This window comes from Tachyglossus aculeatus, chromosome X1 (genome assembly GCF_015852505.1).
Source record: "Tachyglossus aculeatus isolate mTacAcu1 chromosome X1, mTacAcu1.pri, whole genome shotgun sequence".
NCBI lineage: Eukaryota > Metazoa > Chordata > Mammalia > Monotremata > Tachyglossidae > Tachyglossus > Tachyglossus aculeatus.
The window spans coordinates 7,177,455-7,465,812 of record NC_052101.1 but is presented as its reverse complement, the minus strand read 5'-3'; the positions used below and the strand labels follow the sequence as shown (position 1 = coordinate 7,465,812).

General features: G+C 43.9%; 3 protein-coding genes and 2 non-coding genes across 8 annotated transcripts; 1 reads left to right on the top strand and 4 right to left on the bottom strand.

The window, feature by feature from the left end:
* Positions 1-8,174: 8,174 nt before the first annotated feature.
* On the bottom strand, positions 8,175-8,312 carry LOC119920672. The gene has a single exon (XR_005448403.1). It is a non-coding gene; the product is annotated as a small nucleolar RNA SNORA7 (small nucleolar RNA).
* A 61,356-nt stretch (positions 8,313-69,668) lies between these two features.
* On the bottom strand, positions 69,669-135,398 carry SH3YL1 (SH3 and SYLF domain containing 1). Of its 3 annotated transcripts, none has more exons than XM_038772945.1 (10): positions 135,362-135,398; positions 110,640-110,750; positions 107,041-107,154; positions 102,534-102,598; positions 98,210-98,322; positions 96,761-96,889; positions 89,945-90,107; positions 87,165-87,249; positions 84,647-84,700; positions 69,669-70,108 (listed from the first exon to the last, which is right to left on the bottom strand). In XM_038772945.1, coding segments are annotated over exons 1-10 (1,026 nt in total). In that variant the 5' UTR covers positions 135,363-135,398; the 3' UTR covers positions 69,669-69,917. The 3 variants fall into 3 exon arrangements, with proteins under 3 accessions (XP_038628873.1, XP_038628875.1, XP_038628876.1); XM_038772947.1 differs by having other exon boundaries at positions 87,174-87,249; XM_038772948.1 differs by lacking the exon at positions 107,041-107,154.
* Positions 135,399-137,688: 2,290 nt separating this feature from the next.
* Positions 137,689-137,826, bottom strand: LOC119920589. Its single transcript, XR_005448322.1, has one exon. It is a non-coding gene; the product is annotated as a small nucleolar RNA SNORA7 (small nucleolar RNA).
* A 5,902-nt stretch (positions 137,827-143,728) lies between these two features.
* Positions 143,729-171,139, top strand: ACP1 (acid phosphatase 1). Of its 2 annotated transcripts, none has more exons than XM_038772827.1 (6): positions 143,729-143,841; positions 157,389-157,462; positions 157,761-157,874; positions 161,064-161,125; positions 168,656-168,761; positions 168,936-171,139. In XM_038772827.1, the coding sequence occupies exons 1-6, from the start codon at positions 143,799-143,801 to the stop codon at positions 169,023-169,025; spliced, it is 489 nt and encodes a 162-aa protein (XP_038628755.1). In that variant the 5' UTR covers positions 143,729-143,798; the 3' UTR covers positions 169,026-171,139. The 2 variants fall into 2 exon arrangements, with proteins under 2 accessions (XP_038628755.1, XP_038628753.1); XM_038772825.1 differs by lacking the exon at positions 157,761-157,874 and adding an exon at positions 157,600-157,713.
* Positions 171,140-173,920: 2,781 nt separating this feature from the next.
* ALKAL2 (ALK and LTK ligand 2) lies at positions 173,921-207,899 on the bottom strand. The gene is made up of 5 exons (XM_038739924.1): positions 207,617-207,899; positions 204,385-204,438; positions 204,215-204,295; positions 183,932-183,997; positions 173,921-174,611 (listed from the first exon to the last, which is right to left on the bottom strand). Exons 1-4 carry the CDS (start codon positions 207,888-207,890, stop codon positions 183,933-183,935), a joined length of 474 nt encoding a protein of 157 aa, XP_038595852.1. The 5' UTR covers positions 207,891-207,899; the 3' UTR covers positions 173,921-174,611; position 183,932.
* Between the last annotated feature and the right edge of the window lie 80,459 nt (positions 207,900-288,358).

Below are 288,358 nucleotides of genomic sequence, written 5' to 3'. Positions count from 1 at the left end.
TTCCACTAGGCTACACTGCCTCTCAGGATAGTCCACTCCCGAGCCTGGTGACACAACCCCACTTAAAATAATAATAATAATGATGGTATTTGTTAAGCACTTACTATGTGCAAAGCACTGTTCTAAGCGCTGGGGAGGTTACAAGGTGATCAGGTTGTCCCACGGGGGCTCACAGTTTTAATCCCCATTTTACAGATAAGGTAACTGAGGCCCGGAGAAGTTAAGTGACTTGCCCAAAGTCACACAGCTGACAGTTGGCAGAGCCGGGATTTGAACCCATGACCTCTGACTCCAAAGCCCGGGCTCTTTCCACTGAGCCACGCTGCTTCTCCAAACAAGGAAATATGGTTGTGAGCTTAAAAATATCTCGTTTGCCCATAGCCTGTCTCTACATACAGCCTGTTCTCCCCTTCTCCCAGCCTTCAATCAATCAATCAATCAACCAATCAATCAATCGTATTTATTGAGCGCTTACTGTGTGCAGAGCACTGTACTAAGCGCATGGGAAGTACAAGTTGGCAACATATAGAGACAGTCCCTACCTAACAGTGGGCTCACAGTCTAGTCTTCACTCAAGTCTTCATGCCCAGTATAAAAATATCTTGCAACAATCCAAAAATTGGGCTGGGCTTCCCAGGTCCACTGCTGCAAGCATCCTCTGAAACTAGATGGGAATCAGCCCTGGCAAATTCTCGAGGTGCAGGCATCTTTTTCATCTTCCTTGACAAGGTGGTCGGTCACGATGTCAGCGTGGCTCAGTGGAAAGAGCCCGGACTTGGGTTCAAAGCCCGGCTCTGCCATTTGTCAGCTGTGTGACTTTGGGTAAGTCATTTAACTTCTCTGTGCCTCAGTTACCTCATCTGTAAAATGGGGATTAAGACTGTGAGCCCCCCGTGGGATGACCTGATCACCTTGTAACCTCCCCAGCACTTAGAACACTGCTTTGCACATAGTAAGCGCTTAATAAATGCTATTATTATTATTATTATTATTATTATTATTATGTGTGATTGTGAGTGTGAAACTAAAGGAGGATAAAAACCAGAAATCACGCTGGCCCTCAGAGGTCCCCTTGTGCCTGCGCTCACCCCAGGACAGGAAAATTATTGTCTGAATTTGAGACCAGAATATTTTCAGTCGTACTTATTGAGCACTTACTGCATGCAGAGCACTGTACTAAGCGCTTATGAGAGTACAATATACTAATAAACAGACACATACCCTGCCCACAATGAGCTTACTGTCTCAGTGCTGAATTTAGTATCAATCAATCATCTTTTGGAGCTAAGAATTCATTCATTCAATCGTATTTATTGAGTGCTTACTGTGTGCTGAGCACTGTACTATGCAGAGCACTGTGCTAAGCTCTTGGGAGACTCAGTTAATAGACACATTCTCTGCCCACAGGGAATTTATATCTTAGAGGGGGAGACTGGCATTAATATGAATAAAATATGGATTTTTAAAATAGTGTTTGTTAAACACTTATTTTGTGCCAGGCACTCTACTGAGCACTGAGGTAGGTATCATCATCATCAACCGTATTTATTGAGCGCTTACTGTGTGCAGAGCACTGTACTAAGCGCTTGGGAAGTACAAATTGGCAACATATAGAGACAGTCCCTACCCAACAGTGGGCTCACAGTCTATAAGGGGGAGACAAAACCAGACATACTACAAAATAAAATAGAATAGATATGTACAAGTAAAGTAAATAAATAAATAAATAGAGTAATAAATATGTACAAACATATAACATATATACAGGTGCTGTGGGGAAGGGAAGGAGGTAAGGTGGGGGGGATGGAGAGGGGGACGAGGGGGAGAGGAAGGAAGGGGCTCAGTCTGGGAAGGCCTCCTGGAGGAGGTGAGCTCTCAGTAGGGCCTTAGGTATAGTAGGTATAAGATAAGCGGGTTGGACACAACTGTTGTCCTGCATGGGCTCACAGCCTTAACCACCATTTTACAGGTGAAGGAACTGAGGCCCAGAGAAGTGAAGTAAATCGCCCAAGGTCATACAACAGACAAGTGCCTGAGCCAGGATTAGAACCCAGGCCCTTCTGATGCCCAGGCTCTTTCTCTACCCACTAAAGCATGCTGTTTCTAATGCACATAAGTGCTATTTGGCAACTGTGGTATTTGTTAAGCCCTTACAATGTGCCAGGCACTGTACTATGCGCTGGGGTGGATACAAGCAAATCAGGCTGGACAAAATCCCTGCCCCACATGAGGTTCACAGTCTTAATCCCCATTTTACAGAGGAGGGAACTGAAGCACTGATCAGAGCTTATCATGGAAACTTTGCAGAGTTCCACCACTCTGTTTTATTCCTTTAAAGCCAACAGTAGCCCTGATCTCTACTTAACTTCTCTGTGCCTCAGTTACCTCATCTGTAAAATGGGGACTAAGACTGTAAACCCCACGTGGGACAACCTGATTGTCTTGTATCTATTCTAGTGCTTAGAACAGTGCTTGGCACATAGTAAGCGCTTAACAAATACCACAATTATTATTATTAATGAATCTTGAGCCTTGCCTGCTATTGCATCTGGGACAATACTAATAATAATAAATAATAATGGCATTTATTAAGCACTTACTATGTGCAAAGCACTGTTCTAAGTGCTGGGGAGTTTACAAGGTGATCAGGTTGTCCCACGTGGGGCTCACTGTCTTAAATCCCATTTTACAGATGAGGTAACTGAGGCCCAGAGAAGTGAAGTGACTTGCCCAAAGTCACAGAGCTGACAAGTGGCGGAGCCGGGATTTGAACCCTTGACCTCTGACTCCAAAGCCCGGGCTCTTTCCACTGAGCCACGCTGCTTCTCTAACTTGACGGTTTGGGATCCTGATCTCAAATGGGAATAATACTCGTAGCAAGATCCCATTTGGAGAGAACAGGTTCTTTGATTCAGGGTGACACTGTCTCATTTCTAGGCTTAGCAAAATCATCTTATAGCTAGTTTTCAAACACTAGGATTTAGTGTAAGCTCAAATTGCAACTTGCTAAATAACTTTCCTTTTATTTTTAAATCCTCGGATATTTCAGGAGGAATCTAATCCCCGTGTTTTTTATTTCTTTTATTTAGCTAATGTTTTTAGAGAGAGTCTCTATAATGCCCCCAAACCCTGTGGGTCTTTTCTAGGCAGGTTTGCACCAAAGTCGTTTCGGTTTAAAGTTGAATTCACAAGTGCTATGAAGTCTGAAGGGGAAAAAAATACAGGCATAGAAGTGAGTTGAGGCACAGAGAGTGGTACTGGAGGCACAAAGTGACTTGCCCAAAGTCACACAATAGATGAGTAGCAATGACGGGATTAGAACTCAGGTCCTTATGACTCTCAGGTCCACTGTCTATCCATTAGGTCACACTGTTTCTCTAATTCACACAGCCCTTGCAGTGTGAACAGCACTGTTATTCAATAACAGAGGTCATGGGTTCTAATCCCTGCTCCGCCACTTGTCAGCTGTGTGGCTTTGGGCAAGTCACTTCACTTCTCTGTGGCTCAGTTATCTCATCTGTAAAATGGGGATTAAGACCATGAGCCCCATGTGGGATAACCTGATTGCCTTTGTATCTACCCCAGTGCTTAGAACAGTGCTTGACACATAGTAAGCGCTTAACAAATACCATCGTTATTATTATTAATAACAGTGAAGCAGGGAAGCAACGTGGCTCAGTGACCTCATCTGTAAAATGGGGATTAAGAATGTGAGCCCCACGTGGGACAGGGCCTGCGTCCAACCTGATTAACTTGTATCTACTTTAGTGGTTGGCACATAGTAAGTGCTGAACAAATACCATTATTATTATTCATTCATTCATTCAATCATATTTATTGAGCGCTTACTGTGTGCAGAGCACTGTACTAAGCGCTTGGGAAGTACAAGTTGGCAACACATAGAGACGGTCCCTACCCAACAGCGGGCTCACAGTCTAGAAGGGGGAGACAGACAACAAAACAAAACATATTAACAAAATAAATAAATATAATAAATATGTACAAATAAAATAAATAGAGTAATAAATACGTACAAACATCTATACATATATACAGGTGCTGTGGCGAGGGGAAGGAGGTAAGGCGGGGGATGGGGAGGGGGAGGTGGGGGAGAGGAAGGACGGGGGGGCTCAGTCTGGGGTTCAGATTATTATTATTATTATTAGACTGGACATATTTGTCAGTGAGTTAAAAAGATACGTTTCTCCTTCTTTCTCTAAGCATCCATGTACGGCAGTCAGTGTTATTGTTGAGAATTTGACTGATAGGCAAATTGTGAGCCCAGGACTAGACTGTGAGCTCACAATCTTACTGTGAGTCAGGCCATTGACATAATCGCAGGCCTGTGAGATTGAGCGGGACGGAGAGTGAGTCTCAGCTAGGACGGGGAGAAAAATGGAATCTGTGTTGCCTTTCCTTGTGGCCATAAAATGACTGACCAGGGAGAGCAAAAGCCGGGTCAACAAACCGGGAGTGATGAGTCACCTAAACTGTTTTTTGACCAACAGAGTCATCATCATCATCAATCGCATTTATTGAGCGCTTACTATGTGCAGAGCACTGTACTAAGCGCTTGGGAAGTACAAATTGGCAACATATAGAGACAGTCCCTACACAACAGCGGGCTCACAGTCTAAAAGAGTCATTGTCTTAATAATTAATAATGGCATTTATTAAGCGCTTATTATGTGTAAAGCACTGTTCTAAGCGCTGGTTTGTCTAAGTGGCTCTGCCACTTGACTGTTGTGTGACCTTGGGTGAGTTGCTTCACATCTCTGTGCCTCAGTCTCCTCCTCTGTAAAATAGGGATTCAAGACCTGCCCTCCGTCCCTCAGACGGTGAGCACCATGTGGAGTGCGGAACTGCGCTCAACCTCAACTTGTATAATAATAATAATAATGATGATGGCATTTATTAAACGCTTAGTATGTGCAAAGCACTGTTCTAAGTGCTGGGGAGGTTACAAGGTGATCAGGTTGTCCCACGAGGGGCTCACAGTCTTAATCCCCAGCTTTTGTTTCTACCCAGCGCTTAGAACAGTGTTTAGCAAAGGATAAGCTATACAGCAGAGTATGGGACCGGGACTTGTGTCAAATAATAATAATAATGGCATTTGTTAAGTGCTTACTGTGTGTCAAGCACAGTTCTATACACTGGGCTAGATACAAACTGCCCAGGTTGGATGCAGTCCCTGTCTCACATGGGGCTCACAATCTTAGTCCCCAGTTTGCAGATGAGGTAACCGAGGCCCAGAGAAGTGAATTCATTCATTCATTTCATTCAATCGTATTTATAGAGCGCTTACTGCATGCAGAGCATTGTACTAAGCGCTTGGGAAGTACGAATTGGACTTGATTTGCCCAAGGTCACACAGAAGACAAGTGACAGAGCCGGGATTAAAACCCATGACCTTCTGACGCCCAGGCCCGTGCCCTGGCAGTGCTTGGCACAATGAATGACACATAGCTAAGCAAAACCTGCAATTATTTATTTTTACTTTATTTTTTTACTTTTGTTTTTATTTTTATTTATTTTTACTTTTATTTTTATTTTTACTGTTGCATACTGAAATCAATTTGGCCTGCCAGGAGGAAGGGGAAAAGTGATCCAGCCCAGGGATGGGGGGAATTCTGCCCTTTCTACCCTTTCTCAGCTCACCACCAGCAGATTTTGACTTCCGTGACAGCGTGGAGCAAGTCCACCCCCTAGAGATGCACTTGAAGTTTTGAGTCCAGGTTGGGAAGTCCGGGGAAAAGCTTTATCCCGAGAAGCACGACAAGATGCGGGAGAACAGAGAGGTGCGGAGCAAGCAAATGAAACAGAGGGAGGGAAAAATGGTTCAAACATCCAGTAGAATTTCAAAGAAACTTTTCTTGAAGGAAAAAGAAGACTCTATGGTGTCAGAGTAGGCTTTTCGGTGTTCTACCTCCACAGACAGAATGATCAATCCACCAATCAATCATATTTATTAAGCGCTTACTGTGTGCAGAGCACTGTACTAAGCGCTTGGGAAGTACAAGCTGGCGACATATAGAGACGGTCCCTACCCAACAGTGGGCTCACAGTCTAGAAGGGGAAGACAGAGAACTAAATAGAACGTATTAACAAAATAAAATAAATAGAATAGATAAGTACAAGTAAAATGAATAAATAGAGTAATAAATATGTACAAACATATATACAGGTTCTGTGGGGAAGGGAACAAGGTAAGACGGGGGGATGGGATGAATGATCATAAATACGATTAATTGCATGAATGAATCCTTAGGGGATAGAGAAGCGGCGTGGCTCAGTGGAAAGAGCCCGGGCTTGGGAGTCAGAGGTCATGGGTTCTAATCCTGGCTGCACCACTTATCAGCTGTGGGACTTTGGGCAAGTCACTTCACTACTCTGGGCCTCATATCTCTCATCTGTAAAATGGGGATTAAGACTGTGAGCCCCCCATAGGACAAACTGATCACCTCCCCAGTGTTTAGAACAGTGTTTTGCACATAGTAAGTGCTTAATAAATGCCATCATCATTATTATTATTATTATAGAGTACAGGCGTGGGAGTCAGAAGGATTTAGATCCTAACCCCGGCTCTGTCACTTATCTGCTGTGTGACCTTGGGCTAATCACTTCACTTCTCTGTCTCAGTTACCTCATCTATAAAATGGGGATTGACTGTGAGCCCCATTTCCTCTGCTCCTCCTCCCCTCCCCATCGCCCCTATTCCCTCCCTCTGCTCTATCCTCTTCTCCACCCCACAGCACTTGTGTATATTTGCACGTATTTATTATTCTATTTACTTTATTAATGATGTGTATATATCTATAATTCTATTTATCTATTTTGATGTTATTCATGTTACTGTTCAGTTTTGTTGTCTGTCTCCCCCTTCCAGACTGTGAGCCTGTTGTTGGGTAGGGATTGTCTCTATCTGTTGCCAAATGGTACTAGTACAGTGTTCTGCACACAGTAAGCGCTCAATAAATACGATTGAATGAATGAATGTATGAATGTGGGACAGGGACTGTGTCCAACCCAGTTATCTTGTACCTACCCATTGCTTAGACCACTACCTGGCACATAGTAAGCACTAAACAGTTTCCACAATTATTATTATTATATTATTATCTTTGCAATGTTAGATGATATTTCTGCTCTGCTTCTGAAAGATCAATCCTCAAACCTCTGTACCCTAGTTTTCTTATATATACATAAAGTATTATAGTAATGCCTAATCTGTAAATAACTAATAGGAACGCAGTTTAGCCTTAAATTCCCTCTAGACTGTATGCTCATTGTGGGCAGGGAACATGTCTATACCTCTCTAATACAGTACTCTCCCAAGCGCTTAGTACAGTCCTCTGTACACAGTAAGAGCTCAATAAATGACTAATTGAATTGGCAGATGTGATCCCTTCCCACAAAGCACTTGTAGTCTACAGGGGAGTCTTGTCTTATGCCGTCGAGTCGTCTCTCCCACCCGTAGCGACCCCACGGATACATACCTCCTTCCCTTCCCCACAGCACCTGTATATATGTATATATGTTTGTACTATTACTCTATTTATTTATTTATTTGTTTTACTTGTACATATCTATCCTATTTATTTTATTTTGTTGGTATGTTTGGTTTGGTTTTCTGTCTCCCCCTTTTAGACTGTGAACCCACTGTTGGGTAGGGACTGTCTCTATGTGTTGCCAATTTGTACTTCCCAAGCGCTTAGTACAGTGCTCTGCACATAGTAAGCACTCAATAAATACGATTGATGATGATGATGATGATGTACATATTTATTACTCTATTTATCTTACTTGTACATATCTATTCTATTTGTTTTATTTTGTTAGTATATTTGGTTTTGTTCTCTGTCTCCCCCTTCTTGACTGTGAGCCCGCTGTTGGGTAGGGACTGTCTCTATGTGTTGCCGACTTGTACTTCCCAAGCACTTAGTACGGTGCTCCGCACACAGTAAGCGCTCAATAAATACGATTGATTGATTGATTGATTGATCTCTCCTGGAACGCCCCGCTCTCCATCTGCAATCGTTCTGGTAGTGGATCCATAGAGTTTTCTTGGTAAAAATCTGGAAGTGGTTTACCATCGCCTCCTTCCACGCGCTAAACTTTAGTCTTCACCCTCGACTCCTTCCCACACTGCTGTTGCTCAGCACAGGTGAGTTTTGACTTGTAACAGATTGCCTTCCCCTCGCTAGCCACTGTCCAAGCTAGGAATGTAATGGACAGGCCTCTGTTTGACTCTCCCTCCCGTAGTCGAGACTGGTAGAGGACTGGAAACTCTCCAAGTGCGACCCTGAGAGGGGCAACAGGGGAGACAGACATTAAAATAAATGAGAGATCTCCAGAGTTTAAGACTATTGACATAAATGCTCTGACACTGTTGACCACCAAAGTGTCCAAGAGGTCTTCTAGACTAGAGTCTTCTAGACTGTGAGCCCACTGTTGGGTAGGGACTGTCTCTATATGTTGCCAACTTGTACTTCCCAAGCGCTTAGTACAGTGCTCTGCACGCAGTAAGCGCTCAATAAATACGATTGATGATAATAAATACGACTGATGGTATCCAAGGCACACACAGCCTAGTTCATAGTCGATACAGAGAGGAAGGAAGATAGGGGGAATAAAGGGCTTAGTATGACAAGACGTCTTAGTGGAGATGTCACCTTAGGAGGGTTTTGAAGGTGGAGAGTGGTGGACTGTCAGAGAAAAAAATCTAATAATTCATTTCACGTTTTAGCCTTAAAACATGCTTAATTATGCTTTTCCGTCTTCTACAACCCTCTTAAATTTTACCCAGTATGACAGATATTTTTCTAATCATCTTCCCCTTGGCCTCTCATTTCCCACTGACATGACTAGCGACACAGTACAATTCAAGGATACTACAGGAGTTTTCGGGAATATAAACTATCAATTCCACGTCACCTAATCCATCACCTTTCACTCCCTAGCACTTATGTACATACCTTTATACTTTCATTTAAGGTCTGCCTTCTCTGTTATGATTTAAGTTCCTTGAGAGCAGGGATCATGTCTACCAACACTCATGTTTTTTACTTTTAGTTCCCCAAGCACTTAGAACAATTCTCTGCACACATTAAGGGCTCAAAAAATCAACACAAGAAAAACCTGTATTCTTGATTGGAAATTCTGGAGTCACTTCCTCTGCCTTTGAGTTGGTTTAATTGTGTTCAGTCACACTTGAGGAATTCAAAAGTTTGATTTCTAGGTGCTAACAGTGATTCAAGTTGAGAATTTTTAATTATTTAAGTTGAGAAGCAGCAGGGCGTAGTGGATAAATAATAATAATAATGTTGATATTTGTTCATTCATTCAATCGTATTTATTGAGCGCTTACTGTGTGCAGAGCACTGTACTAAGCGCTTGGGAAGTACAAGTTGGCAACATATAACAAGTTGTTAAGTGCTTACTATGTGCCAAGCACTGTTCTAAGCACTGGGGAGGTTACAAGGTGATCAGGTTGTCCCACATGGGGCTCACAGTCTTAATCCCCATTTTACAGATGAGGGAACTGAGGCCCAGAGAAGTGAAGTGACTTGCCCAAAGTCACACAGCTGACAAGTGGCGGAGTCAGGATTTGAACCCATGACCTGTGACTCCAAAGCCCGGGCTCTTTCCACTGAGCCACACTGCTTCTCCAAGCACGGGCTTGGGAGTCAGAAGGCCATGCGTTCTAATCTCTGCTCCATTACTTGTCTGTTGTGTGACCTTGGGCAAATCACTTCACTTCTCTGGACCTCAGATACCTCATCGTTAAAATGAGGATTGAAATTGCGAGCCCCACGTGGGACAGGGGCTGTGTCCAACCCGATTTGCTTGTGTCCACCCCGGCGCTTAGTACAGTGCCTGGAACATAGTAAGTGCTGAAAAACGCCATTATTGTTATTATTATTATTAATTTCATCATTTTGCCCCGTCCACTATTTCCTTGGATAAAGTGCAAGGAAAAAAGGGCATGTAATAATGGCTTAGTTGATAGAGAGTCCAAAGGACCTGGGTTCTAATTCCAGCTCCACCATATGTCTGCTAGGTGACCTTGGGCAAGTCACTTCAGTTCTCTGGACCTCAGTTACCTCATCTGTAAAATGGGGATTAAAAGTGAGAACACCATAAGGGACAAGAGACTGTGTCCCACCTGATTAACTTGTACCTACCCCAGTGCTTAGAATAGCCCTCAGCACATAGTAAACACTTAATAAGTACCATAATTATCATTATCATTATTGTTGTTATTATTCTCCTAGGTTCATTCATTCGTTCAATCATATTTATTGAGCGCTTACTGTGTGCAGTGCACTGTACTAAGCGCTTGGGAAGTACAAATAGGCAACATATAGGGACGGTCCCTACCCATCCACGGAGGGTTGATATTCATAATGAACGACCGTATTTGTAGAGCTGCAAAGTTTTCCCTAACTTTTCTAAATGAATATTCACCTGTTCATTCAATCGTATTTATTGAGCGCTTACCATGTGCAGAGCACTGTACTAAGCACTTGGGAAGTACAAATCGGCAACATCTAGAGTGGAAAGAGCCCGGGCTTTGGAGTCAGAGGTCATGGGTTCAAATCCCAGCTCTGCCAGCTGTCAGTTGTGTGACTTTGGGCAAGTCACTTAACTTCTCTGTGCCTCAGTTACCTCATCTGTAAAATGGGGATTGAGAATGTGAGCCTCCTGTGGGAGAACCTGATCACCATGTAACCTCCCCAGTGCTTAGAACAGTGCTTTGCACATTGTAAGCGCTTAATAAATTCATTCATTCATTCAATCATATTTATTGAGTGCTTACTGTGTGCAGAGCACTGTACTAAGCACTTGGGAAGTACAAATCAGCAGCATCTAGAGTGGAAAGAGCACGGGGTTTGGAGTCAGAGGTCATGGGTTCAAATCCCGGCTCCGCCAATTGTCAGCTGTGTGACTTTGGGCAAGTCCCTTAACTTCTCTGTGCCTCAGTTACCTCATCTGCAAAATGGGGATTAAGACTGTGAGCCCCCCATGGGACAACCTAATTACCTTGTATCCCCCCAGCTCTTAGGACAGTGTTTGGCACATAGTAAGCGCTTAATAAATGTCATTATTATTATACAGGGATGATCCCTACTCAACATTCATTCATTCATTCAATTGCATTTACTGAGCGCTTACTGTGTGCAGAGCACTGTACTAAGCACTTGGGGAGTACAAGTTGGCAACATATAGAGCCGGTCCCTACCCAACAACGGGCTCACAGTCTATACCTAATGGGGAGAAATGCAAAACTGCACGGTTTCTAACGTCACACTACAGTCTAAATTATTTTAGATTAGTTTCGCTCTAAGCCTAAATTATGGGAGGTTAGTTCCACTACAACGCTTATTCTTATTCGTCAGTCGTGGTATTGAGTGACATCTAGAGACGGCCTTGGAAAACTGCATTTTAAACCTTGAACATCAAATAATTTGGACACCAGGGTTTCAGAGTGGTTACCAGTTGAAGTTCTCTCCTATGAATCGATGCCTTATCGTGGCAGGAGTGTTTGTACGCGCTGATGAAGCTTAGAGCTCCTCCACATAAGGCTGCCGAGAATGGAAAGGTCTAGAGGCCGAAGCGTCAGCCAAAGTGGATTCACCTCTGCTGGGCAGCAGCGGCCTTGGGAAAGAGTCGAAGAGTCTATTTTGATCAAACAATCCAAGTGTTGATGAAAGACCGTGGCGGAGATGCAACTTTTCACTCCCTTCAAGGCCCTACTGAGAGCTCACCTCTTCCAGGAGGCCTTCCCAGACTGAGCCCCTTCCTTCCTCCCCCCCCTCGCCCCCCTCTCCATCCCCCCATCTTACCTCCCTCCCTTCCCCACACCACCTGTATATATGTATATATGTTTGTACATATTTTTTTACTCTATTTACTTATTTAATTTATTTGTACATATCTATTCTATTTATTTTATTTTGTTAGTATGTTTGGTTTTGTTCTCTGTCCCCCCCTTTTAGACTGTGAGCCCACTGTTGGGTAGGGACTGTCTCTCTATGTTGCCAGTTTGTACTTCCCAAGCGCTTAGTACAGTGCTCTGCACATAGTAAGCACTCAATAAATATGATTGATGATGATGCAGAAGGCGGCAATGGTAAACCGCTTCCCAATCTTTACCGGGAAAACTCAACGGATACACGTACCAGAATGACTTTACGACGGAAGATGGGTCATTCTGGCGAGGGTGTGTCCGTGGAGTCGCTTTGGGTCAGAAATGACTCCATGCCATTTGAAGAAGGCAAGTTGAAAGCCTCCAACAAGCCCGTGGAGGACTTGGGGTGAAGTTCGAAAACACCCTGTCACAAAGACGTCAACCGGGAATTGTGTTTGAAGGCATTCGATCTCTGTTGGATTTAGAATGGGCCCATCACGTTGTTGACACACCACAAGTTATGATTCCGTATCAGGACATTTTCAAAGGAACAGTAGTAGTGACTAAAGGGAGTCATATATCTTCTTTGAAACCTACTTACGGTACCCCTCTTTAAACTTTGCTTTCCAAAGAAAAACCAGATTAGTCCTTCTACTGTGCGTTTTGAGAAGGGTATTTGCACTTTTAGTCTATATACATTGGTAAATCCCATTTCATTTTTTTTTGCTCTGCTAGACAAAGGAAATAAAGCATCGCTATAACAGCAGTAACCTCCAAATGTCTGGGAGACAGATTCCATTTTCTCTTTGGAACACCAAACATCTGTTAATGCCATTTGGGGCTGAAACAACATAGGTCTATTTTTAAATGTGGTTAGCCAGGAGCGCTGATGCCTTTATAGCAGGAGAGCAAACATGAAAGGGGGGTGGGGAGGAGCTGAAGAGATAAGGCTTGGGGGGCAATAGTTTCAAGAGTGTGGAAGCTCCTTTAAAACCTCCAGAGGGGCCTTGGGAATGCTGCCAGCTAGCCCAGACCAAAAAAAAAACCCAACCAAAAACCTTCACTTTGCCCCAGAATTTGCAACAGCCGGGGGAAACCAAGAAAGGACTAGACTGTGAGGGACCGTCTCTATGTGTTGCCAACTTGTACTTTCCAAGCGCTTAGTACAGTGCTCTGCACACAGGAAGTCTCAATAAATACGATTGAATGAATGAATGAATGAAGAAAAGAATGGAGGGAAGAGGAGGAAAGAGACGAGAAAGGGATGGGAATAAGAATGGGAAAACAGGGAGATGAGAAGTTGGGTAAAGGGGAGGAAGGAAAAAGGTTAAGATAAGAAGGATAAAGTAAGAACGTGAGACGGACATACTAGAAGAAAAAAAAGAAGAAGAGATCCCATTTACAGCAATCTCTTCTTCCTGTTCTAGACCATTCTGCTGAAGATATTTGGCTAAAAGGAGCAGTGAACAAGAAAACAGCAGAAAGTGAAGAGATTTTCCAGCATTCAATCTCTTGAATATTAAATCTGGGTTTAATTTTTAAGGAGCCATTTGCATTATGAATCAAGTAGAATAAGAATGTGAGACGGACGTACTAGAAGTAAAAAAGGAAGAGATCCCATTTACAGCAATCTCTTCTTCCTGTTCTAGACCATTCTGCTGAAGATATTTGGCTAAAAGGATCAGTGAACAAGAAAACAGCAGAAAGTGAAGAAATTTTCCAGCATTCAACCCAGTGCAACCTCTTGAATAATAAATCTGGGTTTAATTTTTAAGGAGCCATTTGCATTATGAATCAAGTGGAATAAGAACGTGAGACGGGCGTACTAGAAGAAAAAAAGGAAGAAGAGATCCCATTTACAGGAATCTCTTCTTCCTGTTCTAGACCATTCTGCTGAAGATATTTGGCTAAAAGGAGCAGTGAACAAGAAAACAACAGAAAGCGAAGAGATTTGCCAGCATTCAACCCAGTTCAATCTCTTGAATATTAAATCTGGGTTTAATTTTTAAGGAGCCATTTGCATTATGAATCAAGTGGAATAAGAACGTGAGACGGACGTACTAGAAGAAAAAAAGGAAGAAGAGATCCCATTTACAGCAATCTCTTCTTCCTGTTCTAGACCATTCTGCTGAAGATATTTGGCTAAAAGGAGCAGTGAACAAGAAAACAGCAGAAAGTGAAGAGATTTTCCAGCATTCAACCCAGTGCAATCTCTTGAATAATAAATCTGGGTTTAATTTTTAAGGAGCCATTTGCATTATGAATCAAGTTGAATAAGAACGTGAGACAGACGTACTAGAAGAAAAAAAGGAAGAAGAGATCCCATTTACAGCAATCTCTTCTTCCTGTTCTAGACCATTCTGCTGAAGATATTTGGCTAAAAGGAGCAGTGAACAAGAAAACAACAGAAAGCGAAGAGATTTGCCAGCATTCAACCCAGTTCAATCTCTTGAATATTAAATCTGGGTTTAATTTTTAAGGAGCCATTTGCATTATGAATCAAGTGGAATAAGAACGTGAGACGGACGTACTAGAAGAAAAAAAGGAAGAAGAGATCCCATTTACAGCAATCTCTTCTTCCTGTTCTAGACCATTCTGCTGAAGATATTTGGCTAAAAGGAGCAGTGAACAAGAAAACAGCAGAAAGTGAAGAGATTTTCCAGCATTCAACCCAGTGCAATCTCTTGAATAATAAATCTGGGTTTAATTTTTAAGGAGCCATTTGCATTATGAATCAAGTTGAATAAGAACGTGAGACAGACGTACTAGAAGAAAAAAAGGAAGAAGAGATCCCATTTACAGCAATCTCTTCTTCCTGTTCTAGACCATTCTGCTGAAGATATTTGGCTAAAAGGAGCAGTGAACAAGAAAACAACAGAAAGTGAAAAGATTTTCCAGCATTCAACCCAGTTCAATCTCTTGAATATTAAATCTGGGTTTAATTTTTAAGGAGCCATTTGCATTATGAATCAAGTTGAATAAGGCAGCCTGAATTGTTGCTCGTGAGGGACTGTGACTGGATTGGCTTTGCATTCTGCATGAGAGGTTGAAAGCAGACGGATTAGGTTGCTGGATTATTTAAGAAGTTCCCTGAGGGCAGGGATCATGTCTACTTTATTGTATCATAGCAGAGAAGCAGCGTGCGTGGCTCAGTGTAAAGAGCCCGAGCTTGGGAGTCAGAGGTCATGGGTTCTAATCCCACCTCCGCCACTTGTCAGCTGCTTGATTTTGGGCAAGTCACTTAACTTCTCTGGGCCTCAGTTCCCTCATCTGTAAAATGAGGATTAAGACTGTGAGCCCACAGTGGAACAACTTGATCTCCTCGTACCTTCCCTAGCACTTAGAACAGAGCTTTGCACATAGTAAGCACTTAATAAATGCCATTATTATTAGTATTATTGTATTCTTCAAGACTGTAAACTCCTCTAGACTGTAAGTTTGTTGCGGGCAGGGAATGTGTCTGTTTATTGTTATATCGTCCTCTTCCAAGTCCTTAGTACAGTGCTCAGTGCTCATTGTGGGCAGGGAATGTTTGTTGATTGTTCTATTGTACTCTTCCAAGTACAGTGCTCTGCACACAGTAAGTGCTCAATAAATATGATTAAATGAATGAACATAGTAAGCCCTCAATAAATACCAATGATTGGTTGATTGATGAGTAAGTGCTTAATTAATGCCATTGATTGATAAATTCCTTCAGCAGAAATTGTAGCTCCTCAACTCTTGAGATGTTTACTTGAGCCAAAGGAATATTTTCTCTGGAAAGTGTTCACATTTCAAAAGCTACAGGATATCAATCAATCAATAAATCAATTGTATTACTTGATATGTAATATCAAGCCTGTTGTTGGGTAGGGACCGTCTCTATTTGTTGCCAACTTGTACTTCCCAAGAGCTTAGTACAGTACTCTGCACCCAGTAAGCCGCTCAATAAATAAGATTGAATGAATGAATGAATAAATACGATTGAATGAATGAATGAATCAATAATGTTGGGGGGATCTGGAGATTTAGAATCCAGAATCAGGGAAATGAATACATAGATAAGTAGGAGATAAATGTCCCCTCTCAGGATGGCATCTGGAGAGTTTTCAGCACTCTACCAGTCTTGGCAATGGGAGGGAGAGTGAAGCAGTGACATAATAACAATAATAATAATAATAATAATAATAATGGCATTTATTAAGTGCTTACTATGTGCAAAGCACTGTTCTAAGTGCTGGGGAGGTTACAAGGTGATCAGGTTGTCCCACGGGGGGCTCACAGTCTTAATCCCCATTTTCCAGAAGAAGGAACTGAGGCACAGAGAAGTGAAGTGACTTTCCCAAAGTCACACAGCTGACAATTAGCAGAGCCAGGATTTGAACCCATGACTTCTGACTCCAAAGCCCGGGCTCTTTCATTCATTCATTCATTCAATCGTATCTACTGAGCGCCCACCCAATCCACTCCTAGATCGGGCAGTGGCTAGCGAGAGGCAGGAAATCTGCTACAAGTCAAAACTCACCTGCGCTGGGCAGCAGCGGCATGGAAGGGAGTCGAGGGTGGAGACTAAAGTTGACTGCACAGAAGGAGGGAATGACAAACCAATTCAGGATTTTTACCAATAAAACTCTCTAGATCCACTACCAAAATGATTAGAGATGGAGGTAGGGTGTTCTGGGAGAGATGTGTCCATGAAGTTGCTATGGGTCAGAGATGACAACAGCATAAGACAAGACAAGGAGATAAATAAATGGAAAAATACTGTTCTGGAATACAGCGCTGTCACCCGCAGCTGGGAGGACGATGTTCTTGCACTGAGTGTCTGCTTCTCGGTGTCTAGATGCTGACCTAACAATAATAATAATAATAATAAGCACTTAGTACAGTGCTCTGCACACAGTAAGCACTCAATAAATACAATTGAATGAATGAATAATAATAATAATTATTATTATTATGGTATTCATTAAGTACTTACTATGTGCCAGGGACTGTTCTAAGTGCTGAGGTCGATACAGGGTAATTGGGTTGGACACAGTCCCTGTCCCACATAGGGCTCACAGTCTTTATCCTCATTTTACAGAGGAGAGAACTGAGGCACGGAGAACTTAAGTGACTTGCCTAGACAAGTGCCGGAGCCGGGATTAGAACCCATGACCTTCTGACTCCCAGGACCGGGCTGTATCCACCAAGCAGTGTGGCTCAGTGGAAAGAGCCCGGGCTTTGGAGTCAGAGGTCATGGGTTCAAATCCCAGCTCTGCCAATTGTCAGCTGTGTGACTTTGGGCAAGTCACTTCACTTCTCTGGGCCTCAGTTCCCTCATCTGTAAAATGGGGATTAAGACTGTAAGCTCCCCATGGGGCAACGTGATCACCTTGTTTGAGAAGCAGCGTGGCTCAGTGGAAAGAGCACGGGCTTTGGAGTCAGAGGTCATGGGTTCAAATTCCGTTTCCACCAATTGTCAGCTGTGTGACTTTGGGCAAGTCACTTCACGTCTCTGGGCCTCAGTTTAATCATCTGTAAAATGGGGATCAAGACTGTGAGTCCCCCATGGGACAACCTGATTACCTTGTAACCTCCCCAGTGCTTAGAACAGTGCTTTGCACATAGTAAGCGCTTAATAAATACCATCATTATTATTATTAAGCCATGCTAGGCACCTCATGCTGACCTAAAAAGGACAAATCTAAAGGATGTGTTGATCTCTACAGCGCTGACTTGTTGGGCCCAGATAATACAGAATTGACATCTCCTCAGCCACGCCTCTCCTGCTTCCAGCTGAGGAGTTTACTTTCTCTGGCTGTTCACGGGAGCCTGAGTTTGAGGGCTCTGAAACATCGCCAGAGGAAATTCTGAGCATCTCTGTTTACACAGGTGTTTAGACGTTTTCCCAGTGTGCAGGAAAACCAGGACGAGGTGTGGTCTAATTAGGAGGAGCAGCTTGGCCTAGTGAAAAGAGTAGGGGACTGGGAAGCAGAGGATCTGGGTTCTAAATCTGGCTCTACCAGTTGTCTTCTGTATGAACTTGGGCAAATCACCCGACTTTAACGTGTCTCAGTTTTCTCATCTACCAAATGGGGTTTCGCTACCTGTACTGCCTCCTATTTAGACCATAAGCCTAATTGAGGACAGGGGGCAAGTCCAACCAAGTTAACTTGCATCTACTCCAGAACTTACTACAGGGCTTGATGCATAGAATCGCTTAGCAAATATAGTAATAATAATAATAATGTTAATGTGTCAAAGCCAGGATTAGAACCAAGGCCCTGTCAATTCCAAACTCATGGTCTTTCTACTAAACTGAGGGTAGGCATCATGTCTACTAACTCTATGTACTCTTCCAAGTGAGTCTGCCGTGGTCTGGTCCTGAGAGCAGAATGCTTCAAAGGTTGCTGGGAAATTAAAGATCTGGCTGCCGTCTTCCTAAAATCAGCTTCTACTCTTCCAGTTCCCACAAACAAAGAAATATATTTGATTTTATCGAAGCTTACGTGGCTCTTCCCACTGCAGTGAGATTCTCCTCCTTCCTCTCCCCCTCCTCCCCCTCTCCATCCCCCCCCGCCTTACCTCCTTCCCTTCCCCACAGCACCTGTATATATGTATATATGGTTGTACATATTTATTACTCTATTTATTTATTTATTTATTTATTTATTTTACTTGTACATTTCTATCCTACTTATTTTATTTTGTTGGTATGTTTGGTTCTGTTCTCTGTCTCCCCCTTTTAGACTGTGAGCCCACTGTTGGGTAGGGACTGTCTCTATGTGATGCCAATTTGTACTTCCCAAGCGCTTAGTACAGTGCTCTGCACATAGTAAGCGCTCAATAAATACGATTGATTGATTGATTGATTGATTCCAAGTGCTTAGTACAGTACTCTGCATAAAGTAGGTGCTTAATAAATATGATTGATTGATGGATCCATGAGCCCGCTGTTGGGTAGGGACCATCTCCATATGTTGCCAACTTGTACTTCCCAAGCGCTTAGTACAGTGCTCTGCACACAGTAAGTGCTCAATAAATATGATTGAATGAATGAATGGATCGAATGGGTTGAACTGGGGTAGTAATAATAATAATAATAATTATGGTATTTGTTAAGTGCTTACTTTGTGCCAGGCATTGTACTAAGTGCTGGGGTAGATACAGGAAAATTGTGTTGGACACAGTCCCTTTCCCACGTGGGGCTCAGAGTCTCAGTCCCCATTTTACAGATGAGGGAAATGAGGCACAGAGAAGTGAAGCGACTTGCCCAAGGTCACACGACAAAGAAGTGGTGGAGTGGGGATTAGAACCCATGACCTTCTGACTCTCAGGCTTGTGCTCTATCCACTATGGGACACAGTTGATTCATCTCTGAGGAACCAACCAGGAAATCTTCCTGGGTAAAAAGCTGCGGTGCAATGGAATATGGGGAGGTCATTGGAATGTCAGGAAGGGAATATTTTTCCAGACATTTGGGCTAACAAGAGAGCCACTTTGGCTTGGATGGAGATCCAGGCTGGGCGTGTAGCAGAGGTTGAGAACAGGCAGACAGAAAGACAGACCGAGCTGGTGAAATGTCTATCCAGATCGAGTCCTGGATAGCCATAAGAGGGAAACCTGCCTTGAGTCCGGGATTTGGAAAAATGCTGGTGAGAAAACGTCTGGGGGAAAAGCTATAATTCTATCTGTTCTGACGATTTTGACACCTGTCTACATGTTTTGCTTTGTTGTCTGTGTCCCACTTCTAGACTGTGAACCCGTTGTTGGGTAGGGACCGTCTCTATATGTTGCCGACTTGTACTTCCTAAGAGCTTAGTACAGTGCTCTGCACACAGTAAGCGCTCAATAAATGCGATTGAATGAATGAATGAATGGCAGATTAAGTGCTTGGTTGAATAGTACGATGAGGAAAAACAACACGATTATGGTTTGGATGTCATTTTTCTCTGTGAATTTTCACCCATGTCTACAGAGCCGATTCATTTTGACCTAGGATTTCGTGACCTCAGAGAGACTCCATTTCTAGCAATCAAAACGTAGTGTTTCTGCCAGTTACTGCTGTCGCTTTGCACTTAAAGCAATTGAGAGATGGGTCACCTTAAGGCTCAGACCGACACTTTCTACAATTTTCTAAAGGTATCATTTGGGAGCTGATTGCATTTGAGTCATACTATTCTATCTATCCTGAAGTCACACAGGCTATCGCTTCCAAAAAAGATTACCCTAATTTACCAAACAAACTTTGTGATGCTTTACTTTAAAATGTGCCTTTAGGTGACTGCGTAGTACTATAGTGCTAATCTAAACACTGCCATGAAAATGACAGAATAACTATCAGGTAGTTCATCTCTTTGGGCAATGTGGGAAAAGAAGGAAGCCAGATGGTTTTCCCTCTCAAATGAAAAACAACAAAAAATTTTGGCCCTGGGTCAAAAGCTTAGGTTCTCTTTTCCAGTCCCCTTTCTATGGTGTGCTTTTTATTTTATTATTTTGGATTGCCCCAGTACAAATAACTCTGATAGCCGTACAGAAGTTTAGGTAGTTGGAAGTTACGTTTAATGTTCTTACTTTAACGTTCCCTATAAGTGGAATTTGGCAAGAAATAACTAATTGCCTCATTTTGTCATTTTTAATATGCCTTTGGGCTACAGGAACTTAGATTAACTTTATATATCAACTCACTGAAACGCTGGCATCCAGCTAATATCCCAGAAATTTGATTATCTCTTATAGAAGTTGTACATAATTTAAGAAAGTCAAGAAAAATTTCACATCTGAAGAATTCAAGGCCCAAAGGGATTGGAGACAGCCCTAAAAGAAATCAGACAAAAGGCAAGGGGATCCTAAATAACAATGTTCTCGATATTCTTTGCCCATCTGTAAGATAGTTTCTTTAAGGTAACTTCTGCTTCCTCTCCTTTCTCTTTCCCAAGTTGGGAAACTGAGATTTCCAGGACCTTGGGTAAAAGGAAGCCCCTGGAATCCTAATATTGTGGTAAAAGAAGCAGTGTGGTCTAGTAGATAGAGCACTGATCTGGCAGTCAAAAGGACCTGGGTGCTAATCCTGGCTCCACCCCTTGCCTTGAGGAGCAGCGGGGCTCAGTGGAAAGAGTCCGGGCTTTGGAGTCAGAGGTCATGGGTTCAAATCCCAGCTCCGCCAACTGTCAGCTGTGTGACTTTGGGCAACTCACTTCACTTCTCTGCGCCTCAGTTACCTCATCTGTAAAATGGGGATTAAGACTGTGAGCCCCCCCCCCGGGACAACCTGATCACCTTGTAACCTCCCCAGTGCTTGGAACAGTGCTTTGCAGGTAGTAAGCGCTTAATAAATACCATCATTATTGTTATTATTATTGCCTACCATGGGACGGTGGGCAAGTGCCTTTACTTCTCTGTGCCTCGGTTACCTCATCTATAAAGTGGGGATTAGGGCTGTGAACCCAATGGGAGACAGGGACTGTGTCCAACCTGATTTGCTTGTATCCACCCCAACGCTTAGTACAGTACCCGGCATGGAGTAAGAGTTAAACAAATGCCACAATTATTATGATTGTGCATTCATTGTATATATGTATATATGTTTGTACGTATTTATTACGTACGTATTTATTCCCCCTCTCCATCCCCCCATCTTACCTCCCTCCCTTCCCCACAGCACCTGTATATATGTATATATGTTTGTACATTTTTTTTTTACTCTATTTATTTATTTATTTAATTTATTTGTACATATCTATTCTATTTATTTTATTTTGTTAGTATGTTTGGTTTCGTTCTCTGTCTCCCCCTTTTAGACTGTGAGCCCACTGTTGGGTAGGGACTGTCTCTATGTGTTGCCAATTTGTACTTCCCAAGCGCTTAGTACAGTGCTCTGCACATAGTAAGCGCTCAATAAATACGATTGATGATGATGATTTATTACTCTATTTATTTATTTTACTTGTACATATTTATTCTATTTATGTTATTCTGTTAATATGTTTTGTTTTGTTCTCTGTCTCCCCCTTCTAGACTGTGAGCCCGCTGTTGGGCAGGGACCGTCTCTACATGTTGCCAACTTGTACTTCCCAAGTGCCTAGTACAGTGCTCTGCACACAGTAAGCGCTCAATAAATATGATTGAATGAATGAATGAATTCATTAATTCATTAATGAATTAAGACTGTGAGCCCCCCGTGGGACAACCTGATCACCTTGTAACCTCCCCAGCACTTAGAACAGTGCTTGGCACATAGTAAGTGCTTAATAAATGCCATTATTATTACTATTATTATTATTCAATCATATTTATTGAATGCTTAGGGTTTGCAGAGCACTGTACTAAACGCTTGGAAGAGTACAATATCACAATAAGCAGGCACATCCCCTGCCCACAACAAGCTTACAGTCTAGCCGGGATAGATAAATATCAATACAAATAAATAAAATTACAAATACGTACCGAGGTGCTGTGTGACTGGGAGGGGGGAAGAACAAAGGGAGCAAGTCAGGGAGATGCAGAAGGGAATGGGAGATGAGGAAAAGGGGGCTTAGTAGGGGAAGGCCTCTTGGAGGAGATGGGCGTTCAATAAGGCTTTGCGGGGGTGGGGGAGAGAAATTGTCTGTCAGATTTGAGGAGGGAGGGCTTCCAGGCCAAAGGCAGGGCTTGGGATAGGGGTTGGTGGCGAGACAGGAGAGAAAGAGAAACAGCGAGAAAGTTAGCAGTAAAAGAGCAAAAAGTGCGGGCTGGGTCAGAGAAGCAGCGTGGCTCAGTGGAAAGAGCACAGGCTTTGGAGTCAGAGGTCATGGGTTCGAATCCCGGCTCCGCCACATGTCTGCTGTGTGACCTCGGGCAAGTCACTTAACTTCTCTGAGCCTCAGTTACCTCATCTGGAAAATGGGGATTAAGACTGTGAACCCCACATGGGACAACCTGATCACTTTGTATTCCCCCCCCAGCGCTTAGAACAGTGCTTTGCACATAGTAAGCGCTTAACAAACGCCAACATTATTATTATTATTATAGAAGGAGAGTGAAGTGAGGTAGGAGGGGGCAAGGTGATGGACTGCTTTAAAGCCAATGGTGAGGAGCTTTAGTTTGATGCAGAGGTGGATGGGTAACCTCTGGAGTTTTTTGAGGAGTGGGGTGTCATTTCCTGAATGTTACTGTTTCCTAATGTTACAGATTCATAAGACCTCTGTCTGCACATCCGCCAAGCTAGCTCTCTTCCTCCCTTCAAAGCCCTACTGAGAGCTCACCTCCTCCAGGAGGCCTTCCCACACTGAGCCCCCTCCTTCCTCTCTCCCTCCCCGTTCCCCTGTCTTACCTCCTTCCCTTCCCCACAGCACCTGTATATATGTATATATGTTTGTACAGATTTATTACTCTATTTATTTTACTTGTACATATTTATTCTATTTATTTTATTTTGTTAATATGTTTTGTTTTGTGGTCTGTCTCCCCCTTCTAGACTGTGAGTCCGCTGTTGGGTAGGGACCGTCTCTATATGTTGCCAACTTGTACTTCCCAAGCACTTAGTACAGTGCTCTGTACACAGTAAGCGCTCAATAAATACAATTGATTGAAGGAAGGAATGAATGAGCAATGATCCAGGCAGCAGAGTGAAGTATGGACTGGAGTGGGGAGAGGCAGGAGGCTCGGAGGTCAGCAAGGAGGCTGATTCAGTAATCCAGGCGGGATAGGATGGGTGATTGTATTAACGTGGTAGCAGTTTGGATGGAGAGAAAAGGACAGATTTTAGCTAAGTTGCCAAGGTGGGACTGACAGGATTTAGTGATAGATTGAATACATGGGTTGAATGACAGAGAGGAGTCAAGGTTGATGGTCGAATGTGATGGAAAAGATTTTTTTTTTTGCATATCAGATCAATCAATCATATTTATTGAGCACTTACTGTGTGCAGAGCACTGTACTAAGCACTTGGGAAGTACAAGTTGGCAACACATAGAGATGGTCCCTACCCAACAGTGGGCTCACAGTCTAGAAGGGGGAGACAGAGAACAAAACAAAACATATTAACAAAATAAAATAAATAGGATATGTACAAGTAAAATGGAGTAATAAATACGTACAAATATATACATATATACAGGTGCTGTGGGGAACGGAAGGAGGTAAGGCGGGGGGATGGAGAGGGTGAGGAGGGGGAGAGGAAGGAGGGGGCTCAGTCTGGGAAGGCCTCCTGGAGGAGGTGAGCTAGAGGAGATGTTTCCCATGGAAAGGCGGTTGCAATGTTTTCATGGAGATAAGCAACTCCATCCTTATCAGGGGAAAGATGACAGTTTCACCAATCAATAAATCACATTAATTTAATATTTGCTGTGTACAAAACCGTGTACTAAGCATTGGGTAGAGTACAAAACAATTGAGCTGTTAGACATGATCCTTGTCCACAAGGAGCTTACAACCAAGCAGGGAGGCAGGAATTTAAATAAATTACAGAAAGTGAAATGGCAGAGTATAGGGACACATATAAGAGTTGTGGGCAAAGTCAATATCAAATGCATTATGGGTACAGATTCCAGTGAATAGGTGATAATAATAATAATATTAATAATAATAATAATAATAATAATGGTATTTGTTAAGTGCTTACTATGTGGAAAGCACTGTTTTAAGCACTGGCACTGTTGGTCGGGGTGAAGACGGAGATTAGTGAGGTCAGGTAGGATGTGGAGAGAGCTGGTCGAATGTCTTAAAGCCGATGAAAAGGAGGTTCTGCTTGATGTGGAGGTGGATAGGAAACAATAAGTGCTTGGATCAGTGTGGTGTCTGGATGGAGAGGAAAGGGTGGATTCCAGATGTGTTGTGAAGATAGAAGCTACAAGGATTAGAGAAAGATTGACTGTGTTGATTGAGTGGGAGAGATAAGTAAAGGATAACGTCAAGGTGCTGGGCTTTTGAGCCAGGGAGAATGGTGGTGCTGTCTACAGCGATGGGAAAATCAGGGTTGGGGACAGGGCTTGGGTGGGAAGATGTGGAGTTCTGTTTTGGAACCATTCTGTTGGTGTTCTCTGAAAGGATCAACTGTGAGATAGAGAAGAACCAGAGGGCACAGTGCATTTGGATTTTCAAAAGACTTTTTGAGAAGATTCCATGCAAAGTTCTTTTTTTAAATAATAATGATAATTGTGGTATTTTTTAAGCGCTTACTATGTGCCAGGCACTGTACTAAGCGCTGGGGTGGATACAAATTGGATTGGACAGTCCTGAGTAATCATGAAATTCAATCCATCAGTTTTATTCCATTATTATTAATGGAATTTAGTCTTAATGGACTATTATTTAGTCCATCAAATGAAGCAGTGTGGCTCAGTGGAAACAGCACGGGCTTTGGAGTCATAGGAGTCAAATCCCGGCTCCACCACTTGTCAGCTGTGTGGCCTTGGGCAAGTCACTTAACTTCTCTGTGCCTCAGTTACCTCATTTGTAAAATGGGGATTAAGACTGTGAGCTCCCTGTGGGACAACCTGACCACCTTGTAACCTTCCCAGCGCTTAGAACAGTGCTTTGCACATAGTAAGCGCTTAATAAATGCTATTATTATTATTATTATTATTTATTGAGTACTTACTATGTGAGAGCACTGTACTAAATGCTTGGGAGAGTACAATATAACAGAGTTGGTAGACATGTTCCCTACCCACAGTGAGCTTACAGTCTAGAAAGAATCGAAGGAGTTCTGTTTCAATGGTTGGAGAGTAAAGAATTGGACTCTCAACCAATAATATTTGTCGAACACTTGCCAAGTGTAGGGCACTGTACTAAGCTTTGGGAAAGTACAAGGGAAAGTAGTAGGCACAGTCCCTGCCCTCAAGGAGTTTATAATCTAATGGAGAAATTGGAGGAAAGAATTAAGTATAAAGATAGGAACATAAGAGCAACAGGGTGTTTAGGAGGTGCAAAAGGAAAGTGGAATGACAGTTGAGGGGGGAAAAGAATGGGGATATGAGAAATTATTGAGAAAAAAATTTCCGGAAGACATGAGATTTCAGAAGGACCTTGAAGATGGAGAGAGCAGTGGTGTGTCATACGCGAAGGATAAGGCAGTTCCAAGCAAAATGGAGGGCATAAGCAAAAAATTGTGGGTGAGAAAGACGAGAAACATCTCCTCCCCTGTTCTTTCTCCCTCCCTCCAGGGTCATATTGCCTCCTGCCTTCAGGATATCTCCACCTGGATGTCTGCCCGCCATCTAAAACTCAACATGTCCAAGACTGAACTCCTTATCTTCCCTCCCAAACCCTGTCCTCTCCCTGACTTTCCTGACACTGTGGATGGCACTTCCATCCTTCCCATCTCACAAGCCCGCAACCTTAGTGTCATCCAGACAGAGAAGCAGTGTGGCTCAGTGGAAAGAGCCCGGACTTTGGAGTCAGAGGTCATGGGTTCAAATCCCGGCTCCGCCAATTGTCAGCTGTGTTACTTTGGGCAAGTCACTTAACTTCTCTGGGCCTCAGTTACCTCATCTGGAAAATGGGGATTAAGACTGTAAGCCCCCCGATCACCTTGTAACTTCCCCAGCACTGAGGACAGTGCTTTGCACATAATAAGCACTTAATAAATACCATTATTATTATTAATATTACTATCCAGCACTTAGAACAGTGCTTCACACATAGTAAGCGCTTAACAAATACCACCATTATTATTATTATCCTTGACTCCACACTCTTATTCACCCCACACATCCAATCCATCACCAAAACCTGACGGTTTCACCTTCACAGCAACGCCAAGATCCTCCCTTTCCTCTCCATCCAAACCGCTACCTTGTTGGTACAATCTCTCATCCTATCCCGACTGGATTCTTGCATCAGCCTCCTCTCTGACCTCCCATCTTCCTCTCTCTCCCACTTCAGTCTTTACTTCACGCTGCTGCCCTGATTATCTTTCTACAGAAACATTCTGGACATATCACCCCCTTCCTCAAAAATCGCTAGTGGTTGCCTATCAACCTTCGCATGAAGCAAAAACTCCTCACTATTGGCTTCAAAGTTCTCCATCTCCTTGGTCCTTCTTACCTCACCTCCCTTCTCTCTCTCTACAGCCCAGCTTGCACACTCCGCTCCTCTGGTGCCACTAACCTCCTCACTGGGCCTTGTTCTTGCCTGTGCCCCCGTCGACCCCTGGCCCAAGTCCTACCTCTGGCCTGGAAAATGCCCTCCCTCCTCAAATCTGCCAAACTAGCATACTTTCCCCCTTCAAAGTCCTACTGAGAGCTCACTTCCTTCAGGAGGCCTTCCCAGACTGAGCCCCCCTTTTCCGCTGCTCCTCCTCCCCTTCCCATCATCCCAACTCCCTCCGTCTGCTCTACCCCCTTCCCCGCCCCACAGCACCTATGTATATTTGTACATATTTATTATTCTATATTATTAACAATGTGTATATATCTATAATTCCATTTATCTATTTTGATGCTATTGATGCCCGTCTACTTGTTTAGTTTTGTTGTCTGTCTCCCCCTTCTAGACTGTGAGACCGTTGTTGGATAGAGACTGTCTCTGTTCTCGAATTGTACTTTCCAAGTATTTACTACAGTGCTCTGCACACAATAAGCACTCAATAAATACGATTGAATGAATGGATGAATGAATGAGAGCAAGGAGTAACTGTCACTTTTCAGGATGGGCACATTAACATTCAAGGACCAGCTTCGTTAAACATGTTCATAAATGGTCTGGAAGAGGAACAATGCAGAGAAATGTCCAGATTTGCAAATGACTCTATAATAATAATAATAATAATGATGGCATTTGTTAAGCTCTTACTATGTGCAAAGCACTGTTCTAAGCGCTGGGGAGGATACAAGGTGATCAGGTTGTCCCCTGTGGGGCTCATAGTCTTAATCATCATTTTACAGATAAGGTAGCTGAGGCCCAGGGAAGTTACGTGACTTGCCCAAAGTCACACAGCAGACAAGTGGCGGAGCCGGGATTAGAACTCATGACCTCTAACTCCCAAGCCCGGGCTCTTTCCACTGAGCCATTCTGCTTCTCTATACTTTGATACTTCTCTGGTTGATGAAGAACTGTCAACAAATAAAGACTCATAAAACTGAGTGTATTGACTGAAAACTGTCAGAGTCACTTTGCTGTTAAATTACAACTATAAGAGGATCGGCTCAGAGCTTTCAATCACAACTCAGGAAAGACATCCTGGTCAACAATTTTTTAAATTCACTGGACAAAGGAGGTAGGGCGGGGTTGGATGGGGAGGAGGAGAGGGTAAAGGGGGCTCAGTCTGGGAGCCTTACCTTGAGTAAGTCAATTAACTTCACTATACCTCAGCTATCTAATCTTTAAATTGGGGATTCATTCATTTATTCAATCATAGTTATTGAGCACTTACTGTGTGCAGAGCACTGTACTAAGCGCTTGGGAAGTACAAGTTGGCAACATATAGAAACGGTCCCTACCCAACAACGGGTTTAAGACTGTGAGCCCTCTGTGTGACAGGGACAGTGTCCAACCTGATTATCTTGGGCTTAGTACAGTGGCACATAGTAAGCACTTAACAAATACCAATTTTTTTAAAAAGGGCACCTCAAGTACCTGCTACACTGAACACGAGGTGTGCGCTACTAAGTTAGGGCTGCCCCGACAGCAAAGATGTACCTGAACACCACTGCTGCTTCATCAGCAATCAAACATCCAGTATAATCATAGTGTGGTCTAGTGGACAGAGCTCTTGCCCTGGGAATATTGGGAGTACGCTTGGGAAGTACAAGTTGGCAACATATAGAAACGGTCCCTACCCAACAACGGGTTTAAGACTGTGAGCCCTCTGTGTGACAGGGACCCTCTGTGTGACAGGGACAGTGTCCAACCTGATTATCTTGGGCTTAGTACAGTGGCACGTAGTAGGCACTTAACTGGACAAAGATCAAGAGACAGACTCCATCAAGAAGTGGATGGAAAACCAAACGAACAGCAGGAAGCGAATAGAAAACAAAACCAATATCAGAACTGTGCCACTATCTAAAACCCTAGCGGACCCACCTCTTCAATACTGTGTACAGTTCTTGTTGGCAAATATGAGGGAGGAAAAGAGCTGGAGAAAAGATCGAGAAAGAAAACCAAGATAATCGGAGAGCTCGGGAAGCTTCCACATGATGGTAGACGGGAGTTTAAGATTCTCGATCTGAAAATTGGCAGTCTGACTGAAGACTGGAGAATGACTATTCAAGAAGGTTTAATGAATTCTGAAAATATATTCCAAAAGTCTATACTTGGTAACATGGCTGGTAGTCACATCAGACGTACCGTGGTTAGAATTGCGGGAATGGAGAGAAAAATTTGGGGGGATGGAGGCTATTTGAACTTGTTAAAATGTTGATTTTAGAAGAATGGAGAGAATCTGGAGAAGGCCCAGGAGAGAGTTATAAAAAGGATTAAAGAATTGGAATATAAGACTTATGAAAACAAACGGGTAAAGGAGGTTTCCCATTTTAGGGGAATAAAAGGTTCAAAAGTGATTCAATAATAATCTTCATAGACTTCACAGACTTCATAGAACTAGCGCTTTCAAATTAATTCATAACTATCCTTGGCATTACTCAATATTTGGTTATTCAATTGTGCATTTCCATTTGAGTGTCAGCTCCTTGAGGGCAGAGAATAGACTACTTCTGTGTTATGCACTTACTAAGACTGAATGAATGTATGAATGAATGAATGAATGAATGCAAGAGGAAGGTAAGGCTAGAGAGATATAGATTCGACCTAAGAAAGGGCCTAAGAAATAGAAGAAGGGGCTACAATGGTGTCACTTTATCTGAAGCTATTTAAAAATTGTTTATATTCAGTGGTGTTCCTTGGAGATAGAAGTTTGGATTAAAATGACCTCTTCCAGCCCTATTCCAAATCCTCTAATACACACACTGCTATGTTGTTTTTTTTCTCATAGGTAGGAAATTTGGGGTTCAAAATATTCTCCATCCATTCTTCTCAAACTGTCTTAATCCCTCCTCATATCCAGTTAGAACAAAAAGACGGACACTGTGACTGACCCCCAAAATGATTGTCTTTTATTCCTTCTGCCTTGTCCTCTAGAAGTGCTAGGATAATACTAATACTAACATTTATTAAGCACTTACTATGTGCAAAGCACTGCTCTAAGCACTGAGGAGGATACAAGGTGATCAGGTTGTCCCACGGGGGGCTCACAGTCTTCATCCCCATTTTACAGATGAGGGAACTGAGGCACAGAGAAGTGAAGTGACTTGCCCAAAGTCACATAGCTGATAATTGGCAGAGCGGGATTTGAACCCCTGACCTCTGTCTCCAAAGCCCGGGCTCTTTTCCACTGAGCCACACTGCTTCTCTAAGATACTAAGGATAGAGTATGTACACTAAGACTGAGGAGATTACTGTGTACTAACTTGTGGAAATATTTTTACAACAACTATAAATATCCCCCTGTTGATTAATGATATTATCAAAAACCAGAAAACAGTACGATGCATTACTTCACCCAACACACACTTCCCTCAGCCCTCAGAGCACCAGTGAAAGGCTCGGAATTTTTTCTTCGGAAAACTTTAGCGGCCAAAGTTCTGCCAGGTTTGTTGTAAAACGTGAAACATCACCGCCTCTGTTTATTCAGTCTCAGATGTGTTTACATCAAATTCCCATTATTTTCCCCTTTTTGACCTCGCAATTCAAAATGCAGATGCTCCTGTTACTGAAAAGGAAAACGGATTGCTCTTTAACATCATAAGTATAAAGGGAACTCATTTCATTCTCTAGATGAATGGTGGTCCCAGGAACTGTATGCCGATCTTTGCTTATGTGTGGGCTTCAGGCTGTCAAAATCTAAACAGTGAGTGCAACTAGAAACGTAGTTCATATTTCTTGCCAATGGGGTCGGGGGGAAAGAACAGCAACTAGGACTGCCTACTCCATTTAATTCAGATTCTATTGAGAAGAGGGCAGGGTTTCTTTTTAATTAATAAAATGGTGTTCAATGATAAAATCGTCAAGGAAACTGGCAAAACAACTAGATTACCTGCATGTAACAAAATGCACAAATTTTGGCTTATCAAATTACCAAGTCACACTTCTTTGTGGTCAAAATGCCAGAATGACAGACTGCCAAGGAGGGGTTTTTTTTTTTCTTTTTAATGGTATTTCTTAAGCATTTACTATGTACTAGGCACTATACTAAGCCCTGGGATAGAGGCAAGCTAATCAGATTGGACACTGTGCATGTCCCACATGGGACTCCTAGTCTTAATCTCCATTTTACAGATGAAGTAACTGAGGCACAAAGACTTTAAGTGACTTCCCCAAAGTCACACAGCGAACGTGTGTAAACTTGTCAGCTGTGTGACTTTGGGCAAGTTTCTTCACTTCTCTCGGCCTCAGTTACCTCATCTGTGAAATGGGGATTAAGATTGTGATCCCCACGTGGGACAACCTGATCACCTTGTATCTCCCCAGCACTTAGAATAGTGCTTTGCACATAGTAAGCGCTTAACAAATACCATTATTATTATTATTATTATTATTATCATTATCATTATTATTATTATTATTATGTGGCAGAGCTGGGATTAGAAGCCAGGATCTTCTGACTCCCAAGATCATGTGCTATCCACTAGGCCATGTTTGCTTCTCAGCTTTGTGGAAGGCAGCATGGTCTAGCGAATAGCACATGGGCTTGGGAGTAAGGGCATGGTCTTGGGTTCAAGTGCCAGCTCTGCCCACGACTGGCTTTGTGATAAGCAAGTAGGGGAGAGAGCAGCATGGCCTAGTGGATAGAGCATGGGCCTGGGACTAAGAAGGACCTGGTTTCTAGTTCCATCTCTACCACTTGTCTGTTGTGTGACCTTGGTCAAGTCACTACACTTCTTTGGGCCTCAGTGACCTCAGATGCAAAGTATGGATTAGGACTGTGAGCCCCATGTGGGACAGGGACTGTGTCCAATCTGCTTAACGTGTAACTACCCCAGCTCTTAGAACAGTGCTTGGTACATAGTAAACATTTAACCAATGCCATAACTATTATTATAATTATTATTATTAATTTGAGTCCATTTGAATGTGTCCCCAACTGGTTGGGGGCTTCACTGATTGCTTCTGTACTGTTCCCATTAGTTTCCAACAATAATTAATAATAATAATATTACTATGGTATTTATTAAGTGTTTACTATGTGCCAAGCACTACTAAGTACTGGGGTAGACACAAGTTAATTCGATCAGACACAGTCTCTGTCCCACATGGGGCTCACAACTCACGAGGGAAGGAGAACAAATATGTTATCCCCTTTTGACAGATAAAAACCCTGAGGCAAGGCAAAGTCAAATGTCTTTCCCCAAACCGGATCTCCTGGCTGCCAATCTCATGCTATTTCGACTAGACCAGTCTGCTTCCCACCATTATGTCATGAGTCTGGAAAATACCCGTAGACCGCTTCATGGAGTGGAGGACTGAAAATTCCCCAATCAATCAGGTAAACGCCCGCCACAGTCTTCCCTGCAGATCGGGTTAAACACAGATCTGCGGAGCTGTTGGGTGGAGGAGGGGAGAGAGGAGAAGGGAATTAAGGGAGGGAAGAGCTGAGCTCTCTTCGGGATGGAGCTAGGGAAATTTTTCAGGGTGGAGTTGGTTGGAAACTGTGTTGCTTCCTATCTATGAGATCCAGCCCAAATGATCTCCATGAGTTAATCTATTTCCCTCTCTAGCTTCATCAGGGACAAAGCTCATTATGGGCAGGGAACATATCTACCAACTCTTGTATTGTACGCTCCAATGCGCTTAATACAGTCCTCTGCACACACTAAGTGCTTAGTAAAGACCATCTCTAGACTTGCTGTGGGCAGGGAACGTGTCAACTAAACCTGTAATATTGTTACATTGTACTCTCCCAAGCACTTAGTGTGGTACTCTGCACACACTAAGTGCTCAATAAATACAACTGATTGACTTATTGATAAAGAGGAAGTTTGGTAGGTGTCAATTTGATCAAAAGTATAATCTGTAGGCGATTTTAGCCTCAACTTTGGCTTCTCAGTTGCCTCAGGAAGGCTTGTACGCGATTTTACCCTCAACTTTGGCTTCTCAGTTGCCTCAGGCAGGCTTGTACCATTCCAGCGCTTAGCACAGTGCCTGACACAAAGCAAGGGCTTAACAAATACCATCATCATTATTAGTATTGTTACTGAGCACTGTGCTAAGCACTGGGCTGGATTTAAGATCATCAGATCTGAGACTCCCTGTCCTATTTGGAGATCACCTTATAAGAGAAAGAAATCTTAATGAAGTAAAATTCTGGTCTTTTTTAAGGTATTTGATAAGTGTTTGTTATTATTGTTACTAATAATAACTACAAGAATGATAATAATAATAGTATTTGTTGAGCACTTACTATGTGTCAAGCGCTGTTCTGAATACTGGGTAGATACATGTTAATGAGGAATGACACAGTCCCTGTCCCACATGGGGCTCATGATCTAAGTAGGAAGGAGAACAGATATTGAATATCCATTTAACAGATGAGGAAACTGAGGCACAAAGAAGTTAAATGGCTTACCCAATGTCCCATAGCAGTCAAGTGGCCAAGCAGGAATTGGAACCCAGGTCCTCTGATACCTGGGCCCGTGCTCTTTCTACTAAGCCATACTGCATCCCTAAAATTAAAAGCTTAAAGTTAAATTTCCATAAAGATAAAAATTAAACTTGCTCTTTACCTTAATAAAATGCAACTACAACAGCTTTTAAATGTTCTATTGAATTGTTTTTAAGGTTAGTTTGACAGCTGAATTATATAAAACTAACGTGAATGTAAATTAAACAGCTAGACAATTACAGAGAAAATTATCTTTCACAAAATTTTATAGACTCTAGACTCTCCTTTAAGCTTCAGATGAGAAGTATACTGACAACTGTTAGAAAAATGAATGGTCAGACTTTGCGGCTTTTGAAAGAACTATGAAACCTGTTTACAGGCCACCTAAAGAGCTAAAAGATCTTAGAAACGTTCTGGCAAATGTTAAATGTCAAAGGTCACCAATCCAGATTTCAACAAGAAATAAATCCGTCATAGAAAATAATTTCCCTAAATACAAGCACCTTGGTTTACATTCTGTGGTAATTGCCTAGAAAATGTTTATTTATAATATAAGGTCATTTTTTAGTCAGAAGATTGTAAACAGAGTGCTAAAAAATGCTAAAATCCTTTTTAGGGTGCTGCATTCTTCAAATTTAAACTCGATCAACTTCATGTTATATAAATATGGGACAAAACAACTTCTTTCTAATCTGCAAGGTCAAAGCATTTATATACTGGATGAAAATCCCCTGGGGAGTGGGAAAATCCTAGAATTATCACTTAGGTAGAGGGATTGTGGTGGGTCACCCCAGGGTAAACTTAAAATTTCTTTGGGAAATGAAAATTCTAAACCTACATGCTGGTTTTTTGTTGTTGTTGTTTTTAAATGCAAAGAGAAACAGCCCTGATTTCAGTACAATAAAAAAGTGATTTGCAACTGGTTCTTTTTTTTGTGTGTGAACTGAAGAGACATTTGGCAATAATAATAATAATGGCATTTATTAAGCGCTTACTATGTGCAAAGCACTGTTCTAAGTGCTGGGGAGGTTACAAGCTGATCAGGTTGTCCCACGGGGGGCTCACAGTCTTAATACCCATTTTACAGATGAGGTAACTGAGGCCCAGAGAAGTTAAGTGACTTGCCCAAAGTCACCCAGCTGACAAGTGGCGGAGCCAGGATTTGAACCCATGACCTCTGACTCCAAAGCCCGGAGGCCTTTAATAAATGCCATTAAAAAAAAACAAAAAAACTAGGCCACACTGCTTCCAACTTGAATTTGAAAAGCAAGTGATTGTGATTTAGATCATTAGCCCAGGAGGGACAGACACCATATATTGTTATTATTATTAATAATAATAATAATCATCATCATCATATTTGTTAAGCACTTACTATGTGCCGGGCACTGTACCAAACACTGAGCTGAATACAAGCAAATCGGGTTGGACACAGGCCCTGTCCCACGTGGGGCTCACAAACTCAATCCCCATTTTACAGGTGAGGGAACTGAGGCCCAGAGAAGTGAAGTAACTTTCCCACAGTCACAAAGCAGACAAGTGGCAGAGCCAGGATTAGAACTCATAGCCTTCTGACTCCCGGGTCCAAGCGCTATCCACTAAGGGAAGCTGTGTCCCATAAACAAGCAAGGGGGCAGGTGACCGTGGATTTTAGTATGCATTCATTCATTCAATTGTATTTATTGAGCATTTACTGTGTGCAGAGCACTGCACTCTGTGCGGAGCACAGCGGAAGCAGCATGGCTCAGTGGAAAGAGCACGGGCTTGGGAGTCAGAGGTCATGGGTTCAAATCCCGGCTCCGCCAATTGTCAGCTGGGTGACTTTGGGCAAGTCACTTCACTTTTCTAGGCCTCAGTAACCTCATCTGTAAAATGGGGATTAAGATTGTGAGCCCCCCATGGGACAACCTGATCACCTTGTAACCTCCCCAGCGCTTAGAACAGTGCTTTGCACATAGTAAGCATTTAATAAATGCCATTATTATTATTATTATTATTATTATTATTATTCTCTGGGCCTCAGTTACCTCATCTGGAAAATGGGGATTAAGATTGTGAGCCCCACCGGGGGACAACCTGATCACCTTGTAACCTCCCCAGTGCTTAGATCAGTGCTTTGCACATAGTAAGCACTTAATAAATACCATCATTATTATTATTACAAGCACTTGCAAAGTACAAGTCGGCAACATATAGAGATGGTCCCTACCCAACAATGGGCTCACAGTCTAGAGGGTAGTATGACTTCCAGAGTGACTGAATGATAATTTCACTCATTCAGTTGTATTTATTGAGTGCTTACTTTGTGCAGAGCACTGTACTAAGCGTTTAGCACTGTAATAATAATAATGATAGCATTTATTAAGCGCTTACTATGTGCAAAGCACTGTTCTAAGCGCTGGGGAGGTTACAAGGTGATCAGGTTGTCCCACGGGGGGCTCACAGTCTTCATCCCCATTTTACAGATGAGGGAACTGAGGCCCAGAGAAGTTAAGTAACTTGCCCAAAGTCACACAGTTGACAAGTGGTGGAGCCGGGATTTGAACCCATGACCACTGACTCCAAATCCCGTGCTCTTTCCACTAAGCCATGCTGCTTCTCTAACAAACAAACAAATTCAAGCAGTTCCCCTTTTCTCAGTTACTCTTTTATTGCTGGGTGACGTTTGCCCTGTGAAAATATGAATGGAATAAGGTAGCAGCATGGCCTAGTGGATAGAGCATGGGCCTGAGAATCAGAAGGACCTGTGTTCTAATCAATCAATCAATCAATCATATTTATTGAGCGCTTACTGTGTGCAGAGCACTGTACAAAGCGCTTGGGAAGTACAAGTTGGCAACATATGGAGACAGTCCCTACCCAACAGTGGGCTCACAGTCTAAAAGGGGGAGACAGAGAACAAGACCAAACATACTAACAAAATAAAATAAATAGAATAGATATGTACAAGTAAAATAAATAGAGTAATAAATATGTACAAACATATATACATATGTACAGGTATATAATAATATACCTGTATATTATTAATATATATAATCCCTAATATATAATCCCTGCTCCACCACCTATCTGCTGTGTCTGCTTCACTTCTCTGTGACTCAGTTCCTTCATCTGTAAAATGGGGACTAAGATCGTGAGCCTCATGTGTGTTCCATCTGATTAACTTGTATCTATCTCATTGCTTAGAACAGTGTCTGACACATAGTAAGCGAAGACTAATTAGGAGAAGGGCAAGGCTTAGTGGAAAGAGCCCGGGCTTGAGAGTCAGAGGTTGTGGGTTCTAATCCCGGCTCCGTTGCTTGTCGGCTGTGTGACTTTGGGCAAGTCACTTAACTTCTCTGGGCCTCAGTTACCTCCATCTGTAAAATGGGGATGAAGACTGTGAGCCCCACGTGGGACAACATGATTAGCTTATATCTACCCCAGCTCTTAGAACTGTGCTTGGCACATAATAAGCGCTTAACAAACACCATCATTATTAAATACCATAAAACAAAACAGAACAACAAAAAGACCCCCTGTAGCTCTTATGTATAATAATAATAAAAATAAGTACTAATAATAAGTATAATATTAATATACACGGTATTATATATAATATAATAATATTGATAATAATATTAATACAATAACTAATTATTTTGTATATACTCTCCATACTCTATTACTTCCTCCCAATTGGAAGTTATTTTAGTTACTTCCTCCCATTTGAAATTCATTCCTTCATTCAATCGTATTTATTGAGCGCTTACTGTGTGCAGAGCACTGTACTAAGCGCTTGGGAAGTACAAGTCGGCAACATATAGAGACGGTCCCTACCCAACAACCGGCTCACAGTCCAGAAGGGGGAGAAAGACAACAAAACATGGGTTCAGGTGTCAAGACATCAGAATAAATAGAAGTAAAGCTAGATGCACATCATTGACAAAATAAATAGAATAGTAAATATGTACAAGAAAAAGAAATAGAGTAATAAATCTGTACAAACATATATACAGGTGCTGTGGGGAGGGGAAGGAGGTAGGACGGGGGGATGGGGAGGGTGAGAGGGAAAAGGGGGCTCAGTCTAAATGTATTTTAATGTCTAGCACCTTGAGGACAGGGACTTTGAGGATAGAAGTCACATCTATTAATAAGTCTATTGCACTCATCTAAGTGCTTAGTACAGTGCTGTGCACACAGTATGTGCTTAATAAATACGATAGATGTATTGATTGATTGACTGAGATTCTAGGCCATGTAAATGAACACTCTTTATAGTGAAGGTCTAATTTGCTGAAGAGAATACTGGAGATTTTTGCTGGGCTTTTTTTTTTTTTTCAAAGGATAGATGCCAAACATTCAAGAGCAAATTACATTGCTGGGTTTATTTTTTTTTAGCGTATTTATAACTGGTCCAAAGAGAGGGATTTTATTTTTATACTCTTACAGTATACGTCAGATACAATTGAAATAATCACACACTGGGCATTTTGGGAAGAAATTGTATTTGCGTTTCTAGCTTCAACACTTTTTTTTTGTTTTGGAATAGCCCCTTCTAAAAGGAAGATGAAGAGACTTTTTCCCAGAAGCCGATGATTTCATTTAGAGACAATTGCATCAGAATAAACTTATTGAGAAATAGACAGATAGATGGATAGAGAAAGATGGAGAAAGAGTGAGGGAGACAGAGATAGAGTTGTCCTTCAGCTTTGAAGATGACACTTTGAAGTAAAGTGTGTCTGTGGGTATTTGTGCGACTGAAAAGATGAACATGAAACCAACAGTCCTGAATAATCAGTGAACTCACAGTGACTATCCCTTCTGGGCTGAAGTTTCCCATTGTAAATGACAGACAAACCATATCTGAGAAGCAGCGTGGCTTAGTGGAAAGAGAATGGGCTTAGAAGTCAGAAGTTATGGGTTCTAATCATGGCTCCACCACTTGTCAGCTGTGTGACCTTGGGCAACTCACTTAACTTCACAGTGTCTCAGTTACCTCGTCTGTTAAATGCGGAATAAGACAGTGAGGCCCATGTGGGACAACCTGATTACCTTGTATCTACCCCAGTACTTAGAACAGTGCTTGGCACATAGTAAGTGCTTAACAAATACCATCATTATTATTATTATTGATCCCTTCCTGCAGCAAGCTTACAGTCTAGAGTACACCGTATCTATTCATCATCATCATCATCGTCATCATCATCATCAATCTTATTTATTGAGCGCTTACTGTGTGCAGAGCACTGTACTAAGCGCTTGGGAAGTACAAGTTGGCAACATATAGAGACAGTCCCTACCCAACAGTGGGCTCACAGTCTAAAAGGGGGAGACAGAGAACAATACCAAACATACTAACAAAATAAAATAAATAGAATAGATATGTACAAGTAAAATAAATAGAGATCTTCCCAATGACCCAAAATGATATGCTCTGCCTTTTATTTGAATTCATTCATTCATTCAATCATATTGATTGAGCGCTTACTATGTGCAGAGTACTGTACTAAGCGCTTGGAACGTGCAATTCAGCAATAAAGAGAGACAACCCCTGCCCACACTGGGCTTACAGTCTCGATGGGGGGAGACAGACATCAAAACAAGTAAACAGGCATCAGTATAACTAAATAGAATTATAGACACAGGCACATCAAAACAAGTAAACAGGCATCAATGCAAATAAATATAATAATAGATATATACATATATACATAAGTGCTGTGGGGTGGGGAGGTGGGAGGAGAGCAAAGGGAGAGAGTGGAGGTGACATGGAAGAGGGGGGAGCTGAGGAAAAGGGAGGCTTAAGCTGGGAAGGCCTCCAGGAGGAGGTGAGCTCTCAGTAGGGCTTTGAAGCGGGGAAGAGAGCTAGTTTGGTGGATATGAGGAGGGAGGGCATTCCAGGACAGGGGGATGACGTGGGCCGGGGGTCGACAGCGGGACAGGCAAGAACAAGGCACAGTGAGGAGATTAGCGGCAGAGGAGCGGAGGGTGCAGGCTGGGCTGGAGAAGGAGAGAAGGGAGGTGAGGTAGGAGGGGGCCAGGGGATGGACAGCCTTGAAGCCAGTAGTGAGTTTTTGTTTGATACTGAGGTTGATAGGCAACCACTGAAGATTTTTGAGGAGGGGGGTGACGGCTTGGAACGTTTCTGTAGAAAGATTATCTGGGCAGCAGAGTGAAGTGGGGAGAGACAGGAGGTTGAGAGGTCAAAAAGGAGGCTGACGCAATAATCCAGTCCGATTAGGATGAGTGATTGTACTAATGTGGTAGCAGTTTGGATTGAGAAGAAAAGGCAGATCTTGGCAATGTTGTGAAGGTGAGACCGGTAGGATTTGGTGACGATTGGCCATGTGGGGTGAATGAGAGCGCGGAGTCAAGGTTGACACTAAGATTGTGGGCTTGTGAGATGGGAAGGATGGTAGTGTCATCCACAGTGACGGGAAAGTCAGGGAGAGGACAGGGTTTGGGAGGGAAGATAAGGAGCTGAGTCTTGGACACGTTGAGTTTTAGGTGGCGGGAGGACAGCCCACTGTTGGGTAGGGACCGTCTCTATATGTTGCCAGCTTGTACTTCCCAAGCGCTTAGTACAGTGCTCTGCACACAGTAGGTGCTCAATAAATACGATTGAATGAATGAATGAACCAAGTGGTGATGTCCTGAAGGCAGGAGGAGATACGAGCCTGGAGGGAGGGAGAGAGAACAGGGCAGGAGATGTAGATTTGGGTGTCATATGCGTAGAGATGATAGCTGAAGCCATGAGAGTGAATGAATTCACCAAGGCAGTGTCCTTTAATGTCCTTCTCCACCATAGATGGTAAAACCTTTGTGGGCAAGGATCATGTCTAATATACTCTTTCAAACACTCAGTAGAGTGCTCTGCATATAGTGTTCAATCAATGCCACTGATTAGACTGGCTTTCATAAAAAAATTAATGGGCACTTAAAACAAATTTAGAACCAAAGTGCACAATACTAAAGATGCTACCAATTGAAAATTTCCCTTCTAAATTTTATTACTTTTCTGTGGTAATTGTTGGGTGCTTACTCTGTGCCAGGCACTATTCTATGTGCTGGGATAGATAGAAGGTAACCAGGTTGGACACAGTCCGTCCCCCACATGGGGCTCACAGTCTTAATCCTCATTTTACCGGTGAGGTAACAGAGGCACAGAGAATTTAAGTGACTTTATCAAGGTCACACAGCAGGCAAATGGCCAAGTCGGGATTAGAACTCAGGTCCTTCTGAGTCCCAGGCCTGTGCTCTACCCACTAGCCATGCTGTTTCTAGTCCACTCTTTTTCTTAAAGTAGAATAGAAATGAAAAATAGAATAATAGGGAAAATATATTTTCCCAGCCTTTCTCCCCCACCTGCAATCATCAGTTCAGAAAATTTGGGTAGTGTGACTTCATGAGCCCGTTGTTGGGTAGGCACCATCTCTATATGTTGCCAACTGTACTTCCCAAGCGCTTAGTACAGTGCTCTGCACACAGTAAGCGCTCAGTAAATATGATTGAATGAATGAATAGAAACAAGCTTTTCATAGAAACACATGGGGTTTATACTCTATGTATGTATGTATATACTGTATGTATGTATATATGTTTGTATTTATTACTCTATTTATTTATTTTACTTGTACATATTTATTCTATTTTATTCTGTTAATATGTTTTGTTTTGTTCTCTGTTTCTCCCTTCTAGACTGTGAGCCCACTGTTGGGTAGGGACCGTCTCTATCTGTTGCCAAATTGTACTTCTCAAGCGCTTAGTACAGTGCTCTGCACACAGTAAGTGCTCAATAAATACGATTGAATGAATGAATGAATGAATGAATGAATGAATGAATGGGGTTATCCCAAGTTGTATATATTAGACTATTAGCCAAATTTTAACTTGAATTTCTTATTCCAGCTTTGTTATTCCAGTAACTTTGTAATTTTATAAATTTCACACCTGAGAAGGTAAACATGAAAATCTACTGAATAATGATAACAATAATAATAATGATATTTGTTAAGCACTTACTATGTGCCAGGCACTGTACTAACTGTTGGAGTGAATATATCTAAATTGATTTGGACACACTCCTTGTTCCACAGGGGGCTCACAGTCTTAATCCCTGTTTTACAGATGAGATAACTGAGGCACAGAGAAGTTAACTGACTTGCCCAAGGTCTCATGGCAGACAAGTGGCACAGCTGGGATTAGAACCCAGGTCCTTCTGACTCTCGGCCCATATACTGCCCATTAGACTGCACTGCTTCTTTCCTCATATCGGGAAGTCAATGAAATTAATGCCAAGTTCACTATCTTTGTGTTGAAGTCTAAGCAATGTTGGTGTTGCCATTAGAAGACAAACATATTTCCTGCTGTTTTCATCCCGGCTCCGCCAATTGTCAGCTGTGTGACTTTGGGCAAGTCACTTCATTTCTCTGTGCCTCAGGTACCTCATCTGTAAAATGGGGATTAAGACTGTGAGTCCCCTGTGGGACAACCTGATCAACTTGTCACCTCCCCAGCGCTTAGAACAGTGCCTTGCACATAGTAAGCGCTTAATGAATGCCCTTATCATTATTATTATTATTTTCAACATACATTGTTCAGCGTGGCTCAATGGACAGAGCACAGGCTTCGGAGTCAGAGGTCATGGGTTCAAATCCCGGCTCCTCCAACTGTCAGCTGTGTGACTTCGGGCAAGTCACTTAACCTCTCTGTGCCTCAGTTACCTCATCTGTAAAATGGGGATTGAGACTGGGAGCCCCATGTGGGACAGGGACTGTGTCCAATTCTACTGTACTGTACTCTCAAGTGCTTAGCACAGTACTCTGCGTGTAGTAAGTGTTCAATAAAGAGAGAGCAGAGAAGCAGCATGGCTCAGTGGAAAGAGCCCGGGCTTGGGAGTCAGAGGTCATGGGTTCTAGTCCTGACTCTGCCACTTATCAGCTGTGTGACTTTGGGCAAGTCACTTAACTTCTCTGTGCCTCAGTTACCTCATCTGTAAAATGGGGATTAAGACTGTGAGCCCCCCGTGGGACAACCTGATCACCTTGTAACCTCCCTAGTGCTTAGAACAGTGCTTTGCATGTAGTAAGCACTTAATAAATGCCACCATTATTATTATCATGATCAAATTACCTAGTCTTTTCTTTTGAGTCCATAGTACTACAAAAGTCTGGGAAATACTGCAAATTTTTAAGTGTATTGGTAGCCTTAAAAACCAGTACTTTCACCCTCAAACGCCTTGCCTTTACTAGAAGTTCAGTAAGAGCCTGCATGCTGACTTTAAACTGAAGCTCATAGCAGTATTAGCAATCAAACGACAGGAAGTTTTGCTATCTAAAATCGCAAACGGTCCTAGCGTTGCTATCGTTTTCCTTCAGATGGCAGCTGACTTCTAACATTTTCGGGATTCATAAGAGGCAGAGAAAGGTACAAGCCTAGGCAATTTTAAGGGATTTTTTTTCCCATTTAACATGATCCGAATGCTATAGAGGTCATCATAGTGGTTCGGCGTATCTGTAATTACCATAGCCCTGTAGATAAATACAAAACCTTACCCTGCTTCTACATGTTTCATTTCCCCCTTTCAACAGAATCTGGGTCCCTCAGGCAATAAATAAAAAGAAAGCCAACATTCTTTTTGTAAACTGTTACTGATTCTGAATCCACCGGCAAACCTAACATGAAGGGATGGAAACTGAATGAAACAGAAACCATTTGATAATCCTCCTACCAGACCTAGAAATGAACTCTGGAGGTTGGAAATAATGATCTTTTCATGTTTGCAGTGAAAACCGAAGCCTCCATTAAGTTTGAAAAATATCTCATTTTCTGCCTAGAACTATTGAAAAGTAAAAAGTGGAGAATAACCACAATAATATTATAGTAACAATAATAATCACAATAAGAATAATGATATTTAAGTGGTTATTCCAGGCACTAGACTAAGTGCTGGGGTCGATACGAGATAATCAGGTTGGACGCAGTCAGGGAAGTTGGGAAGCCAAGCCCTAAACCTGTTAGCCCGGTGTGGGCAGGGATTGTCTCTCTCTATTGCTGAAGTGTACTTTCCAAGCGCTTAGTACAGTGCTCTGCACACAGTAAGTGCTCAATAAATATGATTGAATGAAAGAATGAATCTCGTCTATCTAGCTGTCAACTTCTCACTCATGTCCTGCCTCTTGTCTGGAAAACCCTCCCTCCTCATATCTGACAGACAGTGACTCCCTGCCCCTTCAAAGCTTTATTGGAAGCACACCACCTCCAAGAGGCCTTCCCTGACTTACCCCTGATTTCCTCTTCTCCCTCTCCCTTCTCCATCACCCTGACTTGCTCCCTTTATTCATCCCCCCTCCCAGCCCCACAGCATTTATGCACAAATCTGTAATTGATTTATTCATATTAATGTCTGTCTCCCCGCTCTAGTATGTAAGCTCACTGTGGGCAGGGAAGGTCTGTTATATTGTTGTGTTGTACTCTCCCGAGCGCTTAGTACAGGGCTCTGCTCATTTATTGAGCCAAATTTCAACTCATACCAGCTGACTCAATCAAATAATTGTATTTATTGAGCACTTAATTGGTGCAGAGCACTGTACTAAGCGCAAGGGAGAGTGAATATAACAGAGTGGGTAGACATGTTCCCTTTCATCATCATCAATCGTATTTATTGAGCGCTTACTGTGTGCAGAGCACTGTACTAAGCGCTTGGGGAGTACAAGTTGGCAACATCTAGAGACAGTCCCTACCCAACAGTGGGCTCACAGTCTAAAAGGGGGAGACAGAGAACAAAACCAAACATACTAACAAAATAAAATAAATAGAATAGATAGGTACAAGTAAAATAAATAAATAAATAGAGTAATAAATATGTACAAACATATATACATATATACAGGATATATATATTTCCACAAGGAGCTTACAAGTCTGCAGAGGGAGACAAACATTCATATAAACTAATATACTAATATAAACTAATATAATACAAAATATAATATAATATAATATAATATAAAATATACAATATAATATAAAAACCAATATAACTAATATAAACTAATAAATTGTGGAGATGTACATGAGTACTGTGTGACTGTGGGTGAGTGAATAAAGGGAGTAAATCCAAGTGCATGGATGACACAGCAGGGAGCAGGAGAGGAGGAAATGACCTCCTAGGAACCAGTCAAAAAATACTACCACAAGTCAGTCAGTCAGTCAATAATTGCTATCTTTTTAGTATTTCTTGAGTGCAGGGCACTGTTATTAAGTATGTAGGGGAGGGAACTCAACCTTAGTCATCTGGATAATTACCTTACTCTTCCCTCTTTTATCCTGTGTAGACTGCCAAGGTACACGAATGTGTGTAATGGCATTTATTAAGCGCTTACTATGTGCAGAGCATTGTTCTAAACACTGTCTTCAGCTGATTGCATGCACTTTAGAAGGAAAATGTTCTGGACCAGATCTACCCATTTACTAATACGTATGTCATTTAGAGGCAAGGGAATATGTCTACCAACTCGGACATATTGTATTCTCCCAAGGGTGTAACACAGTGCATTGCACACATTGTAACTATTCAATAAAAACCACTGGTTGATTGATTGATTAAGGACAAAATTCCAGAGTTTTTCAGAGGGCAAGATAAATTACACTGTGTTACTCTGTCCCCAGTACTTGTGGCTGGAAATGTTATCATGCAATAATCAGGTGAGTTCTGGAGAATTTGATCTCATTGTTTTGCTTTATAGTAATAATAATAATGACTGTGGTATTTGTTAAGCGTTTACTATGTGCCCTGCCCCCAGATTGTGATCTCACTGTAGACAGGGATTGTCACTGTTTATTGATGTATTGTACTTTCCCAAGCGCTTAGTACTGTGCTCTGCACACAGTAAGTGCTTAATAAATACAATTGAATGAATAGATTAAGTAGATATAAGCAACTTATAAGATATAAGATAGAGAAGCAGCGTGGCTCAGTGGAAAGAGCCCGGGCTTTGGAGTCAGAGGTCATGGGTTCAAATCCCGGCTCCACCAATTGTCAGCTGAGTGACTTTAGGCAAGTCACTTAACTTCTCTGTGCCTCAGTTCCCTCATCTGGAAAATGGGGATTACGACTGTGAGCCCCACAAGGGACAATCTGATCACCTTTGTAACCTCCCCAGTGCTTAGAACAGTGCTTTGCACATAGTAAGCACTTAATAAATGCCATCATTATTATCATATAAGTTGGTCTCTGTCCTGCATGGGGATCAGTCTTAATCATTTTACAGATAATAATAATAATAATGATGGTATTTAAGTGCTTACTATGCGCTAAGCACTGTTCTAAGCACTGGGTTAGGTACAAGGTAATCAGATCATCCCACGTGGGGCTCACAGTCTTAATCCCCATTTTACAGATGAGGTACCTGAGGCACAGAGAAGTAAAGTGACTTGCCCAAGGCCACACAGCAGACAAGTGGTGGAGTCAGGATTAGAACCCGTGCCCCTCTGACTCCAAGGCTCATGCTGTATCTACTATGCCATGCTGCTTCCTTATGGGGTGCTGGATATCTACAACTCTTGAAGCATTGCTCATCTCACATCTCCCTTCTCCTCAAATCCTTTCGATATTTTCCCTTTCCACATAGCATCGAACAAAAAAAATCTTCTCAGTTGGCTTCAAGATGCACCACCAACCCTTCCCATCTTAGGTGGAAATCTTCTACACTCCCGACTCACTTCGTTCCACCCAAGCCAACCTTCCCTCTTGACCCTCCATCTTCTTTCCCTTTGATCATGCTCTTCCCCTGGCTTGGAACTTCCTCTCCCTCCTGATCTGACGGACTAGACCTCTCTCCACCTTCAAAGCTGTCCTAAAACCCCATTTCTTCCAACACGCCTTCCCTGATTAACTCCCCAAACCTAAATCTCATCAACCCTTAAGCCACCTCTACCCGTCTTGTCCTGTCTTATGCTGTTGCGTCGTTTCTGACCCATAGCGAGTCCATGGACACATCTCTCCCACCTCCATCTGCAATCATTCTGGTAGTGGATCCACGGAGTTGTCTTGGTAACAATCTGGAAGTGGTTTACCACTGCCTTCTTCCGTGCAATAAACTAGTGTCTGTGCCCTTGACTCCTCTCTCCCATGCTGCTGCTGCCTGGCACAGGTGAGTTTTGACTTGTAGCAGATTGCCTGCCACTTGCTAATAATAATAATAATGATGATGGCATTTATTAAATGCTTACTATGCGCAAAGCACTGTTCTAAGCACTGGGGAGGTTACAAGGTGATCAGGTTGTCCCAAGGGGGCTCACAGTCTTAATCCCCATTTTACAGATGAGGTAACTGAGGCCCAGAGAAGTTAAGTGACTTGCCCAAAGTCACACAGCTGACAAGTGGTGGAGCCAGGAGTTGAACCCATGACCTCTGACTCCAAAGTCCGTGCTCTTTCCACTGAGCCATGCTGCTTCTCTGCTAGCCACTGACCAAACTAGGAATGGAATGGGTAGGCCTCTGCTTCACTCTCCCTCCCATATTTGAGACTGGTAGAGGACTGGAAACTCTCCAGTTGCCCTCCTGAGAGGGTACATCCCACCTCGGATTTAGATATATATGCACTGATGTCTGTCTTCCCCTCTAGACTGTAAGCTCGCTGAGGGCAGGGAATGCGTCTACCAACTCTGTTATAGTGTACTCTTCCAAGGGCTTAGTACAGTGCTCTGCGCACAGTAAGAGCTCAATAAATATGACTCATTGATTACAGAGTCCACTTATTCAGATTACCTCGTTTGTTATAAATATTTTTGCCTGTCACTCCTGCCGAAGTGTAAGCTATGTCTGTTGTAATTTCCAAGCACTTAGTCCTCTAGACTGTAAGCTCATTGCGGGCAGGGAACTTGTCTGTCTTTTGTTGTACTGTACTCTCCCAAGGGCGTGGTACGGTGGTCTGCATTCAGTAAGTGCTCAATAAATACGATTGAATGAATAAATGAATGTGTTGCTCATCAATCAATCAATCGATGATATTTATTGAGTGCTTACTGTGTGCAGAGCATTGTATTAGCACTTGGAAGAGTACAAGAACAGATTTGGCAGACACGTTCGCTGCCCACAAGGAGCTTATAGTCTAGAAAGATTAGAAATAGGGGAAATACTTTACTACTGTACTGCTACTACTTTATTCCTATCAAAGTTTTGTTTTTTTGAAATCCTGGCAATCTAATCTATAATTCTATTTGTCTATTTTGATGGTATCGATGCCCATCTACTTGTGTTGTTTTGTTGTCTGTCTCCCCCTTCTAGAGTGTGAACCCGTTGTTGGGTAGGGATTGTCTCTATTTGTTGCCGAATTGTAGTTTCCAAGCGCTTAGCACAGTGCTCTGCACACAGTAAGCGCTCAATAAATACGATTGAATGAATTGAATGAATGAATAATCTCCTTTATAACATTTATTCTTAGCTCTTCTGATGAGTGCACTACAGTTCTCACTATTTCTCAGATTATACACTTGGTTTCAATCGATCGATCATGTTTATGGTGTGCAGAGCAAGGTACTAAGCACTTGGGAGAGCTTTCAATGAACTCTATGTAGATTCAAGCCCTATACAGCTCTAGGTTTAAGCCCTAAACAGATGTTTTATAGGAATGGGAAACTTATTTTTACCTCAGTCACCTAGCTACATACCTCAGGGTCAAGTGAAACAGTGCAAGATGGAACTGTTTAAAGGCAGAATTTAACCACGCTGCATATTCTTCCCTCTTTCCCAAGGGAAAGTAAACAAAGTGCAATTCATTTCTAGCTATGCCTGGCCCACCATATGCTAGGCATAATACTAGAAGGTCAGTTGCTAATTGTTTTTCATTTTTAAACTCGGTTCTTACACATTTTTCCTCTTAATCTATTTTTGCCACAACCAATCTAGCCCAAATACGTATTCAGATCTCTTCTTTTATTTTACTTAATTGGTGACAAATGAGATGCTGATGGATTCTTAAGGACTGGGAGGACTTTTAAGATAGGAAAAATAAGACCAAAGAAAAAAAAATTGAATGAGATTGTCAATATTCACCTGACTGCATTCTCTTTTATTATTTCTGTACACCTTTACACTTGGAAGAGTGAACTCTTTTCACTCCATCTAGCATGAGGTGAACTGATTCCAGGTTATACCTTTCTATGGAAGCTGACCCCATCTGTAGTAGCAGCACTTATGGTAATAATAATGGTATTTATTAAGTGCCTACTATGTGGGGAACCCAATCTCAGTGAAAGATAAATAGAAATTGAGCAGGAAGCTAAGCATTTCTTTGTTTCTTAGGGCTGGATATTAAATCTACAAAAGGAACCTAAAGGGCAAATCAAAAAAATGAAAAAAAAAAAACAACCCACAAAACCAAATGGACTATCTGTCAGCTGGGACATTTCTGATCTGGTTTTTAATCCAGTGAGACAGGAATTGCTAACTGAGACTTTTTGATAAAGCATGAATTGGTACAAAAACTTCCACTGGGATATTTTCCCTGATCCATTTTCTTATCAAGGTCGTCCACGTGCCTTAATCAACTGTCTTTGCCTTGCTTGTGGTCTTTCATTTAATTACAAAGGTGAACAGATACCCAAAACCGAGGGAGCATAAGCAAAGATGCCTCAGTTCTTTTCTGATGTCACAGAGGAGAGTGTTTCTCATGGTCTCAGACTAGGTACCTTTTTTTGGCGATACAGGGAAACAGGCTTGGAAAATATGCAGTCGCTGGAAAGGTTAAAGGGGAATTTAGGACATTATTAAAATCCCCAGTCTTCTGGCAACAAGCTCATTTCATTTGGGGATCCGAAGCCAAAAGAAATGGAGAGTTTGGCTAGGCATAGAAGATTTCTGAGCCAAAAGGAAAAACAACCGAAAAAGGAAAATTTATTTTTGAAAGAAAGACGGTTTCACCTGAGTGACCATCAATTTTATATTTCTTCTTCATATTGTACACACTTTGCCATCCAACAAACTTGGGTAAATAGTGTTAATGGTTCTCATTTCTGCATCCTGAATCCCTGACTGTGGAAATAATCCTGCCAGAGCTCCTGAGCATCTTGCTGAGGGTAGTGTTATTTCACAGGAGGAGATTAAATTTTCTATTCCAGTCCTCTCCCCCAACTCCCGGTCTTCACTCACCCCTTTCCCACCACATTCCCACAGTTTAAGACTTATTTTAAACTTTCTTTCTTTCCCACGTTCTTGTTTCTTGTAGATAACATACATGTAATTGGGAAAATAAAAGAAGGCCAAAGGGTGCCTTTTGGAACGGTGGAGGCATCACAGAACAACCGAAGTTTGCATGAGATGCCATTTCTCTTCTGCGATATGTTTTTGTTTGTACTGTGGGAATGTAGAAATAGGACTTTGGAATATTTAGAAAATAACACTCAGTGCGAAAGAGATCTACTGGGATGATTAGTTTACTGGGAGCAGAAGTGCAGTTTCTCCAAACATAGTATTTGTCAATAGCCTTTAGATTGCATTAATTTGATTCAAGAACTTCCTTAAAGCTCCCAATTTACAGACTGGGAATTCTTTCATTTTGTTTTCATTTTTTTTTTGTCTAATAAGCAGCAAGTACATGATTGTGTCGAGCAAGCAGGTAAAAAGAAATTCCAAAAAAGCTCTTCCCAATAGATCTTGATGCTTATCCTCTGCTATTTCATTCAATCAATCAAATCTATCCAATTGGAAGGGTTTTTTTATGTCTCCATCTGCCTACCCCATAGGAACAGAAAAACAAAGCAGCGTTTAACTGTCTCCTGTATGATCCCAGGAAGAAAAGCAGAATTAAAAAAGATCCACACATATCCCAATTGTCAGAAAGTAATGTAGAAATTATTCTGGAGGTCCACTTACCCAAAGTTCTGCTTCTTAGAAAAATCATCTCGATCTAGAAAGGACCCATCTTGATGAATTCTCAATTAATCCAAGGAACAAGAGTTCACCTACAGGAATAGAAGATGGTAGTAAGTGGATGCCAAATGTAATGCTGAATCAGAGATCCTCCTTTACCAAAAAGAACAGTTCAATCAATCAATCAATCAATCATATTTATTGGGTGTTTACTGTGTACAGGGGATAATTTTCTGTGGAAGTCAACTCCCTTAGTAAAAGCAAATTGTGCAGAATTCATATCCTAAGACGTATTTCTAAAGAAAAAATATCTTATCATGGTTTTGCAAAGTACAACCAAATGGATCTGAATAAGGCTATGGCTACCCATTAATCGGTTGTATTAGCATCATACTCATTCAATCATTCATTCAATTGTACATATTGAGTGCTCACTATGTGCAAAGCACTGTACTAAGTGCTTGGGAGTGTATAATACAACAACAATCAGACACATTCCCTGCCCACAATGAGTTCACTGTCTAGAGGGGGAGACGTTAATATATGTAAATAAATAAATAAACAATGAATTACATATATATACATATGTGCTGTGAGGCCTGGAGGGAGGATGAAAGAAATGAGTAAGATGAATGAAGAGAGCAAGACAGGGTGAAAGAGAAGGGAGAGAGAGAAGAGGAGAGGATGCTTAGTCAGGGTAGACTTCTTGGAGGAGATGGGCCTTCAATAAGGCTTTGAAATGGGAGAGCAATTACCATAATAATAATAATAATAATAATAATGGCATTTATTAAGCACTTACTATATGCAAAGCACTGTTCTAAGCGCTGGGGAGGTTACAAGGTGATCAGATTATCCCTCAGGGGGCTCACAGTCTTAATCTCCATTTTACAAATGAGATAACTGAGGCACAGAGAAGTTAAGTGACTTGCCCAAAGTCACACAGCTTACAATTGGCGGAGTCGGGATATGAGGAGGGAGGGCATTCCAGGCCAGAGGCAGGATGTGGGTGGGAGGTTACATTTCAGAATGAGAGAATGAACAGTCATTCGGTCATCTAACCAGAAAATCTCCAATTTTACAACTGGACTCCATGTTTCCCTTAGTAACTAATAATTACAAGGATAATGATGTTGATGTTAATGATGATCTATATTAAGTGTTTCCTGTGAGCTAAGTGCCAAATCATCAAATTGTCAAAGCGGTCTCTGTCCTTTGGGAAATTCACCATCTAAGAGAGAGGAAGAGCAGTGATTTCATTTTGATTTTCTAAAGAAACTGGAGCCCAGAGTGGTTAAGTGACTAGCCCAGGGCCACACAGCAGGACAGTGGCAGAGATGGGATTAGAACCCAGGCTTCTTGGTGTCTAGTCTCATACTCCTCACCCTGGGCTTCAAGGCTGTCCATCCCCTTGCCCCCTCCTACCTCACCTCCCTTCTCTCCTTCTCCAGCCCAGCCCGCACCCTCCGCTCCTCCGCCGCTAATCTCCTCACCGGGCCTCGTTCTCACCCGTCCCGCCATAGACCCCCAGCCCACGTCCTCCCTGTGGCCTGGAATGCCCTCCCTCCCAACATCTGCCAAGCTAGCTCTCTTCTTCCCTTCAAGGCCCTACTGAGAGCTCACCTCCTCCAGGAGGCCTTCCCACACTGAGCCCCCTCCTTCCTCCCTGCCTCCTCCTCCTCCTCATCCTCCCCGCCTTGCCTCCTTCCCCTCCCCACAGCACCTGTATATATGTATATATGTTTGTACGTATTTATTACTCTATTTTACTTGTACATATTTATTCTATTTATTTTATTGTATTAATATGCTTTGTTTTGTTCTCTGTCTCCCCCTTCTAGACTGTGAGCCCGCTGTTGGGTAGGGACCGTCTCTATATGTTGCCAACTTGTACTCCCCAAGCGCTTAGTACAGTGTTCTGCACACAGTAAGCGCTCAATAAATACGATTTAATGAATACTCATTCCACTAAGTCCCTCTGCCTCCCAGAGTTCTGTTTGCTGAAGAAAGCCTTTTGCTTCCCTGGATAGTTAGAGAGTACACTTCAATGTTGACCGTATATATCAATAATGAAGAATCAAGAAATGGATTCTCATCAAAATAGACTCTACCCTAGGTGCTTACATTCCTTCCAGCCATTTGCTTCTTGGAAATCCAGTGCTTAGAACAGTGCTTGGCACATGGTAAGCTCTTAGCATTATTATTATTACGTTCATTCATTCATTTATTCAATTATATTTGTTGAACACTTATTGTATGCAGAGCACTGTACTAAGCACTGGGGAAGTACAAGTCAGCAACATATAGAGACAGTCCCTACCCAACAATGGGCTCACAGTCTATTATGTGAGTTTGGGCAGTCCTCTGCTCCTGCCGGTCCTCATTTATTCATGGTTGAGCAGAAAGTAGAGGGAAGTGAATCACTTCTGTATCTCCTCAACTCTTCTAATAATAAATTCCCCATCCCCATGAACTCGTGGTTAAAATCAAAGCAGTGACTTCCCAAGCAGGTTCCTGGAACATTAACTCTAAAATACTCTAAACTCTTTAGGCTTCAGTGGCTAAACGCAGGCTTGATAATATTGTTTACAAATAGACAAAAAAATAAAATCCAGTCTCTTAGGGAATAGCAGTTGAGACAAAAAATTTCAAAAATGAAAAAGGAACCCAGTGTCTGATGTCAAAGACACCATGTGAATCATTCATTCATTCATTCAATCATATTTATTGAGCACTTTCTGTGTGCAGAGCACTGTACTAAGTGCTAGGGAAGTACAAGTTGGCAACATATAGAGATGGTCCCTACCCAACAACAGGCTCACAGTCTAGAAGGGGGAGACAGACAACAAAACAGAACATATAGACAGGTGTCAAAACCATCAGAATAAATAGAATTATAGCTGTATGTGCATCATTAATAAAATAAATTGAGTAGTAAATATATACAAGTAAAATAAATATATATGTACAAATATATACAAGTGCTGTGAGGAGGGGAAGGAGGTACGGCGGGGGGGCAATGGGGAGGGAAGGAGGAGAGGAAAAGGGGGGCTCAGTCTGGGAAGACTTCCTGGAGGAGGTGTGCTCTCAGTAGGGCTTTGAAGGGAGGAAGAGAGCTAGTTTGGCGGCTGAGCGGATGGAGGGCATTTAAGGCCAGGGGAAGGACATGGCCGGGGGTCGACAGTGGGACAGGCGAGAATGAGGCCCAGTGAGGAGGTTAGCGGTGGCAGAGGAGCGGAGGGGGTGGGCTGGGCTGGAGAAGGGACTAGGAATCCCTAGTCACTGATGAATCCATGACAGTGGATATAATAATAATAATAATGATAGGATTTTTTAAGTGCTTACTATGTACCAAGAACTGTTCTAAGCACTGGGGTAGATACAAGGTAATCGGGTTGTCCCACATGGGGCTCACAGTCTAAATCCCCATTTTACAGACGAGGTCACTGAGGCACAGAGAAGTGAAGTGGCTTGCTCAAGGTGACACAGCAGACAAATGGCAGAGCAGGGATTAGAATCCACGACCTCTGACTCTCAAGCCCGGGCCCATAATAATAATAATAATAATAGCATTTATTAAGCACTTACAATGTGCAAAGCACTGTTCTAAGTGCTGGGGAGGTTACAAGGTGATCAGGTTGTCCCACGGGGAGCTCACAGTCTTAATCCCCATTTTACAGGTGAGCTAACTGAGGCCCAGAGACGTTAAGTGACTTGCCCAAAGTCACATAGCTGAAAATTGGCAGAGCTGGGATTTGAACCCATGACCTCTGACTCCCAAACCCGGGCTCTTTCCACTGAGCCACGCTGCTTCTCCTAAGCAGCCACTTGCCACTAAGCCACGCTTGATCAATCTATCAATCAGTGACATTTACTGGGTGCTTACTGGGTGCCAAACTCTGAGGTAACTGAGGTCTGGGGAAGTGGAGTGACTTGCCCAAGGTCACATAGCAGACATGTGGTGGAGTCAGGATTAGAACCCAGGTCCTTCTGACTCTCAGGCCTGGGCTCTATCAGCTAAGCCACGCTGCTTGAGCCCACTGTTGGGTAGGGACTGTCTTTATATGTTGCCAATTTGTACTTCCCAAGCGCTTAGTACAGTGCTCTGCACATAGTAAGCGCTCAATAAATATGATTGATGATGATGATGATGATGATGATGATGATGTAGCATGGCTCATCTGTAAAATGGGGACTAATATTGTGAACCTCATGGGGAGCAGGGACTGAATCCAGCCTGATTTCCTCGTATCTACCACAGCACTTAGTACAGAGCTGGCACATAGTAAGCACCTAACAAATACCCCAGTTATTACTGTTAGCTGCAAATCTGCTTTACAAGAGCAATTTTATTTTATGAAAGTGTGTGATCTAAGAATGGAAGACTCCTAGATCGCTGAACATGAATCAAGACAAAACTTTCACCCCCAAAACTTTGGGTGCCCTAGTGAAAAAAAGTTGTTTTTAATCTGTGTGACAGAAATCCTTTTTGACAGCAGTATTGACATAAGGGAGAATGTCAGGTTGGCAGGGCCACCCTGAGGCTTATTTACAGCAGAAACCTTTGAAATCAACTTTGTTTAGATAACGTCTCAATTCAGCAGTGGGGTAGGTTTACACAAGCAGCTTTCAGGGGACTGTAAATTTAGTGATCACTTTGGGATTGTGCTCTGAAATTTTCAATTTTGGCCCTGAAGTCAATCAGGCACATTGGAACTGTGGTTTTGAATTCCCAAGTTTCACCTTGACAAGTGAGAGCCCCTAATGGGAAGCTTGTGAGTCTCATGTTAAATTTTTTTCACTGTATCAGTTAAGCACTTACTATGTGTCTTGCACTGTACTAAGTGCTGGGGTAGACATAAGCAAATTGAGTGGAAAAAGTCTCTGTCCATTTTAGGGCTCCCAGTCTTAATCCCCATTTTACAAATGAGGTAACTGAGGCACAGCTAAGTTAAGTGACTGGAACAAGTTCACACAACAGACAAGTGGCTGAGCAGAATTAGAATCTGACTCCTAGTCCTGTGCTCTATCCATTAGGCAACAATGGTTGTTCACTGTGGATTAGCATGTCTGGTCGTACTAATAAAATCCTTTCCACAAAAGGAAATGGATGGTCAGAAATGAGAAAACATCTCCCTCTTTGTAACTGACATAATTTACTCTCCCCACCTTCAAAGCCTTACTGAAGGCCCATCTCCTCCAAGAGGACTTCCCTGATTAAGCCCTCATTTCCTCTTCTTCCAATCCCGTCTGTGTCGGAAGCAGCATGGCTCAGTGGAAAGAACAAGGGCTCTAGAGTCAGAGGTCATGGGTTCAAATCCGTGCTCTGCCAATTGTCAGTTGTGTAACTTTGGGCAAGTCACTTCTCTGGGCCTCAGTTACCTCATCTGTAAAATGGGGATTAAGATTGTGAGCCCCCCGTGGTACAACCTGATCACCTTGTAACCTCCCCAGTGTTTAGAACAGTGCTTTGCATATAGTAAGCTCTTAATAAATGCCATTATTATTATTATTATGTACATATCCATAATTTCTTTATAATGATATCTGTCTCCACCTCTAGACTGTAAACTCGTAATGGGCAAGGAACGTGTCTACCAATTCTGTTGTATTGTTATGTCATAATCTCCTGAATGCTTACTACAGTGCTCTGCATCTAAGTGCTCAATAAATACGATGGATTGTTCTCCCTTTAGTCACACTAATGATGCCTTTCCTTGAAATATTCTTCATGGAGGAGACAAGTAGACCATGTGAATCTGTGATTCAGAAAGACAACACTTTCTGTCCTTATTGTCACCAACATTTTAGGGAAAATGTGTAGCTTCCATTTAGCAGGGATCAAGCTTTAAAGCGTGTAAATTAAGGCCCTTTGATGTTATCTGAAGCAAGGAGCAATGCCTCCCCTTTATTTGCTCCTTTCCCTCTGATGTTTGGCCAAGAACATCTCTGAGTTGATTATGGAAACAATAGACTAAAGGGATGGGAGGCCGCAATGCCCAGTGATGGATGGAACAAAAATTCATCTCTGAATTTACCATGAAGTGTATTTTTCAACCCAGAGAGGCCCTGAATGCTTCTGAAGAAAAATCATATGACAGAAAATAACTGCGAGAGATTTATTCTGTAAAACACCATTTAAAATTAATAATATGTGACATATTACCCACTGTTGGGTAGGGACCGTCTCTATATGTTGCCAACTTGTACTTCCCAAGAGCTTAGTAAAGTGCTCTGCACACAGTAAGCGCTCAATAAATACGATTGATTGATATTAAATGAAGTTGTTAGGAGTAAGATGTGAGGTGGCCTTATTTTCAGGAAAGTATAAAGGGATGAGGGGGAAACGGATCAGAAAACGTTAATGAAAAGGAATGCTTGGGAAGGTAGGGAGGGAAGAGAGAGAAAATATATAGAGGGAGGGAGAAAGGGAAAGAGATAAAGAAAGAAAGAAAAGGGAGTAGGGAAGGAGGGGGAGAGGGAGAGGAAGAGAGACAGAGAGAAAGACAGAGAGAGAGAGAGACACAGAGAGAGAGAGAGAAAGAGAGAGCACCACTCCAATCATCATCATCAATCATCAATCGTATTTATTGAGCGCTTACTGTGTGCAGAGCACTGTACTAAGCGCTTGGGAAGTACAAGCAGCATGGCCTATTGGATAAAGCATTGGCCTGAGAGTCAAAAGTTCCTGGGGTCTAATCCGGCTTCACTACTTGTCTGCTATGTGACCTTGGGAAAGTCAATTCACTTCTATGTGCCTCAGTTACCTCATCTGTAAAATGGGGATGAAGATTGTGAGCCACATATGGGACAGGGACTGTGTCCAACCCAACTACCTTGTATCTACCCCCGCACTTAGTATAATATCTGGCATGTGCTAAGCACTTAACAAATATCACAATTAAATCAAATTAATTAGAGAGATAAAGAGAAAGAGAGGAAGAGGAAAATATAGAGAGAGAATAGGGAGAGATAGGCCTTGGGCAAGCCACTTAATTTCTCTGTGCCTCCGTTCCCTCATCTGTAAAATGGGGATTAAGTCTTTGAACCCCACGTGGAACAACCTGATTACCTTGTATCTACCTCAGTGCTTAGAACAGTGCTTGGCACATAGTAAGCCCTTAACAAATACTATTATTATTATATGGACACAGAAAGTAAAAAGAAGGAAGGGAAGAGAAAGATTGTAAACTCATGTAGAGCAGTGATTAAGTGTCAGTAATAAAAATAATACTAATTGTGGTATTGATTAAGTGCTTACTATGTGCCAGAAACTTTTCTAAGTGTTGATGTAGATACAAGATAATTGGGTTGGACACAATCCATGTCCCACATGGGCTCACATTTTTAATTCCCAATTTACAGATGAGGGAACTGAGGCCCAGAGAAGTTAAGTGACTTGCCCAAGGTCACACAGCAGAGAAGTTTCTTTTGACTCTCAGGCTTGTGCTCTGTCCGCTTGTGCTCTGTCCACCAGCACCCACTGCTTCTCTTCAGACAAGCAATGGAACATCACTACATCTCAATTTCCACATCTGTAAAAAGGGATTAAATAAACTGTAAACCACAAATGGGACAGTGACTGTGTCTATATTTTATTATCCTGTATCAACCCCAGCGTTCATCACATATTAGGCTCCGAATAGGCTGCTGAGAGGCAGTGTGCTGTAGTGAATACAGCACAGGCCTGGGGGTCAAATGGTCAGTGTCGTCATAGTAACTGCTTAACAAACAGTATTAAGTGCTTAACAAACACCGAGAAGCAGCGTGACCCTGGGCAAGTCACTTCACTTCTCTGTGCCTCAGTTATTTCATTTAATAATAATGATGATGATGGCATTTGTTAAGCGCTTACTATGTGCAAAGCACTGCTCTAAGTGCTGGGGAGGGGAAACAAGGTAATGAGGTTGTCCCACGTGGGGCTCACAGTCTTAATCCCCATTTTACAGATGAGGTAACTGAGGCTCAGAGAAGTTAAGTGACTTACCCAAGGTCACACAGCAGACGTGTGGCGGAGCTGGGATTCGAACCTATGATCTCTGACTCCAAAGCCTGTGCTCTTTCCACTGAGCCACGCTGCTTCAGTCAAATGGTGATTAAGACTGTGAGCCCATGTGGGACATGGACTGTGTCCAACCTGATTAGCTAATTATTAGATAATAATAATGATGATGGTATTTGTTAAGCACTTATTATGTGCCAAGCAGTGTCATAAGCCCTGGTGTAGATACAAGGTAATCAGGTTGTCCCACGTGGGGCTCAAAGTCTTAATCCCCATTTTACAGATGAGGTAACTGAAGCACAGAGAAGTTAAATGACTTGCCCAAAGTCACAAAGCTGATTGGTGGCAGAAGCGGGATTAGAACCCATGACTTCTGACTCCCAAGCCCGGGCTCTTTCCACTAAGCCACGTGCTTAGTACAGTGCCAGGCAAGTAGAAAGCGCTGAACAAACACCATTTAAAAGAATAAATACCACTGATTGATTGATGAATGTGCTCCATTAGTGGTTCACACTGAAGGCTGTCCTGCAGAGGAATCCGGGCATGCCTCTGTTTATTGTTATATTGTACTCTCCCAAGTGCTTAGTACAGTGCTCTGCACTCAATAAGTGCACAATAAATACACTTGACTGACTTACCGGAGAGCTGTGATCCTCTCCCCCAGCTTCTGTCCAGATAGGTTAATCTTCTTCAAGGGAGAAGCAGCGCGGCTCAGTGGAAAGAGCACGGGCTTTGGAGTCAGAGGTCATGGGTTCAAATCTCCACTCCGCCAATTGTCAGCTGTTCGACTTTGGGCAAGTCACTCAACTTCTCTGTGCTTCAGTTCCCTCATCTGTAAAGTGGGGATTAACACTGTGAGCCCCCCGTGGGACAACCTGATCACCTTGTAACCTCCCTTGCGCTTAGAACAGTGCTTTGCACATAGTAAGCGCTTAAGAAATGCCATTATTATTATTATTAGCAGCAGCTTTCAGTTATCTAAAAGAATTTCATGAGGCTGGGTAAACACTTGTTTCCAATCAATCACTGGTGCTTACTAAGCGCTTACCAATAATAATAATAATGATGGTATTTGTTGAGCGCTTACTATATGCAAAGCACTGTTCTAAGCGCTGGGATAGATTCAAGGTTATCAGGTTGTCCCATGTGGGGCTCACAGTCTTAGTCCCCATTTTACAGATGTGGTAACTGAGGCACAGGGAAGTTCAGTGACTTGTCCAAAGTCACACAGCTGACAAGCGGCGGAGCCGGCATTCGAACCCATGACCTCTGACTCCAAAGCCCGGGCTCTTTCCACTAAGCCCTCCTTGGGAGCTTGTGAAGGTAAATCAGTGTAAGAAAATTTGTTAAGGGCTTAAAACTTTGTAATACGAAGTTAAAATGAGATGTTCCTGCTTCCTCCTCGTGCCACTGTTGGATTACATTCATTCATTCAGTCGTATTTATGGAGCGCTTACTGTGTACAGACCACTGTACTAAGCACTTGGGAGACTACATAAAGTCAACACAGTACAGTCTAGCAGGGAGACTCACATTAGCCATCAGCTCCAAATCTTTCTCAACATTTAATGCCCCCACTGTGAAATCGATTTCCTTGTAAGGGCTTAAAACTTTGTAATACGAAGTTAAAATGAGATGTTCCTGCTTCCTCCTCATGCCCCTGTTGGATTACATTCATTCATTCAATCGTGTTTATGGAGCGCTTACTGTGTACAGACCACTGTACTAAGCACTTGGGAGACTACATAAAGTCAACACAGCACAGTCTAGCAGGGAGACTCACATTAGCCATCAGCTCCAAAATCTTTCTCAACATTTAATGCCCCCACTGTGAAATCGATTTCCTTGTAAGGGCTTAAAACTTTGTAATATGAAGTTAAAATGAGATGTTCCTGCTTCCTCCTCATGCCCCTGTTGGATTACATTCATTCATTCAATCGTGTTTATGGAGCGCTTACTGTGTACAGACCACTGTACTAAGCACTTGGGAGACTACGTAGAGTAAGTCAACACAGCACAGTCTAGCAGGGAGACTCACATTAGCCATCAGCTCCAAAATCTTTCTCAACATTTAATGCCCCCACTGTGAAATCGATTTCCTTGTAAGGGCTTAAAACTTTGTAATACGAAGTTAAAATGAGATGTTCCTGCTTCCTCCTCATGCCCCTGTTGGATTACATTCATTCATTCAGTCGTATTTATGGAGCGCTTACTGTGTACAGACCACTGTACTAAGCACTTGGGAGACTACGTAGAGTAAGTCAACACAGCACAGTCTAGCAGGGAGACTCACATTAGCCATCAGCTCCAAAATCTTTCTCAACATTTAATGCCCCCACTGTGAAATCGATTTCATTGTAAGGGCTTAAAACTTTGTAATGCGAAGTTAAAATGAGATGTTTCTGCTTCCGCCTCATGCCCCTGTTGGATTACATTCATTCATTCAATCGTATTTATGGAGCGCTTACTGTGTACAGACCACTGTACTAAGCACTTGGGAGACTACATAAAGTCAACACAGTACAGTCTAGCAGGGAGACTCACATTAGCCATCAGCTCCAAAATCTTTCTCAACATTTAATGCCCCCACTGTGAAATCGATTTCATTGTAAGGGCTTAAAACTTTGTAATACGAAGTTAAAATGAGATGTTCCTGCTTCCACCTCATGCCCCTGTTGGATTACATTCATTCATTCAATCGTGTTTATGGAGCGCTTACTGTGTACAGACCACTGTACTAAGCACTTGGGAGACTACATAGAGTAAGTCAACACAGCACAGTCTAGCAGGGAGACTCACATTAGCCATCAGCTCCAAAATCTTTCTCAACATTTAATGCCCCCACTGTGAAATCGATTTCATTGTAAGGGCTTAAAACTTTGTAATGCAAAGTTAAAATGAGATGTTCCTGCTTCCTCCTCATGCCCCTGTTGGATTACATTCATTCATTCAATCGTGTTTATGGAGCGCTTACTGTGTACAGACCACTGTACTAAGCACTTGGGAGACTACATAGAGTAAGTCAACACAGCACAGTCTAGCAGGGAGACTCACATTAGCCATCAGCTCCAAAATCTTTCTCAACATTTAATGCCCCCACTGTGAAATCGATTTCATTGTAAGGGTTTAAAACTTTGTAATACGAAGTTAAAATGAGATGTTCCTGCTTCCTCCTCATGCCCCTGTTGGATTACATTCATTCATTCAATCGTATTTATGGAGCGCTTACTGTGTACAGACCACTGTACTAAGCACTTGGGAGACTACATAAAGTCAACACAGCACAGTCTAGCAGGGAGACTCACATTAGCCATCAGCTCCAAAATCTTTCTCAATATTTAATGCCCCCACTGTGAAATCGATTTCATTGTAAGGGTTTAAAACTTTGTAATACGAAGTTAAAATGAGATGTTCCTGCTTCCGCCTCATGCCCCTGTTGGATTACATTCATTCATTCAATCGTATTTATGGAGCGCTTACTGTGTACAGACCACTGTACTAAGCACTTGGGAGACTACATAGAGTAAGTTAACACAGCACAGTCTAGCAGGGAGACTCACATTAGCCATCAGCTCCAAAATCTTTCTCAACATTTAATGCCCCCACCGTGAAATCGATTTCATTGTAGGATGAATGTTTTGACCCTTCTTCTTGTTCTCTGAAACCTTTCCTAGAAAAGCAGGATTTTCTAACCTAGTTTACAACCTCAGAGACCGGCTCCGTGACCAGGGCCTGCCGTTCATCTTGATTTATCCGAAGGATCGGCCGTCTGAGGAAGGCGGAAATGGTCAAAACATAGGCCGTGCGCTTCCGTCCTGAGAATTGCCTCTAGGAGTACGACAACAGCGCTCTTTGATCCTTTGTCAGAAACATACTCCTCGAAACCCAAGCCTGCCCTTGAAGCGATCCTCAGAGAGCCTGCTGCCTTCCAAACACTTTCTGTTTATTGCTTTTCAAGGCACTATATAGCCAGCTCACAGAAACTCTGGTTTTAAGCGAGCTTGATCCTAACGCAGACTCCTGTTGACATTTCCAGCTCTGTCTGTGTGTGTTGAAGGATAACCTTTTCCAACTGTTCCTCAATTCTCCAAGCACCTGTGCTTTGAAGTCCTATCCTCTGTGGTTCTCCACAAAATCCCTGTCCAAAGCGTACTTTAAGTCTGTTTATCAAATTGACTTAAAGAACTTCACCATGCAATCTACACCAATTAAATCTTCTAACCAAATTATTTCTCACTGCACAAGTGGCCAGGTTTTAACGCATTTACAAATGACAACTACATCCTGACCGAGTTGCCGTTGAAATGTCTTGGCTTCATCTTTAGTCTATTCCAAAACTGCTGTTTTCCTTCTCTCTGAGAAATTTCAATGTAAAGAATTTGAACATTGATGCTTCCTGGATCTTTTTGAGTAAACTAACTGCTATTTGGAGGGATGGTTTTCCTATTCATATCAGCGTGGCTCAGTGGAAAGAGCCCGGGCTTTGGAGTCAGAGGTTGTGGGTTCGAATCCCAGCTCCACCACAAGTCTGCTGTGTGACCTTGGGCAAGTCACTGAACTTCTCTGAGCCTCAGTTACCTCATCTGTAAAAATGGGGATTAAGATTGTGAGCCCTATGTGGGACAACTTGATCACACTGTATCCCCCCCCCAGCACTTAGAACAGTGCTTTGCACGTAGTAACCACTTAACAAATGCCATTATTATTATTATTATTATCTGCATTTTAATTTTTAGGGAAAATGCAGGAAAGAGGATTAGGTCCACTCTTCGATTCATTTTCTGTTAACATTATCTGAACACTTGCAATGCTGTTCTTTAATTTTTTCCAGTATTTCACTTTCACACTAGAAAATTAGTCATTGCATTTACAAATGTAACAGGAACAGAAGAAAGCAATACTTTCTATGCAGCATGGTCAATGAATACAGAATCATATTATTATTAATTTAATGGGCAGGAGGATCTTTGAAATTTGGGATTTGTGTGAAGTAGAATTTTCTTTACTGGTGTAGGAAATCGTTTTCATTTTTTTTTCTTCCCTAGGAAAAACAATTCAATCAATTATCAGGTTATTAAAGGTTAGCATCCTCTGGTCCTCTGTCAGCCTTAATATAAAGAAATGGTCAACTTCAGCCATGAGGTGAAAGATGAGGTTGAAAGGCAACAAAGAGACATATATGCCAACTAATATTTTTGTTTTATAGCTTAAAAACGCCCCATGGAATTATTTCAGCTTTAATCAAAGACATTTTATGGGAACACACAGAGACCTAATAAAAGGAAATGACTCCTTGTGTCTCTCCCTTCTAGACTGTGAGCCCATTGTTGGGTAGGGACCGTCTCTATATGTTGCCGACTTGTACTTCCCAAGCACTCAGTGCTCTGCCCACAGTAAGCGCTCAATAAATACGATTGAATGAATAAAAAAGGAAATGACTCAAAATTTGTCTCAAACCTTTTCAGAGCTGCTAAAAGTTAATGAGGTTATTATAAATATTAGAAAAGCATTATTTGACTAAATGATCCCCAAACCCAATGCAATTCAATATACACTCCACGGGGAAATCCAATATAAAGGTAATTAGGATCACTAGAATTAAATATCCAAAGGGAAACTCCAGATTTCGTAAAATTGATGTAGGAGCTAAAATATTCAATGCCTTCTAGAGACTTGGGTTACTACATTTTTGCATTCTCTTATTCTTGCTGAAATCAAAGACTAGATGAAGACATAGAGATGAGTCGTGCTTGACTCCAGTCACAAAGTATGCTTCCATTGAAGAAAAGTTTGTTGCCTTTGAACTAGAAATCTAACTGATAATGGGCCCTGTGGATAAAAATCACGATCAGTATATTTCAAACGGACTGGCTGTGACTGGTCTCTGATAACCCCGTGGATATGTACAAACAGGTGGAGTAAATATTTTCTTGAGCATACAGTTTCTATTCTAATGGGCTTTTCATGAGGATTAGGAGAAAAATATACTTTGAAGTCTTTTTGATGAAAAACCCACCCCTCCTCCTCATGCATGAACTGTTTTTCTCTTAGCTCGAGGCACTTCTTTAAAGCAGTCCAACTCCTAAAACATGATGAAAATATGTTTGGATTCTTAAAAATGTTCACAAGGGACAGTGGGTCATTAAAACAATTATTTCTAACCTTTCGAGTTACTACTTTCTCTAAGCTTCATTAGAGTGGAAGTTTCTTGCGGGGAAAGAATATGTTGCTAGCTTGCTTTGTTCTTCCTCAGCCATTCTCACAGTGTGCTGCACCCCAGTGCGTGGTCAATGAATGCTGTTGCTACTCATCTTTCATTCATTCATTCAACTGCATTTATTGAGTGCTTACTGCACACAAAACACTGTACTAAGTGCTTGGGAGTTGTACAGTAGAACAATGAACAGACACATTTAATGCCCATAAGCTTAGAGTCTAGAGGGGAGACAGACATTAATATATATAAATAAATAAATTACATTGCATCTGATGATGATGTTGATGGCATTTGTTAAGCGCTTACTATGTGCCAAGCACTCTTATAAGTGCTGGGATAGATACAAGGTTATCAGGTTGTCTCAAGTGGGGTTCACAGTCTTCATCCCCATTTTACAGATGAGGTCACTGAGGCCCAGAAAAGTGAAGTGACTTGCCCAAAGTCACACAGCTGATAAGTGAAATCCACCTCACAGTACAACTTGATATGATTTTAAAGTAGTAGGTTGAACTGGTAAAAACTGTATGTTTTCTCTGAAGTTACCACCATAATACCTGCCTATTTATTGCCCTAGATATCCACCCAAAGGAGAGTATCCTTTGATTCATTCACATTTATTGAGTACCTACTGTGTGCAGAGCGCTGTACTAAGTGCTTGGAAAGTACAATTCAGCAGTAAAGCGAGACAATCCCTGCCTGTAGACATCCAACAGCCATGTGAAGCATGCACGGGAAGCAGGTCTAGTGAATAGTAACAGGGGCCTGGGAATCAGAAGGGCCTGGGTTCTAATCCCGACTTTGCCACTTGTCTGCTGTGTGACCTTGGGCAAATCACTTCATTTCTCCAGGCCTCATTTCCCCCATCTGTAAAATGGGGATTAAGACTGTGAGCCTCATGTGGGACAGAGACTGTGCCCAACCTGATTAGTTTGCATCTATCCCAGTGCTTAGAACAGTGCTTGACACATAGTAAATACTTAACAAATGCCATTATTAGTACGCAGCATGGTCTGCTGGCAAGAACATGGGTTTGGGAGTCAGAGGACGTGGATTCCAATCCCGGCTCCGCCGCTTGTAGGTTGTGTGACTTCGGGCAAGTCACTTAACTTCCTCATCTGTAAAACGGGGATTAAGACTGTGAGCCCCCCGTGGGACAACCTGATCACCTTGTATTCTCCCCAGCACTTAGAACAGTGCTTTGCACATAGTAAGCGCTTAACAGATGCCATTATTATAATAATAATAATTATTATTATTAATCCCGGCTCCGTGACTTTTCTGCTGTGTGACCTTGGGCAAGTCACTTTTCTCTGGGCCTCAGTTACCTCATCTGCAAAATGGGGATTAAGACTGTGAGCTCCACGTGGGACAACCTGATTATCTTGTATCTATCCCAGCGCTTAGAACAGTGCTTGGCACATAGTAAGTGCTTAACAAATACCATAATGATAATAATAATATTATATCCTTTTACTCTGCTGCTTCCTTTGTCTGTAATTTACATTAATGTCTGTCTCCCCCTGTAGATTTTAAACTGGTGTCTACCAACTCTATCGCAGCATGGCTCAGTGGAAAGAGCGCAGGCATTGGAGTCAGAGATCATGGGTTCAAATCCCGACTCCTCCACTTATCAGCTGTGTGACTTCGGGCAAGTCACTTCACTTCTCTGGGCCTCAGTGACCTCATCTGTAAAATGGGGATAAAGATTGTGAGCCCCACGTGGGACAACGTGAGCATCTTGTAGCGTGGCTCAGTGGAAAGAGCCCGGGCTCTGGAGTCAGAGGTCATGGGTTCAAATCCCAGCTCCGCCAATTGTCAACTGTGTGACTTTGGGCAAGTCACTTAACTTTTCTGTGCCTCAGTTCCCCAATCTGTAAAATGGGGATTAAGACTGTGAGCCCCATGTGGGACAACCTGATCACCTTGTATCCCCCCAGTGCTTAGAACAGTGCTTTGCACATAGTAAGTGCTTTACAAGTACCATTATTATTATTATTGTAACCTCTAAAGCTTAGAACAGTGCTTTGCACATAGTAAGCGCTTAATGTCATCATTATTATTATTATTATTATTATTATCGTACTGTACTCTCCAAGCACTTAGTAAGTGCTCAGAAACACCACTGATTGATTGTGACTAAACACCCAAAAAATCCTCCCTGAAAGAGAGAATTCCCCAGCCATATGACTTTTACCTGCTTCCCACCATAACCAGCTTCTTCCCTGATTCTTCCATGGCTCCTACTGAAACTTCAGAGAGGCCCAAGTTGCTTGTAGGCAATCATGTATTTGGGCAGCACAAATTGCAGAGGAGAGTCAAGACACGACACAAACCATGAGGTCACAGTGACTCCAGTCCAAATCTGAGAAAGGCTGCAAAGTCATTATACCGGGTTGATTTTTTTTTTTTTTTAAAGATTACAGGATGAAAAATGAATCTTGCAATTCTTTCCAAAAAGTGATTTCCAAGTGGAGTGAATTTCTGAAATAAAAGTCCCTCTTCACTATTTATACTACTACTACTACTACTACTACTACTACTACTACTACTACTACTGATAGTGGTATTTCTTAAGCATTCATTCATTCATTTGTATTTATTGAGTGCTTACTGTGCACAGAGCACTGTACTAAACACTTGGAAAGTATAAATCAGCAACAAAGAGAGACAATCCCTGCCCACAACAGGCTCACAGTTTCGAACTGGGGAGACAGACATCAAAACAAGTAAACAGGCATCAATAGCACCAATTAATAGCATTATAGACATATATATATATACATATATATATATACATATATATACACATCAGAACAAGTAAAACGGGCATTACGGATATGTGCATATATACACAAATGCCGTGGGGTGGGAAGGGAGGTAGAGCAAAAAGAGCCTGTTGGGCGAGGTTGGGGGGCAGGGCGAGCTGAGGAAAAGGGGGGCTGAGTTTGGGAAGGCCTCCTGGAGGAGGTGAGCCTTCAGGAGGGCTTTGAAGGTGGGAGGTGTGATTGTTTGGTGGATGTGTGGAGGGAGGGCATTCCAGGCCAGAGTTAGGACGTGGGGCAGTGGTCAATAGCGGGACAGGTGAGAACAACTTGTTGCCAACTTGTACTTCCCAAGCTCTTAGTACAGTGCTCTGCACACAGTAAGCGCTCAATAAATACGACTGAATGAATGAATGAATGAACGAGGGCCTAGTGAGGAGGTGAGCGGCGGCAGAGGAGTGGAGGGTGCGGGCTGGGATGGAGAAGGAGAGAAGGGAGGGGAGGTAGGAAAGGGAGAGGGGATGGACAGCTTTGAAGCCGAGAGTGAGGAGTTTTTGCTTAAAAAGCAGTTACTAGACGCCAAGCAATGCTAAATGCTGGGATAAACACAAGATCGTAAGGTCAGACATGATTCCCTGTGCCACAAGGGACTCACAGCGTAAAGAGTTGGAACAGGTAGGGGAGGCCAGTACTCTGCACACAGTAAGCACTCAATAAATACGATTGACTGCCCGAGGCACCAAGAAGCAAGTGAACTGTCTGAGGTCACCTGGCAGGCAAATGGCAGAGCCAGAATTAGAACTCAGGTCCTCTGACTCAGGTGTGTGCTCTTTCCACCAGGTCATGCTGCTTATTTTCTGATCTCTGCCCTGCTAACTTATCGTCCAATCCCATCTTGGGCTAAAACATTAATTTATCCGAGGACTTCATCCAAATCGGTCCATCTGCATAGACCAGGGCTTCAAATAAGCACTGATTTGCAGTGTGTTTTCTTTGAATGTATTCCTATTTACTGGTTTAGCACTTGTATTTGGTCCTTAACAAATGGTCCTTCAACTGCTGTAAGCAACTTATTGAGTGACCCTGCTTTTGATTAGAAATACTTTGAGGGTTTCTGTGTTCGTGATGGACGGGGAAACGTGTCTGCTAATTCTGCTGTATTGCACTCTCCCAAGGGCTTAGTACAGTGTTCTGCACATACTAAGCATTCAATAAATACCGTTGATTGATTGTGTTTAGGACCAATTTATTGAGTGCATTTGGAAGAGTACAATACAACAAAGTTGGCAAATTCCCCACCCACAATGAGCTTACAGTCTAAATATTATGACATTTATTGAGTGTTTCGTATGAGCCACAACCCTGTGCTAAAGTACTGGTATGGACACAGATAATCATATCGAACACTGTCCTTGGCCCATCTGGAGATCATGTTCTAAAAGGTGGGGAGAGCGATCCTAACCCAATTATAGAGATGCAGAAACTGAGATCCTAAACTCTTTCCACTATACCAAGCTTCTTCAAGGAAAGGACAATGGCAAGGGGCAAAACCTAGTCCCGGATCATGCTAGATGGCACCAATTTTCCCCGGGGAATCGGAAAAAATAAACCCTACTTTTCACAAATGCGCTGGTCGTAGGCAATCACAGTCATCGTGCGACAGAAACACTGAAAACTGGCTCTTTTAAAGTTTCCTTTCGATCCTTGTTTCTGATCATTTTCTAACTTGCATAGTAAGGAGACCCCCTACCCTTTCAGGGCTGTGAGCAATCAAAGCAGCTATCCAAATAAACATTCTGATTTAAAATATGTTTTGTGCTACCTAACACCTATCCCATTTCTACTCTACACAGTCTGATCGAGTGATTCCTGCAATGTCACAGATTTCCCCCACTCCCTTTCTAAATGGAAACTAAAGGTTTGCTATTCATGGCATTATCTTTAGAGAAGCAGCATGGCTCAGTGGAAAGAGCACGGGCTTGGGAGCCAGAGGTCATGGGTTCTAATCCTGGCTCCGCCACATGTCTGCTGTGTGACCATGGAAAGTCACTTAACTTCTCTGAGTCTCAGTTACCTCCTCTGTAAAATGGGGATTAAGACTGTGAGCCCCACATGGGACAACCTTATCACCTTGTACCCCCCCAGAGCTTATAACAGTGCTTTGCACATAGTAATTAACAAATGCCATCATTATTATTATTAAACCTAAAATAATAATCAGAGCTAACACATTCATTATAAAACTGCATAACATATGCTGTCAGTTTTCTATCATCTAACAGAAGTGAAAAATTGGTGGTGAAAGATTTAAGTTGAAATAGAGTATTCATTACATATCAAATAGCAGGCACTGTATAATCAGTAGAAACTCAAGTTTTTCAAATATATTTAATAAATTATTCAAATATAATGTTTGTACATCATATGGACCTAGGTCGATCTTTTCTATACCTGATTCTTAAATTAAAATAATTATCATAAAATAATTTAAATATTTCTGAAGAGATCATCATTTGCTCTGTATTAGCTATTCATCCATTCATTCACTCGTTTATTAAATGACTACTAGGTATGCTTTTCCACAGCACAGGATTGCTTTGGAAATAACACACACGAATGAAGCTTAATTCATGGTGATGTAATTGGCCGGGAAAATGCCCGTTTGGCCACGTAATCTTCCTTCCCACCAATCAAAATGTGACTCTGTTTTTGAGATAACTGTGATCTTGTCTCCGGCTTCGAAACTCAAGTCACCAGGATGCTGTCCCTCAAAAGAGTAGAGAGCTGTCGCTTCTTTGGGTTGGCTTGAACTTCCTAAAATAAAAAGAAGATTAGTTGCATCTTTAATTTAATCACTCCATAGCATTTATTAAGTACCCATGCTGTGCAAGAGCACTGTACTAAGCACTTGGAAGCGTGTAATGGAGTTGTTAAGCTCCCTGGGATCTAGAAGTTTGCAGACTATTGAAAGAGAGAAAAACAGGTACTTTTTGTAACATGTACACCTACTAGCAATGAGAACGGAGGTCCTCAGCTTCCAATTAATTAATGGATGCTGGGGGGGGGGGACTTGAAAAGATTTTTCCTTCCAGAGTCCTGCTTGGTTTACTCGATTGTCACTTGTTTCTCATCCTAATCTGTGCAAAGAATACTTTTCCGTGTACACCATGCTACACGCTGTGATGGAGTTTCCCCGTCACAGATGACCGGGGGGGCCATAAGCAGGACTGAAGTTTTGGCAGTCTCGATGCATATTCAATCAATCAACTGCATTTATTGAGTGCTTATTACGTGCGGGACACTGTACTAAGTGCTTGGGAGAGTACAACACAATAATATAACAGATACATTGCCTGCCCACAAAGAGCTTACAGTCTAGAGGGGGGAGATGGACATTGATATAAATAAATTACGGATATGGACGTAAGTGCTGTGGGGCTGGGGGCGGTGGTGAATAAAGGGAGCAAGTCCGGGCGACGCAAAAGGGAGTGGGAAAAGAGGAAGTGAGGCCTTATTCCCTCCCTAAAGTCGGGATGGCAAGCAGAGGGTTGGTTTGACTTTAGGGAAAGAATATACATTCAGACTGCCAAAATGTCAGTCACGCTTACATGTTCTTAGAGGGACGTCAGGTCTCCGAGCATACTGACGGTAAACTTAATATGAGTTCAACATTTGAATTACGAGCGAGACCTTTCTCTTTAAATAGACCTTTTATTAACTCCAACACCCCACACGGCGTGACCTCAGAAGTTCTGAATTTGCCCCTTCCCCGGAGATGGATGTTGCACTCCGTCAACTTGGGTTCGGCAAGGCAAATTTAAACTAAACTCAGCAGTGGAGTTAATCCGGGGGAAAAGGCATAGAAGAGGGAAAGTGAGAAAAAGCAGCAGCCACCTCTTTGCTGTCATACATCAAACTTTCTAGACATTAGGCTTTAAATAAAAATAATCAACGGTATTTACCGAGCACTAACTGTTTGTAGAGCACTGTATGAAGCACTTGATGATGATGATGATGATCATCCTTTTAGACTGTGAGCCCACTGTTGGGTAGGGACTGTCTCTATATGTTGCCAATTTGTACTTCCCAAGTGCTTAGTACAGTGCTCTGCACATAGTAAGCGCTCAATAAATACGATTGATGATGATGATGATGGCATTTATTAAGCGCTTCCTATGTGCAAAGCACTGTTCTAAGTGCTGGGGAGGTTACAAAGTGATCAGGTTGTCCCACGGGGGGCTCACAGTCTTAATCCCCATTTTACAGATGAGGTCACTGAAGCACAGAGAAGTTAAGTGACTTGCCCAAAGTCACACAGCTGACAGTTGGTGGAGCCAGGATTTGAACCCCTGACCTCTGACTCCAAAGCCCGGGCTCTTTCCACTGAGCCACGCTGTTGGGTGAGCTCAATACATCAGAGTTGATCGATAGGATCCCTGCCCTCAAGGAGCTAACAATGATAACGATGGTATTTATTAAGTGCTTACTATGTGTCAAGCACTGTTCTAAGCACTGGGGTAGACACAAAGTAATCAGGTTGCACAGTCCCTGTCCCACAGGGGGCTCACAGTCTTAATCTCCACTTTACAGGTGAGGTCACTGAGGCCCAGAGAAGTGAGGTGACTTGCCCAAGGTCACTCAGCCGACAAGAGGCAGAGCCAGGATTGGAACCCGCATCCTTCCGACTCCCATGCCCGTAGCCTATCCATAAGGCTGGGCCACACTGTGCCTTGATCCCATCTCTCTGAGCACCAACTCCTTGCTCACATCCTCAGAGAAGCAGTGTGGCTCAGTGGAAAGGGCACGGGCTTTGGAGTCAGAGGTCATGGGTTCAAATCCTGACTCCACCAATTGTCAGCTGTGTGACTTTGGGCAAGTCATTTCACTTTTCTGTGCCTCAGTTACCTCATTTGTAAAATGGGTATGAAGACTGTGAGCCCCCTGTGGGACAACCTGATCACCTTGTAACCTCCCCAGCACTTAGAACAGTGCTTTGCACATAGTAAGCACTTAATAAATGCCATTATTATTATTATTATCCTCCCTCTGGCCTGCGACTCCCTTCCCTCTTTGATAACCAAAAGAACACCACTCTCCCCACCTTCAAAGCTCTACTAAAATATCTCCTCTGAGAAGCCTCCCTCAACTAACCTCTCCTTTTCCCACCTTATCTCCCTTCCCTTGTGTGTTCATTCATTCATTCAATCGTATTTATTGAGCACTCACTGTGTGCAGAGCACTGTACTAAGCGCTTGGGAAGTACAAGTTGGCAACATATAGAGACGGTCCCTACCCCACAATGGGCTCACATTCTAGAAGGGGGAGACAGACAACAAAGCAAGTGGACAGGTGTCAAGTCATCAGAATAAACACAAATAAGGCTAGATGCACATCTTTAACAAAATAAATAGAATAGTAAATATGTACAAATAAAATAGAGTAATAAATCTGTACAAACATATATACAGGTGCTGTGGGGAGGGGAAGGAGGTAGGGCAGGGGGAATGGGGAGGGGGAGAGGAAAAAGGGGGCTCAGTCTGGGCAGGCCTCCTGGAGGAGGTGAGCTCTCAGTAGGGCTTTGAAGGGAGGAAGAGAGCTAGCTTGGTGGATGTGTGGAGGGAGGGCATTCCAGGCCAGGGGGAGGACGTGGGCTGGGGGTCGATCACGGGACAGTCTTACGCACTTACGTCTAAAGCCATAAGGATTTTGCTGTGCATCCCATCACCAGCCTCACAAAGCATATGCCCACAACGCTATACCATGCCACTTCCCCTATCTGTTGTATATTTTAATGTCTGTCTTCCCCACTTCATCGTAGCATCATGGCCCGGCTTAATGGATAGAGCACAAGCCTGCGAGTCAGAAGGATGTGTGCTCCTATCCCAGCTCCGGCCCTTGTCCGCTGGGTGACCTTGGACAAGTCACTTCACTTCTCGGTGCCTCAGTTACCTCATCTGTAAAATGGGGATTGAGAATGTGAGCCCCCGAGGGACAGGGAATGTGTCCAACCTGATTACTTTGGGTTTACCCCAGTGCTTAGAACAGTGCTTGACACATCATCATCAATCGTATTTATTGAGTGCTTACTATGTGCAGAGCACTGTACTAAGTGTATTATGTGTATTATGACACATTATGTGTCATTATGTGTATTATGACACATAATAGGCGCTTAATACCATAATTATAATTATTATTATTACCTTCAAATCACACAGGCAGTGCTGTCATGAGATTGGGAAGATGGCAGAGTTGGGGGGAAGATGAAGATAAATGGAATTTTTAAGTACTTACTACGTGCCAGGCACTGTAGCAAGCATTAGGAAAGATACAAGCTAATCAGGTTGAACAGAGTCCCTGTCCCACATGGGGCTCCCAGGCTTACAGGCTCCCATTTTACAGATGAGGTAACTGAGGCACAGAGAAGTAAAGTGACCTGCCCAGGGTTACAAAGAAGACAAGTGGTGGAGCTGGGATTGGACCCAGGTCCTTCTAACTCCCAAACCCTTGCTCTATCCTCTGTGCCACGCTGCTGTGAGCCCATTGTTGGGTAGGGACCGTCTCTATATGTTGCCAATTTGTACTTCCTAAGCACTTAGTACAGTGCTCTGCACACAGTAAGTGCTGAATGAATTGAATGAATGAAGAAAGCTAAAAATAGCAATAAAAAAAGAAAAAAAGAAAAGACAATAATAGGCTTACCCATCTCTCGTCTCCCACATTCACTTTAGGAACTCTACTTGTCAAATTTTTATAAAAAAAACATGAGGGGTAATAAAACCTAGGTAATAAACCCTGTTCCCCAATAACTATGGAATCCAAAAAACTGATTTCGCAAAGATTTGTATCTCCACAGATTCAGGATTTTATTGCATGGAAAGCTGTTGATTTATTTTATACACTTAAGTACTTTAAACCTGGGGAGGGGGTTGGTTTTGCTCCTCAAAGTGTTTAGTCACAGAGTTATCTTTAAAAATCCTTGTAATACTTTCATCGACTTTAATGATCTTACACATTGCCTTCACATCTGATCAGCTTGCATTTTTGCAGTCTGATAACTAGACCTTATCCATTTCCCAACTGCTTTTGGTCCTTTGTTTATTTTCAGTTTTCACATCTCATCATCAGGACTGTGACAACTCCGGCCAATAGCATTTAGGATTGCATATCCTCTGTGTCTCTCCTTTCAGGACTGGATTATTTTGAGGGCTGCGAAAGTCTCTCTGTGAGGCTTATGACTTGGGTTTGGAGGGAGAAATAAAAGGGGCTACCTTTGTAGACATGAAAATAAAAAGAAAACTGAGAAGCCACAAAAGGAGGTTAAACTTGCGAACACCTAAAATGTCAGCAGGTCGTTGACATTTCAACACCCTCAGGATTTCTCCTGTTTCCACTCCAGCATCCTTTGGTGAAGTCAGTATTTGCCCGAGTGTGAGCCAACCATATTTTTGAGGTCACTGGTGTCAAGGACACGGGAAAATCCTTATTTTGTTTCCACTGATTAGAAGGCTTTCCCAAAGGATCTCCACCCCACACAACTGCTTTCACAACCCCTTCAAAATGTGGTAGGTTTGTGTTGTTCTCTAAGCCACTGCATATATAAATATAGATTGGAAAGTAAACAATGCACTGAGAAGAGAAATTAGTTTGTGTGCCTCTGTATGTTATTCTAGGCAAAAAGTACGCTGCATCAGCACAGTAGGAAAAAGTTATAGTGTAAGATCTCAATATATTAATCATACTACCTGCATGAGATGATCACAAATATATTTCAGCTATGTAACTTTTATGAAATACAATTGGAAAAGCCCTAATGCCTGTATTAAGCGCAGAAGGTAATGGGTTTAGAATACCCCTCCTCACAGTATGACAATGAATGCCACCTGAATGCTTCTTGAAAGTTTTAATCCATTCTAAAATGCAAGACTTTTTCCTCTCCCCCTCCCCATCCCCCCGCCCTACCTCTTTCCCCTCCCCAGAGCACCTGCATATATGTTTGTACAGATTTATTACTCTATTTATTTTACTTGTACATATGTACTATTCTATTTATTTTGTTAATGATGTGCATTTAGCTTTAATTCTGTTTGTTCTGACAACTTGACACCTGTCCACACGTTTGTTTTGTTGTCTGTCTCCCCCTTCTAGACTGTGAGCCCGTTGTTGGGGAGGGACCGTCTCTATATGTTGCCAACTTGTACTTCCCAAGCGCTTATACAGTGCTCTGCACACAGTAAGCGCTCAATAAATACGACTGAATGAATGAATAAGAATCAGAGTTACGATCAAGATGAAATTAAATTATAACCTATAAATGTTATAGCTCACACAAGATGGTGCTACAGTGCTTTGGATAGACTGTACTATCTAGATATTTAATTCTTAATCAATTCAAGTGCGTAATAATAATGATGGCATTTGTTACATTGATTTGCACGGAAAAGTCTGCTAATCTTACTGCTTTATCTATAATACATACTCCTAAAATGACTAAGCTCATGGAGTGATAAGATATTCAATGTAAGAATATTTTAACTTAAAACTATTAGCTTATTTGAAAGGAAGAAAAAGAAAACTTTACAGTCAGGCCGATGTCATGGGAACTTTTAAATTTGAAAATAATTCACTAATTTCAATAGCTTACAAACAGGTCTTCTTAGAGTTAAGGGAAAGTCTGTGGCATGGCTATAATAATGGAATCTGACAGTGTACATATAGTCTCTTCATTTTTGTGTGTGTGCAAAACAGCTGGTAAACATCTTCAAATTATAATCAATATCCATTCCAACTCCAAATCATATTTCTGGTCCAAGGATTACAAAAGTTACATATAAACCATGAGCACAAAATACTTTCTGCCTCTCTCACTACTTCAACAAATATGAAAAAAATTGTTACATGGATGTGTACACCCAGGAGACCAGGAAGTGTACAACAGACTGTTCCTGAGATGATAAAAAATTCCCTCCGCTGTTTAAAACTCGATTACCTTGAAATCCTTCTCAACTCCGCCAATCACACTGTTAATAGAAACCCGTGTGCATACATCATAAAATTTAATATCGAGGGAACTGTGTGATTTCTTTTGAATGAATAAAATATTAATGAAAAATGAGATGTTTCTGGCCAGAATGACTCATCTTAAGCTCCTAGATATTCATGCGGATTTTCTTTTTCTATTCTAAAAAGGAACAAAGACTTTTCAGGTGCAGGATGAATGGCCAATAGATATAGATCTATACTTTCAGAAAGAGCACTTCTATGCTACTGCTAAATTCCCCTAGGCATAAAGTGCACTTTGCAACAATTCATATGCCACAAAATACCTGAGATTTCAATAGGAATGGGTTATGTAGTAAATACATAAGGAAATGCTGAACAGTAATAATAATAATAATAATTATGGTACTCGTTAAGCACTTACTATGTGCCACGCAATGTTCTAAGCGTAGATACAAGTTAGGTTGGCCACAGTTCCTGTCCCACATGGGGCTCACATTCTTAATCAATAATAATAATAATAACAATAATGGCATTTATTAAGGGCTATGTGCAAAACACTGTTCTAAGCGCTGGGGAGGTTACAAGGTGATCAGGTTGTCCATGGGGGGCTCACAGTCTTAATCCCCATTTTACAGATGAGGTAACTGAGGCCCAGAGAAGTGAAGTGACTCGCCCAAAGTCACACAGCTGACAATTGGCGGAGCCGGGCTTTGAACCTATGACCTCTGACTCCAAAGCCCGTGCTCTTTCCACTGAGCCACGCTCCTTATTTTACAGATGAGGTCACTGAGGCCCAGAGAAATGAAGTGACCGGCCCAAGGCCACACAGCAGACATGTGGCAGAGCCAGGATTAGAACTCATGACCTTCTCCCCCCCAGGCCCGTGGTCTATCCATTAAGCCATGCTGCCTCTCCTCTGTAATAAGAGATTACAGCATTGGAAAGTGGTAGGATTTTGCAGGGGATTTTCACCGGGCCCAATAAATTTATCATCCAATTTAGCAGTGAGGCGTAGTTGGAAGGGTAGGGGGCTGGGAGAAGGCCATTTGCCTTCTGAATAATCTTCCACAAGTCACTTCTCTGAGGATCAATTTCCTCATCTATAAAATGGGGATTAAATATCTATTCTCCCCCCCTCTTTAGCTGTGAGCCCCATGTGGGAACAGTGACTGTGTCTGATTTGATTGTATTGTGTCAATTGTACCGTGAAACAGCATGGACTAATTGTTAGATCACAGGCCTAGAAGTCTGTGAGCTATACAGGTGGTCAATGCAACTCTGTTGCATTGTACTCTCCCAAGAGCTTAATAATTATAATTTTAGTATCTGTTAAGCGCTTACTATGTGCCAAGCACTGTTCTAAGCACTGGGTGCACTGCTCTGTATGCAGCCCTCCGCACATCCGCCAAGCTAGCTCTCTTCCTCCCTTCAAAGCCCTACTGAGAGCTCACCTCCTCCAGGAGGCCTTCCCACACTGAGCCCCCTCCTTCCTCTCTCCCTGCCTTACCTCCTTCCCCTCCTCACAGCACCTGTATATATGTTTGTACAGATCTATTACTCTATTTTCCTTGTACATATTTACTATTCTATTTATTTTATTTTGTTAATATGCTTTGCTTTGTTGTCTGTCTCCCCCTTCTAGACTGTGAGCCCGCTGTTGGGTAGGGACCATCTCTATATGTTGCCAACTTCCCAAGCACTTAGTACAGTGCTCTGCACACAGTAAGTGCTCAATAAATAAGAAGCAGCGTGGCTGAGAAGCAGCATGGCTCGGTGGAAAGAGCCCGGGCTTTGGAGTCAGAGGTCATGGGTTCAAATCCCGGCTCCGCCACTTGTCAGCTGTGTGACTTTGGGCAAGTCACTTCACTTCTCTGGGCCTCAGCTACCTCATCTGGAAAATGGGGATTAGGCTGTGAGCCCCACCTGGGACAACCTGATCACCTTGTAAACTCCCCAGCGCTTAGAACAGTGCTTTGCACATAGTAAGCACTTAATAAATGCCATTATTATAATAAATACGATTGAATGAATGAATTAATAAAAATCACTGACTGATTGTCTCCCCCAGTTAAACTGTAGGGTCCTGGAGAGCATCTTAATCTTGTTATTTTCCTCAGCAACAGCATGGCTCAGTGGAAAGAGACCGGGCTTGGGCGTCAGAGGTAATGGGTTCTAATCCCGGCTCCGCTGCTTGTCAGCTGTGTGGCTTTGGGCAAGTCACTTAACTTCTCTGTGCCTCAGTTCCCTTGTCTGTAAAATGGGGATGAAGACAGTGAGCCCTATGTGGGACAATCTACTCCAGTACTGAGAACAGTGCTTGGCACATAGAGCTTAACAAATACCAACATTATTATTATTATTTATTGAGTGTTTACTGTGTGCTGAGCACTGTTGGGAGAGTACAATACAGCAGAGTTAGTAGACACATTCCCTGCCCTCAATGAGCTTAAGTCTAGTACAGTTGTTTTTCAAGATGAATAAAATAGCTAAAGTAAATAAGAGCTATGTTTTGAATCATTGTAAATCCATGTTTAAAGTCTTTAGGAAATGAAGTAACCTTCCTACTACTATTTGAAAATGAAGACATACATTCTAACACTTTTAGGACTACGACTGATTTATTGAATACCGCCTTTCAAAAAAATAAATCTCAGCTACAACCCGCTCTAGCCTCCTGCATAGAGCATCGTTATCTTCTGCAAATGCAAGAAGATTTGCCAGGATTCTTACATTCCTGAAGCAGGGTATGAATTATGTGGTGACGAATGTGAAATCCACAAAAGGATTAACACTCAAATCCAAAAGTGAAACACCTCAGTTTTAAGCTTGCCCTTCATTTAGATGTTGTCAGATAGAAATCCAGGAGAGCGTGCAAAGCAACAGTAGTAGACTTAGACTTTTAGACTGTGAGCCCTCTGTTGGGTAGGGACTGTCTCTATATGTTGCCAACTTGTACTTCCCAGGCGCTTAGTACAGTGCTCTGCACACAGTAAGTGCTTAATAAATACGATTGATTGATTGATTGATAGTAGTTTGCTGGTTTTATAATGTCTTCCTAAACATTTTGGAGGCTGAAATTCAGGGGGTGTTGAAAGATATGTTCTACTTTATTTTCTCCCACCTGACTGCAGGATTCAAGTGATCCTTTCAACAATTTGCCAACTTAACTTTTGTATTCAAGGTGAATTAGAACAAAGCTTATTTTTCTTCTAAATTCATTCATTCAATCGTATTTATTGAGCACTTACTGTGTGCAGAGCACTGTACTGTGCACTTGAGAAGTACAAGTCGGCAATATATAGAGACGGTCCCTACCCAAAACCGGGCTCACAGTCTAGAAGGGGGAGATGACAACACAACAAAACATATGGACAGGTGTCAAGTCATCAGAATAAATAGAAATAAAGCTAGATGCACATCATTAACAAAATGAATAGAATAGCAAATATGTACAAGTAAAATAGAGTAATAAATCTGCACAAATATATACAGGTGCTGTGGGGAGGGGAAGAAGGTAGGCCCGGGTGGGGATGGGGAGGAGGAGAGGAAAAAGGGGGCCTGGGAAGGCCTCCTGGAGGAGGTGAGCTCTCAGTAGGGCTTTGAAGGGAGGAAGAGAGGTAGCTTGGCAGATGTGTGGAGGGAGGGCATTCCAGGCCAGGGGAAGCACGTGGGCCGGGGGTTGACAGCGGGACTGGCGAGAACGAGGTAATCATGGCCATACTGATAGACTGTGAGCCCACTGTTGGGTAGGGACTGTCTCTATATGTTGCCAACTTGTACTTCCCAAGCGCTTAGTACAGTGCTCTGCACACAGCAAGCGCTCAATAAATACAATTGATGATAAATACGATTGATGATACTGAACAGAATCAGAATTAGTTACAGAAAACACTTTTAGAGTGGCAGGGTGGCCCCTGTGAGGGATTAGCAAGGCTGGATCTGTGGTTTATCACAGTTTTTATTTTCACATACCCAGAATGCAATTTACTTAGTAGGTCATACCTAATTCAACACAGAGAGATATCAAACTTTAAGTCGTCAGAGGGGAATTGTCATCGTCTGTTGTGCAAACTAGCCTCTACTTAACTGGTAACAATGTAAAACTGCACAGTGAATATTCTCTCTCAGTATTTGGAATTTTTCCACTACAGCACAGGATGAGTTGGAAAGTACCTTTTCTCTAATGCTTTACCCTTAGTTTTCAACATTTCAAATTACATAGTTTCAATAAAATAAGTTTCCATTTTAGGCATTTTAATTTTCCATTTTAGCACTTAGAACAGTGCTTGGCACATAGTAAGCGCTTAGCAAATACCATCATCATCATCATTATTATTATTATTATTATTGAAACACGATCAATGCCTAATCAGGATATGTTCAGTTAGTTTGGAATATGAAATGGTACAAACAATCCAAAACTCTCTTTAGATAGAAACTGAAATGTTAACTAGACATAAGATTAAAATTTCACCAGCCACAAAAGTTATCCTCAACCTTTATTTTCTTTATGGCATTTGTTAAGCACTTACTCTATGTGACGGGCATTGTATTAAATGCTGGGGGGAGATGCAAATTCATCAGGTTGGACGCAGTCCATGTCCCACGAAGGGCCCACAGTCCTAATCCCTGTTTTACAGATGGGGCAACTGAGGCATAGGTAAATTGAGTGATTTGCCCAGGGTCACACAGCAGACAAGTGGCGGAGCTGGGATTAGAACCCAGGTCCTTCTGATTTCCAGGCCCTTGCTCTATCCATTAGGCGATGCTGCTTCCAAGTCTATCAAACCTCCTCCTACTTAAGACGAAAGCCCCTTGTGGGAGAGGAATTGTATTCAACCCAGTACCAAATACAGTGCTCGACACTCAGAGAGCACTTAACAAATGTCATAAGTACAGCAGATTCAACAGATGAGATCGCTGACCTCAAGGAGCTCACAATTTCATAGGGGAAGTTGGTCACTAAAGATAGGGGGAAATGAGAGTCCATAAAATGAGTATATAAGGGAAGCAACTTGGCCTAATATCCAAAACAAAAGTCCTCATCTTTCTACCCAAACCCTGTCCTCCCCATCTGTATAGACAAGACCCACTGTCTGCCCTGTCTCACAAGCCTGTAATCCTGGCCTTTATTCATTTTTTATTTATATTCATGTCTGTCTCCTTTTCTAGATGGTAAGATAATTGTGCATAGGAGAAGTGTCTGTTCATTGTTATACTGTACCTTCCAAAGCACTTAGTGCAATGCTCTGCACACAGTAAGCACTCAATACGTTTGAACGAATGAATTTATCTCGAGACATCTCTCTCACTCACATACATTTTTAATGGTATTTATTACGCATTTACTAAGTGCCAAGGACTGTTCTAAGTGCTTGGGTATATACAAAGTTATCCCAGTTCCATCACTTGTCTGCTGTGTGGCCTTAAGAAAGTCACTTCCCTTTTCAATGCCTCAGTTACCTCACCTGCAAATGCAGATTGAGACTGTGAGCCCCACATGGGACAGGGGTTGTGTCCAACCCGGTGCTTAGTACAGTGCCTGGCACATAGTAAGTGCTTAAATACCACAATTATTGGACACATTCCCTGTTCCCCATGGCTTTCACAGAGTAGACAACACTGCTCCTCTATTTACTTCTATTATACATGCCTGATACGATGCTTTACACACAGTATACCACATTTAGTGCTATTGCCTAAAACTATTATTATTGCTAGTCTATGAGCTCTATGTCTCTATCTGTTGCCCAATTGTACTTTCCAAGTGCTTAGTACAGTGCTCTGCACACAGTAAGCGCTCAATAAATACAACTGAATGAAGGCCCTACTGAGAGCTCACCTTCTCCAGGAGGCCTTCCCAGACTGAGCCCCTTGCTTCCTCTCCCCCTCTCCATCCCCCCATCTTACCTCCTTCCCTTCCCCATAGCACCTGTATATATGTATATATGTTTGTACATATTTATTACTCTATTTATTTATTTATTTTACTTGTACATATCTATTCTATTTATTTTATTTTGTTAGTATGTTTGGTTTTGTTCTCTGTCTCCCCCTTTTAGACTGTGAGCCCACTGTTGGGTACGGACTGTCTCTATATGCTGCCAACTTGTACTTCCCAAGTGCTTAGTACAGTGCTCTGCACACAGTAAGCTCTCAATAAATACAACTGAATGAAGGCCCTACTGAGAGCTCACCTCCTCCAGGAGGCCTTCCCAGACTGAGCCCCTTCCTTCCTCTCCCCCTCTCCATCCCCCCATCTTACCTCCTTCCCTTCCCCACAGCACCTGTATATATGCATATGTTTGTACACATTTATTACTCTATTTATTTTACTTGTACATATCTATTCTATTTATTTTATTTTGTTAATACGTTTGGTTTTGTTCTCTGTTTCCCCCTTTTAGACTGTGAGCCCACTGTTGGGTAGGGACTGTCTCTATATGTTGCCAACTTGTACTTCCCAAGCGCTTAGTTCAGTGCTCTGCACACAGTAAGTGCTCAATAAATACGATTGATTGACTGAATGAATTGGCTCTAGGCTGTAAGGTCATTGTGGGCAGGTAACGTGCTTGCTAATTCTGCTAAAGTGTACTCTTCCAACTGCTTAGTACCCCTCTCAGGGTCATACCTGGAGATTTTCCAGTTATCTACCAGTCTTGATATGGGACGGAGAGTGAAGCAGAGGCCTGTCCATTCCATTCCTAGCTTGGGCAGTGACTAGCGAGCGGGAAGCAATCTGCTACAAGTCAAAACTTCCCTATGCTAGGCAGCAGCAACACGTGAGAGAGTCAAGGGTGGAGACTCGAGTTTACCGCGCGGAAGGAGGCAATGGTCAACCATTTCCAGATTTTTACCAACCAATCTCTATGGATCTACTACCAGAACAATCTGCAGATGGAGGTGGGGCGTTCTGGAAGAGATGTGTCCATGGCGTTGCTATGGGCCGGAGACAACTCGACGGCATAAGACAGGACAACTGCTTCCTACAGTACTCTGTACACAACAAGCACTCAAAAAATACCATTGACTGGTTAGTGATGAGAGTGACGATACAGGTTATACGATAGCAAATACATTCTGATTCTATGAGAATTATAAAAAAGACGACACATCAGAGATGGAGAGCTCACCAGGTAATTTCAGATCTTTCCTATGATTCCCTCTAGCCTCTGGACGTATTTTGATTTCCCGGGATGAGTTAAAGGAGCTTTCGTGAGAGACGCAAATACGCATTTCACGAGAATTTTAAGGTTTATAGTGTTAGAACAAAAATTCATTTTAAATATGCTCACCTTAGTTATTTAAAACCTGAAAATCTGTAGTTTCATGTAATTTAAAAAAAAATAATTTCAAGCCAAAGTTAGCTTTCTATAAGATCCCGGAGTGAATCACACAACAAGCTCAATAAAAATTCCTGACATGTTTAAATTATAATATTGAAAAGCAATGAAATTATGAATACAGAGGACACTAGGTGAATATTTTCTAGACAAAAATAATGAGAAGAGAGTAGGCTTCCATAAAGTACCAAAAAATTATGTACTTTCTGGGGGCATTATAATATCTACGAAATTTTTCATTACCACACTGAATTTATACCATCTATCCTATGTTATTCTCTGAAAAGGTCTTATTAAAAAAAAATCAGTATGCGCACAGCAAATGTCACTGAACCAACTTGTTCTTGTAGGTGAATAAGTGTGCTATAAAATGTTCAATTATAATAAATATCTTTGTTTTCCATTTTTTCCTTGGTGAATTGCTTCTGTTGGACTATGACAGAGGTCCAATCTTTTAGACTGTGAGCCCACTGTTGGGTAGGGACTGTCTCTATATGTTGCCAACTTGTACTTCCCAAGCGCTTAGTACAGTGCTCTGCACACAGTAAGCGATCAATAAATACGATTGATGATGATGATGATGATTAGAAGCCATGACCTTCCTACTCTCAGCCCTGTGCTCAATCCACTATGACATGCTGCTTCCCCAGACACATTCCCTGCCCAGAACCAAGCAATATTTTCTTTAAACCACAAACGCATTTTCCCCCAAAGTTTGTCAGATAAGATAAAGTCAGACCTTAATTTAATTATACTATTATGGTTAAATAGATTAATTTTATTTGTACACATTTATTTTATTTTGTTAATATGTTTCGTTTTGTTCTCTGTCTCCCCCTTCTAGACTGTGAGCCTACTGTTGGGTAGGGACCGTCTCTATATGTTGCCAACTTGTACTTCCCAAGCGCTTAGTACAGTGCTCTGCACACAGTAAGCGCTCAACAAATACGACTGACTGAATGAATGAATATGAATTATTTTTTAATGGATGGATTTTTATACTTACTCGTATCACAATCAAGGGGAAGTTCGGGATAAAGCTTGTGGGCATTTCGGTTATCTGCAGGACAAATAAACAATACAAAACAAATCAGCTCCTCTGTGACGGCCTCAGCCTAGAAAATAAAATTTCAAATAACACCTGTCCTTTCATTGCTAAGGAAGATACTTTCCCATTACAGAGGTGTAACCAACACCCACTATATGCCATGCCCGTTATGGGAGAATAATATGCCTGCTTATTTTGCAATGTAAATAATAATAATAATGGAATTTGTTTAAGTGCTTACTAGGTGCCAAGCACCATTCTAAGAGCTGGAGTAATAATAATAATAATAATAATAATAATAATAATAATAATAATAATAATAATAATAATATTTGTTAAGCACTTACTATGTGCAAAGCACTGTTCTAAGCGCTGAGGAGGTTACCAGGTGATCAGGTTGTCCCACGTGGGGCTCACAGTTTTAATCCCCATTTTCCAGATGAGGGAACTGAGGCACCGAGAAGTTACGTGACTTGCCCAAAGTCACACAGCTGACAGTTGGCGGAGCTGGGATTTGAACCCACGACCTCTGACTCCAAAGCCCAGGCTCTTTGCATTGAGCCATGCTGCTTCGGTTATCCCACGTGGGGCTCACAGTCTTAATCTCCATTTTACAGATGAGGTAACTGAGGCCCAGAGAAGTAAAGTGGCTTACCCAAGGTCACACAGCAGACAAGTGGTGGAGCTGGGATTAGAACCCACCTCCTTTGACTTCCAAGCCTGTGTTCTTGCCACTAATAATAATAATAATAATAATAATAATGGCATTTGTTAAGCGCTTACTATATGCTAAGCACTGTTCTAAGCGCTGGGGGCTTACAAGGTTATCATGTTGTCCCACGTAGGGCCCACAGTCTTAGTCTCCATTTTACAGATGAGGTAACTGAGGCATAGAGCAATGACTTACTCAAACTCTGCTAAGCCACGCTGCTTCTCTATAAGCATTTAGTACAGCACTCTGCACACAGTAAGCGCTTAATAAATACAATTGAACAAATGATATTACAGGAGATGAAACTGATTAGGCTACGTAATCAGCCACAACACCAAGACAGATAGTAGGCCAAAACAAACTATATTCAAACATTCGTGAAACACTGCGGCCCTATGTTTTTACTCTTTTACAAGGTGATCAGGCTGTCCCACGTGGGGCTCACAGTTTTAATCCCCATTTTACAGATGAGGGAACTGAGGCACCGAGAAGTGAAGTGACTTGCCCAAAGTCACACAGCTGACATTAAATGGGAGACAGATATTAAATGGGATGAATATCAAAGTGCTTAAGGGGTATAGACAAGGTTATAGGCGACAAAACGTGGGCAGATAGGAAGGGGAAATGAGAGGTCAGTCTGGGAAGGCTTCTTGGAGGAGAGTCCTAGCCTCTCTCATGCTTTTCACCCATCTCCCTCCTCTCACATGTCACGGCATCTCTCTCTCTCTCTGCCACTGGCCACCTGGAAATACCAGCTCACCCTATTTCAATTTTCTACTGTTGGTCAGTCAGTCAATCATATTTATTGAGCGCTTCCTGCATGCACAGCACTGTACTAAGCGCTTGGAAGAGTATACCAGGTACATTTCCTGCCCACAAAGAGCTTACAATCTAGAGCGGGACACAGACATTAATATATATAAATTACAGATGTGGACAAAAGTGCCATGGGACTGGAAGTGGGGGTGGTCTTATTTGGATTTTGGCTTTTCAGGTCCTAAGGCTCAGCTACTCTTGTCCTACCTGGGTTCATCAATCAGAGACCTTCCTCAATGAACTGTCATCAACATCAGTGGTATTTATTGAGCACCTACTGTGTGCTCTGCACTGAATCACTGAATAGTAATAATAATAATGATGGTATTTATTAAGCGCTTACTATGTGCAAAGCAGTGTTCTAAGCGCTGGGGAGGTTACAAGGTGATCAAGTTGTCCCACGGGGGGCTCACAGTCTTAATCCCCATTTTCCAGATGAGGTAACTGGGGCACAGAGAAGTGACTTGCCCAAAGTCACACAGCTGACAATTGGTGGAGCTGGGATTTGAACCCATGACCTCTGACTCCAAAGCCCGGGCTCTTTCCACTGAGCCACGCTGCTTCTCCGAATCACATCAATGGACATTTTGCTAATGGCTGGAAAGCGCGACAGCCAAGAGGCCGCACCACTTCCAAAATACTCAGCAGTTCCGATGATCTGCCTCAAAAATGACTTTGTTTTCTGAGCTATCCCTTCTAACCCCGGCTTCACCACTCGTCTGCTGTGTGACCTTGGGAAAGTCATTTCACTTCTCTGGATCTCAGTTCCCTCATCTGCAAAATGGGGCTGGAGACTGTGAGTCCCACGTGGGACAGCGACTGTGTCCAACCCGATTTGCTTGTATCCCACCCCAGCGCTCAGTACGGTGACTGGCACAGAATAAGCACTTAACAAATACCATTATTATCATTATATAATTATTGTGGAATGGCAACCAAAATGTTTACTTTGCGAACCGGACTTCAGCTGGAGAGATGCCGATGGTTTTTGTGACTGTGCCCTAGTCACCGGCTTCAGAGCTAGGTCTTTGGCCTGAAAAAAAAGAGAGAGACACTGACTATAAATCATGTTTTGGCTGTGGATGATGAAACACGTTTTACATAAAACAAACTCTTTTTCGGATATAGATTATCAATTGGAAGAGCTTCCCATGGCACTCTGAGCAGAGACCCTTCCCCACTAATTCGTCACTGCTACCTCTCATTCCATTTCAGTGTATAAGCACAGAGTATAGACATACCCTTCTAAATGGATCACAATTTTCTAAAATGGAAAAGCTGTAAAAAATGGAAGTTAAATGTCTGCCCTCCCTCCTACATAGACCGTGAGTCCTGTGTGAGACAGGGACTGTCTCTAGCTTCATTATCTTCTACCCACCCCAGGCCTCAGTACAATCCTTGGCACATACCAAGTCTATTAGTGTTAGTATTACTATTACTGTTGCAAATTCATTCATTCAATTCATTCATTCAATTGTATTTACTGAGCGCTTACTGTGTGCAGAGCACTGTACTAAGCACTTGGGAAGTACAAGTTGGCAACCTATAGAGACGGTCCCTACCCAACAGCGGGCTCACAGTCTAGAAGGGGGAGACAGACAACAAAATAAAAAGTATTAACAAAATAAAATAGAATAAATATGTACAAATAAAATAAATAAGTAGAGTAATAAATACATACAAACATATATACATATATACAGGTGCTGTCGGGAGGGGAAGGAGGTAATGCAGGGGGAATGGGGAGGGGAAAGTGGGGGAGAGGAAGGAGGGGGCTCAGTGTGGGAAGGCCTCCTGGAGGAGGTGAGCTTTCACTAGGGCTTCGAAGGGAGGAAGAGAGCTAGTTTGGCGGATGTGCGGAGGGAGGGAATTCCAGGCCAGAGGGATGACGTGGGCCGGGGGTCGACGGCGGGACAGGTGAGAATGAGGCACGGTGAGGAGATTAGCGGCAGAGGAGTGGAGGGTGCGGGCTGGGCTGGAGAAGGAGAGAAGGGAGGTGAGGTAGGAGGGGGTGAGGGGATGGACAGCCTTGAAGCCAAGCGTGAGGAGTTTTTGCCTGATGCGCAGGTTGATTGGTAGCCACTGGAGATTTCTGAGGAGGTGAGTAACATGCCCAGAGCGTTTCTGCACAAAGACGATCCGGGCAGCGGCGTGAAGTATGGATTGAAGTGGGGAGAGAAAGGAGGATGGGAGATCCGAGAGGAGGCTGATGCAGTAATCCAGTCGGGATAGGATGAGAGATTGAACGAGCAGGGTAGCGGTTTGGAAGGAGAGGAAAGGGCAGATCTTGGCAATGTTGCGGAGGTGAGACCTCCTGTTTACTGTTGCAAATAATAATGAAATAATTTTAATGCAACGGTGTTCTATGAAAAGATACTATAGATGACATTTTTATGAACATTATTAAAAGGTCATAATGACAACGATGATGGTGATGATGATACGTGATATTTGTCAAGCACTTGCTATGTGCCAAGCACTGAACTAAGCTTTGGGGTAGATTGGGCACAGATTTTGTCCTTCACAGGGCTTACAGTTTAAGAGGGAGAATGAACAGGCACTGAATTCAATCGCATTTATTGAGCACCTACTGTGTACAAAGCACTGTACTAAGCACTTGGGAGAGTACACTATAACTCCATTTTACAGAGGCAGCATAAACTAGTAGAAAAAGTACGAGGGTGGGAGTCAAAGGACCTGGCTTCCAATCCCAGCTCTACCAATGACTTGCTGTGTGACCTTGGGCAATTCACTTAACTTCTCAGTGCCTCAGGTCCTCAACTGCACAATGGGGATTAGATACCTGTTCTCTCTCCTACTTAGGCTGAGAGCCCCAGGTGGGACAGGGACTGTGTCTGAGCTAATTAACTTGTACCTATCCCAGCGTTTAGAACAGTGTTTGACAAACAGTAAGCACTTATTAAAAGAAGAAACTGAAGTACAGAGAAGGTAATTTGCCCAAAGTCACACAAGCAGGCAAATGGCAGGGCTGGAATTAGGATTCAACTAGGCCATGCTGCTTCTGATTACAGTAATTATGGCATTTGTTAAGCACTTACTATGTGCCGAGCACCATTCTAAGAACGGGGGTGGATACAAGCAAATTGGATTGGATATAGTCCTTGTCCCACATGGGGCTCACAGACTTAATCACCATTTTAAAGATGACAGAACTGAGTCTCAGAGAAATGAAGAGACTTGTCCAAGGTCACATGACAGACAAGTGGTATAGCCAGGATTAAAACCGAGGTCCTTCTGACCCCCAAACCTGGGATCCTGCCACTAGGCCATGTTGTTTCTATCACAAAATAAATACGATTGAATGAATGAATGAACAAAATATTAGAATATAGAATATTAGACTATCATACTCTATGATGATATTGTATTATCATAGAATATTAGAATTCCAGGAGTAGAGATGGGAGGCAGAAGGGTCTTGTTGGAAAGAACACCAGATTGGAAGACGGGTTGTGTGATTTTGGCAAGTCACTAAACCGCTCTCTGCCTCAGTTCCCTCATCTGTACATTGGGGATAAAATACCTGTTCTCCCCCACTCACACTGCTAGCCTTAGTGGGGCAATCTTATCTGATTACCTCACACCTGCCTCAGCGCTTAGCACAATGCTTACCATACATCATTATTAATATGATGAGGGGAAGCAGAAAATATTGCACTCAGGTACTCCCTAGAAAGCTGAATGGGAAAAAGAAAATTTACACAAACCTTCCTCTGCTCCCTGGCTGCTTTCCTTGCATTGATTCTCTGCCCTTCGTTATCATATTTTTCAGTAAAGGACTCAAGAATCTCATACAGATCCTCAGCTTGAGCAGGGCGAGGAATGTTGCCAAATAAAATGTCACTGGCACGAATATCTTGGCAGTAGAATCTAGCAAGAAAATCCACATCGATCACATGGGAGAATGAGAACATTTAAAGAACATTGTACCTTAAAGTTCAGGATAAGAGAGATACTTATCTTTCTTCACCTAAATGCCCCAAATTGCCCATTCTTTTCAAAGAACATACATTGCATAGAAAAAAAAAAAACATTTTAAATTATTTAGTTATGACATTCTTATTTAAATACTTCCATAACTCAACTGCTAGTTTTGCGCAGGGCACATTTAACTCTGAAAAAAACATTTTAGTTTAAAAAGAACGAGCAGTTTTAACTTGAACTTTGCAAGGGTTGTGTCAAAAATAATTTGCAGTAAATCCCTTACTAATTGGTGCTAGTGAGCATGTTACCTATAGCACCACGGAGAATTTCTTACATTTCTTCAGTCCTCAGGCTCGTTCTGGGCATAAAAGACCAATGTGTATTTTGAACATAAACATCCTGAGAAGGGCCAAAAGCTCCTTTTTGCTATTTTAACTCAGATCCAATTATGTTTCAGCCAAAAGCGTAATGAAAGAATTATGGAAGGAAGGTTATTTTCACCGAGACAGCTGAGATTATGCATCGGACATTTGTGTTGTTAAGAGACAGTCCAGTGGTGTAGAGCACAAATTGGGTACTGAATGGTAGAAAATTCAAGATAGATGTCAAAATACATTTTCCCTCAGTGCTCAGAAAACGTGAATTGTCGAAATTGTCCTTCCTCTCCCCCTCCCCTCCTACTTCCTTCCGCTCCCCACAGCACCTGTATATATGTTTATACAGATTTATTACTCTATGTATTTTACTTGTACATATTTACTATTCAATTTATTTTATTTTGTTAATATGTTTTGTTTCGTTGTCTGTCTTCCCCTTCTAGACTGTGAGTCCGTTGTTGGGGAGGGACCGTCTCTATATCTTGCCAAGTTGTACTTCCCAAGTGCTTAGTACAGTGCTCTGCACACAGTAAGCGTTCAATAAATACGATTCAATGAATGAAAGGAGCCTCATCAGAAACCAAGAGGGAATGCTGAACACATGACAACACCACTTTGATATTCTCTCCAACACATCTTCTACTATCATCGACATGTGAAGAATTGGCACTTGTTCTATTATTGGAGATATCCTTACAGCAATCATTGAGTGGTTACTGTGTGCAGAGAGTTGTAATAAGCACTTGGGTGAGTACGATACATCTTACTAGGTAGATGTGATCCTTGCCCACAAGGAGCTTACAGTCTAAGGGGGAGACTAACACTAAAACAGATTAGGGATAGGAGAAACAATAGAGTATATGAATACTTACATGAGTACTGTGGGGCTGAGGAGAGTATCAAAGTCCTTAAGGGGTATACTGCTTAGAGAAGCAGCGTAGCCCAGTGGAAAGAGCACGGGCTTTGGAGTCAGAGGTCATGGGTTCGAATTCTAGCTCTGCCAAATGTCAGCTGTGTGACTTTGGGCAAGTCACTTCACTGGGCCTCAGTTACCTCATCTGCAAAATGGGGATGAAGACCGTGAGCCCCACGTGGGACACCCTGATCACCTTGTAACATCCCCAGTGCTTAGAACAGTGCTTTGCACATAGTAAGCACTTAATAAATGCCATTATTAATAATAACATACAGCCATGTTCAGAGTCAATGCAGAGGGGAGGGTGGGTAGGGAAAAGCAGTGTGGCCTAGTGGATAGAGCCCAGGCCTGGGAGTCAGAAGGACCTGGGTTCTAATTCTGGCTCCGCCACTTGTCCGTTGCATGACTTTAGGTAAATCACTTCAATTCTCTCTGCCTCAGTTACCTCATCTGTAAAATGGGGATTAAGACTAAGAGCTCCATGAGGGGCACGGGCAGTATCCAACTCATTCATTCATTCAATCATATTTATTGAGCGCTTACTGTGTGCAGAGCACTGTACTAAGCGCTTGGGAAGTCCAAGTTGGCAACATATAGAGACGGTCCCTACCCAACAGCGGGCTCACAGTCTAGAAGGGGGGGACAGACAAGAAGACAAAACATATTAACAAAATAAAATAAATAGAATAAATATGTACAAATAAAATAGAGTAATAAATCTGTACAAACATATATACAGCTGCTGTGGGGAGGGGAAGGAGGCAAGGCCAGGGGAGAGGAAAGAGGGGCCTCAGTCTGGGAAGGCCTCCTAAGCCTGAACTTGATAAACTTGCATCTTGTAAGCTTGACTGAGGGAGCAATGCCTGTCCATAGTAAGCGCTTAGCAAATACCATGAAAAAAAACCACGGGGGGGAAATAAAGTGCTTAATCTGGGAAGGCCTCTTGAAGGCAATGTGAATTTAGGAGGTTTTAAAGGTGGGGAGCTTCTATCAGGGTCGCACCTGGAGAGTTTCCAGTAATCTAGCAGTCTTAACTACAGGAGGAAGAGTCAAGCAGAGGCCTGCCCATTCTATTCCTACCTCGGGCAGTGGCTAGCGAGTGGAAGGCAATCTGCTACGAGTCAAATCTCACCTGTGCTGGGCAGCAGCGGCATGGGAGAGAATCAAGAGGGGAGACTCAAGTTTACTGCACGGAAGGAGGCAAGGGTAAACCGCTTACGGATTTTGACCAAGAAAACTCTATGGATCCACTACCGGAACAATTGCTTATGGAGGTGGGGTGTTCTGGAAGAGATGTGTCCACGACGTCGCTATGGGTTGGAGATGACTTGATGGCATAAGAGAAGACAAAGGTGGGGACAGTGTTGGTTTTGACACCTGTCTACATGTTTTGTTGTCTGTCTCTCCCTTCTAGACTGTGAGCCCGTTGTGGGGTAGGGACCGTCTCTAGATGTTGCCGACTTGTATTTCCCCAGCACTTAGTACAGTGCTCTGCACACAGTAAGCTCTTAATAAATACAACTGAATGAATGGATGACTACTGAATATGAAGGGGGAGGGAGTTCCAAGCCCAAGGGAGAATGTGGGCAAAGGAACAGTAGTAGAAGAGTTAGGAAAAATGGTAAACACCTGCACTTCAAGCTTGGAGGGGGTAGACTGCTTAAACACTAACACAGGCTCTTCTCCAACTTAACTCTTGCTTGGTGTGTGACCTTGGGCAAGTCACAATTTCTGTGCTTCAGTTTCCTCATCAATAAAACAGACAGAAAATTCCTTCTTTCCCTCCCTCAGATTATGAAGCCTGTGTTGGATAGGAAACGTATCCGAAACGTATCCGATAGGATTATTTGACGGAAAATTACTCTCCTCCCCCTTCATAGCCTTACTGAAGGCCCATCTCCTCCAAGAGGCCTTCCCTAAGCCCTCCTTTCCTCTTCTCCCCCTCCCTTCTGAGTCACCCTGACTTGTTCCCTTTGTTCATTCCCTCTCCCAATCAATCAATCAATCACATTTATTGAGCGCTTACTGTGTGCAGAGCACTGTACTAAACGCTTGGGAAGTACAAGTTGGCAACATATAGAGACAGTCCCTACCCAACAGTGGGCTCACAGTCCAAAAGGGGGAGATAGAGAACAAAACCAAACATACTAACAAAATAAACAGAATAGATATGTACAAGTAAAATAAATAAATAGAGTAATAAATATGTACAAACATATATACATATATACAGGTGCTGTGGGGAAGGGAAGGAGGTAAGATGGGGGGGATGGAGAGGGGGACGAGGGGGAGAGGAAGGAAGGGGCACAGTCTGGGAAGACCCACAGCACTTAGGTACATACCTGTCATTTATTTAGTTATATTAATGTCTATCTCCCCCTCTATTTTATAATGGCATTTATTAAGCACTTACTATGTGTAAAGCACCGTTCTAAGTGCCGGGGAGGTTACAAGGTGATCAGGTTGTCCCTCGGAGGGCTCACAGTCTTCATCCCCATTTTACAGATGAGGGAACTGAGGCACAGAGAAGTGAAGTGACTTGCCCAAAGTCACACAGCTGACAATTGGCGGAGCCGGGGTTTGAACCCATGACCTCTGACTCCAAAGCCCGGGCTCTTTCCACTGAGACACGCTGCTTCTCTAAAGTTGTTTCTCTCTTCCCCTCTAGACTGTAAGCTCACTGTGGGCAGGGAATGTATCTGTTTATGAATGTATATTCATATACTGTAGTCTCCCAAGCTCGCAGTGCTTTGCACAGAGTGCTCAATAAATACAATTGAATGCATGAATACCCACCTCAGTGCCTGGCACTTAGTAAGTGCTTAACAATTACCAGTTAATACAATAGAATTGCAAAGATGTCACCACCATTATCTCTGCAGACAGTAAGCGCTCAATAAATACGACTGAATGAATGAATTACCACCTTCAAGAGGAAAGGCTTCAACAATGAATGTCCTTTGAGATCAGCCACGGGAGACTCTTGTTGTCCGTGTCTTCCCAGAACCACAAGGCGGCTTTGGGTCACATGATGGCAAAGACAATATATAATAATAATGGCATTTATTAAGCTCTTACTATGTGCAAAGCACTGTTCTAAGCGCCGGGGAGGTTACAAGGTGATCAGGTTGTCCCACGGGGGGCTCACAGTCTTAATCCCCATTATACAGATGAGGGAACTGAGGCGCAGAGAAGTGAAGAGACTTGCCCAAAGTCACACAGCTGACAGTTGGCGGAGCCGGGATTTGAACCCATGACTTCTGACTCCAAAGCCCGTGCTCTTTCCACTGGGCCACGCTGCTTCTCTGTATATGTGAAATACAGAGTTCCACACACAGTAAGGGCGCAATAAATACCATTGATTGTTTGACTGAAGGAGCAACGCTATGGCTTGTGTTCACTTTGCATACTCCTATCTCACCTTGCTTCTCTCCTATTCCAACCCAGCCTGCACACTGCACTCCTCTACTGCCACCCTACTCACTCCATCTCATCCAGCTCACTGCCGCCTTCTCATCCACATCCTAATACTAATAATAATCATGGTATTTGTTAAGCGCTTCCAGTGCCAGGAACTGCATTAAGTGCTGGAGTGAATACAAGCAAATCAAGCTGGACACAGTCCCTGTCCCACGAGGGACTCACAGTCTCAATCCCCATTTTGCAGATGAGGGAACTGAGGCACCAAGAAGTGAAGCGCCTTGTCCAAGGTCACAAAACGGACAAGTGGCAGAGCTGGGATTAAAACCCATGACATTTTGACTCCCGGGGCTGTGCTCTTTCCATTACACCATCCTGCCTCTGTCCTGGAATGCCCTTCCTCTTCACATCTGACAATTACTTCAAAAGCCTTATTGAAGGCGTATCTCCTCTTCTGAGCAACCGGAGGCATAACTGCATTCATTCAATCGTATTGAGCGCTTACTGTAGTAATAATAATAATAAAAATAACAATAATAATAATAATGATGGCATTTGTTAAGCACTTACTATGTGCAAAGCACTGTTCTAAGCGCTGGGGGGATACAAGGTCATCAGGTTGTACCACGTGGGGCTCACAGTCTTAATCCGCATTTTACAGATGAGGGAACTGAGGCTCAGAGAAGTCCCCAGTGCTTAGAACAGTGCTTTGCACATAGTAAGCGCTTAATAAATGCCATTATTATTATTATTATTATTATTATTATAAGTGACTTGCCCAAAGTCACACAGCTGACAATTGGTGGAGCCGGGATTTGAACCCATGACCCCAGACTCCAAAGCCCGTACTTTTTCCACTGAGCCACGCTGCTTCTCTTACTGTGTGCAGAGCACTGTACTAAGCGCTTGGGAAGTACAAGTTGGCAACATAGAGAGAAGGTCCCTACCCAACAACGGGCTCACAGTCTAGAATCCATCCTAACATTTAGAAATGTGTAACCTCCCCAACTTTCCCATCTACAGTCTTAATTTTCTTTGGAATAATCCACTTGAATGTGCTTCTTGCACATTTTTAACCAAACCTCTCCTGCGTCTTCTAAGGTTTTTGGCCTGAAAAAGGCCCTGTAGTAACAAATTCCATATGCTCACTATCCGCTACGTTTCTTTTCATTTCTTGTGAGTGTCTCACCTGCAAGCGTCATTCGTTATTCCTTTTAGTCAGATACAATGAAGAAAAATTTTGCATCTGGCCTGTTCACACAGTTCATGATTTAGTAAACTTTAATCACGTGTCTTTTTATCTTTCCAGATGGAAGAGTCTTATCTCTATCTATCTGACAAAGCCAACGGGACAGCTCCTTAGCTCCTTGATTTAGTTTTATGGCCAATGCACTAAATCATGCCTTCCCTACTGCAAAGCTTTACACAGAGTTGCTTGATATAGGATCTGGAGGTAAGTTGGAATTGAGGGAATGGGAAGAGGTGTGGTTTTTTGGGTTTTTTTCTTTTTTGCAGGAGTGGATCAGAGACAGTAAACATAAACAGATGTGTGGCTACACCTGCTGAAAGACTTTCTATTCCAAAAGTAACAACAGCCAAAGGAGTAATGGTGTGTGAACAGCTGGTTATTTTCCTCCTTAAAGTTACAGTGAAGGTATCAAAACCCTCCACCCATACTCACTTATTAACTATTTTACAGGATAAAATATCCTAAGCCCAATCGGCTTAAACCGCAACTGGATAAACTGTTCCAAGATTGCTCCTTGCCGTTACTCAAATCTTTCATTTAAGATACCCACGTTCAATGATTTTTCTAATTACTTGGCTCTGTTTCGTCGCTTCTTCCAGGAATTAATCTAAATATTTTGGTCTAGGGTAGCACTTACTTGCGATTCGTTTCTTTCCGTTCAATTAAACAGCTTCCTTCTAATGAGACCCCGGCAAACAGCCCTCGGGATTTGCAGTAAGTGTAGACGGCAGCAGAACTTCGCAAAGCAACATCACCTTCTAAATTCCTATAAGGCAGAAGATTCCCATAAGGTCCGGACACAAATTACTATCGAACTCTTGGTCAGAAATAAATTCGCCACTTATTTCTGTAATTTATAATGAGAGTTTGCTTTATCTATTTTCTCCTAGCTTGCACTAAAGTTTGTTTTGTTAATAAAATGTGTTTGGACGCAATAATAAGCAGCGTGGCTTAGTGGGAAAACCACGGGCCTGGGAATCGGAAGACATGGGTTCTAACCCCGGCTCGGCCACGTGTCTACTGTATGACCTTCGGCAAGTCACTTCACTTCTCTGTGTCTCAGTTATCTCATCTGTAAAATGGGGATCAAGACTGTGAACCCCATGTGGGACAGGGACTGTGTCCAACCTAATTACCTTGCATCAACTCCATCGACTAGAACAGTGCTTGGCGCATCATAAGGCTTAATATGATTATTTTTATTATTATTGTTATTAGAGCCCAATAAATTATAGAGAACACACACAAACCTAGGTGATTGTCCCATACATAAATAATGTAGTCAGAAACTATTTCCCTACATCTGGCCATACTTTTCTATTTTAAAATATTAAATATTTTAATGATAACAAGTATCCAATCAGATTTTTTTATATATGTGTATCGCATTTTCATGGCCAAGACAGGGAACCTTTTAGAGGACTATACTTTTTTATGAGCAGGTTATTTATAACGTCACCAAAATCCATGACTAATTCAAATCCTCTAACACAATTCCATACTGTTCCTCCAAAGGTCACTCTCACATTGGCGATGTATTAAAAAAAGAACAAATACACGTATCACTATAACTTTAGTCACCAATGGTCTTTTGGACTTTTTTGTCAAAGGAACATGAGGCGCTCTATAAACTTAAATCATCGTCAATCGTATTTATTGAGCGCTTACTGTGTGCAGAGCACTGTACTAAGCGCTTAACCTCAACCTCAACAACTAATCTCCTCCTCCCCATCCCCCCGCCCTACCTCCTTCCCCTCCCCACAGCACCTATGTGTTTGTACAGATTTATTACTCTATTTTACTTGTACATATTTACTAGTCTATTTATTTTGTTAATGATGTGCAGCTAGCTTTATTTCTATTTATTCTGATGACTTGACACCTGTCCACATGTTTTGTTTTGTTGTCTGACTCCCCCATCTAGACTGTGGGCCCGCTGTTGGGTAGGGACCGTCTGTATATGTTGCCAACTCGTACTTCCCAAGCGTTTAGTACAGTGCTCTGCACACAGTAAGCGCTCAATAAATACGACTGAAGGAATGAATGAATAAACATATTCAAGAGAGACATTTAATGGCAAACTCACCTTCCTAAAGGCCCAACTGCTACTGTACAATTCCCACCAAGAGTCAAATTGCCACCTTTCGCAAAAGCCTCAACCGCTCTGCCATAATTCAATATTATTACCAAGTCTGACACCTGGAAATTAAAAAAAATAGGGTGGTTTTCTAAGAAATTTCATTTCTTACTCATGCATATAAATGCAACGTTTTAAATATAAAATTACCGAGACATCATTTAAGATAGGTTCTGCTCAGGAGAATACGCCTACGTGAACTATGAGGAATGTTTTCTAATACGGCAAAATTGAAGATGTGAGTGAATGCTAAGTGTTGATGAGGATGCAGGTGACAACAGAAAGAGGAGGATATATTAATATTATCTTCTGAATGAAGATATCTGGCCTTACTAATTATTTGGAATCAGATTAGGAGGGTCCCAGTATTGAGCAGCATGGCCTAGTGGGTAGAACCCAGGCCTAGGAATCAGAAGGACCTGGGTTCTAATCCTGACTCTGCCACTTGTGTGCTGTGTGACCTTGGGCAACTCACTTCACGTTTCTGTTCCTCAGTTACCTCAACTTAAAACGGGGATTAAGATTGTGAGCGTCATGTGGGTCAAGGACTGTCTCCAAACTGATCAGTTTGTACCCAACTCAGCACTTAGTACGGTGCCTGGCACATAGTAAGTGCTTAACATATACTACAATTCTTATTATTATGATTATTGTTATTATCATCAACGTAAAGGGCTCCTTTCTCTCCTTCCATCCAGAAAATGCTGATGAGAAAGGAAGAGAATCGGGAAGGAAAAAGTAAGGAGTAGACAGCAATAGGAAGAGGGGAAGAAATAACACAAAAAAGGTCCTTATTCATTAGTAATAACTCTAGTCACCATATTCATCGGTGCTTTTCAAGTACAATGAAATAGGTCCCATTCTGCTGGAGTATTACTCCATTCCTGGAATTAAGCTAGTGAAGTTCCTAACCTATAATAATAATAATATTATTATTATTATTATTCTAGGATTATTCTAGAATCCTATTTCTAGAATAATAGGATTTAAACCTCTATTATTTACGCTATCAATGTAACTCTTTTATCAGACATATTATTATAATATAATAATATTTGTTAAGCACTTACTATAGGCCAAGCTCTGTACTAAGCACTGGGATACATATTTACTATTCTATTTATTTTACTAATGATGTGCATTTAGCTTTAATTCTATTTGTTCTGACAACTTGACACCTGTCCACATGTTTTGTTTTGTTGTCTGTTTCTCTGTTCCAGACTGTGAACCCGTCTCTATAGGTTGCCAACGTGCACTTCCCAAGCGCTTAGTACAGTGCTCTGCACACAGTAAGTGCTCAATAAATATGATTGAATGAATGAATACGATTCATTCAATTGTATTTATTGAGAGCTTACTGTGCGCAGAGCACTGTACTAAGAGCCTGGGAAAGTACAATATACCAGACACATTCACTGACCACAACGAGCTTACAGATCAAGGTACAGTGAGAAGTTTAGCATTAGAGGAGCAAAGTGTGTGGGCTGGCTTGTATTAGGAGAGTAATAATAATAATAATAATAATAATGGCATTTATTAAGCGCTTGCTATGTGCAAAGCACTGTTCTAAGTGCTGGTTGAGTAGTGAGGTGAGGTAAAAGGGGACATTGTGATTTAGTGCTTTAAAGCCAATCGTGAAGAGTTTCTGTTTGATGCGGAGATGGATGGGCAACCGCTGGAGTTTCTTGAAGAGTGGGGAGGTGTGTCCTGAACGATACGAGATAATCAGTTCCCACATGGGGCTCATAATCTAAGTTGGAGGGAAAACAAATATCAAATCCCCATTTTGCAGATGAGGGAAATGAGGCGCAGAGAAGTGACTTATCCAAGGTCACAAGCAGGTAAGCAGCAGAACTGGGATTATAACCCAGTTCCTCTGACTCTCAGGCCTGATAGCGGAAGCTTGGAGCAGAGCACTGGTTTCTGATCTTTGCCGTGACTTCTCCTTTGTTAGAAATTTTGCCCATCTCTCCCCTCCCAGTTGTGACTCAGACCCCACGCTGAACACAGTAGAAGCAAGCTTAATAATAACAATACTGATGGCATTTATTAAGCACTTACTATGTGCAAAGCACTGTTCTAAACACTGGGGAGGTTACAAGGTGATCAGGTTGTCCCTCGGGGGGCTCACAGTCTTAATCCCCATTTTACAGATGAGGTAACTGAGGCACAGAGAAGTGAAGTGACTTGCCCAAAGTCACACAGCTGACAATTGGCGGAGCCGGGAATTGAACCCATGACCTCTGACTCCAAAGCCCGGGCTCTTTCTACTGAGCCACGCTGCATCTCATCCTGATACTGACTGATGCGCTTTGTAAGCCCCTTGCTTGACTCAAATAGTAATTTATTAAACAGGCTCCTCCTAGGCCTAAAATCACTACTATATTATTTGGAGAATTAGCAAATTGACTACATCCTACTTGTAAGTCAGCTGCTTAAGAAAAAATTCACATTTTCGTTATTTCAAATTTCTGAAAATTAGGAAAGCTATAGGAATATAACCTATTATGAATTCCAAATTTCCCCCAAATTAACCTTAAAAGTAATTTCAGCAGGTAGCTCCATATTTGCCTAAATCCAACTACCAAAATTCCCAAAAAGAAGGAATCTGAAGGAATGTCTGCCGACGACATTCTGTCCACATGAGGGAGGCCTTTTCAAATACCTTTAGCCAACGATGAAGAAAATTGACCCGTACACGCCAATAATACCAAGGGGAAATAAAAAAAAAGATGCCAGAGAAAGATACCAGACTGTGATTTCTACAGCAACAGCGATGAGAGAAATCCAAGCAAAACTGCAGCAAGAGTTATTAGAATTACTTCCTCTAACAAGGCAGAGAAAATTTAAAACCATGGCAACGGAGAAACCTCACAAGGCCGACAGCTTAAGAAGGAATCTGATTGAAACATGAGAAGAAAATACAGGCTTGTAATTCGAAAACAGCCAGTATTAGGAAGCTGGACGCACTAATCGCTTGAACGGCAACACAGAAATGGAGCTGAAGTATTAACGTCAAGTTTAATAACATCAAGCGCTTAGTACAGTGCTCTGCACACAGTAAACGCTCAATAAATACGATTGATTGATTGATATATACAGGGAGGGGTTCCTTTAAGTGAACACGGCACAAAGGGAAAGCTTTATAGAGCTTATATATCTATGAGAGAACTATTAAATGGCAAGAAACTCTCAGGTCAACCTTCATATCTTGCCAATGAATCTACAACCGCAGTGACTTGATTACATTCACTAATAGCAGAAATCCCCAGTACCTGTCTGGAAAAAGCTGTCTCAATTCCCTATTTTTGTTTTCCCGTCTCCAACAGGACACCCGATTTGGTTGCCATTAAAAAAAAGATGGCTTGTGATATAATCAATCAATAGCACTGAGAGTCTTCTGTGTGCAAAGCAGGGTACTAAGCAACTTGTTGCCAACTTGTACTTCCCAAGCGCTTAGTACAGTGCTCTGCAACACAGTAAGTGCTCAATAAACATGATTGAATGAATGAATAAGCACTCAGGAAAGTTCAATAGTTATTAGATATGGTCCCTGCCCTCAAGGAGCTTACAGAACATATTGAACACCTTCTTGTCTATGGCCATAGTAGCCCAGTGATACACCAATCAATGGTATTTACTGAAGCTTACTAAATGCAGAGCATTACTGTAATCACTTTGGAGAGGACAAAACAACAGAATCAGCAGACACAAGCTCGTAGCAACTGAAACAACGCAGACCTTTTAGGGCACTTTTGTCCGGATATGTAATGACGAAGGGAAATATGACAGTGAGTGGTTATATATTTGGGGTTCAGCTGAAGACAGAACCCTCATATTAATTGGGACCATGAAGCCCATTACGGCAAAAAGTGGCTTCACAGATTGCAATCCCGTGGTGGAGAGTAGAAGACATATGAAGAGGCAGGTTAAAAAAATAATAATAATAATAATAATTGTGGTATTCATTAAGTGCTTATTAAATGGTGCCAGGCACAGTTCTAAGCGCTGGGGTAGATATAAGGTAATCGGGTCGGACACAGTACCTGTCCCACATGGGGTTCACAGTCTTAATCCCCATTTTACAGATGAGGGAACAGAGGCCCAGAGAAGTTAATGACTTGTCCAAGCCCACATAACAGACGAGAGACAGAGTCAGGATTTGAATCCAGATCCTTCTGACTAGAACAGAGGGAAGATTCCTGACTATTGCCTGGAAAACAGATTTTTTTTTTAAGAGTACAGCGAGCTTGTAATAAACTAGTATACATACCTCAATTCCAATTTCAAATCCGCCACCAAGACCGGCTATCCCTATTGCAGAAGGAGCGGACCACTCTGAAACAAATAAAATTGGCTTTAGATGGTTTACAATCGGATTACGCCAACAGGGATGTAGCTAGTAAAGGAACCTAACCTTTGATAGAGTCCAGACCCCAAACGAATACAATCCCAAGCCTTACACATCTCCAATCTGTTGTACTGAAATGGCTTCAATAGTCCTGACACTTTCATTGTTCCTGAAGGCGCTTAACTTAGTAGTTCTCGGAAAACTTCAAACTAAAGGCTCTTGTTATATTTGAAAACATACATGCACCAATTTCAGAATGGAGAAGAAACCACATTTCTTGTCCCAAACTTTCTGACCTGAACTATTAAGTTGTTGACCACCCAGAGCTCCCGGGCTATTAAATTGGTCCTAAGAGACGAGCCACTTTGCCCTACAAACTTAAAGCTGAAAACTGAGTAAAGTACAAGAATTCACAAAGAGATGCTTAATGGCCAGTTTTCTGGCCTAAGTGGTGCGTCAGCTAAATGACAAGTTGTAAAAATAAAAGAAAGGTTAACTGTGCAAAATGCTGACATACAGATAAGGCCAGAGTTAAAATCATTTTTGGATGAGAGTTTGGATTTCAAAAACATTATAAAATGAGGGTAATAAGCGGGACGAAGAACGTCACACTTAGGGAAGCAACGTGGCTTAGTGGATAGAGCACGGGACTGGGAGCCAGAAGGAACTGGGTTCTGATCCCCGCTCCTCCATAGGTCTGCTGTGTAACCCTTGGCAAGTAACTTACCTTCTCTGGGCCTCAGTTCCCTCATTTGTAAAAGGGGGATTAAGAGTGTGAGCCCCATGTGGGACAGGGACTCTGTCCAACCTGATTAACTTGTATCTACTCCAGGGCTTAGACTAATAATAATAATAATGATGGCATTTATTAAGTGCTTACTATGTGCAAAGCACTGTTCTAAGCGCTGGAGAGGTTACAAGGTGATCAGGTTGTCCCACGGGGGGCTCACAGTTTTAATCCCCATTTTACAGATGAGATAACTGAGGCCCAGAGAAGTTAAGTGAGTTGCCCGAAGTCACACAGCTGACAACTGCGGAGCTGGGATTTGAACCCATGACTTCTGTCTCCAAAGCCCGTGCTCTTGCCACTATGCCACGCTGCTTTTCATTCATTCAATCATATTTATTGAGCGCTTACTGTGTGCAGAGCACTGTACTAAGAGCTCGGGAAGTACAAGTTGGCAACATAGAGACACGGTCCCTACCCAACAGTGAGCTCACAGTCTAGAAGGGGGAGACAGACAACAAAACAAAACATATTAACAAAAAATAAATAGAATAAATATGTACAATTAGAGTAATAAATCCATACAAACATATTTACATATACACAGGTGCTGTGGGGAGGGGAAGGAGGTCAGGCAGGGGGATGGGGAGGGGGAGAAGGTGGAGAAGAAGTAGTGGGCTCAGCCTGGGACGGCTTCTGCTTGGCACATAGCCAGTGCTTAACAAGTACCATACTTACTATTAATACTATTATTATTAGGTGACATGTTCAAAACAGATATATAAGCAAGAGATCTGGAACAGATTGATGGACAATCTCTGAAAATAGGGGTCTTCATCTATAATCTATTAAGATTGTGAGCCCTGTGTGGGACAGGGACTGTGTCCAAACCGATTATCTTGTATCTACCCCTGCCTGGCCCATAGTAAGCACTTAACAAATACCACAATATTTATTATTATTACCACAACCCAAGCTCGGTTCTCTCTCCGCAGCAGTTAGGAATGGCCAGCGGAGCTGACGGGATGGCTAGAGAGAACAGCTGGGCTTACGAGATGTGATCAAGGGTTGGCCCGCTTGAGGTTTTGGAGGCCGGCAGACAGTCTCCTGGGCTTCTTAGAGAAACTCCAGAGTTCCCCAACTCTTCAACCCTTCCGATAATAACCATCCCACCAACTGAGGGGCCAGCCAGAGAAGTCCAGAAGGTCTTGGGAACCTCCAGCTAGGAGATTTTCTGACAAAGAAGACTCGGGGTCCCAATTCGCCTAGGACCCCCATTGGAAAAACTCGGCCTTTGTTTGGTTTCATCGCTAAGTAAACTGCCCGTGAGAATTAGGGGAAAAAATGTGAGAAGAGGAAAAGGAGTGTGGTTTCCATAGCCGTCGACACAGAAGCGACTTTATCCAGTCACCGACGAAGATTTTGATTGGAGCCAAACCTTCACTAGCAGTGAAGCCGGATGTGAGGATAATAATAATAATTATGGTATTTGTTAAGCGCTATGTGCTAGGCACTGTACTAAGCATTGGGGTGGATACAAGCAAATCAGGTTGGACAGCCCTGTCTCTCGTGGGGCAATAATAATAATAATTATGGTATTTGTTAAGCGCTATGTGCTAGGCACTGTACTAAGCGTTGGGGTGGATACAAGCAAATCAGGTTGGACAGCCCTGTCTCTCGTGGGGCTCACAGCCTTAATCCCCATTTTACAGATGAGGGAAGTGAGGCCCAGAGAATTGAAGTGACTTTTCCAAGGTCACAAAGTGGACAAGTGGCAGAGCTGGGATTAGAATACATCAGTCCACTGCAGATAAAATGCCTAAGTAACTGCCACTCAACTTTCTTCTGCCAAATCATTCAATGCCTTTTTCCTGTACCGAATCAAAGGCCTCAACTCGGGTGGGCGGATAAATGCATGACTAGACTCTAAGCTCTTTGTGGGCAGCAAATGTGATAACCAATTCTTATACTGTACTCCCCCAGGTGCATGGTACAGTGCTCTGCACACAGCACTCCATAAATACCACCGATTGATGATTACGGATATTTTCTGAACTCTTCACTAAGAGGAATGAACAAAACTCAGGAGGTTAACAAGTGGAAAAACAGCTTGAATGAAGTAAAATACCTTGGGCTTAACTTCAAATATCGCAGTACACGTCCTTCTGACTGTAAGGTTCTCTATGAAATATCACTCTAGGATACCCCTACCACTGAAATAAAAGTTGCAATACTGTCATTTTAGAAGTGCAACACTAAAGCCTGAGACATTCCAAAACAGCGTGCGGTTTTGGCGGAAATGGACAAAATCTCCTATTTCATTAATTCTTTCGGTCTCTTCCTCTAGCAAAGACTCATTCCTGGCTCCACCCCTAGCCTGACATGTGACTTGGGCCAAGTCATTTAACCTTTCTGGGCCTCAGTTTCTTCATCTGTAAATGAAGAAAGGATACCTTGCTCTCTTTCCTTCTCAGACCGTGAGCCCCATGCGGGACAGAGATTGTGTTTGATGTGATTGGTTTATATCTACTCCCGTATTTAGCTCATTAAATGTCAAGTTGGATTAAAAACATCTTAATGTTCACAGGGCAAACCGAACACAAAATACCAATTTAAAATTAGTGGGTGTACATGTGTTCCTACAGACAACACCTCTGCTTCCGAGACCAAAAACCAATGACTCCTCTGAGCCACATCAGAATCGCTTTTCGGGGGAATCACCAATCCCCACAACCCTCTGACCTTAAAGCCTCAGGGCAGCTCTGCCACTTTCATTCAATCATATTATTGAGCACTTAACTTTGGGCAGAGCACTGTACTAAGCGCTTGGGAGAGTACGATACAAAAATAAACTGATGCATTCCCTGCCCACAACGGGCTTACGGTCTAGAGAAGGGGAGGCCGACATCAACACGCTTGCTCTGTGACCCTGGGCAAGTCATTTAACTTCTCTGGGCTTCAGTTACCTCATCTGTAAAATGGGAATTAAGACTGTGAGCCCTGTGTGGGACTTGGGCTCTATCCAAGCTGATTAGCTCGAGTGGCTTGTATCCACCCCAGCGCTTAGTACAGTGCCTGGCACATAGTAAGCACTTAACACAATTATTATTATTAGCTTGAGTCTACCCCAGAGCTTAGTACAGTGCCTGGCGCATAGTAAGCAGTTAAACAGCATTAAAAAAAATTGCAGCAGGCTACTTGGGGGGAGAAAAGATGGTCACCAATCCTCCTTAAGGCGGCCACTCCCACACCAATTAGGAGGCAAAACTAAAGACCCAACCTCACAGTAAAGACAGCTGTGTCTTTACAGTAAGCGCTCAATAAATACGATTGAATGAACTGACAACCTCTCAGCCCTACCACGCTGAATTGTGAAAAAAGAGCCCCGAAAACCATTCTATTCTGTTCTTGACTGGCTTCTGGGTCACAACCTGTTAGTGTTGGTAAGGCACAGTCAGACCCTGTGAAATCTTTTGAGTCTGTCTTTAACCGAAGAGTCTGGAGAAGAATAACAGAAACAAAGAAAGTCCGTTTCTCGTTTGGATGTTTTACATCCACACAGACACAGTAGACAGAGCTCTCAAAAATTTAGTTCTAATTATATAAGGAAATTGGTTACATTCCCTATGAAAACTACTCGAGATGTAAATAGGAAAGGAAAGGGTGTGCTCTAATTCTCTAAGTGAGCAACTATCAACTTACTTCCATCTGGAAGACGAGCCAATACAATCCCGCTGCCGCCTCGGGCGGTGACCAAAAATCCGGCTTTTATCACTGACAGGATTACAAGGCCTTTAGCTTTAGCGATTACATGGGCTGCAAACGACGAAGCAGAACCTAATTAACGATCACTCGATACACACGTATGTTTGAAACAAGACAGAAAAATGAGGTTAAATGAAGGTAGCACATACAGAACGTTAAAACAACTGAAGGCCATCTTTCTTGGTTCTAATAAATTACCTTTTTTTTTTCCCAATGGTAATCTGCTACAAAAGTCAAAACTCACCTGTGCTGGGCAGCAGCAGCATGGGAGAGAGTCGAGAGTGGAGACTCAAGTTTACTGCGCGGAAGGGGGCAAGGGTAAACCGCTTCCATATTTTTACCAGGAAAACTCTCTGGATTCACTACCAGAACGATTGCTGATGGAGGTGGGGTGTTCTGGGACAGATGGCAGAGAAGCAGCGTGGCTTAGTGGAAAAGAGCCCGGGCTTTGGAGTCAGAGGTCATGGGTTAAAATCCCGGCTCCGCCAATTGTCAGCCGTGTGACTTGGGCAAGTCACTTAACTTCTCTGTGCCTCAGTTACCTCATCTGTAAAATGGGGATTAAGACTGTGAGCCCCCCATGGGACGGACAACCTGATCACCTGTAACCTCCCCAGAGCATAGAGTGCTTTGAACATAGTAAGTGCTTAATAAATGTCATCATCATTATTATTACGTGTCCACGGCATAGCTATGGGTCGGAGATGACTCAACGGCATAAGAAAAGACTTTTGTTCAGTGCTTACTATGTTCAAAACACTGTAGTAAGCACTGGTGTAGATCATCATCATCATCAATCGTATTTATTGAGCGCTTACTATGTGCAGAGCACTGTACTAAGCGCTTGGGAAATACAAATTGGCAACACATAGAGACAGTCCCTACCCAACAGTGGGCTCACAGTCTAAAAGGGGGAGACAGAGAACAAAACCAAACATACCAACAAAACAAAATAAATAGAATAGATATGTACAAGTAAAATAAATAAATAGAGTAATAAATATGTACAAACATATACGCATATTTACAGGATATACATATATACAGATATATACAGATTAGATACAAGATTAACAGGATGGACACAGTCCATGTCCCACTTGGGGCTCACAGTCTTAATCCCCACTTCACAGATGAGGTAACTGGGGCACGCAAAAGTTCAGTGACTTGCCTAAGATCACACAGCACACAAGTGACAGAGCTGGGATTAGAACCCAGGTCCTCTGACTCCTAGGGTCCATGCTCTTTCCACTAGGCCACCTTGCTTTTCATCAATGTTCTCAGGGTTGCTGATGAAAAGTAACAGTCATGAGTTGTAACTCATGCAGCTGAATGCATTAAAAAAGCTTGTTATGTATGGGCAGGGAACATGACTGCAAATTCTGTTGTATTGGACTCTCCCAAGAGCTTAGTACAGTGATCTGCAGATAGTAAGCATTCAATAAATGATTAATTGATTAAAACTCTCTCCTACTAAGACCGTGTGCCCCACCTTATTATCTTGTTTCTACCCCAGATAAAAAGTAATTGTTTAACAGCAGCTTACAGTCTAGAGAGGGAGAGACAGACATCAACATACTTGCCTTCTGTATGACCTTGGGCAAGTCATTTCATTTCCCTGGGCTTCAGTTACCTCATCTGTAAAATGGGGATTAAGACTGTGAGCCCCATATGGGACAAAGACGGGTCCAACCTGATGAACTTGTATCTACCCTAGCGCTTAATACAGTGCCTGGCATATATGAAGCTCTTAACAAATATCATAAAAAAATGAGAATACAGTCCAGAGACAAGCTTAGGGAGTCTCAGAATTCCCCTCCAGATTGTAAGCTCGCTGTGGGCAGGGAATGTGACTGTTTATTGTTGCATTGTACTTTCCCTTAGTACAGTGCTCAATAAATATGATTGGATGAATGAATTGCTTGGCTTTGGAGCAGTTGGGGAATGCCATGGCTATGTGCTCTATCCCATCCCAGTGTCAGAAGCCACAGGTACCAACTAGTTACATCGTCCCCTGCCATCACTCCCTACACCCAAGTCATCTTATTTTCAGTTTGAAACATATTGAAAATTATTTTCTGCTCAACTGTTTCAGTAGACATTTTAGTGTAAAGTTTCAGGAGAAAGCTGCTGTAAGACAATGCACATAATTCTATTCATTTTATTAATGATGTGTATAGATCTATAATTCTATTTATCTATTTTGATGCTACTGATGCCTGTCTATTTATTTTGTTGTCTATCTCCCCCTTCTAGACTGTAAGCCCGTTGCTGGGTAGGCATTATCTCTATCTGTTGCCAAACTGTACTTTCCAAGCGCTTAGTACGGTGCTCTGCACACAGTAAGCGCTCAATAAATATGACTGACTGAATGAATGAATCAGGGCTAGGATTAGAACCTGGTGGTCTGTTTTTTTTTATGGCATTTATTAAGCACTTACTATGTGCAAAGCACTGTTCTAAGCGCTGGGGAGGTTACAAGGTGATCAGGTTGTCCTAAGGGGGGCTCACAGTCTTCACCCCCATTTTACAGATGAGGTAACTGAGGCACAGAGAAGTTAAGTGACTCGCCCAGAGTCACACAGCTGACAAGTGGCAGAGCGAGGATTTGAACCCATGACCTCTGACTCCAAAGCCCATGTTCTTTCCACTGAGCCACTGTTGTCAGGTGTAGCCTTTTCCATGTTGACTGGGCCACCAGAACCTCTTGAAGTAATTCGATCTAATTCATCAATCATCAATCGTATTTATTGAGCACTTACTGTGTGCAGAGCACTGTACTAAGCGCTTGGGAAGTACAAGTTGGCAACATATGGAGACAGTCCCTAACCAACAGTGGGCTCACAATTATGTAAGGATGGTGGTATAATCTGACCTGGATTGTCTTTGTATTTTAAATCGGTCAAAGGGCTTACTGAGTGTTCAGCACCAGAATAAATGCTTGGGAGGGTACAATAAAGGCGACGTGATTTCTTACCCTCGAGGTGCTTACAATCTAGCCGGGGGAGTTTACAATTTAGCTAGCTTTCACACAGCAGGAGGTGAAACACTACTTATGGTCCTCCAATGTTCTTGTTTGGGGAAGCAAACTGATTGCCAAAAATTAAACGCCTCAAATTCAATCACTGAAAGTTATAAGAGCTGACGTTGCCAAAAATCACAACCAACACTATGTCAAACTATTGTGGCCACTTTTAGCTCCAGGGATTCCTTCTGCATGGAGAATATAGCCAGAAAGAGTGATACCTGGTAACCACACAACAAATTTCATTCTTAGATCAACTTTTTATGCCCCAAATGGGGGCAGTTAATGACAAGGGCCTACTGGGCTTTTCTTTAGTTCTTAGGAACACACAAACTTACTAGTGGAAATTTCTCTCTCGAACGTCTTCAGACAAGCAGTGGTTAAGTTTGCCTGAAATATTTAGTCTTTCTAGAACATTTTTTTCAAACCAATCTGTGGTATATTCTAAACTCATTGACCATTAGGAAAGAATGTCTGACAATAAGAAATGTCAAGTCTTTTGTTTACCTACCAGGGATAATCTTATCAGGTCCATTTCTGGAAGTTATTTCTGTGAATTCTCTTAATATTTTAGCCGCTTTTCTGGCTTCAGATTTCAAATTGGATGGTATAGGGTTGTTCACTGAAAAAGTGAAAACAGGTGTTGGACATTTCACAAAATTGAATGCAAAAGTGATTAGAAATCCACATTTCTCCTCCGATTTCTCCTCAAATTCCTCAACTCCAACTCCTTCCTGGACCCCCTCCTATCTTCTGCCGCTTCCACTCCACTGAAACCATCCTCTCAAAGGTCACCAATGACCTCCTTCTTGCCAAATCCAACAGCTCCTACTCTATCTATCCTATCTTCTGCCGCTTCCACTCCACTGAAACCATCCTCTCAAAGGTCACCAATGACCTCCTTCTTGCCAAATCCAACAGCTCCTACTCTATCCTAATCCTCTTCGACCTCTCAGCTGCCTCTGACACTATCGACCACCCCCTTTCCTCAACACATTATCCAACCTTGGCTTCACGGACTCCGTCCTCTCCTGGTTCTTCTCTTATCTCTCCGGCCGTCCATTCTCAGTCTCCTTTGCGGGCTCTTCCTCCTCCTCCCATCCCCTTACCGTAGGGGTTCCTCAAGGTTCAGTTCTTGGTCCCCTTCTGTTCTCCATCTATACTCACTCCCTTGGTGAACTCATTCATTCATTCATGAGAAGCAGCGTGGCTCAGTGAAAGAGCACAGGCTTTGGAGTCAGAGGTCATGGGTTCAAATCCCGGCTCTGCCACTTGTCAGCTGGGTGACTTTGGGCAAGTCACTTCACTTCTCTGGGCCCCAGTTACCTCATCTGTAAAATGGGGACGGAGACTGTCAGCCCCACGTGGGACACCCTGATCACCCTGTACCCTCCCCAGCGCTTAGAACGGTGCTTTGTACATAGTAAGCGCTTAATAAAAATGCCATTATTATTCACTCATGGCTTTAACTATCATCTCTATGCAGATGACACCCAAATCTACATCTCCTCCCCTGTTCTCTCTCCCTCCCTCCAGGCTCGTATCTCCTCCTGCCTTCATGTCCTCCCGCCACCTAAAACTCAACATGTCTAAGAATGAGCTCCTCATCTTCCCTCCCAAACCCTGTCGTCTCCCTGACTTTCCCGTCACTGTGGACGGCGCTACCATCCTTCCCGTCTCACAAGCCCACAACCTTGGTGTCATTCTTGACTCCGCTCTCTCATTCGCCCCACACATTCAATCTGTCACCAAATCTTGCTGGTCTCACCTTCACAGCATCTTCACAAATCTCCAGTGGCTACCAATCAATCTGCGCATCAGGCAGAAACTCCTCACCCTGGGCTTCAAGGCTGTCCATCCATCACCTCGCCTCCTCCTACCTCAGCTCCCTTCTCTCCTTCTCCAGCCCAGCCCGCACCCTCCGCTCCTCCGCCGCTAATCTCCTCACCGTACCTCGTTCTCGCCTGTCCCGCCATCGACCCCCGGCCCACATCATCCCCCGGGCCTGGAATGGCCTCCCTCTGCCCATCCGCCAAGCTAGCTCTCTTCCTCCCTTCAAGGCCCTGCTGAGAGCTCACCTCCTCCAGGAGGCCTTCCCAGACTGAGCCCCTTCCTTCCTCTCCCCCTCGTCCCCCTCTCCATCCCCATCTTACCTCCTTCCCTTCCCCACAGCACCTGTATATATGTTTGTACATATTTATTACTCTATTTATTTATTTATTTATTTTACTTGTACATATCTATTCTATTTATTTTATTTTGTTAGTATGTTTGGTTTTGTTCTCTATCTCCCCCTTTTAGACTGTGAGCCCACTGTTGGGTAGGGACTGTCTCTATATGTTGCCAATTTGTACTTCCCAAGCACTTAGTACAGTGTTCTGCACATAGTAAGCGCTCAATAAATACGATTGATGATGATGATGATGACAGCATCGCCAAGATACACCCTTCCCTCTCCGTCCAAACCGCTACCTTGTTGGTACAGTCGCTCATCCTATCCCGACTGGATTACTGCAACAGCATCCTTTCTGATCCCCCAACCTCCTGTCTCTCCCCGCTTCAGTCTACACTTCACTCTGCTGCCTGGATTATCTTTCTACAGAAACGCTCTGGACATGTCACTCCCCTCCTCAAAAATCGCCGGTGGTTGCCTATCAACCTTCGCATGAAGCAAAAACTCCTCACTATTGGCTTCAAAGCTCTCCATTCCCTTGGCCCTTCTCTCCTTCTACAACCCAGCCTGCACACTCGGCTCCTCGGGTGCCGCTATCAATCTTGAGCGCTTACTGTGTGCAGAGCACTGTACTAAGCGCTTGGGAAGTACAAGTTGGCAACATACAGAGACAGTCCCTACCCAACAGTGGGCTCACAGTCTCACTGGGCCTCATTCTCGCCTGTCCCGCCGTCAACCCCAGGCCCACATCCCACCTCTGGCCTGGAACGCCCTCCCTCCTCACATCTGCTAAACTCTCTTCCCTCCTTCCAAGCCCTACTGAGAGCCCACCTCCTCCAGGAGGCCTTCCCAGACTGAGCCCCCCTTTTCCTCTGCTCCTCCTCCCCATCGCTCCTACTCCCTCCCTCCGCTCTATCCCCTTCCCCGCCCCACAGCACTTGTGTGTATTTGTACGTATTTATTATTATATTTATTTTATTAATGATGTGTACATATCTCTAATTCGATTCATCTATTTTGTTGCTATTGATGCCCGTCTACTTGTTTTGTTGTCCGTCTCCCCCTTCTAGACTGTGAGCCCGTTGTTGGGAAGGGACTGTCTCTATCCGTTGCCAAATTGTACTTTCCAAGCAGTTAGCACAGTGCTCCGCGCACAGTAAGCGCTCAATATGATTGACTGAATCGATAAAGGGATTTCAGAGTTGGTGATAGGAGTGAATGAATCAATAAAGGGATAAAGGGATTTCAGAGTTGGCGAGGGCAGAGATCGTGCAGTGGTTAGAGATGACGAGATCGAGTGTCAAGATGATGAGAGCAGAGAAGCAGCGTGGCTCAGTGGAAAGAGCCCGGGCTTTGGAGTCACGGGTCATGGGTTCAAATCCCGGCTCCGCCACTTGTCAGCTGTGTGACTTTGGTCTAGTCACTTCATTCATTCAATCGTATTTATTGAGCACTTACTGTGTGCAGAGCACTGTACTAAGAGCTTGGGAAGTACAAGTCCCAGAGATCATGAGTTCAAATCCCAGCTCCGCCACTTGTCAGCTGTGTGACTTTGGGCAAGTCACTTCACTTCTCTGGGCCTCAGTGACCTCATCTGTAAAATGGGGATGAAGACTGTGAGCCCCCCGTGGGACATCCTAATCACCTTGTTAACCTCCCCAGCACTTAGAACAGTGCTTTGCACATAGTAAGCGCTTAATAAATGCTATCATTATTATTACAAGTCGGCAACATCTAGAGACGGTCCCTACCCAACAACGGGCTCACAGTCTAGAAGGGGGAGACAGACAACAAAACAAAACACGTAGTCAGGTGTCAAAAGTTAGAATAAATAGAATTATAGCTATATGCACATGATTAATAGAGTAGTAAATATGTACAAGTAGAATAAATAGACTAATAAATATGTACAAATATATACAAGTCGGCGGCAATGTAGACAAGATCGAAGTACAATGGCTAAGTTGGCGTTACAAGAGCAATCAATGAATCATATTCATTTATTCAATCCTATTTATTGAGCGCTTACTGTGTGCAGAGCACTGTACTAAGCACTTGGGAGGACAATAGAAGAGATTAGGTAGACATGTTCCATGCCCGTAAGGAGAAAAGCAGCATGGCCTAGTGGATAGACCACAGGCCTGGGAGTCTCAAGGCCTTGGGTTCTAATCCTGGCTTTGCTGCTTGCCTACTGGGTGACCTTGGGCAAGTCACTTCACGTGGCTCAGTGGAAAGAGCCCGGGCTTTGGAGTCAGAGGTCGTGGGTTCAAATCCTGGCTCTGCCACTTGTCAGCTGGGTGACTTTGGGCAAGTCACTTCACTTCTCTGGGCCTCAGTTACCTCATCTGTAAAATGGGGATTAAGACTGTGAGTCCCACGTGGGACAACCTGATCACCTTGTAACCCCCCAGCACTTTAGAACAGTGCTTTGCACATAGTAAGTGCTTAATAAATGCCATCGCCATTATTATTATTATTATTATTATTATGATCTGTGCCTCAGTTCCCACATCTGTAAAATGGGGATTAAGCCTGTGAGCCCCACGTGGGACAACCTGATCACCTTGTAACCTCTCCAGTGCTTAGAACAGTGCTTTGCACATAGTAAGCGCTTAATAAATGCCATTATTATTACCATTATTATTATCCTATTTATTTATTTATATAAATATTTAATATTTATTTTATATAAATTATATAAATTTTATAAAAAATATTTATGTATATAAATATAATATACATATTTATTACTCTATTTATTTATTTATTTATTTTACTTGTACATTTCTATCCTATTTATTTATTTTTTTTTGGTATGTTTGCCTTTGTTCTCTGCCTCCCCCTTTTAGACTGTGAGCCCACTGTTGGGTAGGGACTGTCTCTATGTGTTGCCAATTTGTACTTCCCAAGCGCTTAGTACAGTGCTCTGCACATAGTAAGCGCTCAATACGATTGATTGATTGATTGATTACCCTCTGTGCCTCGGTTCCCACATCTGTAAAATGGGGATTAAGACTGTGAGCCCCACGTGGGACAACCTGATCACCTTGTATCCCCCCAGCGCTTAGAACAGTGCTTTGCACATAGTAAGCGCTTAATAAATGCCATTATTATTATTATTATTATTTTCTCTGTGCCTTGGTTACCACATCTGTAAAATGGGGATTAAGACTGTGAGCCCCATGTGGGATAGGGACTAGGTCCAACCTGATTATCTTGCATCTTACCCCAGTGCTTAGAACAGTGCTTAGCACATCAGTGCTTAACAAATACCATAATTATTATTATTATTATTATTATCATCAATGAGGCTTTTTCCTCAGGATGTGGAAGTTGGGCCATTCAATTACTAGATGATCGAATTACGAGGGAACTACCTTTCATCGAAACTCCTGCTTATTGCTCTTTCCACTTTGAAAATGGACCCAGTTGGAAATGAGTTCTATTTTTTCTTATTATGTTATCTGTTCAGCGCTTTCTAACGTGCCAGGTACTGTACTAAACGCTGGGCTAGACACAAGTTTATCAGGTTGGACTCAGTCCACATCCTACATGAGCTCACAGTATTAATGCCCATTTTACTGATGAAGTAACTGAAGCACAGGGAAGTACAGTGTCTTGCCCAAGGTCACACAGCAGATAAGTGTCAGAGCCGGGATTAGAACCCAGGTCCTTCTGACTCCCGGGCCCCAGCTCTATCCTCTAGGCCACACTCATCAAGAAGATTATGTTCAGAGAAGCAGCATGGATTAGGGGAAAGAGTCAGAGGTCGTGGGTTCTAATTCTGTCTCTGCCACTTTATCAGCTGTGTGACTTTGGGCAAGTCACAACTTCTCTGTGCCTCAGTTACCTCCTCTGTAAAATGGGCATTAAGATTATGAGCCCCACATGAGACAACCTGATGACCTTGTTATCTATCCCAGCGCTTAGAACAGTGCTTGGCACATAGTAAGCGCTTAACAAATACCATAATTATTATTATTATTACAGAGACAGAACCTTGAGACACTATACCTAAATAGTTACCCCCTCTGTAAAATGGGGATTAAGATTGTGAGCCCCACATTGGACAACCTGATGACCTTGTTAGCTACCCCAGCGCTTAGAACAGTGCTTGGCACATAGTAAGCGCTTAACAAATACCATCATTATTATTATTATTATTACAGAGACAGAACCTTGAGACACTACATCTAAATAGTTACCCCCTCTGTAAAATGGTGATTAAGATTGTGAGCCCCTCATGGAACAACCTGATTACCTTGTATCTACCTCAGTGTTTAGAACAGTGCTTGGCACATAGTAAGCGCTTAACAAATACCATCATTATTATTATTACAGAGGCAGAAACTTGAGAAACCACATCTAAATAGTTACCTCCTCTGTAAAATGGGGATTAAGATTGTGAGCCCCACATGGGACAACCTCATTATCTTGTTATCTACCCCAGCGCTTAGAACAGTGCTTGGCACACAGTAAGCGCTCAACAAATATCATAATTATTATTATTACAGAGGCAGAACCTTGAGACAATACATCTAAATAGTCACCCCCTCTGTAAAATGGGGATTAAGATTGTGAGCCCCACATGGGACAACCTGATGACCTTGTTATCTACCCCCAGCGCTTAGAACAGTGCTTGGCACATAGTAAACGCTTAACAAATACCATAATTATTATTATTACAGAGGCAGAACCTTGAGACACTACATCTAAATAGTTACCCCCTCTGTAAAATGGGGATTAAGACTGTGAGCCCCACATGGGACAACCTGATTACCTTGTTATCTACCCCCAGCGCTTAGAACAGTGCTTGGCACATAGTAAACGCTTAACAAATACCATAATTATTATTATTACAGAGGCAGAAACTTGAGAAACTACATCTAAATAGTTACTTCCTCTGTAAAATGGGGATTAAGATTGTGAGCCCCACATGGGACAACCTGATGACCTTGCTATCTACCCCAATGCTTAGAACAGTGCTCGGCACATAGTAAGCGCTTAACAAATACCATAATTATTATTATTTCAGAGGCAGAACCTTGAGACACCACATCTAAATAGTTACCCCCTCTGTAAAATGGGGATTAAGATTGTGAGCCCCACATGGGACAACCTGATTACCTTATCTACCCCCAGCGCTTAGAACAGTGCTTGGCACATAGTAAGCCCTTAACAAATACCATAATTATTATTATTACAGAAGCAGAACCTTGAGACACTACATCTAAATAGCTACCCCCTCTGTAAAATGGGGATTAAGATTGTGAGCCCCACATGGGACAACCTGATTACCTTGTTATCTACCCCCAGCGCTTAGAACAGTACTTGGCACATAGTAAGCGCTTAACAAATACCATCATTATTATTATTACAGAGGCAGAAACTTGAGAAACTACATCTAAATAGTTACTTCCTCTGTAAAATGGGGATTAAGATTGTGAGCCCCACATGGGACAACCTGATGACCTTGCTATCTACCCCAATGCTTAGAACAGTGCTCGGCACATAGTAAGCGCTAAACAAATACCATAATTATTATTATTTCAGAGGCAGAACCTTGAGACGCCACATCTAAATAGTTACCCCCTCTGTAAAATGGGGATTAAGATTGTGAGCCCCACATGGGACAACCTGATTACCTTGTTATCTACCCCCAGCGCTTAGAACAGTACTTGGCACATAGTAAGCGCTTAACAAATACCATCATTATTATTATTACAGAGGCAGAAACTTGAGAAACTACATCTAAATAGTTACTTCCTCTGTAAAATGGGGATTAAGATTGTGAGCCCCACATGGGACAACCTGATGACCTTGTTATCTACCCGAATGCTTAGAACAGCGCTCGGCACATAGTAAGCGCTAAACAAATACCATAATTATTATTATTTCAGAGGCAGAACCTTGAGACGCCACATCTAAATAGTTACCCCCTCTGTAAAATGGGGATTAAGATTGTGAGCCCCACATGGGACAACCTGATTACCTTGTTATCTACCCCCAGCGCTTAGAACAGTACTTGGCACATAGTAAGCGCTTAACAAATACCATCATTATTATTATTACAGAGGCAGAAACTTGAGACACTACATCTAAATAGTTACCCCCTCTGTAAAATGAGGATTAAGATTGTGAGCCCCACATGGGACAACCTGATTACCTTGTTATCTACCCCCAGCGCTTAGAACAGTGCTTGGCACATAGTAAATGCTTAACAAATACCACAATTATTATTATTACAGAGGCAGAAACTTGAGAAACTACATCTAAATAGTTACTTCCTCTGTAAAATGGGGATTAAGATTGTGAGCCCCACATGGGACAACCTGATGACCTTGTTATCTACCCCAGCGCTTAGAACAGTGCTTGGCACATAGTGAGCACTTAACAAACACTATTATTATTATTATTATTATTATTATTATTATTATTACAGAGACAGAACCTTGAGACACTACATCTAGTTACCTCCTCTGTAAAATGAGGATTAAGACTGTGAGCCCCACATGGGACAACCTGATTACCTTGTATCTACCCCAGTGCTTAAAACAGTGCTTGGCACATAGTAAGCACTTAATACCATAACTATAATTATTACAGAGGCAGAACCTTGAGACACTACATCTAAATATAGCTCTGTGTCTACAACCTGGAAAAATGTTACTGACAATTTTTTTTAAAAAAGCGTCATGCATTCTCTTTAGGTAAAATATAAGTTACTGCAGTCCTAACGGGGAATGCGTGCCTAATCGGTAGCTTGTTGCCGGGCTGTGAGTTAACATGCTAATGATATCTGATTGTTTATTTCGTATTCCATCTGCGATCGAGAAAGGAAGATGTAGTAAGGCATAATCAGACAATAATTTCTATCAGGAGGATGTATGCCATTGATGGATTCTGAATGCTGTGATTAACGAACGCTCAGCTGAGGGCAGGTTTCATTTCCACCGTCGACTGCCGCGGAGGGGATAAGGTACGGGACCTGTATGAATCGGTAACAAACACTGCAGAGGAGGGTATCACAGGAACAGGACGGACTGCTTAATTTGTGAGTTTATAAAGCAAGTGCGTCAACAGCTGTAATTTGCATTATGACTAACTAATGTATTTTGTTGCCTGGATCCTAGGTGAAATCTAGGAAAAGTGATATCCCCCTGACTCTCACAAACTGGCTGTATGAAGTTCTGGTTCTTTACTTCTAGCATTACAGCCAAGCCAACAACAATAATAATAATAATAATAATAATAATAATAATAATAATAGTATTTGTTAAACGCTTACTATGTGCAAAGCACTGTTCTAAGCGCTGATCCCAATTTTTTTTTATGGTATTTGTTAAGCGCTTACTATGTGCCAAGAACTGTAGTAAGTGCTGGGGTAGATACAAGGTAATCAGGTCCCACAGGGGGCTCACAATCTAAGCAGAAGGAAGCACAAGTATCGAATCCCCATTTTGCAGATGAGGGAACTGAGGCCCAGGGAAGTTACGTGATTTGCCTAAGTAGTGGAGCTGGAATTAGAACCCAGGTCTTCCAACTTCCAGACCCTTGCTCTTTCAGATAAGCCACACTTATTCTCAATCAATCAATCAATCGTATTTATTGAGCGTTTACTGTGTGCAGAGCACTGTACTAAGCGCTTGGGAAGTACAAGTTGGCAACATAAGAGTATCTCAAGATACTCCTTTGTTTCCAGAAGAAACTGAAAAGTCTCAGGCTTCACTTCCAATATTGTCTGATTTCAGGCTTCACTTTCAATAAGAGAATAAAAAAAAGTTTTTACTCTCTGCCACTCATCACCATGCTTTTCCTTGCAAAAGTTCAAAGTGCTCATCAACACTCCAAACCACTTCTGAAATCATTCATTCATTCAATCGTATTTATTGAGCGCTTATTGTGTGCAGATCACTGTACTGAGCGCTTGGGAAGTACAAGTTGGCAACATAAGAGTATCTCAAGATACTCCTTTGTTTCCAGAAGAAACTGAAAAGTCTCAAGCTTCACTTTCAATATCGTCTGATTTCAGGCTTCACTTTCAATAAGAGAATAAAAAAAAGTATTTACTCTCTGCCACTCATCACTGTGCCTTTCCTTGCAAAAGTTCAAAGTGTTCATTAACACTCCAAAGCACTTCTGAAATCATTCATTCATTAAATCGTATTTATTGAGCGCTTACTGTGTGCAGAGCACTGTACTAAGCGCTTGGGAAGTACAAGTTGGCAACATGTAGAGACGGTCCCTACCCAACAACAGGCTCACAGTCTAGAAGGGGGAGACGGACAACAAAACAAAACATGTGGACAGGTGTCAAGTCATCAGAATAAATAGAAGTAAAGCTAGATGCACATCATTAACAAAATAAATAGAATAGTAAATATGTACAAGAAAAACAAATAGAGTAAATAATCTGTACAAACATATATACAGGTGCTGTGGGGAGGGGAAGGAGGTAGGGTGGGGTGGATGGGGAGGGGATCACACCTCTTCTAATCTCTAATTTCCCCATTTAATATTCTGACTGCCACAAACATTTTCCACCACCTAAAATACCTGGAGTACTCAACTGGTCTCTAATAATAATTATTATTATTAGGGTACTTGTGAAGCGTTCACTATGTGCCAAGCACTATTCTAAGATTTGGGGTAGATACAAGTTTTTTTTAAATATAATGGCATTTATTAAGCGCTTACTATGCGCAAAGCACTGTTCTAAGCACAGGGGAGGTTACAAGGTGATCAGGTTGTCCCACGGGGGATCACAGTCTTAATCCTCATTTTACAGATGAGGTAAGTGAGCCCCACGTGGGACAATCTGATTACCTTGTATCTACCCCAATGCTTAGAACAGTGCTTGGCACATAGTAAGTGCTTAACAAATACCATTATTATTATTATTAAGAGGGCTTTAAGTTGCCCCTCAGTACTAGATAAGACAAAAGGTTAGAAGCAGCGTGGCTCAGTGGACAAGGGCCCAGGCTTTGGAGTCAGAGGTCATGGGTTCAAATCCCAGCTCCTCCAACCGTCAGCTGTGTGACTTTGGGCAAGTCACTTCACTTCTCTGGGCCTCAGTTACCTCATCTGTAAAATGGGGATTAGAACTGTGAGCCCCCCGTGGGACAACCTGATCACCTTGTGACCTCCCCAGCGCTTAGGACAGTGCTTTGCACACAGTAAGCGCTTAATAAATGCCATTAAAAAAAAAGGGTGAAAAGCCTTGCTCTAGAGCTGAGGTTATCATTTGGGGGGTCAAAGCTCTGTGACTCGCCCAAAGTCACAGAGCTGACAACTGGTGGAGCTGGGATTTGAACCCGTGACCTCTGACTCCAAAGCCCGGGCTATCAGGCTGGACATATTCCCTGTCCCACATGGGACTCACCCTCTTAATCCCCCTTTTACAGATGAGGTAACTGAGGCACAGAACTGAAGTGACTTGCCCAAGGTCACCCAACAGACACGTGGCGGAGCCAGGATTACAACCCGGATCCTTCTGACTCCCGGCCTGTGCTCTATTCGCTAAACCACGCTGCTTCGAATAATCAGGGCCAGGCTCTCTCCCCTTCCACTTGAAATTCCCGTATATATCTTTTTAATCTATTATGGACTCATATCTGCAATTTAGTTCAGCATCTGTCTCCCCAGGAACAACTTGATTAGAATTACCGATCCGATTGTACTCTCCCAGCAGGATAGGAGAGTGTTCTGTTCTCAGACGTGCTCAGTCAAGTGAATGCTGAACACACAATCCTACATTTAAGAATAAATGTAAGAAGGCCCTAGAGAAGGAATATTAGATATTAGATATCTAGATATTAGATATCAATTTAGATATTTATTTAGATATTAATTTAGATATTATTTAGATATTGAGTTAAATTCCTACCCCTACAAGTGGAGAGGCCAGTCATTCCCGTTTCAAAGAAAGATGCTCGGGTAGGGGTCGAAGGGAAGCAATTAGACTGCTCCCAAGCACAAGATTATTAATGATAATAATAATGATGGTATTTAAGTGCCAAGCACTGTTCTAAGAGCTGGGATAGATACAAGGTAATCAGGTGGTTCCACGTGGGGCTCACAGTCTTCATCCCTATTTTACAGATGAGGTAACTGAGGCCTGAGAAGTTAAGTTACTCGCCCAAAGTCACCCAGCTGACAAGTGGCGAAGCCGGGATTAGAACTCACGTCCTCTGACTCTCAAGCCCGGGCTCTTGCTGCTAAGCCTTACTGCTTCAATAATAATAATTATTACTATAATAATGATAATAATTGTGGCATTTGTCGAGTGCTCACTATGTGCCAGGCACTGTACTAAATGCTGAGGTGGTTACAAGCAACCTGGGTTGGAAACAGTCCCTGTCCCACATGGGGCTCACAATCTCATTCCCCATTTTACAGATGAGGGAACTGAGGCCCAGAGACGTGAAGTGACTTGCCCAAGGCCCCATAGCAGACAAGTGGCAGAGCCAGGATTAGAACCCAGGTCCTTATGACTCCAGGCCCATGCTCTAATCACTAGGCCACGATTAGGGAAGCAGCGTGGCTCGGTGGAAAGAGCCCGGGCTTTGAAGTCAGAGGTCATGGGTTCAAATCCTGGCTTCGCCAACTGTTAGCTGTGTGACTTTGGGCAAGTCACTTAACTTCTCTGGGCCTCAGTTACCTCATCTGTAAAATGGGGATGAGGGCTGTGATCCCCTCGTGGGACAACCTGACCAGAAGCAGCGTGGCTTAGTAGAAAAAGCCCAGGCTTTGGAGTCAGAGGTCATGGGTTCAAATCCCGGCTCCGCCAACTGTCAGCTGTGTGACTTTGGGCAAGTCACTTAACTTCTCTGGGCCTCAGTTACCTCATCTGTAAAATGGGGATTAAAACTGTAAGCCCCCCGTGGGACAACCTGATCACCTTCATTCATTCATTCAATTGTATTTATTGAGCGCTTACTGTGTGCAAAGCACAGTACTAAGCACTTGGGAAGTACAAGTTGGCAACATATAGAGACGGTCCCTACCCAACAGCGGGCTCACAGTCTAGAAGGGGGAGACAGACAACAAAACAAAACATATTAACAAAATAAAATAGAATAAATATGTACAAATAAAATAGAGTACTAAATATGTACAAACATATATACATATATCACCTTGTAACCTCCCCAGAGCTTAGAACAGTGCTTTGCACATAGTAAGTGCTTAAGAAATACCATCATTATTATTGTATGCCCCCAGCGCTTAGAACAGTGCTTCGCACATAGTAAGCACTTAACAAATGCTACCATTATTATTATTATTATTATTATCATTCTGATGGAAACTCACTACACACCTAAACCACCACACAAAATAATTTGGTAAATAAAAGCGATGGAAAAAAAAAAAACCCAAAACTTTCCCACCCTCCGTGTCCCCACCAACTAGAGTCAAAAGACTGGGGTTCTAATCCCAGCTCCACCCGTCTATTGAATGACCTTGGGCAAGTCATTTTACTTTTCTGGGCCTTGGTTCCTTCATCAGTAAAATGGGGACTAAATCCTACTCCCTCCTACTTAGACTGTGAGCCTCATGTGGGACAGGGACTGTGGCCAGCTTATCTTGTATAAACCCTAGTGCTTACTGCAGTACTTGGCACATAATAATAATAATAATAATAAAATAATAATAATAATGGCATTTATTAAGCGCTTACTATGTGCAAGGCACTGTTCTAAGAGCTTAGCTACCATAATAATCATTATCATTTACCCCACTGCCCACCAAATTTTTGTTGGGTGTTTTTTTTAAAGTAAAAGTTGGATTTAAGAGCCATCTTTCACATCTATCTTTCAAATCAATCAATGGCATTTATTGCACGTGGCACTGTACTAAGCGCTTAGGAGAGTACCACACAACAGAATTGGTAGACCTGTATCCTGACCACAAGGACCTCGCGGTTTAGCAGGGGAGACAGAAACGCAAATAAATGATGGATATATACATAAGCGCTCTGGGGCTGAAGGTGGGGGGGGGGTTGCATATCAAGTTCCTCAAGGGATCATTTCTACGGATTCCAATCAATCAATCGTATTTATTGAGCGCTTACTGTGTGCAGAGCACTGTACTAAGCGCTTGGGAAGTACAGGTTGGCAACATATAGAGACAGTCCCTACCCAACAGTGGGCTCACAGTCGAGAAGGGGGAGACAGAGAACAAAACCAAACATACTAACAAAATAAAATAAATTGAATAGATATGTACAAGTAAAATAAATAAATAAATAAATAAATAAATAGAGTAATAAATATGTACAAACATATTCCAGTGAACAAGAGAGGAAACGGATTCCTAAGCTGAGGGCGACCGCCGCAAACATCCTGCCGTAAAAAGGTCGTGGCCTTTCTCATAAACATGGATGGAGAAAGATGGCCTGAAATTGCACTTGGAAAATCAGAATCTACTCTTCACCACTTCAGACTCTCCAGACCGGATCTCTCCCTCCTGCCGGAAGCATTCTGGAATAAATCACTACCTCTCTGGTCGCATCACACCAACAGCAATACTGTTTCAATCAATCGATGGTATTTATTATAATAATAGCATTTATTAAGCGCTGACTACCTGCAAAGCGCTGTTCTAAGCGCTGGGGAGGTTAGGAGGTGGTCAGGTTGTCCCACAGGGGGCTCACAGTCTTAATCCCCATTGTACAGATGAGGGAACTGAGACACAGAGAAGTTATGTGACTTGCCCACTTCAAAGCCCTACTGAGCGCTCACCTCCTCCAGGAGGCCTTCCCAGACTGAGCCCCCTCCTTCCTCTCCCCCTTCTCCCCTTCCCCATCCCCCCTGCCTTACCTCCTTCCCCTCCCCACAGCACCTGTATATATGTATATATGTTTGTACATATTTATTACTCTATTTATTTTACTTGTACATATTTATTCTATTTATTTTATTTGGTTTATATGTTTTGTTTTGCTGTCTGTCTCCCCCTTCTAGACTGTAAGCCCGCTGTTGGGTAGGGACTGTCTCTATATGTAGTAAACTTGTACTTCCCAAGTGCTAAGTACAGTGCTGTACACACAGTAAGCGCTCAATAAATACGACTGAATGAATGAATTGCCCAAAGTCACACAGCTGATAGTGGCAGAGCCGGGATTCGAACCCATGACCTCTGACTACCAAGCCCGGGCTCTTTCCACTGAGCCATGCTGCTTCTCTGCTTCTGTCTTTATTGAGCACTTACTACGCGCAGAGTACTGTGCTAAGCACTTGAGAGTACAGTATAGTAGAATTAGAAGGCAGTTTCCCTGCTCATGAAGAGCTTACAGTCTACAGGGTGGACAGATGTTAATATAAATAATTTATAATATGAAATTTAAAAATGGGTACATAAGTGCTATGGGGTTGGGGTGTTTATATATAATAATAGTTATAGCATTTGCCATGTGCTTACTATGTGCCAAGCACTGTCCCAAGCACTAGGAGGTCACAGATTCATTCATTCAATCGTATTTATTGAGCGCTTACTGTGTGCAGAGCACTGTACTAAGAGCTCGGGAAGTACAAATCGGCAACATATAGTGACGGTCCCTACCCAACAATGGGCTCACAGTCAAGAAGGGAGAGACAGACAACAAAACAAAACAGGTAGACAGGTGTCAATACCATCAGAATAAATAGAATTATAGCTATATACACATATCATAAATAAAATAAACAGAGTAATAAATATCTACAAATAAAATAGAGTAATAAATATGTACAAATATATACAAGTGCTGGGGGGAGGGGGTAAGGTGGGGGGCGATGGGGAGCGCTTAGTACAGTGCTCTGCACACAATAAGCACTCAATAAATACGATTGATTGATTGATTGATTGACCCAGAATGGAGAGGGAGTCAGGGAAAGAAGGTTAATTAGGGAAGGCCTCTTGGAGGAGGTGTGATTTTACAGGGAATTCTGTAATTCTTATGGGGAAGCAGTGTAGCGTAGAAGGTCATGGGTTCTAATTCCGACTCCATCACTTGTCTGCTGTGTGACCTTGGGCAAGTCACTTCACTTCTCTGTGCCTCAGTTCCCTCATCTTTAAAATGGGGATTTAGACTGTGGGCCCCACATGGGACAGGGTCTGTGTCCACCCTGATTTGCTTGTATCCACCCCAGTGCTTAGAACAGTGCCTGGCACACAGTAAGTGCTTAACAAATACCATCATTACTATTATTAATTTATGTATATGCATTTATTTATAAATGCATATATTTATTATACGCATTATTATTTCATTTACTTTGTCATTTTGTGTTTTCACTTATTGTCATTCTTCATAGGGTTGCTGTTAAATAAAATAAATGACGGCATTTGTTTAGCGCTATGTGCACTGTTCTAAGCGCTGGGGGGGATACAAGGTGATCAGGTTCTCCCACGTGGGGCTCACAGACTTAAACCCCATTTTACAGATGAGGTAACTGAGGCACGGAGAAGTTAAGCGACTTGGCCAAAGTCACACAGCTGATAAGTGGCGGAGCTGGGATTAGAACCCATGACCTGTAACTCCCAAGCCTGTGGTCTTTCCACTAAGCCAGGCTAGCACTTAGTACAGCGCTCTGCACACAGTAAGCACTCAATAAATATGATTGAATGAATGAATGACATTTCACCCTTTTATCCTCTAGCTCACAAGTACTGGAAGAGATAAGGAGCAAGAACCAATACCAGAATTCCCTTTCTGCTTTTCCTAGCCTCCCCGTCTCCAAATTTTTCCAATCTCGATGATGCCACAGTTTTAGACTGTGAGCCCACTGTTGGGTAGGGACTGTCTCTATGTGTTGCCAATTTGTACTTCCCAAGCGCTTAGTACAGTGCTCTGCACATAGTAAGCGCTCAATAAATACGATTGATGATGATGATGCCTTCAGCTGAGTGATCACCTGTCACCTTATAAGCATGTAATTAGTGTCTCCCCAGCCACCCCAAATGCAAAACTCAAGACACAGAGATGTGTGTTAAAGAAAAAGAAAGACAATTAAAGAAAGAAGTTAAAGAAAGGAGGAGGGATGTAAAGTTGAAGACACCCAGAGAGGAAAGATGGCATTTTTCTTTCTGAAGGGAAGCAGTGTGGCTTAATGGATAAGCCATGGGGTCTGAAAGTTAGGAGAGTCTGATTCTCATCCTGGCTCCACCACTTGCCAGATATCAAACTTCTCTGTGCCTCAGTTTCCTCATCTGTAAATGGAAATAAATTTCCATTAAGCTCGCTGTGGGCAGGGGGTTTGTCTGCCATCTCTGTTCTATCATGCTCTCCCAAGTGCTTCGTACAATGCTCCGCACAAAGGAAGCACTCAACCAATACCACTGATGATGATGAGCCCACTGTTGGGTAGGGACTGTCTCTATATGTTGCCAACTTGTACTTCCCAAGCGCTTAGTACAGTGCTCTGCACACGGTAAGCGCTCAATAAATATGATTGAATGAATGAATGATGGTGATGAGATCAAATACCTGTTCTCTCCATCCAAACTCCTTCCATGCCCACCCAGGCACTTATCATATACTGCATCAATCTCCTCATTTACCTCCCTGTCTCCTGTCTCTCTGATGTACATATCTGTAATTTATTTCTATTAACGTCTGTCTCTCCCGCTAGGCTGCAAACTCCTTCATTCATTTATTCGATCATATTTATTGAGCACTTACTGTGTGCAGAGGACTGTACTAAGCGCTTGGGAAGTACAAGTTGGCAACATATAGAGTTGGTCCCTACCCAACAACGGGCTCACAGTCTAGAAGGGGGAGACGGACAACAAAACAAAACATGTGGACAGGTGTCAAGTTGTCAGAATAATAAGAAATAAAGCTAGATGCACATCATTAACAAAATAGAATAGTAAATTGTATCCAATCTAATTATTTTGTTTTTCCCCCAGCCCTTAGCACATAGTAAACATTTAAGACCATTATTTTCTACTGTTTTATTACTATTGATAAGCATTATATTTTAGTGGGTTTTTTTTTTAAATCTAAGGTCAGTGTGGATTTTGAAGCAACGTGGTAAGAATATGATTTTTTTTTGTATACTCTCCCAGGTCTACTGTAACACTTTAAGCCCCATGAATACTCAGGAAATACTACTTGTAACTGAGGTCTGAAATTTTAAAACGACCTTACACGCCCCGTAAGTGATAGAGTATTGATTATGCCTTTTCGTCAATTTTAAAGACACAAGATGACTCTTAAATACACAAAAATGTTTGGGGCGTAACATGTGCAAAAGAGAACTCATCTTTCCACCCAAATCCTGTCCTCTTCCTGACTTTCCCAGCACTGTAGGCCCCACGATCAGCCTCCCCATCTCACAAGCCAGTAACCTTGGCATTATCCTCTACTCATTTTTCTCTCATTCAACCGAACACCAGTGTCATTTCTCCCTTTGCAACATTTTCTAAGATCTGTCCTTCCCTCTCGATCCAAACTGCTTCCATGCCCTTCCAAGCACTTATACTGCATCAATCTCCTCATTTACCTCCCTGCCTCCTGTCTCTCCGATGTACATAGCTGTAATTTATTTCTATTAATGCCTGTCTCTCCCTCTAGACTGCAAACTCCTTCATTCATTCAATCGCATTTATTGAGCGCTTACTGTGTGCAGAGCACTGTACTAAGCACTTGGGAAGTTCACGCTGGCAGCATATAGAGACGGTCCCTACCCAACAACGGGCTCACAGTCTAGAAAGGGGAGACAGACAACAAAACAAAACATGTGGACAGTCATCAGAATAAACAGAAATAAAGCTAGAGGCACATCATTAACAAAATAAACAGAAAAGTAAATATGTACAAGTAAAATAGAATAATAAATCTGTACAAACATATATACGGGTGCTGTGGGGAGGGGAAGGAGGTAGGGTGGGGGGGATGGGGAGGAGGAGAGGAAAAGGGGGGCTCAGGCTGGGAAGGCCTCCTGGAGGAGGTGAGCTCTCAGTAGGGCTTTGAAGGGAGGAAGAGAGCTAGACTGGCGGATGTGCGGAGGGCATTTCAGGCCAGGGGGATGACGTGGGCCGGGGGTCGATGGCGGGACAGGCGAGAATGAGGCCCATTGAGGAGGTTAGCGACAGAAGAGGAGCAGAGGGAATGGGCTGGGCTGAAGAAGGAGAGAAGGGAGGTGAGGTAGGAGGGGGCGAGGTGATGTCTACATGTCTACCAACTGTTACGTTGTACTCTCCCGAGCACTGGGTAAAATGCTCTGCACACAGTGAGTGCTCAATAAATACGACTGATTTTCCATAATGAGCCCAGGATGTGACGGGGACTGTATCTCTTCTGATTAGCCTGTGTCTATTACAGCTTTTAGCCCGGTGCGGTGGCCAGTAATTGCTTAATAAATGCCATCAATCAATCGTATTTATTGAGCGCTTACTGTGTGCAGAGCACTGTACTAAGCGCTTGGGAAGTACAAGTTGGCAACATATAGAGACGGTCCCTACCCAACAGTGGGCTCACAGTCTAGAAGGGGGAGACAGTCATCATCATTATAAGCAACAGGAAGATAGCTGCTCTTGGAGATGAGTAATTTCAACAATCTCTGTTGAGGGGGAGGGAAGTGTTCTTGACAAACCCTGAATTAAGGAAAACGCATAACCGCCCGTTCTGATCTCACAAAGTATTCCTTAGATTATGCACCATATTGAGCCTAAATAGACTGCAAGCTCACTGCGGGCATGGGACGTGACTCCCAAGTGCTTAGCACAGTGCTCTGCGCATGGTAAGTGCTCAATGAATACGACTGGCTGACTGAATAGGGCTGCGATGTTGGAAGAATGCTCCTTAGATACTGAACCGCGTTGTAGTCAACAAAGCACATTGAAAACCCATGTGATAGCAGAACTGACTGTACTTATAAATTGTTCCTCCAAAAAGTAACATGCCATTATCAGTAACAGTACTGTAACTTACAGACTCTGGGAACTTGGACTTTTAGAACACGGAAAAATTTTCATTTGGTGCCCCAGATTTTTCAGAACCATCTCGTTCGTCTCCACAGAGCCACGTTAGGTCAGGAGGGAAAATGCTTAGTACAGTGCTCTGCGCACAGTAACCGTCCAATAAAAACGACTGAATGAACGAATGAAAACAATAGCGGCAATTTTAAATGTCATTTCATCGGTGGCATTTGGAGGACACAACCGATTTGAGCAAGATGGCTCAGTGATTCCTACTTTAGTGGTGGGATTAAGCTCTCTTGATCCAATTGTCATCTTTGCTTTTCCTGACAACTCCATTGCCAAAGAGCTGAGGAGGGTCGAGTAATCGGAGATTTCTGCCAATAACTAAGCAGGGTCATCATTTCAGCTATGGGATCACCTCCCTATTTGGAGGCCATATCTCGTACTAATAATAATAGTGATGGCATTTATTGAGCGCTTCCTCTTCATTTATTCATTCAATCATATTTATTGAGTGCTTACTGTGTGCAGAGCACTGTACTAAGCACTTGGGAAGTACAAGTTGGCAACATATAAAGACGGTCCCTACCCAACAGTGGGCTCACAGCCTAGAAGTAGGGAGGGGGGGAGTCTGTAAAATGGGGATTTAGATTGTGAGCCCCACCTGGGACAGGGACTGTGTCCACCCCAATTTGCTTGTATCCACCCCAGCATTTAGAACAGTGCCTGGCACATAGTAAGCGCTTAACAAATACCATCATTACTATTATTAATTTATGTATATGCATTTACTTAATTTACTTTGTCATTTTGTGTTTTCCACTTAGTCTTCATAGGGTTGCTGTTAAATAAAATAAATGATGGTATTTGTTTAGCGCTATGTGCGAAGCACTGCTCTAAGCGCCGGGGGGAATACAAGGTGATCAGGTTATCCCACGTGGGGCTCACAGACTTAATCCCCATTTTACAGATGACTGGGGCAGAGAGGAGTTAAGTGACTTGTCCAAAGTCACACAGCTGATAAGTGGTGGAGCTGGGATTAGAACCCATGACCTGTACCTCATCATCATCATCATCAATCGTATTTATTGAGCGCTTATTATGTGCAGAGCACTGTACTAAGCGCTTGGGAAGTACAAATTGGCAACATATAGAGACAGTCCCTACCCAACAGTGGGCTCACAGTCTAAAAGTCTTTCCACTAAGCCATGCTAGCACTTAGTACAGTGCTCTGCACACAGTAAACACTCAATAAATATGATTTAATGAATGACATTTCACCCTCTTATCCTCTAGCTCACAAGTACTGGAAGAGATGTAGTCTCGGAGCATAAGCATTGGAGAAGGAGCAAGAACCAATGCCAGAGTTCCCTTTTATTGTCCGTCTCCCCCTTTTAGACCGTGAGCCCACTGTGGGCAGGGATTGTCTCTATCTGTCGCTGAATTGTACTTTCCAAGCACTTAGTACAGTGCTCTGCACACCGTAAGCGCTCAATAAATACGACTGAGTGAATATTCCCTTTGACCTATATCAGCTCTTTTTGGTTAAAAGACAATTCAATTTCAAACCACTCAAAACAAAACCGCCTGGTGAATTAAGATTAGTTTTAACCACACTGCTGCTCCTAAGAAGGGATGTATTTTAAAATTAGAGATGGGAAAATGTACAAGCTCTATGTGTTTACATACAGCACAAAGGCATTAATCAATGGTTTCTGAGTTCCTGTGTAACTTGCTGGACTGTTGCTGCAATTTGTAAACACTTCAACAGTTAGTCACTTCATAGGTATTTTTAAAGGGGCAGAGGATTGAAGTAAATAGCACTTGAAGTTCAAGCTCTAATATTTCAGTGAATTATAGCAGCCCAGGCTTACTTACTAGTAACTCATTAATTCAGGAATTTCCTCCTTCTCCAAGCATTCAATCATCCAAAATCACAAGAACAAGAATGCGGGATGCAAAACTGATGAGGAAACAAAAACGACCTGCTGCAATCAGTCTTTCAGAAGAAGTTCAACTAAAATAGGAAAGTTTGCCTTCCAAGATACTAATTCCAACATACCTAAAGAGAGTTGTGGCCTCACGCTTGAGAAACAAAATTTTCTCTCATAATTTTGATTATTTTACCAATACCCAAATGTTAAAAAAAATCTAGGATTGGGCTCAAAAATTCAATAAATCCCCTCACTTGTCCTATTTTCCTTTCCCTTCTGTGTCACTTCCTCTATTCGCCCCCTGCCCCCTTTTGCAATTCATATGCATTTGACTCTTTAATTTTCATCCCCCAATTAACGGCACTTGAGCTCTTACTGTGAGCAGAGCGCTGTTCAAAACACCTGTGAGAGTAATAATAATAATGATGGTACATAATAATGATAATAATAATAATAATAATGGCATTTATAAGCACTTACTATGTGCAAGGCACTGTTCTAAGCGCTGGGGAAGTTACAAGGTGATCAGGTTGTCCCACAGGGGACTCACAGTCTTCACCCCCATTTTACAGATGAGGCAACTGAGGCCCAGTGAAGTGACTTGCCCGAAGTCACAGGGCTGGGATTTGGTGGAGCTGGGATTTGAACCCATGACCTCTGACTCCAAAGCCCGGGCTCTTTCCACCGAGCCACGCTGTAGATATGAGTCAATCAGGTTGGACACAGTCTGAATCCCACATGGGGCTTACACTCTTAATCCCCATTTTACAGATGTGATAACTGAGGCCCAGAGAAGGGAAGTGATTTGCCCAAGGTCAGCCAGCACACAAGTGGCGGAGCTGGGATCAGAAGCCAGGCCCTTCTGTCTCCCAGGCCCGGACTCTATCCACTAGGCCACACTGCTTCTCCGTACAATAAAACCAGTTGGTAGACACGTGTAGGGCCAACAGGGAACTTCCAATGATAATAGTAATGGCATTTATTAAGCGCTTACTATGTGCAAAGCACTGTTCTAAGCACTGGGGAGGTTACAGGGTGATCAGGTTGTCCCACGGGGGGCTCACAGTCTTCATCCCCATTTTCCAGATGAGGTCACTGAGGCACAGGGAAGTTAAGTGACTTGCCCAAAGTCACACAGCTGACAAGCGGTGGAGTCAGAATTTGAACCCATGACCTCTGACTCCAAAGCCCGGGCTCTTTCCACTGAGCCACGACATCCCCACAGCACTCGGGCACAGTGCCACCTGTAACTGATTTTAATATCCATGTACCCCCTCAGTCCAACTCACTTCACTTCCCTGGCCTCAGTGACCTCATCTGGAAAATGGGGATTAAGGCTAGGAGCCCCACAGGAGACAACCTGACCACCTCGTATCTCCTCCAGCGCTTAGTACAGCACTTGGCAAAGAGTAAGTGCTTAATAAGTACCGTGATTATTATTATTACTAGGCCACACTGCTTCTCTACATGAGCAGCTGGTGGTTTGCTGCCCTTCTCGGCCCTCCCCTGCTGCCTCCCTGCCTCCCCCGGGGCTGCCAAGGCCCGGCCCTTGCCGGCAGCCTCTCTGCCTCCCTCAGAGTTACCAAGGCCTGGCCCTTTCTCGACAGCCTCCCTGCCTTCCTCAGAGTTGTCAATTCCCGGCCCTTCCCGGCAGCCTCTCAGCCTCCCTCAGAGTTGTCAATTCCCGGCCCTTCCCGGCAGCCTCTCTGCCTCCCTCAGAGTTGTCAATGTCAGGCCCTTCCCGGCAGCCTCTCTGCCTCCCTCAGAGTTGTCAATTCCCGGCCCTTCCCGGCAGCCTCTCTGCCTCCCTCAGAGTTGTCAATTCCCAGCCCTTCCCGGCAGCCTCTCTGCCTCCCTCAGAGTTGTCAATTCCCAGCCCTTCCCGGCAGCCTCTCTGCCTCCCTCAGAGTTGTCAATGACCAGGCTTTCCCGGCAGCCTCTCTACCTTCCTCAGAGTTGTCAAGGCCCAGCCCTTGCCGGCAGCCTCTCTGCCTCCCTCAGAGTTGTCAATTCCTGGCCCTTCCTGGCAGCCTCTCTGCCTCCCTCAGAGTTGCCAAGGCCTGGCCCTTTCTCGACAGCCTCCCTGCCTCCCTCAGAGTTGTCAATGTCAGGCCCTTCCCGGCAGCCTCTCTGCCTCCCTCAGAGTTGCCAAGTCCCAGCCCTTTCTTGACAGCCTCCCTGCCTCCCTCAGAGCTGCCAAGGCCCGGCCCTTCCCAACAGCCTTCCTCTGAGCTGCCAAGGCCCGGCCATTCCCGGCAGCCTCTCTGCCTCCCTCATAGTTGTCAAGGTCTGGCCCTTCCCAGCAGCCTCCCTGCCTCCCTCAGATCTGCCAAGGCCCGGCCCTTTCCGGCAGGCTCCCTGCCTCCCTCAGAGTTGTCAAAGTCCGGCCCTTCCCGGCAGCCTCCCTCAGAGTTGTCAAGGCCCGGCCCTTCCCGGCAGCCTCTCTGCCTCCCTCAGAGCTGCCAAGGCGCGGCCCTTTCTCGACAGCCTCTCTGCCTCCCTCAGAGTTGCCAAGGCCCGGCCCTTCCCGGCAGCCTCCCTCAGAGTTGTCAAGGCCCGGCCCTTCCCGGCAGCCTCTCTGCCTGCCTCAGAGTTGCCAAGGCCCGGCCCTTTCTCAACAGCCTCTCTGCCTCCCTCAGAGTTGCCAAGGCCCGGCCCTTCCCGGCAGCCTCCCTCAGAGTTGTCAAGGCCCAGCCCTTGCCGGCAGCCTCCCTACCTCCCTCAGGGCTACCAAGGCCCTGCCCTTTCTCGCCAGCCTCCCTGACTCCGTCAGAGTTGCCAAGGCCCTGCCCTTCCCGCCAGCCTTCCTCAGAGCTGCCAAGGCCCGGCCCTTCCCGGCAGCCTCTCTGCCTCCCTCAGAGTTGCCAAGGCCCGGCCCTTTCTCGACGGCCTCCCTGCCTCCCTCGGAGTTGTCAGGGCCCTGCCCTGCCCTGCCCTTCCCAACAGCCTCCTTCAGAGCTGCCAAGGCCCGGGCCTCACGGCAGCCTCCCTCAGAGTTGTCAAGGCCGGGCCCCTTCTCGCCAGCCTCCCTGCCTCCGTCAGAGCTGTCAAGGCCCTTTGCTTTCCCGGCAGCCTCTGTGCGTGTCTCTCCCAGGGCTCGGCGCGCCCCCCGCTCCCCTCCAAGGACTGGAGCCTCCCCAGGCCCATCCCGCTCCCGCTCCCGCTCCCGCTCCCGTCCCAGGAATGGCTCCCCCTCCGCGGGCCGGGGCTACTCACTGTCGGTGGCGGCCGCACATCCCCACGGCCCGGGAGCCAGCCGGGCCAGCAGCAGCAGCAGGAGGGGGAGGAGGATGAAGGGGAAGGGAGGAGGAAGAAGTTGGGGAACTGCTGGTCCTGCTCCCCCGGGCCGGGCTCCGCCCCCAGGCCGGGCTGGGGCCTTCGACACGCACACCTGGCTCAGGTGAGGACGCTGCCCCGCCCCCTCCTCACCCCCTTCTCTTTCTCCTCCTCCTCCTCCTCCTCCTCCTCCTCCTCCTCCTCCTCCTCCTCCTCCTCCTCCTCCTCCTTCTCCTCCTCCTCCTTCTTCTCCTTCTTCTCTTTCTCCTCCTCCTCCTCCTCTTCTTCCTCCTGCTCCTCCACCTCCGCCCGCCTTCTTTAAGGAGCCCCGCCGCCTGCCTTCGCTGGCCTTGGCTTGGGCCCAGGTCAGGGGAGGAGGAGGAGGAGGGGAAGGGGGAAAGGGAGGAGGAGGAGGAGGAGGGGAAGGGGGAAAGGGAGGAGGAGGAGGAGGAGGGGAAGGAGGTGGAGGGGGGGAAGGGGAAAGGGTGGAGGAGAAGAGGAGGGGAAAAGAAAGGAGGAGAGGAGGAGGAAAGGGTGGAGGAGGGGAAGGAAAGGAGGAGGGGGGAGGAGGAGGAGGAGGAGGGGAAAAGGGAGGAGAGGAGGAGGAAAGGGTGGAGGAGGGGGGAGGAGGAGGGGAAAAGGGAGGGGAGGAGGAGGGGGAGGAGGGGAGGAGGGGAGGAGAGGAGGAGAGGAGGGAGGAGGGGGAGGAGGGGGAAAGGGAGGAGGAGGAGGAGGGGAAGGAAAGGAGGAGGAGGGGGAAAGGGGGGAGGGGGAAAGGGAGGAGGGGAAGGAAGGGAGGAGGAGGAGGGGAAGGAAAGGAGGAGGGGAAGGAAAGGAGGAGGAGGGGGAAAGGGAGGAGGAGGAGGAGGGGGAAAGGGAGGGGGAGGGGGAAAGGGAGGAGGAGGTGAAGGAAAGGAGGAGAAGAGGGGGGAAGGTGGAGGAGAGGAGGAGGGGGAAAGGGAGGAGGAGGAGGGGGAAAGGGAGGTGGAGGAGGGGGAAAGGGAGGAGGAGGTGAAGGAAAGGAGGAGAAGAGGGGGAAAGGGAGGAGGAGGTGAAGGAAAGGAGGAGAAGAGGGGGAAAGGGAGGAGGAGGTAAAGGAAAGGAGGAGAAGAGGGGGAAAGGGAGGAGGAGGTAAAGGAAAGGAGGAGAAGAGGGGGAAAGGGAGGAGGAGGTAAAGGAAAGGAGGAGAAGGGGGGAGGGGGAGGAGGGGAGGGGGGAGGGGGAGGAGGGGGGAGGGGGGGAGGGGGAGGAGAGGAGGGGGAAAGGGAGGAGGAGGAGGGGAAGGAAAGGGAGGAGGAGGGGGAAAGGGAGGAGGAGGAGAAGGAAGGGAGGAGGAGGGGGAAGGAAAGGAGGAGGAGGGGGAAAGGGAGGTGGAGGGGGGAAAAGAGGAGGAGGAGGGGGAAAGGGAGGAGGAGGTGAAGGAAAGGAGAAGAGGGGGAAAGGGAGGAGGAGGTAAAGGAAAGGAGGAGAAGAGGGGTAAGGGAGGAGGAGGAGGAGGAGGTAAAGGAAAGGAGGAGAAGAGGGGGAAGGGAGGAGGAGTAGGAGGAGGGGAAGGGAAGGAGGAGGAGGGGGGAAGGGGGGAGGAAGAGGAGGGGAAGAGAGAGCTCTTCTATGTGCTGCAACTTCCTGAGCACTTCCTATAGCACATTGTACCCAGCGAGTGCTTAAAAAATATTCCTATCGATCATCGATCATTCATTCATTCAGTCGTATTTATTGGGCACTTATTGTGTGCAGAGCACTGTACTAAGCGCTTGGAAAGTACAATTCAGCAACATATAGAGACAGTCTCTACCCAACAACAGGCTCACAGTCTAGAAGGGGGTGTTATTGAGTGTGCCCTCTTGACGCAGAACACAAAGCAGTGAAGAAAGTACAACACAATAGAGTATGCACCCTCTAGACTGTACGCATGTTGTGGGCAGGGAATGTATCTGTTGTTATGTTGTACTCTCCCAAGCGCTTAGTACAGTGCTTTGCACACAGTAAGTGCTTAATAAATACAATATAAATGAAGGAAGGAATTGACAGTTTACAAGGGTCTTGTCTTATGCTGTCCTGTTTTCTCCGACCCATAGTGACTCCACAGGTGCATCTCCCCTGAAACCTCCCGCTCTCCATCTGCAATCGTTCCGGTAGTGGATTCACAGAGTTTTCTTGGTCAAAGTCCAGAAGTGGTTTACCCTCGCCTTCTTCCATTCAGTGAACTCGAGTCTCCACCCTGGACTCTCTTCAACGCCGCTGCTGCCCAGCATAGGTGAGTTTTGACTTGTAACAGATTGCCTTCCACTCGCTAGCCACTGCCCAAGTTAGGAATGGAATGGGTAGGCTCCTGCTTGACTCTCCCTTCCATATTGGAGACTGGTAGAGGACTGGAAACTCTCCAGGTGCCACCCTGAGAGGGTTTGGAAGGATAGGCAGTCATTAAAATAAATTACATCTGGGGAAACAACAATAGATTTTATACGTGTGTCTGTGTGTTCAAAGGTTCTCTGGGGCTAAGGTGTGTCAAAATTATTAAGAGGTACAGAGCTAAGGTTCACAGGCGACACGCAGGGGAGGGCGGATAGGGGAACTGAGTCAGGAAAGGGCTCTTGGAGGGTGTATGATTTTAGGGGTGTTTTAAAGGTGGGGTGAGCGTTGGATTGTACGATAGAAAAGGGGAGTTCCAGGCCTGAGGATGGGTAGATGAGATGCCTTCATTATTGTTATTATTATGTTTGCCTCCCCTGCTCTAGACTGTGAGCTTGTTGTGGGCAGGGATTGTCTCTCTTTGTTGCTGTATTGTACTTTCCCCAAGCGCTTAGTACAGTGCTCAATAAATACGATCGAATGAATGCATTACTCTGCCCACCTTCAGTACAGAGAGTAGGTTTCTAGACTGTGAGCCCGTTGTTGGGTAGGGACCGCCTCAATATGTTGCCAACTTGTACTTCCCAAGCGCTTAGTACAGTGCTCTGCACACAGTAAGCGCTCAATAAATATGATTGAATGAATGAATGCAGGGAAAATGTCTGCCACTGCTGTTATATTGTACTCCCCCAGGGGCTTAGTTCAGTGTTTCGCACACAGTAAGCACTCAGTAATAATCATAATGATAGCATTTATTAAGCACTTACTATGTGCAAAACGCTGTTCTAATAGATTGGTGATAGAAGGATGAAATGGATTGGGTTTCAAGGCCCTACTGAGGGCTCACCTCCTCCAGGAGGCCTTCCCAGACTGAGCCCCCTCCTTTCTCTCCCCCTCCTTCACTCCCCACAGCACCTGTATATATGTTTGTACGTATTTATTACTCTATTTATTTTATTTGTACATATTTGTACATATTTATATATTTGTATATTATGTATATATGTTTGTACATATTTATTACTCTATCTTGTACATATCTATTCTATTTATTTTATTTTGTTAGTATGTATGGTTTTGTTCTCTGTCTCCCCCTTTTAGACTGTGAGCCCACTGTTGGGTAGGGACCGTCTCTATATGTTGCCAACTTGTACTTCCCAAGCGCTTAGTACAGTGCTCTGCACACAGTAAGCGCTCAATAAATACGATTGATTGATTGATTCAGCTGAGACATGAACTGGACATTTTTTCTGTAAGATCATTTTTCTACAAAACTGTTCAGTCTACGTTTCCCGACTCCTCAAGAACCTCCAGTGGTTGCCCGTCCATTTCCGCATCAGAAAAGATCTTGTCCCCCTCGGCTTTAAAGCCCTCCATCACTTCGCCCTCTTCTACAGCGCTTAGAACATTGCGTTGCACATAGTAAGCGCTTAACAAATGCCATTATTATTATTATTATTATTATTATTACCTCACCTTGCTACTGTTCTACTACAACCCAGCCCGCATTAGAGCCCAATCTCTAATGCCAACCTACTCACTGTATCGCAGTCGCGTCAATCTTGCCACCAACCTCTTGCCCACATCCTGCCTCTGGCCCGGAAAGCCGTCCCTCTTCATATCTGACAATTACTGGCTTCACCGGCTCCAAACCTCTCCCATTGCAGGAGCAGTGGGGTTGGAGGTGGGAACGATGCTGATTTTGATTTTTCGGAAACATTTTCTAATAATACTAATACTAATAATGGCATTTATAAAGCGCTGGGGAGGTTACAAGGTGATCAGGTTGTCCCACAGGGGGCTCACAGTCTTCATCCCCATTTTACAGATGAGGTAACCGAGGCACAGAGAAGTTAAGTGACTTGCCCAAAGTCACACAGCTAATTGGCAGAGCCGGGATTTGAACCCCTGACCTCTGACTCCAAAGCCCGGGCTCTTTCCACTGAGCCACGCTGCTTCTCATTTTCTCTGGGCCCCACTCTGCTCTCCGCCACTTGTCGGCTGTGTGACTTTGGGCAGGTCACTCAACTTCTCTGTGCCTCGGTTGCCTCATCTGTGGGGTGGGGATGAAGATGGTGAGCCCCACATGGGGCAACCTGATCACCTTGTATCTACCCCAGCGCTTAAAACGGTGCTTGGCACATAGTAAGTGCTTAACTGATGCCTTCATTATTGTTATTATTATGTTTGCCTCCCCTGCTCTAAACTGTGAGCTTGTTGTGGGCAGGGATTGTCTCTCTTTGTTGCTGTATTGTACTTTCCCAAGCGCTTAGTACAGTGCTCAATAAATACGATCGAATGAATGCCTTACTCTGCCCACCTTCAAAGCCTGATTGAAGGCCCATCTCCTCCAAGAGGCCTTCCCCAACTAAGGCCTCATTTCCTCTTCTCCCGCTCCCTTTCCTGTTGCGCTTTCACATCATCATCATCAATCGTATTTATCGAGTGCTTACTATGTGCAGAGCACTGTACTAAGCGCTTGGGAAGTACAAATTGGCAACATATAGAGACAGTCCCTACCCAACAGTGGGCTCACAGTCTAAAAGGGGGAGACAGAGAACAAAACCAAACATACTAACAAAATAAAATAAATAGAATAGATATGTACAAATAAAATAAATAAATAGAGTAAAAAATATGTACAAACATATATATGTATATACAGGTGCTGTGGGGAAGGGAAGGAGGTAAGATGGGGGGGATGGAGAGGGGGACGAGGGGGAGAGGAAGGAAGAGGCTCAGTCTGGGAAGGCCTCCTGGAGGAGGTGAGCTCTCAGTAGGGCCTTGAAGGGAGGAAGAGAGCTAGCTTGGTAGATTTGCCCCCTTGGTTCACCCTTCCCTCAGCCCCACAGCACTGATGTACATATCCATAATTGATTTATTCATGTCTGTCTCCCATCTAGACTCCGTGTCTACCAACTCTGTGATACCAACTTTATGACTGGTATATTGGAGGAAGGCTTCCCTGGAAAGGGAGAAATTAAAATGTATTTATGATACCACTAGGATTCAAATATGATTGAATACCATTACATGGCTGCCAACTCAGAGAAGCAGCGTGGCTCAGTGGAAAGAGCCCGGGCTTTGGAGTCAGAAGTCAGGGGTTCAAATCCCGGCTCCGCCAATTGTCAGCTGTGTGACTTTGGGCAAGTCATTTCACTTCTCTGAGCCTCAGTTACCTCATCTGTAAAATGGGGATTAAGACTGTGAGCCCCCCTGTGGGACAACCTGATCACCTTGTAACCTCCCCAGTGCTTAGAACAGTGCTTTGCACATAGTAAGCGCTTAATAAATGACATCATTATTATTATTAGTAGTAGTAGTAGTACAGTGCTCTGCACACAGTAAGGGCTCAATAAATACAATTGAATGAATGAATGAATATATACGGTTGAATGAATGAATAAATAAATATGGATGAATGAATGAATATGAATGAATATGAATGAATGAATGAACATGAATGACTGAGCCCCCCTCCTTCCTCTCCCCCTCCTCCCCCTCCCCATCCCCCCTGCCTTACTTCCTTCCCCTGCCCAAAGCACCTGTATATATGTATATGTGTTTGTACGTATTTATTACTCTATTTTACTTGTACATAAGTAATATGAATATGAATACCGCGTGGTATTCATATTCTACATCTCTGCCCCTGCTCTCTCTCCCTCCCTTCAGGCTCGTGTCTCCTCCTGCCTTCAGGACATCTCCATCTGGATGTCTGCCCGCCACCTAAAACTCAACATGTCCAAGACTGAACTCCTTGTCTTCCCTCCCAAACCCTGCCCTCTCCCTGACTTTCCCATCTCTGTTGACGGCACTACCATCCTTCCCGTCTCACAAGCCCGCAACCTTGGTGTCATCCTCGACTCCGCTCTCTCATTCACCCCTCACATCCAAGCCGTCACCAAAACCTGCCGGTCTCAGCTCCGCAACATTGCCAAGATCCGCCCTTTCCTCTCCATCCAAACCGCTACCCTGCTAATTCAAGCTCTCATCCTATCCCGTCTGGACTACTGCACCGGCCTTCTCTCTGATCTCCCATCCTCATGTCTCTCCCCACTTCAATCCATACTTCATGCCGCTGCCCAGATTGTCTTTGTCCAGAAACGCTCTGGGCATGTCACTCCCCTCCTCAGAAATCTCCAGTGGCTACCAGTCAATCTGCGCATCAGGCAGAAACTCCTCACCCTGGGCTTCAAGGCTGTCCATCCCCTCGCCCCCTCCTACCTCACCTCCCTTCTCTCCTTCTCCAGCCCAGCCCGCACCCTCCGCTCCTCTGCCACCGCTCACCTCCTAACTGTGCCTCGTTCTCACCTGTCCCACCATCGACCCCCGGGCCTGGAATGCCCCCAATCCCTCTGCCCCTCCGCCAAGCTCACTCTCTTCCTCCCTTCTAGGCCCTACTGAGAGCTCACCTCCTCCAGGAAGCCTTCCCACACTGAGCTCCTTCCTTCCTCTCCCCCTCGTCCCCTTCTCCATCCCCCCCATCTTACCTCCTTCCCTTCCCCACAGCACCTGTATATATGTATATATGTTTGTACAAATTTATTACTCTATTTTACTTGTACATATCTATTCTATTTATTTTATTTTGTTACTATGGTTTTGTTCTCTGTCTCCCCCTTTTAGACTGTGAGCCCACTGTTGGGTAGGGACTGTCTCTATACGTTGCCAACTTGTACCTCCCAAGCGCTTAGTACAGTGCTCTGCACACAGTAAGTGCTCAATAAATACGATTGATTGATTGATTGTACATATTTACTATTCTATTTATTTTATTTTATTAATATGTTTTGTTTTGTTGTCTGTCTCTGCCTTCTGGGCTGTGAGTCCGTGGTTGGGAAGGGACCGTCTCTTTATGTTGCCAACTTGTACTTCTCAAGTGCTTAGTACAGTGCTCTGCATGCAGTAAGCGCTCAATAAACACGATTGAATGAATGAATGAACAGGAATGAATGAATGAATAAACTTGAATGAATGAGTATGAATCAAAATGAATGAATGAACATATGAATGAATGAATACCTCATCTGTAAAATGGGGATGAAGACTGTGAGCCCCCTGTGGGACAACCTGATCACCTTGTTAACCTCCCCAGCGCTTAGAACAGTGCTTTGCACATAGTAAGCGCTTAATAAATGCCATTATTATTATTATTATTATTATGAATGAAAATGAATGAACATGAATGAGAATGAATGAATGAACATATGAATGAAAATGAATGAATGAACATATGAATGAATAGATGAATGAGAATGAATGAATGAGAATGAATGAAAATCAAGAAATGGATGAATGAAAATGAATGAATGAATGAAAATGAATGAAAATGAATGAATGAATGAATGAATGAAAATGAATGAATGATGAATCAATCAATCAATTGTATTTTTTGAGTGCTTACTGTGTGCAAAGCACTGTACTAAGTGCTTGGGAAGTACAAGCTGGTCACATATAGAGACAGTCCCTACCCAACAGTGGGCTCACAGTCTAGAAATGAGAGTCTAGAAATGTCTAGAATCTAGAAATGAATGAGAAATGAATGAGAATGAATGAATGAATGAATGAGAATGAATGAATGAATGAAAATGAATGAATGAAAATGAATGAATGGAAATGAATGAATGATGAATGAGAATGAATGAATGAAAATGAATGAATGAATGAATATATGAATGAATGGATGAATGAAAATGAATGGCTGGATGGATGGATGAATGAATGCCGAGCCCGCGGTACACCGAGCTGTCCGGAAAACCCGGACCACTGGATCGCGCAGCCTGGATCGTGCCCTGGGAGTGGCGCGGCCTTCCGGCCCAACGGAGCATGCGCCGGGGCAACGGGGCGGCCGGCCGGCCCTACTGGGCATGCGCGGAGGGCGCGGCGCGGCCGTCCGGCCCTACTGGGCATGCGCCAGGGCCGCGGCCCGCCCTGCCTTCCACCCGCCCGCCCGCCTGCTTGGGGAGCGGCCTGTCGGCGTCGCGGCTGGGCCGGATCGAACCGGCCCGAACCGGCCCGAAGCATGGCCTCCGAGGCCTCCAAATCCGTGCTCTTCGTCTGCCTGGGTGAGCCCCATACGGATGGCACGGACGGTGCAAATAAGGACGGCATTTATTCAGCGCCTACTATGTGCCAAGCACTGTACTAAGCGCTGGGGAGGTTCCAAGGTGATCAGGTTGGCCCACAGCGGGGGGCTCACAGGCTTCACCCCCATTTGACAGATGAGGGAACTGAGGCCCAAAGAATAATAATAATGATGGTATTTGTTAATAGCTTACAATAATATGATGGTACTTCTTAATAGCTTCCTTTAATTAATGATAATAATAATAATAGCATTTATTAAGCGCTTACTATGTGCAAAGCACTGTACCAAACGCTGGGGAGGTTCCAAGGTGATCAGGTTGTCGCACGGGGGGCTCACAGGCTTCTTCCCCATTTTACACATGAGGGAACTGAGGCCCAGAGAAGAAGAATAATGATGGTACTTGTACATAGCTTACTATAATTAATAATAACAATGGTATTTATTAAGCGCTTACTATGTGCCAAGCACTGTACTAAGCGCTGGGGAGGTTACAAGGTGATCAGGTTGGCCCACGGGGGGCTCACAGGCTTCTTCCCCATTTTACACATGAGGGACCTGAGGCCCAAAGAAGAATAATAATGATGGTACTTGTAAATAGCTTACTATAATTAGTAATAATAATAATAAGAATGGTATTTATTAAGCGCTTACCATGTGCAAAGCACTGCACTAAGCGCTGGGGAGGTTCCAAGGTGATCAGGTTGGCCCACGTGGGGCTCACAGGCTTCTTCCCCATTTTACACGTGAGGGAACTGAGGCCCAAAGAATAATAATAATGACGGTATTTGGTAATAGCTTACTATAATAATGATGATAATGGCATTTATTAAGCGCTTACTATGTGCAAAGCACTGTACTAAGCGCTGGAGAGGTTCCAAGGTGATCAGGTTGGCCCACGTGGGGCTCACAGGCTTCTTCCCCATTTTACACATGAGGGAACTGAGGCCCAAGGAAGAATAATAATGATGGTACTTGCAAATAGCTTACTATAATTAATAATGATAATAATGGCATTTGCTAAGCGCTTACTATGTTCAAAGCACTGTACTAAGCGCTGGGGAGGTTCTAAGGGGATCAGGTTGGCCCACGTGGGGCTCACAGGCTTCATCTCCATTTTACAGATGAGGGCAAAGAATAATAATAATGATGGTACTTGTAAATAGCTTACTATAATTAATAATAATGATGATGACATTTATTAAGCACTTACTATGTGCCAAGCACTGTTCTAAACTCTGGGAAGGTTACAAGGTGACCAGGTTGTCCCACGGGGGGCTCACAGTTTTCATCCCCATTTTACAGATGACGTCACTGAGGCCCAAAGAATAATAATTAATGATGGCATTTGTGAAGCGCTATGTGCCAAGCACGGTTCTAAACTCTGGTGGGGGGATACAAGGTGATCAGGTTGTCCTACGTGGGGCTCACTGTCCTCATCCCCATTTTACAGATGAGTTAACTGAGGCCCAGAGAATAATAGTAATGATGGCATTTGTGAAGTGCTTGCTATGTGCCAAGCACTGTTCTAAGCTCTGGTGGGGGGATACAAGGTGATCAGTTTGTCCCACGTGGGGCTCACTGTCTTCATCCCCATTTTACAGATGAGTTAACTGAGGCCTCGAGAATAATAATAATGATGACATTTGTGAAACGCTTACTATTTGCCAAGCACTGTTCTAAGCGCTGGGAAGGTTACAAGGTGATCAGGTTGTCCCACGGGGGGCTCACAGTCTTCATCCCCATTTTACAGATGAGGTAACTGAGGCCCAAAGAATAATAATAATGATGGTATTTGCTAATAACTTACTATGTGCCAAACACTGTTCTAAGCACTGGGGTGGATACAAGGGCTGAGGCCCAGAGAATAATGATAATGAGGGCATTTGTGAAGCGCTTACTATTTGCCAAGGACTGTTCTAAGTGCTGGGAAGGTTACAAGGTGATCAGGTTGTCCCACGTGGGGCTCACTGTCTTCATCCCCATTTTATAGATGAGGGAACTGAGGCCCAAGAAATATGATTGAATGAATGAATAATAATAATGGTGGCATTTGTTAAGGGCTTACTATGTGCCAAGCACTGTTCTAAGTGCTGGAGGGGATACGAGGTGATCAGGTTGTCCCACAGGGGGCTAACAGTCTTCATCCCCATTTTACAGATGAGGTCACTGAGGCCCAAGAAATATGATTGAATGAATAATAATAATGTTGGCATTTGTTAAGGGCTTACTATGTGCCAAGCACTGTTCTAAGCGCTGGGGGCATACGAGGTGATCAGGTTGTCCCATGGGGGGCTAACAGTCTTCATCCCCATTTTACAGATGAGGTCCCTGAGGCCCAAGAAATATGATTGAATGAATGAATAATAATAATGTTGGCATTTGTTAAGGGCTTACTATGTGCCAAGCACTGTTCTAAGTTCTGGTGGGGGGCTACAAGGTGATCAGGTTGTCCCACGGGGGGCTCACAGTCTTCATCCCCATTTTGCAGATGAGGGAACTGAGGCCCAGAGAAGTCAAGTGACGTGCCCAAAGTCACACAGCTGACAAGTGGCGGGGCTGGGATTTGAACCCATGACCTCCGACACCAAAGCCTGGGCTCTAGTCATTGAGCCCCGCTTATGACCGTTTATTCGTATTCATTCATTCATTCAGTTGTATTTATTGAGTGCTTACTGTGTGCACAGCACTGTACTAAGCGCTTGGGAAGTACAAGTTGGCAACGTATAGAGACGGTCCCTACCCAACACCGGGCTCACAGTCTAGAAGGGGGAGACAGACAACAAAACAAAACATGGGGACAGGTGTCAAGTCATCAGAATAAATAGGAATAAAGCTAGATGCACATCATTGACAAAATGTAGAGAAGCAGTGTGCCTCAGTGGAAAGAGCCTGGGCTTGGAGTCAGAGGTCATGGGTTCAAATCCTGACTCCGCCACGTGTCAGCTGTGTGACTTTGGACAGGTCACTTCACTTTTTGAAGCAACGTGGCTCAGTGGAAAGAGCCCGGGCCTTGGAGTCACAGGTCATGGGTTCTAATTCTGCCTCCTCCAACTGTCAGCTGTGTGACTTTGGGCAAGTCGCTTAACTTCTCTGGGCCTCAATTCCCTCATCTGTAAAATGGGGATTAAGGCTGTGAGCCTCCCGTGGGACAACCTGATCACCTTGTAACCTCCCCAGCGCTTAGAACAGTGCTCTATACATAGTAAGCGCTTAACAAATGCCATCATCATTATTATTACTATTATTATTTTCTGGGCTTCAGTTCCCTCATCTGTAAGATGGGGATGAAGACTGTGAGCCCCCCGTGGGACAACCTGATCACCTTGTATCCCCCTCCAGCGCTTAGAACAGTGCTCTGCACATAGTAAGCGCTTAACAAATGCTATTATTATTATTATTATTACTATTATTTTTTTTTTCTGGGCTTCAGTTCCCTCATCTGTAAGATGGGGATGAAGACTGTGAGCCCCACGTGGGACAACCTGATTACCTTGTAACCTCCCCAGCACTTAGAACAGTGCTCTGCACATAGTAAGCGCTTAACATATGCTATTATTATTATTATTATTTTTTGGGCCTCAGTTCCCTCTTTATTCATTTTATTTGTACATATGTATTCTATTAGTTCAGTGCAAAGCACTGAACTAAGCCCTTGGGAAAGTAATTAATAATAATAATAATAATAATAATGGCATTTATTCATTCATTCAATCGTATTTATTGAGCACTTACTGTGTGCAGAGCACTGTACTAAGCGCTTGGGAAGTACAAGTTGGCAACATATAGAGACGGTCCCTACCCAACAGCGGGCTCACAGTCTAGAAGGGGGAGACAGACGAGAAAACAAAACATATTAACAAAATAAAATAAATAGAATAGATATGTACAAGTTAAATAAATAAATAGAGTGATAAATAGGCACAAACATATACGTATATACAGGTGCTGTGGGGAGGGGAAGGTGGTAAGGCGGGGGGATGGATTAAGTGCTTACTATGTGCAAAACACAGTTCTAAGCTCTGGGGAGGTTACAAGGTAATCAGGTTGTCCCATGGGGGGCTCGCAGTCTTAATCCCCATTTTACAGGTGAAGTAACTGAGGCCCAGAGAAGTTAAGTGACTTGCCCAAAGTCACACAGCTGAGAACTGGTGGAGCCGGGATTTGAACCCATGACCTCTGACTCCAAAGCCCGGGCTCTTTCCACTGAGCCACGCTGCTTCTCCAACGCAATGAACAGACTCATTTCCTGCCCAAAGTCAATGGTATTTATTGAGCACTTAAAGTGTGCAGAACACTGTGCTAATCGCTAGGGAGAGTACAGTGCAACAGAATTAGCAGGCACGTTCACTCATTCAGTTGTATTTATTGAGCGCTTCCTGTGTGCAGAGTGATGTTCTAAGTTCTTGGATAGTACAGTTCAGCAATATAGAGAGACAATCGCTGCCCACAGCAAGCTTAGAGTCTAGAAGGGGGAGACAGACATTGGAACAAGTAAACAGGCATCAATATAAATAAATAGAATTACAGACATACATATCAAAACTAGGAAAGAGGCATTGATAAATGCATAGAATTATAGCTATTGAATATATACACGAGGGCTGTGGGGCAGGGAGGGTTTAGAGCAGAGGGAGTGAGGGAGAGGAGGGGGAGCTGAGGAAAAGGGGGGCTTAGTCTGGGAAGGCCTCTTGGAGGAGATGGGCCTTCAGTAGGGCTTTGAGGGGGGTAGTGTGATTGTTAGATTTGAGGAGGGAGGGCATTCCAGGCCAGGGGAAGGACGGGGGCCGGGGGTCTACGGCGGGACAGGCGAGAACGAGGCCCAGTGAGGAGGTGAGCCGCGGCAGAGGAGCGGAGGGTGCGGGCTGGGCTGGAGAAGGAGAGAAGGGAGGTGAGGTAGGAGAGGGCGAGGTGATAGAGAGCCTTGAAGCCGAGAGTGAGGAATTTTTGCTCAATTCGGAGGGTGATAGGCAACCACTGGAGATTTATGAGGAGGGGAGTGATGTGCCCAGAGTGTTTCTGTACAAAGATAATCCGGGCAGCAGAGTGAAGAATAGACTGAAATGGGGAGAGACAGGAGGATGGGAGATCAGAGAGGAGGCTGATGCAGTAATCCAGTCGGGATAGGATGAGAGATTGAGCCAGCAAGGGAGCGGTTTGGATGGAGAGGAAAGGGCGGATCTTGGTGATGTTGCGGAGGTGAGACCGGCAGGCTTTGGTGACGGATTGGATGTGCGGGGTGAACGAGAGAGAGGCGTCGAGGATGACACCAAGGTTGGGGGCTTGTGAGACGGGAAGGATGGTAGTGCCGTCTACAGTGACGGGAAAGTCAGGGAGAGGGCAGGATTTGGGAGGGAAGATGAGCTCAGTCTTAGACATGTTGAGTTTTAGGTGGCGGGAGGACATCCAAGTAGAGATGTCCCAAAGGCAGGAAGAGATGGCAGCCTGGAGGGAGGGAGAGAGAATAGGGGAGGAAATATAGATTTGGGTGTCATCCGCATAGAGATGATGGCTGAAGCTGTGGAAGCGATTGAGTTCACCAAGGGAGTGAGTGTGGGTGGCGAGTAGAAGGGGACCAAGAACTGACCCTTGAGGAACCCCTACATTTAGGGGGTGGGAGGCAGAGGGGGAGCCCAAGAAGGAGACTGAGAATGAATGGCCGTAGAGATGAGGAGAACCAGGAGAGGGTGGAGTCAGTGAAGCCAAGGTTGGATAAGGTGTTGTCCACAGTATCCAAGGCAACTGAGAGGTCGAGGATGATTAGGATGGAGTAGGAGCCTTTGGATTGGGCGAGAAGGAGGTCATTGGTGACCTCTGAGAGGGAGGTTTCAGTAGAGTTTGAGGGGGCAGAAGCCAGATTGGAGGGGGTCCAGGAGAGAGTTGGAGGAGAGGAATTCGAGGCAGCGAGTGTAGACGACTCACCCCAGGAGTTTGGAAAGGAAGGGTAGACGGGAGATGGGGCGATAACTGGAGGGGGCAGTGGGGTCAGAGGAGGGTTTTTTTAGGATGCAGAGACGCGGGCATGTTTGAAGGCAGAGGGGAAGAAGCCATTGGAGAGTGAGCGGTTGAAGATGAAAGTTGAGGGGAGGAGGAAGCAGGGAGAGGTTTTTATCAGCTGGGAGGGAATGGGGCCCGAAGCACAGGTGGAGGGAGTGGCACTTGAGAGGAGGGAGAAGATCTCCTGTGAAGACTATAATGAGATTACAGTGGGGGAGGGAGGCAGACAGTAATATAAATAATTTATAAAATATAAACGAAAATTTAAAGATCTGTACGTAAGTGCTACAGCATGGGGCAACTATCAAATGCTCAAATGTCACAGATCCAAATGCACTGTACTAAGTGCTTGGGAGAGTATAATATAACATTTGGTAGATTATTATTATTAATAATTGTTGGTGCAGTTAGTATTATTGTTATTATTAAGGTTGTTATGCTCTACGCACTTTGATATTCACTGTGCAACATTTATGTACATATCCTTTTTCTCTGTTTCTTATTCCTGTAATTTATTAATGTCCGATCCTCCTATTAGACTGCAAGCTATCAGCTCTGTTTAGTCTCTCAAGAGTTTGGTACAGTGTTCTGCGCACAGTAAAGGCTCAGTAAATACAAGTGATTGATCCTAAGTGAAGCTTCCCTCAACCACTGTGGTGAAGCTAACTACTTCTCTTTCCCTGGAACTGTAAAGGCAAAATTCTAGGCAATTGTTTTTGTGTGGATTCCCTGACCCATTAGATCATAAACCCATTAGATTATAAACTCCTCCTAGACAGTGCAGAACCTTGTACTAGTTCAACCAATCCATCACATTTATCGAGGACTTACTGTGTGCGGAGCACTGTACTTGGGAGAGTACAGTATGCCAGAGTTGGTAGACAGTCCCTGCCCACAGTGAGCTTACAGTCTAGAATGGGAGGCAGACATTAATATAAATAAATAAATTACGGATATGTACATAAACACTGGGGGACTGAGGAAGTGGTGGAAAAAATAAAGCAAATCCAGGGGCTTGGAGACTACAGCCAAAGTAATCCATGTGGTCACTCATCCCAGTAAGGTTTCATTACAAGGGAAGTGACCATTAAAGGGACCGGATTTTGAAGAATTCCCAGCAGGACGTTGGAAGATGTGTGCTACAATACCTTATTTTTAAGGTGTAGGCCAGGTCAGTCTGAGAATTTGAACGTGGCGTCAGTAGCAGTTGTAATTTTTCCTTTTTCATTCAGTATGGCCGGGAGGAAAGCCAGGGTACTTACTGAGCACCTGGCTGTATTGTGTGCTTGGGATGGTACAAGGCAAGTGAGATTCCTTGATGATTTATTCTGTGATTTGGAGAATGTAGCTTCATTCATTTCTGAAGAATGCTTTATCGGTTAGGTAGAACTACTTTTGTGTCAGCGGTCAGGTGTTTGTTATGGCTCGTCTGTTTTGTTGTACTCTCCCAAGCGCTTAATGCAGTGCTTTGCACACAGTAAGCACTCAGTAAATGCCATTGAATAAATGAATGAATGAATCTGGCTACCTTTATCATGTAATCTTGTAAGGGGGCCCAAAGAATCTTCAGGCTCACATTTCTCACCAGGACTTTCCATATTTTCCAAAGGCACTATCCAGACTCAATTCAATACCGGAGACATATTTTTTTTAATTCATATTTAATCGCTCTAATTTATGCTCCATTTTCCCCCTGGCCCAGTAGGTCCCAGAGTTCTTAGTGGTTTCCTAGGTTATTGTTTCACTGAATAATCTGTTGATGAAAGCTAGTTGAGTAGGTCATTTAAGCTTGTAAGAAGTAGGAATAATAGATCTTCTCCCAAAAGGAAGTTGTCAGCACTCTAGAACAGTGGACCCTGGCAGCCCATAGTTGTGTTTATAATAACAGCATTTATTTAGCACGTTATAAGCTCCGGGCAGGAAAAGTATAAGATTCTGAGATCTCAGGACTCAGTCCCTGTCCCCCATGAAGCTCCCAATTTGTCTTATCCCCATTTGACAGACATGAAAACTAAGACCCAGGGCAGAGTTTGGGACTCGAACCCAGATGTGATTCCCAGTCCTATACTCTTTCCACTAGGTATCAGAGCATTACTATTCTCAGTGGGACATCACTGCGGAGTAACGCAGATCGCAGAACCGAGAATGGTGAACGAGGCCCGTCCGTACTGAAAAGTGAGAATTAAGTTCTTGCTTTCCCCAGGGGTCTTCCTTCCAGTGTTGGAGACGGGAGGCACCCGAACTCAGAACGGGACAAAGAATTCCTAGCTTACTTTAAGGAATGAATCTCCAGAAGTAAGTCAAACACAGGCCACCAAATCCATAATCGGAGAGTCCACTGCTTAAAAACCTGGTCCAAGGTTCCAGGAAAGACCAAGGGTATTGTTTAAAATTCCAGGTGTCCGTCTCTTGAAACTGGCCTGTGATCTTTCCTGCTGCGTGTGGGACTCTTTTACCAGATGATAAATGTAATTTGAAGTGGAAATTCAGTTCCATTGTACAGACTGTGCCTGTTGGGTATTGAGATACCTATTCCATCCTTCTAATGACTTAGTGATTTCTCTGTCTGTCTCGGGGTATCTAGGTAAAGGAAGTCTGACCAATTTTACATTGTTGAAAGGATAATCACTCAGAACTAGCTTTGAAAATCACCAGTCTTTAAGCAGGGAAGATGAAATAGGTTGTATCACAAATCAGATGAACGTGAAGGAGATTGAAACTTCACTCAGTTCTGCCATAAAAAACGACGGTATTTGTGAAGCGCTTACTATGTGTCAGGTGCTGTACTAAGCGCTGGGGTGGATACAAGCAAATAGGATTGGACACTTGTGTTGGGGCTCAGCGGGTTGCCTTATGGAAGAATCTGCCTGTGTGTACGGCATTCATTCATCCAATCTTATTTATCGAGTACTTACTCTGTGTAGAGCACTGTACTAAGCACTTGGGAAAGTACAATATAACAATAAACAGTCACATTCAAATGGGGGGGTGGTTGTTTAGCGCCAAGTTAATCAAAAACTCAATCCCTTGTGGATGCATATTAAAGAAACTCTTGAGTCGCCTGGATTCATTCATCTGGGCTATTAACAATCGCTCACTGGATTGTAACAGCGGGGATTTGGGATATTAACCGCATTGTTCTCATTCAAGTGCTCAGTACAGTCCTCTTCCCAGAGCGAATGTTCAATGAATATTATTGATTGAGTAATTGAGAATTGATTGGACTTGTTTTTAAGGCTAGTTTTAAGCAAAATATAAAGCTGTGGAACTGCCTGTTGTATAACAGTGAGGCTGGTGGCTCAGATTGCGGGCGTGTGTCACTGAGAGTCAACTCTTTGCCACAGGGCCCATGAAAATCTACCATACCTGGCCCCGGTCCTAAGCGCTTAATACAGTGCTTTGCACACTGCAAGCGCTCCATACGTGTGATTGTATGAATGAATATGGGGTGAGCATTGCCTCCTGCCTAGAGATGCTGTCAAATAGCAGAGCTGCGTGGCCCTCAGCAAGAGATCAGTGGGTCTCCCTGTGTTTCAGAAAACCTAAGTTTAAAGCTGGAAGAAGAGGAGACAGACTACGGCCAGCAGGATTTTCTTTGGTTGGACGGGGTAGTTTTCACAGATGCATACATTCCCCAAACTCCAGGGCGGTGTACTGTATCCAGTAGTGGACAACCCAACTACAGGCTGAGGTCTTGAGACAGGAGGGTTTGGAAGCCTTATCAACAGGAGCAGATACAGGGGACACACCCCTTTTGGAGTTAGAACAGGGGGCGGAGATGAGATACACAGAAGAGGAGGGAGAGGATTCAGAGAGAGAAAAAAAAGTCATGGCGGGGGGGTGGAAAAATAGATAAGAGACAAGATGGGGAAGAAAAAGGGGAGATAGAGAAGAGGGGAAAGAAATGATGCAAGAGACAAGAGGAGGGAGAAGAGTTGAGACACAGAAGGGGGAAAAGACCTAAGAGATGCAGGGGTGGGGAAGAAGAGACCCAAGAGACACAGAAGGCGGGGGAAGAGACATGAAAGACACAGAAGAGGGAAAGAGAGACACGAGAATAATAGTAGTGTGGTATTTAAGTGCTTCCAATGTGCCAACCACAGTGCTAAACACTGGGGTAGATATAAGATCTCAGGTCCCACATGGGGCTTACAATCTTAAGTAGGAGGGGTACTGAATCCCCATTTTACAAATGAGAGAACTGAGGCGCAGAGAAGGTCTTGCCCAAGGTCACACAGCAGGTAAGTGGTGGAACCGGGATGAGAACCCAGGTTCCCTGACTCTCAGGCCATGTTACTTCTCAGGAGGAGGGGGGTGAATAGAAGTGCTCGAGAACTGAGGGACGTTGTGCGAGAAACAGTCAGGGAGGTAGACCCAAGAAAGAAGAAGATGTGGATAGATCAGAAGAGTGTAGGGGAAAGGGGAAAGATGAGAAAGAGCAGGGAGAAAATCACAGGAGAAGTGGGAGGGAGAAGGATCAGCGAGAGAAGAAACTACTGCATCATATATTGATCTTTCAATACTATCGTCATTATCTTGTAGCTACCCCAGTGCTTAGTAGTAGTAATAATAATAATAATAATAATAATAATAATTATGGTATTTAAGCATTTACTATGTGCCAAGGAATTTTCTAAGCACTGGGGTAGATACAAGGTTGTCCCACTTGGGGCTCACAGTCTTAATCCCCATTTTACAGATGAGGGAACTGAGGAACTGAGGCACAGAGAAGGTAAGGGACTTGCCCAAAGGCACACAGCAAACAAGTGGTGGAGCCAGGGTTAGAACCCACGACCTCTGGCTCCCACGCCCTGGCTCTTGCCACTGAGCCACGCTGCTTCTCAGTACAGTGTGCCAGGCACTGTACTAAGCACTGGGACAGATAGAAGCAAATTGGGATGGACACAGTCCCTGTCCCACATGAGGCGCACAGTCTTAATAAGCATTTTACATGTAGTGACTGGCACGGAGAAGCCAAGTGACTTACCCAAAGTCACACAGCAGCCAAGTACTGGAGCTAGGATTAGAACCCAGGTCCTGCGGATTCCCAGGCCCATGCTCTATCTAATAATAATAATAATTCCTGCCTCTGGCCTGGAATGCCCTTCCTCCTCATATCAGACAGTGACTCTCCCCACCTTCAAAGACTTATCGAAGGCACATCTCCTCCGAGAGGCCTTCCCTGATTAAGCCCCCATCTCCTCTTCTCTCCCTCCCCTCTATGTTGCCCTGACTTGCTCCCTTTACTCGTCACTACCTTCCCCCTGTGGACTGTAAGCTTTTTGGAGGGCAGGGAATGTGCCTGTTCCATTGTTTTGTTGTACTCTCCCAAGTGCTTAGTTCAGTAAGTCCTCATAAATATGATTGATTGAATTCATTCAGTCATCTTTAATCGAGTACTTACTGTGTGTAAAGCAGTGTACTAAGTGCTTAATTGAGTAATCCTAAATATCACCCCACTCCCTATAATCTGCACAAATGGGGTGTAGTGGTATTTTGCCCCATTGAAACCCACAATTCAAAAGCTTCATTTTAGTTGAGGTCAAAAGCCGAACGATCGGCAGGAAAAGAAAGAGATCGAATTCTGGATTATTCATAAACTGGGAAATTAGCTTGTGGAGAAAGAGAGCTGGACTTAAATTGTCCCCATTCCAAACGCGCCTTCGAGATGGTGGAGGGGAGATCGAACCATACTGCCAAGCAATACTTAGGTGGGAATGGAACTAGGGTTGATTTCTTTTGCATTGCAGCTAGAAACTCTTCACGAGCTTGAGAAAGGGGCCATAAGGATACACTTTTCACTCTAAAGGGCATTGTCCTTTATTAATTCATTCTAGCAGAAGTAATAAGTGCAGTCTGATATTTAGGTAATTAAGTTGGGCAACTGTATGTTCCTGAATAGTTTAACCTTTTCAGCAGTATTTCATGAAGTGACTTCATTTTTATAGTTCTGGAAGAGGTGGAAGATCAGAGAATAGACTTTTCTTCTTGCCTCAAGCACAAGTCCCACGCTTAAGTACACAAACACCGCAGCACATAATATATTGGTATCCATGCCAAATTCCCCTCTCTCAATCCGAACGTACAAAGATGAAGACACACTTACAGGAAGATAAATAACCCACCTTAAAAGTGATTGAAATGAAGCATTCTTTTCTGTATGGCTAAGCATGAAATGGTTAATACAACTTGAACAAAATGTGAAAGTAACTAAATGACACAATTTACCAACTTAAAATTCAGAGAAGTTGGTAGCTTCATTTTTGCATTCAGAGTACATAGGAAGATAAGGACATGTAAAAATGAGGCATTTAGTATCTATTTTTTTTTAAATTAAAATGATTTGGTGTGTGAGCAATCAGTTTTATAGTTTTTGAAAATAGTAATTATTTAGAAGTAATTACTTTGAGGGTTTTCCATCCTTTCTGAGTCAGACACAAAGGTTTTTATTCTGATGTTACTGAAATAGTAAACTCAGCATCTGGAAATGAGAGGAGAGAAAGTGCTTTCTACAGCCCCCAGCTTTCCTGTAGCCAAAGAACAGGTGACCTATAAGAAGAGAGACCTATGTCATCTGAACTTGTTTGGAAAAGATAAGTAGAAAAATAATTGGGCCAGTATCCCGAAAGGTTAGGTCAGATAGGAGGAAAAAAAGAAAATTTTCTTCTGCCGTTGTATGAGCACAAAAAAATGAATGCATCTCCTCCCTATATAAACTTGTCTTTCTCACCTTCTCTCTCTCCTTTACTCAAGTCTCCAAAAATGGTCTTCACCAAATCCTGTCATGATCTACAGAAACATTTTGAATGGGATTCAAATGATATTGGGTGAGAGAGAGAGTAATTTGAGGTAGTGAACTCACTTTTATTGGAAAAGAGAGCTTTACAAAGATAATTTCTGTCATCCAAAAACTTAAAAGTATTCCCCATTTCTGAAAGAAGTGGCAGGGCATATCGTCTGAAGTTGAAAAGGGAAATGTTACCACTCTGAACGTAAGCTAATAACCTTTTTTGTTAAAATTAAAAGTGAAAAGAAAGACTTCGCTAGGCAGCAGAAGCAACATGAGCAATTTAAAACAAGCTGCAACCAAAACAAAACTCAGGAAATGCTCCTATAGGAGAGCAGCAGAACCCAAAGATAAATTTACCACAAGTGGCACAGCCCAATTTGGGCGTTCAAGGCCAGAGGTAGGATGTGGATGATGGTTTTCACGGTTTTCATTTGGGAGTTAGCATTGTCTGAGGGTTTTGTTTTCCTCATTTGCCGTTAATTATGATTTGTAGATGTATCCAGCAGATGGGTCTTGACAGGACCAATCTTCCAGCCATCGGTGTTTTGACCTTGATGTGCAGCGTGATGCCAAACTAATGTCTGCTGATGGAGTCCCTGACTTTCTATATCCAGTATTTTAGCTCTTTGTCTAGCACGACATCCTTCGGCTGGGTACTTTTCTTTTCAGGGAGCTGTAAGTTACGCGAGCAAGTATCTCAACCTTTTTCCCCCCCCCCACCCCACTTCATCCCCCTGTAGGGAACATTTGCCGTTCACCGATAGCCGAAGCAGTTTTTCGAAAACTCGTAGCCGACAAGAAGGTTGAAAATAAGGTAATCTATGTTTCGGCTGGAACATTTATGTCTTTACACCCAACCCATATGGTGTCTCCAAGGAAGGGATCGGGGTGGCGTGTGGCGGTGGTGGGGGAAATGCGAAACGTGAAACGTGTTTTCTTTCTCTCCTGTAGTGGAGGATAGACAGTGCAGCCACATCTACGTATGAAATAGGAAGCCCCCCCGATTATCGAGGGCAGGATTGCATGAGAAAACATGGCGTGACCATGAACCATATTGCCAGGCAGGTACTGTACTTCATTCAAAGTCCGTGTGTCTGTGTTTTGTGTTGCAGTGGCTCACCGACAGCGGTGCGGTGTCTGACTGGAATGTGGGGCGGTCCCCAGATGGGAGAGCTTTAGACTGTCTAAGAAATCATGGCATTGAGACAGCACATAAAGCCAGACAGGTAGAAAAAGAGCACGTTTAATGTTTACCGTTTAATCTGCGAATTTCAATCACTTGGGACAGCCTCCAAATGTTGGTTTCACCGAAGCCGTACAGTAACGTTGGTCATGGAAAACCATAGCCAAGGCCATTTTTATTTTTATTTTTTATTTTACTTGTACATATTTATTCTATTTATTTTATTTTGTTAGTATGTTTGGTTTTGTTCTCCGTCTCCCCCTTCTAGACTGTGAGCCCACTGTTGGGTAGGGACTGTCTCTATATGTTGCCAAATTGTACTTCCCAAGCGCTTAGTACAGTGCTCTGCACACAGTAAGCGCTCAATAAATACGATTGATGATGATGATTTGTTTCAGACACGCGAGAAAACGTCACGGAGATTCATGTTTCAGGAGACAGTCGCGGTTTTCCCATGTTTTCTTTCTGATGTGTTGTGAAATGTTACACGCCAAGAGCAGTGTTCCAGATGCCCCCCCACAATAAGTGCCGGTCGTATTTATTGAGCGCTTATTGTGTGCAGAGCACAGAACTAAATGCTCAGGAGAGTACCCTGTAACAGAGTTGGTAGCCACATTTCCTGCCCACAGTGAGCTTACAGTCTATAAGGGGTGTCAGGCATTAATATGATTATTATTATTATTATTGGCTTTTTAGAGAAGCAGCGTGGCCTACTGGATAGAGCACGGGCCTGCGAGTCAGAAGGGCCTGGATTCTAATCCCGGATCCGCCACTCGTCTGCCGTGTTGCCTCAGGCAAGTCGCTTCACTTCTCTGTGCCTCAGTTCTCTCATCTTTAAAATGGGGATGAAGACTGACAGTCCCGTGTGGGACAGGGACTGCGTCCGACTCGATTAGCTCGTATCCACTCCAGTGCTTAGAACCGTGCTTGACTCATAGTAAGCACTTAACAAATACCATCATCATTGTCATCATCATGTGCCGGGCACCGACTGTGAGCCTGATTGCCTTGTATCTACCTTAGCTCTCAGAACGGTGCTTGGCACATAGTAAGCGCTTAACAAGTACCATTGCTGTTAGCATTATTATAAAAGATAATCAGGCCAGACATAGGCCCTATTCCACATGGGGCTCACAGTCTGTGCAGGAGGGAAAGCTGGGATTGACTTCCCATTGTACAGGTGAGGAAACTGAGACACAGAAAACTTATGCAGGGATTGAATTCCCGTTGTACAGGTGAGGAAACTGAGACACAGAGAAGTTATGTGACTTGGTCGAGGTCGTGCTGAAGGTTTTCTGACTCCCCACGCTCTTTCCACTAGGCCATACTCCAGTCCTGCCAGTTCCCTCCCCGTCCATCCCTTTTCCCCATCACCAGTTAAGAGGCCATGGCGAGAAAGTAGGAGGTGGCCAGAGAGAGAGTCTGGAATGGCAGTGTCGGGTTTAAGCCAAGGCAACTTCTGATTCCTGGGGGATAATTAGGCGTCCGGCCATCGGGAAAATCCCAGCCAGGATTCCAATCAATCGTATTTATTGATTCCAGAAACATTTCCCTGCCCCGCTCCTGCTGGCTGCCCGGAGCGTGGTTCATTCATTCGTTGAATTCATTCAATTGTATTTATTGAGCTCTTCCTGCGTGCAGAGCACTGTACTAAGCACTTGGGAGAGTATAATAGAACAACAAACAGACACATTCCCTACCTACAACGAGCTCGCAGTCTAGGGAGTTAATCCTCTGTCAACTTAATGTCATATTTACTAGTCACGAGGCTAATTTCTCATGCAGCATTCCACGTTTCTTTTGCAGTGGCAGCCTCTTAATATTTGAGGGATTATGTGGATGACGTTCAAAATTTATGGGTTTTTTTCTTAATAGTGTTTGCTCAAGTCATTTGGAAATTTGGGATTTTAAGTAGAGACTAACTCTCGAAAATGTTAAGAAGATCATGTTCTCGGGGGTATACCTGATTATAATGCAAGAAAAAAGGTAGAAAAAAGGAAAATCGAACTTTGAAAATATCCATGGAAAAATGAGTATGACTAATAATTTCAAAAATGCACCAAACGGCACACCTCTAAATAAAAATGAAAAAAGGTGGACTCAAGTAGACTTCTGCCATTGCGCTCACTGGCATTTTCTAGTTTGGGTTTTCTAGAAAAATGTTTAAGCTGCTAATGGAGGAGACCTGCTTTCTGTTGATTCCCTTCCTTTGATCTTGAGGGTTCTGAATTAATGATGTCACTATCCTCATACCATAGTCTGTTTATATTGCTGAAATTTTCTCTCATTTTAATAACATTACAAGAGCAGTTCACCACTGCTTTAAGAAGGATAAACTTTACAAATTATTCTGAATATATAGAAAATATATAATTACTAAAGACCTTTATTTTTCAAAAAACTGAGTGCTAGAACAAAGTAGGTGTCTTTCTCATTTTTCTTGCCAAGACAGACACCTAAAATAATGAACAAATTATATGGATCTGAGTTTCTTCTTTGGGGAAGAAAAAAATTGAAGATTCAAAATGTAGAGTTTTGGGAAGAAGTCCAGAAAGGCCAAGAATAGATTTCCAGGTTACTTTATTTGCAGAATTCTAGTAATTGGCATTATGGAACAATTGGAAGTTAAAAAATAAACTTTGGCCCTTACTGCTCATAACAGCGTGGCTTAGTGGCCAGAGCACGGGCTTGGGAGTCATAGGTCATGGGTTCTAATCCCAAGTGTGTGACTTTGGGCAAGTCACTTCACTTCTCTCGGCCTCAGTTACCTTGTCTGTAAAATGGGGATTATGACTGTGAGCCCCACGTGGGACAATCTGATAACCTCATATCTAACCCAGTGCTTAGAACAGTGCTCGGCACATAGTAAGCTTTTAAGAAATGCCATCATTGTTAATTACCATTACTAAATCAGAGCCATCTTCCAGTGGTCCATTTTCAACTGGGACACCCAAATTATTAGACGACCTATGTGAGATTGGCTTTTTAATGGCTGTCCCGGCTAACGTGGGGCCTTATTAATTGCCAATAAACTCCCAGAGGCAGAGCTGCTTCTCAGTATAAGAGTAAGCTCTTTCACATTTTAGGAATTAAATCTTGTGGTATGTCCTGAAGGACTCAAACTACCTTTAAAGATGAGAACTTGTAGAAAATAATTTATTCACCAAAGACAGTTATGCTTCATATTTTACTATAAACTAGACCAAACATACCTGTGTGTTTTTTTTTCTAGGTTACCAAAGATGATTTCCTCACCTTTGATTACATTCTCTGTATGGATGAAAGCAACTTGAGGTAACAGTGGCATTTAAAGAATATTTCCCCTTTATAGTTAATTCTAAGTAAGCAAGCCAGGTGATGTACTGTCAACAGTGGCTTCTTTTATTTTCTTTTTTGAAAAAAGTATCCTCCTATTCCTTCACCCTGAGATAGTTAAAATGTATAAAGTAGTCATTGAGAATAAGAAACCAAGAGCATAATTTGGAATTGGGTGATTGATATATTTACAAGAAGATGTTTACCATGATAAGGATAATTCCAGTTAGAATGATTTCATTTGAAAAAACGGCTAGGTTGCATTATCCTGTATCATAGACTCTAAGTCCATTGTTGGGTAGGGATCGTCTGTATATGTTGCCAACTTGTACTTCCCAAGCGCTTAGTACAGTGCTATGCACACAACAAGCGCTCAATAAATACGATTGAATGAATGAATATAATTAGACTTATGGGTTCTGTGGAGGGAGTTACAATGAGTTATGTTTACAGTGAGCTAGGTCCAGTTCAATTTCTCCACAAACATCTTTTTATCCAGAATTTTTCCATTTAAATTGATAAAAAGAATGGCAAAAGCTTTCATGCCGTATTTTCTGTGCGATGCTTTATTCTTCCACTTAAAGTCTTCAATTTCATTTTTAAGAACGATTGCTCATAATCAAGCTTTTATAATACCTTGACAAGAGTCAGGACCACTAGGCTATTACAGTTTACCCCCAAACACCTGAATTAGATTTTGATTTAAATAATTTTCATAGCAGTGCTATTTTTGAACCATGTAGCCAAGTATATTTTGACAACGGCATTAAATGAATTTGTTACAGTCAGTGCCTTACTATGGTCTGAATTAGATTCTGTCCTCCCAATCCAGAGGTTTTCAAATGTATTTTGAATGAAGCTCTCAGGAGTATGTGGCCCTGGCCTAGAAGCAGTAGTGGTCCTTTATTAAATCAATCAGACATATTTATTGAGCACTTACTGTAAACTAAGTGCTTGGGAGAGAGGGAGAGAACAATATAACAGAGTTCACAGACACGGTCCCTTCCCAGCTTTCAGGGAACAGAACAATTAACTAGACTCAGAATAGAAAAATTAAGCAAAAATTGTCTTTGCCTATTTTCACTGACTGTACATTAAAGAGAAGTAGCACAGTCTGAAGTGAAAAATAAACAGTGACCCCCAGTCTCTCCTAGTAATGCAACTACTGCAGCGGTTTATTTACGAGCCTTTATTTAAGGCATACTCGTGCTGGAACTGATTCTATTGCGTGAAAAGCTCAGTGTACTTTTTTGGTAACTAACTTCCGATTAGGATGTCCCAGACTATGAACCGATACATTATTCTCGTGACATACTCGTGCTGGAACTGAGTCTGTTGTGTGAAAAGCTCAGTGTACTCTTTTGGTAATTAACTTCTGATTTGGATATCCCAAACTACAAACCGATACATTATTCTCATGACACCCGCAGCTTTGCTAGAGAGAGTTCGTCTTTTCCCCCGATTGCCGTTAGCGCTGCGTGTGTAACTTTGAGCCCGAATCTCATCCTGGATGCTGGGAAGAATAAGAAGGTTTCCTTCCCCAGTTTTATGCAGAGGAGGGGGCTCCATCTTTCTCCCTGGAGGGAGACAGTATGGCCCAGAGGAGAGAGCATGGGATTAGGAGCCAGGAGACCCAGGTTAGAGTCCCGGTCTGTGACCTTGGACGGGTCATTTAACCACTTTGTGGCTCAGTTTCCCCATCTGTAAAACATAGATCGGGTAGGTGGCAATGAGGCCAGAGAAGTAGCGTGGCTCTGTGGAAAGAGCACGGGCTTGAGAGTCACAGGTCATGGGTTCTAATCCTGGCTCCGCCGCTTATCTGCTGTGTGACTTTGGCCAAGTCACTTCACTTCTCTGGGCCTCAGTTACCTCATCTGTAAAATGGGGATTAAGACTGTGAGTCCCATGTGGGACAACCTGATCACCTTGTATCCCCCAGCGCTTAGAACAGTGCTTGGCTAGTAGGCGCTTAACAAAAGCCATCATTATTAAATGCTTAGTACAGTGCTCTGCACACAGTAAGCGCTCAATAAATATGATTGAATGAATGAGACAGGGACTGTCCCCAGTTTGATAGCCATGGGTCTGCACGAGCACTTACCGCTCAATGCCTTAAATCCGATAATGACACCGCATCATGGGCAAGGGAGAGAAGGACTAGCTTTGGGTATCAGATGTCTCTTCTTGCCCCCTCCGGTCTGTTCTATTTATTTTATTTTGTTAGTATGTTTGGTTTTGTTCTCTGTCTCCCCCTTTTAGACTGTCTCTATATGTTGCCAACTTGTACTTCCCAAGCACTTAGTACAGTGCTCTGCACACAGTAAGTGCTCAATAAATACGATTGATTGATTGAGGTGTCTACACCTCCAGGGGGTTAGTGTTTTTCAAATAGAGGTTGACCGGTGGATCTGAGCCCACATCGCCACCATTCATGGAGTATTCACTGAGAATAAGAAACCCAAAGCATAATTTGGAATTGGGGGATAGGTGTATTTACAAGAAGATGGATACCACGATAAGGAGAATTCCAATTAGAATGATTTCATTTGGAAAAGAGAAAAGACTAGGTCGCATTACCCTGCATCATATAATTAGACTCACGGGTTCTGGGGAAGGAGTTACAATGAGTTACGTCTACATTGAGTTCAGTTTTTCCACAAACACTACCCCATCACTACTATTAGAGAAGCAGCGTGGCTCATTGGAAAGAGCACGGGCTTTGGAGTCAGAGGTCATGGGTTCAAATCCCAGCTCTGCCAATTGTCAGCTGTGTGACTTTGGGCAAGTCACTTAACTTCTCTGGGCCTCAGTTACCTCATCTGTAAAATGGGGATTAAGACTGTGAGCCCCAAGTGGGACAACCTGATCACCTTGTATCCTCCCCAGCGCTTAGAACAGTGCTTTGCACATAGTAAGCGCTTAACAAATGCCATTATTATTATTATTATTAGAATAGGGTCTTGAACTCAGGTATCACGTGCTAGTATTTTTGCCAGATATCATCTCATCCATTTTCTTGTTTTATCTCCAAAGCATTGCCGTGAGCTGGGGATAGACAGGTATTCTCAACCATTTTGCGGATAAGGAAATTAGGACTGTAAGATCACCCAGTGGAACAGTTATAATAATAATAAATGTGGTATCTGTTAAGCGCTTACTATGTGTCAGGCTCTGTGCCAGCCTTACTAGGCGCTGGGGTGGATAAAAGCAAATCGGGTTGGACACAGCCCCTCTCCCACTTGGGGCTCCCGGTCTCAGTCCCCATTTTTCAGATGAGGGAACTGAGGCACAGAGAAGTGAAGTGATTTGCCCAGGGTCACACAGCAGGCATGTTTCGGCACGGGGATTAGAACCCATGACCTTCTGACTCCGAGGCCCATGTTCTGTCCACTACGCCATGCTGCTTCGCAGTTGCGGGTGTAGGGTTAGGACCGGTAAATCCAAGGAACTCGGTGCAGGTAGACCAGTCTGGCTCAGAATTCCAGCGGCCTGTGGTTTGAGCTGGGTTTTTGTTTTTTGTTTTGATGGTATTCGTTAGGTGCTTATTCTGTACTAAGCGCCGGGGTAGATACAAGCTAATCCGCTTGGATGCAGTCCATGTCCCACATGGGGCTCACAGGCTTAATCCCCATTTTACAGATGAGGGACCTGAGGTACAGAGACGTGACGTGACTTGCCCAAGGTCACCCAGCAGACGAGCGGCAGTGCTGGGATTAGAACCCAGGTCCTTCTGCCTGCTAGGCCTGTGCTCTATCCAGTGGGCCACACTGCTCCAAATGCATGGGAGGGGTGACTGAACGCCACTTAACAGCTCTCCGGGGTGTTAAATTGTCATCTCAGGGAGTCACCACATTGTACCTGGGGGAAAGGACACTTAATCTCATATGTATTTTCACATTCTTCATGTGTCGACACCCACGCACGTCGAGACACAAGTAACTTTTCTTTTGGTTCCATGGGAACCACTTTTTCCTCTCTCGGGAGCATTGCCAATGATTGCAGAATAAACCCACCCCTGCTTGAAGTCTAGTTAGACAGGTAGACAGATAGATATCAGCTAAGCAGGGGCTGGTTTATTCATTAAAATGCCTCAAATTGTGAAATGAAGTAAGTAAAGGCTGGGCGGATCTGTACCCTCAGCCCCACGGCACTTATGTACTTATCCGGAATTTATTTATTTGTATTGTCTGTCTCCCCTTCTAGACTGTAAACTCCTTTTGGGCAGGAAATATGTCCACCAATTCTGTTGTCTTTCATTAAGCACTGTGTACAGTGCCCTGCACACAGTAAGTGCTCAATAAATATGATTGAGTGAATGAATTCATAATAATAATAATTATGGTATTTAAGTGCTTACTATGTGCCAGGCACTGTACTAAGTGCTGGAATGAATACAAGCCATTCGGGTTGGGCACAGTCCCTGTCCCAGGTGGGGCTCACAGTCTCAATCCTCAGTGTACAGATGAAGTGACAGGCCCAGAGAAGTGAAGTAACTTGCCCAAGGTCACACAGCAGACAAGTGGCGAAGCCGGGATTAGAACCCATGACTTTCTGAATCCCAGGCCCGGACTGTATCCATTGTGCTGTGCTGCTTCTCCCAAGTGCTTAGTACGCACACAGTAAGCTCCCAGTGAATACCACTAATTGTCAATCAATCAATCGTATTTATTGAGCGCTTACTGTGTGCAGAGCACTGTACTAAGCGCTTGGGAAGTACAAGTTGGCAACATATAGAGATGGTCCCTACCCAACAGTGGGCTCAGTCAGATTCTTTCCGCGTGATCGTGCTAGTATTTCATTCTGTTTATAGTTTATTTGAACTCTGGGGCTCTAGCTAATTAAATATATCGATGTAATTGATATTAAGCCTTTATATTTCTATTTCATAGATAAGAAATAAGTACCATACAGTAACTTATTCTAGATCACATATCAATTTAATGGCAGAAGCGGTTAGAACCCTTACTTCATAAGTTGTTTGGGTTTCACCCAGCCTGCTGAGACACTTGACTTCTGGGTGGCTTGAATGGTAAATTTGCGTTTCAGAAGGCTTACGGCATCCGCTGCAGTTAATCTACACTGTATCACTTTACACCAGTTTCATAACTTAATAGGGCCACCTTGCCCTGAAAAGTAAAAGCAAAACGGTTATCTGGGGTAACTGATCAGTGAAATTACGAAATGGACATTTTCAGAAAAGAAATCGATCTCTCGCTCTGTACGAAGTAGATCAAGTGAAAGGGCATGGATCGTTATTTGGCCGATATAAATGATGCTGCTTATTTCAGTGTCAGTAGATGCCAGAATTGCCCTGGTGATTTAGTTGCCTAAAGAGGATGACAAAAAGAGCCCAAGACTCAGCCCTTAGTACGGTGCCCAGCACTTAGTACAGTGCCTGGCACACAGTAAGCGCTTAACAAGTAGCATCATCATCCTTCAGACTAGCATGGCCAGACATGTCATTGCCATAGCGGATGAGGCCCTGTCTAATTCTAGTACAGTTGACTAAAATGAAGGTTAAATACTTGACCTCTCTCCCCCCTTAGACTATGAGCCCCACGGGGGACGGGGACTTTGTCCGACCTGTACTACACAGTAGCTCAGCACGTAGTAGGCGCCAAAGAGATATTGTTGTCACTGTCACTAGAGAAGCAGCTGTCACCCGTCGTCCGGGGACGGGTTCGTTCAGTGATCGGCGAGGCGAGAGAGAGAGAGGCCGGGGACGGAAGGCCTAAGTTTTATATAAAATTTATTCCGTGAGGTGAATTGAATTTATGTAATTGTTTAGGCGCAATGGATTGAGCTTCCCTTTCGGGAGGAATATAATCAATTAGCAATATTAGAGCTTCCCTACACGGGAGGAACACAATCGTCCGTTAATCGCACGTGGGTGAGTTGGTTAACTCTCACCCGTGTGCACTTCCCACTCGGGAAGAATCCACTTACTTTCCCACATGGGAAGAATTCATTCCATTCCCCGCGCACGTGGTGGGCGGCTAGCTCTCACAATGTGCTCTCCCTACATGGGAGGAATCCACTCATAATTCCCGTCAGCAGCGGGATACCTGGGTCCCACCCACGAGACACTCACCCGTCCCGCGGCCCTTGCCTCAGTGTGTTGGTTCTGGTTGTAGAGCGGGCGTCTGGCCTTCTGGGCAGGGAGAGACACGTGGGTTGCTGCTGCCGCAGCGGCAGCTCCTGCTGCTGCGTGTCCTGCTGTTCTGACCCCGAAGGTCAGAGGCGACAGGTATTTATCGCCTGTGCCCCTAGGCCATTCCAGCTTCCGGCCTCAGTCTATCCAATCTCTGCCCTCCCCGCCTCCTCCATACCTAATTTGATTGGCACGGGGGCGAGGGACACCTTCTGTATTCCCAGCTTGGGCTGTCAATCTAGCAGATTTGGTCGTGGGGGCTGTATCCCACCCCCACTTCCGAATTCCACCTGCTGGCTCAGGTGGTCACGAGATAGCTTTTGACCTTGAGATGGCCGGTACCCGAGGGTCACCTCGGGACAGCAGCGCAGCCCACTGGGTAGAACATGGGCCTGGGAATCAGGATCCCCTGCGTTCTAATCCCAACCTCGGTACTTGTCTGCTGTGAGACCTTGGACAAGTTGTTTCATTTTTCTGGGCCTCAGTTACCTCATCTGTAAAATGGGGATTAAGACCGTGAGCCCCATGTGGGACCGGGACTGTGTCCAACCCGATTTGCTTGTATCCACACCAGCGCTTGGTACAGTGCTTGGGACGTGGTAGACGCTTAACAAATACCATAATCATCATCATCATCAATCGTATTTATTGAGCGCTTACTATGTGCAGAGCACTGTACTAAGCGCTTGGGAAGTACAAATTGGCAACATATAGAGACAGTCCGTACCCAACAGTGGGCTCACAATTATTATTATCATTAGTAGTAGTAGTAGTATATGACTGAAGCAACAAACCAGCTTGTCTAAGTACACTGATAGGTATGAAAGGGTGAAAAATTGCTTTATAAGTCTATATAATAATAATAATGGCATTTATTAAGCGCTTACTATGTGCAAAGCACTGTTCTAAGCGCTGGGGAGTTTACAAGGTGATCAGGTTGTCCCTGGTGGGGCTCACAGTCTTAATCCCCATTTAACAGATGAGGTAACTGAGGCACAGAGAAGTGAAGTGACTTGCCCAAAGTGACACAGCTGACAATTGGCAGAGCTGGGATTTGAACCCATGACCTCAGACTCCAAAGCCCGGGCTCTTTCCTACTGAGCCACACTGCTGTTTAATCTATTCCTAGAAGAGCCCGTTAAAATATGGAGAATTGTTTCAGACTGCCCTTCCCAAGAGACTTCAATCCCATCCTGGCTGGTGTACGATGATTCATGTCGATCTCTGAGGATTTTATTTGGCCTAGCTGTTTTTGCTGGATTTGGATTTGAATCCTTCATACAGCCGTAGCGAACGCCTCTGTTTAACTTGAAACCGTAGGCTCGAATGCTAAGTTCATTTTTTTTTTCATTTTTCAGAGATTTGAATAGAAAAGGTAATCAAGTTAAAAACTGCAAAGCTAAAATTGAACTCCTTGGAAGCTACGATCCTCAGAAGCAACTTATCATTGAAGATCCGTATTATGTAAGTATAATTTACATTTCCAGTTGAAAGCTGCTTCCCCTCTCTGTGGGTGGAAGGTAGGAGCGGAAACCTGTTTGTTTGTCTTGCAGCCTTTGGGAAATCCATTAGGGATGCTTTTAAATTGTTCCCGTTTGTTTTTTTTTTTTCCTTTTTTTTTTCTCCATATGATTTTAGGGGAATGACTCCGATTTTGAGACTGTGTACCAACAGTGTGTTAGATGCTGCAAAGCATTTTTGGAACAATCTCAAGGAGGGCAAGAGTGATGATCATCTGCCTTCGAAGTAATGTCCACACTTGATTTGGTCGATGTGCTAAAGTGTAATAATGTCTGCAGTTGAAGGTGATAGTCGTTCTTCTAAGTTCACTAAATATTACACACTCTTGATCTAAAATATTTTAAAATGAAGCATGATCATTATTTTTGACAGTAATATAAATGTTTAGATTTGGAAAGGTAGAGTTTAAAATAAGCATAAAGACATTTAAGTCCATCTTTCTCCAGTACCTCAAATACAAACACTGAAATATATATCAAATTGTGATTATCTGAAAGCATTTTTTAAAAACTTTTTCATTAGAGATTTAGAAGCTTTTTTCATTTGACTCTGTCTAGCTGAGGTATTTCTAATATAACAGAAAGTTCCTTTTAATGATTTGTACCCCAGAATTATTTGAAGCCATTGGACAGTTAAAAGAATAAAGAATCCAGCTCGCCTACACTGATGTCGCTAACTTCATGAAAATCCCCCATTCTCATCTTTCCCTTCTTTTTCAGTTCCCAATTTCCTGGAGCCAAGCCGTTCTATTTCAGGGGCTACCGAGAGCAAAAAAATAAACACACTCCTTTCTACCTTCATTTCTCCCATACAAGCATAAAGTATTTGTCATCCTCTCTTTTGGGGGAGACCTGAAGAGGTAGAAAGAGATACAAAGCAAGTTCAAATTATTAGGCAGAATCTCCTAAAGTGACAATTTTGTTTCATGGAAATAGAATGGATTTTTTTCAGGGTGAAGTTTGACAGAAACCCATCTGATGAAACAGTGCTTTGCACACAGTAAGCGCTCAATAAATACGAATGAATGAACTTAAGCGTTTTAGGACTTAGCAAAAGGAATCAACATAGTGCTAAATTTTGAGGGTTTCAGAAAATGAATGCTTGCTCTTGAGTTACCTGAAACCTCAAATATCCAAACTTGGCTAAGGAGGATTGAATTGATTGGGAAGATAGTATACTTTGAAAATGAAAACTGATTTTTAAATTGGTACCATTCTTCCCTCTGAGTATAACATTTTTATAAAGTGTGTCTAATTTTGTGCAGTTGCTTTTGATCACTAGAGTCTAATTGTTTTCTAAGGTAAACAGTGCAGTGTAAACATAGGACTTACCTACACACTTGGTGTTTATTCGTATTTTTGAACCTGAGCAGAGACACTAAACAACACTTAAAAATTTTTTTCCTCACCCCTCATCTCACTGATCAGCATTTGAAAGTACGAGAATATTTTATCCAGTATAAAGTTCCAGAGGAAAGTGTGATTGATTGTAGATAATCGCATTGTTTGGAATACAATACTAAAGGTGGTAATGTGATCTACTGCTCTCCAAAATTTTGAATTTGATTAGCAGTCTTGGATAAATTGGATGTGTCCCCTCCTAGGTTGAGACCAAAGAAATTGAAGTTCTATCCACCTAGGGTTTTTTGAGTTAATAACGAGACCACTGATATGTTTCTAAACTACTCTACCACACTAGTCCTTTGAATCTGGTTGTTTAAAACAAAGTGAATGCTTTTATATCAATTCTGTTGAATCTGGATGACTGACTGAATAAATCATCGGTACCTCAATATTTGCATTACCATTCTACTTAATGTCGAATATTGCTGTGGCTCGTTTTATTAGTATCAGTTAATCATGAATATGCAAGTCTCAGAACCTCGAGACCCAAGTTATATAATTTAATCGGTGTAGTTGAAGTCAGGAATCCTAGTCCCATGCCTGTTCTAGCCAAAAATTAAGTATTGGACAAATAATTTGTCCTGATGTATACATTTTGAATTTACATTTTGAATTAGAAACTGTAGCAATAGTAACTATCTCCAAAAGCTGCCTTTCTCCAGTCCATGGAGCAAGGGAGTAAAAATCTGCTGCTCCTTGGACATTTGTGAATGAAATTTCTAAGCTCTGGTCAAAAGAAGATAGGGAAAATAGGAACAGGTTCAAAGAGTACATTTTAACCTTTGCAAATAATGAAAGCCAAACTCTATAATGTGTTCTAAAAAAGGATAAAAAGTCATGCTACAAATAGCAAAATACATGGACTCTCTGTACTATATTAAATGGAAATAAAATAAGACGCAGGTGGCCTACCTCTTACTAGTGTGTTGATTTTGTTTCCTTATTTGCTCATTTGCCTTTTCAAAAGCCTTTTTTCCAGAGAGCATATTCTTGATTATTTGGAGAAAAGACTAGGCAGCCCTCTGATCTGGAAGCAGGGGACTGAATTTAAGGTCCGCTCATTCCATCTAATCTAGCATCAATGTAAACTATGTTGCACATGACCAGTTTGAGGCCTCTGCTTTGTTCAGTCCCTCCCCTCACCTGAATCAACTGAAGATAAGAAAAGAAGATGGTTGGGATTTGTGAGGGTGACCATACTGTCCTATAATGGTATCTTCAATCTTATCTTGTTTTAACATTTTCACCAATGACTAGAGTGAGGGGCTGAATGTCATTCCCATTGAGGTCAAGGAAGAGCCACACTAAGAAAGGATTATTTATAATAAAAATTCAACAAGACGAAAATGATCATGGTGGCATATTGTACTCTCCCAAGTGCTTAATACAGTGCTCAATAAATACTGTAAGGTAAATGAAAACTAGAAGTAAAGACTGGAAAACTGCATATTGAAGCTATTAGGATGGGGAAATGATGGAGACTATCTGATAGAAATACCAAGGGATCATAAAGAATTACTAACCCAGTGTGATTTTACACAATCCTGAAATATGCATCTGTGCAAATATGCAAATGCATATGCATATGCAAATATGATATATGTTGCCAACTTGTACTTCCCAAGTGCTTAGTACAGTGCTCTGCACACAGTAAGTGCTCAATAAATACGATTGATGATGATGATGAAATGACCAAAGAGTGTAACGCTAGGATGTCTCCACAGAAATATAACATGCAAGAACTGAAGCGTTCCTCTCACTATATTCTGCAAGTCTCAGGAGGCTTTTGATTTCTAGGGCCTATACTCTGTGACCCTAAATTAAAGAAATTTTGGGGCACCTGAAATTTATCTTTGGATTTCTAAAATAAAGTCAGTTAAGGCACTGGAAGAGAAAAACTGGAGTGATCAATTGACCAGGAATATAAATCAATCTATCAGTGGTATTTATTGAGCATTTACTGTGTATACAGAGCATCATACTAAGTGCTTGGGAGAGTACAATATAACAGACCCATTCCCTGCCCACAGTGAGCTTCCAGTCTAGAGGGTGAGCTTCCAATCTAGTGGACGAACTGAAAATCATAAAACGATTTTGAACTGGGGTCATCTCAAGCCTATTTCATGAGCACCTCCTGCATCAATGCAATCAATCGAATTTATTGAGTGCTTACTGTGTGTAGAGCACTACTGATCATTTGGGAGAGGACAATAGAACAGTGTAATGGTAATAATAATAATTATGGTATTTGTTAAGTGTTTACTATGTGCCAAGCACTGTTCTAAGCGCTGGGATAGATGCAAGGTAATCAGGTTGTCCCACGTGGGGTTCACATTCTTCATCCCCATTTTACAGATGAGGTCACTGAGGCACAGAGAAGTTAAGTGGCTTGCCCGAGGTAACACAGCAGACAAGTGATGGAGCCAGGAATAAAACCTCTGACTCCTAAACCCGTGCTCTTTCCACTAAGCCACACTGTGGTAGACAAAGTCTCTGCCCACAGTGAGCTTATAGGGCTCTGTTCTAGTGATTGGAAATGTAAAAAGAGAGAAAAGATCATGACCCTTTAACTTTAGCAAATACTGGACAGATTACCAAATAAGGAGATGCCATAGACTTTTCTCTGCAATTTTAATCTTGTAGGCTGAATCTTTTGAACTCATCCATTCCACCTGGGATAATGAAATCCATAAAGGATCTTATCTCTTTATGGATCTTAGATTCAAACTCGTTTTAAAGAAGTAGTGGTTATTCCATCACTTTGAAATTCATTAAAAAAAGTGTAGTCTTGGGGCCAGAAACTGAATTTCTATCTTGGTTACAGAAAAAAAGCATATGCTCTCCCATTCATTTTGGCTGGAATCCACATTAATCACCTCTTTGTAAAGGCCATTAATTAAAACCACTCACATATGAGTTGATTTCACTATTTCTAGGAAGATAGTTTTAAAGATCCCCTTCCTTCCTCTCCTCCTCGTCCCCCTCTCCATCCCCCCCATCTTACCTCCTTCCCTTCCCCACAGCACCTGTATATATGTATATATGTTTGTACATATTTTTTACTCTATTTATTTTATTTGTACATATCTATTCTATTTATTTTATTTTGTTAGTATGTTTGGTTTTGTTCTCTGTCTCCCCCTTTTAGACTGTGAGCCCACTGTTGGGCAGGGACTGTCTCTATATGTTGCCAATTTGTACTTCCCAAGTGCTTAGTACAGTGCTCTGGACATAGTAAGCATCAATAAATACGATTGATTGATTGATTAAAGAGTTTGATTTGCTTGTCCCATTTCGATAAGACTATCGACTGAGTTTTTCCATTGTGAAGGCCAGCCCTGTTTCCACTAGGTCATGCTTCATAAATCTCGAGCTGTGCCTGAATCTTGAGTTTGTGGTACAATATTCTGGATCCCTTGGGTTTGGTCTTCTGTCTCTTTGCACTGTTGAATCAAATCCTGCCTAGGTAGCAGAATTCACTGAGTGTCTTCAACCTCCTATCACCAGTGGAAAGACCCTTGACATTGGAAGGGTATACGGGGACAACTTTGTACATAACTTTGGCCTTCAGATGATTGGTAAATTGATAATGCTTTGCCGAGTCTCAAAATACACTTGATCACTAAAATATCCTGGGGGTGTGCTTAGAAAGTTACCTTAAATTATTCCAATTTCTAGTTGTAATGCTGATATGGTTGAAGAAAAGCACCTCAGCGTCAACTTACTATACCAAACACTTCATTTATTTCGTATATTTATTTACAGTATTTACATATTGCACATTAGCTGGAATGTTTTATACATTTATTGTACATAGAGCAAATGAAATTAGCCTGGGTCTGTTTTCACAAATCCATACTCCACTGTCTCCAAAATATTATTCAGTTGGCTTTTTGAGTTTTCCATGCAGCTTGAAATAAACTCGAAGGGTAATCATAAAAGAGGTAAAGCTGTCAAGTAACAATACCCTCTGTTAAAAGCTTTCTTTTTCAAACTAATTCCGATTATACGAAGAGCAAAAGATGTATTCCATGAGGTCTCGGAACAAGTCAATAAGATTGAAATTTCCAGTTGAAAAAGACGCATGTTTTATCTGTATTTGGCAGGACTACACATCAAAAGTTGAATGTTACCTTTTTTTTTTGTTTTTCTTGAAAAGGAGTGCCGTCTACTACTGGCAGTAAGATTAATGTACAGAATATAGATTTGCAGTGTTGACAACATACAAAACACATGTTAAAGGAATTATGGAAGAGTCTTTTGGTCTGCAAAAATAAATCTCTTGTTCACAATGGAATATGTTTAAAAAGGTAGAGAGTTCTATTTCCCTGTCAGTTTCCAAGGCACTTCTCCTGGTTCTGTTTGCTCCTTTAGAAAGGGTAGTCACTACCTAGAGAAAAAAAAAATGTATTAAATCTTTACTCTTAAATGTAACTCTGCTAAACATTTTCTAGCTGGAGAATACAAAATGCACATTATCACTGATATGTAAAAAGCTCAAATCACTTTGCAAATATACATAGTGTTTATTTTTAATCAAATCTTTCTTGGAAGCCTCCTTTAGTATCAAAATTATCCTTGTGCGGTAGTAAAAGTGTGTATTATCCCCCTGTTGAGGCTCTTTTCAGTAGACCTCTTATAGAAGCATCTCCATTTCTTCAAATCACCTTAATTATGCGTGTTCTTAAATAGGCATAAATTTACCACTTGCAGCCCAATTAGAGCTAACATTTATAACTCAAATAGAAAGGCAGTAATAGCAGTTTATGCCAGTAGCAGTCAGAAATTTGAAGTACAAAGTATAATCGGTTTTTTACACTTTTTAAATTAAAGTATGCTCTGTTGACAGTTTAGTGATAGTGAAGCAGCATAACTAGAGCCCAGGTCTGAGACTCTGATTTCATCTCCACCATTTACCTTCTGTGTGACCTTGGACAAGTCACTTCTCTGTGCCTCAGTTTAGCTCCTTAAAGGCAGGGGTCTTGTCTGCCAACTCTGCATCCAGTAAGCACTCAATAAATACCATTGATTGATTTTCTCTTCAGTTAAATCAACCAGTAAATGGTATTTATTGAACACTTATAATGTGCAGAATACTGTACTAAGCACTTGGGGAAGTTAATAACAATAATAATAATGATTGTGATATCTGTTAAGCACTTACTCCGTGCCAGGCACTGTACTAAGCTCTGGGGTGAATACAAGCAAATTGTGTTGGGCACTTATAATGCGCAGAATACTGTACTAAGCACTTGGGGAAGTTAATAACAATAATAATAATGATTGTGATATCTGTTAAGCACTTACTCCGTGCCAGGCACTGTACTAAGCTCTGGGGTGAATACAAGCAAATCGTGTTGGGCACAGCCCCTGTCTCACATAGGGCTCACGGTTTTAATACCCATTTTACAGAGGAGGTAGAATTTATAATATATAAATTAAAGATATCTACTTAAGTGCCATGGGGTTGAGGGTAGTGTGAACGTTAAATGCCCGAAGGTCACAGAGCCATCTGTTCTCCCACCCTTTCACTGTGAGCCATGTATGGGACAGGAATGGTGACCAAACTGATCATCTTGTAGCTAATAGAGCACTTAGAACATAGTAAGCCCTTAAATACAATTATTATCATCATTATTACTATTATTACCATCATTATAGAACCCCAGTGTTGAATGGTGTGAGATAACAGTTATTTTGATCAACTCTGTGTCTAGGTCATCATTCACAGTAGTAGTAATACTAGTATTTATTAAAGGACCTGCTTTGTGTCGAGCACTTTGCAAAGTATTGAAAAAAGAATACACGGCTGAGAGTTAGACACAGTGAATCAATAAGCCGTACGTATTGAGTGCTTACCATACCCAGAGCACTATACTAAGCGCTGGGAGACTACAATAAAGTTGGTTGCTCACCATTCCTGACCATGAGACACTTATTGTCTACTGGGGTAGACTATAAATTACATTGAAATAAATTACAAAGGGAAAAGGCAGAGTTTCAGGATATAATAATAATAATAATGATGGTATTAGGCGCTTACTATGTGCAAAGCACTGTTCTAAGCCTTGGGGGGATATAAGGTGATCACGTTGTCCCACGTGGGGCTCACAGTCTTAATCCCCAGTTTACTGAGGAGGGAACTGAGGACAGAGAAGTTAAGTGACTTGCCCAAGGTCACACAGCTAAGTGGCAGAGCTGGGATTTGAACCCTTGACCTGTATTTACATGTCGGGATATGTACATAAGTGCTGAGTTTCAAGTGGAAGGGAGAGCGGGCATTAGACAGGGATGGCCTCTTATAGAAGATAAGATTTTTAGATGGCTTTGAAGGTGGGTGGAAGGAATTCAAGGCCACAGCAAGGGCTTGGTGTTGGGGTAGACAAGTTGGAGGTAAAGGGAGTAGGTTGGTGTTATGGATAAAATGGGGAGAGGCTTGGCGATCCCCTTGATCAACTGACATTTAAGAAAAGATGAAACAGTATCAAAGACGAAGCTTGAGCAGGCATGTTCTTTCATGGGTTTGCAGGTGGGAAGAGTTAGCCCAAACATTTGACACTCATTTGGGCTTCCTAATGAAGTGACAACTCAGCTGGAGATTTGTTCTAGGATGAGGGAAACAGAAGGAACGGAGTTTAAAAGGAACAAACAGGATTGACATGATTTATGGGCGCTTAAAAGCCTGGCCACGTGAGACCACAAGGTTGAGAAATTGCCATGTGATGAAATGGGAACAAGGAGATTGTTCTGGCCGCCTTTGTGTTTTGCAGTGTTGAAATGGTGTGAATAAGGTGGAAAGACTTTACCAGTAAAATATTTGATAGTTCTATGTGTCCTTTCAAGAGCTAGTATGCCTGAAATTTTCTCTCTCTCTCTCTCCCTCTCTCTCCTTCTCCCTCCTTGTAAGGTCTTGACACAGAATGCAAATTCGCATCCCTGGCTATTCACAGTGACTTAGATATCACCCTCAGTGAGTTTTCAGGGTAAGCAAACTTCAGATTAACCAACATTAATGGTAGTATTACAGTGAAAATTGTCTATCTTAATACCCGTTACCCAAACCGACTGATTATCTGAGCAGAAGCTAGTTAGGAATAATATTTTAAAAAGAGTGAATAAATAAAAGACATTAGGCACAAGTTTGATACTGACTAGAGGATGATCTGTAAAAATGATTGCTGTTTAGTTTGAAAAGACAAAACCTGAAAGGAAACATCACTGAAATCTATAAAAGCATAGAATTGTTCACCAAATACCAAAATGTGAATACTACAAGGAACCTCTTAAAGCTTGGTGATAAGCTGAGGAAAAAAAAGGCAAAAATTCATGACCCAGCGGGTGAGAAAAACGGAGTTTCCCAAGGATTGAGTGTACCATCATCAAGGGGAGTTGTGTGAGACAGAAATATCAACTGGTTCAAGAGGGGTTTGAATACACTCATGGATGAGTAATAGTCTGTTAAGAGCAAAATTTGAGGCTGTCAGAGGAAGTAAGAAATGTCAGGTTGCACATCCCTAAAGATTAAGGCTTGTATCACTGAGAGCAAACTATCCCATTATACTGACATTTATTTTGTCTTATGAGTTCTCTCTCAGTCTCTGTCTCTCCTCCTTTCCCTCCCTCTCCCCTACCTCTATATAGCCAAAATGTAACAAATGCTATGTGCATACTACTAATTTGTCCATCCCAGCTCAACAACATTTAGAAATATTACATGTACCCACTTTCCTCTCCCACTCCATCCCATTTTATACTCGCTGCTTCTCCCAGCTAAACTAACTTTATACTGTTCGCAACTCTACCATCTCCGACTCATTGCCCCATTACTTGTGTGGTTTTCCACCTGGAACTCCGTCCCTTATCAATTCTGCAAAGCCACAACTTCTCCAATTTCCAAAACCCTCCTAAAAATCCCATAGGAATGTTTTAGATTTTAAGAAGCAGCGGAGCCTAGTGCACGGGCCTGAGAGTCATAAGGTTGTGGGCTCTCATCCTGGCTCAACCACTTGTCTGCTGTGTGACCTCAGGCAATTTACTTCACTTCTCTGGGCCTCAGTAACCTCATCTGTAAAGTGGGGAATAGGAGCGAGCCCCACATGGGACAGGGACTGTGTCTATCCCGATTTGCTTGTAGTAATAATATCCATCCCGATTTGCATGTAATAATAATAATAATAATAATCATGGCATTGGTTAAGTGCTTACTATGTGCCAGGCACTGTACTAAGCTCTGGGGTAGATACAAGCAAATCGGTTTGGACACAGTCCCTGTCCCACATGGGGCTCACAGTCCCAATATCCACCCTATGGCCTGGTGCATAGTAAGCACTTAAAAAATAGTGCAATTATCATTATCATTGAGAGCAAATCGTCACATTATATTGACATTTATTTTGTCTTATGTGTTCCCTCCCTCTCCCCTACCTCTATATTTTCAAAATATAACAAATGCTAAGTGCGTACCTCTAATTTGCCCATCCCAGCTCAACTCAAAAACATTTTGCCCTTGTGGGCAAGAAACATGTTGCTTCTTTGTTGTAAATTTCCCAAGTGCTTAGCACATTGGCTCCACCAAGTGAGTGCTTAACAACAGTTACCACTAAAAAAAACCCTATTTTTTCTTTAGAGTCTTCTCAATCACTTAGTACAGCGCTCAGCTCCCATGAGATACTTTGTTGATAATATATGTATATATGCTTGTACATATTTATTACTCTATTTTACTTGTACATATCTATTCTATTTATTTTATTTTGTTAGTATGTTTGGTTTTGTTCTCTGTCTCCCCCTTTTAGACTGTGAGCCCACTGTTGGGCAGGGACTGTCTCTATATGTTGCCAACTTGTACTTCCCAAGCGCTTAGTACAGTGCTCTGCACACAGAAAGCGTTCAATAAATACGATTGATGATGATGATGATAATGACTATGACAAGTGCTTAGCATAGTCCCCTGCACACAGCAGGCACTCAGTATTATACTGTTTATTTTGACCTTTATATGCTGAAGTGTAGGGAGAAGTGCTGCTAACTCAATTTTACAAATGGCCAGTACAAGGGAAGGTAAAGGTCCTTGAACAGAGCAAATGTGTCTACCTGAGGAAAATTATATGACGTTTTGAAAATGTGGAGAAAGTTAATGGAGCCACCATGTTTCTTAACGGGGCAGAAATTTTCAAGCTAATCTAAGAGGCTCTAAGCTTTTGTTTATTTCTTCCCCTTCTCAATTAGCCAAAAAGGTAGGAGAATATTAGGCCTGAACTTGTAGGAGCAGGGTAGTTTCACTGTCAGGTGACTTCCATATGCCCCCTTTCTGATTAACGTCTAGATTATGAGCTCTTCCCGTTAGACTGTAAGCTCCTTGTGGGCAGAGAACATGTCGACCAAATCTGTTATGTTGTACTCTCCCAAGCTCTGCACACAGTAAGTGCTTGAGAAATTTGATTTATTAGTGGGGAAATGTGTCCAGTTAATGGCTCCTGCTGAGTTTTTATATCTGCTCATATCTCCCCTCTGGCAATGTAGTGCTTTGGATGGGCAAAAGTCTGGAAGTTCATTAATGGTCAGTAGAAATGGTTACATGTGGCCTGTTGGGAGGAAAATTGCTCGCCCTAGTTCCAAATGTCCATTTGCTCTGTATCATTCCGAAATTACCACCGTTTGTCCCATGTTGAAATGCGTCCAAACTGTAGAAGAGCAAAATGGGAAAGAAAGCTGACTTCATTCCCTTTGCGTGAGTCATCTGGCAGGTTTGTAAATTATGTTGTAGACATATTTCCAAAGTTGAATGATGGGATTCTGTGCTAAATGAAGGTTCTAAAAATATATTTTGGTACAGTCTCATAATCAATTATGAAGGAGAATTATATTTTATATTTCAGAGATTAATTCCTAATGGGTCTTTGGGCATTTTTTGTGACTGATGGTGGGGGCTTAGTTTTTAAGAGATGGTGGGTGTGTTGGGCTCTTTAGTCTAACTGCATCCTGACAGTGTTTTACTCTGAGTCCAAAAGGGAAACCGTCATTTTGGAGGAAGTTTAAAAAATTAAAGTCATGGTCATTAGGTGGCCTGGTGGAAATAACACGGGACTGGGAGTGAGAAGACCTGAGTTCTAATCCCAGTCCCACCACTGCCTGCTGTGTAGGCCTAATCAAGACACTTAACTTCTCTATGCCTCAGTTCCCTCATCTGTAAAATGGGGATAAGGTACCTGTTCTTGCTCCCCCTTAGACTGGAAGACCTGTACCAGGCAAGGACTGTGTTCAACCTGATTATAATAATAATAATAATACTAATGGTATTTGCTAAGCGCTCACTATGTGCAAAGCACTGTTCTAAGCACTGGGGAGATACAAGGTGATCAGGTTGTCCCACATGGGGCTCACAGTCTTCATCCCCATTTTACAGATGAGGGAACTGAGGCCCAGAGAAGTGAAGTGACTTGCCCAAAGTCACACAGCTGACAATTGGTGGAGCTGGGATTTGAACCCATGACCTCTGACTCCAAAGCCTGGGCTCTTTCCACTGAGCCACGCTGCTTCTCATGGACAAGATGATAGATTATCTTGTATCTATTCCAGTGCTTGGAACCCAGTAAGCACTTAAACATCATAATTATAAATTCATTCATTCAGTTCATCCAATTGTATTTATTGAGCGCTTACTGTGTGCAGAGCACTGTACTAAGCGCTTGGGAAGTACAAGTTGGCAACATATAGAGATGGTCCCTACCCAACAACGGGCTCACAGTCTAGGAGACAGACAACAAAGCAAAATATGTTAACAGAATAAAATAAATAAATGAATACTATGATGTATTAAAGTGGTACTAAGGCACATATGGGTTTGTAAAATATGTACCAATGAATAATAATAATAATAATGGCATTTGTTAAGTGCTTACTATGTGCGAAGCACTGTTCTAAGCACTGGGGGGATACAATGGGATCAAGTTGTCCCACGTGGGGCTCACAGTCTTAATCCTCATTTTACAGATTAGAACCCATGTCAGAGAAGTTAAGTGACTTGCCCAAAGTCACACAGCAGACATGTGGTGGAGCCGGGATTCGAACCCATGACCTCTGACTCCAAAGCCCGTGCTCTTTCTGAGACCAAAGGGTTGGATGGCATGAAATATGCCAATACTTTTGCACAAATTAACAATTGCTGAAATCACCTGTGAATATCATCGAATCCAAGCTAGTAAGAGTCCCTTGGGGGCCATTATGGAGGGGCAGCATGGCCTAGTGGAAAAAGCATGGGCCTGGGACTTAGAGGACCTGGGTTCTAATCCAGGTGGTCCTGCTACATATCTGCTGTGTGGCCTTGGGCAAGTCACTTAACTTCTTTGTGCCTCAGTTACCACCTCTGTAAAATGGAGATTAAATCCTATTCCATTCCTACTTAGACTTTGAGCCCCATGTGGGACAGGGACAGTGTCCAACTTGATTGATTTGTGTCTACACCAGTGCTTGGCACATAGTAAGCACTTAAGTGACACAATAAGTATTATTATAATATGTCTCTCTAGATGTAAGCTCATCCCTCTATACTGTTAGCTTATTGTGGGCAGGGAATGTGTCTTTTATATTGTACTCTCCCAGGCTCTTAGAAGACTGCTTTGCACACAGTAAGCGCTCATTAAATATTATTAACTGACGGGCTATTATCATTCATTCTTTCATTCATTCAGTTGTATTTATTGAGTGCTTACTGCGTGCAGAGCACTGTACCAAGTGCTTGGGAAGTACAAGTTGGCAACATATAGAGACGGTCCCTACCCAACAACGGGCTCATAGTCTAGAGTGGGGAGACAGACAACAAAACAAAACATGTGGACAGGTGTCAAGTCATCAGAATAAATAGAAATAAAGCTAGAAGCACATCATTAACAAAAGAAATAGAATAGTAAATATGTACAAGTAAAATAAAGAGAGTAATAGTAGAGTAATCATCTGATCCAGTCCCTCTGCCTCCCGAGAAGTGAATAACTACAGTCTAGGACTGTTAGTTGTCTGCTTCCTCTTTAAAGACCTCCTGTGATGGAATCTCCAACTTTCACGGGTAGATTATTCTTGGCCCACAGTGATAAAGCACCAGAAGTTCTTCCTTGGATCTAACCTCTTTCTCTCTTTACTTTAAGTCCATTTCCTTTTGGTGATTCCCTAGTCTTCATAGAGGGCTGAACAGCCTATTCTTACCATACCGCTTTTCTCTGGACCATCCCTTGGTTTTGTTTTGGTTTTTTGGTGCTGGTGGTGTGTTTTTAATATGTTGGGTTTTTTTAAGAGCTAACTATGACAAAACACTGAGTTGATTCAATCTAATCAAGTTGGATTCACTCCGTGTCCCTCATAGGACTCACAGTCTCAATCCCAATTTAACAGATCCTGTTCTTTACAGGTCCTGTTCCTGTTCTTTTAGACTGTGAGCCCACCTTTTAGACTGTGAGCCCACTGTTGGGTAGGGACTGTCTCTATATGTTGCCAATTTGTACTTCCCAAGTGCTTAGTACAGTGCTCTGCACATAGTAAGCGCTCAATAAATACGTTTGATGATGATGATGATAAATACGTTTGATGAACAGATGAGGTAACTGAGGGATAGAGAAGTGAAGTGACTTGCAGACAAGTGGCGAAGCCAGGATTAGAGCCCGGGTAATTCTGACTCCCTGAGAAGTGCTGTACCCACTAGGCCATGTTGTTTCGCTTCATTTTCTCTTGCTCTTTTTAAAGATGTTAACCCAAACTGGATCTGACCAAAACAGAAGACTAAAAATAGCCTACTTCCTGACTCTTATACCTCCTACCCTTTCTGATGCGTCTCGGGGGTCTTATCGTTCAATCAACCCATCAGTCAATCAGTGGTTTTTATTGAACACCTACTGTGTGCTGAGCCCTGAACTAAGCTTTGTAGTCAGTCATATTTATTGAGCGCTTTCTGTGTGCAGAACACTGTATTAAGCGCTTGGGAGAGTACAGTGTAACCGACACATTTATAAAATACCTCTCACCAGTTCTGCCTTTTTCTGGTGGGATTTTCCATCCTTTCACATCAATCAGGATTCCCCCTAGCCAGCTTCGTTTGGATCACTCTTAGAGAAAATAAAAACACATTTTAAAAGTCTCTGCTTTTCAGACACCTGTTATTTAGACTGTGAGCCCACTGTTGGGTAGGGACTGTCTCTATGTGATGCCAATTTGTACTTCCCAAGCGCTTAGTACAGTGCTCTGCACATAGTAAGCGCTCAATAAATACGATTGATTGATTGATTGATTGATTGATTCACTTTCCCTTTCTGCCTCCTGGGAGGTGACATTTTCCCTTGGCCTCTTTTGCCTAGTAAAACTGAATCTTGTTTTCGTTACCTTTTATGCTCTTTCTAGTTGCAGCTCCTTTCCAGCTTTTGCCATTCCAATCTTGTTGATGTGCAGGTGTTCCACATAAACAAATCCAATATGTGCCAACTCTATAAGCCTATGAATAATTTATCACGCTGCCTGGGGGTCCTTATAATGTTTTTCAGTCTGGATGCCTTTTATTTATGGCCAATCTTTTGCCAGATTAAGACAGTTACGTCAACCTTACTGAAAGGGGGACTCCCTTAGCCAAGGAATGATTTCTTTTCACACTGATGAATTTTTCAGGCCCCAAACACAGGATTCACAGCTTTGGTACGCAGCCCGGTGCGATGACACCGTCAGAGTGCTTACCTTATCCTTCCATGCACATTGGACTTACAGCCAACCGAGTCAGAAGCCTGGCACATCTTTTGTAGTCTAAATGGAAAAGAAATCACAAGTGGAGCCAATTAGCAGGGCAAGGCCTTGGAATGCCAAGGGGGAAGGGAAAAAAAAAGCATGCTCTATGGGTTTTCTGCAAATACCAGTCATTAACACACTGGAATTCCTTAGGAGAGATGGAAAGAAGCCTCTTGGAATCACGGAGTCTGCATTTAGTTAATGATTTGAGTTGCCTCAGGAGCTTTTGCCTCACCCAGCAGAAGTTTGTTTGATGGTACTTGGTAAGCGCTTACTACGCGTCAAACACTGTTCTAAGCGCTGGGATAGGTACAAGTTAAGTTGGTTGGACACAGTTCCTGTCCCACATGGGGACTCACAGTCTGTAAGCTCGTTGTGGGCAGGGAATGTGTCTGTTTATTATATTGTATCCTAAGTGCTTCGTACAGTGCTTTGCACACAGTAAATATGATTGAATGAAGTAGGAGGGAGAGCAGGTATTGAACCCCCACTTTACAGTTGAGAAAACAGAGGCACAGAGAAATTGACTCGTCCAAGATCACACAGCAAGCAATTGGCAAAACCCAATCCTCTGGCTCCTAGGCCCATGCTTTTTCCACTACACCACACTGCTTATTTTCTGAAGTAACGTAATTCAAGGGAGGAAAATCCGTGATTAAGAAATATCATATGCTTCCCAGTTGCTCACCACCCCTCATTGTTCATGGAATAATAATAATAAGGACTGTAGTATTTGTTAAGCGCTTACTATGTGTCAAGCACTGTTCTATGCGCTGGGGTAGATGCAAGGTAATCAGGTTGTCCCATGTGGGGCTCACATTCTTAATCCCCATTTTACAGATGAGGTAACTGAGGCCCAGAGAAGTGACTTGCCTAAGGTCACACAGCAGACAAGTGGCAGAGTCGGAATCAGAACCCACGTCCTCTGACTCCGAAGCCCGGGCTCTGCCATTTCCAGTTTTGTCCCTTGTCAGCCATTCTTCACCAGAGCCCCAGGGCCCTTCAATCAATCAATCAATCAGTCGTATTTATTGAGCGCTTACTGTGTGCAGAGCACTGTACTAAGCGCTTGGGAAGTACAAGTTGGCAACATATAGAGATAGTCCCTACCCAACAGTGGGCTCACAGTCTAAAAGCGGGAGACAGAGAACAAAACCAAACATACTAACAAAATAAAATAAATAGAATAGATATGTACAGGTAAAATAAATAAATAAATAGAGTAATAAATATGTACAAACATATACATATATACAGGTATATATGTATATAAAAATGGATGCTTAGTCCCATTTGAAGGAATAATGCAGAGGACTGGGATTTGTAGGAAAAATGGCTAGGAGTTAAAATTGTGAGAGCAGAGATGGTTTCATTTGCAGAGAGAAAACAAAATGCATCTTTTAGTAGCCAACAGTTGAGGCAGGGTGAGCTCTAGTCCCAGCCCTCTTAGTGCCCTGCTCTGTGACTTTGGGCAAGTTACCTAACCTCTCTGGGCCTCAGTTCCCTCAACAGTTAAATGGGGATAAGGGAGATGTAAGCCCCTTGTGCAACAGGGATTGTGTCAACCCCATCCCTTAGCACATCATAGATATATAATAAATATTAGTGAATGTCTATTTTTTTAAGTTTTATTTAAGCTCATTGTGGGCAGGGAATGTGTCTGCCGACTCTGTTGTACTCTCCCAAGAGCTTAGTACACAGTTATGCACATTCATTCATTCAGTCATTCAGTCTTATTTATTGAGCGCTTACTGTGTCTGCCGACTCTGTTGTACTCTCCCAAAAGCTTAGTACACTGTTATGCACATTCATTCAGTCATTCAGTCTTATTTATTGAGTGCTTACTGTGTGCAGAGTACTGTACTAAGCGCTTGTGAAGAACATGGCAACATATAGAGACGGTCCCTACCAAACAACGGGCTCACAGTCTTAGTAGGAACTCAGTAAATACCACTGATGAAGATGACCATGTTGATGATGGTGATTGTCGTTATTTTACCTGAAACTGATAGGGGAATTTTCACCTTTTCACTGTGACAAAAATATCACTGAATGTTCTCTTAGAGAATTTTGCGGGGAAAACGTGGCAATTCCGGTGGAATTAAATGCCTGGGAAAAAGTTTACCAATGAACAGGAATCTGCAGCTATTAATTTATGGGGTCATGAATGTCTCCAAACCAATTGTAGAGTAAAAAGAAAAAAGCTATTGTTTCAAGTATGTCCAGTCCTTTGCCAGTGAAAGTGTATTTTAAAAAACATGGAGCCTTCAAGCTTATTTTAGGCTTTCCTGAGAGACAGCTGATCCAATTCGTAAAACACCGGTCTGCAAGTCATGTGACATGAATTCTTGGCTCTGTGTTGTATTATTTAGGGCAAATCCTTTCATCTCGCAGTTTTCCCATATTGGAGAAACTGAGTAATAATCCATGCCACCGCACTAATCATAAAACACTTTGAGCTCCTCAAAGTGTGAAGGGATATGTATATACAAAGTATCCTTGGTTTATCATTCACATTTTTAAAAACATACTATGTGACTGTTTACTGAGCGGTGCGACACCCCCAAGCTCAGAAAAAAACCTCAGATGGTTGTCCACAGCAGTCCGATTTATAGACGTGAGCAGATGGAAAAAGGAATGCTGACCGTGTATTAGAGCAGCTGATTCATTATTTGTTCAGTCGTATTCATTGAGCACTTACTGGGTGCAAAGCACTGTACTGAGCGCTTAGGAGAGTACAGTATAACAAAAAACAGGCACGTTCCCTGTCCGCAGCGAGCTTACGTCTTATAGCCTTCCATTCCCTCCATTCTTTTGGAGCGTGGGCTTGTGTTCCAAGAACCCACATGGAGGAAAACTCACATTGTGGTACTCACCACGTCCAAGGATGCACACACACACACGCACACACAAACCATTTCTTCCAACACCATATCACACAGATGATTCCAAACAGGCCATAGTGGTCATATTCCCTAACATTGATCTAATATTATTATTATTATTGTGGTATTTGTTAAGTCTTTATATATATGAGAAGCAGAGTGGCTCAGTGGAAAAAGCCCGGGCTTTGGCGTCAGAGGTCATGGGTTCAAATCCTGGCTCCACCAATTGTCAGCTGGGTGACTTTGGGCAAGTCACTTCACTTCTCTGGGCCTCAGTTACCTCATCTGTAAAATGGGGATGAAGACTGTGAGCCCCCCGTGGGACAACCTTATCACCTTGTAACCTCCCCAGCGCTTAGAACAGTGCTTTGCACATAGTAAGCACTTAATAAATGCCATTATTATTATTATTATTATTATTATAGCACACAGATGATTCCAAACAGGCCCTAGTGGTCATATTCCCTAACAATGATCTAATATTATTATTATTATGGTATTCGTTAAGTCTTTATAAGAAGCAGCGTGGCTCAGTGGAAAGAGCACGGGCTTTGGAGTCAGAGGTCATGGGTTCAAATACCGGCTCCGCCGCTTGTCAGCTGTGTGATTTTGGACAAGTCACTTAACTTCTCTGTGCCTCAGTTACCTCATCTGTAAAATGGGGATGAAGACTGTGAGCTCCCCATGGGACAACCTGTTCACCTTGTAACCTCCCCAGTGCTTAGAACAGTGCTTTGCACATAATAAGCGCTTAATAAATGCCATCATTATAGAGAAGCAGCGTGGTCAGTGGAAAGAGCCCGGGCTTTGGACTCAGAAGTCATGGGTTCAAACCCCGGCTCTGCCAATTGTCATCTCAAGTCACTTAACTTCTCTGTGCCTCAGTTCCCTCATCTGTAAAATGGGGATGAAGACTGTGAGCCCCCCGTGGGACAACCTGATCACCTTGTAACCTCTCCAGCGCTTGGAACAGTGCTTTGCACATAGTAAGCGCTTAATAAATGCCATTATTATTATTTATATGCTGGGGTAGAGACAAGGTAATTGGGTTGGACACACTCCCTGTCCTACATGGGGCTCACAGTCTTCATCCCCATTTTACAGATGAGGGAACCGAAGCACAGAGAAATGAAGTGACTTGCCCAGGATCCCACAGCAGACAAGAAGCAGAGCAGGGATTAGAACCCAGGTCTTTCTGGCTCCCAGGCGTGGGCTCTGATCGCCTAGGGCACGCTGCCCAAATTTCTAGTGGAAAACCCTCCCCGTGGCAGGAGGAAGCGTGTCTGAGTTGGTATTTTAAGACGACTTTCTAAAGCTGTCAGATCCAACTTCGGGGCCCTTCCACCCAGAAGGGCCCGAAGGGAAGATCATCATCATCAATCGTATTTATTGAGCGTTTTCTGTGTGCAGAGCACTGTACTAAGTGCTTGGGAAGTACAAGAATGGTTTGAAAAGAAGAAGGAAGAATGATTACATTTAAAATTACTCGCTAAACTGCCCTCTGCCCCCCCCCCGAATCAGCTTTCCCCCTCCAGCCAGTCTGTTCCGGACTATGGGGGAGACTTACTGAGCTCCCAGGAGCAGTCTGCACTTTAGCAGTGTCGGCTGCTGTGACAGGAAAAAAATCTACATTCCCTTTAAATAAACAGGCGCTGTCGCTCTAACTCTCTGGGTGGCAGGAGTTTGGAAGCAGTGCAGTTCAGGCTTTCCCAAATCCGCCGTTTCGGAGGGCCGTAACCAGGTAATAATAACAATAATAATGGCATTTGTTAAGCGCTTACTATGTGCACTGTTTTAAGCGCTGGAGGCTACATAGTGATCAGGTTGTCCCACGTGGGGCCCACAGTCTTCATCCCCATTTTACAGGTGAGGTAACTGAGGCCCAGAGAAGTGAAGTGACCTGCCCAAAGTCACACAGCCGACAAGTGGCGGAGCTGGGATTTGAACCCGTGACCCCTGACTCCCAAGCCCGGACTCTTCCCACCGAGCCACGCTGTAGGGACCGTCTCTACCTGTTAGAGAGGCAGCGCGGCTCAGCGGGAAGAGCCCGGGCTTGGGAGTCAGAGGTCACGGGTTCGAATCCCGGCTCCCCCGCACGTCTGCTGTGTGACCTTGGGCAAGTCACTTAACTCCTCTGAGCCTCAGTTCCCTCATCTGGAAAATGGGGATGAAGACTGTGGGCCCCACGTGGGACAACCTGATCACCTTGTATCCCTCCCAGCGCTTAGAACAGTGCTTCGCACATAGTAAGCACTTAACAAATGCCATTATCTTTTAGACTGTGAGCCCACTGTTGGGTAGGGACTGTCTCTCTATGTTGCCAGTTTGTACTTCCCAAGCGCTTAGTACAGTGCTCTGCACATAGTAAGCGCTCAATAAATACGATTGATGATGATGATGATGATGACCAGAAGGGAACGCTCCTCAAACCCCACCTCCTCCAGGGTGGCTTCCCCGATTTATCCCCAACGGTCCGAGTTGTATCGCTCCAAAAGCTATATCTGGCACTTGGGTATTTCTCTAAGAGAGGCAGCGTGGCGTAGCAGATAGACCCCAGGCCTGGGAGCCAGAAGGACACGGGTCCCAATTCCGGCTCCGCCACTTGTCTGTTGTGTGACCTTGGGCAAGTCACTTGGCTTCTCTGAGACTCAGTTCCCTCATCTGTAAAATGGGGATGAACACTGTGAACCCCCTGTGGGACAACCTGATCACCTTGTAACCTCCCCAGCACTTAGAACAGTGCTTTGCTCATAGTAAGCATTTAATACCGTCTGCCAACTTGTACTTCCCAAGCGCTTAGTCCAGTGCTCTGCACACAGTAAGCGCTCAATAAATACGATTGAATGAAATGAATGAATAAATGCCATCATTATTATTGTTATCTGAAAAATGGGGATTGAGAATGAGCCTCACGTGGGACAGGGACTGTCCAGCTCGATTTGCTTGCATCCATCCCAGCGCTTAGTACAGTGCCTGGCACATAGTAAGCCCTTAAAAAATCATCACCATTACTGATACCCATTCTCAGCTCTTCTGTATATTTTTACCGGCAGTTCTGTGTTCCAGTATTCATTCTGATTCCACTTTTTGTAACACTGTTTTTATCAGGTATCCCCTGTCAGAGCATGAAGTAGTCATTGAGAATAAGAAACCAAGAGCGTAATTTGGAATCGGGTGATTGATATATTTACAAGAAGATGTTTACCATGATAAGGAGAATTCCAATTAGAATGATTTCATTTGAAAAAACGACTAGGTTGCATTATCCTGTATCATAGACTGTAAGCCCATTGTTGGGTAGGGACCGTCCCTATATGTTGCCAACTTGTACTTCCCAAGCGCTTAGTACAGTGCTCTGCACAAAGTAAGCGCTCAATAAATACGATTGAATGAATGAATGAATGAGTTTCTGTACATATTTATTACTCTGTTTATTTTACTTGTACATATCTATTCTATTTTATTTTGTTAGTATGTTTGGTTTTGTTCTCTGTCTCCCCCTTTTAGACTGTGAGCCCACTGTTGGGTCGGAACTGTCTCTATGTTGCCAACTTGTACTTCCCAAGCGCTTAGTCCAGTGCTCTGCACACAGTAAGCGCTCAATAAATACGATTGATGATGATGATGATGATGATGAGCCTTTTGTGGTCATGGAACACACCTGGTGCTCTCGTCTTTCCAAAGTGCCGAGTACAAAGCATTTTTTTATAGTATTGGACACGTGCTTACTATTTGCCATGCACTGTACTAAGCGCCGGGGCAGATACAAGCTACTCAGGTTGGACCCAATCCATATGCCCTATGGCGCTCACAGTCTTAATCTCCATTTTACAGATGAGGTAACTGAGGCACAGTGAAGTGACTTGCCCAAGGTCACACAGCAAGACAAGCGGCTGAGCTGGGATCAGAGCCCAGGTCCTTCCGACTTTCAGGCCTGTGTCCCATCCACTAGGCCATGCTGCTTCTCACTGTATTCTTTGGCATTCAAGACACTATTATTTTTTTTTTTTAGGACACCTGTGGTTCGTTATGTTGTATGTTGGGGGCATCAGAGCGAGGGATGGAAGGAACAGGGGAAATCTACTGAAATAATAATGTCGCGTGCTATTTATTAAACATTTGCTATGTGGCAAGTACTGTGCTAACCGCTGTGGTAGAGATACAGGATAATCAAATTGGGCACAGTCCTTGTCCCGCATGGACCCACAGGCTAAAGGTGGGAGGGGGAACAGGTGCTGAATTCTCATTTTACAGATGAGGAAACAAGGATCAGAGAGTAGTTAAGAGATTCATCCAGGCAAGTGGCGAAGCCAGAATTTGAACCCACGTCTCCTTGATCGTCGGTCCTGTGCTCTGTCCGCTAGCCCTGAAACTTCCGTCTTTTCTTTGTCATCGAGCTGCGTTGGATTTGGATTGGTTTGGTTTTCCTGAGTTTGGCATAAACACCTAATAGGCTTGTTCCCCTGGTATTCCCCACTGTTGGGTAGGGACTGTCTCTATATGTTGCCAATCTGTACTTCCCAAGCGCTTAGTACAGTGCTCTGCACACAGTAAGCGCTCAGTAAATACGATTGATGATTGATGATTCTAGAAACCCAATAGTTGAGGCTTGGCTAGTTGATACATTCCATTCTAATCATGAGATGACAAATAGCTCGGGTAGTCAGGTGACTACTTGGTAGCTCATGGGCTAGAATTCAATAAGGAGAGTAGCCTTGCGTCCACAACAGTCCCCCCGCTCGCTCCCCAAGGACTAAGAGAATCATGGCTGATAGTACCAACAGAAGGCAACTCCTTTGACTTCTCAGCATGCCTTTCCTGGGTGCCCCGGAATAAATGATCATTTTAACCTGCCATTAGCTCACTCTGACCTCGAACAAGCCATTAAAGGAAAGGGGCTCCTTCTCGACCACAATAAAAATAATTATGGTACTTGTTAAGCACCTACTATGTGCCAAGAACTGTTCTAAGCGCTGGGGTAGATACAAGGTAATCGGGTTGGACACAGTCCCTGGCCCCCAGGGTGCTCAATCCTCATTTTACAGATGGAGTAATGGAGGCTTAGAGAAGTGAAGTGACTTGCCCATGGTCACACAGCAGACATAAGCGCTTAGTACAGTGCTCTGCACACAGTAAGCGCTCAATAAATACGATTGATTGATGTGGCAAAGTCGGAATTAGAACCCAGGTCCTAATGTATCCTAGGCCCATGCTCGATCCACCAAGCCGTGCTGCAAGGTTGTTCGAAGACCATAGTTGTTATTATGAGGGCAAAGCATTTACATTTGAAAACGGTTTTAGAATATTTATGCGATCAAAACAGAAGGCTCTTTAGCCTTCAAAATAGAACGCTAATTGGGGGAAATCCTCACAGGTAGTTAGCTCTAAAATCCTCATTTTACAGATGGAGTAATGGAGGCTCAGAGAAGTGAAGGGACTTGCCCACGGTCACACAGCAGGCATGTGGCAAAGCTGGAATTAGAACCCAGGTCCTAATGTATCCTAGGCCCGTGCTCGATCCACCAAGCCGTGCTGCAAGGTTGTTCAAAGAGCATAGTTATTATGAGGGCAAAGCATTTACATTTGAAAACGGTTTTAGAATATTTATACGATCAAAACAGAAGGCTCTTTAGCCTTCAAAATAGAACGCTAATTGGGGGAAATCCTCACAGGTAGTTAGCTCTAAAATCCTCATTTTACAGATGGAGTAATGGAGGCTCAGAGAAGTGAAGGGACTTGCCCACGGTCACACAGCAGGCATGGGGCAAAGCTGGAATTGGAACCCAGGTCCTAATGTATCCTAGGCCCGTGCTCTATCCACCGAGGCCGTGCTGCAAGGTTGTTCAAAGAGCATAGCTGTTATTATCATCATCATCATCAATCGTATTTATTGAGCGCTTACTGTGTGCAGAGCACTACACTAAGCGCTTGGGAAGTACAAATTGGCAACATAATTATTATTATGTTATTCTGAGGGCAAAGCATTTACATTTGAAAACGGTTTTAGAATATTTATGCGATCGAAACAGAAGGCTCTTTAAGCCTTCAAAATAGAACGCTAATTGGGGGAAATCCTCACAGCGCTTAAATTGTTTCATAGCCACTCCACGGGCACATCTCTCCCAGAACGCCCCACCTCCATCTGCAGATTGTTCTGTTAGCGTTATCCAGGGAGTTTCCTTGGTAAAAATCCCAAAGTGGTTTACCCTTGCCCCCTTCCTCGCGGTAAACTTATTAAAGTCTCCCCCCTCGACTCTCTCCCATGTCGCTGCTGCCCAGCACGGGGGAGTTTTGACTTGTAGCCGGTGGCCTTGCACTCGCTAGCCACTGGCCAAGCTAGGACTGTGAGCCCACTGTTGGGTAGGGACTGTCCCTATATGTTGCCAATTTGTACTTCCCAAGCGCTTAGTACAGTGCCCTGCACATAGTAAGCGCTCAATAAATACGATTGATGATGATGATGATGATGATGACAGGCCTCTGCGTGACTGTCCCTCCTGTAGCCGAGACTGCGAAGGGACCCTAGAAACGCAAGCATGCAAATCAAGGAAAGGCTGTGTCCAAGCTCTTTCTAGTCTTCAATGCCAAAGCAATAGGAAAGTGTCTGCATTTTTTTTTTTTTTTACGGTATCTGTCAAGCACTTACTACATCATCGTCATCATCAGTCGTATTTATTGAGCGCTTACTATGTGCAGAGCACTGTACTAAGCGCTTGGGAAGTCCAAATTGGCAACATATAGAGACAGTCCCTACCCAACAGCGGGCTCACAGTCTAAAAGGGGGAGACAGAGAACAAAACCAAACATACTAACAAAATAAAATGAATAGAATAGATATGTACAAATAAAATAAATAAATAAATTGAGTAAAAAATATGTACAAACATATATACATATTTACAGGTGCTGTGGGGAAGGGAAGGAGGTAAGATGGGGGGGATGGAGAGGGGGACGAGGGGGAGAGGAAGGAAGGGGCTCAGTCTGGGAAGGCCTCCTGGAGGAGGTGAGCTCTCAGCAGGGCCTTGAAGGGAGGAAGAGAGCTAGCTTGGCGGATGGGCAGAGGGAGGGCTCGTATTTATGTGTTGCCAACTTGTACTTCCCAAGCGCTTAGTACAGTGCTCTGCACATAGTAAGCGCTCAATAAATACGATTGATGATGATGATGATGATGATTTACTGAGTGCTTATAGCATGCAGAGCTCTGTACAAAGCGCTCGGGAGGGTACGATAGACCCATTCCCTGCCCTCCACGACCGTACACCAGGAACTGTCGAGAAGCAGCGTGGCTCAGTGGAAAGAGCCCGGGCTTGGGTCATGGGTTCCAATCCCGGCCCCGCCAACTGTCAGCCGGGTGACTTTGGGCAAGTCACTTCACTTCTCTCAGTTCCCTCATCTGTAAAATGGGGATTAAGACTGTGAGCCCCCCGTGGGACAACCTGATCACCTTGTAACCTCCCCAGTGCTTAGAACAGTGCTTTGCACATAGTAAGCGCTTAACAAGTACCAACATTATTATTATTATTACTCAGCTCTGGAGTAGATACAAGTTAATCAGGTTGGACACAGTCCATGTCCCACTTGGGGTTCACAGTCAGTAAGTCAGTCATTTATTGAGCGCTTACTGTGTGCCGAGCACTGTAGTAAGTGCTTGGGAGGGTACTATGTAATGGTATAGCCAACACATTCCCTGCCCAAAACGAATCCGAGGACCTGCGAGTCAGTAGACCGGGATTGTAATCCCAGCTCCATCACTTCCCTGCTGTGTGACCTTGGGCAAGTCATTTAGAGAAGCAGCGTGGCTCAGTGGAAAGAGCACGGGCTTTGGAGTCAGAGATCATAGGTTCGAATCCCGGCTCCGCCACATGTCTGCTGTGTGAGCTTGGGTAAGTCACTTAACTTCTCTGAGCCTCATTTACCTCATCTGTAAAATGGGGATTAAGACTGTGAGCCCCACATGGGACAACCTCATTACCTTGTTTCCCCTCCCCAGCACTTAGAACAGTGCTTTGCACATTGTAAGCGCCTCTAGACTGTGAGCCCACTGTTCGGTAGGGACCGTCTGTATATGTTGCCAGCTTATACTTCCCAAGCGCTTAGTACAGTGCTCTGCACACAGTAAGCGCTCAATAAATACGATTGAATGAATTGAATGAACAAATGCCAGTATTATTATTATTATTATTATTATTTACTCTCTTTGGGCCTCAGTTTCCTCACCTGCAAAATGACCATAAAATATGCCTGTTCTCCCTCCGACACTTTGAGGGACAGGGACTCTGACGGGATTATAGCCCGTTGTTGGGTAGGGACCGTCATTATATTTTGCCAACTTGTACTTCCTAAACGCTTAGTACACTGCTGTGCACACAGCGCTCAATAAATATGACTGAATGAATGAATCCTATTCCAGCAATACTTAATAGATACCGCAATTATAATAATTCTTACTAATAACAGCAAAAATGGTAGATTACAAGTTTCTTGTAGGCAGGGAACATATGCTGTGCTTCAGTTGTACTTACCCAAGTGCTTGGTTCAAGTTCTTAGCCCTCAGAGACTATCAGTGATGCTTAACAGCTGCTTACAGAGTACTGTACTAAGCGCTTGGGAGAGTACATATGACAGACGCATTCCCTGCCCACAACTCTCTTGTGAGAGTGCTAGAGATTTGGTAGATACAATAACGGTCCATAAGGAGTTTACAATCTAGTCCTGTGCTTTACACCCAAAAGACGCTCAATAAATCTCGTTCTAGGTTCTTAAAGTCAAACAAAAAGCCTACAGAATTAAGCCACTCTGGCAGTATTGTCTAACTGTGAGCTCGATGTGGGCGGGGATTGTCACTGTTTATTGTGGTACTGTTCTTTCCCAAGTGCTTAGTACAGTGCTCTGCACACAGTAAGTGCTTAATAGATAGGATTGAATGAATAGGGACTCACGAGCCACATAGGCCGGCTCTGCCACTTGTCAGCTGTGTGACTTCGAGCAAATCACTTCACTTCTCTGTGCCTCAGTTATGTCATCTATAAAATGGGGTTTAAGACCGTGAGCCCCACTTGGGACAACCTAATTACCTTGTATCTACCCCAGCGCTTGGAACAGTGCTTGGCACATAGTAAGCACTTAACGAATACCATCACTATCTGCACTTAGAACAGTGCTTTGCACATAGTAAGCGCTTAAATACCATCAATATTATTATAGGCTTCTCTTCACTTGTCACTGGGAGGCTTGTGAGCCACACAGGCTCTTCCTCACTTACTTGTCTGCTGAGTGACCTTGGGCAAGTCACTTCATTTCTCTGTGCCTCAGTTACCTCATCTTTAAAATGGGGATTAAGACCGTGAGCCCCATATGGGACAGGGACTGTGTACAATCTAATAATAATAATACTATTGGTATTTCTTAAGCGCTTACTATGTTCCAAACACTGTTCTTAGTGCTGGGGGGGGGATACAAGGTAATCAAGATTGTCCCACGTGGGGCTCACAGTCGTCACCCCCATTTTCCAGATGAGGGAACTGAGACCCAGAGAAGTGAAGTGATTTGCCCAAAGTCACACAGCTGACAATTGGCAGAGCCGGGATTAGAACCCATGACCTCTGACTCCCAAGCCCGGGTTCTTTCCACCGAGCCACGCTGCTTCTCTAATGATCTTGTCTTTTCCCCAGTGCTTAAAACAGTGCCACAGTAAGCGTTTAGGAAACACCATCATCGTCTTTGGAGTCAGAGGTCATGGGTTCAAATCCCGGCTCCGCCACTCGTCAGCTGTGTGACTTTGGGCAAGTCACTTAACTTCTCTGTGCCTCAGTTACCTCATCTGTAAAATGGGGATGAAGACTGTGAGCCCCACCTCATCACCTTGTATCCCCCCAGCGCTTAGGACAGTGCTTTGCACATAGTAAGCGCTTAATAAATGCCATCATTATTATTATTATTATCGTCATTACTATTATTATTCCTACTGGGAGACTTGTGAGTCACATGAGCATTTCCTCAATCACTTTTCTGTTGCGTGACCTTGGGCAAGCCACTTCACTTCCCCTTACCTCAGTTACCTCATCTGTAAAATGGGGATTAAGACCGTGAGCCCCAAGTGGGATGGAAACTTTGTCCAATCAGATGATCTGGTATCTACCCCAGTGCTTAGAACAGTGCCGCAGTAAGCGTGTAAGAAATACTATCATATCATTATAATAATAATAATAATAATGGCATTTATTAAGCGCTTACTATGTGCCAAGCACTGTTCTAAGCACTGGGGAGGTTACAAGGTGATGAGGTTGTCCCATGGGGGGCTCACAGTCTTCATCCTCATTTTACAGATGAGCGAACTGAGGCCCAGAGAAGTGAAGTGACTCGCTCAAAGTCACACAGCTGACAATTGGCGGAGCCGGGATTTGAACCCATGACCGCTGACTCCAAAGCCCAAGCTCTCTTTCCATTGAGGCATGCTGTTATTATTGTTACTACTACCGGGAGGCCCCTCATAGTTTCATCTTTATTCTTTCCCATGGTGGCAGCAGGGGCCCGGGAGGGTGGAGAGGGAGAGGGGGCTTGTGACAGTGGCCGTGTCCTTAGGGGCCCAGACCAGGACGGAGAAGCAGCCTGGCTCAGTCGATAGAGCCCAGGCTTGGCAGTCAGAAGGTCATGGGTTCTAATCCCAGCTCCGCCACGTGTCTGTTGGGTGACCTTGGGCAAGTCCTTTCGCTTCTCTGGGCCTCAGTGACCTCATCTGTAAAATGGGGGTTAAAAGCGCGAGCCCCCACGTGGGACAGGGACTGTGCGCAACCTGACTTGTATCTACCCCAGCGCTTAGAACAGTGCCTGGCACATAGTAAGCACTTAACAAGTACCGTAATTATTATTATTGAGAAGCAGCGGGGCTGAGTGGAAAGAGCACGGGTTTGGGGGTCAGGGCTCCTCTAAAGCCCTTCTAACCAATCCACCTCCACCTGGGGACCTGGCCTGATTATGGGTTCTAATCCCGGCTCCACCACTTGTCAGCTGTGTGACTTTGGGCACGCCACTTAACTTCTCTGGGCCTCAGTTCTCTCATCTGTAAAATGGGGATTAGATTGTGAGCCCCATGTGTGACAACCTGATTTCCTTGTATGCCCCGGTGCTTAGAACAGTGCTTGGCACATAGTAAGAGCTTAACAAATACAACAATTATCATTATTATTAATTATTGACCAGAGAGGGATTCTGCGCCCTTCCTCCAGCCCCTGCCTTGTCCTGCTCTGGCTGCCTCTGGTTGCCACCCCTTATACCCCCTCCCCCCAACCAGGACCACCCCATGTCATCATCCCCCCTTCTGCCTCCTCCCCCCCACCACCACAATTCCTACTTCCCACCCCGGTTAAAGGAATGATTTCTGCTGTGGGACTCAGGGTCAAATTCTACTTTCTGATGTCAACTCCATGAGTCCATGAGGCTGGGCCACTCCCTGGTATGTACGATTCAACGACTCTTGGACGACAGTGCTGATAGTAATAATGGAATTACCACTGGCTTTAAATCACCCGATCCCCTTGCCCCCTCCTACATCACCTCGCTATTCTCCTACTACAACCCGGCCCCCACACTTCGCTCCTCTAAATGCCAACCTTTTCACGGTACCTCCATCCCGTCTATCTCACTGCCGACCTCTCGCCCACGTCTTGCCTGTGGCGTGGAATTCCCCCCCCTCTTCTTTTCTGGTGGGCATTTACTCTCCCCGCTTCAAAGCCTTATTGAAGGCCCATCTCCTCCCAGAAGCCTTCCCTGACTAAGCCCTCTTTTTCCTCTTCTTCCACTCCCTTCTTCGTCACCCTGATCCCCATCGCAGCCCCACGGCACATATCTGCCATTTATTTATTTATACTAATGTCTATCTCCCCCCTGCACTCTAGATTCATTGTGGGCAGGGATTATGTTTGTCATAGCGTACTCTCTCCAGGGCTTAGTAGTGCTCTGCACCCAGGAAGCGCTCAATAAGTACAACTGACTGTCTGACTGAGTTTGTCAAGCGATTAGTCTGTGTCAACCATTGTGCTAAAAGTGCTGGGGTAGGTATAAGATAACCAGGTTGGACACAGTCCCTGCCCAATGTGGGGCTCCAACCCCCAACTCTGTTATTTATCGTTTCATCTATTTGTCTTAATGTCTGTCTCCCCCGCTAGACCGTGAACTCGTTGTTGGGTAGGGACCGTCTCTAGATGTTGCCAACTTGTACTTCCCAAGCGCTTAGTACAGTGCTCCGCACACAGTAAGCGCTCAATAAATACGACTGAATGAATGACTCCCCACAGCACGTATGTAGCTATCTGTATATATCTGTAATTTATCGTTTTATCTATTTGTCTTAATGTCTGTCTCCCCCGCTAGACCGTGAACTCGTTGTTGGGTAGGGACCGTCTCTAGATGTTGCCAACTTGTACTTCCCAAGCGCTTAGTACAGTGCTCCGCACACAGTAAGCGCTCAATAAATACGACTGAATGAATGACTCCCCACAGCACGTATGTAGCTATCTGTATATATCTGTAATTTATCGTTTTATCTATTTGTCTTAATGTCTGTCTCCCCCGCTAGACCGTGAACTCGTTGTTGGGTAGGGACCGTCTCTAGATGTTGCCAACTTGTACTTCCCAAGCGCTTAGTACAGTGCTCCGCACACAGTAAGCGCTCAATAAATACGACTGAATGAATGACTCCCCACAGCACGTATGTAGCTATCTGTATATATCTGTAATTTCTCGTTTTATCTATTTGTCTTAATGTCTGTCTCCCCCGCTAGACCGTGAACTCGTTGTTGGGTAGGGACCGTCTCTAGATGTTGCCAACTTGTACTTCCCAAGCGCTTAGTACAGTGCTCCGCACACAGTAAGCGCTCAATAAATACGACTGAATGAATGACTCCCCACAGCACATATGTAGCTATCTGTATATATCTGTAATTTATCGTTTTATCTATTTGTCTTAATGTCTGTCTCCCCCGCTAGACCGTGAACTCGTTGTTGGGTAGGGGCCGTCTCTAGATGTTGCCAACTTGTACTTCCCAAGCGCTTAGTACAGTGCTCCGCACACAGTAAGCGCTCAATAAATACGACTGAATGAATGACTCCCCACAGCACGTATGTAGCTATCTGTATATATCTGTAATTTATCGTTTTATCTATTTGTCTTAATGTCTGTCTCCCCCGCTAGACCGTGAACTCGTTGTTGGGTAGGGGCCGTCTCTAGATGTTGCCAACTTGTACTTCCCAAGCGCTTAGTACAGTGCTCCGCACACAGTAAGCGCTCAATAAATACGACTGAATGAATGACTCCCCACAGCACGTATGTAGCTATCTGTATATATCTGTAATTTATCGTTTTATCTATTTGTCTTAATGTCTGTCTCCCCCGCTAGACCGTGAACTCGTTGTTGGGTAGGGGCCGTCTCTAGATGTTTCCAACTTGTACTTCCCAAGCGCTTAGTACAGTGCTCCGCACACAGTAAGCGCTCAATAAATACGACTGAATGAATGACTCCCCACAGCACATATGTAGCTATCTGTATATATCTGTAATTTATTGTTTTATCTATTTGTCTTAATGTCTGTCTCCCCCGCTAGACCGTGAACTCGTTGTTGGGTAGGGACCGTCTCTAGATGCTTCCAACTTGTACTTCCCAAGCGCTTAGTACAGTGCTCCGCACACAGTAAGCGCTCAATAAATACGACTGAATGAATGACTCCCCACAGCACATATGTAGCTATCTGTATATATCTGTAATTTATCATTTTATCTATTTGTCTTAATGTCCGTCTCCCCCGCTAGACCGTGAACTCGTTGTTGGGTAGGGACCGTCTCTAGATGTTGCCAACTTGTACTTCCCAAGCGCTTAGTACAGTGCTCCGCACACAGTAAGCGCTCAATAAATACGACTGAATGAATGACTCCCCACAGCACGTATGTAGCTATCTGTATATATCTGTAATTTATCGTTTTATCTATTTGTCTTAATGTCTGTCTCCCCCGCTAGACCGTGAACTCGTTGTTGGGTAGGGACCGTCTCTAGATGTTTCCAACTTGTACTTCCCAAGCGCTTGGTACAGTGCTCCGCACACAGTAAGCGCTCAATAAATACGACTGAATGAATGACTCCCCACAGCACATATGTAGCTATCTGTATATATCTGTAATTTATCGTTTTATCTATTTGTCTTAATGTCTGTCTCCCCCGCTAGACCGTGAACTTGTTGTTGGGTAGGGACCGTCTCTAGATGCTTCCAACTTGTACTTCCCAAGCGCTTAGTACAGTGCTCCGCACACAGTAAGCGCTCAATAAATACGACTGAATGAATGACTCCCCACAGCACATATGTAGCTATCTGTATATATCTGTAATTTATCGTTTTATCTATTTGTCTTAATGTCTGTCTCCCCCGCTAGACCGTGAACTCGTTGTTGGGTAGGGGCCGTCTCTAGATGTTTCCAACTTGTACTTCCCAAGCGCTTAGTACAGTGCTCCGCACACAGTAAGCGCTCAATAAATACGACTGAATGAATGACTCCCCACAGCACATATGTAGCTATCTGTATATATCTGTAATTTATCATTTTATCTATTTGTCTTAATGTCTGTCTCCCCCTCTAGACCGTGAGCTTGTTGTTGGGTAGGGACCGTCTCTATATGTTTCCAACTTGTACTTCCCAAGCGCTTAGTACAGTGCTCCGCACACAGTAAGCGCCAATAAATACGACTGAATGAATGACTCCCCACAGCACGTATGTATCTATCTGTATATATCTGTAATTTATCGTTTTATCTATTTGTCTTAATGTCTGTCTCCCCCTCTAGACCGTGAGCTTGTTGTTGGGTAGGGACCGTCTCTAGATGTTGCCAACTTGTACTTCCCAAGCGCTTAGTACAGTGCTCCGCACACAGTAAGTGCTCAATAAATACGACTGAATGAATGACTCCCCACAGCACATATGTAGCTATCTGTGTATATCTGTAATTTATCGTTTTATCTATTTGTCTTAATGTCTGTCTCCCCCTCTAGACCGTGAGCTCGTTGTTGGGTAGGGACCGTCTCTAGATGTTGCCAACTTGTACTTCCCAAGCGCTTAGTACAGTGCTCCGCACACAGTAAGCGCTCAATAAATACGACTGAATGAATGAAGGGCATTTCTCTCTCAGACCTTCTTAAGCAGTTCCACGCTTAAATCTCCACCCACCATTTGATCACTGCGGGGCATTCGGTACACACCGTTTGCCGGAGTAGAAATTTGGTGTAAAGGAAGAGTTCCCCTGGGAAGTTTCAAAGAATGGGAGCTTCTCCAGTTCTGGAAAAAGAAGGAGTGGGGCCTAGTGGGAAGAGCAAGGGGCTGGGAGACAGACGACCTGTGTACTAATCCCCGCTCTCCTGCTTTCCTGCTGTGTGACCTTGGACAAGTCTCTCAACTTCTTGGTGCTTTGGTAGTGAGAAGAGCACGGGCTTGGGAGTCGGAAGACATGGGTTCTAATTTCGGCTCCGCCACTTGTCTGCTGTGTGATGTTGGGCAAGGCCCTGCTCTTCTCTGGGCCTCAGTTCCCTCATCTGGAAAATGGGGATCATGAGCGTGAGCCCCACGTGGGACAGAGACTGCGTCCATCCTGATTACCTGGAAGCAGCGTAGCTCAGTGGAAAGAGCACGGGCTTGGGAATCAGAGGTTATGGGGTCAAATCCCAGCTCTGCCAATTGTCAGCTTTGTGACTTTGGGCAAGTCACTTCACTTCTCTGGGCCTTAGTTACCGCATCTGTAAAATGGGGATTAAGCCTGTGAACCACCTGTGGGACAACCTGATCACCTTGTAACCTCCCCGGCGCTTAGAACAGTGCTTTGCACATAGTAAGCGCTTAAGACTGTGAGCCCGTTGTTGGGTGGGGACCGTCTGTATATGTTGCCAACTTGTACTTCCCAAGCACTTAGTACAGTGCTCTGCACACAGTAAGCGCTCAATAAATACGATTGAATGAATGAATGAATGAATAAATGCCATCATTATAGAGAAGCAGCGTGGTCAGTGGAAAGAGCCCGGGCTTTGGAGTCAGAGGTCAGGGGTTCAAACCCTGGCTCCGCCAATTGTCAGCTGTGTGACTTTGGGCAAGTCACTTCACTTCTCTGGGCCTCAGTTCCCTCATCTGTAAAATGGGGATTAAGACTGTGAGCCCCCCGTGGAACAACCTGATCACCTTGTAACCCCCCCAGCGCTTAGAACAGTGCTTTGCATATAGCAAGTGCTTAATAAATGCCATTATTATTATTGTCCTAGTGCTAAGAACAGTGCTTGGCACATAGTAAGCACCCAACAAATACCATAATTATTAAAATTATTTAAAACAGTGACGAAATACCTGTGTCCCCCACCTTATACCCTGAGCTTCGTGTGTCCAACCAGTCTCACATCTACCCCAGTGCTTAACAGATAGCACAATTACGGGGAAGCAGCATGGCTTAGTAGATAGAGCACGGGCCTGAGAGTGCTAATCCTGGGGTCTAGGTCATGGGTTCTACTCGTGGCTCCGCCACTTATCTGCCGGGTGACCTTGGGCACCTCACTTCATTTCTCTGGGCCTCAGTGCCCTCATCTGTAAAATGGGGGTTAAGACCGTGAGCCTTAGGTGGGACAGAGACTGTGTCCAACCGGATTACCTTGTAGCCACCCCGGCGCTTAGAACAGTGCCTGGCACGTAGGAAGCGCTTAACAAATGCAGTAATAGTAATAATAAGGAGAGCAGGTGGAAGCTATGGCAGTGGGGAGGGTGGTGATCCCCGCAGCGGGAAGAGGCGATGGGATTGGAAAAGGGGTTACAAACTAGAGCCCTCTTTAGACGGGCGAGTGTGAAACAGTCTGCAAAGCTCCCTGGAATCAATCAGCGCAGCTACTCTGGTATTTACACCCTAGAGTATATAACCCTTGGCAGCCTCTCTTGGAGTAATTCATTCTTCACGTTTGTTTGGTTTTCGTCTTCAAGCAGATACAAACATAGGCATCATTCCAGGATTCATAAACAAATCAGGGATGAATCAAAGGGTCCGTCCCCACAACTGCTAGTTAAATTCCTCTCAGTGGCAGTGAGTCTCCGTTCCTTCTGCTCGTCGTTCCAACAGTTAGCTGTCTCTCTCGGCATCAGCCCCTCCTTCGACATCCCCACCCCAGTACGGTGTCTAACTCCTCAGTAATGAAGGAACGTTTCTTAGTAAACAAGAGTAACGGGAGAGAGGTCGCCTTTCAGTCAAAATCAAAGGACATAAAGTACATTCTCTAGAACCACTCCATCTGTAGCTCACTCTGGTGTACCGAAACAGCAAGTCACACGGCTGCTGGCACTTACATGCTGGGATGGTGCAGTCTCTGGTGTTGTGATAAAGTCTATGAAAGTGTTTACTGCATTTTGGACTAAAATAGAGAGGACCTGAAACATGGAAGAAGAGAACAAGCCATGAGGGTTCTGCGTGCGTCAAAAGAATCAGCCCAAGTCTGGAAGCAACAACTGAAACTCACCGGTCAAGTGTTTTAAAAACTTGTCTTTCATCCTCAGATCTCGAGGGACAATTTCTGTTTGAAAGAAGGGAAAGGGTGTTAACCACATTACTTACCCAAGAGAAACCTTTCCCCACGTACTGAACTTAACGGGCCCCGCTTTTTTCGAGGGGGAAGTCAGGTCCACTAATCGGGGCAGACTCGGGCCACCCTAGGCTTATGGAGGGCAGAGGCGACCGTAATGCGATCGGCATCCTATGATGTGTTTCTCATCAAAAAGCAAAATAACTATTAGGGGCCGGATGCTAGGGTACTGTTTTTGAGGTCTGCAGCATCAAACTGAGAGATGGTGCCTGTGAGCCAGAACGTAGAAACGTCTCTTGACTCATCAACCGGTCCCCTCTGAACCTCAAAATATCATCTGCATTTGCAGTTTGTTTTCGAGCTATGCATCCTGCAGTATTCACAATTTGGGGGAAGGCTTGCTTCTTTCGCTCTTTAATCGGACCTTCGCTTCTCTCCTCCAGATGTGGACTTTGCTTGTTTTGTCCAATGTTCCCAACATCTTCACTTTGAGTCCTGGAGGGACCAAAGACAAATTGTACCACGATCCCTATCTTGAGAAAAAGCAGAACGACGCCCTCCCCATCTTCAAAGCCCTTCTAAAGTCACATCTCCCCCAGGAGGCATTCCCTGACTAATCTCTCATCTGTCTCCCCACCTTACTTCCCTCTACTCCCGCTTTTATCAATGAATCAGTGATATTTATCCAGGGCTTAATGTTTGCGGGGCTCTGTACTAAACGCTTGGGAAAGTACAGGAGTAGCAGCGTGGCCCAGTGAGTCAGAAGGTCATGGGTTCTAATCCCGGCTCCGCCACTTGTCAGCTGTGTGACCTTGGGCAAGTCACTTCTCTGTGCCTCGGTTCCCTCATCCATAAAATGGAGATTAAGACTGTGAGCCCCACACGGGACGGGGACCGTGTCCAACCCGATTATCTTGTGTCTACCCTAGCGCTTAGAACAGTGCCTGGCATGCAGTAAGCTCTTAACAAATACCATTGGTAGTATTACTAGTATTATTATTACAATACAACAGTCAGTAGACATGATCCCTGCTCACAGGGAACTTAGTCTAGAGGGGGAGACGGGTATCAAAAGAAATCACAGCTAGGGGAAATGGCAGAGTGTAAGGACATGGACACAAATGCTTTGGGGTTGTGGGAGGGGTAAGTATTCAAAATCTTAAGGGATACAGACCCAACTACATGGGCAGTGATAAAGGGTTGGGGGCAAATAGGGTGGGGAAGCGAGGGGTTAATCAATGATATTTTAGTGCTTGTAGTATGCAGGGTACTATACCAAGCCCTTGCGGGGAGTACAACTAAACAGATAAATCCCTACCCTCGGAGACTTTACAATCTTACTGGGAATAATGATAATAATAATACTAGTGGCATTTGTTAAGTGCCATACTGAGCGCTGGGGTAGAAGCAAGGTACTCAAATCCCACGTGGCACAGTCTAAGTAGGTGGGAGAACAGGTATTAATCCCCATTTTGCAGATGAGGGAACTGAGGCACAGAGGAAGTGAAGCGACTTGCCCAAGGCCACACAGCAGGTAAGTGGCGGGGTGCAGGATTAGAACCCAGGTCCTCTGACTCCCCAGCCTGGGCTCTTTCCACTAGGCCTTGCCCTAAATACTTGGATACTAACTCTCTCTACCCCCACAGTGCTTCCTGCCATCTCTCTAAACTCCGTCACTTCTCCCTACTTGTAATTAGTTTAGCTTCTAGTTTGTAGGCTTCTTGATGGCAAGGATGGCGCTGACTAACTCTATCGCACGCTCCCAAGTGAGTAGTACAACGCTCTGCACAAAGTAAGTGCTCAAATACCCTCGATTGGCGGATCACCAGACGTGATCTGCTCAAGCCCATTTTAACCCTCCCATCTCTAGGTTTGGTTTCCCCGCCCTGGAATTCTAAGGATCCTGAAAGGAAACATCTCATTCCCCCAGTTCAGCGCCTCCGTCTTTTGTGTCTACCAGAAACTTGGATCATTTTCATTTGCCTGCCCCTCCTCCGTGTCGGGGAGGATCGTGGGTGACCCGTTACACTTCATTTCTCAATCAATCAATCAATCAATCAATCGTATTTATTGAGCGCTTACTATGTGCAGAGCACTGTACTAAGCGCTTGGGAAGTACAAATTGGCATCACATAGAGACAGTCCCTACCCGATAGTGGGCTCACAGTCTAAAAGGGGGAGACAGAGAACAGAACCAAACATACCAACAAAATAAAATAAGTAGGATAGAAATGTACAAGTAAAATAAATAAATAAATAAATAAACAGAGTAATAAATATGTACAACCATATATACATATATACAGGTGCTGTGGGGAGGGGAAGGCGGTAAGGCGGGGGGATGGAGAGGGGGACGAGGGGGAGAGGAAAGAAGGGGCTCAATCTGGGAAGGCCTCCTGGAGGAGGTGAGCTCTCAGAGGTGAGCTCTCCACAGATGCTCTGCCTGCAAGTGGCTCTTTAGCTCCCTCCTCCATTCCGTCTGAGAGAACATGTCCATCCAGAACTTTATTCAGCCCCGAGTTTAGACATTTCCCCCAAAGCCGGTCTTGGTTCACCTGTAGCTTGAATCTAAATAAGGTCGGCCTTGCCGCGTTCGACCAGATTACATCCCAAAGAACCTTAAAGAGCTAAAGTACTTATTTTGGAAGGTCCCGGTGGGACAGACTTCCCGGGAAAGTTTCCCTCTAAGAGACTTCTAAAACGTTTCTTCTTCACAGGCATCTGCTTGGCTCAGAGTATTTTCCATGATTTTTTTTCTAAAGGTAGTTTCTGTTCAGGAAATAATAACGTCGGTAACAACTCGCGTGTCTTAGAAGAGGATATAATGGGATTATTTTTCCGTCACCTATGCAAACAAATGTCTCTCCTTGTTTTTCTAAACCGCCACTTGTCTATTAAACTGTCATCTGAGCCATCCTGTTCATCTGTTCAAATGAACAGATCTCCCTAGCCTCACTCTTTCTCCCCCCGCTAAAAACCCTGTATTCGGGAATGCGTTTAACTCTTCAACTCGACGCAACGGTAACGCTCAAATTCAGATCGTTCTGCGGGACTCGGAAATCTCCGAATCGGCCCATGCCTCTCCTCGCGGATTTGGGTTCTCCAACCCCTTCCTCCCCGCTGGCGTAGAAACTGTAGAGGAGGAAGACGACTTTAAAGGGAGACTTACCGACCCTCTGCTCGTCCGGATAGACCCCGTAATCGGTGACTTCCCTTCGGCCCAAAGTGTAATCCTGTTTGGAGAAGAGTTGCCACCTGCCGTCCTGGCCCAGCTGGTACTTTTGGAGTTGCTGAATGATCTCCATGATCAGGTTTAGGAGGGTCTGCTTGTCCCGAAGCTGTCCGGGTTGGGTCCTGCCCTGGCCGGCGGTCGCGGTCAGCAGCAGCAGCAGCAGCAGCAGCAGCGGCGGCGCGAGAATCGCCGGCCCCCTCCGGCTGCCCATTGCAGAGGGCAATGCCGGGGAGGGTCGCCAAGCTAGCCGAAGCCCGGGCAGGCAGGGAGGGAAGGGGGGAACCTCCACCTCGCCCTGGAAGGGAAGGACAAAGGAGAGGGAGACGGTCAGGGAGGATAAAGAGGAGGAGGAGGAGGGAGATGGGGAAAGGGGGCGGGGGAAGCTGAGGGGACGGCCGAGCCGGAGAGGAAAGTCCACTCAAATGCTCCCAGACCAATGCCAGGGCCCTCTGGGGCCAAGCCTCCTCCCTCGCTCCGCCCTTACTTCACACCCACGTGCCCCATCCACAGGCTCACGTGGCATCGGCCCACCTGGCCCCCGGGGAGGGACAGCAGCTCGTCCAGCCCAAGTAGAGGGCTGGGTCCACACCCAGACGTCCCCCTACCCCATCCCAGTTTGGGAAGCAAGGGGTCCTCCCCTCCCCTGCCCACAGCAGAGTTGCACCTAGGGGAAGGGGGCGAGGAGGACCCTGGCCACACGTCTAGGCCACGGATGCAACCCCCAGGCTCCAACCTGCAACCCCCTGTCCACTGCCAGTCTCCAAATCTCCAGCCTCCACGTTCCAGCGTCCTCCGGTCTACAGCCTCCATCCCTCGTCCTCTGTCCCATGCAGACAGAGTTGGGACATGGGGAGGCAGAAATATTCCCGCCCCACATTGGAACTGGAAAATGCCGATAACCACCTCCCCCTGCCCGGCTCCTAACAGAGTTTGGGAGAATCTTCAGATTTCCAGGACCCTGGAATCTCCAGTCCCAAGCCGCTCAGGCAAAAAGCCGGGCTTTCCTTCCCTTTTTTCTTGGATAAACACGTTAGACCTTTTTTGATCACTATTATTATTACATTTCTCTTGTGCTTTAAAAGATTGTTGAGGTTTCATTTGCCGGTTAAGTGCTTTGGGTTTTCTATTTTTTTTTTTTTTTTAAAAAGAAGCCAAGTCGAAACTCATCTACATCCTACCAGCTGGGTCGATAGGAATTTTTGGGAAAGTGGCTGACTCCCGGGACTGCTTCTCGTGGGAAGTTTCCAGCTCCCACCCGACCCTCACCCCCAGAAGTCCCCAGCCCCCTCAGCAGCCCAAGTCTCCGGACCTCTGAGCCTGGGACAGCCCAGGGGAGCCCTGCCTGGGCCCAACACACTGGCCCTGGGCACCACTGACGCTGGGTAACTCTGACTCTTGGCACCACCGAACCTGAGCACCACTGACCCTAGGTAACTCTGACTCTGGGCACCACCGACCCTGGGTAACTCTGACTCTGGGCACCACCGACCCTGAGCACCACTGACCCTGGGTAACTCTGACTCTGGGCACCACCGACCCTGGGTAACTCTGACTCTGGGCACCACTGACCCTGAGCACCACTGACCCTGGGTAACTCTGACTCTGGGCAACACCGACCCTGGGTAACTCTGACTCTGGGCACCACCGACCCTGAGCACCACTGACCCTGGGTAACTCTGACTCTGGGCACCACCAACCCTGGATAACTCTGACTCTGGGCACCACCGACCCTGGGTAACTCTGACTCTGGGCACCACCGACCCTGAGCACCACTGACCCTGGGTAACTCTGACTCTGGGCACCACTGACCCTGGGTAACTCTGACTCTGGGCACCACCGACCCTGGGTAACTCTGACTCTGGGCACCACTGACCCTGAGCACCACTGACCCTGGGTAACTCTGACTCTGGGCACCACCTACCCTGGGTAACTCTGACTCTGGGCACCACCGACCCTGGGTAACTCTGACTCTGGGCACCACCGACCCTGGGTAACTCTGACTCTGGGCACCACCGACCCTGGGTAACTCTGACTCTGGGCACCACTGACCCTGGGTAACTCTGACTCTGGGCACCACCGACCCTGAGCACCACTGACCCTAGGTAACTCTGACTCTGGGCACCACCGACCCTGAGCACCACTGACCCTAGGTAACTCTGACTCTGGGCACCACCGACCCTGAGCACCACTGACCCTAGGTAACTCTGACTCTGGGCACCACCGACCCTGAGCACCACTGACCCTGGGTAACTCTGACTCTGGGCACCACTGACCCTGGGTAACTCTGACTCTGGGCACCACCGACCCTGAGCACCACCAACCCTGAGCACCACTGACCCTCGATACCACGGACCGTGGGCACCACTGACCCTCGATACCACGGACCGTGGGCACCACTGACCCTCGATACCATGGACCCTGGGCACCACTGAACCTGGGTACCTCCAACCCTGGCTACCCCTGACTCTGGGTACCACCGACACTGGTAGCCACTGACCCTGGATACCCCTGACCCTGGATGCCACCAACCTGGGGCACCACTGACCCTGCATGCCACTGAACCTGGGTACCAATGACCCTGGATATCACCGACCCTGGATACCACTGACCCTGGGTACCAATGACCCTGGATACCACCGACCCTGGATACCACTGACCCTGGGTACCATGCAGTGGCAGCATCTCCGTCGGCCCTGGCTACCACTGACACCCCCTGTTCCCTGGGCTGCCCCGGCCGGGGGGATCCCCCTTCTGGATGCTGCCCCAGCTGTTGGGGGGGGGGGGGTGTCCCCCCTACGGGCCTTGCCCTGGGGGTGCCCATCATCATCAATCGTATTTATTGAGCTCTTACTATGTGCAGAGCACTGTACTAAGCGCTTGGGAAGTCCAAATTGGCAACATACAGAGACAGTCCCTACCCAACAGTGGGCTCACAGTCTAAAAGGACAGTGACCCGGGGCAGGGAGAAAACGTGCCGGGCAGCGGGTCCTGGTGGGCTGCCCGCTCCTCTGTCCCCTGGGCTGCCCCCCTGGCCGGGCCCTGTGGGAGGCGAAGGGGAGGGACTGGTTGCTTTGCGCATAGTAAGCGCTTAATAAATGCCATTATTATCATTATTATTAGCGTTCTTATTAGCTGCCTCGCCTTCCTCCCGGGCCCCGGCGCGGACCCCCCGCTCAGCCCCCGCCGCCTGTCCGTCCTCCTGCCCCCCGGGGCGGAGCGGAGCCCCTGGTCCCCGACGGCTGTCCGTCCCTCGGGGCCGATCACAGGGTCACTGTCCGTCCGTCCGTCCGCCCGTCTGTACTCCGGACTGGCCCCCCCGGCTCGGCGCCCACTATCCGTCCGCCTGTCTGTCTGTCTGTCCCCCCCCCCCCCCCCGGGTGGGCCCCCGGGTCACCTGTCCGCCCCCCGGAGCGGAGCGGACCCCCGGCTCACCTTCTGTCTGTCCGTCCGTCCGTCTGTCCTTCCCCCGGTGGGCCCCCCCCCCCCCCCCGGCTCGCCGCCCACTGTCCGTCCGTCTGTCTGTCCCCCTGGGTGGGCCCCCGGCTCACCTTCTGTCCATCCGTCCCCGGGGGTGGGTCCCCGGGTCACCGCCCGCTGTCCGTCCGTCCGTCCCCGGGGGCGCCCCCCCGGGTCACCTGTCCGCCTGTCCGCCCGTCCGTCCGTCCGGCCCCGGGTCCCCGTCCGTCCGTCCGCCCGCCTGCCCTTCCTCCGCAGGGGAGGGAGGACCCCCGGGTCACCTGGCCGCTGGCCGCCTGTCCGTCCCCCGCACCGGCCCCCCGGGTCACCTGTCCGTCCGTCCGGCCGGCCGCCCGTCCGCCCGCCCGTCCGTCCGTCCTTCTCCCGGAGCGGACACCTCGGTCACCGCCCGCTGCCCGCCCGTCCTCCCGCTGTCGGTCCGCCCGCCCGCGCCTGTCGGTGCCGTCGGGGGGCCCGTCCCCCGGGGGGCCCGCCCCCCGGGGGGCCCCCGAGCCGGGGGGCCGGAGGGGCCTGCAGACCTAATGTGCCCGGGCCCGCCGCGCTCCTGCCCGGACCCCCGAGGACGGACGGACACACACACACACACACACACACACACACACACACACACACACACAGAGTCAAATCCGCGCGGACCCCCCCCCCCCCCCGCCCGCGGGACCACGCCCGCTCCCCAAACACCCCCCGCCCCGACGCCTCCTCCCCTCCCTTCCCCTTTCTTTCTCTCTCCCTCTTTCTCTCCTCCCTCTCTTTTCCCGCTCTCTCCCTCTCTCTCTCCCTCCCTCTCTCTCCCTCCCCCTCTCTCCTTCTCCCTCTCTCTCTCCTCCACTTTCTCTCCTCCCTCTCTTTTCCCACTCTCTCCTTTTCTCTCTCTTCTCCCACTCTCCCTCTTTCTCTCCTCCCTCTCCTTCTTTCTCTCCTCCCTCTTTCCCCGCTTTCTCTTCCTCTCTCTTCTCCCACTCTCTTCCTTTCTCTCCTCTCTCTTCACCCACCTTCTTCCTCTTTCTCTCTCTCCTCCCTCTCTCTCTCTCTCTTTTTTCCCGCTCTTTCCTTGCCCTTCTCTCTCTTCTCCCTTTCACTCTCCTCCTCCCTCTCTTTTTCCTCTCTCCTCCCTCTCTTTCTCCCTCTCGATCTCCTCCCTCTCTTTTCCCGCTCTCTTCCTCTCCTCCCTCTCTCTCCTTCTTTTCCTGCTCCCTCCTTCTCCCTCTCTCTTCTCCCTCTCTCCCTTTTCCCTCTCTCTCTTCTCCCACTCCCTCTCCCTCTTTCTCTTCTGCCACTCTCTCCCTTTCCTCCCTCTCTTTCCCTCCTCTCTCTCCTCCCACTCTTCCTCTCTCCTTCTCTCTCTTCTCCCACTCTCTTCCTCTTTCTCTTTTCCCACTCTCCCTTCCGCGCTCCCTCTCTACTTCTCTCTCTTCTCCCACTCTCTACTTCTCTCTCTTCTCCTACTCTCTTCCTTTCTCTCTCCTTCACCCTCTTCCCCCACCCTCTTCCTCCTTCTCTCTTTTCCCTCTCCTTCTCTCTCTCTTTTCCCTCCCTCTCCTTCTCCCTCTGTCCTCTCTCTCTTTTCCCACTCTCTCCTTCTCTCTCTCTCTTTTCCCGCTCTCTCCTTCTCTCTCTTCTCCCTCTCTCTACTCCCTCTTTCTTTCCCACTCACCTTCTCTCTTTCCCCACTCTCTTCCTCTCTCTCTTCTCCCACTTTCTCTCCATCTTTCTCTCCTCCCTCTCTCTTTTCCCACTCTCTCTTCCCCTCTCTTCTCCCACTCTCCCACCTTCCCTCTCTCTCTCTCTCTTGTCCTCTTCTCTCCTATCTCTCTCCTCCCACTCTCTCTTTCTCTCCTCCTTCGGTCTCTTGTCCCGCTCACTCCTCCTCTCTTCTTCCTTTCTCTCTACTCCCTCTTTCACTCCCTCTCTCTCGTCCCTCTCTCTCTTCCTCTCTCTCTTGTCCCTCTCTCTCTTATCCCTCTCCCTCTCTTATCCCACTCTCTCCTTCTCTGTCCTCCCACTCTCTCCCTCTCTCTTTCCCGCTCTTCTTCTCTTTCTCTTCTCCCACTCTCTCTCCCTCCCCCCTCCTTCTCTCTCTTCTCCCTCTCTATCTTCTCCTTTCCCCCTTCTCCCTCACCCTCCTCCTTTTCCTCTTCCTCTCCCTCCCTGTCTCCCTCTCTCTCTTCTCCCACTCTCTTCCTCTTTCTCTTTCTCTCTTCTACTCTCTTCCTCTTTCTCTCTCCCTTTCCTCTCTCCCCCTCTTCTCCCACTCTCTTCTTCTCTCTCTTCTCCCACTCTCTCTTTCTTTCTTTTCCCACACCCTTCCCCCTCCTTCCCCCTCTCTACTTCTCTCACTTCTCCCACTCTCTTCCTTTCTCTCTCTCTTCCCCCTCTCTTCTCCACTCTCTCTTCCTCTTTTTTCTTCCTCTCTCTTCTTCCCTTCTCTCTTCTCCTTTCTTCCTCTTTCTCTCTCCCTCTCTCTGTTCTCCCGCTCTCTCTTTTCTCTCCCTCTCTCTCTTCTCTCTCTCTCTCTCTCTCTCTCTCTCTCTCTCTCTCTCTCTCTCTCTCTCTCTCTCTCTCTCTCTCTCTCTCTCCTTCTCCCTTTGTGTTTTCCAGGAACTCATGTCCGTGTTTCTCTCAATTTCCGCTTAGATTATTCAACAAAGGTCAATCAATGATATTTGCTGGGCGTTTACTGTGTACAGAGTACCGTACTAAGCGCTTAGGAGAGAACTATGCAGCTGGTAGACACGATCCCTACCCTCTAGGTGCTGGCAGTCTACTGTGTGCAGAATACTGTGCGAAGCGCTTAGGAGAGAATTATGCAGTTGGTAGCCACGAACCGGCTCCTAGACGAGTTTACCATCCAGTGGGGGGAAACAGACATTAAAGAGGTGGGGTCACTTGTGCGACCAAGTGGCTTGGGGCAGATTAAATCGAAGGGTTCTGGTGTGTCTGGACTGTAAAAGCTCCTTGTGGGCAGGGAATGTGTCTACCAACTCTGTTACACTGTTGTATTGTACTCTCCCTTGCTCCTAGTACAGTGTTCTTCACAAAGTGCTCTATAAATACGATTGATTGATTGATTGATGATTGATTGGGGGGAGAGATGAGTGGGGCGGGAATGGGGCAGGGGAATCAGGTTGGAGCAGGATGGATGGGTGGTTTCCTGGCTTACAGTTTAAACTCTCCCGCTTCCTCCCTGAAGAGCAGGGGAGCACTCCTGGCGTGGCTGGGAAGGGTAGCATCTATCCCAGGACAAAGCATCAGCTTCAGCGGAGGAAGGAATCCCAGGGGAGGAGAGGAGGGAAGAGGAGGGAGGAGAAGGAGAGGGAGGAGAGAGAGGACAGGGAGGAAAAGGAGAGGGGAAGAGGAGGGAGAGGGGAGGAGGAAGAGAAAGAGGGAGAGGAGAAGGGGGAGGAGTGGGAGGAAAGGGGGGAAAGAGGTGAGGGCGAGGAGGAAGAGAAGAAGGGGGAAAGAGGAAGAGAAAGGGAGAGGAGAGGAGGAGAGGGAGGAAAAGGAGGGGGAAAAGGGGAGGAGGAAGAGGAGGAGAAAAAGAAAGGGGAAGGAGAGGGAGGAAAAGGAGGGAGGAAAAGAAGGGGGAAAGGTGGGGAGGAGGCAGAGGAAGGGGGGAGGAAGAAGAGGAGAGGGGGAGGAAGGAGAGGAGGGGAGGAGGAAGAGAAGAAAGTGGAGGAGAGGGAAAAGAGGAGGAGGAAAAGGAGAAGGAAGGGGAGGCGCGGGAAGAAAAGGGGGAAGAGAGGAGCGAGAGGGGAGGAGGAAAAGGAGAAGGGGGAGGAGAGGGAGGAAAGGGGGGAAGAGGAAGAGGGAGGAGAGGGAAAAGGAGAAGGGAGGGGAGGAGGAAGAAGAGAAGGAGAGGGAGGAAAAGGGGGGGAAAGGAGGTATGGGGAGGTGAAAAAGGAGGAAGAGGAGGAGAAAGAGGAGGGTGTTGACCTTCTTTTCAAAGTCACGTTAGCCCAGGGCCGCCAGAGGGTCACTTTCCGGGGTTGTCGGTCTCGCAGCAATCAGGGGTCTGACTGCTCCCCCGGAGCTCCCGCCCCCGGCCAACATCCTCATGCCCCCCTCCTCCCCCCGTCGGCCCACCACCAACCCATCAGCCAACGATGCTCTGTACTGACTGAATTGTGGGCGCCAAGCAGTGCATTAAGCGCCCGGGAGAGGAATTGGAACTGGTAGGACGCAGTCCTTGCCCTCGTGAAGTGGACGGCCTATACAGACACCAAAGTTGAGAGGCAGGGTGGCCCGGTGGAAAGAACTCGGGCCTGGGAATCAGGGGACCTGGGTTCTAATTCCCGTTCGGACACTTGCCTACTATGGGACCTTGGGTGAATCCCACAGTTTTCTCTCTGCCTCAGTGTCATCATCTGTAAAATAGGGAGACAATATCTGTTGTCCCCCTACCCCTCAGGCTGGGGCCCTCACCCTGCCACACACACACACACACACACACACACACACACACACACACACGTGTGGGAACTGTGTCGGACTGTATCACAACTACCTCTGATTATGTACGGCTGATTGTATCACAACAGAAGCAGCGTGGCTCAGTGGAAAGAGCTCCGGCTGTCATGGGCTCAAATCCCGGCTCCGCCGATTGTCAGCTGTGTGACTTTGGGTAAGTCGCTTAACTTCTCTGGGCCTCAGTTCCCTCATCTGTAAAATGGGGATGAAGACTGTGAGCCCACTGTGGGACAATCTGATCACCTTGTAACCTCCCCGGCGCTTAGAACAATGCTTTGCACCTAGTAAGCGTTTAATAAATGCCATCATTATTATTATTACCCCAGTGCTTAGTGCATAGTAAGCGCTTAATTATTATTATTGTTATTAATAATTACAGGGCAGGGGAATGGGGATGTGAACGAGTTAGGGCTTAAGAAATAGGGTCTGTAACCTTTTTAGATTACAGGAACTGTGACCAACCTGATAAACTTGTATCTACCCCAGTGCTTATTGTGGGAGAAGCAGCGTGGCTCAGTGGAAAGAGCCCGGGCTTTAGAGTCAGAGGTCATGGGTTCAAATCCTGGCTCCGCCACTTGTCAGCTGTGTGACTTTGGGCAAGTCACTTCACTTCTCTGGGCCTCAGTTACCTCATCTGTAAAGTGGGGATTAAAATTGTGTGAGCCCCCCATGGGACAACCTGATCACCTTGTAACCTCCCCAGTGCTTAGAACAGTGCTTGGCACATAGTAAGCGCTTAACAAATACCAACATTATTATTATTATTATTATTATTGTATTTGTTAAGCTCTTACTTTGTGCCAGGCACTGTACTAAGCGCTGGGGTGGATACAAGGAAATCAGTTTGGACACAGTCCCTGTCCCAGGTAGGGCTCACAGCCTCCATCCCCATTTAACCTGTGTTAACCTAACATATGTTGCCGACTTGTACTTCCCAAGCACTTACTACAGTGCTCTGCACACAGCAGATGCTCAATAAATACGATTGAATGAATGAACCTGAGATAAAGGATGCTCCGAGTGGGAAAGTGACTTGCCCAAGGTCACACAGCTGACAGGCGGAAGAGGAGGGATTAGAACCCAGGTCCTTCTGACTCTCAGGCTTGGGCTGTAGCCACTAGGCCATGCTGCTCCCCAGCAGAGCAGGGCTTGACACAGAGTAAGCACTTTACAAGTACCGTAATTATTAGATTAGCACTACGGTCTCCCCCTCCTCCCCCAATCCATCCCCCCCGCCTTACCTCTTTCCCCTCCCCACAGCACCTGTATATATGTATATATGTTTGTATGTATTTATTCCTCTATTTATTTATTTGTTTTATTTGTACATATTTATTCTATTTATTTTATTTTGTTAATATGTTTTGTTTCGTTCTCTGTCTCCCCCTTCTAAACTGTGAGCCCACTGTTGGGTTGGGACCATCTCTATGTGTTGCCAACTTGTACTTCCCAAGCGCTTAGTACAGTGCTCTGCCCACAGTAAGCGCTCAATTAATACGAATGAATGAATGAATGAAAGTGTGTCTGCACTAGTGATTTTGGGTGGTTCCCTGCGGTCTGGGACATTCCTAGGAAAGTGGGTCTGAATTAGTGGTTACTGTCCCCTTAATAATAATGAATAATAATAATTTTGGTATTTGTTAAGCACTTGCTATATGGTTACTATGTCTAATCAATCAATCAATCAATCGACCGTATTTATTGAGCGCTTACTGTGTGCAGAGCACTGTACTAAGCGCTTAGGAAGTACAAGTTGGCGGGAAGTACAAGTTGGCTCTGAGGTGGATACAAGGTAATTGAGTTGGACAAAGTCCCTGTCCCACCTAGGGCTCACAGTCTTAATACCCATTTTACAGATGAGGGAATGGCATTTATTCATTCATTCATTCATTCAATCGTATTTATTGAGCGCTTACTGTGTGCAGAGCACTGTACTAAGCGCTTGGGAAGGACAACATATAGAGACGGTCCCTACCCAACAACGGGCTCACAGTCTAGAAGAGGGGAGACAGACAACAAAACAAAACATGTAGACAGGTGTCAAAATCGTCAGAACAACTAGAATTATAGCTATATGCACACCATTAACAAAATAAATACAGTAGTAAATACGTACAAATAAAATAGAGTAATGAATCTGTACAAATATATACAATATATATATATATATAATATATAATAAATATATATTTATTAACCACTTACTAGGGGCCAGGCACTATACTAAGCACTAGGATATATCATCCGGCTCTGCCAATTGTCAGCTGTGTGACTTTGGGCAAGTCACTTAACTTCTCTGTGCCTCAGTTCCCTCATCTGTAAAATGGGGATTAAGACTGTGAGCCCCATGTGGGACAACCTGATCACCTTGTAACCTCCCCAGCGCTTAGAACAGTGCTCTGCACATAGTAAGTGCTTAACAAATGTCATCATTATTATTATTATAAAGTAATCGGGTTGGACACTGTCCCTGTCCCACATGGGGCTCACAGTCTTAATCCCCATTTTACGGGTGAGGTAATGGTATTTATTAACTACTTACTATGTGCCAGGCACTATACTAATAATAATAATGATATGCTTACTATGTGCTTACTATGTGCCAAGCACTGTTCTAAACACTAGCGCTAGGGTATCTAAGCTAATCGGGTTGGACTCAGTCCCTGTCCCACGTGGGTCTCACGGTCTCAATCCCCATTTTCCAGATGAGATAACCGAGGCCCAGAGAATAATAATCATAATAATGGTATTTGTTAAGCGCTTACTATGTGCAAAGCACTGTTCTAAGCGCTGGGGAGAATGCAAGGTGATCAGGTTGTCCCACGGGGGGCTCACAGTCTTAAGCCCCATTTTACAGATGAGGGAACTGAGGCCTAGAGAAGTGAAGTGACTCACCCAAGGTCACACAGCAGACATGAGGTGGAGTCAGGATTAGAACCCAGGACCTTCTGACTCTCAAGTCCATGGTCTAGCCACTAGACCACACTGCTTCCCTAGCTCCCCACGCTCTTTGGGCCTCCCAAGCCTCTGTCCTGTGTTTGCCTCTGCTCCTTCACCCACCCCTCTCCGTCTCCTCTCACCTTCCCTCCCTGGGAGCCGCTACAATGCCTGGTACATAGTAAGCGCTTAACAAATACCATAATAATAATAATTATTATTAAAATCAGAGAGAAATAATAATAATAGTAATAATAATAATAATAAAGGCATTTTTAAGATCTTAGGACTGTGAGCCCGTTGTTGGGTAGGGACCATCTCTATATGTTGCCAACTTGTACTTCCCAAGCGCTCAGTACAGTGCTCTGCACACAGTAAGCACTCAATAAATATGATTGAATGAATGAATGAATGAATGCAAAGCACTGTTCTAAGCGCTGGGGAGGTTACAAGGTGATCACCTGATCAGGTTGTCCCACGGGGGGGGGGGGGGGGGGGGGGGGGGGGGGGGGGCTCACAGTCTTAATCCCCATTTTACAGATGAGATAACTGAGGGGCAGAGAAGTTAAGCGACTTGCCCAAAGTCACACAGCTAATAATAATAATAATGGCATTTATTAAGTGCTTACTATGTGCAAAGCACTGTTCTATGCGCTGGGGAGGTTACAAGTTGATCAGGTTGTCCCTCATGGGGCTCACAGTCTTAATCCCCATTTTACAGATGAGATAACTGAGGGGCTGAGAAGTTGTGACTTGTCCAAAGTCACACAGCTAATAATAATAATAATGGCATTTATTAAGCACTTACTATGTGCAAAGCACTGTTCTAAGCGCTGGGGAGGTTACAAGTTGATCAGGTTGTCCCTCGTGGGGCTCAAAGTCTTAATCCCCATTTTACAGATGAGCTAAGTGAGGCCCAGAGAAGTTAAGCGACTTGCCCAAAGTCACACAGCTGACAATTGGCAGAGCCAGGATTTGAACCCATGACCTCTGACTCCAAAGCCCGGGCTCTTTCCTACTGAGCCACGCTGCTTCTCCAACAGGATCTGAACCCATGACCTCTGACTCCAAAGCCCGGGCTCTTTCCTACTGAGCCACGCTGCTTCTTTGCGAGAAACCCACAAGGTGCGGGATTCCGCCAGCAGGATGGATGGGAAGAACTCCGCCAGCGGGCCGGATGGGAAGACCGATGATTGGGACCAGGAACGGGATTAAGAGGCCGATATTTCCGGCGGAATCTTTTTTTTTGTTAAGTGTATTCTCCATCAAGTGAGCAGTTTCCCATTGTATTGGAGCTTTCTGGGCAAAGGATGGAAGTCTTCCAAGCCAGAGGATTTAATTAGGGGAGAGGAGGAGGAGGGATAAATGCCGGAAAAGGACCGGCCTGGCCAGAAACGCACTCACAATTTCCACCAGTAACGCAGGCCGTGTGCCACATGACAACACAACTGTGTGGCTTGCCTAAGGGAGCCCTCGCATAAACACATGCACACAATCAATCAATCGTCATCATCATCATCAATCGTATTTATTGAGCGCTTACTATGTGCAGAGCACTGTACCAAGCGCTTGGGAAGTACAAACTGGCAACATCTAGAGACAGTCCCTACCCAACAGTGGGCTCACGGTCTAAAAGGGGGAGAGAGAGAACAAAACCAAACATACTAACAAAATAAAATAAATAGAATAGATAGGTACAAGTAAAATAAATAAATAAATAGAGTAATAAATATGGACAAACATATATACATATATACAGGTGCTGTACTAACAAAATAAAATAAATAGAATAGATATGTACAAGATAAATAGAGTAATAAGTATGTACAAACATATATATAGGTGCTGTGGGGAAGGGAAGGAGGTAAGATGAGGGGGATGGAGAGGGGGAGAGGATGCCAACTTGTACTTCCCAAGCGCCTAGCACAGTGCTCTGCACACAGTCAGCGCTCAATCAATACGAATGAATGAATGCAATCAATCAATCGTATTTATTGAGCGCTGACCGTGTGCAGAGCACTGTACTACAACACACACACACGCATACACATTATTCTGACGATGATGATGTACTTCCCAAGCGCTTAGTCCAGTGCTCTGCACACAGTAAGCGCTCAATAAATATGATTGAATGAATGAATGATGACTGCACAGCATCCTGTTTAGCGAAACACTTAGGTCAATGCAGCGATGCTCTGAAAATAGACTTGGGAATGCCACCATTCTCTCCCCTCCTTCTCCCAAAGACCTAGCTTTCCCAAAGCTCTGAGGGGTGGAAATAAAAGGAAAGGCGTGATCCCACTGGGGGACATCTACCACGGTCAATTTCCCTCCTTTAACTAGGCCATTTAAACCCCACACCTCTTTAAAAACTCTCTCTCTATATCTATCTATAATAGAGAAGCAGCATGGCTCAGTGGAAAGAGCCCGGGATTTGGAGTCCGAGGTCATGGGTTCGAATCCCAGCTCTGCCACATGTCTGCTGTGTGACCTTGGGCAAGTCACTTAACTTCTCTGAGCCCTCTGTGACCTCATCTGTAAAATGGAAGTGAAGACTGTGAGCCCCACGTGGCACAACCTGATCACTTTGTATCCCCCCCCCAGCGCTTAGAACAGTGTTTTGCACATAGTAAGCGCTTAACAAATGCCAACATTATTATTATTCTATTTATCTATTTTGATAATAATGATAGCATTTATTAAGCACTTACTGTGTGCAAAGCACTGTTCTAAGTGGTGGGGAGGTTACTAGGTGATCAGGTTGTCCCACAGGGGTCTCATACAATTTTAATCCCCATTTTCCCGATGAGGTAACTGAGGCCCAGAGAAGTGAAGCGACTTGCCCAAAGTCACACAGCTGACAGTTGGCGGAGCCGGAACTTGAACCCATGACCTCTGATTCCAAAGTCCGGGCTCTTTCCACTGAGCCATGCTGCCATCTCTACTTAACTTCTCTGAGCCTCAGTTACCTCATCTGTAAAATGGGGATTAAGACTGTGAGCCCCACGTGGGACAACCTGATCACTTTGTATCCCCCCCAGCGTTTAGAACAGTGCTTTGCACATAGTAAGAACTTAACAAATGCCAACATTATTATTATTATTATTATTATTCTATTTATCTATTTTGATAATAATGATAGCATTTATTAAGCGCTTACTATGTGCAAAGCACCGTTCTAAGCGCTGGGGAGGTTACATGGTGATCAAGTTGTCCCACGGGGGGCCTCACAGTCTTCATCCCTATTTTCCAGATGAGGTAACTGAGGCCCAGATAAGTTCAGTGACTTGCCCAAAGTCACACAGCTGTCAATTGGTGGAGTCGGGATTTGAACCCATGACCTCGGACTCCAAAGCCCGGGCTCTTTCCACTGAGCCACACTGCTTCTCTACCTCTTCTCTTCCCTTCGATGCTATCGATGCCTGCCTATTGGTTTTGTTTTGTTGTCTATCTCCCCCTTTTAGTCTATGAGCCCGTCGTTGGGTAGGGACCGTCTCTGTGTGTTGTCAACTTGTACTTCCCAAGCGCTTAGTCCAGTGCTCTGCACACAGTAAGCGCTCAATAAATACGATTGAATGAATTGTCTCTTTTGCCGAATTGTACTTTCCAAGCGCTTAGTACAGTGCTCTGCACACAGTAAGCGCTCAAGAAATACCATTGAGTGAATGAATGCAGTCATTCGGTTGTATACATTCAGTCGGATTTATTGAGCGCTTACTGTGTGCAGAGCAATTTGCACTACTGTGTGCAGGAAACTGCAATTTGGCGACAGATAGATGATAATAATGGTATTTGTTAAGCCCTTACTGTGTGCCAAGCGCCAAGAACAGTGCTTGGCACATAGTAAGCAGTGTGGCTCAGTGAAAAAGAGCCCGGGCTTTGGAGTCAGAGGTCATGGGTTCAAATGCCGGCTCTGCCAATTGTCAGCTGTGTGACTGGGCAAGTCACTTACCTTCCCTGGGCCTCAGTTACCTCATCTGTAAAATGGGAATTAAGACTGTGAGGGAAGGAAGGAAGGAAGGAAGGAAGGAAGAAAGGAAGGGAGGGAGGGAGGAAGGGGACTTGGAGGGAAGAAGGAGGAGGGGACCGGGAGGGAAGGAGGGGACCGGGAGAAGGGGACGGGGAAGGGAGAAGGGGACGGGGAGGGAAGGGAAGGGGATGGGGAGAAGGGGATGGGGAGGGAAGGGGACAGAGGGAAGGGGACGGGGAGAAGGGGATGGGGAGGGAAGAAGGGGACGGGGAGGGAGGAAGGGGACGGGGAGGGAAGAAGGGGTCGGGGAGAAGGGGACGGGAAGAAAGGGATGGGGAGGGAAGAAGGGGACGAAGGGAAGGGGACGGGGAGGGAAGAAGGGGCTGGGGAGGGAAGAAGGGGGCGGGGAGGGAAGGGGACGGGGAGAAGGGGATGGGGAGGGAAGAGGGGGGCGGGGAGGGAAGAAGGGGACGGGGAGAAGGGGATGGGGAGGGAAGAAGGGGACGGGGAGGGAAGGGGACGGGGAGAAGGGGATGGGGAGGGAAGAAGGGGACGGGGAGAAGGGGATGGGGAGGGAAGAAGGGGACGGGGAGGGAAGAAGGGGACGGGGAGGGGAGAAGGGGATGGGGAGGGAAGAAGGGGACGGGGAGGGAAGAAGGGGACGGGGAGAAGGGGATGGGGAGGGAAGGGGACGGGGAGAAGGGGATAGGGAGGGAAGAAGGGGACGGGGAGAAGGGAATGGGGAGGGAAGGGGACGGGGAGAAGGGGATGGGGAGGGAAGGGGACGGGGAGAAGGGGACAGGGAGGGAAGGGGACGGGGAGGGAAGAAGGGGACGGGGAGGGAAGAAGGGGACGGGGAGGGAAGAAGGGGACGGGGAGGGAAAGGGACGGGGAGAAGGGGATGGGGAGGGGAGAAGGGGACAGGGAGGGAAGAAGGGGACGGGGAGGGAAGAAGGGGACGGGGAGAAGGAAATGGGGAGGGAAGGGGACAGAGGGAAGGGGACGGGGAGAAGGGGATGGGGAGGGAAGGGGACGGGGAGGGAAGAAGGGGACGGGGAGGGAAGAAGGGGACGGGGAGGGAAGAAGGGGACGGGGAGGGAAGGGGACGGGGAGGGAAGAGGGGGGCGGGGAGGGAAGAGGGGGGCGGGGAGGGAAGAAGGGGACGGGGAGAAGGGAATGGGGAGGGAAGGGGATAGGGAGGGAAGGGGACGGGGAGAAGGGGATGGGGAGGGAAGAAGGGGGCGGGGAGAAGGGGACGGGCAGGGAAGGGGACAGAGGGAAGGGGACGGGGAGAAGGGGATGGGGAGGGAAGAAGGGGACGGGGAGGGGAGAAGGGGGCGGGGAGGGAAGAAGGGGACGGGGAGAAGGGGATGGGGAGGGAAGAGGGGGGCGGGGAGGGAAGAAGGGGACGGGGAGAAGGGAATGGGGAGGGAAGGGGACAGAGGGAAGGGGACTGGGAGAAGGGGATGGGGAGGGAAGGGGACGGGGAGAAGGGGACGGGGAGGGGAGAAGGGGGCGGGGAGGGAAGAAGGGGACGGGGCGGGGCGAAAGGCCGCAGCCCTCGGAGCCCCGGCTGCCAAACTAAACCAGGAGAATGAACAGGAGACCGGCGTCCAGACCTGCAAAATGGAGCATTAGAACTAGACCTATATGCGCATCGTCAATCAAATAGAATAATAAATATGTACATACAGCAATAATAATAATAACGTTGGTATCTGGTAAGCGTTTACTATGTGCCAAGCACCGTTCTAAGGTGATCGGGTTGTCCCACGGGGCGCTCACAGTCTTCAGCCCCATTTTACAGATGAGGGAACCGAGGCCCAGAGAATAATAATAATAATAACGATGGTACTTGTTAAGCGCTTACTAGGTGCGCTGCACTGTTCTACGCGCTGGGGCGGATACAAGGTGATCGGCAGCGTGGCTCAGTGGAAAGAGCCCGGGCTTGGGAGTCAGAGGTCGTGGGTAGGGACCGTCTCTCTATGTTGCCAACTTGTACTTCCCAAGCGCTTAGTCCAGTGCTCTGCACACCGTTCATTCATTCATTCAATCGTATTTATTGAGCGCTTACTGTGTGCAGAGCACTGGACTAAGCGCTTGGGAAGTACGAGTTGGCAACATAGAGAGACGGTCCCTACCCGACAGTGGGCTCACAGTCTTAATCCCCATTTTACAGATGAGGGAACTGAGGCCCAGAGAAGTTAAGTGACTTGCCCAAAGTCACACAGCTGACAAGCGTGGCTCAGTGGCCCTGAAAATCAGAAGGTCATGGGTTCTAATCCCAGCTCTGCCACTTGTCTGCCTTGTGGCTTTGGGTGAGTCACTTCTCTGTGCCTCAGTTACCTCGTCTCTAAAATGGGGTTTAAGACTAAACCCAATGTGGGATAGGGACTGTGCCCAACCCAGTTTTGCTTGAATCATCATAATGATAATGATCAATCAATCAATCAATCAATCGTATTAATTGAGCACTTACTGTGTGCAGAGCACTGGACTAAACGCTTGGGAAGTACAAGTTGGCAACAGATAGAGACGGTCCCTACCCAACAGTGGGCTCACAGTCTAGGAGGGGGAGACAGACAACAAAACAAAACATATTAACAAAATAAAATAAATAGAATAGATATGTACAAGTAAAATAAATAAATAAATAGAGTAATAAATATGTACAAACATATATACATATATACAGGTGCTGTGGGGAAGGGAAGGAGGTAAGTCGGGGGAATGGAGAGGGGGAGGAGGGGGAGAGGAAGAAGGGGGCTCAGTCTGGGAAGGCCTCCTGGAGGAGGTGAGCTCTCAGTAGGGCTTTGAAGGGAAATGATGGCATTTAACTGTATAGGATAGAGTGAGAGAGTGAATCAACAAGGTAGGGGCTTGGATGGAGAGGAAAGGGCAGATCTTGGTGATGTTGCGGAGCTGAGTCCAGCAGGTTTTGGTGACGGATTGGATGTGAGGGGTGAACAAGAGAGCGGAGTCGAGGATGACACCAAGGTTGCGGGCTTGTGAGATGGGAAGGATGTTAGTGCCATATGCAGTGATGGGAAAGTCAGGGAGAGGACAGGGTTTGGGAGGGAAGATAAGGAGCTCAATCTTAGACATGTTGAGTTTTAGATGGCGGGCAGACATCCAGATGGAGATGTCTTGAAGGCAGGAGGAGATACGAGCCTGGAGGAAGGGAGAGAGAGCAGGGGTGGAGATGTAGATTTTGGTGTAGATTTATTGAGCACACAACTAAGCACTTGGAAAGTACAATTCGGCAACAGAGACAATCCCTTCCCAACAACGGGCTGTGCATATTGCTGTGTGTGGCTTCAGTATCTGTGTGTCTGAGGACCTCTGTTGCTCTTGGTTTTGTATACCAGCATGGGAATTTGATTCAATTCTGGACCAAGTATGTGTGTTCTCTGGCTAGTTTAGTTTCATTTAAGTGGAAGAAATTGGGCATTTTTAGACCTGGGGAAAATGAGGTAGAAAAGATAAGCAGTTTATACAAGGTCACCCGCAAGTCAGTGGCAGAGTTTACTCAAACCTGATTCGCAATTCCTTCCTTCCAACAGATTTCTGCCTTTGTGTTTTCAATCCTTGCAATTAAGCGACCACACCTAAATGTACTGGAATGATTATATCCTTATACATGTTTTCTTAGAGCGTGTGATCAGACACATTTCATGGTTTATTTGACATTCTCTCCAGCCCCAAACCCACAGCACTTATGTACATATCTTTAAATTGCATATTAAATATTATTTATTCATATCAATACCTGTCTCCCCTGCTAGGCTGTAAGCTTGTTATGGGCAGGGAATGTGTCGATTAATTCAGTAGTACTGTACTCTCCCAAGTGCTTAAGTACAGCCCTTGGCTTAGGGCTGACGTGGCCAAGTGGTTAGAGCACAGACCTGAAAGTCAGAAGGTCATGGGTTCTAATCCCGGCTCTGCCATTTGTCTGCTGTGTGATCTTGGACAAGTCACTTCACTTCACTGGGACTCAGATACCTCATCTGCAAAGTGGGGATTAAGTCTGTGAGCCAGAGACTGTCTAGTATCCACCCCAGCGCTCAATATAGTGCCTGGCACATAGTAAGTGCTTAACAAATGCCATTATTATTATTACAGTAAGCCCTTAATAAATACCATTGATTATAGTGGGCAGATGAGGGAAATTTGAGAAAAGTTTGAATAATAATAGTAATTATCTTAGTAATAATACTTACCAAGCACTAGGTACCAAGCACTGCGTTAGGTCACGAAAATTAGATCAGAGACAGTCTCTTTCCCCCACGTGCTCCCAGTCAAAGAGGGAGAAAGGACAGGTATTTAATCCCCATTTTACAGATGAGGAAAATGAGGCACAGAGGAGTTCAGTAACTTGCCTATGGTCACACAGCAGGCTAGTGGAGGAGTTGAGTTTCCTGACATCCAGACCCGTACACTTTCTGACCTCTACTTTCTCCCTTTGTGAAAGTAATTTTAAAATTTGTTCTCAAGGTGGGCGTAAGGGAGAGCCGGAGAAGACCGGAAAATGTCTTATTTTTCGTTTGATCGGTATTGTTTCTTATCTGGTTGAGTCAGAATCTGATTCAAAACCATTCTTCACTAAGTTTGTTCATGCAACTGACGAGAAAAAAAGTCCTTAAAGTATGAGATTTTCCTCCTCTAGAGGCTGAGGCAGCTTCTAAAAGAATTCTTTAAATACTGAAAAATCAGGCTGTGAGACAGGCATTCATTTCCCCTCACAATCAGTGACATTAGAATGGAATAGTAGGATTCACTTGGAAACATGACAAATTCCAACAAACATGACTGTAAGAGTTTCTTTCACTTCCCCAAGTTGATTCACATATTCAGTCACTTACAGAAAGGCTCCATTCCCAGATGAGATGTGATTTTCCCCCAGAGGGCTAGATGAGTAGAGGAGGGAAGAGGATTTCTTTAAAGTGATTTGGAAGCAGTTGTTTTTAGGCAAACCCTTACTAATAAAGTGAATTGGAAAATTGAGGCAATCATCTGGATAATTCAGGGCAGCCTACTTTGCCCTCATTAACTTAGGCCACTTGATTTGGGACCTAAATTATCCAGTTGAATTTTCCCACTCTGTATTTACATTGCCTGAATAGAATCAACCCACTCCCAACAGGATTCATGTTCTGACTCTAATTTTCTTTACCAGAACTTCAATGTTATGTACATTTCATTTTATTTATAATTTTAGACAGCATAGACTAGTGGAAAGAGCACTGGCCTGCCTGAGAGTCATAAGATCTGGGTTCTAATTTTGCCCCTATAACTTGCCTGCAGTGTGACCTTGGGCAAGTCACATAAGTTCTCTGTGTTACAGTTTCCTCATCTGTAAAATGAGGATTCGGTATCCAGTCTGTGTCCTCTATGGACTGTGAGCCCCATGACAGGTAGGAATGGTGTTCAATCTGATCATCTTGTAGCTACCTCAAAATTTAATACAATGCTTAGTACATAATAATAATAATAATAATAATGGTATTTGTTAAGCGCTTACTATGTGCAAAGCACTGTTCTAAGCACTAGGGAGGTTACAAGGTGATCAGGTTGTCCCACTGGGGGCTCACAGTTTTAATCCCCATTTTAGGGATGAGGTAACTGAGGCACAGAAAAGTGAAGTGACTTGCCCAAAGTCACACAGCTGACAGAGCCGGGATTTGAACCCATGATCTCTGACTCCAAAGCCCGGGCTCTTTCCACTGAACCACGCTGCTTCTCTAGTAAGTTAACTCTTACATAGTAAGGGTTTAACAGATATCACCATCATTACTATCTGATTATATTCTGCCTATTTCAGTGCTTACTGCACTGCTTGACCCCAATAAACACTTAATAAATTCCACAATCACTTTTAGAAAAATCTCATTTTTTTCTTCAAATCCTGATAGTGTCATTGGCTATTCTGGAATTATAAATGAATCAATCAATCATATTTATCGAGTGCTTACTGTGTGCAGAGCACTGTACTAAGTGCTCGGGAGAGTACGCTATAACAAAGTTGGTAAACACGTTCCCTGCCTGCATCGAGCTTTAGGTTTAGAGGTAAATTAAAATCCATTGCCAAAAAGATGGTCCGACTTAGACCATCTTGCCCAAAGTCACACAGCTAACAATTAGCGGAGCGGGGATTTGAACCCACGATCTCTGACTCCAAAGCCCGTGTTCTTTCCACTGAGCCACGCTGCTTCCCAAGCGCTTAGTACAGTGCTCTGCACACAATAAGCACTCAATAAATATGATTGAATAAACAGTGGATACAGCACAGGTCTGGGAGCCAGAAGGACCTGGGTTCTAATCCTTACTCTGCCACTTGTCTGCTGTGTGACCTTGGACAAGTCATTTCACTTCTGTGAGTCTCAGTTCCCTCATCTGTAAAATGGGGATTAAGCTCCATGTGGAATAGGGACTGCATCTAACCAGATTTGCTTGTAAACCACCCCAGTGCTTAGAACAGGGCCCGGCACATGGTAAGCACTTAACAAATACCACAATTAATATCATAAATGCAAGGAACTAGTCTATTACTCCTGATCAGAAAAAAAAGGCCTAGGAGGTTTTGGAGTGGGTGAAAGCCTGTGATGTTTTAAGAAATCAGTAGTGATGAAGGGAAACCAGGTGGTCTTTAGTTGGAAGTTTTGCAAACAGGTTTCAGCTGAGGGAAAGAGAATGAATAAGAGGCCGGACGGAAAGAGAGGAGATATCTGCTTTGGAGAGCTGGTGTGGGGGTTAGCCAGTAGAAAAGGACAGAAAGCAGAGAGGGAGTTGTCTGGAGGAGTGGAAATGGGGGGCTTCAGTGAGGTAAGGATCATTTAATTCTTATTAAGAATGCTAGGTGTGGGGAAGATGAGAAGCTAGAAGTAGTGTGGCCTATTCATTCAATTGTATTTATTGAGCACTTAGTGTGTGCAGAGCACTGTACGAATGGCTTGGGAAGTACAAGTTGGCACCACTTGGATATTGGGATAGTGGATATTGCTTAGGCCTGAGTGTCAGAAAGACCTCTGTTCTAATCCCAGCTCCACCATTTGTCTGCTGTGACACTATGAAAATCACTAAACTTCTCTGTACCTCAATTCCCCAGTCTGTAAAATGAGGATTAGCCTTTGAGCCCCACATGGGATATGGACTATAGCCGATGTGATTAACTTATACCCACCCCAGTGTTTAATACAGTGCACATAGCAAGAGCTTAACCCATACCTTTTAAAAGCAAAAAAGACTCAAGAGGGCCTCAGATACTGAGATACCAGGAGCTTGAAACAACTGGGCAGATGGTTTAGGAGGTGACTAATGGTGGCAGAAGTGTAAAACAAAAGTAAGATGGGATTATTAAGTTTTAGAGGGCAGCTCAAAGTGCAGCACCCTAGAGATTATTTCAGCAGTGGGTGGCCTTCAGATGAGGGGAAGTTGAAGTAGATGCAGCCAGAGTTCTCAATGTGTTTTCAATTTGAAGAACAGATTCACCACAAGTTACACCAGGGTAGTTGACCTTCTACAGTGAGTAAAGTGAGACTTAGTCCCTTGATAGTTCCACAATAAACAACACCTTGTTTCATGAGATCCTTTTTGAGAAAGTTTCAATAATACAAGCATAGGTATTTCTACAAGATTAAAACTTTTAAATGCCATTTGGAACCGACAAGTACCCTAAGTGACAGAGGAAGTGGGAGAGAAACTTGAATGTGACACATGAACAGAAATGGGCCTGTTCTTTCTGGGGCCTAATCTTGGCAGTCCAGTGTCAATGGATATGCTTAAATGGAAAATTGTAATCTTTTTCTGAAAAGTATTGAATCCTGTGATCTCTCCTGGGATTGATGACTGATAGCCAAGCCAACTGGCTGTCAATTTTATTCATTTTTGAGTTGAATAAACATAGCATAGAAAAAGATTCCATCTTTCCATTTGAATTAAAATCCAGATGTGTTTTGGGTACAAGCCAAGGAGCCAAACTATCAGTTTGGAGGCAGAACAGTAGTTAACTAGATGTAATAAACTCTGGGTTAAGATTTGTCTCTACGGTGAAGGGGGAAATTAAGGGCACTCATCTCCAGTTAAAGAATGCTCTTGCGACTTTGTGAGTTTGAAATTATTTTAGAAGAAAATGCTCTAATAAGCTTCTTTTTGATGGGCTTTTGCCCTCTCTTCAGAACGTTGTTTAGAACAACTGAGGCTACTGTTGAAGTGGTTGGGTTGGGGGGAGGGTAATTCTATCAAACGATCTATTAGGTTATGTTAATCACTTTTTAAAAGCCAATTAACTGGAAGTTTCCACTAACTGAGCAAGTGAGGATATTGGTCTGGGTCTGCTGATCCTCTCAGCGTCTTTTCGTTCCTGGTCCGGTGGGAAGGGGTGGCTCCTAGATTTACTCACTGTGATATTTAAGCACTTATTTTGGAGCAGGCACTGTACTAAGTGCTGAAATTTCACCTCCTCCAGGACCCCTTTCCTGATTAAATCTTTCTTCTTCCCAGAAAGCACTTTTCCAATCACCTTCTCAGTGGTTTTGCACTTTCTCTGCATTTATGGACAGTCCCAGTCTCCTGTACCACTTCTGGGCATAACAACTGGTATCATCTCATTCACACAACCATCTTGCCATTTTCTTCTCGCTCGTACCTGCAGTTATTTTAGTGTCTATTTTCCCCACTCGATTGTAAGCTCCTTGAAGACAGGGACTACATCTTTTAAGTTTATCGAGGGCATACTGCAATGCTCAGCCCACAATGCTCAAATACCATTAACATAGCAAAAATTGCAGTTTTTAACAGCCTCCAAGCCTCTCATAAGTTGTATGGTTTTCTTTCTACTTAAGCCAAAGGGAAACTGTCCTCCTATTTCATGATTGGCTTGGACCCAACCTAAGCTGGCAGAGATTTTTGGCTGCTGATAGATTTCTATCTCCTTTGACAGGGGGCAAGGGGAAGGCACTCCCGATTACCCTGAGAATCAAGACAATTGGCAGCTTCTTTCCAAGAATACTAGAGTCACTGTCAATCATATCTTTTGAGTGTTTACTGTGTGAGGAGCACTGTACTAAGTGGTTGGGACCCCCCACCTTACCTCCTTCCCCTCCCCACAGCACCTGTATATATGTCTGTACGTATTACTCTATTTTATTTGTACATATTTATTCTATTTATTTTATTTTGTTAATATGTTTTCTTTTGTTCTCTGTCTCCCCCTCCTAGATTGTGAGCCCACTGTTGACGAGGGACCGTCTCTATGTGTTGCCAACTTGTACTTCCCAAGTGCTTAGTACAGTGCTCTGCACACAGTAAGTGCTCAATAAATACGATTGAAAGAATGAATGAACAATACAGACACATTCCCTACCCACAGTGAACTTCCAGTCTAGAGAGGGAGATAGACATCAATACAAATAAATTAATTGCAGTTATGTACCAAAGTGCTGTGGGGCTGAGGGATGAATAAAGGGAACAAGTCAGGGGATTGGAGAAGAGGAACAGAGAGGTTAGTCAGGGAAGACCTCTTGGAAGAGAGATGCTTCAGTAAGGCTTTGAAGTGGGAGAGAGTAGCTGTGAAATAGATGAAAGTGAGAAGGTTAACATTATTAGCAGGTTGTACTGAAGTCTCTGTGTTTCTACTTTGACTTTCCTCCCAAGCTTCCTGTATCCTGGACATTTCCAGGAGATGCTAGTGAGAGCAGGGTTAGGGGAGATAAAGATGGGAGCTAGAGAAAGACCAAAATCTCTCTTTCAATCAGCTCTACATGCTGCCACAGCATTCCTGAGGAATTCTAACATCAATCAGATTTAATAATAAAAATGATAATGCTGGCATCATATAAGCTAAGAACTTGGGTGGATATGGGATTGATTTCCATTTTATAGGTGGGGAAACTGAGGCCCAGAGACATTAAGTGACTTGCCCAAGCAAGACTGTGACAGAGGTAGGTCCTGAACTAGGGGTCTTGTGAACCCTAATCAAATAAGAGTGTCTGAGCACTTTCTTTGTGCTGACTATTGTACTGAACACCCGAGAGAGTACAACAGAGGTAGTAGACAAGTTCCCTGCCCTCAAGGACATTATGTTCTAGTAGGAGGAGGACCGACACTAAAATCACAGGCAAGAGGAAGCAACAGAGTTTAAAGAGAGGTACACAAGTGCTATTTCCACTTGGCAATGAAGAAAGAGAATGCTATTGACTTGTAGGTAAATAAAACTAGTTGTGATTCGTGGGATTTCTAGAGCAGAACTGAAAGTGAGCTGAAATGGGCATATCCTCCCACTCCCCCCCCCCCCCCCCACTTTTTAAAGGAGCTAACCTGTTAGAGGAATAACACTTTGGAAAATGTTTATTCATTTATTTGTTTAATCATTTATCACACTCCAAGGGTGCTAAATTCTATATAATTTATTTTGTTAATATGTTTTGTTGTCTGTCTCCTCCTTCTAGACTGTGAGCCTGTTGTTGGGTAGGGACCATCTCTATATGTTGCCAACTTGTACTTCCCAAGCACTTAGTACAGTGCTCTGCACACAGTAAGCACTCAGTAAATACGATTGAATGAATGAAGTAGAAATCATTATTAAATGTATATGCAAACATAGAAGGTAGAGCTCTAGCCAAGTACCTATGTCCCTTATAAGTCCATGTTTAATGAACTCTGATTAGGCAGGCCTTCTGCCACACAAATATTCTGTTAGTAATATGAAACATCTGTCAAATGTGTTACAAGGAGCAGGACTCTGTAAGCCTAACAGGAGTTTTCTTTCACTGCCACCAAAAAAAGACAGCTAAAACACTTAGCTGCTCAAAACATGAGATGCATCACATTTTTCGTTAGGGTCTTGAATGTTCCCAATGGTCTCCCTTCACGCGTCTTGTTGTTTCTTCATATCACTGGAATCACCAAATAGTCACCATTTTAACAATGAAGCTTTCCTGATGGAGTGTCAGTAGTCTTTACATTTCTAGCCAAACTGCACGTGTTTCGTAGTGTAATATCTTCCATAATGGCTTAAAAAGTCACACCAGTTCACACTGAACTAGGCATCACTCTTTTGGTGGGATTGGAAATTTCCAATTCCCTCCTGCTCTTGATTCCATATCGTTTGAACTTATGTAGTGCGATGCAGAAAAGTTCACAGACTCCTTTGGACACGTGGAATCGATACAAAACGAGTTCATCGTGTAAAGCAGATTCACAAATGAGGGATTTCAGAGTAGCTCTGATCTGGATGTTCTAATATCCTGGAGAAGTTTCCAAGAATTTTTGACATAAGGAAGAACCCAGAGCCTAAACCGCGGAGGACAAAGGCCACCCCAGACTATCGATGAATTCTAATGAGGAAGGTCTAGAGGGAATAAAAAGTCCACTGAAGAACTCTCAAATTCAGAACTTCTAAAGGGAGATTTAACATCGGAGAAAATATAGTATGGTAGAGAGTAGAGCTGATTTGAGTAGACCAGAAGTATTTAAGATTTTCAGAAGAGGAAATAAAGCCACTGGCTGAGTTGTGAAGGTCATTTTCTTTTTAAATATTCAGGCTACATCATTTGCTTCCCTAAATGTTCCTTTGTATTACTTGCGAACAAGGAGGTTCAGGAAAACCCAGTCTACAGAAATACTTTTATTGGTTTCTCCATTCCCAATGATTCCTCTTACTCAAACATTTACAAACATCGTGGATAAGGTGGGAAAAATGACAATTTACAATTGATCTCCTTTTACTTCTTGTGTTCTTTCTCTCCCCACCCTCTATGTCAGATGCTACAGTAAATAGTAGAAAGTCATTAATACAGTCACCCACAAGAAGGAAGAGACTCAGGGGAGACAATAAGCTCTTTGAGGGTAGGGATCATGTCTATCAACTCTATCTACTGTATTCACCCAAGCACTTAATGCAGTGCTCTGCACATAATAGGTACTCAAAAAATACCATTAATAATAATAATAATAATAATGGCATTTGTTAAGCGCTTACAATGTGCAAAGCACTGTTCTAGGCACTGGGGGGGATACAAGGTGATCAGGTTGTCCCACAGGGAGCTCACAGTCTCAATCCCCATTTTACAGATGAGGTAACTGAGGCCCAGAGAAGTTAAGTGACTTGCCCAAAGTCACACAGCTGATGATTGGCAGAGTTGGGATTAGAACCCATGACCTCTGACTTCCAAGCCCGTGCTCTTTCCACTGACCCACACTACTTCTCTCATGCTGATACCATTGGTTGATTAAAGGTCAAGGATGTAACACACACACACACACACACACACACACAAATTAGTTTTTAAATTTTAAATAATGGTGATGGAACAAAATAGAAAAATTAAAGCAATTTATGACAAACTCTGCAAGCACTTCATTCAATCATATTTATTGAGCACTTACTGTGTGCAGAGCACTGTACTAAGCACTTGGGAAGTACGTTATCAATCTATCCATGTATTTATAGAACTGTTTGTGCAGGGTACTGTACTAAGCACATGGGAGAGTACAGCACTTCAGTATAACAGACACATTCCCTGTCCACAACAAGCTTTGAGTCTAGAGGGGGAGATGGAGGGCAGACACTGATATAATTTGTGCATATGTATATGAGTGCTGTGGGGCCGGATGATGGTGGGTAGTAAATGAATGGAGCAAGTCAAGGTGTAGAAGGGAGTGGGAAAAGAAGAAATAAGGGCTTAATGGGGAGAATAGTTGTCTGTCATATGAAAAGGGAGGGTGTTTCAGGCCAGAGGCTGGAGATGGCTGAGAGGTCCGCAGCAAAGAGAGATGAGATGGAGGTACAGTGAGCAGGTTATCATTAGATGAGTAGAAAGTGCAGGCTGGGTTGGAGTAGAAGAATAGCGAGGTGAGCTAGGAGGGGGTAAGGTAATTGATTGCTTTAGAGCCAATGGTAAGGAGTTTCTTTTTGATGTAGAACATCACCTTGCCTCTCCATCCCCTCACCCCCTCCTACCTCACCTCCCTTCTCTCCTTTTCCAGCCCAGCCCGCACCCTCCGCTCCTCTGCCACCGCTCACCTCCTCACTGGGCCTCGTTCTCGCCTGTCCCGCTGTCGACCCCCAGCCAACGTCCTCCCCCTGGCCTGGAATGCCCTCCCTCCGCACATTCACCAAGCTAGCTCTCTTCCTCCCTTCAAAGCCCTTCTGAGAGCTCACCTCCTCCAGGAGGCCTTCCCAGACTGAGCCCCATCCTTCCTCTCCCCCCCATCCCCTCCAACCCTACCTCCTTCCCCTCCCCACAGCACCTGTATATATGTTCGTACAGATTTATTACTCTACTTGTACATATTTACTATTCTATTTATTTTATTTTGTTAATATGTTTTGTTTTGTTGTCTGTATCCGCTTTCCTGACTGTGAGCCCGCTGTTGGGTAGGGACCATCTCTATATGTTGCCAACTTGTACTTCCCAAGCGCTTAGTACAGTGCTGTGCACACAGTAAGTGCTCAATAAATGCGATTGAATGAATGAATGCAGAGGTAATAATAATAATGATGGCATTTATTAAGCGCTTACTATGTGCAAAGCACTGTTCTAAGCACTGGGGAGGTTACAAGGTGATCAGGTTGTCCCACGGGAGGCTCACAGTCTTCATCCCTATTTTCCAGATGAGGGTACTGAGGCCCAGAGGAGTAAAGTGACTTGCCCAAAGTCACACAGCTGACAATTGGCAGAGCTGGGATTTGAACCCGTGACCTCTGACTCCAAAGACCGGGCTCTTTCCACTGAGCAGCGCTGCCCCGACCGGCTTCCGCCCTCCCCGGGCCCAGGAGCCGCTGAAAGTGAGGTGGATTCACTTGGGTAGCCCATCACGGCCTAGTAACTGCTTTTCATTTGTTAAGCGCCTGCCTTGTGTCAGCCACTGTACTGAGCGCTAGAGTCCCTGTCCCACGTGGGGCCCTCAGTCTCAATCCCTGTTTTACAGATGAGGTCGCTGAGGCCCAGAGAAGTGAAAGGACTGGGCCAAGTTCCCACAGCAGACAAGTACTTAACAAGCACTTAGTACAGTGCTCTGCACACAGTAAGCACTCAATAAATACAACTAAATGAATGGTAGTTGAGCAACCACTGGAAGTTCTTGAGAAGTGGGGAAACATAGCCCGAACGTTTTTGTAGGAAAATGACCTGGCAGCAGTGTAAAATATGGACTGGAGTGGGGAGAGGCAGGGGGCTGGGAGGCCAGCAAAGGGGCTGATATAGTAATCAAGATGGGAGAGGACAAGTGATTGTATTAATAATAATGATGGCATTTATTAAGCATTTACTATGTGCAAAGCACTGTTCTAAATACTGGAGAAGTTCCAAGGAGATCAGGTTGTCCCATGGGGGGCTCACAGTCTTAATCCCCATTTTACAGATGAGGGAACTGAGGCCCAGAGAAGTGAAGTGACTTGCCTAGAGTCACACAGCTGACAACTGGTGGAGCTGGGATTTGAACCCGTGACCTCTGACTCCAAAGCCCGGGCTCTTTCCACTGAGCCATGCTGCTTCTCTTCTCTATTATTCATTCTTTCATTCATTCATTCAATCGTATTTATTGAGCGCTTACTGTGTGCAGAGAACTGTACTAAGTACTTGGGAAGTACAAGTTGGCAACATATAGAGACGGTCCCTACCCAACAGTGGGCTCACAGTCTAGCAGAGAAGCAGGGGAAGCAGCGTGGCTCAGTGGAAAGAGCCCGGGCTTTGGAGTCAGAGGTCATGGGTTCAAATCCTTGCTCCTCCAACTGTCAGTTGTGTGACTTTGGGCAAGTCACTTAACTTCTCTGGGCCTCAGTTACCTCATCTGTAAAATGGGGATTAAAACTGTGAGCCCACCGTGGGACAACCTGATCACCTTGTGACCTCCCCAGTGCTTTGCACATAGTAAGCGCTTAACAAATACCATCATTATTATTATTATTATTAGAAGGGGGAGACAGAGAACAAAACAAAACATATTAACAAAATAAAATAATTAGAATAAATATGTACAAATAAAATAGAGTAATAAATACGTACAAACATATATACATATATACCACTGCTATTAACATGGTAGCAGTTTGGATTGAGGGGAAAGGATGGATTTTAGCTATGTTGTGAAAGTTGAACTGACAGGATTTAGTGACAGACGGAACATGTGGGTTGAATGAGACAGAAGTGTCAAGGATAATGCCAAGATTATGAATTTATCAAAATAATAGTAATTGTGGCATTTAAGTGCTTACTGTTCTAAACACTGGAATAGATCCAAGATATCTGGGTCAGACAGTCCCCGTCCCACAGAACGCTCAAGGTCTTCATCCCTATTTTACAGATGAGGGAACCTTGGCACAGAGAAGTTGTGACTTGCTTAAGGTTACACAGCAGACAAGTGATGGAGCCAGGATTAGAACCCAGGTCCTTCTGTCTCCCATGCCTGTGCTCTATCCACTGGGCCATGCTGCTTCTGGTGCTGTCTACAGAAATGGGAAAGTCAGGGGAAGGACAGGGTTTGAGTGGGAAGATGAGGAGCTCTGTTTGGACATGTTAAGTTTGAGGTGACGGCAGGATATCCTAGTAGAGATGACCTGAAGGCAGGAGAAAATGTGAGACTGCAAAAAGAGAGAGAGATCAGGGCTGGGGATGGAGATTTGGGAATCATCATTAGGCTTAACTGCCATTCCTCAACTTTTAAACTTGCTTCATTTTTCTCGGGTCTAAAAAAAGAAAAACCTCAGGAAAAGCAATCCTGTAACTTTTTTTTTTTTTTAATTTGGACACGAGTCAATTTCAAAGCATTAAATGGAATATATTTAATCACTTTTCTGGGTGATTATGATTAAACAAGGTAAATTCCCAGGGTGCATCCGCCCAGTTATTAACGTAGTCATCTTGATTTTTTTCGTAACTTTTGAAAAGATGAATAGCAAGAAACCACTAAGCAGCTGGTCTATTGGGGTAATCTTCCTCAATTATAACTCAAACTATCTTGGAAAAGTGATAGAAACATCCTGCTTTGTAATAAACGGAAAACACAATATAATATTGAAATGATGTTAATTCTGGCTTTGAGATCATTCAAGTTCTATAAAATTATCTGCTTAAAAGAAATAGTATGTCTCCTCTTACCCTGAATCTGAGAGAAACAGAGAGGAGAGATTCCAGGATCTGTGGAATCTGTGAGAAAAAGCAGCCCTCTTTTGGAATAGGTCACTGTAAATATAAAATTAAAAACTATAGTTAGGCTCCATTGCATTATAGTTGTTCCAGATTGCTGTAGGGGCTGAAATAAAGATAGGAGAAGGAATAGAGTTTAGTGTACTAGTCTTTTGTTTTGCAATAGCATGAAGAGGAAAGAAAAACATTTTACTGCTCTGGGAATCTGTGAGAATATCAAGTTCAAGAGATGCTTTTTTTTCTCTTACATTTTTAGGTGGATTATCAGTTGTAGATAGGCAGTCTCCCTTGGCTGCTATAATAAAGGAAAGATTTTGGGGTCTAGTTTTCCTAATCCATGAAAGGAAGTTCTACAGAGATGCCAAATGCTTTTACAGTTAATGTGGTGGCACGATAGACTTTACTAAAGGGGGAAAAAAGTGTATTGAAAATATTTTTTTCATGTGTCCTTGCCAATCTTGCTCATTTTTTTTTAAAACTTTCAACATAAGAGTTAGTAGTTCCAGTTGGGTTGAGTTTCATGCTTTGAAATGGTGAGGTCCTGGGTGGGGATGGAATTTCCCAATAATAATATTTATTTTAGAGCTATGTGCCAAAGCATTGTGCTAAGCCCTGGGATAGAAAAAAGATAATTGTATTGTCCTCAGAGAAGTAGCATGGCCTAGTGGAAAGATCATGGGCCTAGGAGCCAGAGGACTTGGGTTCTAATCCCAGTTGCAGCACTTGTCTGCTGTGTGACCTTGAACAAGTCACTTTACTTCTCTGTGCCTCAGTTATCTCATCTGTAAAATGGGGATTAAGACTGTGAGCCTAATGTGGTACAGGCATTGTGTTTAACCTGATTAGCATTGAGAGGAGGTTCGCATTGGAGGAGCAAGGTGTGTGAGCTGGATTGTAGGAGGAAAGCAGTGAGGCAACATAAGTGGGACCAAGGTCATTGAGTGCTTTAAAGCTGAATTTCCATTTGACATGGAGGTGGATTAGCAAACACTGGAGGTTCTTGAGGAGCGGGGAAATGTGGATTGAACATTTTTGTAGAAAAATAATCACAGCAGGAGAGTGAAGTGTAGACTGGAATGGGAAGAGACAGGAGGAAGAGAGGTCAGCATGGAGGCTGATAGTTATTAAGGATGGATAGGTTAAGCATTTGGATTAACGTAGTAGCATTTCAAGAGGAAGAAGTGGATTTTAGCGATGTTGTGAAGGTTGAACTGATAGGATTTTGTGACAGGTTGAATATGAGTGCTTAATGAGAGAAGTGAGTGGTGTTTTCTACAGCAGTGGGAATACTGGGAGGAGAGGATTTGGGTGGGAAGATGAGGAGTTCTGTTTTGCACATGTTAGGTTAGAGGTGTCAGTGGGACATCCAGGTAAAGATGTCTGGAAGGTAGGTGTGCATGTGAGATGGAGAGAGATCAGGGCTGGAGATGGAGATTTGGGTGTCATCCACATAGAGGTGGTAGTTGAAGCCATGGGAGTGAATGAATTCTCCAAGGGAGTGGGTGTAGGTGGAGAATAGGAGACTTAGAACTGAACCTTGAGGGCCCCCGCCACCCACCCTCAGTTGGGAAGTGGGAGACAGAGGAGCAATCTCTGAAAGAGACTGGGAATCAGTGGCCACAGTGATAGGCAGAAAACCAGGAGAGGACAGTGTCAGTGAAGCCAAGGTTAAATCATGTTATTATTAAATAATAATAATGTTTCAGTATCACAGGCAGCTGAGAGGTCAAAGAGCGTTAGGATGGAGTAGAAGACATTGGATTTGGCAAGAAGGAGATCATTAGTGGCAGTTTCTGTGGGGTGAAGAGGGTGGAAACCAGATTGGAGGGGAGGCTAAAACTGTCTAAAACCAGTTTGGGTATGGAGGCTAAATAGGGCATGATGAGAAAATTGGATGGGGTTCCTAGAATTAATTTCCAAGGGTTAATTTCATATTCTTCAAAACAAAACAAACTTCCATGCCCATGATATGTGTTTTGAAATGAGAAAAGATGAATACATTTTGCAGCACTTAAGCTATTGATGCTACATTGTTTATAGTTATGCTAGGCTTTCAAATCCAGGACAAAGATTTAAACATAAATTTATGATGGATTCCTTTCACATTTTATGGGGGATATGCCTCTTATTTGGGATTGATAAATTACTGTTCACATAAAGCTGATCCAATGCAGGCATTTCTCTCAGAGTTAATGTTCTAGAGTTAGATCTGGAGATAATTCCAACACAAATTAGGGAAATTTAGTTCATTCAGGAGTGTCTAATCAATAGAGAAGCAGTGTGGCCTGATGGATAGAGCACAGGCCTGAAAGTCAGAGGATCTGGGTTCTAATCCCATCTCTGCCATTTGTCTGCTGTGTGTACTTGGACAAGTCACTTAACTTCTCTGTGCATCAGTTCCCCCATCTGTGAAGTGGAGATTGACTGTGAGCCCCTTGAGGTTCAGGGACATGAACATGGATGAGCTGATTAGCTTGTATCTACCCCAGTGCTTAGTACAGTGCCTGGTAATAGTAAGCACTTAACAAATACCTTAGAAAAAATAGATATCTGCTGAGTGTGCAGAAGACCCCAAGGATTTGGGGGATTATCATATAAGAGCATGTTTCTTGCTCTTGACAGGGTGGTATTGTTGTGATTTTTGCTGAAATCCAAATCCCAGGATCTCCTAGTAATACTGGATCAATAATTACTTTGTAGCGTTGTTCAGGGAATCAACTGAAGCAAGCAACTCTAAATTCTCAATGAACACTGTGAGCCCCAAGTGGGACAGTGACTGTGTCCAACCTGATTTGCTTGTATCTACCCCAGTACTTAGTACAGTGCCTGGCACATAGTAAGCACTTAACAAATACCATTATTATTATTACCATCATCATCATCATTAATGATATGATTAATAAGCTCCTCTAGACTGAAATCTCATTGTGGGCATGGGACACGTCTACCAATTCTCTTGCATTGTTCTCTCCTTAGTGCTTAGTACAGTGTTCTGCACACAATAAGTGCTCAGCAAATACCATTGATTGATATTCTGGTTTGTGTGCTATTTTTGAAAAGAGGGATTCTGCTTGGCTACACGGAAGTGATGGGAATGTGGCATTCTCTATATTAATATAATTAACTTAAATTTATAGACCATGACTTGATAATGGCCTGATTCATTAGAGCTGAATTTCTTTAATGGTCACAATGAGAACATGGTTTCTTCTGCCATATTTAAAAGTTGATAAAAGCTCAGTGGGAAGTGAAAGGTTAAAATCACTTATGAGCATGTTTAAAATATATAATTGCTTTGGATACACAACCAGTAGCTCTCAGCTGTTTGTGCTAGATGCTAAAACGTTTTACATTTCAGGACTCACATTCCTTGATAATCTTTAAAGTCTAAACTAAGGGGTCCAGCATCTTTACTGCCAATTCTCGATCAAAACAGTGTCTTCCCAATTCTGCACTCCTTCAGGCCCATGCCATATCAGGAACCAGGCCACTTATCAAAAGTCTCACTGGGTCATTTTGGTTCTCCTTCGATTGGTCTTCCAGTGAAGAAGACACAGCCCAGAGAGAGTGTCTGATCTCTGATTCATTCATTCATTCAATTGTATTTATTGAGCGCTTACTGTGTGCAGAGCACTGTACTAAGCGCTTGGGAAGTACAAGTTGGCAACACATAGAGACGGTCCCTACTCAACAGCGGGCTCACAGTCTAGAAGGGGATCACAGGGAACTGGATTTGTTCTCTTTGAATCAATTTGATAATTGATAATTGTAGTACAGATAACTGTGATTTAAATTGATGTGGTTATCAAACAGATAATCTCGTTGGTCAAAACTTTATCCGATTGGATGGATGACCTTCAGCCATGTTCAGTTGGATGGATTATTTCTTGTCAACAGTAGAAAGACCATGAGCATGGACAAGATTAAAAGATTTAAAGGAGTTCATAGCTCATTATAGATTGCGAACAAAATGTAGATCAGGGTAATTGGACAGAACTTTGAAAAGCCTTCATTTCAGTGAATTCTTTGCAATAATATTATGATCCAATTTATTCTCTACTTTTTAGTTTCAGCTATCAAAGTTATTCTCTTATACCTGATCTCATCATTGGTGTCTTTGGTGGTCACCATTTACACTCTGCATTTACACCCACTCCCTTGGAGAACTCATTCACTTCCATGGCTTCAACTACCTTCTCTATGCAGATGATTCCAAAGCTGCATCTCTAACCCTCATTTTTCTTTCTCTGCAATCCCGTATTTCCCCCTCCCTTAAGGACATCTCTACTTGGTTTTCCCGCTGACACCTCAAAAACTTAGCATGTCCAAAACAGAGCTCCTCCTCTTCCCTCCCAAGCCATGAGCCTTTCCCGTGACTTACCCATCAGTCCAGAGAGCTCCGCCATCCTCCTTAATTCCCAAGCCTGTAATTTGGCATTATTCTCTACTCATCTCTCTCATTTAATAATAATAATAATAATAATGGCATTTGTTAAGCGCTTACTATGTGCAAAGCACTGTTCTAAGCGCTGGGGAGGATACAAGGTGATCAGATTGTCCTACGTGGGGCTCACATCCCCATTTTACAGATGAGGTAACAGGCACAGAGAAAGCGACTGACCCAAAGTCACACAGCGGACAATTGGCGGAGATGGGATTTGAACCCATGACCTCTGACTCCAAAGCCCGGGCTTTTTCCATTGAGCCATGCTGGTTCTCTCATTTCACCAACACGTTCAATCTGTCCCCAAATCCAGTCAGTTGAACCCTCATGGCCTCGCTAAAATCCACCTTTTCCTCTCAATCCAAACTGCTACTCTGCTGATCCAAGTATTTATCCTATCCTTCCTTGATTACTTCATCAGCCTCCTTGCTGACGTCCTTGTCTCCTGTATCTCGCCACTCCAGTCCATACTTCGTTTCCCTGCCCTGATCATTTTTCTTAAAAAAACATTTTTTTGAAGTTCAGTCCATGTTCCCCCATTCCTGAAGATCCTTCTGGGGTTCCCAATCCACCTCTGCATCAAACAGAAATTCCTTTCCATTGCCTTTAAAACTCAAAAGCTAAAATTCTAAAGCTAGAGCTTTCTTCCCCTCTAGACTGTACGCTCGTTGTAGGCAGAGAACATGTCTACTAACTCTGTTGCAGTGTACCCTCCCAAGCTTTTAAGTGCTCAATAAATCTAATTGATTAATTGATTAACTCATTCACCTTAATCCCTCCTATCTCACCTTGCTGATTTCCTATTACAACCCAATGTGCTCACTCCATTCTGTCAACCTCCCTTTAGCCCACATCTTGCCTCTGGACTTTAAGTCCCTCCTTCAAATCCTCATTAAAATCCCATCTTCTCCAAGAGGAATTCCCTAACTAAGCCCTCATTTCCCCTTCTCCTCCTTCCTTTTGAGCCACCCTTGAACTTGGATTTTCATGCATTATTCACCCCACCCTCAGTCCCACAGCACTTATATACCCATCTGTAATTGATTTTAATGCCCGTTTCCCTCTGGAGACTGAAACTCCTTGTGGGAAGGGAACATGTCTACCAATTCTGTTATGCTGCAATCTTCCAAGTGCTTAGTACAGTGCTCTGCCAAAAGTAAGCACTCAGTAAATGCCTAGCTGATGCATTTCTGGGGATGAAGAATATGTAGATGAAATAGAAAACATAGATCCCCAAACTACATTACAAAAACTTATTTTGAAAAGGGGAAACTTTCCCCTGCCTTGATGGGAAATGATAGCCATTTGGGTTTGAAGGAACCCTTGAGAGGTTATAATTTCCCACTACATGTGCCAAAAGAGCTAAACGAGTGCATTTTTTGGCTAATCAAAGGTAATTAAATAAAAATGGAATTCAAATCCCACATTGCGTCAGCACTGATTTTATTATTCATGAATCTTTTCCTAAAACAGTATACCGAAGTCTTCATTAGACTGGGATATATTCTATTTCACATCATCCCCGGGCAGTTTGTTATATTAAGCACCTAAATAATATTTTACTCTCAAATGCTTTACAGTTATTTTAATTAGCCCTGCTTGGAAGGGGAGGAAGAAGTCAGAATCATTCTCGCCATTTTACAGAAGGGAAAAAAAAAACAAGATAAAAAGAGATAAAGAATCAATCAATCAATCAATCGTATTTATTGAGCGCTTACTATGTGCAGAGCACTGTACTAAGCGCTTGGGAAGTACAAATTGGCATCACAAAAGAAGGGTGTCTAAGGGCTCTCTGGATGTGAGGTAGTGCTCATTTTAGTGATTTGGCAGCGTGGCTCAGTGGAAAGAGCCTGGGTTTAGGAGTCAGAGGTTATGGGTTCTAATCCTGGCTCCTCCACATGTCTGCTGTGTGACATTGGGCAAGTCACTTAACTTCTCTGAGCCTCAGTTCCCTTATCTGTAAAATGGGGATTGACTGTGAGCCCCAAGTGGGACAACCTGATCACCTTGTATCCCCCCAGTGCTTAGAACAGTGTTTTGCACATAGTAAGAGCTTAACAAATGCTATCATTATTATTGTTATTATCACTAGAGTGAGCTGAGTTTAGGAGTTGCTTCAGAAACCTAGAAGAGATTGAAGATTTTGGCATGGAATTATAGCCACACAACTGGTTTTACTGCTTTTATGCAAAGAGAAAATTGCCCAGCTACAAAAATATCCATTACCCTATAACTAATGGCCCCCTTACTGAGCCATGCAGTCTTTAATTCATGTTTCAGTCAAGTGAATCCCAATAATGAGTTTATTACAACTCACATTAGAGTCATGTCTTTGTACAGTTTCAAATCCCGGCTCTGCCAATTGTCAGCTGTGTGGCTTTGGGCAAGTCACTTAACTTCTCTGTGCCTCAGTTACCTCATCTGTAAAATGGGGTTTAAGACTGTGAGCCCCCCGTGGGACAACCTGATACACTTGTAACCTCCCCAGTGCTTAGAACAGTGCTTTGCACGTAGGAAGCACTTAATAAATACCATTATTATTATTATTATTATTATTACAGATGCAGTCACTCTGACTTGTAGCATTGCAGTAACTCCAGCCCCATCTCCCTCCTACCCTTCATCATAATAATATTTATGGTACTTGTTAAGTGCTTACTAAGTACCAAGCACAGTTCTAAGCACTGGGGACGATACAAGGTAATCAGGTTGGACACAGTCCCTGTCCCACAGAGGGCTCACAGTTTTTAATCTACATTTTACAGATGAGGTGACTGAGGCATTGAGAAGTTAAGAGTTGCCCAAGGTCTGACAGCAGGCATGTGGCTGAGTCAGGATTACTACTACTACTACTACTACTACTACTTCTTCTCCTTCTTCCTTCTTCTTCCTCCTCCACTGTTCTAAGTGCTGGGGTAGATACAAGGTAATCAGGTTGTCCCACATAGGGCTCACAGTCTTCATCCCCATTTTACAGATGAGAGAACTGAGGCACAGAGAAATTAAGTGACTTGCCCCAGGTCACACAGCTGACAAGTGGCGAAACTGGGATTAGAATCCACGACCTCTGACTCTCAAGCCCGTGCTCTTTCCACTAAGGCATGCTGCTTAGAAATCAGGACCTCTTACTTCCAGGCCTTTGCTCTTCCCATTAGGCTACACTGTTTCTAACCCCTCTCCAAAGTCCTTGAAAAAGTTGTCTACACCTGCTGTCTCAAGATTCGCTCCCTGACCCCCTCCAATCGGGCTTCAATCCTCTTCACACCACAGAAACCACCTTCTCAAAGGTGACAAGTGATCTCCTTCTTGCTAAATCCAACAGTCACGACTCCATCCTAATCCTCCTCGACTGCTCAACTGCCTTCAACATTGTCAACCGCTCCCTTCTCCTGGAAATATTATGCAACCTCAGTTTCACTGACACTGTCCTCTCCTGGTTCTCCTCCTATCTCTCTTCCTGCACACTCTCAGTTTCTTTCATGGGCTCCTCCTATGCCTCCCACCCCCTAACAGTGACTTGCCCAAGGTCACACAGTAGAGAAGTGGTGGAGCTAGGATTAATCCTGGCTCCACTGCTTGTCAGCTGTGTGACTTTGAGCAAGTCACTTAACTCCTCTGTGCCTGTTACCTCATCTGTTTGGTTTGGTTCTGTTCTCTGTCTCCCCCTTTTAGACTGTGAGCCCACTGTTGGGTAGGGACTGTCTCTATGTGTTGCCAATTTGTACTTCCCAAGCGCTTAGTACAGTGCTCTGCACATAGTAAGCGCTCAATAAATACGATTGATTGATTGATTGATCTGTAAAATGGGGATTAAGATTGTGAGCCCCACATGGGACAACCTGATCACCTTGTATCCTCCCCAGCGCTTAGAACGGTGCTTTGTACATAGTAAGTGCTTAAATACCAAAATTATTATTATTATTAACCCAGGTCCTCTGGTTCCCAGACCCATCCTCTTTCTGCTAGTTTTCCTTGCTGACTACCTTTTCCTTCGTGTTCTCAAAGTCTGTAACCTGAATTCTTTGTCCTGTCCAATTGAATTCAGAGAGCGCTCTGTATAGAATACAAGGAGCTGTGTTTTATTGTTAACAATTGTAGCATTAACAATAATATGTCATAGAGATTGAATCGACAGATTTGGTGACAGAATGAATATGTTGGTGGGATGAGAGAGACGATAAAGCCAAGGTTACAGGCTTGTGAAACAGGGAGGAGGGAGGTGCTGTCTACAGTAATGAGGAGGGACAGGGTTGGGTGGGAAGCCGAGGAGTTTGTTTTGGACAGCACTTATGTACGAATCTATAACTTATATTAAAGTTTGTCTCCCCTTCTAGACTGTAAGCTTGTTGTGGGCAGGGAATTTGTCTGTTATATTGCTATGTTGTACTCTACCAAGTACTTAGTACAATGCTCAGCACACAGTAAGCTCTCAATAAATACAACTGACTGAAATGCTAAGTTTTGCCCGATTGACATGACTTCTTGGAAGCAGAATGGGAATCTTAGGATGTGATAAAAGATGGAAGCAGTGTGCCTAGTGGGAAGAGTCTGGGCCTGAGAGTCAGAGGAACTTGGTTCTAATTCCAGGTCCACCACTTGTCTGCTGTGCGACCTTGGGCAAGTCACTTCTCTGTGCCTCAATTTCCCCATCTATGAAATGGAGATTCGATACTTGTTCTCCCTCCTACTGCAAGCCTCATGTGGGATAGGGACTGTGTCCAATCCCATTGTCATATACCCACCCAGTGCTTAGTTCAGGTAAGATAGGAGGGGGCGAGGTGATTGAGTACTTTAAAAATCAATGGCAAGGAGTTTATTTTTGATGTGGCGGTGGATGGGCAACCACTTGAGGCTCTTAAGCAGCATGGCCTAGTGGAAAGAACTAAAGAAGCAGCGTGGCTCAGTGGAAAGAGCCCGGGCTTTGGAGTCCGAGGTCATGGGTTCGAATCCTGACTCCACCACATTGCTGTGTGATCTTGGGCAAGTCACTTAACTTCTCTGGGCCTCAGTGACCTCACCTGCAAAATGGGGATTAAGACTGTGAGCCCCACGTGGGACAACCTGATCACCCTGTATCCTCCCCAGCGCTTAGAACAGTGCTTTGCACGTAGTAAACGCTTAACAAATGCCAATTATTATTGAGAAGCAGCGTGGCGCAACAGGAAAGAGCCCGGGCTTTGGAGTCGGAGGCCATGGGTTCAAATCCCGGCTCCGCCAATTGTCAGCTGTGTGACTTTGGGCAAGTCACTTAACTTCTCTGTGCCTCAGTTCCCTCATCTGTAAAATGGGGATGAAGACTGTGAGCCCCAGGAGGGACAACCTGATCACCTTGTAATCTCCCCAGTGCTTAGAACAGTGCTTTGCACATAGTAAGCGCTTAATAAATGCCATCATAAATAAATAAAATAAATAAACTAAGGACCTGGGTTCTAAGCCTGGCTCTGCCATTTACTTGCTGCATGAATTTAAGCAAGTCGCTTCACTTCTCTGTGCCTCACCTGTAAAATGGGGATTAAATCTCACTCCCTCCTACTTAGACTGTAAACTCTGTGTAGGAGAAGTACTCTGTCCAATCGGAATAACTTGTCCTGCCCCAGTGCCTGACATATAGTTAGCTCTTCACAAATACAACCATGGTGTTCTCAATAAATAATTGATGAGTCACTGCCTGATAACCAAGGTCTGGTGTGCTTGTTATTTATGGGCTTTAATGATCTTTTATGAGCTCATGTTGAGATCTGAGTCAGGTATGACCTCCTGGTTTGGGTCATCACTATAAGGGCAGGGTTAGAAATTGAAGAAGTAATGGAAAATACCCCAAATCCCAAGGTAAAAGGAAAACAAGTTAGTAGTCTTACAGAATTGTTTCAATTGACAACAGGCAACAATAATAATAATAATAGCATTTATTAAGCACTTACTATGTGCAAAGCACTGTTCTAAGCACTGGGGAGGTTACAAGCTGATCAGGTTGTCCCACGGGGGGCTCACAGTCTTAATCCCCATTTTACAGATGAGGTAACTGAGGCACAGAGAAGTTAAGTGACTTGCCCAAAGTCACACAGCTGACATGTGGAGTCGGGATTTGAACCCATGACCTCTGACTCCAAAGCCCGGGCTCTTTCCACTGAGCCACGCTGCTTCTCTAAGGCAAGCTATTACTCTATCATTTCCCCTACTCCTGCTTTTGTAAGCTCCTTGAGGGCAGGAACCATGTCTACTAACTCTATTGTACTCTCGTTAATAATAATAATAATATTGGTATTTGTCAAGCGCTTACTATGTGCCAAGCACTGTTCTAAGCGCTAGGGCAAGGTAATCAGGTTGTCCCACTTGGGGCTCACAGTCTTCATCCCCATTTTACAGATGAGGGAACTGAGGCCCAGAGAAGTTAAGTGACTTGCCCAAGGTCACACAGCTGACAAGTGGTGGAGCCGGGATTAGAACCCACAACAGCTCCCCAGCCCGTGCTCTTTCCCCTGAGCCATGCTGCTTCTCTATTTAGCGCTTTAGTATTTAGTACAGTGCTTTGGACACAGTAAGCACTCAATAAATACCAATGATTGATTATATGATGCTCTCAACCAGGGACAGGGACTTTGTCCAGTCCGATTATTTTGAATCTGTGCACTGTAACTGCTTAGTAATGATGATGTTAAGCGCCTACTATGTGCCAAGCACTTTTCTAAGAGCTGAGGTAGATACAAGGTAATCAGGTTTGTCCTACGTGGGGCTCACAGTCTTAATCCCCATTTTACAGATGAGGTAACTGAGGCATAGAGGAAATTAAGTGGCTTGCCCAAGGTCATATAGCAGACAAGTGGCGGAGCTGGGATTCAAACTCAGTATCCTAACAAATTGAAAGGGGACTGTCGATTCAAAGAACACAGCCTAAACCCTCAAACCCAAGCCTACAATTTTTTATGCTTAAAATTCATTTTCATGTAGAGAAATAAGGCTCACAATGGTAATAATAAAAATAATGAAAAACTTCTATTAAATGTTACATGGAAGAAAGGATCGAGCAGAATAAAAAAAGCCCCAAATTTTACAATATTCAGTTAATGCACAAAATCTTTCCTAATGGAGATTTCCTAATTCAATCGTGTCTCCAATACTTAGTTTTGATAGTTAAATTTGTTTGTTTAAAATTGTTTGACAACATTATGATTTGACTTGTTTGAGGTCGAACATTCTGAGGTACAACTTTTGTGGGTTTCCTCTGAATAAATGCCTCCAGCTATTGTGTTCATATTCATTTCAGATGTAATTTCTAATTCTAATATGTTACCAAGGTAATGTGTTTCCCCATTTGTTTCTCCATTCATAGATGGTAGCATTCTGCTAAGATTAGTGTCTGTTATTTCCAGTAGTTGCTATATTTTTCCAAGTCACTCGGTTAAAAATATTTTTTGATTTTGACTCTCCTTCAAATTGCTTTTCCGTTTTTAATAGCTGTCTCGGAGGATGATGGTTTTGTTTTTCTTAATTTAATAAATTGTCTATTTTCTCAGCAACCATTCGGAAATGCCTAGATGATGAAACTCTGAATGTATTTTTTTTATGATATTTGTCGAACACTTATCATTTGCCAGGCACTGTATTAAGCTCTGGGGTAGATACAAGGTATCAAGTTAGACACAGTCCCTGTCCCACACAGGGCTCACAATCTTAATCCCCATTTTATGGGAGTGGGAGGAGGCAATTTAATTCCTTCGATCACACCAGCCAGTTCTGTCCTGTTGGTCTGATAAAGTGAAAATGAAGACAATCTAAAAACTACTCTTCATAGGCAGTCATTGCACCTCGCCTAAACGACATAAAACTCATTGCGTTAAGCAAGGTGCCTTGAACAAATTCTCCGGCCAATAATCAATCAATCAATCAATCATATTTATTGAGTGCTTACTGTGTGCAGAGCACTGTACTAAGCACTTGGGAAGTACAAGCTGGCAACATATAGAGACAGTTCCTACCCAACAGTGGGCTCACAGTCTAAAAGGGGGAGACAGAGAACAAAACCAATATACTAACATAATAATGATGGCATTTATTAAGCGCTTACTATGTGCAAAGCACTGAAAGCGGATCAAGTTCCCGGCTCGGGGGTTTAGCCGATGAGAGGGAGGAAGGAAGGGATGGTTCGAAAAACACAGGCCTGCCTGTCACCATGCGGTCCTGATCTTTTTTATTTCTGAAATCGCTATCGTCGTGTAAATTCTGGATTGGAGATTGTTGTGGGGAGGGAGATTGTAGGTCTGGAGATGATACTAGAACAGTGAAATGGAGATTAGATACCTGTTCTCCCTCCTACATCGTCTGTGAGCCCCATATAGAGAAGCGGCATTGCGTGGTGGCCTGGGAATCAGAAGGTCATGGGTTCTAATCCCAGCTCTGCCACTTGTCTGCTGTGTAACCTTGTGATTTCACCTCTCTGTGCCTGTTTCCTCATGGGATTGAGATTATGAGGCCCACATGGGACAGGGACTGTATCCAACCCAATTTGCTTGAAACCACCCCAGCGCTTAGTATAGTGCCTGGCACATAGTAAGCACATAACAAATATCATAATAATAATTATTATTATTATATGGACACAGGCTGTGTTGGATCTGATTACCTTGAATCTACTCCAGAGTTTGGTACAGTGCTTGGCACATGCTAAGTGATTAAAAAATGCCCCAATAATTATGATTATAATGCCCCCTTTTCCCTCTCCCACTCCCCATCCCCCCCACCCTACCTCCTTCTCCTCCCCACAGCACCTGTATATATGTTTGTACAGATTTATTACTCTATTTTACTTGTACATATTTACTATTCTATTTATTTTGTCAATGATGTGCATCTAGCTTTACTTCTATTTATTCTGATGACTTGACACCTGACCACATGTTTTGTTTTGTTGTCCGTCTCCCCCTTCCAGACTGTGAGCCCATTGTTGGGTAGGGACCGTCTCTATATGTTGCCAATTTGTACTTCCCAAGCGATTAGTACAGTGCTCTGCACACAGTAAGCGCTCAATAAATATGATTGAATGAATGAGTGAATGAATGATTATGATGGATGTTCTGAGAATTGATTAAATGTTACAAGGGAAGCTTTAAATGTAAATAAGACTGTGAGCCCATTGTGGGCAGGGATTGTCTGTTGCTGAATTGTACTTTCCAAGTGCTTATTATCATGTTTTGCATACAGTAAGCGCTCAATAAATACAATTGAATGAATGAATTTATGGTATTGAGTGCTTACTACATGCAGAACACTGTACTAAGTGCTGGGGAGAGTACAGAACAGAGTAGGGAGATCCATTCCCTGACCATGATGACTTCAGAGTGTAGAGAGGGATGCGGATATTGATATAAATTATAATGTATACTTTAAAGGGAAAGATATGCACATAGTTTTATATATGAGTACCTTTTTTAATCTTAAATGATCAGGACTAAGCCCCCCTTCTAGACTGTGAGCCCATTGTTGGGTAGGGACCATCTCCATATGTTGCCGATTTGTACTTCCCAAGCGCTTAGTACAGTGATCTGCACACAGTAAGCGCTCAATAAATACAATTAAATGAATGAATCATTCAATCAATCATTTTTATTGAGCACTTACTGTGTTCAGAGCACCGTACTAAGTGCCTGGGAGAGTTTAACACGATAGACACGTTCCCTGCCCACAATGAGCTTACAGTCTAGATGGGGAGAGCGACATTAATATAAATTAATAAATTATGGATGTGTACTTAAGTGCTGTGGGGCTGGAGGGGTGAATAAAGGGAACAAGTCAGAGTGATGCAGAAGGGAGTGGGAGGAAAGGAAATGAGGGCTTAGTCAGGGAAGGCCCTTGGAGGAGCTGTGCCTTCAATAAAGCTTTGAAGATGAGGAGAGTAATTGTTTGTTCCAGGCCAGAGGCAGGAGGTACGCAGAGAGATAGAATCAAAACACAGAAGTGCATGGGTTGGGTTGTAGGAGGGGCAAGGTGATGGACAGCTTTAAAGCTGATGGGAAGGTGTTTCTGTTTGGGCGACCACTGGAGGTTCTTGAGGAGTGGGGAAACATGGCCTGAACGTTTTCTGTAGAAAAAGACTCTGGACAGCAGAGTGAAGAATAGGAGGGAGAGACAGGTGGCAGGGAGGTCAGCAAGGAGGCTGATGCAGTAATTAAGGTGGGATAGGTTAAGTGCTTAGATTACATAGTAGCAGTTTGGATGGAAAGGAAAGGGAGGATTTTAGCAAAATTGTGGAGGTTGAACCAAAAGGATTAAGTGACAGATTGAAAATGGGTGTTGAATGAAGAGATGAGTTGAGGATCACTCCAAGGTTATGGGCTTGTGAGACGGGAAGGATGGTCTACAACGATGGGAAAGTGAAGGGGAGGACAGGGTTTGGGTGGGAAGATGAGTTATGTTTTGGACATGCTAGTTTCAGGTGTTGGGAGGACAGCCAAGTAAAGTTGCCTTGAAGGCAGGAGGAAATGCTAGACTGCAGAGAGGGAGAAAGATTAGGGCTGGAGAAGTTGCTTTGTACCACATCTGCATAGGTGTGGTAGTTGAAGCCATGGAAGTGAATGAGTTCTCCAAGGGAGTGGGTGTAGATGGAGAGTAGAAGGAGACCCAGAACTAAGCCTTGTGTGTGGGAGGGAGTAGAGAAGCCCATGGAATAGACTGAGTGTGAATGTCCAGAGGTAGGAGGAGAAACAGGAGCAGATAGTGGCAGGGAAGCCGAGGTTGGATAGTGTTTTCAGAAGGGGGTGGTCGACAGTGTCAAAGGCAGCAGAGAGGTAGAGGCAGATTAAGAAGGAGTAGAGGCTGTTGGATTTGGCAAGAAGTGTTTTGCACACATAAGCGCTCAATAAATATGAATGAATGAATGAGTGAAGGGGTGGAAGCCAGATGGGAGGGAGCCAAGGAGAGAATTGGAGGAGAGGAACTTGAGACCACGGGTGTAAACAACCCCCTCAAGGAGTTTGGAAAGGAATGGTAGGAGGGAGATGGGGCAATAACTGGAGGAAGCCCTGGGGTCAAGGGAGGGGTTCTTTTTAGGTTAGGGGAGACATGAGTGTGTTTGAAAGCAGTGAAGAAGTAGCCATTGGAGAGAGAACAGTTGAAGATGGTGTTCAGGGATGGAAGAAGGGAGGGGTTGAGTGTTTTGATGAGGTGTGAAGGATTGTGGTTGGATGTGCAAGTCAAGGATGTGCAAGGATGTGCAAGGATGGATGGGCAAGTCACTTAACTTCTCTGTGCCTCAGTTACCTCATCTGTAAAATGGGGATGAAGACTGTCAGCCCCGCGTGGGACAACCTCATCACCTTGTATCCCCCCAGCACTTAGAACAGTGCTTTGCACATAGTAAGCACTTAATAAATGCCATTATTATTATTATTATTATTATGTGCAGGTGGAGAGGGTGGATTTTGAGAGAAGGCAGGAGATTGCCTCTTGAGATGCTGCCGGGATGGATGGGAGAGTTGAAGCAGCAGGAGGAGGGAGGGACTGGAGAGGAGCAGGGGAGATTTTAGGAAGATCACATCTGTTAGATACAGTTTTCTCAATAAAGTAGGTGGCCAGGCCATTAGGGGCAAGGGATGGGGAGGAGGTGGAGGGATGGGGGTTTGAGGAGGGAATTACACATGATGTACTTGTCCTGCGGTGAATTTAACAAGGTAAGAAATCAGAACACTGGCCTGTGACCCAAAGGGACATAGGTCTAACCCCGGCTCTGCCAATTGCTAGCTGTGTGACCTTGGACAAGTCATTTAAGTTCTCTGTGTCTCAGCTTCCTCAACTGTAAAATGGGGATTTAATTCCTTTTCTTTCCCTTACTTAGACTTGTGAGCTCCACAGAGGACAGGGATTGTGTCCTACCTGTAGGTATGGTATTATTATGATCAGGACACTTTACTAAGCAATTGGGAGGGTAAAATTATAATTAGAGGGTACAGTTAGAGAAGTAGCTTGGCCTAGTGGATACAGCATGGGCCTGGGAGTAAGAAGGACCTGGGTTCTAATCCTGACTCTGCCACTTGTCTGCTGTGTGACCTTGGGAAAGCCACTTAAATTCTCTGTGCCTGTCATCATCTGTAAAATAATGATAATTTTGGTATTTATTAAATGCTTACTATGTGCCTGCTTACTATGTGCCTGTGGAGTAGATTCATAATAATCGGGTTGGACAAAATCCCTGCCCCACATGGGGCTCACAGTCTTAATCCCCATTTTACAGATGAGGTAACTGAGGGACAGAGAAGTTTGTGACTTGCCCAAGGTCACACAGCAGACAAGTGGTGGAGCCAGGCCCCTTTGACCTGGGAATTAAGACTGTGAGCCCCATGTAGGACATGGACTGTGTCCAAACTGTTTAGCTCATATCTACCCCCAGCACTTAGTAGAGTGCCTGGTAAATAGTAAGCATTTAATAAATACCTGAAAAAATAAAAAGGACTAACAAACCCGGTCTCTGCTTTCAAGGTGCTTATACTCTAACAGGGAAGAGGTTGAATGATACAAGACATTCGGAGATTGTGGCAGGAGGAGAATCGGTGGTATTTGAGTGCTTACGAAGTGTTTGGGAGAGTGCAATACAGTAGAGTTGGTAGAAACTTTCCCCGCCCACAAGGAGTTTACAGTCTAGAGGAAGAAATAATTCTACAAACTTTAAGAGCGGAAATATGGAAGGTCAAATGGCTAGTTAAGTGTAAGATTAAGGGTATCTATACATGATAAAAAAGCAGGTAAATAAACATGATTGCTAAGGGCAGTTATGGGATAGAAATGACCTGAGAAAACCAAGCTTAAATGGGGGGTGAACTCTTTATTCATTCAATCATATTTATTGAGTGCTTTCTGTTTGTAGAGCGCTGTACTAACTGGCAACATATAAAGACAGTCCCTACCCAACAGTGTGTCTTGTGGGAGGGGAGTTTTTAGGATGGTTTTGAAGATGAGATGAGAATTTGGACTAAAGGGATTTCCCCCCCCCACCCCCACCCCCGCCCACCACCAAATATCAGTGTCTAGACCTTGTCAAATTTTTTGGGTATGAATCCAGACATCTTAGTAATGTAAGTGTCCTTGAATTTTACCCACCCAAGGTATATTTAATAGGGCTCCCGCACTTTTGTTTCAATCAATCAATCAATCAATCAATCGTATTTATTGAGCACTTACTGTGTGCAGAGCACTGTACTAAGCACTTGGGAAGTACAAGTTGGCAACATATAGAGACAGTCCCTACCCAACAGTGGGCTCACAGTCTAAATATTAGGGAGATAATTTGACGGAGGTGCATTTCTTGACTCTAAAGCTAGATCCAATTTTGTGCGTGAGGTTGAAGTGTGGCTCAGTGGAAAGAACACAGGCTTTGGAGTTAGAGGTCATGGGTTTGAATCCAAGCTCTGCCAATTGTCAGCTGTGTGACTTTGGGCAAGTCACTTCACTTCTGTGTGCCTCAGTTACCTCACCTGTAAAATGGGGATTAAGACTGTGAGCCCCCTGTGGGACAACCTGATCACCTTGTAACCTCCCCAGCACTTAGAACAGTGCTTTGCACATAGTAGGCACTTAATAAATGCCATTATATTAAAAAAAGTCATCTAGAGAACACTGCATTCTCAAGTGTTGAGCTCGTATTTCATTCCTAATCAGACTGGTGCACCTTTTTGTGTGATGAAGATCTTAGCAAATTTCAGCAAGAAGCCCCAGGTTTCAAGATGCTTTCTGTACTCCATGCATGAAATGGAAAGTGGATGCCTACCTGATTTGAGGAAAAAATAAGCAGAAACAAAAAAAAAAAGCCTCTTCCATATCTATCATACTCCAAGAGGTTATTTTTTTCTTTCCTACCTTGTCTTTTGATGATGTAAGCTCATTATGGGCTATTGTACTCTCCCTAATGCTTAGTTCAGTCTTCTGCACATAGTAAGTGCTCAATAAATACCACTGATTGATAGAAGTGATTTTTTTTTTTTTTTTGCTCAGGTTCTTCGTGCTGAAATGAAACATTCAGGTATTATTAAGTAATCACTGGCATATGGAAAATGCACTGCTCTTCCCATCTTCCCTTTTTTAACCTGCCTATTTTAATTAACATTCAGAAGACTATGGAGGGACAGCATGATCCAGAGGGGAGAGCACTGAACTAGGAAAAGCAGAAAAATAATCCTCATTCTCCTCTGATAACAAAATTCAGAGAGTTCAAGGCTTGAGTGGTGAATTTGGGAATCATGTTCTAGAAGAGAGGGAGCCCAGATTTTCTTTATTCCATTTTATAGATTAAGAAAATGAGGCACAGAGAGGTTTGGTGTTATTTATTTTTTCCCCCCAAGAGTCATGGTGGAAGAAAAACTTTACCAACTATGCATTGTTTGAATGGGTATGTCAGAGAAATGTTTATTTCTATTAGTGCTAGCAGGGAGCTGTTGAAGCAGTGTAGCTTAGTGGTTAGAGTGTGGGCCTGGGAATCAGGTTTTGGGTTCTATTCCTGACTCCCCCATTTTTCTGGGTGACCTTGGGCAAGTCATTTAACTTCTCAGGGCTTCAGTTACCTCATCTGTAAAAGTGTGAGCCCCATGTGGGATGGTGACTGTGTCCAACCTGATTAGTATCTACTCCAGGGCTTAGAACAGTGCTTGGCACCTAGTAAGCACTTAGAAGGTACTATTATTATTATTATTATTATATGACTGGCAGAATTTCCTCAAGGAAAGTCAAGGCCAGCTCAATTTCAATTTCAAGAAATACAGCATTTCTTTATATACAATTGGATCAGTATCTTAGCTTCACATGTGTTCAAAAAGTACAAATCATTGAATTTACCTTAATAATGATAATAGTAATAATGGTATTTAAGTGCTTACTATGTGCAAAGCACAGTTCTAAGCGCTGGGGGGATACAAGGTGATAAAGTTTTCCCACATTGGGCTCACAGTTTTGATCCCTATTTTGCAGATGAGGTAATTGAGGCACAGAGAAGTGAAGTGACTTGCCTAAAGTCACACAGCTGACAAGCAGCAGAGATGGGATTAGAACCCATGGCCTCTGGCTCCCAAGTACGGGCTCTTTCCACTGAGCCATACTGCTTCTGATGGGGGGGACCTCCTTCCCTTCCCAACTGCACCTGTATATATGTATATATGTTTGTACATATTTGTTACTCTATCTATTTATTTATTTATTTTACTTGTACATATCTATTCTATTTATTTTATTTTGTTAGTATGTTTGGTTTTGTTCTCTGTCTCCCTCTTTTAGACTGTGAGCCCACTGTTGGGTAGGGACTGTCTCTATATGTTGCCAACTTGTACAGTACTCTGCACACAGTAAGCACTCAATAAATATGATGATGATGATGATGGGATTGGAGGGGAAAAGAGGAGCAGTGGGGCTGGGGGGGAGGTAGAGGGAAGAGAGGAGCAGATTGGGAGAAGAGTAGGAGGGGGAAAAGAGGGAAAGCAGAGGAGGAGAAGGGAAAAGGAGGAGCAGAGTTCGGGAGAGGAGAAGAAGGGGGGAAAAGAGGAGGAGAGTGTTTGGGGAAAGAGGAGGAAAGGGAAGGACGAGGAGGAGAAGGGAAGAGGAGGAGCAGAGTTGGGGGAGAGGAGAAGGACGGGAAGGGAAGAAGAGGAGGTGAGTTGGGAAAGAGGAGGAAGAGGTGGAAAAGGGAAGAGGAGTTGGGGAAAGAGGAGGAAGAGGTGGGAAAGAGCATATAGCATACATATAGCGTAAGTTCCACTTGGGGTAATCATTAGGCCTTGCCTGGTTCTCTCCATCATAAGGATCTGGTGGGCAAGGACTATTGGTAAAGAGGTTAGGAGCCCTATGCTGGCTTTTTCCTGTCTTAAAACCTTGACAAACCAAATTCCTGATAGGCAGATACCTATATAGAACAAGAAACAAAGGAGGCAAGAGAATATGTGACGTGCCTGCTTCCAGTAAATGGCAGCTTGACCAGACAAAGTGGAGTCCAGATCTAAAGGCTCATCATGTTTCGTTTCTTCTACCACTTCTAGAGAGTCTGTCACCAGAGTTACCCTTATTCACTTGAACAAGTTGTTTAGGAGACGATCAAACAGGGCTAGAAACATAATGGCTCAGAGAGAATGATTGGACAAGAATTGGGGTAATGCAAGACCTACACCACTGTGCTTCCACATGATACAGAATTCACTTGTTGGAACTAAGACTACAGCCCAGGTATCCTGACTCCCATGTTAAGCTCCTTCCCCTATATCATGCTGCTTGGACCTGCACTATGGTGCAAAGGGGGAGTCTCTCTTCTGGTCTACACAGTGCCCAAGCAATCAGAGTTGATGTTTATTTACATCCCCAGCTCCATGCAATAGGACAAAAACAAATGCAGCATGATTTAAATGCAGCCCTACTGAGAGCTCACCTCCTCCAGGAGGCCTTCCAAGACTGAGCCCCCTTTTTCCTCTCCTCCTCCCCACCCCCCACCCTACTTCCTTCCCCTCCCCGCAGCACCTGTATATGTTTGTACAGATTTATTACCCTATTTTACTTGTACATATTTACTATTCTATTTATTTTGTTGATGATGTGCATCTAGCTTTATTTCTATTTATTCTGATGACACCTGTCCACGCTTTGTTCTGTTGTCTGTCTCCCCCTTCTAGACTGTGAGCCCATTGTTGGGTAGGGACCATCTCTAGATATTACCAACTTGTAGTTCCCAAACGCTTAGTACAGTGCTCTGCACACAGTAAGTAGTCAATAAATACGATTGAATGAATGAATGAATTTAATTAGTAGTGTCTTTTGTGCTAGTTGGCCTGAACACACATCTGGCCTGAAATGCCCTCCTTCCTCATATCTGACAGACCCTCCCCACCTGCAAAGCCTTACTGAAGTCACAGCTCCTCCAAGAAGTCTTCCGTGACTCAGCCCTCCTTTCCTCTTCTCCCACTCCCTTCTGCATCATCCTGACTTGCTCCCTGTATTCATTTTTCCCGTCCCCCTGAGCCCCACCGTACTTCTATACATATCTGTAATATATATTGAGGTCTATCTCTTCCTCTAGACTGTCAGCTCATTGTGGGCAGGGAATGTGTCTGTATATTGTTATATTGTACTCTCCCAAGCACTTATTACAGTGCTCTGCACACGGTAAGCAGTCAATAAATACGATTGACTAGCTTTGTATCAAGTCTAGATGTGCATTCTGTTAGCGTTACCGATTAAATCAGGCAAGCCCGAGAGAAATATGAGGCTACGATACACTCCTGGAAAGAGTTGAAACAGCTGAACAAAAAGGGACCAATTATTCCAGGAGGTCTGCATTGTTTACAGAAGATTTCCCTGAAGAAGCGGATCTCAAGGAGATATCTAGAGGTGGGACAGATGAAGCTCTTCAAGTGGGTAATGGATCATCATGCTTTGAGAAGAGGTATCTGTCTATTCCAGGAAGCGATGAGGACATAAAACGGGCTCTGAATATAACACTTCATCTCTGAGTAACGAGAACTCGTTGGGAAGGATGATGCCAGAGCACATAAAATGGAGAGGGAGAGCCAGCTGTTTCCACATTCCATGAAAAGCCTTGGGCTACATCGAGAAAGCCACATAAATAGCAAGATGCACTGATTCTGTTCTCAGCTAGATATTTTTTTTTTCTTCCTTTCCTAAACATTACTGCCTTTTTTTTTCCCTGGCAATCTGTGAGCATTTTGCTAAATATAATCCAGAAAGGACAATAGTCTTTGTATTTTATGGGTTAAAATGGCCCATCCTATGTCTTTCCTTTTAGGATAGCATTACAAATACCCTCCTGAATGTCAACTTGGGGTGTCAATCAGTGCCTTGGAAAGCTCTTAGTGTGATTATATTCATTTAGAAGGAGCAAGCACTCTGAGCTGTGAAGATGGAAGGTATGGGAAAAGGTTTAAAGGAATAAAAGATTTTAGCAAAAGTGAGATTACCCATGATAGCTGCATGCAACCTAAATGAGGACTGACTAGTGTTGTGATAAATGAAGTCAATTAGTACATTAATTGGGAGTTTTCTTGAAGGAAAGTTTTTTTTAAAAAGGAGCTTCTTCCTTTGGGCACACCGAAGCACTTTCAACTTTACCAACTTCTTTAAAGGAAGGAACCCATTGTCTCTTACAGGTAGGGCAATATCCGTAATGATTCGGTGCTTCATTTTTTTATTTCTAAGGGGTTTTGAAAAATACTTTCATGTATAATAAGGAGGCTTTCTGAACTCCTTTGGAAATATTATGTGTTCCATGACGCGGATCTCATGACAGCAAAAATAGACATCTGGGTATGTCTTGCCTGAGGCTTAATTTTTTTTCCAGTAATAGTATTTATTGAACATCCACTAGATGCACTGCCCTGTATCCTTTAAGAACTTGATATTCATCCCTCTCAGCTCCACAGTGCTTATGTACATATCTGTAAGTTATTTTAAATGTCTGTTTCCTCCCTCTAGACTATAAACTCTTTATGGGCAGGGAATGAGTCTAGAAACTCAGTTGCATTGTACCCTCCTGTGTGCTGTGTCCTGCCTCTGCACTTGGTTAACACTCAATAAAGTCTGATTGTAATATACTAGGTACTTGAGAAGTACATAATTTTTAAATGACACTCTCTCCGCCCTCAAGAAGCTTACACTCTGAGAGGTATATTTTCACCTAAAGTGGACAACATAATTGAATCAATCAAGGAAATTTATTGAGTGCTTACTAAGCACCATACTAAGTGCTTGGGAAAGTACAATACAACAGACTATGGAGGCATGTTACCTGCCCATAACAAGGCTACAGTCTAGAGGGGGACACAGCTATTAGATGTATTTGTGTGAGAGCAAGGAGAGTATAAAGATCATAAGTGCTATAACTGATGTTAAAACATTTCATCTTTACATCTTGCTTGTGAGGACAAGACATTTGTTCTGCTTCCTCATGCTTTCGGCTTGCTCTCAAAATGTCGTTAATGGTCTGGATATCCTCTAAGCCATCAATCTGCTTTTAACCTCGAGTAATCAATCAATCGTATTTATTGAGCGCTTACTGTGTGCAGAGCACTCTAATCCCAGCTCTACCACTTGCCTGCTGAATGACCTTGGGTAAGTCTCTTAACTTTATTTTCCTCATCTATAAACAGGGGATTCACTACCTGCTTTCCCTCCTTCTTTTGACTGTGAGTCCTGTAGGAGACAGGGACTGTGTTCAACCTGATTATCGCATAGCTACTCCAGAACTTAGAGTATTGGACATACAGTACAGATTTAACAAATGCTATAATTATTATTATTAACCTAATCCTTGAGTCTAGTCACCTGAGTAGCGATACGTCGGAGACCCTCAAGTTAATGGGTGGTAAAACCATTATACCCTTGCTTAGTGCGATCATCGGAGATGATATTAAGGTTGAACATTCGTGGCTACTACAGCATGGCTCAGTGGAAAAAGCACAGGCTTGTGAGTCAGAGGTCATGGGTTCAAATTCTGGCTCCGCCAGTTGTCAGCTGTGTGACTTTGGGCAAGTCACTTCACTTCTCTGGGCCTCAGTTACCTCATCTGTAAAATGGAGATTAAGACTGTGAGCCCCACGTGGGACAACCTGATCACCTTGTATCCTCCCCAGTGCTTAGAACAGTGCTTTGCACATAGTAAGCGCTTGACAAATGCCAACATTATTATTATTATTATTATTACTGTGAATACTGAGTGAAGTGTGGTTGTTCTGAATTGTCACAAGAAATGGAGGCATTTTCTGATGCATTAATTTAGGAAAGGACATGTCTATGCGGAACCTTCTCAATACATGATCTCCCATTCCGTTAATGACAATTCTTCTCTAATTGCAAAGATCAAACAAGAGTTGCTTTAGCTCTCACTCGCTCTTTTTCTTCCCTGTTACACTGGATATTTTGCTTGATATACTCTAAGTTGCTTTTCCTTTGGAGGCACAGAGCGAGTGGTTAGCTTTCTCTCTTGCTGTTCTCATTTGCAGTGTGTGTGTGTGTGTGTGTGTGTGTGCGCACATGCAGGCATGTGTCGTTGCTGACCAATTTTTCTGCTCTTTTCTGGGAAAACCCAACACAAATCATCCTGCAGTTTAATTTGAATTCCCTTTGAAGATTAGCAAACAAATGCAATGAGAGGAGGTTCCACATGAAGAACAGCTTTAGAACCAGGCCAGAGAGATGGGGATGTGGCCAAGTATCTGGACTGACTCAACAATCCATCTACCAAGCTGTTGACAGTAGCCTGCCAGTGCTTTGAAGATTCACAATCCAATTTCTCTTTCTCGTCAATGTAACTGCATGTCCAATTTCTTCACATTAGTGTTCTAAGATTAATTAAAATTGTAACAGTTTAGCATGTCCAGCTTTGGCAAGAGCCAGACCTCAAAAGAGCAACAGTACAAGTCAGCAGGGTAACTTGGGAAGAAGGCTAGTTGTGATACTGGTTATTTGCTCTTAGCTTTTGTTCAGCTAAAACAAGGAGGGTTTTGCAATTTCCATATCCCTTTCTCATGATGATGATGGCAATTATTAAGCACTACTATGTGCAAAGCACTGTTCTAAGCACTGGGGAGGTTACAAGGTGATCAGGTTGTCCCACGGGGGGCTCACAGTCTTAATTCCCATTTTACAGATGAGGTAACTGAGGCTCAGAGAAGTTAAGTGACTTGCCCAAAGTCACACAGCTGACAAGTGGCAGAGTCAGGACTAGAACCCATGACCTCTGACTCCCAAGCCCGTGCTCTTTTCACTGAGCCATACTGCTTCTCACTTGAATTTGGGGAATCAATTAGGCCCTACTGGAACTTTAATTGGCTCATGGAACAATTATATTTATTCAACTCTTACTGTGTGCAGAGCACTGTACTCAGTGTTTGGGAGAGTACAATATAATAAAGTTGGTAGACATGTTCCCTGCCCACAAGGAATTAACAGTCAAACAATTGTTCCCCATTCCATCACAGGGAATTTAATTCCAGGATAGGGAAGGTAATGGAAGGAGGATGTCTTTCTCTACCACAGTCCTGGAATCAAATTCTGAATTCTGAACTCCTATTCCTTCCTGTCTGCAAGCTTAGGGGAGAATGACCAGAGAAAGGGGAGACAATAAATCTCCTCCCATGAATCAGGTATTCAGTGTTACTTACTGAGCACTTACTGCTTGCAAGGCACTACTAAAAGCTTGGGAAAGTACAACACAATTGTGAGCTCCCTGCCTACAAGGAGCTAGCTTAGTGTCTACAGGGTCAAGAAGCTTATCATTCACTGAATTCTTGGTTGCTTTTTGGTTATCCGGAAGCCTGAAAAGTCTGGGAATCACTATGTTAAGGTCCCATGAAAGAAATCACTGCACTTGTAATATTAATAATAAAAATAGTATTTGTTAAGCACTTCCTGTGTGCCTAACACTGTACTAAATGCTGGGATAGATATGAGATAAGCCGCTTCCCCATGGGGCTCACAGTCCCGGTAGGAGGGAGAACAGGTATAGAATCCCCACTTTGCAGATGAGGGAACTGAGGCACAGAGAAGTTGTGAGTTGCCCAAAGTGATATAGCTGGGATTAGAACCCAGGTCCTCCAACTCCCAGACTGGTGCTGTTTACATTAGGCCACTTGTACATTTCAAGGTATCTCTAGTGGCCTGAAAGAGTTAATGCTCTCATTCAAACCAATTTACTTCAAGAAAGTAGTTTATGCACATGTATTTACCAGTGCATATTAATTTTCATATTAAATTTTAAACATATTAAAAATTTTCATCAGACAAAAACTCCTCACGCTCGGCTTCAAGGCTGTCCATCACCTTGCCCCCTCCTACCTCACCTCCCTTCTCTACTTCTCCAGCCCAGCCCGCACCCTCCACTCCTCTGCCACTGCTAACCTCCTCACTGGGCCTCGTTCTCTCCTGTCCCACCGTCGACCCCTGGCCCATGTCCTCCCCCTGGCCTGGAATGCCCTCCCTCTGCACAGCACTTAGAACAGTGCTTTGCACATAGTAAGCGCTTAATAAATGCCATTATTATTATTATTATTATTATTATTATCTGCCAAGCTAGCTCTCTTCCTCCCTTCAAAGCCCTACTGAGAGCTCACCTTCTCCAGGAGGCCTTCCCACACTGAGCCCCCTCCTTCCTCTCCCCCTCCTCCCTCTCCCCATCCCCCCTTCCTTACCTCCTTCCCCTCCCCACAGCACCTGTGTATATATATATATATATATATATATATATACATATAAAAGTAAAAAAAGTATAAAAGTACTATATGCATATATGTTTGTACCCATTTATTACTCTATTTTACTTGTACATATTTATTCTATTTATTTTATTTTGTTAATATGTTTTGTTTTGTTGTCTGTCTTCCCTTTCTAGACCATGAGCCTGCTGTTGGGTAGGGACCGTCTCTATATGTTGCCAACTTGTACTTCCCAAGCGCTTAGTACAGTGCTCTGTGCACAGTAAGTGCTCAATAAATACGATTAAATAAATGAATGAATTAAACAAGTTGTATGGCATGTGTGTATTTGCACTGTTTGATTACTTTTGACAAATACCTTATTTGCTTTATTACTCACTTTCCAGTAGTAACTAAGAGCCCATTGTAATATATCTGGCAATATCGCTGAAAGCTTGGAAGGTACCTTTCCTCCTTTGACTTCCTCCCCTTTCTAGTTTTCTTGCCTCTTCTCTTTATTCTTTTTTTCCTGGTGTACTTGGGGACACTCTCCTCTTAACCGAATAGCTGAACCTAAAAACTTCGCACAAAAAAAAAATCCACGCTATTCACAAAAGTCAGCATGCTTGACTTCAAGAGCTTTGTAGAAAGAGAAGCTCACAAAAGGAAGATCCACTAGAACTAGGGAGGAAGAAGAAAAAAAGCCCTAAAACACCAAAAGAAGGTTGAACTCGGAACATAATGTGCAAAACAAAGTTCAAACTCCATTAATCCATCACAGTGGTATTTACTGAGGGCTTACTGTGTGCACTGTACTAAGCACTTGGGAGAGTAGCGTACAACAGAGTTGATAGACATGACCCCTGCCCACAAGGAGTTCACAGTCTACAGGGGAAGACAGATATAGATATGAAAAACAAATTATGGATACGTACATAAGGGTTGTGGGGCTGAGGATGGAGTAAATTTCAAGTACTTAAAGGATGTAGATTCACGTGCAAGGGTGATGCAAATAGGTGAGGAGGGGTTTAATCAGGGAAGGCCTCTTGAAGGAGATATATGTATATATATATATATATATATATATGTTTGTACATATTTATTACTCTATTTTACTTGTACATATCTATTCTATTTATTTTATTTTGTTAGTATGTTTGGTTTTGTTCTCTGTCTCCCACTTTTAGACTGTGAGCCCACTGTTGGGTAGGGACTGTCTCTATATGTTGCCAATTTGTACTTCCCAAGCACTTAGTACAGTGCTCTGCACACAGTAAGCGCTCAATAAATACGATTGATGATGATGATATGTTTCTCAGGACTTCTGAGAAGCAGTCCAGTGTTCATTCCGTAGCAATGGTAAAAGAGATATTGGAAAATGTGGGAGAGGGGAGGAGGAAGATGAGAGAGGTGGTTTTTTTTTTCCCTCTCCTTTTCTCCCCTAATGTCCAATCCATCTTATTTAGGACTCACCTGCGACCCATCTGTCCTTGATTGATTGATTGATTTACCACAGCCCTTCCCCAATGTTTTCTCCCCCTCCACTTAAGCCAGTGGTTAGCATTCTGTCATCCCACAGGATTCTCTGAATCCATCTAGAGGGTGGTGCAGGGTAAGATGTACAATGCTGAAGTATTTGCCAGGGAATATTTGCCACACCAGGGAAGCAGTGTGACCTACTGGTTAGAGCACGGGCGTGCAAGTCAGAGGATTTAGGTTCTAATCCAGGCTCTGCTCCTTATCTGCTATGTGACCTTGGGCAAGTCACTTCTTTGGGCCTCAAGTCCTTCATCTGCAGAATGGGAATTCAATAGCTGTTCTCCCTCCTACTTAGACTGTGAACCCCTTATGTGGGACATAATAATAATAATGATGGCATTTGTTAAGCGCTTACTATGTGCAAAGCATTGTTCTAAGCGCTGGGGAGGTTACAAGGTGATAAGGTTGTCCCACGGGGGGCTCACAGTCTTAATCCCCATTTTCCAGATGAGGTCACTGAGGCCCAGAGAAGTGAAGTGACTGGCCCAAAGTCACACAGCTGACAAGTGGCGGAGCCAGGATTTGAACCCATGACCTCTGACTCCAAAGCCCGGGCTCTTTCCACTGAACCACACTGCTTCTCCTGCTTCTCCTACATGATGATCTTGTATTTACCCCAGCACTTAGTAAGCACTTAACGAAGCAGTGTGGCTTAGAGGATAGAGCACCAGCCTGAGAGTCGGAATGACCCGGGTTCTAATCCCAGCTCTACTCCATGTCTGCTGTGTGATCTTGGGCAAGTCACCAAAATTCTCTGGGCCCCAGGGATTAAGAGTATGAACCCCTTGTGGGATGGGGACTGTGTCCAGTCTGATTAACTTGTAGCTACCTAGTTCTTAGAACAGTGTAAACATTTAACATGTACCATAATAATAATAATTATTATTATTATTAAGACCAGCAACTGTAAAGGACATTGAAGATGGCAGAGACACCACCAATAAAATGACTATTTTCTTTGTGTTTTGAATAGCAGCCTCAATGGTTTTAGGGTAAAGTAAAGGTGGGATTGAAGAAGGCCCGTTTTCCCTCAAATCTGGTTTTGAAGAGTTTGGGTCATGTTCCTGCCTGTTGTCAGGAACTTCTCAAAGGGATTAGCTCTAATGTTTAACAGGTGGACATTACCCTTGGCAGGCTCTGATTAGCATTCTGTCATCCCGCAGGATACTTTGAATCCATCTAGAGGGAGGTGCACGGTAAAAATGTACAATGCTGAAATATTTACAAGGCAAAGATATGTTCTCCATGGGATGATTTGAAAGTTCCTCTCCTGGCACTCTTAGACGATGGAAAGCTGGTATTTATTAAATGCTTATTTGTGCCAAGCTCTGCACTTAGCACTGGGGTAGAGACAACACAGTCAGAAAGTTGATGATCAGGTCTGTGTTTTGTAATTTAGAATTCAATGCTAATGGCTTCCTTTTTTCTCACCACTGAGCGTTAGCGACATTTTCTATGCAAAGATTTGTTCTTTTCAGAGTATTTCGAAGTTGTACGCCCAGTGACAGACCACACAGTCACCGAAACCTCTGAAAGCCGTCTGTTTGCTATGGCTACTGTCCAATATTATGGACTTTGACTTTCTAGAAGTGTAGTTTACATTCATCAGTTCCATGTTGTCTAAATGTTCATAGTTTTGGTTTTTTTTTTTCCTGAGGAAATTGTATTTGGACCAAATCTTTACTGAGAAAATATGTATAATTTATACTTTTCCTTTGGCCAAGTATAGGGAGAAAAATTGCTTGTTTAGAATTAAAAAAAGCCTAAAATGTCCATTCTGATATCCTCAATTTTTTTTCATTTTCTATCCAAGTATTGAAATCTAGTTCCCACCCTCCCTCCTTTAGTCATTCATTAGCTCCTCCCTTGAATTTCCTATCCATTCATGTCTGTCTGTCTCTCCGACTAGACTGTAAATTTGTTGTGGGCAGGGAACATGTCTATGAACTTGTATTCTCCCAAGTATTTAGTACAGTGCTCTACAATCAATCAATCAATTGTATTTATTGAGTGCTTGCTGTGTGCAGAGCTCTGTACTAAGCACTTGGGAAGTACAAGTTGGCAACATATAGAGACAGTCCCTACCCAACAGTGGGCTCAAAGTAAGCACTCAATAAATGCCATTGATGATGATTGTAGACCTCTACTTATTAAGTCTGTGAACCCTCTGTCGGACAGGGACTCTGTCCAACCCTATTTTTTTTATCTACACAGGGCTTAGAACAGTGCCTAGCACATAGTAAGTGCTCAATGAATACCACAATTATTATTATTGCCATCTTCAAAGCCCTACAAAATACACACTTCCTCCAGTAGGCCTTCCTTGATTAACCTTGATTAGCAGAAGCAGCGTGGCTCAATGGAAAGAGCCCGGGCTTGGGAGTCAGAGGTCATGGGTTCAAATCCTGCCACCACCAATTGTCAGCTGTGTGACTTTGGGCAAGTCACTTCACTTCTCTGGGCCTCAGTTCCCTCATCTGTAAAATGGGGATTGACTGTGAGCCTCCCGTGGGACAACCTGATCACCTTGTATCCTCTCCAGCACTTGGAACAGTGCTTTGCCCATAGTAAGTGCTTAATAAATGCCATTATTATTATTATTATTATTAACCTTTCATTCCACCCCTCCACTGCATTATCTATGCACTTGAGTGCTTATACCTATGCATGTGTCTGTTGTAGTATACTTTGCGCACATTAAGTGCTCAATAAATACAATTGAATGAATAAGCACTTAAGTATTCATTCCCACCTCACAACATTACAATGTATCTTTAGTCTTTGTGGCTTCTCCTACCTAATTATTCTGAGCACCTGTCTTTCCTGCCCAGACTATCAACTCTTGTACTGTACTTGTACTTCCCAAATGCTTAGTACAGTGCTCTGCACACAGCAAGCGCTCAATAAATATGATTGAATGAATGAATGAACTCCTTAAGGCAAGTCATCATGTCCACTAACACTATTGTACTCCTTCAAGTCTCTGGTACAGTGCTTTGCACAGAATAACCACTACTGATTGATTAAAATCTGCAAAGAGTGCCTTGTGTTCTTTATAAAAAGGACTGGTTGAGGTCTCTGATCGGTAGTTTATCTTTTTCTGTGTCTGCGAGAAGCAGCTCGGCTCAGTGGAAAGAGCCCGGGCTTGGGAGTCAGAGGTCGTGGGTTCGAATCCCAGCTCTGCCACTTGTCAGCTGTGTGACTTTGGACAAATCACTTAACTTCTCTGTTACCTCCTCTGTAAAATGGGGACTAAGACTGTGAGCCCCACGTGGGACAACCTGATAACCTTGTATCTTCCCCAGTGCTTAGAACAGTGCTTTGCATGTAGTAAGCACTGAACAAATACCATCGTTGTTGTTATTGTCTACCTTCTATTCTGTGAGCTCGTTGTGGGCAGGCATGTGTCTGTTGTTATATTGTACTCTCCCAAGGGCTTAGTGCAGTGCTCTGCACACGGAGCTCAATATATAATAATAATAATAGTGATAGCATTTATTAAGTGCTTACTATGTGCAAAGCACTGTTCTAAGCACTGGGGAGGTTACAAGGTGATCAGGTTGTCCCACGGGGGGCTCACAGTCTTAATCCCCATTTTACAGATGAGGTAACTGAGGCCCAGAGAAGTTAAGTGACTTGCCCAAAGTCACACAGCTGGCTATTGGCAGAGTCAGGATTTGAACCCACGACCTCTGACTCCGAAGCCTGGGCTCTTTCCACTGAGCCACGCTGCTTCTCTATACATATATATATATATATATATAATTCTATATATATATATATATATATATATATATATATATATATACAATTGAATGAATGAATAAATTGGTCTGAGCCTGAATTGGAAATTGTTTGACAGTGAAGACGGAGGCTAATTTCTGTTCCTTCAAATCCGCTAAGCACTGCATTGACTGTTAAGCATTTGGAAGGATTTTCAAATTCAGTTTGATTTCTGGTTATCAAGGTCAAGGAGGAGCAGACAAAGCTTACTTTACTTTTACTCCTTGGAAGGTGCAATTTTTCTTTCTCCGTGGTCTAATCATTCAGCTTTCTTCCTCTATTTTTGGTCAACAGTAAGCAGGCGGTCTGGGTGAAAGCTATCAGCAACTCTAATCTGGCTGACTTCTAGCCGTAACTTTATCCATTTGTGGTCTTCATTTTCTGGGAACTCTTCAGGGCAACAATTCCATTCATTGTACTCTCTGAAGTGCTTAGTACAGTGCTCTGCAAATATTAAAAGTTCGGTAAACGTGATTTATTTCAGACCTGAGGGTAGGTGGGCTCGTTTTAAATGTCATCTCTCCAGCTGGTGGTTGTGCTGAGATTAGTAGCAGTGTAGCCTAATGGATAGAGCATGGGCCTGGGAATTAGAAGGATCTGGGTTCTAATCCCTGCTCTGCCACTTGTCTGCTGTGCGACCTTGGGGAAGTCACTTCACTTCTCTGTGCCTCAGTTCCCTCATCTGTAAAGTGGGGATTGGTACTGTGAGCCCCACATGGGACAAGGACTGTGTCCAACTTGATTTGCTTGAGTCCACCCCAGAGTTTAGGACAGTACCTGGACATAGTAAATGCTTAACAAATACCATCATTATTATTTAATAACTTAAAAAACTCAGTTTATATGCAGAGAGCTCAGCCAATGACATAGGACAGAGAAGCAGCACGGTATAGTGGATGGATCCTGGGCATGGGAGCCAGTCTGCTGTATGACTTTGGGCAAGTCACTTTACTTCTCTGTGCCTCATTTGCCTCATCTGTAAAATGGGGGTCGAGATTGTGAGCTCCACATGGGACAGGGACTGCGTCCAACCCAATTTCCTTGTATCCACCCCAGCACTTAGAACAGTGCCTGGCACATAGTGCACACTTAACAAATACCATAATAATAATAATTATTATTAGAATGGTTCCTTTTTCACTCAATAGTTGATTGGTGTTGAAGCATTTAATATGTACCAAGCCCTGTACTAACATGATCAGACTAACTATAAAAATAATTTCAAAAAATCCCCCTGCCTCATTTAGCTTTGTTGACCGCATGACACACTTTGAAAATCTGAACATTATAATTGCAATGTTTTTCCAAACTTTCTCCTATAGGTTGTCAAGCAGTCATTATTTTTTATCTGCTATTATATTATATTTTATCTGTTATTTTTATTATCTGCTATCCAGTCATTTCCGATTCATAGCGACTCCATGAATATACTTTCTCCAGAAAATCTGGACATTATAATTGCAAAGTTTTTCCAAACTTTCTCCTATAGGTTGTCAACCAGTCTACCCCATTATTATTATTAATATTATCTACCATCTAGTCATTTCCGATTCATAGCTACTCCATGAATATACTTTCTCCAGAACGTCCTATCCTCTGCCATAATCTGTAACCTTTCTAATCATTCTTCCATATCGTTGTTAAGGTCTCCATCTAGCTGCTGCCTCTTCCATGCTTTCCCAGGACTTTTCCTAGCATTAGTGTCTTCTCCAGAGAATTAGTCCTCCTGATTATGTGTCCGAAATATGCTCCTCTTAATGGAGTCATTTGGCCTCCCAAAGGCCACTTTGGCTTAATTTGCTCCAAAACCCATATGTTTGTTTTTCAGGCAGTCCATTGTATTCGCAAAAGTCTTCTCCAACACCACATTTCAAAAGAATTGATGTTCTTTCTATCCTGTTTTTTCACTGTCCAGCTTTAGGATCCATACATTGCCATGGGAAACACCATGGAGTTGACAATTTGTATTTTTGTGGCAATCGTTACATCAGCACATTTCGTAACTTTTTCCAGGCTCTTCCTAACATTAATCTCGGGCATATTTCTTGGCTACTAGTTCCTTTATTACTGATTATCGATCTCAGGAGAGAAAAACTGTCAACTATTTCAATCTTCTCTCTGTCCACTACGAATGTGTTTAAAACTTCCAGTTGTCATGATCTTTGTTTCCTTTACATTCTAATATAGCCTAACTTTTTGCTGTTATTTAACTTTTACTAACAAGCCCTTCAGGTCTCTTCACTTTCTGTTAGTAAGGTTGTATCATCAACATAACAAAGGTTGTTTATAGTCCTCCCTCCAATCTTTACTCCTGTTAGTCTTCATCCAATCTGGCTTCTCTCATTAGGTATTCGGTGTAAAGGATGACTAGATACGGAGATAAGATACATCCTTGTCTTACACCCTGGCTAATGGAAACCAATCTGTTTCTCCATATTCTCTTCTTATTCGAGCCTCCAGTTTGTCACACAGGTTCCATATTAATGCTATTAAGTGGTCCGATATGCCCGTTTTCCTTAATGTGCCCCAGAGTTTCTCTTGATCCACGCAAAGGCCTTACTGTAATCAATAAAGCACATGCTGATTTCCTTTTGATATTCTCTTGTCCTTTCAATTACCCATTGGACATCAGCATTATTTGCATTTTCCAAGATTTTTCCCTAGGAGAGGCTTAACATGAAGGAGACCATTTTACAATCTGTCCCCACAGCTACAAACCCATTCTGGTGGTTACAATAATAATAATTGTGGTATTTAAGCACTTACTCTGTGCAGGCACTGTCCTAAGCGCTGTGGTAAAGCTAATTGGGATGGACACAGCCCCAGTTTCAGATTGATTCATTCAATTGTATTTATTGAGTGCTTACTGTGTTGCAGAGCACTGTACTAAGTGCTTGGGAAGTACAAGTTGGCAACATATAGAGATGGTTCCTACCCAACAATGCGCTCACAGTCTAGAAGGGGGAGACAGACAACAAAACAAGTAGAGAGGTGTCGATGCCATCAGAATAAATAGAATTATAGCTTTATACACATCATTAATAAAATAGAGTAGTAAATATGTACAAATAAAATAAATATTCCCTGTTTTACAGATGAGGTAACTGAGGCACAGAGAAGTGAAATCTGACTGATTTTGTAAAGGAGGGCCAGGCATGGCTGAGAGGAAACACATTGATTGGAAAAAGCAAAAATACTATTTTATTCTATTTCTTTTGTTAATTTGCATACTATGTGCCAGGCACTGTACTAAGCAATAGGGTAAATATAAATTAATCAGGTTGGAAACAGTCCTTGTCCTACACGGGGCCCACGGTCTTAATCTCTGTTTTGCAGATGAGGTAAGTGAGGCACAGAGAGGTTAAGTGATCTGCTCAAAGTAACAGCAGTCACGTGGTGGAGCCGGATTAGAACCCTGGTCCCTCTGACATCCAGGCCCATGCTTGATCTGCTAGGCCATGTTTTTTTGTTTTCGTTTTTGTCCCACAGTATGCAACTTCAGCCCATTGACGAGCACCATGTGACTGAGAACTTATTTTCCAACATGGCATTATGCAACAGGCAAAAATGACACCTGTAACTAATGTTTGGGGCCAACAGCTGAACTTAAAACATTTTTAAAAAGAGGTTTGGCTGCCTTTCCAGTTGAGGAACGCCTGTCAGAGGCTTTGCTAATTCTAAGTTAAGGCACAATGCTAAAAATAAATTGAAAACCTGGCTGTCTTTAACTTTATTTCCTAATGTTCACTTCTTTCCCTTTAAACAAAACACGGCCTCTATGGTCCTTTCTGTTGAGACTAAAGCAGACTGATTAATTCTATAATGTATGTTCTGCCCAAGAAGCGGCATGGCCTAATGGGAAGAGCTTGGTCTTGGGAGGCAGAGGGCTTGGGTTCTAATCCCGCCTCTGCCACTTCTCTGCTATGTGAACTTGGACAAGTCGCTTCACTTCTCTGTGCCTCAGTTACCTCATCTGTAAAATAGGAATCAAAGCTGTGAGGCCCAAGTAGGACAGAGGCTGTGTGCAATGTGATCATCTTGTATCTGCCCCAGCTCTTAGTGCAGTTCCTGACACCTGGTAAGGACTTAACAAATGCCATTTTTTTAAAAAAGGTAGACTGTAAGCATTGACACCCCTTTCAGGGTTGCTCCTGGAGAGTTTCCAGTACTCTACCAGTCTTCCAAGAAAACTCTATGGATTTGCTACCAGAATGATTGCAGATGGAGGTGGAGTGTTCTGGGAGAGAGGTGTTCGTGGGGTCACTCTAGGTCAGAGACAACTCGACAACATAAAACAAGACAAGCTCTTTGAGGGTAGGAATCATGATTACTAATTTTATTGTATTTTCCCAAGCATTTAGGATAGGGCCTTACACACAATCAATGCTCATTACATACTATTGATGATGATGATGTGTTAATCTGGCTTCCAATCCTGGCTCCGCCGCTTGTCTTCTGTGTGACCTTGGGCAAGTCACTTAGCTTCTCTGTGCCTCACTTGCCTCCTCTGTAAAATGGGGATTAAGAATGAGCCCCATGTGGGACAGGGACTGTGTCCAATCTGATTAGCTTGAATCTACCCCAGTGCTTAGAACATGCTTGACACAAGTAACCATGTGACAAAATCCATCATTATTATAATGATTAATCTAGAAACAAGCCTGTCCACAACTCCAGTTTAAAATAGAGAACTTTTATGACCAAGAAATGACTTCCCCGCATCAATATAGATTTAAAACAGCAACAACAAAATCCCTCTTTAAGCATATTATCCATTTAGTTAATCCAAGCTGGATCCAACCTGCCGAAGGTAAGTCTAGTCTTAATGAGGATAACGAGATTATTGCCAGTCCAGCCTCTGAGCTGTGCATGCAGGTGAAATTTAAATAGTGATGTCATTTGCCTGCCATGTGACTTTGGGTTTACATCTTGTGCTTTAGTCTTCTCATCTGTAAAATGGGGATAAAAGACTCATTCTTTCCTCCCTCTTCAGCAGCGAGTCCTGTGGGGGACAGACTGCATCAAATCTGGTTATCTTGTAATTTGTCTTGTTTTATGCCGTCGATCATTTCCGACCCATAGAGAATCCATGGACACATCTCTCGCAGAATGCCCCACCTCCTGCAATTGTTCTAATAATGTATCCGCAGAGTTTTCTAGGTAAAGATATGGCAGCAGTCTACGATTGCCTTCTTTCGTGCAGTAAACTTGAGTCTCTGTCCCTGATTCTTTCCCATGCCACTGCTGCTCAGCACAGGGGAGTTTTGACTTGTAGCAGATTGCCTTCCACTCACTAGCCACTGCCCAAGCTAGGAACGGAATGGGTAGGCCTCTGCTTGACTCTCCCTCCCATAGTCGAGACTGATAGTTTTGTGCCTGGAGAGTTTCTAGTACCCTGAGAAGAGATCTTATAATTTACCCCAGCACTTAACCCCACGGTGGGCCTATAATTAGTGATCGCTAAATACCATTCTTATTGATTCTAACAGTAAAATTAGGCCATTTAGAGGAACTTTGCTGAAATACTGCTTAGAGAGAGACACTTTAACAGCCCTTCTTCAGACTAGACATTCACAAATCAGCAAGCTGGATGGTAGGCCTCTTGAACTATCTTTACAGGTCTCCATGCTGCATCTGATGGCCAATGCTTTGCAAATTGTAGAAAGCAAATGTCATCAGAATAGATCTGTCTCATGATGCCCGTTTACTTGTTTTGATGTCTGCCTTCCCCCTTCTAGGCTGTGAGCCCGTTGTTGGTCAGGGATTGTCTCTATTTGTTGCTGAACCATACTTTCCAAGTGCTTAGTACAGTTCTCTGCACAGAGTAAGTGCTCAATAAATACGATTGAATGAATGAATGAGAGAAAAGGAAAGGACTCAGCTGCGGGATGATACAACAAATGAGGACTGCCTAGAGCTATAAGAATGAAATTTCCAAGTAGACACCAGTCACCAGGACTAATACTGAATCTTTTGGTCTGGAATGTCTCAGGGAATCTGGTGCTTAGCACATAATAAGCACTTAACAAATACCATAATAATAATAATAATAATAATAATAATAATAATAATTACTATTATTATTATTATTAGACATAAGTGCTGTGGGCTGATGGAGGGGTGAAGAAAGGGCACAAATCCAAGTGCAAGAATGACACAGAAGGGAGTGTGTCATACTAAGCGCTTGGGAAGTACAAGTTGGCAGCATATAGAGGTGGTCCCTACTCAACGGGCTCACAGTCTAGAAGGGGGAGACAGACAACAAAATAAAACATGTAGACAGTTGTTCAAATCATCAGAACAAATAGAATTAAAGCTATATGCACATCATTAACAAAATAAATAGAATAGTAAATATGTACAAGTAAAATAGAGTAATAAATCTGTACAAATATATATACAAGTGCTGTGGGGAGGAGAAGGAGGTAGGGTGGGGGGAGATGGTGATGAGGAGAGGAAAAAGGGGGCTCTGTCTGGGGAGTTATAAAAATAAAGACCTAAAAATGTCCAGTTACAGTGAAAAGATGTGAGTGGGGACATAAAAATGTGACCCCCTCCCTCGCCCCCTTATTTTAGGCCTAAAAGTAGAATACAAAACAAAGTGAAAGATGCAGAGATCTATGGGAGGAAAATAGCACTGAGGAGGTGATGGGGTCAATCAGAAAGGTGGAGCCTCATTTCCCACCCTCGTAAGCCACGATTCAGGAAGGGAATCAGAAACTTTCCATCCTGTGGACTGCATGGTACAGACTGCCTTGGCCTTAGTCATCAGAGCTGATTCAACCAGCACAGAAAAGCAGAATGTCAGTTGGGTCTGCAAATCACATTGTCATTAAGGGTTCTGAAAAGCACGATGCAGACTGTGGATGAAATGGCTGTTTCATCCAAAGTTACATGTCCTTTCATCATTATTATTATCTCTTCCTTGAAAAGAAGGAACCTTTACGGTTGCTGTGCCTTGATCTCTGCCCCTTCCTCTGATTCTGTTACTTTCCCACCATTGACCTTTTCCTTTGTCCCTTTCGAGTTTGTCTCCCAGAGCAGAAATTTGGAGGATGAGAGCACATGAGTAATTCTCATACCTCAGGGCTTTCAGCTGTCAGAACCAGCCAGATTTCAAGTTTGGAAAAGTTAGATTGGCTGTTTTTGAAAATACGCTATTTTCATCTTGAATATAAAAATATTCAGCGCAGCTGTAAGGAGCACAGGAAACTACCCAGACATATTTCACATTTGAAATGCTCTGCTTTAAAAACAAATCTCAACTTTCTCCTGAAACACTGTCGTGGCTCATGTTGAGAGGGAGGGTTCGTGAGCACTTAGGTGGTAATTGCAAGAACAACAAGATTTTTACACTAATCCGCTTCAGAAAAAGCCGGTCTCAAATGAATTCCGGGAATTTAGAATCAGAGTTCTCTTTGGGATGATCATGCCTCTGAGGAGACCACAGTTTTTAAATAAAAATCAATGAAAATGTAAGTTTTTAAATAAAAAACAAAGAAACTTTACCGTTTGTAGGAATAGACAACCTCCTGTCTTTTAAGCATTGATAATTCAACCTTTCTCTGGAATCGACTCAATGGTGTAGGTGAAAGAGCAGGAGGCTGGGTGACAAGATGTGAAGCTGCGTGGCCTAATGGAAAGATCCCGGGCTTGGGTTCTAATCCTGGCTCTGCCACTTATCAGCTGTGTGACTTTGGGCAAGTCACTTAACTTCTCTGGGCCTCAGTTACCTCATCTGTAAAATGGGGATTAAAACCGTAAGCCCCACGTGGGACAACCTAATCGCCTTGTATCAACCCCAGTGCTTAGAACAGTGCTTTGCACATAGTAAGTGCTTAACAAGTACCATTATTATTATTATTATTATTATTATTATGTGAATTCTAGTTTCAATTCTGCCTTTGTTGTGCTGTGTGGTCTTGGGCAACTCACCTAACCTCTCTGAGCCTCATCTGTTAAATAATAAGAATTGTGGTATTTAAGTGTGATACTATGTGCCTAGCACTGTACTAAGCACTGAGATAGAGACAGGAAAGTTTGGATACAGTCCCTGTCTCACATGGGGCTCACTAAGTAGGAGAGAGAGAACAGGTATTGAATCCCCATTTTAGAGATGAGGGAACTGAGGCATCACAAAATTCGGTGACTTGCCCAGGGTCACACAGAAAGCAGGTGTCCAAGCCAGCATTAGAACCCAGATCCTCTGACTCTCAAGCCCATACTCTTTCCAGGTGACCACACTCCTTCCCAAATGGGGATAAACTGCCTGCTTTTTGTTTTCAATTGTGGGACATAGATTAGGTCTGATCTGATGATCGTGGACCTAGCTAAACTAGTTTGGTCCTTAGTGAATACTATTATTATTATTCTTAACAGAATATTGTCCCCAGAAAAATTTGCCCTTTACAAAATGGTAACGGTCTCTGACCAGTTCTATGTATCTGGTGCCTTTACTTTGAGGCTGAAATCTTAGCTTTTTATCCATTCTGTCTTTGTGAAGAGTCCAAAGAAAGGGAGTTTCTTTATTATTTTGAATTTTTCTTACCAGGACCACTGCGGGAATGAAATTTTCACAGGAGACATTTTATTGGATTGTGAATGTCTGGGCATCCTATCAGATGCATCAGTTCTTGTATAAGAGGTTGAACTTTTTTTTAAATGGTATTTAAGTGCTTACTAGGTGCCAGGTACCGTTCTAAGCACTGGTGTAGATACAAGGTAATCAGGTTGTCCCACGTGGGGCTCACAATCTTAATCCCCATTTTCCAGATGAGGCAACTGAGATACGGAGAAGTTAAGTGGCTTGCCCAAGGCCACACAGCAGATAAGTGGCAGAGCTGGATTAGAACCCACATCCTCAGACCCCCAAGCCCATGCTCTTTTCACTAAGCCATGCTACTTCTCTAGTTATCGGGAATCTGGGTCCACAGAAATAAAGTCTATAACTAGGATTCCTTCCTTTAAAGAATGACTATGAAATGATCTTCCTAAAATGAATGGTCTTTTCCATTTCCAAGATAAGCCACACTGCTTCGCCTAGCCACAAGCTAATCGGGTTGGACACAGCCCCTGTCCCACATGGAGCTCACATCCATTCAGTCATATTTATTAAACACTTATGTTTGCAGAGCACTGTACTAAGCGCTTGGGAAGTACAAGTCGGCAACATAGAGAGACCGCCCCTACCCAACAACGGGCTCACAGTCTTGAAGGGGGAAAGTAAGAAAGAGGACAGGCCTAGAATCCCCGTTTTACAGTTGAGGAGACAGGCGCAGAAAATTTAAGGGACCTGCCCAAGGTCACCCTGCAGGAAAAATTGGCTGAGTGAGGATTGGAACGCAGGTCCTTTGGTTTCCGGGTCATGTTCTTTTCCACAAGTCCACATTACATCCACGCTGATTTTAAGAAATAAGTAGTGACCATGGCAATCTCCTCTCTGGGTAAATGGATGGTACTCTAGGAGAAGCAGCATGGCGTAATGAGTAGATCCCGGGCTTGGGAATCAGAAAGTCATGGGTTCTAATCCCAGATCATCATCATCATCATCAATCGTATTTATTGAGCGCTTACTATGTGCAGAGCACTGTACTAAGCGCTTGGGAAGTACAAATTGGCAACATATAGAGACAGTCCCTACCCAACAGTGGGCTCACAGTCTAAAAGGGGGAGACAGAGAACAGAACAAAACATACTAACAAAATAAAATAAATAGAATAGATATGTACAAGATCCTTCACTTGTCTGCTCTATGACCTTGGGCAAATCACTTCACTTCCTCTGGGCCTCAGTTATCTCATCTGAGATGTGTAAAATGGGGATTGAGACTGCAAGCCCCACATGGGACAGGGACTGTGTCCAACCTGATTTGCTTGTACTCCCCTCCCCTATTGCTTAGTACAGTGCCTGGCACATAGTAAGCGCTGCGAACCTGTTGGGTAGGGGTGGTCTCAATGGAAAGAGCACGAGCTTTGGAGTCAGAGGTCGTGGGTTCAAATCCCGGCTCCACCAATTGTCAGCTGTGTGACTTTGGGCAAGTCACTTAACTTCTCTGTGCCTGTTACCTCATCTGTAAAATAGGGATTAAGACTGTGAGCCCCCCATGGGACAACCTGATCACCTTGTAACCTCCCCAGTGCTTAGAACAGTGCTTGGCACATAGTAAGCACTTAATAAATGCCATCATTATTATTATTAGTAGTAGTAGTAGAAGCAGCGTGGCTCAGTGGTAAGAGCACGGGCTTTGGAGTCAGAGGTCATGAGTTCAAATCCCCACTCTGCCAATTGTCAGCTGTGTGACTTTGGGCAAGTCACTTAACTTCTCTGTGCCTCAGTTACCTCATCTGTAAAATGGGGAATAAGACTGTGAGCCCCCCATGGGACAACCTGATCACCTTGTAACCTCCCCAGTGCTTAGAACAGGGCTTGGCACAGAGTAAGCACTTAATAAATGCCATCATTATTATTAGTAGTAGTAGTAGTAGCACTGCGAACCTGTTGGGTAGGGATTGTCTCAATGGAAAGAGCACGAGCTTTGGAGTCAGAGGTTGTGGGTTCAAATCCCTGCTCCACCAATTGTCAGCTGTGTGACTTTGGGCAAGTCACTTCACTTTGTGCCTCAGTTACCTCATCGGTAAAATGGGGATGAAGACTGTGAGCCCCCCACAGGGCAACCTGATCACCTTGTAACCTCCCCAGTGCTTAGACCAGTGCAGCGCTTAACTAATGCCATCGTTATTATTATTATTATTATTGCTGAATTGTATTTTCCAAGAGCTTAGTACAGTGCTCTGCACAAAGTAAGTGCTCAATAGATATGATTGAATGAACAAATACCGCGATTATGATGATGATGATTACTCAGGCCTGAGAATTCAGGGCCATGAATCTGAGCAGAGGAATTGATTCTAATGGTTGTGGCTTGTATGGTGCTTCTTCTTAGGTTTCCCCTGTGCCAATCTAGTTGCAGTCCAGAGAGCCACAAGTGAGCAGATATGCAGGGATGCAGTTTGCTTCCAGGTGTGTTTGTAGTCTTAGCCCAGGTCAGCCAGCTGCAGCTGGAACTAGGAGTGAAGCATGGGTTTCTTGATTCCCGGACCAGTGCTCTTCATTCATTCAATCATATTTATTCATTCATTCAATCAATCATATTTATTGAGCACTTACTGTGTGCAGAGCACTGGACTAAGCACTTGGGAAGTACAAGTCGGCAACGTATAGAGACAGTCCCTACCCAACAACGGGCTCACAGTCAAGAGGCAGTGTGGTTCAGTCGAAAGAGCCCGGGCTTTGGAGTCAGAGGTCATGGGTTCAAATCCCCGCTCCACTACTTAATAATCATAATAATAATAACAATGGCATTTATTAAGCGCTTACTATGTGCGAAGCACTGTTCTAAGCGCTGGGGAGGATCCAAGGTGATCAGGTTGTCCCACGTGGGGCTCACAGTCCTAATCCTCATTTTACAGATGAGGTAACTGAGGCCCAGAGAAGTGAAGTGACTTGCCCAAAGTCACACAGCTGACAAGTGGTGGAGCTGGGATTTGAACCCTTGACCTCTGACTCCAAAGCCCGGGCTCTTTTCACTGAGCCACACTGCTTCTCTACTTGTCAGCTTTGTGACTTTGGGCAAGTGAGCCCACTGTTGAGTAGGGACCGTCTCTATATGTTGCCAACTTGTACTTCCCAAGCGCTTAGTACAGTGCTCTGCACACAGTAAGCACTCAATAAATATGATTGATGATGATGATGAAGTCACTTAACTTCTCTGGGCCTCAGTTCCCTCATCTGTAAAATGGGGATTAAGACTGTGAGCCCCCTGTGGGACAACCTGATTACCTTGTATCCTCCCCAGCGCTTAGAACAGTGCTTTGCACATTGTAAGCACTTAATAAATGCCATCATTGTTATTATTATTAGAAGGGAAGACAGACAACAAAACAAAACACGTAGACAGGTGACTAAACAAAACATGTAGCGAGCGCTTACCAGGTGCACAGCACTGATCTAAGTGCTTGGGAAAGTACAATACAGCTATAGAGACAGACAATTTCTGCCCAAAGGAGATCACAATCTGGGGGAGGGTGGTAGGCCGACATCAAGTTGCCAACTTGTACTTCCCAAGCGCTTAGTACAGTGCTCTGCACACAGTAAGCGCTCAATAAATACAATTGATGATCAATACAATACAAGTAAACAGACATCAATGTAAATAAAATTGTAGATCTATACATAAGTGCTGTGGGGCGGGGAGAAGGGGGAAGAACAAAGGGAGATGTGGAAGGGGGTGGGAGATGAGGAAAAGAGGGCTTCCTCTGGACCAACATCTGGACTATGAATAAATCACAATCCTGGGAGTCAGAAGATCATGGATTCTAATTCCGCTCCACCACTTGTCTGTTGTGTGACCTTAGGCAAGTCACTTCACTTCTTTGGGCCTCAGTTACCTCATCTCTAAGACTGCGAGCCCTGTGCGGGACAGGGATTGTGTCCAACCTGATTTGCTTGTATCCACCCCAGCATTTAGTACAGTACCTGGCTCACTTAACACATATCATTATTATTGTTCTCCCCACCCGGCAGAGCTTAGTACAGTGGGTGGCACTGTATAAGTACCCCAATTATTATTAGTTACAGTGGGGAGGGCGAGGGCAGAGCTCAGTGTCCTTCTGTTCCTCTTTCCCCTGGCAGGCAAATAGTTAATGATCAGCAGCTGGGTTTCTTGCTGCGCTCTGGGGAAACAGATTTCTCCAAATGACTCTGGTTACTGGATGCTCGATGCTCGTAAAGTGCTCTTTCTGAACCAAAAGGTAATTACAGTGTTTAATAGCGACTCCAGTAAGTGTATTTTATCCAACTTTTTTCGAGCCTCTAAAGCGAACGGAAATCGAAAGCCAAGCAGATGCAGCCTCAGAGCAGATCCAACTTCCCGCTGGGCAAATTCTGAGGTGTTTGGGGGGATGTTTTAGTGGACGGGCGGTTGTCCCACGGGCCTCTGCGGAATGATCCGGCCAGCGGAGGAACAAAGGCATGTGCTCCTCTCTAGCCTCGCCCTCTCCCAATCCACTTTATAAGCTCATCTCTCTGCCTGCCTCTGGTAAACCCAAGAGTTTCCCAAATGAATTCTGCTTTTCCTTTTTCACTTCCCGGTCTTTGGTCTCAACCACACCATCCTCCCAGGTCCAGAAACTCCCGGACTTGGTGCCACCTTTGAAGGCCCGTCTCCTCCAAGAAGCCTTCCCTGACTAAGCCTTCCTCTCTTCTCCCACTCCCTTCCGTGCCACTCTGACTTAAGCTCCTTTGTTCATCATCATTCATTCATTCAATCATATTTATTGAGCGCTTACTGTGTGCAGAGCACTGTACTAAGTGCTTGGGAAGTACAAGTTGGCAACATATAGAGACGGTCCCTACCCAGCAGCGGGCTCACAGTCTAGAAGGGGAAGACAGACAACAAAACAAAACATATTAACAAAGTAAAATAAAGAGAATATGTACAAGTTAAATAAATAGAGTAATAAATACAAACAAACATATGTACATATATACAGGTATATAACTGCAATATATTATAATATATATTATTAATATATCTATAATTTATATTAATGTCAGTCTCCCTCTCCAGACTATGACCTTATTGTAGAAGGAATGTGTCTGTTGTTATATTGTACTTTCCCAAGCACCTAGTACAGTGTTTTGCACACAGTAAGTGCTCAATAAATACAACAGAATGAATGAATATTTGGCCGGTCTCTTAATCACTATCCTTTTCATCATCAACAATAATATTTTTGGTGGATCAGCTGCACTGGGCACATGGAAAAGCAAGAGGCAGGGAATATGTCTTGTTTATTGTTCTGTTGTATTTTTCCAAGCCCTTAGTACAGTACTCTACACACAGTTAAGTGCACAATAAATACGATTGAATGAATGAATGAATGAGGTTCTTACTCTCGAGCCGCTTTCATTTTAATGGGGGTGAAATGCAAACACAGATGGTGAGACATAACTGGTGAAAGAGTAAGAGCAAAGACAGAAAATTACTATTATTTAGCCTTTACTACTGCTAATAATAATTGTGGTATTTGTTAAACACTTAGTATGTGCCAGGAACTGTTATAAGCCCTAGGGTAGATAGAAAATTGGGTTGGACACAGTCCCTTCCCCACATAGTAATAATAATGATGGCATTTATTAAGTGCTTACGATGTGCAAAGCACTGTTCTAAGCGCTGGGAAGGTTACAAGGTGATCAGGTTGTCCTAAGGGGGGCTCACAGTCTTAATCCCCATTTTACAGATGAGGAAACTGAGGCTCAGAGAAGTGAAGTGACTCGCCCAAAGTCACATAGCTGGCAATTGGCGGAGCTGGGATTTGAACCTCTGACTCCAAAGCCCATGCTCTTTCCAATGAGCCACGCTGGTTCCCCACATAGGGCTCACAATCTTAATTTCCATTTAACAGATGAGGGAACCGAGGCCCAGAGAAGTGAAGTGACTTGCCTAAGGTCACACAGCAGACAAGTGGCAGAACAGGGTAGAACCCGTGTCCTTCTGATTTCCAGGCCCGTGCTCTTTCCACTAGGCCAAGTTGCTTCTCTGTAGCTAAGTGCTAGCGTAGTTACAAGATGGCTAGACAGACAGTTTATATCCCTATCCCGTGATCTTTGAAGTAGGGAAATCACTTACCATCTCCCCATTTTACAGTTGAGGAAATTGAGGCATAAATAGGCTAAGTAGTAGCAGTAGTATTTATTGAGGGCCTATTTGATTAAATGCACATGATTAGGTACAGAATAAAGGGACAGATTCCTTGTTCACAAGGAGGTAGTGGTCTAATGGGGGAGACAAAAGAAAAAATATTTACAGACGTCTGAATAAATAATTAAATGTACAATTGGATAAACATACAAGAGCGATGAGGATGGTGGGTAAATGAATTCCAAAGTGCTAGAGTGGGCTGAAGGGGTGATAAGACTCATGGGGGTGGGGAAGCTTTGTTGGAGGCGGAAGGATTTTAGGAGAGCATGAGGGTGAAGAGAGCTGTGATCTGCTTGATGTGGAGAAGGAAGAAGGTAGAACGTGTTAGTATAAACACAAGATTATCAGAACTGAGTCACTGTCCCGTTGAGGGATCACTTTCCATTTTATTCCCATTTCACAGATGAGGAAACTAAGGCTCCCAGAGCTTAAGGATATCCTAATATCAGTTTTGGAATCTCTTATTGGGTCTGCCAAAATGATTATGCAGAAAAGCAGCATGGCGTAGTGGATAGAGCACAGCCCTGGGAGTCGGAAGGTCATGGGTTCTAATCCCAGTTGTGCCGCTTGTCTGCTGTGTGACCTTGGTCAACTCACTTCACTTCTCTGGGCCTCAGACACCTCATCTGTAAAATGGGGATTGAGAGTTTGAGCCTCTATGTCCAACCTGATTTTCTTGTATCCACCACAGCACATAGTAAACGCTTAACAAATACCACAGTTATGATGATGATGATTATGCATGGCAGATTAAATTAAACTGGATCTATTTCATAACCTCTCTCTCCTCTATGGTAAAGCGGGATTCAAACAAGGCAGACTTCATTCCGATGTGACCAGCCACAATTGATAACGAAACTCCTCAGACCCCTCTAACTTGCTCTTCATCCTCCTGAGTCAGTCCCAAAGAATATTTGAGCTGAACTTCTTCAGTTCAAAGTGTATAGTAATGTCTGTCTCTCCTTCTAGACTGTGAGTTTGTCATGGGTGAAGAGCTCCTCTGTTAATACCGTTGTACTGCACTCTCAAAAGTGCTTAGTACAGTGCTCTGCACATAGTAAGCGCTCAATAAATATTATTGATTGATCGATAGTGAACTGTGAGTTGGAGACACTTCCTACTTTTCCTGGAAATGGTGGAGGACCGTAAATCAATCGAGGTATGTGGACCATCCAACTCTGTGGTAGTGACTGCTTGAAAGAGTTCAGTAGCTAGACCTTATCGACTTGAGCTTATGAGGGAAACAGGTACGGAAACAAATTACAAATATGAGGAAAAGGGCGCAATTGAATTTCATATTTAAAGGGAATGAGGTCCAAGCATTTCCTCAAATCGGGGAAATTCAAGGAGAGTCAGTCGATTGTATTTATTGAGCGTTTACTCTGTGCAGTGCACTGTACTAAGCGCTTGGGATGATACGATATAACAATATAACAGACACAGTCCCTTCCCACAGCAGGCTCCAGTCCTCTCTTTGAAATTAGGTTGGAGATGCAGTGTGGCCTAGTGGATAGACCACAGTCCTGGCAGTCAGAGGATCTGGGTTCTGATCCTGGCTCTGCCACATGCCTTCTGTGTGACCTTGGGCAAGTCACTTCACTTCTCAGGGCTTCAGTTCCCTCATCTGTAAAATGGGGATTGAGACTATGAGCCTTATGTGGGACAGGGACTGTGTCCAATCTGATTACCTTGTATCTACCCGAGTGCTTAGTAGAGTTTCTGGCACATAGTAAAAGCGCTAAACAAATACCACTACTATTATTGTTATATTATCATTATTAAATTGCTTAGAGGTTCCTAAAGAGGACCTTTGGGAGAGGAAATTTGGCGAATAGTTCACCACTAACATATTTAGTCCACTCCCTTGGTCTCAGGAATCAGCCATAGCCCAGAAACTTCAAAATAAATTTGTTACGAGCCCCCATGCTACTATAAGGAGTAAAAACGGCTTTCAGTGTAGAAAATTTCAGTTCTGTCAGATGGATTTTATTGTCGAATAATTGGCAGTTTATATGTACCTTTAACCATCAAAGTTGGCTTTTAAATCGAGTTGTGAGGATGTGCTGTAGGTGCTTGTTCACTTTGAGTTGTGGATGAAATGAATGTTGTGGCTCTCTGAGCAGCATTCAACATCTGAAAGGCGAGAACCCATCTCCGTACAGACACTTAGGAAGGAGCTACCACGGAGACTGTTTTGTTTGATCTGTCGCTGCTAATAATGCCTCCAACACCACTCCTCAAAGAAAGGGAATAGTTTTTTTCAGAACCACTAATGCCTGAAACTTCTCTGAAACTTCCCCTGAAGCTTCCCAAACTGACTGGCAGCAAGCCACATAGAATTTCCTTTAAAACAAGACTCCTTGACAGCGAATAGATCCTGCATTCAATTTATAATAATTAATCATTGTGGTATTAAGTGCTTACTTTGTAACAAGGACTCTACTAAGCGCTAGAGTAATTATAAGGTAAAAGTGTTGAATCCCCATTATGCAGATAAGGGATCTGAGGCACAGAAATGACTTGCCCAAGGTCACCCAGCAAGTAAGCCACAGAATCCAGGTTCCCCTGAGTCCTAGGCCCATGCTCTAGGCCACACTGTTTCCCTTTTGCTGACTTTTTTTAATTTTACATATATTTATGTCAGATTAATTTACTATTCAGATATATCTTGTTGTAGATCTTCACGTACTGTCCTTTTTGATTTAGTCAGTGGAATAGGACTGTTTGATGCCAACTGTGTTTTCATTCCAAGAAAAATAAAACTGGCAGTGAGGAAAATAGGCCACTTATTGCCTCAAAGGGTTTTACATGGGTTTGCATTCCTACGTGGATATGTAGCTAAGGAAAATGACAACTTCTGCTTTGGTGTCTTCATCTGAATAAGTGGTTCAATTGAAGAAAAGTGGGGGAATATTTTCAGGAGCAGCAACACAAACTCTTTCCCTAGATCTTTCTTTTTTAGAGAAAAATATTATTTACCTCCCCCCCGCCCCCGC

What these genes read in the sequence shown, in the direction of transcription:
- ALKAL2 (XM_038739924.1), bottom strand. Translation starts at nt 207,890, where the DNA reads ATGGGCAGCCGGAGGGGGCCGGCGATTCTCGCGCCGCCGCTGCTGCTG. An exon ending in GTTTTTAAAACACTTGACCG is followed by an intron (nt 204,296 to 204,384) that starts GTGAGTTTCAGT and finishes TCCATGTTTCAG; the next exon opens with GTCCTCTCTATTTTAGTCCA. An exon ending in AGACTGCACCATCCCAGCAT is followed by an intron (nt 183,998 to 204,214) that starts GTAAGTGCCAGC and finishes TTTTCCATTTAG; the next exon opens with ACTACAAAAGATGTGCCAGG.
- SH3YL1 (XM_038772945.1), bottom strand. An exon ending in GGCTCGTCTTCCAGATGGAA is followed by an intron (nt 102,599 to 107,040) that starts GTAAGTTGATAG and finishes TATTTGTTTCAG; the next exon opens with AGTGGTCCGCTCCTTCTGCA. An exon ending in GCTGAAGTCCGGTTCGCAAA is followed by an intron (nt 84,701 to 87,164) that starts GTAAACATTTTG and finishes TTTGTCCTGCAG; the next exon opens with ATAACCGAAATGCCCACAAG.
- ACP1 (XM_038772827.1), top strand. Translation starts at nt 143,799, where the DNA reads ATGGCCTCCGAGGCCTCCAAATCCGTGCTCTTCGTCTGCCTGG. An exon ending in CGTGCTCTTCGTCTGCCTGG is followed by an intron (nt 143,842 to 157,388) that starts GTGAGCCCCATA and finishes ATCCCCCTGTAG; the next exon opens with GGAACATTTGCCGTTCACCG. An exon ending in ACAAGAAGGTTGAAAATAAG is followed by an intron (nt 157,463 to 157,760) that starts GTAATCTATGTT and finishes TTTGTGTTGCAG; the next exon opens with TGGCTCACCGACAGCGGTGC.